At 34.6% G+C, this 220473-nt stretch overlaps 2 protein-coding genes and 4 pseudogenes across 21 annotated transcripts; 2 read left to right on the forward strand and 4 right to left on the reverse strand.

The window, feature by feature from the left end:
- Positions 1–24163: 24163 nt before the first annotated feature.
- LOC120598261 (uncharacterized) lies at positions 24164–24281 on the reverse strand (annotated as a pseudogene).
- A 7446-nt stretch (positions 24282–31727) lies between these two features.
- CIP2A (cellular inhibitor of PP2A) lies at positions 31728–67704 on the reverse strand. 2 transcript variants are annotated; one of them, XM_039856910.1, is made up of 21 exons: positions 67427–67692; positions 63535–63682; positions 61688–61800; positions 60730–60824; positions 60126–60222; positions 59166–59288; positions 58867–59012; positions 57278–57353; positions 50277–50495; positions 49042–49201; positions 47397–47538; positions 46269–46368; positions 44686–44804; positions 42253–42448; positions 41706–41780; positions 41506–41616; positions 38686–38882; positions 36117–36230; positions 35800–35882; positions 34987–35126; positions 31728–33943 (listed from the first exon to the last, which is right to left on the reverse strand). In XM_039856910.1, the coding sequence occupies exons 1-21, from the start codon at positions 67526–67528 to the stop codon at positions 33773–33775; spliced, it is 2727 nt and encodes a 908-aa protein (XP_039712844.1). In that variant the 5' UTR covers positions 67529–67692; the 3' UTR covers positions 31728–33772. The 2 variants fall into 2 exon arrangements, with proteins under 2 accessions (XP_039712844.1, XP_039712845.1); XM_039856911.1 differs by having other exon boundaries at positions 33659–33943; positions 67572–67704.
- LOC120598265 (uncharacterized) lies at positions 56229–56347 on the reverse strand (annotated as a pseudogene).
- DZIP3 (DAZ interacting zinc finger protein 3) lies at positions 67672–165064 on the forward strand. Of its 19 annotated transcripts, XR_005651510.1 has the most exons (36): positions 67824–68028; positions 68128–68286; positions 80286–80389; positions 82644–82713; positions 84844–84999; positions 93337–93453; positions 95141–95221; positions 98439–98563; positions 101305–101419; positions 106667–106786; positions 107997–108098; positions 109612–109704; positions 110505–110557; positions 116217–116293; positions 117959–118576; positions 120671–120703; positions 120933–121058; positions 121751–121920; positions 122715–122759; positions 125069–125119; positions 125583–125608; positions 127907–128072; positions 129548–129643; positions 129774–129901; positions 133963–134031; positions 136445–136541; positions 137959–138062; positions 139589–139676; positions 141134–141235; positions 144980–145105; positions 147083–147222; positions 148463–148583; positions 160013–160156; positions 160242–160343; positions 164433–164591; positions 164844–165064. XR_005651510.1 is itself a non-coding variant. In XM_039856895.1 (35 exons), the coding sequence occupies exons 3-35, from the start codon at positions 80358–80360 to the stop codon at positions 164454–164456; spliced, it is 3717 nt and encodes a 1238-aa protein (XP_039712829.1). In that variant the 5' UTR covers positions 67824–68028; positions 68128–68286; positions 80286–80357; the 3' UTR covers positions 164457–165064. The 19 variants fall into 19 exon arrangements, 18 of the variants coding, with proteins under 18 accessions (XP_039712832.1, XP_039712836.1, XP_039712826.1 ...); XM_039856895.1 differs by having other exon boundaries at positions 164433–165064; XM_039856891.1 differs by lacking the exons at positions 164433–164591; positions 164844–165064 and adding an exon at positions 161843–163609.
- Positions 114357–114477, reverse strand: LOC120598204 (uncharacterized; annotated as a pseudogene).
- Positions 141989–142109, forward strand: LOC120598197 (uncharacterized; annotated as a pseudogene).
- Positions 165065–220473: the final 55409 nt, after the last annotated feature.

The following is a 220473-nucleotide window of genomic DNA, read 5'->3' on the forward strand; positions in this document are numbered from 1 at the left end:
ACAAATGTGCTTTTTATTTATTTATATGCACTTTAGCTTTCTATAAAAGCATGACCATTAAATAGGTTTATCTCCTTAAAAGGGAAATGTTAAAACCTTGAATTGAATTGAATCAAATTGCAAATCAAGAGTGTTGAGCAAATTATTGATTATGTGAAACACTCATCGCAAAGAGTGATTATGATGACAATTCCAGGTCCAGAGGCAATCTAGTTCACAGTCTTGGATTCTGCTCTCCCACCTCTGGGTCTCTCCTCAGCCCTTTTTGATTTGACTTTTCCTCGTATCATTCCACAAAAATTGTTCCTCCAATGATCTCCTAAAGGCAAACCCTAACAATACTTACTTTTCACTCTAATCTACTTTCTGGTTCTGGGATACCATCCTGTTTCCACCATCCCCTTCGCCCCCTCCCAAACCACCGTGTTCATTAACTAATCAAAGGCCCACCCCAATTTAACATAGTAGATATCAGTGACATTTCTCTTCAGCTCCCTCCTTCCATTGGTCCCTCTCTTCTAGTTGCCAGTGGCCCTCCTATCCTGTCCAAGACTATCTATTTTTCTTCCCATCTTCCAGTCTCTGATCAAACCTCAAGTTCTCTGCATGCAGCTACTTGCTATTTACCCAGAGGAAAACTTCTGAATAAATTCTGGCATGTGTCCACTTTTGAGTATGCTCTCTTAGGCTCTATAGGTTAAAAAAGCAATAAGACCTCAAGAAGTTCCTGCTCTAGTAGGAGTTGGGCTGCAGGGATGTGTATCAGCTCTTACAATTGATATGAGAAATGCTGGGATAGAGCCATCCACAAGATGACATAGATCATGGAGGCATGATCTGCTTGCCTATAATTGTATTTTTTAAATAATCATTTGCAACTCAAAGGAAGGAATCTCAAGTGTCACTGAAATGATACCTATAGAGTCAGTACCAACAGTATTTTATAAGAATAATAGTTACCAATTCTAAGGATTTAGTGTACACCAGGCATTGGGTTAACTGCTTTATATATAATAACTCTTTTAAAGTCACAGCAGCTCTTTGAGAGACTTATATAATAACCCATATTATATAAAGCCACTGAGACTTGGTGAGGTAGAAAGTGGTGTCTCTGCTTTGGAATCCAGATATGTGAAAGTGATCCTTGATTCCTATTTCTCCCTTCACCTTCACAGCCAATTATGTGCCAGGCTCTGCTGACTCTTTATCTAAATATCTCTCAGAACCATCCACATCTTTCCACAGCACCCTGGTCAATGACATCACCATGTCTCTCCTGGTTTATTGCTTTACTCTCTTAATTGATCTCTTGACAGCAGCCAATCTAGCATGAGGCTACATATATGGGAACATAGTCATATTATCTATTTAAAACCTTTCCACATTTTACTTAAGAAAAAGCTCAAAATGTTAACAGAGCCTACACAGCTCTTCACTCTCTGGCCTGCATGATGTCCTCACCCCTTACTCTCTCATCCTCAGGCATGACCTGGCTGGTGTACTACTAGTAGGGGCCAAGAGCACTCTCTGACCTCTGGGTATTCCCATAACATGTGACCTTCCCTTGGAACATTTAGCCCTGTCCATACCCCTGCTAATTCCTAATCATTCCTTGTGTCACTATTCAGCAATATTTCTACAAGATGGTGTTCTCGAGGATGAGTCTCTCTTACATGCATTCTTAGAGCCATTTATTAATTGTATCATGATAATCTTTATTCTATATTATTATTATTATTAATTGTAAATCTTCCTAATTAAGCACAAGTGACCTTAGGGCAGGGACTAGGTCTACAACATTCAGAGCGGACTCCAGTCCTTTGCACAGAGCAGGGAATGAAACAACAAACAGACCCAATTAGTTTGCCTTCTGAGTTCATGCTCCTAAGAAAGATGCTATATTATCTCCTGGCTGAGCTCAAGCTTAGGAGGGATCATGTTCTTCATTAGAAAAGATTCTAACCGAGATGCAACATGTCCTTACAGATAATGTGTGATCACCATCTCATTCTCTAAGTTGGATGAGAAATGAAAATCTAGGTCTATGCTTGAAAAGTATATGAGGACAAAAATCAACTGGTTGATTATACCAAGAAAATTGAACTTGCAGGGAAAAATTTAAATAGTTTATCCTAAAATTTTGAATCCATGGAGTTTAAGAACTAAAAGTTCGTTAATATCAGCTATCTCAGTTCTCCTTAATTTAGAGGTGGGTATAAAAAAGGCCAGCAAAATAAATGATTGGCCCAAGTTCACCAATGATGGTGGAGCCAGGATTTAAGTATTGACAGTTTTGAGAAGAGTATAGGAAAAAAAAAAAAAACTCATGATAGATCTATGAACAAGAACTAAAGAAAACTAAGATTGGGAGTTGTATCTTTGTGCTTTAGAGTTAAAGGAAAATAACACTCTCCTATAAAACACAATTTAACACCACAGAGAATACTATATGGAATGGAACATTGTCACAATCTAGTAAAATATGCCTTAGAGTCATTGACCCATGATCTGCATAATAACTTAACATCTAGTTTAGAATAGCTGGGGATATTATTCAACACAAATGATAAGAATTAGATATATTTAGTGATTCTAAAAGATGATGCATAATATAAAGCCAAGGTATTTTTTTATTTTATTCTCATTGTTTTTGTATTTTTCTGGATGATATGACATTAACCCAGGATAATTACATGAATTTTAACTACATACAATTATAATCAACATCTTCACATGATAGATATTCAAAGATATACCTATCTAAAATGAAAATGGAGAATTATATATTCAAGTTCAATTAATTTCAACAAAACTGGTTGCACTTTTTGAATAACAAATAAGTGCCAAGAACTGGCAAAATACTTGGGATACCGGAATAATTAATATATGGCTTCTACTCTCAAGTTTTACGTCTAATAGGAGACAAGACTTGTCAACAAATTATTTTCAGTAGGTTAAGTGCAATCGTGAACATACATTCTCCAAGAGATTATAAAATAAAAGTTAAAATTCTTACCTCAGAACGATTCTGTTCTACAAATACATTGTTGTTGTTTTTTTTTTTCTTAAAATATTTCATTTCATATAATGGATAACCCTCATTTGAAAAAAATTAGTAAAAATAGCAAATTGTCTTTCATACCCGTCATTCAATATCTTGATAGAAAGAGAAAGATAAAAACCTACCTTGGAAACAGCAAAGAAAATGAGCAGACCAGAGCTGAATCAAGTCTTTATATACTTTAAAGTCAATGGTGACAATCTCAGTCAATTTTGCCATTGTTTCTAAATTTATCTTCTGGTTTTTGAGAAACTGAACCCATGGATCTGGATTTGGCACTCAAAACGTCTCTGAGGCAAGAGTGTGAGATTCCAGAAAACTATTCCATTTCTATAACCCAAATTCACAGACTAATTTAACTCATTCTCTAAATGCTTGCTGCATAATAGGATCAGACAATATTAATAAGAAAAGCAGCAACACCCTCTCTATTGGCATCAATTTTAGAGTCTTGAGCTCTAGAGCTCTCTCTCCCAGTGATTTTGAATAATTAAGTTAAGGGTCTCAACACTTTCCACATTGCCAAGGAAACAGTTAATATTAATTGATTACAATTTATTTAGGCCATTATAGGAATATTCAGAAGGAATATAAAATTAAGGGTTTACTATGTTCCAAGCATTGTTCTAAGCACTTTGCATATGTTCATTAAGCCTCACAACAACCTTAGAAGACAGAACTTTTATTATTCCCATTTTACAAATGAGGAAATAGAGATGATAAAGTAGAAATTTTGGAGACGAGATTTGAGTCTAGAATGTTAGGGTTTAAAATCAATTCCTGTAACCTTTATGAGATACAATATTAGCTCATAATTCTGATAACATTCTTTAATTTCTTCCCCTTAAAAGTATTACTTTAAAAAGTGTCCTTTCTATCTAAGGAAATTCATCACTATTTGCTTCTTCCAATAACCAGAGAATTTTCTTTTGCAGCAGTCTAGGTGAAGAAAACAGCTAACCAATTACAATAAAAGGGGAAACATCCGGTCAAAGCCCTTGGCTTCGAATCACTTTTCCAGGACTTGAAATCCTTTTGCAAAACCTGAAAGTGTCTCCCTGAAGCAAAGGACTCTCTGAACTATGTTTAAAGTAACTTGGGAAGTGATATAAAAAAGTGGAACTCTTTTGGTTGCAGGAAACATCTCATGCAATCAGTTTTCAGTACTGATGGGCTAGTCCTGCATGACTCTTCCTCCAAACCAATTAATTCACCATTTCCCATTGGGGAGGAAGGGGGAGAGAAGAGAATAGAGAGACACCTATACTGAAACCTATTACAGCAGTATTGTGGGGAGAAATGGGCTAGTAATGAATGCTGAAGCAAGTACTGCATAATTATAACTAATCAGTTATGCTAACATGAGCCAATATGGCAGCCTAATTGAGATGATCCTTGTTGCTTCTTACAGGAATGCAATTTAATTAGAATGGGTAAACTGCCAGTCAGCAGTAACCTCACAGAATCCCAGGCGATATGAGATGAAGCACCAGAAATATCACCAGAAATACCCTGGCTGGCTTTCAGTTTGTAGGAAATAGACATTAAAGCTGTCCATTTGACCTTTGGGCCATTTTTCATATGTGCTTAGGGCTTGAGCACGATTGTATTATTGTGTTTAGACTTTTTAAAAAGAATCAGTCCAGATAAAGCAGACAAAACTGTTTAATTTGCATTTCAAAGAGCTCTGAGGATTCAAAATGTCCAAATGCAGAGGAAACTAACCAGATTAGGTTTTTAGAGGGGTCTAATTTGGAATAAATACGAGCCAGTTCTTAAAAGTAATAAACCTCTTTCGATTTTGAATGGTCAGGAGGAGAGATGTGTACCAGTAGACTCTGAGGGCAGGTGGTGGGGAACAAGAGGAGGTGTTTGTGGTGGGGAGAAGGTGCATGTTAGACTCTATTAAAAAAAAATTCCAAGAAAGAGCAAGAGCAGAATCAGGATATTGCTGATGTGGCTTAGGTCACAAATCTACAGGGTAGAAGATGTGGCAGCCCTAGAGATTCAAATTTGGTCTGTGATATTTTATTATAACACCAGTGCAATGATTTCTCATTTAATGTCATTGATAAGATTCCATGATTTTTAGCAAAATCAATTTTACCATAGGCTAATTGATATAAACAAGAGTTAAATTCTTACCACATCTCATCAACATTATAACACAATGACACTGAACTGAAAGGACTTTGAGGACCTGCTGTAGTGTGAGGCAGGGTTACTTGTCCTCTGGATTGAATAGATAATGAGGATCAAAACATGGGCCTTAATGTAAAGTAAGCCATGTCTTAAATAAATAAAGCAGGTAAGAGCTAACCTATATTCGAATGATCAAATCTTGTAGATAAATTGACTGACTAGACAATAAAATTAAAGTGACCGATATAGAAACTCTTTTGAAGATGTGCTGTATATTGGTGATCATAAATCATTCTACTTAAAATGTAGTTGATCAAGTACTCTAATATACAGAACCAAAGGTCAAATTTCAGCTCTTACAATAGCAATTGTTGAAGATGAAATGTTTTGCAGCATTGACTACATTGACTACATACTAAATGGTTTTTACTAAAGCATTCGAGAGCCTCAAATTTACATGATGTTGCTTTTAAGCACAATTTACAAGTTATGTTCTTCTGTTCCAACTTAGATAGAAGAGTCAATGTCATAAGAGATGTTAGAGTATATTAGAGGATGGAGGGAAGGAAAAAGTCTTCCATACAGGTTTGCTACAGGTTTACAAAGAAGAAAGAAACTTTTGAATCCTCTTAGTTCCAAGGTGCCCACTGTCTTCCTTTCCCATGTCTAACTTTGTGATTTGAGGATGAGCACATTTGTGAAAGGACTTGATGTGTGGATACATAGTGGTGATTTCACGTTTGTTAGAAAATAAGATAAAAAACTTAGGAGAAAGAATTAGTAAAAAAGTTATTGTGGTATTTAAATGAGAATTATAAAATGGTACCACAGTTAACAATTTAGAATTCCTTTGATATTTTCTCCATGCCTATATGCTTATGTAGACATGAAAATATATTACACATTGATATTGGTTGTTTAACAAAATGGGATCAATATATATAGGTCTCCATGTCTTGCTTTTCACACTCTATAATACATCATTCAACACCTGCCAAACCAACTGACAGAACTCTAATTTATCATTTTAATGGCTGTATGATATTCTACAGTGTAAATGTACCATAGTTTATTTGATAATTCCCTCACTGAAGTTTCTGGGTTTTTTCCTTTTTTACCATTATGAAAACTGTAACTGGAGTCCTTGTACATGTGTCATTACTCATAGTTTTATTTCTTTGGGAAAAGTGTCCCAGGAGTGGAAATGTTAAGTCAGAGAAAATGCATTTAAAATTTTAATAGATAGTGCCAGATTGCTTTCCAAAAAGGCAGCAGCAACAATTTTACTAGCCATGGATAAAAGTATTCTTTTTCCTGCATTATTGAAAGTAATTGGCATTCTCATTCTTTTTAGTTTCTGACACTGATAGGTATAAAGCAATACCGTATTGTAATTTTAATTTAATTTCCCTATTAAAAAATTTGAGCATCTTTTCAAATGCTTATCAGTCATTTGAACGGATTCTTGTCTGAGATGTTTATTCTGCTTGCTTATTTTGCCTATTTTTATGGGGTATTTGTTTTTTCTATTAAGTTTGTAATTGGGAATTTTTAAAAGCTGACGTGAGAAATTTATTTTAGAAAAGCAACATCCAAAGAATGCCACAGACAGCCTTACTATATCTAAAGTCATCTGTATTATTACAATTTACCATATCATTTTCCCCCTAAATTTGTTTATAGTAACATTTGTCTTATATTTTGATATAAATATATCTATCTTTTCTTTTTATAACTACTAATTTTTTGTCTAGCTTTGGAGGATTATAAATGGTTATATTTAGTCAGTATTTCTTGGTAGTCCCAGTATTAGTTGCCAAGGGGAACGACAACAAAACTGCCCTTTGTAAATGAGTGAGTGAGGAAGAGGAAACTCCAAAATAACAACTCAAATAAGATAGAAGTTTATTGTTATCATAAAGTCTGGAAGGAGTTAAACCAAGGCTTGTATGTATACCACAATATAAGGAATCAGGTTTCTTTCTTGATAGTCTACTGTGCATGACTTCCATTCCCCAGACCAATTCATGAATCAAAATTCTGTTAGAGATCCATCCATTTTGTCCCTTTCCAGTTGAGAAGAAGAAGAAAAAAAGATGGGCCATGCCCTTTAAAGATTTTTTTCCAGAAATTGTTGATCATTTCCATTTATGTCACATTAACACCACACTAACAAGAACTTAATTACACTTAGTTGCAAAGGATGCTTACATTTTGCTGGCCACTAGTGAAGAGAGACTACATAAAACAGTCTTTATTTCAGGTGGCCTTGTGCTCAGCTAAAATTTGGGGGTTCCAATACACTGGAAGATGGAGGAAATCTCACCACAAATTTCAAAACAAGAATTAGCTGAGACACTAATGATTTTGGAAAATAAATATACCTTTTATGAAGAATTTATATTATTCTAACAGACAAATAAATGATGAATAAATAACTGAACTCACTTCTAAAAGTTTTCCAGAGCTCACTGACTATCCCTAACCTCGTTCGTCCAACACAGCCACTCCGATCACCATTTTCTTCTCTAGTCAGTGGAACAGTTATTTTAGCAGATAATACTTCCTTATTTGGAAAATTACTACCAACCACAAGCGACCTAGCATCACCGCATAAAGGAGAGATTTTATTTTTCTATCCATTGCTCAGTTTTATCAATTGCTCATCCTGTATGCCTGATGTTCTCAACAATCTAGAAACTTCCTTTGTGAGACTGGTAAAAGATTAAAGAAAAAACCCACTAAGGAAAAAAAATTTTTTTTTCAGCTAGAGTGTTAATGCTGCTGTGTGTTTTTTAATGAGTGGCTAGATTCAAAGGAATAACTTCTCTTTAGATGCTCTCATGTCTAGCCTATTTTCAGTAAGATTGCACGTTGCAAAATAATGTAATAAGTTTTATCTTTAAGAAGTAAAGATAGATGCAAAACAGATGCATGGTTTATAAAGTGGGTTTGTTATCTGGCTGCCTTTTGAACTTCAGACAAATTTCAAAATATATTTCACCAATGCTTGCTGTATATTAAAAATAATTCACACTTTCTGAGGAAATCAGGCCTCTAGTTTTGAAATAAAATATCTGTGTTATTAAAGTTCGAAAATTAGAATTAGGGACACATGATAGGCAGACATGTGTCTTTTGATTTTATTCTTTGATCATTTCTAATAGTAATAACAAGGAAGAGACGGAGAAGGAAGAGGAAAGGAAGAAAAAGAAATATCTGATCTGAGAGGCTCATTTACAATTCCACAATTTCTGGAAACATCTGGGCCTGTCTTTCAGCAAAATGACTTCCTCCCTCATGACTGACACTGAACCCAAAAGCATAAAATGGGCCAATAAAGCTAGACTCTTATGCAGTGATGCTTTGATAAACAAACTCTCCAGGTAGCACTTTATTAATCAATTCATGCCACCAACAAGATTGTTAAAATTATAAATCATGCAAATCGGGCTGCCTGATTTTGCAGCTGTGAGGCAGACTTCTTTGTGGAACTTTTACTTGTCCTCAGTAAACTGAAGATAGTAAAATTGTCAAGTCTAAAATTGTTCCCTGTTCTGCTCCCTTTTCCTCACTCTGCCCTCTCACTTGTGAGGTTAATGCTTTTTGATCTTTTCACTTATTTCCAGCCATGATTGGTCAGATTGGGCAGCCGCGCACTGGACTTTGTGCCAGATGTGGGGTGAACGCTGGTGAAAAAGGCAGGTCCCTGCCCTCCAGAAGCTCATGCTCTTGAGCAGAACTTTTCAGCACTGCGTTGAGACCCATTACCAATTATTTGAAACAGAGCAATAATATCTATAATGATTATGTTTTCCAGTAATTTTTATTTTAGACTCTCTCTTTCTCTCCCTCTATCCTCTAGCACAGAGGTCCCCAACCCCTGGTCCAGGGACCGGTACCACTCTGTGGCCTGTTATGAACTGGGCCACACAGCAAGAGGTCAGTGGTGGGCAAGCAAAGCTTCATTTGTATTTACAGCCACTCCCCAGCGCTAGCATCGTCGCCTCAGCTCTACCTCAGATCATCAGGCATTATTCTCATAGGAACACTGGTCCCTGGTGCCAAAAAGTTTGGGGACCACTTTTCTAACATATTCTATCTACTTAAAATTAGGATCGATTTTTAAATATCCATATATTAACACATATTATTTACACTCACTCATATTTGTTTTCTCTAGTAGAAGGGTCTAGCTGACGTCTGGTCATAAATTGCAACCCATCTGATCCATGCCAGATTATAAATCAGAAACCTTGATTTTATGAACATTAGTCACATACATGGCTGAGGAACGAGGTGAGGACAGGATTGGTCTGGCGCACTTATCTCAGTCACAAAGAATTTAAAAAGGACTCTCAGCTGTAGAGCCTATGTTTTTTGAGACAATTTATGTTATTCTAAATAGCTTTTAATTATTTCTTTTAAAAATCATTACCTATCCCACCCCCAAGTAATATCTGGAATGCATTTCCATGATTCCTATTTTGTGTTGATCATGTCTCAAAACTTCTCAGTATCTCCACTAGCCAGGCCAATCTGGGGTCAGACAAATATGTCACCATAAATAAAATCTTATCTTGGCTCATCAGAAAAGCATAGAGATTAAGTGATGGGCTCTGAAGTCAGGCTGCCTGAGTGTGAATTCTAACTCTCTTCGTATCTAACCAGGACCAAGGATTCTTTCTGTGCCTTAGTTTTCTCATCCACATTATACCTACATCATAAGACCTTAATTTTAAATAATATCTATTCATTACCTGGAATAGAGGAGGTATTCAATAAATAGCAATGCTTATTATTATAAAATGACTGTAATTATATTGCGGCATACATGAGTAGATTTTATTTAGTTTCTCACCAATTAAGAATGGCCATTACCTGGCAATACTAATAGGCAGACATAAAGTATCATGAATTTCTTTGGATCTTAAACTTCTTGCAATAGTCCTCTTGGTGAAAACAAGTTGAGCTCACAGACACATAAAAACAGGGATAATGGCTGTGTGTCTTTGTCTTCCTGCACTCAGTCATTGCCACAGGTTTGGAACAATATGGTAAGGAATTTTGTCTATAAAAAACAGTGACTCAATTTAGGATTTACAAGCTATCTTTCAATTTAATTCAAAAGCATTAAACTCCCATGAGTGTGGCAAGATCTAAGTTCCTACAAGACTCTGTGAGATGGGTACTATCATCCTCTCATGTTTATAGGTGAGGAATTGAGGCTTGGGGAGGAGAAATGACTGCACAAGGTCACAGTGCTAATATACTGAAAAAACTAGTACTCAAAGTCAGGCAGTCTGACACCAGAGGCCATGCTCTTAACCGTTGTGGCTCTTGTTTCTGGATTGGTACCACAGACAATTACTCTCAGTAAATAATTAGAATTCATGCAGGTTTTGTGTCACTGAAAATAGAGAAGGTGACACAACATACTCCGTCCCACCAGGTACAGAGAAGAAACCTGGTATAGTAGAAAATTTCAGCACCATAACCCCCCGGTGTCTGAGAAAAGGGGAGTGAGATATTGGTGGTGTTGGACTGGACACAGAGCACAGAGAATAAATAACACAGAATGTTTTACCATCTGTCTGGATATTTTAAAAGTAGGCTGACTACATTTATGATGTCCTATCATGATTACTCAGAAATTATATCATAGCCTATTTTTATTCTGTCATACAGTAATTTGTGTGTTGCTGATTAAGATGAGCAAGAATAAAACTCTAGGCTCCTCCCATCAGGCTATTCAGTATTTCATTAGATAAATTACAAACATATGCTGAGTGCCCACTCACTCATTGCCCAGTCTTTGTGCTAAGCTTTCAGGAAAAATATAGAAGTATCAGACATAGTTACCACCTTAAAAGAGCATATAATCTTGTTGGTAAGATGAGATACACACAATTAAAATGATTATATTAAGTCGGAATGACCAAAATAGAGGATCAGATAAGAGGACAGTAGCCAAGAAGACAATGTTATGTTGACAGCATTGGAAACCTGTAAATAGAGAGGTGGAAATATACATACTATATTTAGTCATTCTTCCTACAACAGGGCAATAAATTTATAATTTAGACTAACGGCAGATTGTGAAAAGCTTTGCCTGTCTAGCTAAGGAGTTAATTTTATTCTAGATTTTTCAAATATTCTTTTAGAAGGCAAGTACATTTTTTTTTCAAATAAACTGTAATATAAGTCTTTTGACTGAAATTCTGCTTCTACCAAGATGAAAAAACAGAGAGTAGATTTACTCTCTCACCTAAAACAACAAATTTACAGAAAATGTGATACAATGGTTTCCTAGTCATCAGTCAATAAGAAATGAAGGGCAATGATCCTTCAGATACTGGAAACAAATAAGGTGAGCTCCATGACTGTTGCAGCTTACTATTTAGAAAATTTCCAGGCTGGGGCACAGGGAATTTACAGACCATGCCTAGCAACCTTCTTCAGTTAAGAAAATGTAGCAAGGAGTCTGAAGTGGCCAAGAAAGGAGAGAGCTGCTCAGATAGAGAACTCTGGAGGTTTACAGAGACTTCTCCCTCAAATCTTCAAGTAGTGATTGGCTCTTGTCTGTGAGGAAAGGACCACCCAAAAGATTAGAGGAAAACTCCTCAGAGCTCACCAGAAATAGTTTCTGTTTCTTCAAGCCAGGATGGAAGACCTCATATACTTCATGGGACACCAGAAAGAATACTCACAAGGGTTTTACTTCAGTAGTGGGGAAAATTAGCCTTAGATTAAGTGCTGTGCTGGTTCTTCCTAACAAAGCTTAAAAATCTGAATCAAAAGAATCAGTTTTCAAGTAACTTAATTGCATTCAGAACAAAGCTCAAAATTATTTACAGGAAAACAAACATATCGGCAACCAACAAGCTAAAATCCACGATGTCTGGCATCCAATTAGAAATTACCAGGCATTCAAAGAAATGGGAAAATATAGCTTAAAATAAGAAGAAAAGTCAATCAATCAAAACTGACCTAGAAATAACATAGGTGAGAGAATTAGTAGATAAAAACATTACAGTTATTATAACTGTATTCCATATGTTCGAGAAAGTAGGAAAAATACTGAATATGATAAAGAGAGCATAGAATTGCTGCTCTGGTTCAAGAAATGTTAACTTGAAGATGAGCAAAATCATGTGGTTCAGTAAAGCCAGGTAAGAATTATTACTCTAGGCTATTTGGAGCCATTGAAGACTTTCAGTAAAATTTGACATGAAAATAGTGGCATTCTAGGAAGACTGAGTGAATAGTGGGATTCAGGATGGAACTGATGGGAAGACTAGGAGCCAAGATTTCAGGCAGGTGGTAACTGTAGTAATAAAACAGGAAAAAGAGATTTTGGCTGAAAAGAATGTCAGTAAAAGAAATTTTTTTTTCTTTTTAATTTACATTTTGTTACTAAGAGCACCTAGTATACCTGGCAATGCGTCCATTTGACCAGAAGGGTTAGTGGAGCTGTTTCTAGGCTAATAACTCTATAAGTCTGCAGGATAACATTCAAGTCCATTTCAATAAACTCTGATAGCTATACTCGGTGTCTTAGAACAATGTAAAGAAGGCATTATCTTTGAAATTTCATGAAGAGTGGGGCTTCTTTTTAGCAACAAGAAACAGAATAATTCACATTTTGTGTGAAAATTAGTATTGTAATGATGCTTGGTTTTAAGTATAAGTCGATTAATTGAATGGGGTCAAACTTTGTAACAAACTAAGTTATAAAGGAAGAAACTTGAATTTAAGTAGAAGAAATTATATGAGCAAAGACACCAAGAAGGAAACAAGCAACTGAGAAATAGAAGATGGTGAATCAATGCCTAAAAGCAGTGTTGTCCAACAGAAATAGAATGCAAGCCATGTGTAATTTTAAATTTTCTAGTAGTCACATTAAATTTTACCTGTAAAATTAATGTTATTAATTAAATAAACAGATAATATATTATTTAAGCCAATATATCTAAAATATATAATCAATCTAAAATCATCAAGAAATTTTACATACGTTTTCATACAAAGATATACACATTAATCTGGTGTGTATTACATCCTTATAACATCTCCGTTTGGACTAGTCACATTTCAAGTACTCAGTAGCCACATGTGGCTAGTAGCTATCGTACTCAGCAGTGGAGCCAATGAGTATCAGGCAGCCAGCCTTTCTTTCTTCTCTAATTTTTTTCCACCTCTGATCCTTTTGAGCATCTGTTAAGTGCAAGATACCTCCTTTACCCAAACCACCATGCACACAGTTAGACGCGCTGAATAGGAGAACAGAGACCCATAACATGTATTTTTATGAAAGTGGTCTTTAGCTATTGCTCATAAAAATAAAGGAGGAAATGGGTGTAGCAAGGCTCCTGGTGATTGTAATCCACAGTCAAGATAATAATAAATGTGTATAGTAGAAAGAGCGAGGATAAGAATATAGGCAATTTGGTTCCAGTTTCTACTCTAACTCTGCACCCTTGGAATAATTACTTAAGTTCTCCAAGTATCAAATTTCTAAGTATAAAATAACATGCAAAAACACTTGGAAAATGTAAGATGTAAAAACAAAGTAATAATATTAGTACTCTCCATTGTAGGGCATTTTATTTCCAAATACAGTTAAGAATGTCTCACTTGGAAAGAATATAAGGGAAGCAACTATTATCTCCCTCTTATTGAAAAGAAGATGTGATGTTTGGACATGTCACAGGGTCTGACCTACTTCAGGGTAATAGCCAGTCTGCTCTCTGAATGCCAGCATCCTAGAAGCTGGTGCCAAGATTCGTACTTAGATACTGTTTCCTAGTTCCCACTCTTCCACACTCCTTCTCTAAGGATGTGAACTTGAGACATGACCAAGGAAACAAAAGGGATTGCATCACAGAGAAAGAATTAATGATGGCATAGAGGCGAAGAAATGAAAACTGAAAAATAACTGAAATGTGATAGGGGCGACCCTCTCTCACCTTAAAATAAACAATTACAGAGGAGCGGTCAAAAAAGAAGAGAAAGTTATTTATAAGATAAATTTACATTTTGGGTGAATTGTTCTTCCTAGTCTCAATGTATCTATCTTTTGTGACTGTACTTTAATTCAATTCAGATATAATGAGACAATAAAAATTTTAGAGCCTCTTTTCCTCTTCCTCCTCCTTCTCCTCCCCCTCCCCCTCTTTCTTATGAGCTCTGTGCAAGGAGGATAGGCAAAATGGGTAAGACCAAGTCTGATCTGGAGAGTAGAGTGTCTTAGAGAAAATCCCAGCAGCAAGCAAGAAAGAAGTTCAAGCAGAGGTGCTAGAATTTCAGTGAAATCTGACACATAGGGAGGGCTAAGAAAAACAGTACTGAATTTATGTTCAGAAGACCTGATTTCACATCACTGATCATTTACTAGCTTGGGGAACCTGGGTAGTTTAATCCTTCTGAGCCTTAGATTCTCTGTAATTAAATTATTAAATTAAACCACTATGCTTATCTAACTATATTTGATGTATAAAAAAGGACGTATAAAAAAATAAGAGGGTGGTTTGTCAAAGGTAAAGTCCTACTTAGATATTGGTTACGATGATCATCCATGTGGCAGACGCATTGGAAACCTCACAGCATAGGGATGGGAATCAGACTATGGGAGAGAGTCAGGTTATATTTCTTGGAAGACCTGGAGACTAGGCAAGGTTGTAGTCATGGAGGAATTGGGGCTCTGTACAGCAGCAGTCCTAACTTTTTTGGCACCAGGGGCCAGTTTTGTGAAAAACAATTTTTCGATGGACTGGGTTGGGGAGGATGGTTTTGGGATGATTCAAGCACATTATTACATTTTTTGTGTACTTTATTTCTATTATTATTACATTGCAATATGTAATGAAATAATTTACAACTTACCATAATGCAAAATCATATGCTACCAGACGCAGCTATACAACTGAAGTACATCAACTCACTTGCCATTATAAAGCCTGCCACCAGATCCAGCTTAATTGTCACTTGCCACTCACTGATAGAGTTTTGATATGAGTCTACAAGCAATTCATTTATTACAGTCTCTATGCAGTCAAACCTCTCTGCTAATGTTAATCTGTATTTGCAGCGGCTCCCCAGCACTAGCATCACTGCCTCAGCTCCACCTCAGATCATCAGGCATTAGATTCTTATAAGGAGTGCACAAGCTAGATCCCTCGTATGTGCAATAGGGTTCGTGCTCCTATGAGAATCTAATGCCTGATGATCTGAGGTGGAGCTGAGGCAGTGATGCTAGTGCTGGGAAGTGGCTGCAAATACAGATGAAGCTTCGCTCCCTTGCCTCCTGCTGTGCGGCCCAGTTCCTAACAGGCCACCAAATGATACCTGTCAGTGGCCCAGGGGCTGGGGACCCTGCTGTATAGGAAACCAGAACTCGTGCGGCAGGTCAGAAATCCATTTATTAGGATTAGGATTTGGTTTTAAGGCATGATTTAATTAAAAGGCAAAAGCCTAGGTAGTGGAATCTGGACATCTGATTAGAGCTGGATCATCAGCAAGTTCGACATGGTGAAACCACCACCCTGACCCCCCCCCTGCCCCTGTGGTTTTTTGAAATGATGCCTGATCAAAGGTAGGACTGACCTCAGATTGTTCGGTGGGACTGACTGTACAGACAGAAGCCATGCATTCCTAGATTTGGTGGTAAAGAGAGATATAAGTTAGAGAGCCAAGTAGATATTTACTGTAAGCATTAAAACAAAAATAAACAAAAAGGAAGTTATTAGGCTTGTAAATTTGAAAAGCTTTTTTAAAGATTTCTGCTTCCTATTCATGGGTCACTAGCAGAGCATTTCTTGTCATGGATCTGAGGAGTCCTGTGAAATATATGTCCCTTTTCCAGCTGCTGCACAAATGATTGCACTGCTCAGTAACAGAATACCACTGAGATACCTAAGTCCTTTAAGAAAGCTGACTGATAATGATCACCAAAGTGCACATCAGAAAATTCAATTGCATATGATGATAAAACATGTTGGCCATATTAATGTATTTAATTGGGAAATATAAGAATAAATCAGTCTATTTGATAATACATTATTTTCCAATATGTTTATTCTTAGAAAGATACCTGATAACAGCTCTACCAAACCAATGACATCCAAAACTAAATCATTTCATCTTCCATAGGTTCAAAAACAACTAAAGCATTCGATTATTATTAAACTGGAAACTGGTTTAAATTTTCACTTAACTTTTTATCAAAAAGTCATGTGGTAAGAAATGTTGATTATTAATTGTCCTTTTTACAAAGTATTCCTAAAGTTTAAAGAAATCGATACGAAATCATTAAACTAAGGTGAGAAGAAAATTTCACTATTTTTTTTTTGAGAGGGCAACTTCTGACGATGTGCTTCTGGCATCCGTGTCACTTAGGCATTCCTACATTATGGAAAGTTTACATAATATGGTTCCTCACAACATCTGACATCAACTGGGGTTCATTAGCTATGGAAGAAGACAACACAGCATTAATATTGTAAACCCACGATTCAGTTTGGTCCCCAAATGGCTGCTGTTAGCATCCCCTAGGAATATGTTAGAAATGCAAATTCTTAGACCATGCAAGATCTACTGAATCAGAAGTGGTATGGGTCTCTAACAATCTCTCTAGGTGATTTTTGATGTACAATCAAATTTGAGAACCATTCTCCAATGTACTAATAATGTGAGAGCCTAGTAAAAAGGTGCTGAATTTTATTTTTTTTGTAACTAAGGTAAGCATGTTGAAAAAAAATTAATTAATGATTAGATGTATTATTACTTATAATAAGAGAAGCAAAAAGCATCCAAATCTGACATAAGCATCCACTAGCCAAGCCCCTCCTCCTCCTGATTTAAAATAGTTGGCAAGTGTTTTTTATATACATGACATTCCCTTTGTTGTTTTCATTGCCTCAACAAATTGCATTAGAAGACACTTGCATGTGCAAGATAGGAAAGGAAGGGTTGATGACATCTGTAGCTATCCCTTTTTATTAGAAAAACAAGGTTTTCATGACCAAGTTTCCACTTAGCAGATTTCTATGGTTCACTGGCTAGACCCATGGCTCAAGACAATGCCTAGCATCAAGGGATTATGGGAAGGCAAGTATAGAATTTTGTTTTTCCACACTGTAGAGTTTATAGTTCTTTAAGAAAAAACTCATATAGGTAAAGAGGGTTTGACATAGGTGATGGGACAGTCGGTCTATAGAGATGTCAGTTTAGGTAGCCATAACTAAAAGGATTTACAAAAAGGATCTTTAAGGTATGGTGATAAAAGAGCAAGCGAAGTGTGTCAAGGTGGAATCCTGGGTACCATGTCCTCAAGTTTCCAATGAGGGGTCTTCCCCTACACCCAAAGAAGGGACCACAAGAATGTACCCTTCTGCTACCTCAGTGATCATCACTTGCCTCTCCTGAGAGAAGTAGCTTATCTGCCTGGTGAAACTCAGGAGAACCTGACACCTATGACTACATCATCCTGAAGGCAGGTTAATGTTTAGAAACATAGACAGTGCAGGAGCATCTCTCTTTCTTAGACTTGTCCTTTAGTAAAACATACTCCCCTCCTCAGTTACTTCTCTGCTGTGGTAAACACACTGGCAACCCTCCTTAGAGTGGTGATTTACTGCTTTCTCTGATAATTGAGTAGGATAATTTAAATTATAATTGGAGGAATGCTGGCTGGTCATTTCTCAAATTCGGCTTTTCTATTATTAAGCTAAATTTGTACATCAACTCCTGCTCACGGTGTTTCTGTTTGTTCTTAATTGAATATAACCCAGAGAAAAAGGAGGGTGTATGACAATTCCTCCAAACCTCTAACAAAAGGAATAAAATTGCAGGAAGACTTTTCTCTGCAACTCACAATCTATGAGAAATATATGAATAATATCTAATAAAATAAAATAAAAATATTGGAGAAATCAGAAATAATTTCTGGAGGTAGAAAGGAATATGAGTGGAAGTCAGGGTTCCATTAGGAAAGCAAAACCACTATAAATATCGTGGAATAAGGGACTTATCATAGGAGTAAGAGGAACACTTATGGAAGGTGATCCTCCTCAAAGGGGAAGCCTGGAGGATCAGAGACAAGCTACTAGTCAATCTCCTGAAGCCCTGAAGCAAGCTGGGAGCATGAAAGAAAATATGGGCAGCTGCCAGAGGAAGACTGTGAAGGGAAGCTGATGTTTATAGAAAGCTGCTGCCTCCAGGTGAGCTTAGGATGCCATGGGGTCAATAGAGTTGGGAGGTGGAAGAAGAGCTGCACCCAGAGCAGGAGAGAGTGAAGATAACTCTCTCCAGAATGCTCTGGTTTCTCTGCGTCTTTCTCTCGCCACATCCAAACATGGAAACCTTCAGAAAGCAATGACAAATGTTTTGTCTCTGCCTTCCAAATCTTAGGCAGTTTCTTTTTTGACTAACTCTAATCCTAAGCCTTAAAAAGGGGTTTTGGGAAATGTACTTCCTGCCGTATTCAACATCTAAATAAAGACCATAGCAAAATCATGCTTCCATTTAAAATGATTCATCTAGCCCTGTACAACTAAAATATACTCACCCTCTTTCCAGAGGATACACAGTTCCATATGTCACCTCAGTCACAGGTGATGTCCATTTCTCTTTGGGCTGAATAATGCCACCCCTTTGATATCCTGTAACCTAAATATTAGACTACACAGTTAATCACTATTAAGCACATATTATGTTAGATAAGTAAATGGAAGATGGGAGGAAAACAAAGAACTGAAATTGAAATACATTCATTTCAAATTTGAGGTGAAATACTCATAACTACTATAGTCTCTGCTCTTATAACCGGATATATGGACATTGTTGGTATTTCTAACTTCTAGCACTATCCATTCCATATCCTTTTGCCCTTAGTAAATACTTCAGCTGGTCTAGTTTGCAAACTGTTATTCCTAAAAGGTCTGGGTCATTAGCAGTTAATGTAGTTTTCCATTTAACTTTTATTGCAGGCATAGTACTAAGAGGTATCCAGTGGCTCTCCTGTATTCTAGACATTCTCACCCCTGCCTCCATGGTGTATTGTGCAAGATCATTCATCTCAGCCAGTACAGTACACCTCTTTTCCTGATGATTCACTAGCATTTAAAGCTCAAAGCAGCCAGGTACCAGTCTCAACTTACAGTTTAATAGAACATTTGTTATACCCTTTGATGAAACAATTTTACTCTGGGAACCAGAAACTCAAATTCAGCAGAGCCTAAGATTGCAGGAACAAGAAGCTCAAATTCTGCTAGATCAATGGGAATAGGGGAAACATCCTACTTAAATCCCTTGATGAGAAAACACTTGATTTAAAATTAAATTTTTTTAAACTAAAAATAGAAACTTATTTAATCTTATAAAGCACTTCTTAAAAAAACCTTCTATCACCTACATTTAATGGTGAAATGTTAACATCATACCCTTCAAGACTGAGATGATAAAAATGTCCATTCAATGCAACATTTTATTGGAGGTCTTAAAAATAAATAGTGACGAAGTACAATAAAGTGACAAAGAAATGAAAAGTATAAGGATTGGAAAGAAAGAAAGCTCATTTTTTTTTTTTTGCAGAAAATTTGCCGTATGTAAAAATTCAAAAGAGTAGAAAAATTATGAGTTTAGCAAGTTGGCTGGACCCAAGGTTAATATACAAAAATTAACTGCTTGAATAGCTACAAATTTGGGAAATGAAAAAAAAATTTTAAATCTCATGTTGAGTGAGAGATACAAATAAATACATACTTGGTGACTCTATTTATATTAAGTTTAAAACCAGATAAATCTAGGCTGTAGTTGGTAGCACTATAGTATTTAATGTTTCAGGAAAAGAGAATGATAGAGAGAATGAGAAAGGACTTTCAACTTGGGTATTGGTCACTAGTGTTTTGCTTTGTTAAATATCATGGAATAACATGTTAAGTTTTGTGCACTTTTCTAGATGTGTATGTTCTTCACAATAAAAAAAAATCTGTTTTAAAGTGAGAAATTATATATTAATAGAAAAATAATAAAATAATAAATGCATCCAAGAGCAGATTCTTTGAAATACATTAATAAACTTCTGATTGATATAAAGCAGAATAAAAAGTGAAAAGGTCAAATACATAAAATTGGAAAAGATAACTGGGTGATAATTATAGATCTACAGGAAATTAAAAGCATTATCAAGACATTTCTTTGTTCAAATATATGCGAAACAATCGAAAATCTGGAATTAAAATAAATTATATTTTTAGTAAAATGTAAATTATTAAAATAATTCAGAAATAGAGAAAAAATCTGAATCAATTGATATAGAAAAAATACAGAAAGTCATCATAGCATTAACCCCTTCCCCTTCAATAAAACACACCACACTTAGATGGTTTTATAGGTCAATTTTATTAAATCTTTGAGAAACATAAAACTCCTATTCTTCTTAAATTATATAGGAGCATAAAAAAATCAGTAAAACATTCTTAATTTTTTTTTATTAAGCTAGAATGACACCAAACCCTGACCAAGAATGCACATGAGCGCAAATTATAACCCATCATACTTATGATTGTCATCGCAAAAATTCTAAATAAAATATTACCAGAAAGCATTAATACATTTAAAATTTTTCCATTACTAAATTCTCTTTGAGAAATTTAAGGAATACTTTGACTAAACTGTTTAGTTTTTTTCTAAGGCACATGGTAGATTTTTTTCCCTATCTTCTTGTAGTTCGATGTGGCCATATGATTTGCATTAGTCAATAAAGTGGGAGCCAAGGAGATGTGTGTCACTCCCAGGTGGAAGGTTTAAAAGTCAGTGGCTGACTTGCCATGCTCTCTGTCCCTCCACTATAGAAACTCTCAACGTGCCAGATGATGGCTGTTCCATAAGCCTGAGTCTGGGAGTAGGGAAAACATGGAGTCTCTATGACATATAGCACGAGCAAGAAATAAACCATAATCTTTTAAGTTACTGAGATTTTGAGTTTGTTGATTACTGCAGCATAAACTAGCTCATACTGAATGATAAATATTAATAAGAAAAAAACTCATGTTATCTGTTATAGATGCCCAAAATATAAAATTTTTTATCTATTTTGATACAATCGATTTCATTTTGATAAAATTTTTTAACTTAGTTTCAAGTATACATAGGTTAGACATCTATATAGTTCATAAAACGATCCCTCAAATTGCACCCTCCCTTCCTCCCCTCACCCTCCACCTAGCCAACGTATTAATGCTAACTGCATTCCCTATGCCGTGCTCCCCATCCCCAGGACCATGCATCAGCTATTAATTTGTACTTCTTTAGCCCTTCACCCCATTCTCCCAGCCCCCCAAACCCTCTCTCCTCTATCACCAAATTGTCCACTATATTTGTGAGCCTGTTTTTGATTAGTTTGTTCTTTTTATTCCTTAGATTCCGCATGTAAGTGAAATCATGTAGTGTTTATCTTTCTCTGACTTAAAACACATTCAAGGTCCATCAAAACAATATCTTTTTCCATCCCCTTTCTTAAAACATGTAGGGGTCTCGTTTTCTTATCCTTTCAGCCACTCTATCTTTTGGTTGGAACACTTAATTTTTTTCCCTTTAAGGTACTTAGTGATAGGAATGTAGTTATTACCATTCTTTATTCCTGGTTTTGATACGTTTTTTCTTCTTAAAGTCCGTCGAACATTTCCTGTTAATACTGGCTTGGTGGTGATAAATTCCTTTAGCTTATTTTTGTCTGGGAAGCTTTTTATCTGTCCTTCAACTCTAAATGATAACTTTGCTGGATAAATTATTCTTGGTTGTAGATCCTGGGTCTTCATCCTGTTGAATGTTTTGCTAAGCCTTTCTGTCCTGCATAGTTTCTTTTGAGAAATCAGCTGCCAGTTGTATGGGTGCTCCCTTGTAATTATTTTTCTCTTGCTGCTTTTAATATTCTTTGTATTTAACCTTCGGCATTTTAATTATGTGTCTTGGTGTGGAGCTCTTTGGATCCCTGATTTTTGGAATTCTCTGAGCTTCCTGGGGTTTTATGTCCATTCCCCTCACCAGGTTAGGGAGTTTTCCATCATTATTTCTTCAAACAGCTGTTCAACATCTTGATTTTCTTCAGTTACGCCAATCAGACGAATATTTGCACCCTTAATAGTGTCCCATATCCCCCTTAAATTATTTTTATAGTCTTGGCATCTTTTTTTCTTGCCATTCTGATCGAGTGTCCTGATTGGCTTTCATGTCCTTTAGATAAGGCATTTGATTCTCTTCTTTATTCACTTTTTTTATTCCATTTAATATACTTCTCATCTCAGAGAAAGTGTTCATTTCAGATTGGTTCCCTTTTATAATTTCCATTTTTATGTTTTTTCTCTTTAAGTTCTCTACACTTCCCAAAAGTTCATTGAGCATCTTTATAACCAGTGTTTTAAATGCTGCATCTGTTAGATTACTTGACTCTATTATATCTGAATTTCTATTCTGTTCTCCATATGGTTTCTGTTTGCCTTCCCATTTTGGCTGCCTTTCCGTGTCTGTTTCTATGTGTTAAGCAAAGCTCCTGTCTCTTGGTCTTATTAGTGTGGATTTGTGAAGCAGGTGTCCAGTGGCACAGTCCTGAAAGAGGTTCAGTTGCAGACTAAACTTAGCTCAGGCCTCTACTCCTCTGGGGCCACCTGTTAAGATTTAGCAAGCAATCCACAGATACTGTGCTTATAGTTGCCTCAAAAAGCCATACCAGAAACCAAGGCCAACTAACTCCTCCACTGTCTCAGCAAGAAACACCTGACTTGCTGAGTATACACCTGGATGTGGCTTGGGTGAGGCCCGAGTTGGGGTAGGCAGGGTTTCAAGAAATCCTCTGGGTGGAGCAACCTCTGTTATACAGTTTGATGACGTTACAGCTATGGTGGTGCTGCTTCTGGCACACTGGTGGGAACAATGGATACTGCTGGCACTTCTGTACCAAGTGTCTCACCTCGGCCCTCACACCGACAATGTCTCCCTGTAAGTCCCTGGTGCCCCCTGCGCACAGTTGAACAGGCACTGGTGCTCAGAGCGAGCAGGTCCGTCACTGTGAAAAAACGCTCATGGACGTGGCCCCTTTAAGAGGCGTCTGCTGCTGCCACTGCCACTGCCGCAGCCTGCATCTCACTCAGATGTTGGGGACCAGGCAGCCCTGCGTCCTTGCTCCGTTCTAACTTCTGCCATTGCAGGGCGCTTTCTTGGATTTCTCCCTAGTTGTAAGGCTTGTTCGTCTAGATCCCAGGTGATTTTTTCTTGCTGCTGCTCCTTGTTTCCGTCACAACTTTGATTTGGTCGCCAGAGGGATGAACAGAGCCTCTATCATCCATGCCATTTTTTTCTCTCTCCAAAAATTTTTAATATGTTTAAAACATTAAAACATATATATCTTAATTCAAAAGTTAGCATCACGTTTAACTGGAAAACACTAGAAGTATTTCCATTAAAGCCAGGAATGAACAAGCTAAGTCCTTTATTACTATATTTTTAAAAATTGAACTGAATAAGAGAAAGAAGTACATGATTAAAAGTTGGAAATAAAGATGTGAAACTTTCTTAAAGATGAAATAAATGGTTAATTATTATTTAAAGTAGTTTTGAGGTCTCCTGCTTTGTTTTGGGTAAATTCAGTAGTGGTTTGGGTATAAAACATAACACTGCTTATAGAAAGTTTCTATATATAAACATATATAAATCCATGTGTATGTTATATGAATATATATCAGAGAATATAATGGATAAAGAGATGACAGAAAGTTAAATTTTAACAATATATAAAAACTATATACAAATAAAACATTATCAAAGGTCATAAAAGACTTGAACCCATGGAAAGGCATATCATGTTTGAGAAAAGATGATTTAACATTAGAGATGTCAATTATCTCTAATCTATAAATCTAATATTATACAAGCAAAAATGTCACCCACTTTTTTTTTTTTTAATGCCTACAGCACCTGGCATTCCTAGGTGGTCTCCTATCCAAGTACTAACCAGGCCTGACCCTGCTTACTTCCGAGATCAGACGGGATCGGGCTTGTTCAGGGTGTCGTGGCCGTAGACACACCCGCTTTTTTTTTAACTAGACAAGATGATTCTAAAATACTATGGAAAAATAAAAGAACAAGTATATTTGGGAAAATTCTCAAAAAATGATAAGTTCTATAGACTATTAAAACATTATCAACCTGCAATAACAAAAATTAAGAATTTAAAATGAAAAAAATTATGCATAGACAAAGGTACACATAAAGTCAAAAGTCAGTCAACTAAGTGGGAAAAAAATTTGCAACTTTTATCATAGGTAACTGTAAATTTACTTACTACAGCCTACATCTCAATAACATGAACAACCTGAGAAAAATTAGAAAGGGATTAAATAGTTCACAGAAAACAGAAATATACAATTTTTACATGTATGGCAGCCATAAAAAGTTTAATACCATAATGGTGGATTAATTTTGATTATAATACAATAAGAATGTGGAGAAACAAACATTGCTGGTGGGGTATTTCACACACATTTGGTCCAAGTAATTCTACGTCAAATGATATCTGTATAAGGATATTAATTTTGGAGTCTTCATTATAGCAAAAGATAAAAAATAATGCATTTATTAATGAGTTTAATAAACAATGGTATATCTATCAGTGACATATTATGAAATTGTCAAAAATATCAAGAAGTTCTATGTGTACTGATATCCTAGAACATTTTCCTGAGAAAGTAAAGGTATAAAAATATATATACATATACAATGTTTTCATTTCTGTAACCCATCAAAAACATATATGCATATACATCTTTGTATGCACGTCTGTTTAAGGCTACATTAAGAAACTGGTAACAAGTCAGTGGTTTTGTGGAGGGGAACTAGATGGCTAAGAGAGAGGAGTAAAAGGAAATAATTACCAACATATACTTTTTACTTTTTTTACATTTAAGAAGTAGACATTTTTTTTGTTAGTATAGTTTTAGATTTAGAGAATAATTAAGCTGATAGAGTTCTATATACCCACCCTAACCCCGGCACCTCTATATTACCTTGCATTTGTGTGGTATGTTTACTACAATTAGTAAACCAATATTGATATATTAACCATAGCCCACAATTTACATTAAGGTTCATTCTTTGTGTTGCAGTTCCATAAGTTTTGACAAATGAATGTCTTGTACCATTACAGTGTCATACAAAATAGTTTAATTGCCCTAAAAATCCCCTATGTTCTACCTGTTTCTGTATTCCCATCTATCCCCTCAGCACCACCGAGCAACTCGTTTTTATTGCTATAGTTTTGACTTTTCCAAATGTCATATAATTGAATCATACAGTATGTAGGCTTCTCAGACTGGCTTCTTTCATTTAGCAATATGTATTTACATTTTCCAATGTCTTCATGGCTTAAAAGCTCATTTTTTATTGTTGAATAATATTGCATTGTCTGGATATAACAGTTTATTAAATCACTTGTTTGTGGTTTATAAATTTTATACATTGTTGGACTCAATTTGCTAATTTTTGTTGAGAATTTTTGTATTTGTTTGAGATATTGGTCTGCAGCTTTCCTTTCTTGTATTATCTAATTTTGGTATTAGGGTAATGATGGCCTCATAGAATGATACAAAGTGATAAATCTGCTTCCATTTTCTAGAAGAGATTGTAGAGAATTTATATCATTCTCTTAAATGTTTAATAAAATTCACCAGTGAACCCATCTTGGCCTGATGCTTTGTTTTGGAAAACTAGTAATTATTAATTTCCTCGATATAGTCCTATTCAGATTATCCATTTCTCCTTGTGTGAATTTTAGTAGCTTGTCTTTCAAGAAATTGGTCCATTTCATCTAAATTATCAAATTCATGAGTATAGAGATGTTCATAATATTTTTTTTTAGATCCTTTTCTTATTCATGGGATCAGTAGTAACCACTCTTTCATTTAATGGGCCTGTGTCCCTGGGTTGTAACCTTTACAAGTTCTTCTCAGCCTTTTTTTTTTTTTTCCCTTAGGTGAGACTTTAAGGCTAAAAGCTATTGGAGTTAGGTAATTTCCCTTCCTCCAAGTCTGATAAGGCTCTGGAGTTTTTCCCTTGTTGGGTAGGCCTTTGTTATAAAGAATATTTTGGGCTTATTTCAAAAGGGTTACTTTCCCACTCACCCTGGCCAAAAACGAAGGGAGTTTTCTCTGATCTTCACAATGAGAACCTGTATTCATCTGTCTCTGCAGTTTTCGAGGTGGTGGTTAGTCCTGTGACCTCAGTTCTCTGATGGAGCTAAGAAAAGGCACTGGTTTTTCAGTTTGCTCAGCTTTTTTCTTAGAGTGAGGGGAGGAGAGACAACCTAAGCTTTTTACATGTCAGAGCGAAACTGGAAGTCCACATTTTTCTTAAATTTTAAATTTTGCACCATGTGCTTATATAATCTATTCCTCATTCCCACTTGTTCCCCCAAAATAGAATCTCGCTCATAGTTATTAAAATTAAGGTGATGGGACAGATCCAAGGGACATAAATACATTTGACTAATATGTAATCATCACTGAACTAACCTTATGAAGAAACGCAGGCCCTGGAAAAATTAACAGAATAATAACCAGAAGTTAAATTCCCACCCAAGCATCATAGCAAACAAATTATTTTACTACTTGGATCAATTCACAACATCAATAACTTGAGTCTCTTATTCAGATTAGAAGCTCAAAGATAGAAGCAATTTGAGCGATGGCTTCAATTAGTCTAATCTCAAGCGTATTTGCATGAAATGCCGTTTAGACTAAATAGTTCAGGGTGACCTTGCTTAAAGTATTTTTAAACAGCCAGCCTTAAACATCTATTACCATGTTCTTTCTCCTTTTGATTCTATAAAAATTTAACATTTTGTAACCCTTCCTTTATATTATAAATAAAGGGAGTATATTTTCATATCTCTGTAAACACAATGCATAAATCTTTACTTTGGGGTACATAACCCTAAATATTTTTGGACTTCTGAAAAAAGACTAATGTGAAAAATCACATTTCTAAATAGAAATATTAACATAGAATAGGAAAAGTCTAATTTATATTAAGTGGAAAATCAGTAAGGCTATTACAAATATGTGGCTTAAGTAACCAAATACCTTTTTAAAGCTTGTTTGCTTTATGTCCATAAATCTGTCAAAAAAGCTAGGAATATAACAGGATTCAAGTCCTAGACATATTTTGTTATTAAAATTTGGTAAACTTTTCTTAACTATGCCTTTCCCTCATAATTTGTTACAAAAAATAAAAAAAAATGTACAACTTCATAACGAATTTTATATAGAAAAGGCTATGACATCCAACAGAAGGCTGATTTAAGTATGAAAAATTCTTCTTTCAATGAGAAAAGCTGCTTAATAGAAATAAATTAAGTATAAAAGTAACCAAGACTAGCTTTAGTCAATAAAATTGTTATCCCGGGTGTAGACAGTAATAATTTGAAGATTAGAATTGAAGATTTAACTCCTAGTCCTAACCTCATACCCTACACTATCCTTGAAAATGCAGAATCTTTATTGTTAATTTTACTTTCTACAATTGGCCACAGGTTTGATAGGATAAATGAGAAACCAAGGACAAAGGAATAAAGGTTTCTATTCCATTCCTCCAAGAGAGATAAACACTTACTGAGAAACTATTAAAAGCTGTTTTTGTTTGTTTTTAAAATATAACTACTGTGGAGTATGTATTATCCTCATTTTATAGATGAAACTTTCTTTAGGTAGAGCCAGAAATTAATTATACGTAGTTATAAAACTCATGCTTTAAAACATGGTTTTAAAAGTTAAAGTAATATTTAAATTTTTAGAATGCGAATAAACAACAAAATCAAACGTAATTTAATTGCTCAAAGGCAACAACTTGTGGACGAAAAGGGGTTCTATGGAAAGTAACCTCACAGGGTGATCTGATCATAAATTCCTAACTAGGCAGGTCATGGTGGGCAATCACACCCCAGGCATATAACTTCTTTAGTAACAGGTTCATATTTGCCTTTAGCAAGCGTTGCCCATTGTTTTTGTGCATCTAGGTTAACACACCTTTGAAATGCCTTTTTCAAAACCCTAAGGAGCATAAGAGAGCACACTATCCTATAATCTAATCCCTACCTTGCTCCTCTCACCTTCATGTAATCTTCCTTATCTTCTCTCAAGTTCAAATGCATAAAAGAAACTGCAAAACTGTCATTCTGCAGAGGATCTGAGACCTAGCTTTCTGGCAAATGTCATTTTGGCTCAAATAAATTCTGATAAAAATTCTTTACAGATTTGGACATTTCTTACGTCAAGACAAAGCTTATAGTTTATTACACATGTATGCATATATATCTATACACATATATCTTAAAATAAAGATATATGAACATTTACAAATAGTCTGGTTTCCTGCTTTTCCCACTTAACACACCAGGAATCTTTCCATGTACTCACATATTTCAGTCTTTCTTAAAAGGCTGCATGCTCTTCTATTATATGACTATAATTGATTTACCAATCACCAATTGCTGTATATATATCGTTTCCAATCTTGTGCCACAGGAACAGTGTTATCTAAAGATTAGTACCTAAATTTTAGTCCTTATTAACCTTAAGATAAATTCCTAGAAGTGAAATTGCCTGTTTTTTTACATACCAGTTTGTATTTGAATAATGAGGCCTCTTTTCTGAAAATGCAATATAAAGTTTAAGTATATTTTTGAAATATTAGGGGCCTGGGTCACTTCTTTAAGAATACTTTCAGCTCTAACATGTTCTGATTAACTGTGGGTATTATACAAATTACTTGGTAGTAGTTAATACTAGTCTTGTGGGTAAATGAAAACCCTGCCTAATTGAGCATAAAGTGTTGTCTTTTCCTAAGGCTAATCATAAGCCTTTTTATTTGAAGTTTGAGAAGAGCATAGGCTACTCTAATACATTGTATCTTTTGGCTCTTCAAGATAAGTGAAATGAAATATAACTCTTAGAATAACAGTGTAGATAATGTAGCAAAGAGAATCATGTTCACTACTAAATCCTTGCCAAATGCTTAGCTACTACTTAGTGGAAAATTAGTTTTTAATAACATAATGAAACTGTAACCCAACCTACTCTATTGATTGAAAATATTACTCTCTTATGCAGCACTAGCTGGACCTTACATAAAAAGCCCTTTGCTATGTATCCTAGAATTATCTAGCCTTTTTTGAGATACCAAGAGCAAATAAACACCAGGTTCTTAGGGAATTATATAATGAAAAAAGTGCATTGAGTTGGGAAGAAAGATATTTCTCAGATTTAATGAATTTTATGAAGGACTGTATTGTAGCTCAATGTGCAAAAAACTGGGTTCTGAGAATTATGGCACCTCTTGTTCATGGTGATAATTAAGTTTTTCTCTAGGGTATTTTTGAAATGTTTAGATGAACACAAGCATAAACAAAACAGGCCTTACAGAGTCTTTGAATGACAGGAAGAAAATCAATTAGCTACAGAATGCTGAACACAATAAGACTATAAGATTTCAAGGTGATTTGCAGAGTCAAAGGAATCCATGAATTTTTTATATTTATGTTTCCTCTCAATTTATGGATTACAGAAGCATACAATTATAAATACTTATCAGGCTCATTACCGACATTATAAAAATTAAATAAATTACCTACTTTTTAAAGGTATAGGTCATATATTTTATTTATTTTTTAAAAAAACTATCTTGAATGTAAACTCAGGGAATGTTGAAAATATACAATGTTTTTTAATTTAAAAGACTTACTTATCTTTATGGGTAATATGTATTTAATATTTATTGGTGATCATTGACAGACTAAGGCAAGTGATTCCCCCCACCCCCCAAAAAATCTTACGATCTAAATGAGCAATTCTAAAATTAGGGGGTTTGAAAAGGACAATAATTTCCAAAGGGCCCTGTGGCTTGAAAAAATATTCACTATACTTAACATACCTACTACTTTTCTTAAACTACATAAAATCTCAAATTCTTGACTTGTGAAAATATACACATAAAAAAGTACATTCTCTATTAATTGTAAAACTGTAAGTACTACATTTTAATTTTGTCAATGGTGTAATAAATGATACAATTTAGATTGCTATTCACGGTATATCATAATATTACCAAAATGTTCAATCTTCTCCCATTAAGTCAAAGAAAATAACCATTTGGCAACCATCAGAGTAATAACTGCATCAAGCAAGAATTATCAATGGATGCTAGAACTTGTGGGTGAAAGTCAAAACAGGTTATTTGCAGTTTCCCCACAAGTTACTTATTATTTCTAAAGGGAAAAATAGTAATGTTACATTGAAGACACTAGTTATTGCCTGCAAAGAGGTAAATATATTATGATGTTGGGAACCAGGGTATTTCGATATACTTGTTTAAAACAAAAATTATAACATTATCTTGGGGGTTAGTATATATAAGCTATATGTGTCAACTATAGCATAAAGAATGAAGAGAGGATAAATAGATAAAATTGAAGGTTTCTACATTTTATATTAAGTGGTACAATATTAACTCCACAGAGACTGTGAAAGTTAAGGACTCATATGTCAAAATAGATACAAAAACAAGATTCAACTATAATTGTCTACAAGTTCATGTCATTTATATATAAAGACATAGGTTGGTTTTTATGTAAGGTCCAGAAATAAACTGATAGAAAAAGAGACCAACAAAAAGGCTGGAGTGGCTATAGTAATATGAGACAAGATTACCAAAGATAGAGACTTCTTTGTGATAAAAGGGCCAATTAATTAGTGAGAGATAACATCCAATAGGAAAGCTCCAACTGTTTCTGTAAATAAAATTTTTACTGGAAGAGCTATGACCCTGGACAAACATGCCCATTTATGTATGTACTGTCTATGGCTGCTTTCGTGCTACAACTGAGTAATTGTGATAGAGACCGTATGTCTCACAAAGACTAAATACTTATTACCTGGCCCTTTACTGACTTCTACAAAGAAGTTACAAACAGGACATGTGTTTGGTTCAGTAGTAGGTAAGCCAAGACAAAAGTTTTAAATATAATGAATAATTATATAAAAATAGAAAAAGAATCAAATTAAAATAAGGTTATGAGTTTTAAAGAATATACCTTGATTAGAGGTACCTATAACATATGTCAATGAGCTTCAGGAAGAAGCTGAAATTCAAACATATTTTCATTTAACTAACAATCTTAACTCAAGACAGACTCTTATTATATCCTTAACATAACATACCTTTTAAAACATATAGTAAACAAAACTAAAAGGGCACTAATCTAATAAATTCCTCTCAAATCAAAGCATTAAATTTAATGAGTATTTTTTTGCCCTGACATTAAATAAACAGTTTAGTATAAACTCCAATTAGCCAAATTTTTTAAGAAGTCTATATTTTATATTTGTTCCAGTGACAAATGTAAATGTTAAAAAGAACTGTGTTAAAGTACACTTGAATATAAATTCTTCATAGAAAAACTTTTAGAGAATTAAAACGATTCTAATATAATGATGCATTTATTTAGTTTTGTTTTTTCCATTAGGAAATGGACATGTACACACACAAAAATCATTTGTAAAACTCTGACTATGGTGTGACTGAAACTTGCTTAAAATCAATTTCTTTAAAAGAAAAACACATACACATACAGATACTTTTTTAAAAAATCTGAGGTACACTTACCCAAAAAGCAAAAAACAAACAAACAAAACCAACACACTAAGGTTAAGAAAAATAGGAACAATATGAAAGACGCTACAGAAAGACTAAGAAAAACAGAAAAAGTGGAGAATGATGATTAGTACTCACTTTTAAAACTGAAGTACAGCTTTTCTTCTTCAAAGAGATTAGAAACAACAGGTTAAAACTGTTGCATTAACAAAAGGCTGCAAAAAAATACATGTAGTCTCTGCCTATGTAGGCCTTTAAGAAAAGGCATATTGTGTGGTTTAAAATGTGTACTTGGAAGACTAGATCTTCATTGTCCAGTAGGATGGCAATTAAAACTAAAATTAATTAAAATTAAATTTTTAAAAATTGAATTCTTCAGTTCCACTAGCCACATTTTAAGTCCTTAATAGCAACATGTAGTTAAAGGCTATACACTAAACAATGCAGACACAGAACATTTCCATCATCACAAAAAGTTCTGTTAGGTAGCACTGGGCCAGGCTCAGTGTCTTGAGTGTCTAAATTATAAAGATGCTTTGGTTTTCCCTAGAGCTTTTGGTTCACTATTTGTTTACAACACTTTTTGTTTTTTATTTTACAGAGCCTTTTGTTCTTTAGTTATATGTATCCATTTAAGCTTTTTCATATTAAATTGATAATTCCTTCAGTTTTGCAAAAGAAATAGAATGTACTTCTTATAGAATAAGCAGCAATTTAAAATGTTAGCACAATGCTCTTTTAAAAATCTGCATAACTGAACAAAATGCATAGATATTTAAAACTATTATAGTTTGATATTAATGTAATTAATGAATTATGAAAAAATATATTTATGTTTAATGTCTAAACATAAATTTGAATATACTACAGTTGAAAAAGCAGTTCACCTGAGTCAAATGGAGATAAAAACAGTGAAAACACCAAGTAAAATTATTTGAACAGCCTAACAGTAAAATCAAGTAAAATATTGATATAAAAACACTTCTTAAACACTACTTAGAACATTTGATTCAAATGAAGAGTACTAAAAAATTCTCTTGTATTAAAGAAATACATAAAAAATATTTAGCCTATGCTTTAAAATTAAATGGCCCAATTAAAAACGATTTAAATAAAAGACAATACATTAAATGAAATATACATCAGAATTAACAACAAATAAATTTCTGAATATGTAGAAAGGGTAGAATCCAAGTTATCCCTACAAAAATCATAAATTCATAATTGAAATGATATGGGTGGGCCAACATGCAATATTTTAAAAAGAGTAAAACTAAAGCTATTTCATAAATAATACAAGTTATTAGTTTTAACATGACAAACAATGTTGTCATTTAAGTTATGTTCTAATTTTTATACATTATTCATTTTATATTCATTGTATTTTTATCAAATTTAGAACTTATACCATATATTTTACTGCATTTTAAATGTAGTAATAAAATTATTTTAAATTCACTGAGATTTTCTTTTGCTCTACCTTAGAGAAAATCTTCTCCAGCAGTATCATGCTTTCTCTTTTTACTAAATACATCTTTAATTTATTAATCTTTAAGACTGTTATATCAAAAAAGTTTGATTTTAAAATCTGAATAGTGACAAATGAGAATAAATTCAACAAGCAGAAGTGGAAAACAGAACGAAAAAAAACTTAGAAAAATCAATAATGGAGGTTAAGAATATTCTAATATAAGAACCAAAAAAAACTTTAAGCAATAAAAACCAAAAACAGGAAGTAAAACTTTAAGACCAAATAAAAACATGTATCAGATCAGGTTCTTTACTAAATAATTAGATAATAATTTGATATTCTTTTGGAGTCACAAATTACCTTCCCCACTTTTCCTCCCCCAGTAGATAAATACATAATGTCTATATACTGAGATTCACAGTTTCTGGATTTATTTTTCCACCACTTAAACTGTGGATCATTGCTATCATATGAGAGTGTTTATTCAACTCCTCTTGCTGAAGTTTCACCAGGGACTCTTTCTCTTCCAAACGACCTTCTAATTGGGCCTTTTGAACCTCTAGGGAGGAAGCCTAAGAAATTTGGGACAGGGGAGAGAAAAAAAACAACTTAGCATGTTTTCTCTTCACAGATATTTTAAGATATCCTTACTTTTTATTTGTAAGACAACCATTTCAAAAGACTCTATTACAAATATATTTTAGTTAACTAAATTATATGGTAAGTTTAAGATAAGTAATCGTACAATATAAATTGGGAAGACATGTTCAATTTGTCTTTTTAAGTCAATGCTAGTAGCTGAAATTTTGGAGATAATACTACATATTGACATTCAGAATTACTATTAAAATAACCACATTAAAGCAGAACCAGGAAATCTGTAAATGTGGGATGGAATTTTATGCCTCTTCCATCACTGATGCTTTGCAGTTGTTCAAATAGTCTTTTAATCCTGGTCTGTTCTCATCTTCTTGGTAGTAGATAGGCCAGAAAGCACTATTCATAGCTACCACACTCAAGCAACCAAGATAATGTAGAAACAGCAATGACTTAGATTCAGAATATGTAAGACTACTGTTTCACTTAGCTAAGTGACTGTCCTTGAGCAAGTCACTTAACCCAAGACTCAGTTTTGTTTGTGGGCTGAAAATAATTAAATATTTACATATTTGTTAAAGTGAGAAGGATTAAGAAAAATGGGGGAAAAAAAAGAAAAATGTTTTGTAGAGTCTTTTGCAAATTATGAAGTTCTAAATAAATGTGAACTACTATTATTCTTACCATCCCATAAGCAGAGAGGGGCAGATATATACCTATATACAGCTACCTATATGTGACATCAAGAACTGGAACCCTTTTTTGTATTTCCTTGCCCACTTAAAAGCATTAAGTGCTGGCACACAGTATATATTTAATAAATGTTTGATGATTTTAGAAAATACAGGTTTTTACATTGTGAGAGTCATAACAAATAATAATCAAACCACTTTGAGATCCTAACATCTTCTAACAAAATTACTAAAGAAATAGACCATTAATTTATACTAATTCACTCTTTTCACAAAATAAACAACTTTTTCATTTTACTGCAAATGAAAACTCAACAGATGCTTACCTTAATGCTCAATTCTTTTCTTATCTGCTCTGTTCTGGTTAATTCTTTTCTAAGGATATCAATAGCTTCTTCCTTATCTTCCCTTTCTTTCTGTAAGACTTTAATCTTTTCCTCTTGTACTTTCGTTTTTTGTTGCAAGTCTTCAAATGAACAAACAAATAGTCAGCTATATGCTCAGAGGTCCTATACTAACTTACCCTGAAAAACTTTAGCTGTGTCATAAGAGCAAAAGAAAGACAACTAGGAAGATGAAGAAATATCTTGCTGGAAATAAGTTTTACAGTATTTCAGGGAGGGGGAAAAAAAAAAGAACAACGACACATGAAACTCCTCCCCTATACCAGAATTCTATAGAAATAGCCAAATCTCCATGTCTTTCCTTCTTTCTCAGTTCTAAATATAATATATAGTAATGAGAAAGGCAATCTTCACAGCTTAAGGGTTAGAAGAGAAAAAGAGAGAGAAAACTATGAAAAATTATATAGGTAGATGGATGATATCTGTGCTTTAAGGAAAGTGATTTAGAACAAAACATTTTGTGGTTCATTTCAGAGCTATCATTAAGAAGCTAGTAACTAAAAGTTAGCAGTGCCACCTGCTGTTATATTCCTTTAAAAAGTTTTATTTTAAAAAGGACAATCATTTCCTATAACTCCCAGTTAAACTAAACTGCTCTGTGAAATGTTATGGCAAGAGATGGAGAGCTGTTTAGGATGTGCTTTAAGGTTTTAAACTAATGAAGAACCAAATAAAAACCACTCATGCTTTGATTTTCTTCCAGCACAAGATGTGTGAAAATAAAAAGCTACTTACTTGCTAGTTTACATTCTCTGTCTACTAGTTGGTTCTGTACTTCTTTTCTCTGTTCTTCTCGCTCTATTAATTGGGCAACAGTTCTGCAGTTATAAAAAAAAAAATAGAAAATATCAATGAATCATATCGTTTTTCTCAACAAGTATTTTAAAATTTCCAAGAACAGTATTTATCTTTAAATTCTACCGAATGTTTTCTATATAAAATAAGTAAAAGTTGTATTAATTTTATCTGTAAAAAACCAATTTTCTGTATAAAGGAAATCATATTGTTTTTGAAAATTCCAAAATAATTAGAATAAATAACTAGAGATTTACTTTTCATTTTGTTGCTTGAGTGCTTCATTCAACTTTTTCACTGTCTCAATTTGTTTATTCAGAGAATCACATGTGATCTGTAAATCTTTATTCTTCTTTTCAGTTGTTTCATTCCTGAAAAGAGAGGGGGTGAATTGACATTTTTTGGAGGAAAACATATAATGAAGAAAAGAAACTAAGTATTTTCTTCACCTTTTTTCCTAATCGAATTGCATATCCTGCAGATAAGAAAAGGATTATGAACAAGCAGGACATAAACAAAGCTAGATCAACTCTAAAAGAGAATAAAGACATGTTTTAGCTGACTGAGGTGATAAAAATTACTATGAAATGAAAATGTGTGGGGCATTAACCTCATATTTATGGATATAGAGCTTTATTTTACAGATTACACTGCATTACAAAATTTGCTATAAAATACACACAACTATCTTTATAGTTAGGTCCAGAAATTGAAACTACTTCTGTAAAAGTCTGTCATCATTAATTAGCTGCTTAGGCATAATATATGTTTAATTAAAAATGTCAAGTTAATGAATAAAAATAGTTGAGGATTCTAAATTTGTCTTGTCACTTTAAAGCTCTGCATTTAATAGTCCTGCTTATTTACCTGCAAGGTAAATATAGACTTTCTAAAGTGATACTTTGATACCCAACTATCTTAAGTGTGAAAACGTTTTTTTTGTTGTTGTTGTTGTTTTTAAGTAGAGTTTAGGCAGTGATTCCAGAGGAACTGCCTTGCACATCTTACTCCTCAAACCTTTGGAATGTTTGAATTGGGCAAAATTACGTTTAGACTGGGCCAAATCAACACTTGAAACACAGTTGTACTTCAAACAACTGTTTGCAAAGCTAACAAGAAAGAAGACAGCTTGATGACTGAATCAAAAATTAAAGACATTCTTTAGAATTAATACCACCATGTATAGCAGTAACTTAGCTTATTTGCATCTACAGCAATTCTTTCCTTCTATTCAGTAATTATTTCCCTTCTAATTCTCATAAAATCCCCTTGCCTTACTCCCTAATTGGAACACTATGTGGGTTTCTGCCTAAATCAATGCTTCCCAAGTAGCTATTTATTCTTTGTGATCTCAAATAAATGCTTGTTGCCTTTCATTTTGGCCGTTTAGGTTAATGAAAGCATAATATGTCCTTTTCACTTCACTAAGTACTAACATGAATAAAGTGGCAGCACCAGACAAATTTAACCGGCAGAAATGTTTTATTTGTCCCACACAGTTTCTTAAAAACAAAATTTTTGGTTCCTTTAGATAGTCCCTAACATTATAGATGAGCCTTCCCCAGTCAGTTTCATTTACTTGCTACCTACCTGGCCCCTCGAGGCAGGAGTTTTACTTCCTGGCTCTTCAATCACTATCTGGAACATCAGCAGGTCCTAGAAATCCCGTATTTCTCTTGGACCAGTTGCTTACTTTCTCTTACACCTTGACTTAACACTAATAGTTCACTTTATCAGGATTGCCTTGAACAATCAGACTTTGGAAAAAACTGTTGTTGGAAAATATCCAGTTTAGAAATCACTGTGTCATCACGCATTTTCTAGATGTTATCCATTCTCCATCCTTTGATTTTGTTGATAGGCCAATCAGCACATAAATATTACAAAGTTAAATTTTTCTATATCTCTATATTAACAGCATATAACAGTAGAAATTTTTTCAACTTTTAACCAATCTTCAAATATAAATTTTAAAAAAGAACAATTTAACTAGAATGTTTTTACTGTCTGGTAGAAGATATGTTAATTGTTCCTGGTTTTCCTTATAATTCAGAGGTTTTAAAATTGGCCTAAAAGATAAAAAAAGTTTGACAAGGGAGGGAAAAAGAATCGCTCTCATACTTGTGATAGTGGGAGTATAAATTAGTATAGCCTTTTTGGAGGGAAACGTGGCAATCGAAAATTTAAAACTTTTCAACTATCCTTTAACTGAGCAATGCACCTATAAAAATTTATTCTACATATATAGTCACACATATAAGTAAACTATATTCAATGACACTAAGAAGAAATACTGACTACAAATTTAGAGATCAGTTAAATACTATTACCTAAATTTCCATGCTATTAGGCTGAATGATAGGAAAGTGTTAATTCAGCCATGTTTTACCTGTAGAAATGGCTAATTCATATGGTTAAACCAATATAAACTAAAACAACTAAGGTCATTCAACAATTATTTATGGATTGCCTAGATATGTACCAAGCACTGTTCTAGGCTCAAGGGATTTGCCAGTGAACTAAAACAAACAAAACTTGTCCTTGTGGTGCTAACATCCAGATGACTGTTGACTACGTGAATAAATGAAAGAAGTAGAGTCAACTGGAAAGAGATACAGAGACTTGTATTCTGTTTCTAACTTTGATACTGAGTTTGAGTGAGGAATACTTCATTTCACTATGATGTGTTTCTTGCTAACTACTTACCTTATGGTATTATCAGAATATATGTCTACTTAAAAAAGACTTTTAGGCCATAGAAAAGAAGTGATGTGTATTCATTCTAGATTCTAACCTTTCACAGAAACTTTTATTTTATTAATTTACCTCTGAAGAAGTTCCATGTAGGATTTTGTCAGTACTTCATGTTCTTCAGCCACAGACTCTAACTTCCTATTATGTTGAAAAAGATGCTCAATATCACTCTGGGCTCTTTCTGATTCAATCTGCTGTGACTTTAGCAACACACCAAGCTCTTCATTTTTTCTCTCAACTTCTCTCAACATACCAGCAAGTGTCCGTGCCTAAAAGAAAATGGAATAGACTTTTCAACTATTATTTATATAATATGCTCAGTTTCTACAACTTACAAGATTTATCAAATATGTAATAGGTTAGCATCTAACGGCTTATATGAAGATTTATTAGTCACATATACTTATTATTTAACTATTTCTAATAAAGCTGACACTCTTAAGTTTTTACTTAATAGATTTTTCTTAAAAAAAAAAAAAAATCTCAGTAAGACCCGAATCATGAAAATGAACACAATTATAATAACACAAAGGCAGTTCTCTACATACAGTACTCAATTAAAAGGATATGGTCCTTGGGTCTAGCCACCAACACTAAACCACAAAGTCTGCACATATCGGTTTACCCATATCAAGTAAGAATTAAGAATAACATCTTAATTTAAGCAACACTTAAAAAATTAAGCTAGCACAATCAGTGAACCTAGATTCAATATGAAAGTATTTGTGACATTAAACAACAAAGAAGCAGGGTAGTAACTAGAATAATTTTGCCCCCCAAAATAATACTTATTTAAAAATGCCAGATGAAAACCTAAGACCTTCTGTTTTTATGAGAGTCTGTAAAGCAGTAATACCAAATATTTACTGTTATTTTTATAAAAAGCCTTTTCAGTAATATGGATAAAACATTAAATCTTCCAATAAAATGTGAGGCGTGTCCAATAGACATAGAAAATAAGAATGTGCTATAAAAAGAGGAAAAAATGATATTAATATCGCTAGTTTTCTTTATTGGAATTTATGATAAATTCAATGTATCATCTTCTTGTCACTGATTTTAATGCTTATTTCAAAAGTCAAACAACTTTATCATAACTCATTATAAATGAAATCATGTTTAGATTCCATTTGTATCTGCTGGGAATTTCATATTACCGAACAAAGTTCTCACCCATAATGTATATATATACATATATGTATATATGTACACACACACACACACACACACACACACACAGACACACACATACATGTGCACACGTGTGTGTGCATGTATAGCATAGTGTCAAACTTTCTAAACACTTACCATATGCCAAGGATTGTGCCGGGGCCTGAAAATATAGAAACAGACTTTGACCTCAAAGATGGGGGTGGAGTCATACAATTTTCCCATGGTGTGAGAAGTGTTATGTGAATGAAAAAGTAGTTCTTTAATATATCTGACAAGTCCAGTGACCAAAAGCAACCTCACAGGGTGATCAGATTATAAATTCCTAACTGGGCATGTCATCGTGGGTAGTCATACCCCAGGCACGTATCTTTTAGGTTTAAGTAAGCCCTGTCCACTGTTCTTGTGCATCTGGTTAATACACCTTTGAAATAGCAGAATAATCTTTTTCAGACCAATAAAGGAAACAAATAATCTTGTTAACTGTCCTGTGCTTTGTTTTCTCTCACTTTCATGTAATCTTCCTTATATTAAAGAAAACTGCAAAATTGTCATTCTCCAGAGCATTTGAGATCTTGCTTCCTAGCATTGTTGTTTGGCTCAAATAAACTCTTTTAAAAATTCTTCTCAGGTTAGGATGTTTCTTACGTCAATAGTTATAAAAAGGGAAGCACAAGGAAGATATATAGAGGAAGGATCAACTAACATGTAAAAAAGAAGAGCAGAGAAAGCTTACTGGGAAATAGAGGTATTTAAACTAAAATCTGAAGAATTATTAAGAGTTAGAGAGAAAAATGTGTTCCAGATATGGAACAGCAAGTGGAAGGACAGGGAAACATAAGAGTATGTCAAGTTTCATAAACTGCAAAGTAATATAATATGGTTGACTGCACAGGAAACAAGGAAATGTAGAATGAGTAGTAGTCAGACTCCTTGTATGCCAAAGTAAGAAATTTAAATTATTTTTTGAGCCACTGAAGAATGTTTAGCACAGGAGTGATAAGATCAGATTATTACCTCAAGGATTACTGTGGGGGGGAAAAAAAGGGAGAACTAAGTACAAAATAGGATGACTCTGGCAATATGTAGTGGATGGTTGAGAAGAGGGCACTAGACTACCAGTAGGAAGACAAAAAAGAAGCTCTGTTGTGATTCATATGAAAAATCAAAAGGATTTGATCTGGAGCAAATAGTGAAAGAATAGCGACAAGACTCCTAATAAACAAACAAAAGAAAAAGAAACTCAGATACAGAAACTAACTGATGGTTGCCAGATGGGAGGGGGTTTGGAGGGATGGGTAAAAAAGATAAAAGGGATTAAGAAATACAAATTGTCAGTTATGAAAATACTCACAGGGATGTGAAGTACAGCATAGGGAATATAGTCGATAATACTGTATTAACCATTACAGTATCAGACTTATTGGGGTGATCATTTTTAAGGTATATAAATGTCTAATCACTATGTTGTACAGCCAAAACTAACATAATACTGTAGGTCAACAGTATTGGGGAAAAAAAATATACATTGGGGTGGAAGGAAAACCAGATGATGGCATAACCTAAATGACAAGGGAGAGGGTTTCAAGAAAAGGGAGTAGTTGTGTCAAATGCTGAGGAAAATTTACTTCAATCATAGCAACAGAGATATAACTAATATTTTGTACATGTTTTACTTCATTTATTTTTCTACTAATCAGATGTAATTTATATTATACACACCTCTGTCTCAGCTTGAGTTCTTTGACAGCGATATTGAGCAATCAGTCTATCGGCCTGTGCGAGGGCTAGAGCTTTTGCTTCCAAGAGATCTTGTAGTCTGCTTTCTTTGGACTATTAAATAAACATCATTAATCTTCATCATTTACCAGAAAACATCTATCAAAGCTTGTTACACATGGTTAAAATAAGCCTGTACTCACAGCTAATGTAGATAGTTTCATCTCATATACATCCATTATGTCGGATATTCTCACATCATTAATCTGATCCTTTACCTACGTTTTAACACAATAAAGTAAACGAATCAGAAAATTTTAACACTTGACAAAATAAGAAAATGCCTACTATAAAGCTAAATTAAAACTTAATAAGTTAGAAAGTAAAAAAAAAAGTCATATCAGGCAGTTCACAAACATTTCACTAACATGGCTGTTGTAGAAGAATATCTGAGTAAAATCTGGAATTTTTGTGGGAATTTAAAATATATTCCTTAATATATTTTAATACTGAAGGTGTGGGGGAGGGTGGGCTGGATAGAAGACTAGGGAAAGAATGATAGCCGTGTTAAAATATAGGGATTTTATGGCTGATGTTTTCTTACTTTATTTCCTAACTTCTCAGAAAATTGTTACTTTTTGTTTCAATATTCAAATTTGCATCTAAAGTTGTTTAATGTTATAATCAGGGCTTATGTTTACTGATATGTACCCAGCAGAATCCCATTTATAATGCCTATTTATTACTCACCACCACTCCAGACTGAAGTTTTTCTATTAATTCCTCAATGTTCAATCCAGGAATTCTATCTTTCAAAAGTGGAGGAGTAAAACATTTTACTGATGTTGGAAAACTGTGATTTAATAATTGCAAAGGCATTCTTCTGGGCATATGTTCTGTTTCCTGCTGTCTATAGGCATTGTTTGCTGCTATACTTTCTCCAAGTCTAGATGAGAAGCAAAAAGAAAATGAAATAACTACATGAAAATAGAGCAAAAGTCAGAGTTAGTACAGAATCAGGGAATCTTTTAGAATGATTCTTTTTGGGAATAAGTCTTCAAATATTTTTGAAATAATCTTGGAGTCTATGACGAAGTAGGATTTTGGGAAATGTCCTAAATTTGCTAAAGGAAACTCTTTTCTACTTATAACTCTTCGTAGTGACAACACTTGCTTCTTAATGTTTAGAGGCACTAAAACTAGTTTGTGAGTGTGGATTATTTGTAAAAATTAAAGAAAATGTTAATGTTACGATAAGAACATTTTTCTTACCATGGGCAACATCACCTGGCCTTTACCTTTGTCCTTCACCCTTCCCCTTTCTCATTCAGTATATTCTCACCAATCTGATTTCCATTCTGTCCCTTCCATTTATCCCATATTATTCCTGTCTCAGGGCCTTTGTATAAGCTGTTACTTTACCTAGAACACTTTCTCACCAGATCTGCATAGTGTTGGCTCCTTCTTATTATCAGGTCTCAGTTTAAACTCACTTCCTCAGAGAAGTCCTCCACCCATAATGATGTGTATGTTATAAAGCTTATTTCTTTTAACTTGCTCCCAACTAGAATGTAAATAAACCTCATGACAGAAGGCTCTCTAATTCACTGTAATATTCAAAAATGCCTAGAAGAGAGCCTGGCACATAGGTAGCCCTCACCAGATGTTTGTTAAATGTTTAAATAAAATACACACACACACACACACACACACACACACACACACACACACACACACAATCTACCTATACCCACTCATCCATCTACCCAGCATATAATTTCACCTTATTAAACTAAGATAATGTAAAGAAAGGCATAAATAGATATAAATGGACACCTGAGATAGTGTCCAAAGAGAAAATTATACCACACAAGACAGATGACCAAGACACAGTACACTGGGAAGGCCTTGCATTCAAAGACAGAAAGGAGATGTGACTCTCACTTTCAGTAAAGTCGAAGATTTGCTTCATGTCAGAGTACCACAGCTGAAGCAAGCAGGCCACCACAAAATGAAGCAGCTTTACAGACCATTTCTATCTTGTGACTTCAGAAGCTCCCTATTTGTCCATTTATTTCTTAAAAAATATTTATTAAAAAAAAGTGAAAGGAATTTTGATTTTATATTCTCTTATGTCTTATTTTCCATAGTTCTTTACCTCTTAATTTATGACTACTTAAAATACTAATTCTGACAAATGAGTTAGCTAAGTTAGTTAATAGAAGTAGCAGAGCTTAGCAAGCTTTTCCTTAAAGGACAAAGTAGTTAAGTATTTTAGGCTTGAGTGTATATAGTTTGTTACAACTTCCTAATCCTGATTCAAAGCATAAATGTAGGCACAGACAATATGGAAATGAATGGATGTTGCCCTATCCCAATAAAACTTTATCTATAAAAACAGACTCCCATCTGCTGGCTATGGTTTGCTGACCCTGGCATGTAGAAATGTCTTATCTATTTACCACTGCTTCAGTTTATTCAAACTACTTTTGCAAATACATTTATATAATCTACTTAAACTTTTAAAAATTAAAGTAGAATCCTACTAAACATTTTGTCAATCATTTAGTTTATAGACAGCTCTGAAAATCTAATTTTTTTCAAACATAATTGCAAATATTCTTTTAATGTTTAAAATTAATGAATATAGTGGATAATTTTGCCTGGCCATTATCTATTCTTTCTGACAAAAGAGAATTTTTCTTTAAGAACTTGCCTTACCCACCTGCCCCCAACTCCCAACTTCCAGTTCATGTAGTTCTCATAGGTGAACCCTTAGCATTTGCCAAGGAGGGGACCTTGGCAAATGATCTAGATCTGATCAATGACAGTCATCCTTAGACTTACCAGTTAAACAATTGGGAAGGAAAAGCTCTTTCTAGGGAGGAACTAAATTGGTATGATGTCCAGAAGTAGCTTAGTCCAGAAGCTTCTTCATGAAAAGAGGCAGTGAGAGACTGTGATTCACCTAGATAGTATTTAACCATCTAGATCTAGCTCTTCCCTAAGTATACACCTGATCTTTTCAGTTGGAATCAAATTTTTTTAACCATTTGAAAAATTACTATTACAACAAAGACTTTGATTCACTAACTTTTTAATCTATCTACATTGAGGCCTGCTAAAGAAACACAGCAGAATATTCCAGCATTATAAGAGATACACTGCAAATGATTAACTCACACTAAGGCAGGAAAATCTGGCAGTGGAGCAGCTTCCAATAATAGTCCCAATCCAGACTGTACTTGTTCTCTATTATCTGATGTTAAAGCAAAAGCCAAGGGAGTAATCAGGCGTGGATCCTAAGCAAATCAGAAACCAGAAAATGAGAGGCAGAAAATATACATAATGTCAGGTTTTTTAGTCAAATTCTAGACAAATTCTAAAGTGTTTCTACCTGCTTTTGGACATATTTATTACTTTACCTTGTTATAATTATCTTAGCAATCAACATGAACACCAGGTTAAAAATCTGGCAAAGGTTTTGAATGCTTTTGACTGTACCTATAAAAATCAGGTCTTAAATATTTTGATGAATTTAAAATATTATCCACAACTGACTCATATTTTATTTTTCTAGCTACCATTTAAAAGAAAAACTGGCTAATCATTTCCAAGTTAATCAAATAATAAAAGTAAAATTCAAATTAACTTAATAGAAAATAAAAGTAAAATTTAAATTAACTTAATAAAAATTTTAATTTAGTGACTGAAACAATTATACTTAAAGTATAAGTCTTTCATGTCAATAAATATTTTACATTCGTACTGTAAGCCCCAAATCATCTATTCTGAAAAACATTTAAGAACTGACATAAAATCAGTTTGATTCAATTTTTATGTTGAGTAAGTTAACAGAGAAAAATATTAAAACATGAATCCTTTATAACTATCAACAACGTTAAGTGTCTTGTAGATAGTTAAGTATAATCTACTGCCACAGAACCATGATAAGAGCTGGGCTTTACCTTCATAACTCCAGTGGTAACTCTTCGTAACTCCTTCTATATAGGGGGATCATTATTTCCACTCCACACTCAGGAACTAAGAGCTCAGAGAGGTGAAATAACTTACTCAAGTCTGCTCTAATAAGTAGTGGAGTCAACACCTGAACCCCATCGCTTAAGCATCATGTTCTCAAAGAGTACAAGTGTTTCAGCAAAAGGTTTCAGTTTTGGCTTCTACTCTGTCTATACAGGCACGAGTCATCTTTGTTATTACAGTAACTTAATTCACAAATGTTTGCTAAGTATCTATTATAAACCAGGTTTTGTGACTATCAAGGTAAGCATCTAGAGCTCTCATTCAGCTTCTATCAATGAAATTTGTCAGTTATTTTCTACATCAACTGTCTAATCTTATTGTCATTCATAACCAAGCCCTTTTCTTCCAGATGTCTCCCTATCCTCTAAAAATCCCTACATCATCAACTCCAACCAAAAACAAAACCCCGAAAATAAGTACTACTCTTCCCACCACTGAAATATCAATAGAAATAAATGATGAAAACTGAAGTAGGACACAAAAAAGGAAAGCACCACTATCATCAACATTCTGTATATAAGAACTTGAGGCACTTATGATCAATTTCTACAAAACTATGTGAAATAACTGTGTAGTAAGAATATTATAGCTACATAAGACCATTAACAACTTTAAACTTTCTTCTGAATGCACTAAGAAAATCATCTTCAAAAAATTAAAAATATTAAAACAGAAACCTAAATTGGGAAGCAAACTTCACTATCTGAAGAGTTTAAACTCACCTGAAGGATTTTGTAGAAGCTTACTTCCATACCAGGAACCGATTGTTTAAGTTTGTTCATCAAATCAAGAGTTTTCAAAATTACATCAGCAGCAAGTTTGCTTTAAAAAGAAGTCATATTTAAATTAGATAATTCAAAAATTGCTTAGAGCTTATTTCTGTCCAATATGCTAAAGAAAATGAAAAACCAATATTTTTGTTTTTAAATCTCAAGAAGATAAAAGTATTATTTCTTTTGAGAAGTAAAAATATCAGAGATATTTTTATCTCTGATATTTTTAACCCAAGATCCAAAAAGAATAAACAGGCATTAATAGTCTAAGTTTAGACAGCCTTTTTCTGTTCACAAATACCACGCTTCTACTTTTTGCTTCAAATTACTAGCAGCACTGACTTGATGACCTATTTCTTATCTTTTTCGTTGGAGTATCAACAAGAGAGGGCAAACTTAAGCAATAAAAAATACCTAATATTTACTGAATGAATTATATTAAGCTATGTTCTCAGCCATGTACCTAAAAGGGAGTACAAAAAAGTAAACAAAGATAATCCTGGTTACTGAGGTGTACAATTACTGACAATTATTATATTTATGGAAATTGGAACAAATCAGTGTTAAGCATTGAGAAGGTACTCATAAAGAATTGTTAGATGGACTTATTTCATGTGGGAAGAAGGGGATAAAATGATCTCATTATTATGAGTGAAAATCTACCTTTAACCTTAAGTCTTGACATGCTAAGGTAGAAGAGTTGGCTTTATTAGGAAACTTTCAGTAGTGACCAAAATCCTTGTCATAAAAACTACTGGTTTTCTCATGTTTTGCTTAAAAATATTAAATTAAATGAATATAAAAATAATTACTGAGTTCAGAAGTATAAAAGAAACTTACACAATCACAATAAAAACCAACCAAATTTAAACAAAAAGCAAATTGCAGATGTTAATATCTTCAGAAACACATGATCTATGAATTAACTAAAAGTTCATCATGAAAATGTTTTTAATTCTCTGCTACACTTTGAATATATATAAGAATGAGCTCCTAAAAGGGATGAGAATCACTACATCTTTTGATTTTTATTAAGTTTGGGCTTACCATTTTGCAAGTTGAACTCTATATACTTACCACAATTCAGAATCTGCTACCTTTGTTCCAAACCCCAGATCAATCTTGCCATATGTAAACTGTTGTTCTATCAGAGTGGTACATTTGATAGTAGTCAGAATTTTTGCAACATGCATTTTTAGAGTATCATCTCCACATAGAGGTAAGTTTTGTTAAGGGACACAATAAAAAAAAAATTCTAAAAAAACTCTAGATTTGTATAGCACTTTATAGCATTTAGGATATTTCGATACAAAGTATTACTTCAATTCAGTGTAATTTTTGTTACATTAGCTCAATGGCAAATTAGGAAACTAGAGCTCAGAGCATATAAGTGACTGGTAAGTGGCAAGAGATGTGACTGACACCAAAAGTTTCTTAGTCAAAGGTAAAAGAGAATCTGTTTCTCTGCTTTTTTTTGTTGTTGTTGTTAGCAGGCATCACAATGGTTCAATAAATATTTGTTGAATTAAAGGAAGTTATTTTCTCATATTCGTATATTGTTATTTTGAATATCTATCCTTAAAAAAGAGTCAAGTTTGGTACCATTCAATGATAGAAGGGCTGGATATCTGATAGATATCTCTAAGGTCAAGCAAAGTAAGCATGTGACTCTATAACAATGGTTTTCATTGTCGGCTGCATGTTAGAATTACCTGGCTATTTAAAACAAACAATTACAAATATTCTTCCCTGCTAGGGTTTCACATTAATATAATTAGAATATCTGGAAGTAAAGTTTAGGTGTCAGTATATTTTTAAGTGTTCTCCAGATGATTGTAATACATAACTAAGGTTAAGAGTCACCACTGTAAAGAGAAGAAAAATTAAGCAGCAGCAGTTAAAGAGAAAATTAAACAGATATGGAGTTTGCTCTAAGGCAGGACAAAGTAGAGCAAATTCTTGTTGCTCCGAGATACAAAGAAACTAGACCAGGTAAATGTAAGGTATCTGGATGAGATATAGTTGTTCCTTGTTGATAAAAAAGCATTAAGGATATATTTAAAAACTGGGTTTTAGACTTCTAAGTAACTTAGAATCATCTAAAAAAAAAAGCTAACACAGGGAAAGACCTAAGAAAATCATTATATAGAAGGTAAGCAGTGACACTAATTACACTCAAGGTTTTCTTTTTTGGAATGAATTAATTTGTCTTGATAATATTTGTCCTTCTAGTAACCAAGTGTACAGTCATCTTTATTAAAACACTTATGGAGGTCTTAATTTTTAAAACACAAACTGAAAAACTGAGTTAAAATAATGACATCTCTACCAATATTTCTTTATTCTCTGATACAGTCCACCAAAGATGGCACCACAAATTAGCAATTAGCACTAGAAGAGAGTAATGGTGGTTACTTTACAACATATTGCCTAATCTCAAATTGTGATAAAAATATCCAAATCAAGTTTTGAAACCATTTCTGAAAATGTTCTTTAAAAGCTTAAAAGTTCTTCACAGAAAAACAAGGAAAAAAGTCTGAATAACTTTTATGAGAACTCTTCATTGAGAATTAATTCTATAGTTTAAACTTCAGTTCAATAATTCTGAATAGATAGAAGCATGAGAAGTGATACAAATAAAGACAAAAATGTAGTAAATATAATGCTAGAAAAAAAAGAGTAATAGTTATTTAGTTTCCATGTTTAATAACAGTAAGGATATTTAACAAAACTTCAACAGCCTTGACCATCCTTTCACACTTTTTTCTTACTAAGGCGTCATCTAACTTTTGCTCTGTGAACTGAAGCTGATCAAGGACTGCAGGCAGCAGAAGGGTCACAAAACGGTCAGCTGAAGAACTGTTAGCAGTATCTATGACATCCTGGAGTATTAACCATCACCAATCATTAAAAAAAAAAACAAAGAAAAAATTAAGATGGAATACAGAATGCAGAAATAGTCATCACTGAGCTGTAACAGTCTATTTAAATCTTTTATAATTACTTTAATAGTTCATTGACTTGTGTGTCCTATTTAAAATCTACCCTTTTATCCAGTTTTGTGGGTTATGATGACTTTTTTTTCTCAAATGGAATAAGGTTTTGAGTTAATCAACTGCAAATAAGACTTTTAAAAATAGACTATATTTGTGACTTAAAAATTATTCTAAATTAAAAGTGTGTACTGAAAACAAATATCCTGAATTTTCTAAATGTAATTACAATAATTAAATAATAGACACTAATCTTAATACTTTACGGCCACAAATAATTCCCATCTAGAATCTGAAAGGGCTTTTAAATGCTAAAACTGTTTAACAGTCAAGACCAACGTAAAACAGGAAAAATAACATGCATAATCCTTAACAAAATATATTTAATTACTCATACATATTTTTGTTTGTACATAAAATCCAGTTAGGAGAACAAACATTCTAGGAAGATATTGGTGTAGGCAGAATGGGTACCAAAAACAAGTAGAACAGTAGACAATGCTAAATCTACTAGAATGAAATGTCCTCTATGGAAAAATTTTTGTCTGTATTCTAAGTGCCTAGAAGTGGCCAGCATGCTCCACTCCATTTCACTGACTGAATCTAACGTTCCTCTATTTATTCACTCAACAGGCTAATAAAGGCAGCAGGCAGTATCTACTGAGATAGAGGAACAGAATATGACTACTTTAGTAAATATAGTCATACAACAACAAAATATACATATCATAAACCTTTACTTATTACACTGAAAGGAGTATATATAAGTTATTTAGCGAAAAAAGGAAAACACTAATATTTGTGACTTTGCCAGAAAAAAGAAATTCAGTAGCTGAATGGTAGGGAGTCTAGTAATTGAGTTTTCCTAACGTGTCTGAACAATAGGAAGTTTATTATGAATATTTTTTAAAACAAACTGTTCATCGAGCATCATAAAAGTGGAAGTCAAACTGTCAAATATTACCTCAAATATTTCCTTGAACAATTCTAAAGCTAAAATAGAACAGTTTTCTGATCCATCCAAAGGTTGGCTTGACCAACGAAGGAGAGCCACAGTAGGCTCTAAACATTTAGAACGGCTTCCCAGAATGGTGTTGCCAGATGGAATCTGTTCAAATATCATCTGAGTGAGCACATGGCGCAGCTGAGTCACTGAACAGAAGGCAAGAAGTAATTCTAAAACCTGTGCAATATAAAGTCTTCATTAAATGTCAATTTCATTGGACCTTAACACACAAAGCAAACAAATGATGAAGATGAAAATGACATACATTTTTAAAGAAAATACTCTAAAACAAAAGTTAAAACTAGTTTCCAATTTTTCTTTCAGGATTATTTTTGAAAATGTGTGAATATATTTCAGAACGTTTCAAAGAAATTTGTTAATAGTGGTTACTCCAGATAAACAGGACTGTGAGAGCCAAAGGAAGGGCAACTTCAACTAACATTATATGCCTTCTACAGTACTTAAAAATTTTTAAAGCATAAACATACTTTGTTTTTAAAATGAAAAAAAAAAGAAATAAAATTAGTAATTAACACTTGCTATCATAAGATTCAAAAATGTCTATAAAGCGCACTTTAGGAAATATTTGTAAGTGGGCATCCCAAAGTGTTCCAACCTTAAGAACAGCTATTTCCACACTGTTTTTGCACACTGTCAGGATTATGCCCTTTAGCTCCCCTAGTCTACCTTATTTCTTCTTTACTTCATAAATTGGGCCTTATACCACATCAGCCTGTTTATTAGCTGTTAAGTTAAATTCTACCTTATTTCATATACAACCAACATATCATTTGAACAATTTCTTTTGTCATTTCTTTGCCTATTCATTTACATTCTACTTTTATCTGTTTGGTATATAATGACATATAATTGGGATGTGTGTTTTAATCAACTTGATAGCATCTGATTTTAAGAGAATTCAGCCCATTAGCATTCACTATGTGACAAATAACAATCTTTGATTTACCTTCTTTTAAATATAAATTATATTATTTATTTTTGAATAGGTAATATATTCACTTGATTCCAAAGTCAATGGTACCAGCCTGACCTCTGGCTATAATCTCTGAGGGCAAGCAGTGCTATTAGTTTCTTGTTTGTCTTACCAGAGATATGTTATGAACATATAAGAAAATACTTTTCAAGTACATTTACTCTGTAAGTAAAACATACAGAGAAGTACACAATTAGTGCAAAGCTAGATAGTTTTCCCAAAGTGAACACACCTGTTACTAGAAACCAGATCAAGAAAAGGAATTCTACCAAAACTCCAGAACTGACTTGTCTCTCCTCCTAGATAATGCCCCAGTCACTCCTCCACATCAGATTTCTGACACCAAGGATTAATTTTATCTTAGCTATTCTTAGATCTCTGCATTTCCACATAAATTTTCCAATCAGCTTATTAGTTTATACTGAACAATCATATGGACTTTATATGTAAATAGAATCTTACAGCGTATACTCTTATGTCTGGCTTCTTTCTCTTAGCATTGTATTTGTGAAATTCATCCATCTTATTGCATACAGTTGCACTCCACTCATTTTCACTGCTGCATAGTCATGTGCCAAATAACAGACTGAACATACAATGGTGGTCCCATAAGATTATAATGGAGCTTAAAAATTCCTATTGCTTAGTGTCATCTTAATATCAGAGCACAATGTATTACTCGTGGTCTGTGGTGATGCTGATGTAAACAAACCTACTGTGCTGCCAGTTGTATAAAAGTATATCATATACAATTATGTATAGTGCGTAATACTTAATAATGATGATAAACTACTATGGTAATGCTTTATGTATTTACTGTATTATACTTTTATTCAGAGTATACTTTTTATTTATAAAGTTTGCTGTAAGAGTATGCTGTTACACCAGCAACAACCTCATACATTTCATTTATAGCATATCTTGAGTGCACCATTTTCTCTTGTGCTTGATTTAATCTCATGTTGTTTTATAAACTTAGTGTAGCCTAAGTGTACAAGGTTTATAAAGTCTACAGTAATGTCCCAGGCCTTCACATTTACTCAGCACTCAATGACTCACCCAGAGCAATTTTCAGTCCTGCAAACTCTTTTCATGGTAAGTGCCCTATTCAGCTATATCATTTTTTGTCTTTTATACTGTACTTTTACTGTATATTTTCTATTTTTAGATGCATACACACCACTGTATTCAACTACCTATAGTATTCAGTACAGCAACATGTTGTACAGGTTTGTAGCCTACAGAGCAACAGGCTATAACATATAGCCTAGGTGTTTAGGCAATACTATCCAGGTTTGTGTAAGTATACTTATAATATTCATACAATGATGCATTTCTCAGGATATATCCCCATTGTTAAGTGGTGCTTGATTATATTCCGACATATAAATATACCAGTTTATTTGTCCATTCCACTGTTGATGGCATTTGGGTTGTTTCTAATACTTGGCTATTAGGAGCAGTACTGCTATGTTCTGCATATGTCTTCTGGTGAATACATGTTTTCAATTCTCTGGGGTAAATACTTAAGAGTAGAATTGTTGGGTCCTGGTTTCTGCAGTGTTCAATATTACTAGATAGCATCAGTTTTCATAAGTAGTTGTACCCATTTTTTAGCCTATGTGTAGTGGGACATTTATAAATTTTTTACACTCTCATCTATGTTTAATATTATTCCCATTTTTAATTTTAAACATCTGGTGGGTATATACTGGTATTGCATTACTATTTAAATATGGATTTCCCTCAATAGTGATAAAGTGAGCAACCATTTCATATTTATTGACCAATTCACACCTTCTTTGTTTAGGTTAGCTATTGAGTTCAGTTTTTTTCTGACTTATCTATACAAGGTTTTTAAATAAAATATTTTAGATAACAGTCCTTTGTTGGATATATGTTATTATAAATAACTTTCCCACTCTGAGTTGCCTTTTCACTGTCTTATTGGTGGTCTTTTCATGAACAGAAGCTCTTAATTTTAATGTAGTCCTACTTATCAACATTTTTCTTATATAGATGGTGCTTTTGCTTCCTGTTTAAGAAAATCTTTGTCTAGGCCTTCAGAGAGGATTCAAGATGGCATGGAAGGTAAAGGCTGCGCACGCCTCTTCTAGCGACCACAATAAAAATTTTAACAAAACTACAGAGCAATCAGTACATGGAGTTGCCATAGTTCTGACTGAACAGAAGCTCTACAAATAGGTCTCCTCAAATAACAGGTCACCTCAAAACGGTAGGAGGGGCAGAAACACGAAACGGCCTGGTCTCACAACTGCATATGGTCATTGAGAATCGGGAGGGCTATCATGGCTGCAGAGCCATCTCCTCTACCTGAGGAGCAAGGCATCCTGTCCTCACACTGGGCTCCCCAGCATAAGGTTCCAGTGCTGGGAAGAGAAGTCCCCACAGCCTGTTTGTGAAAACCAGGGGAGGCTGCAGCTGAGTGAGATGGAAGGCTGTGGGAAGTGGAGACCTTCTTTTTAAAGGGCCCATGCCCGGTCTTACTGAATGACTCCCTTGCTCTAAGCTCCAGTGCTGGGGTGGCTGCTCGAAGCATGCCAGGGACATAGGGGAGGCACTGAGCTGTCGGGCTTCAGGGCAAGGGCTGGAGGGGTGGCTTGCTCCTTGACAAAGGTGCAGGCAAAAGCCACTGTTCCTTTGTTGAGCCCTCCCCCATAGGCCTGCAGATGCAGGTGCCATCAAATCTGGATAACACAGGTCGCTCCGCCTGGGGGTATTCCCTGAGACTCTGCCTCTCCCAACTTGTGGGTCCACTCAAGCCGCTTCCAATGATTTATTCCATACAAACAGGCTGTCTTGGCTCCTGCTGGGAACTTTCACAAAATCTGTCAAAGGCTCACAAAACCTAAAAAAGCAGCATCTGGCCTTGGCATGCCCTGGATTTCTTGCTGAGCAGCTCCAAGCCCCATATCAGGGGCAGCTGGTCTCTGTTTCTGACTTGGCCCCTCGAGGCACCTATAAGCCCAGCATGGGTGGCAGTCATATGTGGATTGCTTGGTGACTCTTACCAGGTGGTCCGAGGTGCACAAGCTGCCACTGAACTTGGCCTGCAGCTGGACCCCTCCCAGGTCTGTGCTACAGGGCCCCGCAGCACATCTACTACATAAAGCCACTCTACTGAGACCAGGAGACTTAGGAGCCCTACTTAATACATAGAAATAGACACAGAGAGGCAGCCTAAATGGAAGACAAAGAAGCATGTCCCACTTGAAAGAACGGAACAAAGCTCTAGACAAAGAAGTCACCAGAATGACAAACAATATACCAGATGCAGAATTCAAAACAGTAATTATAAGGATGCTGAAGGAACTTATGAGAAGAGTAAGATGAACTTAGTGAACTTTAACAAAGAGATAGAAAATATAAAAATGGAGATGGAAAACATAATAGGGAGCCAGTCAGAAAAGAAGAATACAACATCTGAGATGAAGAGTACATTAGAGGGAATCAAAAGAGTGGATGAAATGGAGGATCGAATCAGTGACATAGAGGATGGGGTAGCAGAGGACACCCAATCAGAACAGCAACAAGAAAAAATAAAAAAAAAGAAGGTGGTTTAAGAAACCTCTGGGATGTCAAGCATAACAACATTCACATCATAGGGGTAGAAGAGAGAGAGCAAGGATTTGAAAACCTATTTGAAGAAATAATGATGGAAAACTTCCCTAACCTGGTGAAGGAAATAGACATACAATCCCAGGAAGTTCAGAGTCCCAAACAAGATGAATCCAAAGAGGCTCACACCAAGATACATCACATTAAAATGCCAAAGGTTAAATTAAAAAGAGAGAATATTAAAAGTGGTGAGAAAAGCAATTAGTTGCACACAAAGAAGTGGCCATAAAACTGTCAGAAGATTTCTCAACAGAAACTACAGGCCAGAAGGGCTTGGCACAAAATGTTCAAAGTGATGAAAACCCGGGACCTACAACCAAGATGATATTATTCAGCAAAATTATCATTTAGAATTGAAGGACAGATAAAGAGCTTCCCATACAAGAAAAAGCTAAAGGAGTCCATCATCACTAAGCCAGTATTATAGGAAATGTCAGAGGGACTTCTTTAAGAAGAAAAAAATATGTATTAAAAGTCTAAATAAAGAATGGCAATAACTACATATCTATCAAGGAGTAATTCAAATGAAAAAGAATTAAATGCTCCAATCAAAAGATAGAGTGGCTGAATGGAAAAAAAAAAACAAGACTCTTAAATATGTTGTGTACAAAAGACTCACTTCAGATTAAAAGACATACACAGACTAAATGTAATGGAATGGAAAAAGATATTTCATAATGGACCTAGAGGTTAGTGTGCTGAGTGGAGTAAGTCAGACAGAGGAAGACAAATGCCATGATTGCACATGTGTGAGGAATCTAAAGAACAAAATAAATGAACAAAAAAACAAACAAACTCATAGGTACAGAGAACATTTTGAGGATTACCAGGTGGCAGGAGGGTTGGGTGGGGGGTCGGTGAAAAATGGAGAAGGGATTAAGAAATACAAATTTGTAGCTACAAGACAGTCATGGAGACAGAAAGTATAGCATAAGGAATATAACCAATAATATAATAACTATATATAGTATCAGAAAGGCACTAGATTTATTGAGGTGATCACTTTGTGAGTTATATAGATGCCTAGTCACTATGTTGTATACTTGAAACTAATATAGTATTGTATGCCAATTATAATTGAAAGATAAAAAATTATTATTAAATAAAATGAAAGAAAATCTTTGTCTATTCCAGGGTTGTAGATATTCTGCTACATATTTTTTATTTTATTTTTATTATTATCATTTTTTTTAGGCGAGGCATCTCTTGGTTGACCTCATAGATTGCAAAGACCTTGTCAGTTTACGATCCCTTATTTTTTTTTTTTAATTTTTTTACGCCTGCAGTACCTGGTCTTCCTAGTTGGTCTCCCATCCATGTACTAACCAGGCCCGACCCTGCTTAGCTTCCGAGATCAGACAGGATTGGGCTTGTTCAGGGTAGCATGGCCGTAGACTACATATTTATTTTAAAAATTCAGTTTATCTTTCTCATTTAGACCTACCATCTTTCTGGAACTGACTTCCACATTTGGTGTGAGGTATGGTCAAAATTGTTTCTTTTCATGTGGAAATTCAATCGACCCAGTGTCATTTATTAAAATGATCCCACTTTAAAGACTGCACTGTTATCAGATGACTATAAACTATGGGTTTGGTTTCAGACTGTACTCTGTTCCATGGGACTATCTATCCTTATGACAATACTGCACTGTATGAATTAACACAGTTTTATATTGTCTCGATATCTGGTATATTATAAGTCCTCCAACTTTGTTCATTTTTTTCACAACAGCCATGGCTATTTTTGAACTTTGCAAAACCATATGATTTTATAATCAGCTTCACAACTTCCACACTAAAACAAAATAAATACAAAAATAAAAACTACTAAAATTTGCTGTGATTTTGATTGACCAAACATTGTAAACTCTTGTACTCTACGAACTTGGTATGTCTGTATTTATTTAGGTCTTTTATTTCTCTAGACGTTTTGTAATTTTAGAGTGGATACCTTGTGCATGTTTTGTTGGATTTATCCCCTAAGCATTTGACATTTTTAAAAATCAGTAAATAATATTATTTTTTTAATTTCATTTATTTAACATTTTCTACATATTTTTTGGTAAGCTTATAAACATCTCTCTCTTTGCTATGTAGGTAGGAGTGAAATCATTGTCATATGGTATACAGTTTTCCAAAACGACTGTACAAGTATATAAAGATTCTGGAACAGTTCTAGAGTCCTGGCAATTTTCTGTTTCCTGATCTAGACACTGGTTATATGGCTGTGTTCGGTTTTTAAAAATTTATAAAACTGTGCACTTAGAATTTTGTTCACATTATAGTTTTCAAAATTTCAAAACAAAAAGTCATGTTTTATATACCTTTGAAGAAGAATCAGGATCCTTTCCATTAAGAAGACTTAATACTTGATTAAGACATGAAGAAAAGTGCTCATACCTAGGTTTGAAATAAAAATATACATCAAATGACAATCAGGAAACTGAAACACTGAAAAAGATTTATGTATAAAATTAATACAAAATGTAAGTGTATTTTCTTTCATTTATTTATTTTGAGCTTCTAATATAGGACAGTCTTTATAAAGTTTATACTTAAACTTAAAACATATTCTACCACTATGATATACAATAAACTGCCTCTGTCATCTACTAAACAGCAAAAAACAGTAACTTATGTGGCACTAAATAAATCTTTGAAACTTTCTGTACCTTTAGGCTTTTTTTAGAGGTTGTAAAAATTCAAAGAAGATGAATATTCTAATTAGCCAGCTACTTATTAATAAAGCATCTACAATTGCCAGCCATTAAATTAGGCTCTGCAAATACAGAGGTAAGGAGCAGGTACTTTAAAAGGTACTAGAGGTACCACTCACATTATATTCTATGTGATTGGTGCATCCTGGATTTGGGAGAATAGTGCCCTGTCAGAGAACTCACAGTCTACAGATGGAGGCAGAAAGACAGAAAATAATAACATAATGTAACATATAACGCTATAATGAAGAAATGTATAGAATACTATGAAATAGAATGGATATCAACCCCGGACTTGGTGGGACAGGCCTGATCAGTGTGGCTTCCTAGACTTGAGTCTTAAAGAATAAACAGGAGTCAGGCATATAAAGGGGAAAGAGTATTCCAACCTTCCAGAGAAAGCAATTCAGAGGACATAGCACATAGATACATGAAAGGGCATTTCTAGCAAGCTGGTGGTTCTATTTAGTGTCTGAAATGATTATACGAAATACATAGGAAAGAAAATGTGAAGAAATAAGGCTGAGAGGTTGCCAGGGACCGCACTTTGGAGGGCTACACAGAGAATTTGGATATTCACTTTAAATGTAATGGAAGATGGCAGATTTTAAAAGGGACATATGGTTGAAGAAAAGTTGAAAGTTGAGCACATGTATAAGGTAAAGAGAGACACTCGAATGGTAGGCACTAGAGAAAGAGGGGAAACTGTTGAAGGTGATAGGATAGAATGAGACAACACACATAATAATGGGATGTTTATGAGAGAAATAGGAGGACACTAATTAAGAATTGATATAAACCCAGGTAACTGTTAAGGAGCGCAGATTTGAGGGAACTCCAATTAAATGGGATTCTGTTTTGTTTTTTTTTTTTCCTTTGAAAAAAAGATAAAGTAGTCTTCTAATTGGAAAGTAGTAAATATCTGAAAGAGCCACTGTAGAAGATGTGAAAGAAAGATGACTCACTCATTCAAGACAAAGACTAAAAAATACACACATACCCTTGCTATACTTTTATATTTCAGGCCGGGAAAGCAAAAAGAATGGGAATAAAGCACATCAAAATATTCTGATTTAGCCTACTGTGAATTAGTAGAATTCAGGTTTACTAAATCTAAAAAAGGCAGTTTTATTTATCACAAACACATCTAGATTTAAAAAAAAAAAAATCTTAAAATTTTTCAAAGAAAGCCATACCTGGTAAGATAATCAGCAATTTTAGGAATCTTGAGGAGATCCATGAAGAGATCAACTGAATACTTTCTGGTTAGTGTGCCATCACCATTTATGAGAATATTAAATATTAGTTGAAAAGTCTGATGAATGTTTCGAGCATGGAACAGCTTTAAAAAAATTAGGGAACATATATTATACAAAAAAAAATTTAAGTTGACACCATCCTAAAACTTAACAAAAAGCCTCAATGACTTTTAAAGTTTCAGAGAACATAAATTTCAGAATTATCTTCATAAATAATAACAAAAAATCATATTTACCTTTTCTCCAACCTCTTCATTTAATGTCAAACTGGATAATATTGAAAGTGCAAATACAACCACAGTTAAACTACTATGGGCCAAGAAGCTTATAAGAGTTCGATAAAAAGATTTCACATTATTCTGAGAAAGAAAAAAAATAAATTAGAATAAAAATTATAAGTTTTATTTTTTGGTTCAGAAAGTATATCTTGCACAGAGTAGGTAAACTTTTATTAAATATCATTATCAACTTCAAGAAGTAAAATGGTACTCTGATATACTGCTTATAGTAGTAGCACAGATAGGTACAATCTCAGTGAAGAGCAGCGTTTAGATACAGGATTATAAGCGAATGTTTACCTTTCTCAAACACTTCTATGGCTCAAAATAACCTCCATTTCCAAAGCAAGACCAGGTCAGAAAAATCCAGCACATGAACAAATGAGGTACTGTTTAATTTAAAATTAAACAGATAATACTGAATACTGCTCAGTATGGGGACTGTTTACAAAGTTACCTTAAAGAATCAATAAACTTTCTTGATTTAATATATTTCTGATGGTGGGTCAGTTAACTTCATTAGTGTGCCTTCACTTATCACAAGTACTGGTAATTGTGATATCTACTGGATATTTCCAGTAGAGTTGCCATTGATTTTGTGGAAATACAAGACTGAGGTAAACGGGATTGGCAATGATGTTTCTCTCTTCTATCACCACAAAATAATATTATCCAATACAAAAAATGGGATGCTATGGAAAAGAAAACCTTTTAGTATTCAACATTTGTACTAACCCTTAACTTATTGTCTTAGCTGGAATACTTCAAATTATTTATATGTTGATCTGATTCTTTGTTAACTTTTATAGGCCAGCTGGACGAATTCTTGTTATAATTTTTTAAAAGAAAAAGATGGATAAATTTTTCTTTAAGCATAGAATCCACCACAAAGCAAGAAATATTTTACGAACTTCTTACCAAAGTCTTTATGTATGTTTGAACAGAAAGATTGTGTCGACAAAAATTTGCCAATAATCCTAGACAAGGCATTGTTAACTCATCTTCAGAAGACTGACTGTTTTAAGAAAAATAAACAAAACAAAACATTAAGCTCATTCTAAATTACTGAGATTATATAGAAATTTACACATTTAAATTCCTTTTTGCATGAAAAAGAAAAATCTAGTTAACATATGAAGACAGCAAGCTTTGAATAGTATGGCCCACGTATTTCATGTTTTGAAACTAAGTGATCCTATTCAATTACAGCATTGAACTACGAAAATAATTTTCAAAGTGACCATATGCTATTCTTATCAGTATATTTTCATAGCAAAGATTAAAAATATAACTTTCAGTTTCAATTAGTTTTTCTCTTCAAGTAAAAACATTTCATAAATTTTTGCTATGAAAATTAAAGCTGCTTCACACCATTTAATCCTTAAAAATCATCAGAGTAAACAAGAATCCGTCTTACTTTAAAAAGTTGGGAAAAAAAATAAGGAAAATTGAACTATCACATAATTTTAGTTTAAAAATAAACCATTAGATTATTTGGTTACATGTTTGGTTGCATACTCACATATGGTCTATCAGGAATGTAATTAATTCATCTATATTGGCACCAGAGTGAAAAATTTTGACGTTATATGTTAACCTCTGCAGAAGTTGAATGCACTGGGAATAAGAAAATAGTAATGAATATAAACACATAAAAACATATTGCGTGCTCACAAAAATGAACTCCTGTGAATGTTCTGAGCATGTCACCATTTTAAGAAGCATGGTTGAGAGCAAGAACATTTCCATTTCTTAAAATGGTTCTCTCTTTTTTTTTAAACACAAAGTAATGAGACTACTAAGAACCTTGGGGTTCATCTCCTGATTTACATGTCCCTATACATTCTATCTCAAACAGAGCATCTTGTCATCAACTTCATTCACCTAACCATCTTAAACTTATATGCAGGTTGAAACATATATATATTCCATCAATTGTAAGATATATATTTTTTTCACATTTTATCACCTTTAAAATTGCATGTCAGTTTAACTGGTGATGCTTTTCTTTCTTACGATTACATTTTAGGTTCAATAAAATATTATGGGTATAAGAGCTTTGAGTCTATGCTAAATAAGACCAAATCTATAGCTGAAATTTTGGAAGAATGTTTCTTCAACAGATTGAGACTAGATGCCAACTCAAATTACAATTTTAATATGAAAACTTAAATCTCAAAATGCTGACATCTGTGTTTTATAAGTTTGTCAAAGCAGTTACAATGTAGATTTGTTTTTCTTCAGTACAAGTTCTAAATTTGGAGAAACTTCCCTTCTCTAGAAACTTTTAAACAATAGGACACGGATAATCAACCAGTTCTTAAATTTATTAACGGCAAGAACTGTACCTAATCATGCAGTATTATGCCAAATATGTACATTGTAAGTAAACAGTTTATAATAGATACTATACATTTTGACCTGAAAATAAGGAAAGAAGAACAAGTTTTAAGTGAAAAGTACTGCATGGGTGTCTATACCTGCAAAAACACTGAATCACTGTGGCAAGTGCTGCTCCGACAAACCACTCCTGCCAGCACATTATTCAGGTTATATGTATTCTGAAGACAGTCTCTGGTTTCATTGTCTACAGCTGTATATTAAAATAAAATGGCACAAAATATATCATTTTTACATATGGTCTTCAAAGATAAAAGATGAATGATTTTAAATTTATTTCCATATTAAATTTGCTATTATATAACAATATCAAAATATGATATGACTATTTTATTTACAAATAACTTCCAATTCAGAAGTTTAATCAAAGAAATTGTATGAGCTAAAAAGAGAAGGGAGTGTGAGTTTTTCCTTTTTTTTTTGCCAATAAACAAATGATTTCTCTGTGTGGATTAATCTGAAGGAAAAACTTGCTTTTTTTATGTGTAGAAATTTTGCTGTTAAAAGCTTATTTCAATTTTTCTGTAATCTAAAAGTGAAATCTATTAACTAAAAAGTAAGCAAAAATTTTAAAATCAAATATAAAGACCATCGCTTACAAATTTTCTAATATATTTAAATGTTGAAAATGACTGTCATTTTCATAAATACAGTTGGTGGATGTTAGAATTAGCACAGCCTTTTCGGAAAGCAATTTGTAACGTAATGACTATCAAATTGAACAATGACCTGAAAATTCTACTCGAAATTATTTGACAGAAATACACTATTATTTGAACAGAAATACATAATAATGCTCATTGCACTATTGATTCTAATAGCAAAAATTAAAAAAAAAAAAAAAGAAACATACACAAGTACCCACCACAGTAGAGTTGCTGAATAAATTATAGTACTCTACTATGTGGTATCAGGCAGCTATTAAAACGACATCAACCTGGAAAGATATCTAAGATATATCAAGTGAGAAAAGTGGTACTCTGCAACACCATTTTTGTTTAAAATAACCAAAATTATTTGTTAATTTATTTGATCTAAAATTATTTGTTACAGCATAGAAAAAGACCTGGAAAGACACGTATCAAACCATTAAGATATATCCCCAATATTATCCCCAGAAGTGGAAATGATGAAGGTTGGTGGTGATAAGACTGATTTTTACTCTCTATATCTACACTGTCTAACTTGGTATCCACTAAGCAACAGGTGGCTATATAAATTTAGATTAATTAAAGATTCAGCTTCTCAGTGTACTGCTCACACTTCAAATGCTCAATAGCCCTATGTGGCTAGTAGCTACTGCTATGGAACATTTTCACCATCAAGAAAGTTCTACTGGACATGCTGCTATAAATCTTTCTGGATCATAGGTTTTTGTGAATATACACATACTAATTTTATAATCACACAAATATCTCCCCTCCACCCACAAACACAGATCAAGAAAAAAAGTAATTAATGATGAAAATTTAAAAACTAAAGATAAGGTCGTAAAAAATAGAAAAAGCAACATCTGCATTTTTACCCTTAGCTCAGTTCAGCATAGCCTATCAAAAAAGGATGATTTTTTTGATCACTAGCTATAACTTTTGAGTGATGTATTTAATACTGGCATTATGTGCATGTACTCTTTTTTAAAATTCAAAAGCAGGTCAGCATTTCCCAAAGTGCATGCATTCTTATCTGTAGACCACTTAAGTTTGTATATGCTTCTGATTCTTTGTTCCAATAATCTTAAGAAAGGATGCATACAAGATCCTCTTTTCAAGAGATCCACAAAGAAAAATAATTTTGAAAGTTCCTGCAATGAAGAAATCTTCTGAATGTGAATCATTCTCCAAAAAATTCTATACCTAAACCTGCCCTTTAAAAATATTAAATTCATACATTTTCTAAAAAATGAAAAAGAGAAACTGAAATACATTACCTAGTTGAGATAACAAACTTATAATACTTAAGATCAGTGGCGCGCTTATATTTGGGTCTTCAAGTAGCTCGACAAGGCAACTCAAGCATTCACTTGGTAATATCTGATTTGATGTAAATAATCGTGTGAGCTTCTGTCCAGAAATCACCTACAAAATAGTAATTAAGATGTGTTAGTTAAAAATTGGCAGTTTTCATTCCTTTTCAATTTCGAATAAACTCAGTTCTTCCGAAGTGTCACTGCAGCTCTTTCTCAACTTAGAAAATTTATACATGCTGTTCCCTCTGTCTCAAGATTACCTATCCCTTTTCTTACTAGCTAATGTAATCATTCAGGTCTCAGTTTTAATTTGTTTCCTCCAGAAAGCTTTCTCTAATCCTCTTCTACCAACTAGGCTTCCCAACTAGGTTTGCCTATTACACTATCCTATAGTGCATTATACTATAGTGCATTACACTATCCTATAATGCATTATACTTTTATTTTACAAACTGGTAAATTTTTGACAACCTAGCAATATTTATCCTCTCTACTATACTGAACATTCCATGAAAACACAGATTACAAATCAATACTCTATTACCAATATATTTATTGAATAAAAGAATTCCAGTACATTCATTCCACCTACTTTGAGAGAGGCAATGGAAGGTGAAAAGTAGCTAAATCTAAAGGCTTAATAGCTATGTGATTAAGTATGTGATTACTCCTGCTCCCTCCCCCAAACAGTAGCTGAGCCCAGAAGTTAGAGATTACAAAAAAGGAAGTTAAAAAAAAAATTTTTTTAAGTGGCCAGGTCAAGCATAGACAAATTTTATTTTTGGTTATTCCACGTTTTACTCCTCTCTTATAATCCTATAAATTATCCTCTCCCTTCCCCCTCAAAAAGGTAAAGCTGGAATTGAAGGCCCAAAACAGTTGTCAAACAGCTATGTATTTTCAAAATGCTTTTTGAATGTTATTCATTATTAAGCATATCTTTTCTATGCAAATGGAAAACAATTAGTTACTTTAGAATTAAATGTTCAAAACATTTTATTTTTAGAAGGTTAACTCTAAGTAGGCTGTTTTAGCATCCCTCTAAACTTTCCTTTCAGTATTCCTTTTTTATTCCCTTACCTACATGTCAGTTTTTCTAAAGCTTTGCTGATAAGAGAGCTTCAGAATATCTTTTCCCAAGGATTATGTGTTTTAACATTGAAGGAAAAGTCTATAACACTGAAAGATAGGTACAAAGGTGAAATTAGATACTGATAGTAATTATTTTGTGGTAAGGAACCTTCTGAATATTGTGCTTTTGCCTATTTATAAAACTAGGATTCTGGAAGATGAAGACATTTTCTGCTTTAAATCATTTGCCTTGGAACTGGACCTGTATTTCAATAACGTAAGTACTCTAACATGTAATAACTATTTATTACAGGTAAAATTTAAAAATTGCTTTACAAATTTTTTCTTTACTCATACACATTGAATGTTTTATGCAAATAGAATTTATTTTAGTAATAACTAATATTAGCATTTATTCTGGCCTAGGCATTATTCTAAGTACATTATGTTATGTTAATTCTTTTCACCTTCATAATATCCTGCAAGGTAGGTGCTAACTATATTGCAGATGAGTACACTGAGGCACACACTAAGATATTACATAATTGAAATTCACTGTTCCTGAATCCATGCTCATAATCATTATATAAGATTTGTGCTATAAAAAAAAAAATCAACTTTGAGACCAGATCAGCTGTCAATAATAAAACAATTCAAAGCTTCTGCATGAGACTATTAAAAAATATAGCAGTAGAAGTGCAGCACAATAGCAGAATGAATAATCTTTCACAAGATAACCATCTCTCTTTGTATTCTCAGATGTTGCTCTTAAAGGTTTGTCCAAATATATTCATTATTAATGTCACTACCAAAATAATTAAAATTTAAAATCTGAAAACGCCAAGGATTGGTGGTGATAAATGAGAGCAAATTTCATATATTGCTGGTAAAATGATGTAACTTGTGAAAAATTGCTTGGCAGTTTCAACTAAAACTGAACATAAACTGTAAGACCCATAATTCCGCCCCTAGGCATATAAGAGAAATGAGTACATAAATCCATAACAAAAGTTAAAAATATTTATAACATATTCAAATTCTACTCATAACTAGAAACAACCCAAATGCCCATCAAGAGAATATATATAAATTGTGATGTGTTTATACAATGGAGTTCTACACAATGATAAAAAAGAATTAAGTACTGGCACATACACAATATGAATGAATTTCAGGTTATACTGAATGAAAGAAGACATACAAAAGTACGTATTATATAAGTCCACTTATCTGAACTTTATGAGAAAGGGCAATTGAAAAAACTTATAGGCTACTGAAGTTCTATATTATGATATAGGTGGTAGCTGTTTGAGTGTACACATGTTAAAAAAACCTACCAACCTCTTAAGATTAAAGCACGTTTTGCACTGTATCTATGTTATCTCTCTAAACAGATTTTTCAGTAAACACCTTTAAAGTTTGGAACACAGTATCAAGTGGTCAGTCTGTAAGGCTCAAATTTCTTTGAAGTCTTCAATTCAAGATAACTTGGCGCTCATATTTACAACATACCTGTTTTTTCTCAAAGAGAGATAATGTTTCAAATTAATATTTGAAATACTAAACTCCATCCTAAATAAAACCGAGAGCACTGCTTATTCTGTGGCTTGTGGATCCATTAGCATACTATTCTAACCTAACTGAGAAGCAAAGCATTAGCATTTAACAGCTAACATTTTTGTCTTTATTAAGTTTGCAGAAATTTGTTGAGGTAATGAGGTAATGAGGAAAAAGAAAATGCACTTAGGAGATGGGCACCTGAAGTAATAAGAAAGAGCATGAAGTTTGAGAGAACAAAGACACATTTAATGTACTCGTTTCACCAAAAACTGATGTTTCTGTACCATTTGCAATAGTCTTCTCTTTGTAGTATTTTGCTAATATTTGGTAATTTAACCTTTTTCATGGGGTTAATACAACAAATAGAATGTATTTTAAAATTATGTTCAATTCTAAGTTAATAAAGCTGCGACAGAAAATCAAAATAAGCTTTGATTGAGATCAATTTTTTTTATTAAGCTGACGTCAATTAGTTGGAATTTAATGCATTACGAATGACAGCAGAATAAGAACAAAAAAATTATAAAACAGAATTAAGTACTATAGACACAACTCAGTGGGAATTAATAGAAAAAATGAAAGCAATTCAGTATTTTAGCGCTGAAAAAATGAAAGCAATTCAGTATTTTAGCGCTGAAAAACTGTGAGCAATATATTTTGGTAAGGAAAAAAGGTTATGATTACTAGTGAGATTGCTTCTTAATCCAGAGAGAGTTGAAATATTTTTCCAGTCCGAAGTCAACATGAGTTCAAGTAAAAGCAGTAAAAATAGGTTCAGGTTGTAAACTGCCTAAAGGACAAGGAATAAAACAAGTTTTAATCATCACTCCCCATCACCTTCACCGAGAATCGCCGTATATTGTCAAGGCTCTGTTACGATGGAAGAAAATAAAAGCAAATGGAAAGATACAGCTCTGAGCTTTCTCTACCAACCCCAAATACAGCCTAAATTCTCCAATCTTTCGTCCACCCTTCCTCTTCCTAGGACTTTCAGGAGTCACTCGTCCCTCCCGCTGCAGGCAGCTGAACGCAGAGGGTACTAGAGGCGGTGTAGAAGAGGGTGGGAATTCGACTCGCCTTCTTTACCAAGATAGACAGACAGCTGAGGAAGGGAGGAACTGTCCTTTCTTTCATAGGCTGGGGCCTTTACCCGCGGCCGCACCCGTTAACTAAACATTATCTCAGGTAAGCCCATCTCGTCTTCCACTGTGGTGCCCCTCACCTCCAAGTGCCGCAAAAGCTGGGTACCGTTCGCCTCCGACTTGACGGCTTTATACTGATTGATGGTCAGGAGCAAGGACTTCAAACAGGCTGTGGCGTCCATGGGGACCCGCTAAAGACCCGCCGGGGGGCCAGGACCAACCTACCAAGTCAGGTCTCCAGCTTTCGCCGCGCTTTTTTTAATTTTCGACCCCACCCTCTAGCTTCCAGGAGTTTCCGGTTCCGGTCGCGCTCCAGAAGTCTCAAGGCACTCTGGGGGACTGCTCTAAACCACGGGGCGTGGGAGAAGAGAAGGATGGAAGGAAGCGGGCCACGGGCAGAGAGAGCGAGCCGCTTCATGATTCTGTGCAGTGGGTCGGGAGGTGTCCTTTCAAACCGCTTATCCGAAAAAACCGCGAGGTTTTAGCTTCGAGATCCCAGGAAGACAATCTCGCGAGAGATGCGATTGCGTCTCAACCTGTGAAGGGGCGGTTAGGCGTAGGGGGTCCTTGTTCATCAATGCGCTCTGTTTGATTCCTCCGCCTTCATGCTGGATGGCCAGTTTTTTCCTTTGCGCATCATCCTCCACCTGAGAATTGGTCGCTTTTCCCTAGTCTAGACACGGTGAGGAATTCTGAGGAGGAGAATCTTGAGCTGTAGATTTTGAGACAGCCTGGGAGGGGCCTCTTTTTAAAATCTCGTATGTCCGTCCTTTTTATCCAGGAATGTTTGTTTCTCAGAGTAAACCTATGATCTTTGGGATTCTGTTTCAAGTTAGTCATGCCCTTAACGAAAGTCGTCAAACTTATTTGAGAAAGCAACCTGCAGGTGACTACTGAGCCAGGTATTGCTCCGGGAGTGTTCTCGTTAGTGTCAGTTTCTGTAAGTGAAAGTGTCTATTTTTATTTGGCATGATTGATTTATAAATCTCGATGTCTATGGAAATGGCGCTGTCGTTTGCTGCTTTTGATCAGAGATGATATTATGCATGTGTATATCATGGTTCTGGAGCTTTTTGCTTAATTTATGCTAATGTTGAGTAAAGCTTTAAAAACCAGTTCGGATAAAATTGTAGGAACAGGTTACATATCCTTTTACTTAAACCATTTGTCAGAAATCATGTTTTGTCAATTTTGTCAAAGGAAATATTTTTTACATCACTACATTTCTAAGGCAGGATTTACTTTTATATTAAAATCAATTTAAAATATTAAATCTGAAAGCTTAAAATAATATGGCCATTTGAGATGCATGTAAAAATCATTGGGTAATTCATGTATTTATGCAGCCATTCATTCTGAAAGCAATTATTGAATGTAATATGGGCTAGACATCACCACTCAGGGAACAAAGATAATGAAATATCCCCTGCTTCGAATGAACTGTCTAATAAGAGAAATGGAGTTCGCCAAATAAATTAGAGGCACCATGGAGTACCTATGGAGTTCGCCAAATAAATTAGAGGCACCATGAAATTATGGTGAAGCGGAGTCAGGCTGTCTGCTTACAAATCGTAGCTTTACCTTTTACTGTATGATCATAGACAGATTCTCACTGCTTCAGTCTGTTCATAAGGTAAAATCTGGCTAACGGTAACGCCTGTTGCATAAAGTCGATCATTCAATAAGTAATTAGAGCCTACAGTGGGCTAGGTACTAGGAATAAAAATCCTATAGTCAATAAAACAAAATTTTACCATTAACATTCTGGTAGGGAAAAGAAAAATAAATAATAAACACAAGTTAAAGAAAGTGAGGTGGAGAAAAAAAATAGAATTATTTCTCTAATGGTGGCTGAGAAGAAAGAAAATGGGAGGTCATGATAGAGAAAGCAGCCTTTGAGGAAATACTTCAAAGAGCCATGCACTCTAGAGGAAAAGATTTCTAGATAGAATAGTAAAGCAGAGGCCCTGAAATAGGAGCCTGACAGTGTATGTCAGGAACAGCAAGGACTCCACTATAGCTCTAGCAGAGTAGAAGAGATGAGGTCATGTTAGATGGTGCAGAGTTACCTAGCATACTTAGTGTTCTCAGAAATGTTAGTTACAGCTTAGTTCCTTGGCAAATAATGTGATAACAGTTTGGTAGTGTTAGACTTTTCATTAATAATGACAAGTGCATCATCATTATCTCCATCCCCATTTTGAGCCAAGGGAAAAGGGTTTAAACTGCTCACTGTAAGTGCTATCTTTCTCTGAAATCTTGCATTTTAACTTAAGCAGTCACACAAACTTTGCATCTTTTATATACAGTATTCATTTTAATATAAAGTATCTTTCTCAAAAAATCTTCACCAAAAATTGATGTTGTAAATTTAGTAGGATGTACCATGATGATATCTGTGAGAAGCTGACACATCTTTAATCAGAGATGCTATCCTAATATTGGAAACGGAACCGTATTTCAAGCCCCAAAAAGGGGGAAAAGGAGGAGGAGCTGAAGTTGGGTCCAGATGAATGAAGGCCTTATTAGCCTTGAGCTTGGACTCCATCCAGAATTCAGTGGTGACCTCTGGTTTTAAACTGGGGCCTGATCTAGTTAGGTTGTGTTTTAGATTGATTATTGTGGCAGCTGGATGGACTATGATTTTGAGGAGGATAAGACTAGAAGTGAGAAGAATATTTAATTTGCTAGAGTCTTTCCAAAGGATAACTAGGATAATTAAAGTGAAGATAGCAAAGAGGTGATAAATTTGTGAAATATCTATGAGATGAAATAGGCGAGACTTAGTGACTAATTTCAGATGTAAAGAGTGAGGAGAGGGATGAAACTAGAAGGGATTCCAAGTTTTTAGTCTGGTTGAGAAGATACTGGTACTGTTGAGTAGTTAATAGAAAGTATTCAGGTTATATTTCATGTTCAATGAAAGTTTATCATATAGTTTGGTACTATTCTCATTAAGTTTGTTCCCAGGTATTATATAATTTTTGTTACTGTGAGTTGGTCGTCTTTTTCTCCTATAAATTTTAAGTTGTCATTGCCACTATAAAGAACTGATTTTTGGTACATCTTTTATTCAACTTACTAAAATCTCTTATTCTAACGAGTTGTGCTTACTCTCGTAGACTTTCTAACTGTATATCATCTGCAAATAATAATTTCATCTCTTCCAATATTTGTTGTTTTACTTTATTTCATTATTGTAATCTCAAAAATATGGAATAATCATGGCAATACTGAATATCTTTGTCTTAATACTTAATTAAATGGAAACAACCAGTATTTTAACACAGTATAATTTGTGCTATTGACGTGCGATAAATATTCTTTCAAATGTTTAGGAGATTGCCCTTTATATCTGTTTTATTTAAATATTTGCCAAAATGTTTTCTAAAAAAATTGTCAAATGTTTACATTTATATTTCTTATTTCCCCCTTTAAAATGTAATTCAGTCGATTATGTTGCTTTCATCCTTTGGGTAATAATAGCTAACACTTACTGAACATTTGCCATGTGCCAAGAACTGTACTAAGAACTTTACTATTTAATCTTCATAACAATATCATGCTTTAGGTACTATTATATTTTCTGTTTTACAGATAAAAAAACTAAGATGTGTAATAATTTGCCATCACACAGGTGTAGTAGTAATACACCTATTTGCTATGCTGCAAATACTTTATATTCATAAGAATTTAAAATATTTTTTTCTTTATTGTCTTTTGGAATTTTAGTTATATGTTACTTTGAAAAATGAATTGGAAGTTTTTCATCTTTTTTTCTGTGCTGTAGAATAATGAGATCACGTAGGAATCATCTGATCATATTTGTATTTGTAATAGAGTTATAGATCTGATAATTTTTTTCTATATCTTGAGTTAATTTTAGAAATACTAGAATTTTGTGGCCTACCAACCATTTCTCTAGATTTAAAGAATTATTGATGTAAAGCTGCATCAATATTCCAATAATCATCTTAATCTCTTCTTTGTAGTTTTTAATTTACTTTTCATTCTAACATTTTTTTCCCCTTACTATTGGGCTTCCCAGCTGTTTATTTTATTCAGCTTTTCAACAACCAACTTTTATTTTTTTAATCACTAATTTTACTTTTATCTATATTAATTCCATCCATATACGTACCCTTTTTCTTTATTTGTTCTTTCCATAGTTTTTTAAAAGTTGAAGGCTTAGTATATTTCCATACTGTATTTTTTCCTAACATTTATTTTGTGTCAAAAATTTTAAAAAGACAGAAGCTAAAGTGAGAATCTGCATTTTATCAGTCAGGTAAATATATTTTTAAATGCTAATGTTTATTCAATCATCAAATATTTACCAAGTACTAGATCTTTTTCTGAGAGCTTAGAGTGTGTTGGAGAAATAGATAAACCAGGATAATGCTATTAAGAGAAATAGAATATGCTATAGGAAAACATGATTTTGAGAGGGTGCAGAATATTAAGTATCCAATTCTTTCATTCTTCAAAGATTGGCATAAAATCCCTGTCCTGTAAATTTTTGTTGCTCTCTGTTCTCTGTATTTGGCTTAGGTACTTCCTCTAATTTATAGTTTGGGTAACATGTAAGAGAGTTAAACAGAAGTTGCTTAGGGTCTTACAATCTTAGTTTAGGGCTGTCTAGCACCTTTATTTTTTTCTGGGCAAACTTTAAAAATATCTTCAGTACTGAATAATAAAATGGAAATTTTTAATGTATCATGACCAGGTTTAAGTCATATTAGACGAGTCAGACTAAATGAAGATATGAATTATATTTTTAAGAGAAGTGCAGAATTTATAGAATTTATAAATGTTGTCATATGGGAATTATACCAGAGATATTAACACAGGGCTAATTGTTCACTCGTTCACTATGTATTTAATGAGTGTTTGAATGGTAGGTACTTTTCTAGGTTCTGGGGATATAGCAGTGAATCAAATAGACAAGTAAAGCTTTTATTTTAATGGTGGACATAGACAATAAACAAGACATGTAAGTAAAATATATGAATGTTAGTAAGAAGTGCTATGGAAGAGAAGAAAAGGAAGAAGGGCTGGAAGTATCAGAGTCAGGGTGGATGTTACTATTTTAGATAGGGCGGAGTATGTAAAATCAGTATTTGCTATATAACAAATCACCTCAAAACTCAGTGGTTAAAATCATGAGCATTAATATCTTGCTCACAGGTTTGCGGGTTAACTGCAGTTAGTCTGACCTAGGTCTGACTTGGCTGGGTGGCTCTGCTTCAGCTATTTTGTGGGGAGGGGGAAATATTTAGAACTGTTTCAGTTATGTTGAGATGTCAACTAGATATCCGGGAGATGTTGAATGGGCTGTTGAAGATATATTGTAGTTAAGGGAGAGGTCAAAGTTGGAGGTGAAAATTTGAAGCCTCGAGACCAAATGACATAAGGTGAATGTAGATAGAAAAGATTGAACCCTGAAGTTTTTAAATATTTAGAGGTTGGAGAGCTGGTGAGCAACCAACAAAGAACACTTGAGAAGTAGCTGCCAGGGGACAGAGGCCCTATCCTGACCCCATGGTTGTCTACAGGGATCATCAATCTTGTATCATCTGGGCTGCCCTTGACATCTAAAGAAGGACTTTAGGTTAGCAGAGAAGGCAGCCTAATTTACACACAGACTCACTCTTCTGCCTTCAAAAGACTTGAGGTGTGCAGAAGGATGGAGGGCTTCATTCTTTAAATCACCGTTAAGTGGTTAAAGTGTGCCACCTGCTGTTCTTGGCACTGGAGATATAGCAGAGGGATTAAAAAATTTTTTCCTGACTTTGTGGGGCTTGCATTCTGGTGGGAACATAAGGTCAAATGTAAAACTAGGAGATTATTAAGTAGGCATAAACATCATGTAGAACAAAAGTTCCATTGGCCCAGGTTCCAAAGATTCAAGGCAAAAAAAATCCAGTGGTAGAACTGGCAGAGGTCTAGGTGTGGCGTTATTTGGATACCATGTCCCCCCATAGCTAAAACAGTTCAAATACTAATATTAAATTGATTTTACCCTTTATGTAGGGCCAGAAAACAAAGTCTGTATAATTTATGTTACCTGTCATTTTTCAGAAATTTTACCTTCATCACAAAGCCAGAAAAGTTATATAAACCAAAATTATTCTCTTTACAATTATTCTTCTTCCTGTTTCCTTTCTGAACTATCAAGTATTAAAATTCAGCTCATCTCTAAATGATTTGCCAAACCATAAAATTAACTTTCTTACTTTTCTAACAATTCCTGTTTTTCTTTTCTATTCATTTCATAGAATTCAGCTCTAGGTTAGGAGTTCAGGATTTGAATATTTTCAATAAATGTTTTTCCCTCCATTTTCACAGCTAAAATTATATCTCAGAATCAGAAGGTTGCCTTTTTTTTTTTAAACACGAGTACTAGCCATTGTTTCTGAATCCAGTTTCGTAGCTAATAAATATGAAAGGGATATACTTTTATTTTAAGTTAATGTAATCATTTAAAATTATAACTAATGTTTGTTGATGACCTATTTTGTGTAGAATAAGGTCTTTTGTATGTCTCATTTTTAAATTTTTGGTCTTTCAGAAAATAGATATTATCAAGTTCATGAAATGGATACATATCTGTTTCCTGAATTAAAATATGAAGCTGTCTGCTAAGACAGTAGTGTCCAAAGTGGAGTGTGCACATCTCAAAATATGTGAGACTGTCTTTTGGAGTGTGGGAACAAATATTAGAGCTTTTATTTTTACTTATTTTAATTTCATTCACTTCAATATTATAGTCGTACCTGCATATATTTCATAAATGGATTACTATTAATATATATTAAGTGTATTTTCACATTTACTGCTTTGGAAATATGTGATCAAAAAATTAGAGACTTCCCCCAAATCTTTAATCTTGACAGTATTTAGACAAGCATTATTATTCATAATAATTTATTATTATTTTTTAATGCCATATAATATCTGGCATCGTTCTGAATTGTTTTATTGATCAAATGAATTCTCTTAGCAAAAACTAATGTGAATAGTATACTGTGAAATACTAAGATGGAATGATTATCTTTACAGTATTGTTTACTGATCAATGCAGTCATGCAAATAGTGTTATTTCTGAGGGTGTACATATTATCTAGTTCAGTTCCTAATTGTACACTAAGCTAATATAAAGTCAAATATCACAGTTAATGGGACATAGTGGAAAGAATATAGAGTTTGTAGTTTGTGAAACTTGGGCATGAATTCCCGCTCTGCTTATTTTATTGGATATGTGAACTTTTTAGGCCTCCGTTTCTTAATTTTTATAAATGGAGCACAGTAATGTTTATCTTTCAGAGTTGTGTGAAGATTAGAAGCGTATTCAATATACCTAGGTGCATAGCTCAGAGCCCAGCACAAAGGAGCGAATGAAAATTAATCTTATTTTCAATTAAACCAAAGTTAATACACTCCGTCAATTTTATGTGAATGGAAACTTCATAACTAAAAGCTCGATCTACCTTCTCACCTAAATCTTTCTTAACAAATGCCTTTCTGAGATAACGAGGGGCAGCCACTTTTCTCACATGAGTGGATCCCCTAGCCTTAAAGTGGTTACTATATTTCTCATATGTGGCCAAAACATCTCACATCAACTTTAAGGAATTTTTGGAATTCTTGCGGTAAAATTTAGCAGAAGTAATAACTAACAGTGTCAGAGTTTGTGTTATTAACAGACCCATGAATTCTTGAGCACATTTAATTCAATGCTGAGGTAGTAAATCCAGCTTTTAAAAATAACTATCCAAATTTTACCAATTTACTAGTTTGAGGTTGTTCATTGCAGCGTTGTTTGTAATAGCCAAAATAAAACAAAAACAAGAGAAAACTGGAGACAATTGAAGTATTTGTCAATAGTGGTCAGGAAAAATGATACATTTATACAATGGCATATCATGTAGTTTAAAGAATATGGCTGACGTATATGTGCTAATGTGAAAAATGCAGGGTGCCAAACGTGTGTAAACTATAAGCTGCCATTTGTGCCATGTAAGATATATTTGAAAATGATGTTTTTTTCCCAATTATCAAGTGTCATTATTACCATTCCTTTCTCTACAATGACACTTCTCCATCAAGGTAGAAAATTGGAAGAAAAGTGCACTAATTTTGCTGAAAATTTAAATAATTAAAAGATGGTGATGATGGTGATAATAGGAACACTCATATAGTACTTACTATGTGCCAGATAGTGTTCTATTACATGTTTTAAACACTTAATCTTCACAATAACCCTATGAAACAGGTAACATCTTTACCCCCATTTTTTAGATGAGGAAACTGAGGCACAGAGATGTTAATTCATATACACAAGGTTGCACAGTTAGTGTGTGTCAGAGCAGGCTTATATACCCTTGCAGACCGATTCTAGTGTTTCTGTGCTTTTGACTTTCGATTTAACTTTTGGCATTGATGGAAATCTAAATGAGGTATTTTATGTCATTTCTCTTTGTTATAGACAAGTGATTTATTTTTTGTTTGTACACGTTTATATCAGAATGGTCGTTATTTTCTTCTTATGAGCAGTCTGTTATGCGTTCATTTAATTAACTTTTTCACTTTTTAACTCATTCATTTAATTAGGTAGTTCTCACCTGGGAGCAATTTTGTCCCCCAGGGGACATTTGGCAGTGTTTGGAGACATTTTTGGTTGCCACAATGGGACTAAAATAAAAGGTGGGAGAGAGTTGCTGAGGCATCTTCTGAGTAGAGGCTAGGGATGCTTGTAAGCATTCTAAAAATGCATAGGACAGCTTCCCATAACAAAGATTTATGCAGCTCAAAGTATCAGTAGTGCCAAGATAAACTCCAATTTAGTAGGCATAAGAAAAGTTCTCAATAACTGAACTCACCTGAAAAATACGAAAACTATTATTTTGTTTTTGAGCTAATAGAATTGAGAAAAATGAGTTTTTTTCTTTTTTTTTTTTTTAATATCGATATTTACTTTTCTACTTGACATTGTGATCTGTAAGTGCCAGAGCTGACAAAGGTAGCAAATTCATGGGACATCCTCTCACAGATTGAAATGTAAACTTGTTGGCCAATCAGTGCCTCTAAATTAGTCAGGTGACTTAAGATGAACATTTGAGTGGATTTAAAAACAGTGTGCCTATATACAATTTAGGGAGGTGATAAGAGTGCTTGAAGGTAAATGTTTAAATGAATCATTAAAAAATTCCAAACAAGAGCTGTGCCTACTTTGATGTGAATAAGCACAACTTTAAAAATGGGAAAACCTTCATGATTAAAAAAAAAATATTTGTTATAATTTCAGTGGATAAGAGAGAAAGTGGGAACTGGAAGCTCAGGTAGAGGGAGTGTTAAAAATGGCATGTTACTGTTATCAAGATATATAAGGTAATGCCTTATTTTTCAAACAGTCTGCAAATAAAATTATTTTGATTGATGGGTAAAGGTGTGCTGTCGAATCTCTGGTCAACCAGCCAGAACCTGAGTAGGTTCCAGGGGAAGAGTAATTCCTCATTTCTAGGAAGACAGTGTTTAGTTTCCTGCTGATAGGGGAAGTCTATTGAAATGAATACACCAGAGTAAACCAGATTTACTGTTTCTCTCATGTTAACCCTAATTTTAAAGATTTCATTCGACATCTGAAATGTTAAGAACCTTTGAATTATTTTAGAAGAAGGAGTAATGTTTCAGGCTGGCTACTTCCTTTCTGTCGCTAGGCAATTATACTTTTCTTCTTGACAGAGGCTGTAAAATGCTATTTCTGCTGCTCTTGCTGGTAGGCTTTTCCATACAGATCTGCTCAGCTCTAGGGAAATGATGGGATTGATGATCCTCTCTCCTGGAAAACCTTTCATCACAGAAATTCATTTTAAGTTGTATTTTTAAGCAGGCTGATAAAACCATTAGTTTCTTCCTTTCGTCCGTCCGTCCGTCCGTCCGTCCAACTGAATTCAGTATCCTAATGTCTTCTGATTAATTTTACACCCTTTTCTTTTTCAAGTTGAACACTGAATAAGCTTAGCAGAGGCCTTCTAGTGTCTCTACTTTGTTGCCAGAGGATTTGCCTCCCTTCTTTTTAGCCTCCCTATTATCTATACAAACAGCTACTGACTGAAGGAAAGCTTATCAGAGTGGGGGAGGTATCCATGTCTGAGCTTTTAAATTGTAGAAAAAGGGATTGTTTTGTCTAGTAAAGGCTTATGTTTATATGATCTGGCAATGAAGTAATATCTGTTACTTTTTATTAAAATAACCCTGGGAGATTATAGAAACCTTAAAAGAAAAACAGTTTGATCACAATCATAAAATTCTCAAAGCCATGCTCTTTTCTATACAGCCTTGTCAAAGAGATGAAGCAGATGTGATTTAGTGTGAATGAATAACAAGGTTTATCCAACCTCTCTCTGCTTCATCATTAGCTTTAGGTTGTATCTTTCATTGGTATTTGAACAGAATGCAAATTTAAATAGACAAATGACTTTATCTATTGAGTTTTATAATTAATAAAACTAAAATAATTAAGAGAACTTGATTCTACATAGGTAAGTTATCAAACTGACAGCAAGAAGTGTTTTGTTAGGGATAGGCAAGAAACTAAGGTGTTGGAAAGCTCTGTCTTAATTGAGGAAATTTAAATGAAAGTCAGCATGTGTGTAAATCTTTTGATTAGGAAGTATCAGCTACAGTTGAATTGTTGGAGAATTACCTTTGTCTCTCAAGACTTTCTGTGTAACTTGAACTGGTATGAGTCAAATACAGGTAGTATTATAATTAGGAACACTTGTTTTGCAGATGATCCTTCAGAACTTTTATCTTTTGGACTAGGTCCCTTCTAGGTTAAGCTCATTAATGACAGGATACTCAGACCTCAAGGCATAGGCAGGTTTAGGTCCTGCTGTTTTTGGTTCCTATGTGTTGTCTTTTTCTGGCTCTAGGGGAGACTCAGTATCATGTAAAACAATGTTTCTTTGAGTAAATGTTATTGCTGGGGTGATGTGAAATCCAGCATCCACCCAGTAGCATGGGGGAGCGGGGTGTGGTGTCCTCAGTTCTTCCCCACTGATGCAGCAAAGAATCACAGGTCAGTGAGATTTAGAAGATTTATTGAAAGTACATTTTAGAAGGAGATGTGTCATTCTAAGGAAGGCTGAAACCCTGTAGAGTTTAGGAGAAGGAGGTTCTCAGCCAAGAGAGTTCTAACAGCAAAATGAGAACGTCTTTATATTTGAGTTGTGATGGGAGGTCCTAGATCCGTTTGTGAGGTTACCTTGACTGACAGTGGCTGCTATATAACACTTTGCCTACTCTACATGTGCTTACCCAGAATTAAGTCTGTTATAATTAGATTCATGAACTTCCAGGCAAGTCATGATGTTATGATGACGGTATAATGAGGCTGAGATTATGGGCAGGAGTAGTACTTTCTGCACACGTTTGTGGTTGGTTTAGCTCGTGCTTTTATGGCCTTTGTGCTCTTGGATTTGGGGTAATTTATAACCCTAAAGGAGATATTTCTGGGAGGTCCATAAGGAAGATCTTTAAGGGAGACTTCTGTGGTTACAGTGCTGGGCTTTCACTCCTGTCGATCATGCTTGCCTAACTACATAACGTAAATACAATCTGAATTCTTAATAGGTAACTTGCAAATGTTCTTGTGGAACATATTTTCTTGATTTGGGAATTATCTGTGCTGAATTGCCTTTTAGTAATGGGCTTCCGAAAGCTCTACCGAGTTAATTTTTTGGTGTATATTAAATATGCTATTAGAGAAACTAGCTACCCAGTTATTAAGATAAATAAGCAGTCCAGAGGCAACAAATAAGAAAATTTATGGTCTTATGCTTGGCAGCAAGCCCAAAGCACTCTAAGACTCTTTTATTTGTGCTATTGCAGCCACATTCTTTTCTTTTTCCTCATCATTTCTTTCTTTGCCCCAAAGCACTAAGCAATAGTTTGCTCTAACAATTCCTGGGCTTATGTACAGAGGGATCAGAAAGGAAAGTCAGCCTAGCAGAGGGCAATGGAGTGTGGAGGCTTGAACACTCAGTGAAAGAGAGCACATAGGGGACTAAATGTAGAAAAGTCGGTCTTGGGATAGTTAAATAGAGACCTATGTAAATAAACATACTAATGATAGTTTATTCTCCTTTTTGTTTTCATTCGTGTTGCCTCCGTATTTTTTTTTTCCTTTCAGGAAACATCCACAACATCCATTGATATTTGAACCAGAGAATATGCAAGAGTTCTTTACATCCCACTTCCCTTATTTTATGGAGATGTACAATCATACGACTTTGGGGGAAGGGGGTTAAATGTTATTTTTAAACTAAAAGAAAATAAAACAGTGTTATCATGATTGTGTTAAACAGGAGCTCTTATACCTGTATGGAACCTAAATTATTACAAACCTTTTGGGAAGCCATTTACCAATATACACTAAGAGGTTTAAAATGTTTGTGTCTTTTGACTTAGGAATTCTACTTCTAAGAATTTATTATAAAAAAAATCATAAATATAGAGAAGGCCTTATGGACAATGGAGTTTGTCAAAATACTAATTGTACTAAAACAATGAGAATCTGATGTCCAACCGTAAGGAAATGGTCAAGGAAAGCAACCATTTGTTTTATAGCCATTAGGAATGATTATTAAAAATATAAAGGAATATGAAAGATGGTTTTGATAATAGTGTTCAGTGGTGAAAAAGGTGGTGTAGAGCTTTGTCTATTCAATATGATAACAAATTGGAAAAAGATACCTATGCTTGGAAAAAATTAAGTATATTAAAATGTAAGTGATTTATGTTTGGATGATAAAACTATGATTTTTGTTTTATAGTAGTTTCAAAATTTTCTTTAATGATATGTACTATTTATATAGTAGGGAGAAAGAATGTAATCTTCCAACCTTGCTACTAAAAAGGTTATTTTCCTTACAGCCTTAAACAGCAATAGTAAAAGTCAGTCTGCAAGCACTGGAATAAGACTTTTGCAAAAGAACATTGTTCATCATGGATTCTCTACCAGAAGAATTTTTTGTGAGGTAAGGGACGGATTGAAAAAAACCAACTGCATTTTTTGCATTCTGAAGACATAACATTTATCTCTTTCATATAACCTCGGAAAGCTAGTGTGAATGAGATACCCTTATATTTCAAGATAATTTTGCAATTTTGATTATTAAGGGATGTAGCCTGGGTGAAATCTAATTTTAGAAAAAAATTTTAAGGACCACACCCTGGCTAAATAGCTAAGAATTAAAAACTGTTTTACAGCTTGCCACACTTGAGACATTCTCAACAAAATAATGTTTTATTTATCATTTAACAAGTATTTATTCATCATTCACTCTGTCAGGCATTTTTTAAACTACTTTAAAAATTTTTAACTTATGTAAACCTTATGACAACTCTATGAGGTAGATGCTATTATTATTTTCTTTTTATAGAAGGTAACCTCAGCATAACAGAAAATTCTATTAGGTGGTTCAACTGGGCCCAGGCCAAATGTCCATTTCTCCCCTCCAATCAGGATGTCAGATGTTGAGCTAGATACTTGAAGGTGAGGTAATGAATAAGTAGGATCTAATCCTTATCTGAGAGTGTTTATACATGTGCATAAATGAGATTGATTTAAGTGGAAAATATAGTAAGAAAAAAGAGGGCTAAAAATGGAACATTATGTGTATTCAGGATATGTGGTTATAGCTTCTCTTAGCAGCAGAACAAAGTATGCAGGTGATAAAAGTGGTAGAATAGCAAAAAAAAAAAAACTAGTTCTGGTTCTGGTTTTTGCTTTACTACTTATTGGATGTATAACTTAAAATAAGTTATGTAACCTCTCTAGATATCAGTTTACCCTTCTATAGAATAAAGTGGCTGCTATCTGTGGCTCCTGATATGCCTTCCTGTTCTTATACCAGGAACATGGTTTGATATGGATAACGTTTATGGTTCTGTATTAAATATTATTAAAATAATAAATGAATGAGAGGAAGAGAGCTAGTCAGTGGTACAAACTAAAGTGGACAGCTGGGAAGGCTAGGAAGAGAACCAGTAGCAGCAAAAAATGCAGAGGTTTTCAAGGAGAGTTGGAGGGTATGATGGACAACAATAAATGATGCAGAAAATCCAGGTAGAATGAGAGCTAAGACAAAGCTGTTGGAATAGCAAATAGGATTTCATTAGTAACCTCAATAGAGCAATTTTAATGTTGGAGATAGAATGAAGATTACACATCAAAATTTGCTATGGAACCTATGGAAAATATAGTAGCTCATTTCTTAATCATTTTGATTAAGAAACTCTAAAGTAGAGTTTAGACATCTGGATGTTTCAGAAGGTTACCAGCTGATTTTAATATGCATCTGAGATTGAGAACTATTGAATGAAGGTGTGAATAATCATGAAATGGAGTAAGCAAGTAGAGTATAGATTTGAGACCATTTTGAACTCTTGTTTCTCAAACCTTGAAAGCCTTCGGAATACTGCTGCAATATTTTTCATTAGTTGATAACACAAGGAACTTCCTTGTGTTTCTTTTTGATGTGGGGTTTAGAAGGCAGTCAACAGGTTTTTCTTTTCTACATTTGAAAGAACATTGAGAATCATATTGTGAAATATTGTGTATATAAATCATCTTTTGTTGAAACTTTCACAATGTTGATAATATACTGTTTATTTATCCCAGTTTTCCCTTAGAAAATGTTTGCACATAGTAGATGATAAGTGATTTTCTGTCCAATGAGTACATAAATGTGAAGTAAAACGAGTTAATATTTATAAAATATGGTTCTGAGTAAATCAATCCATTGATGTAAGTTTCTCACCTCAGTTTTATCTCTGCAAGTGTATGAAATTAAGATCATTATAAATCATATGATTGTATGTTATAGTTCTTATATAGATCCTTTACAAACCTTTATTGTCTTCATAAATACACACATGCATGCACACAAAACCAAACATCAACCTTTTCAAGAACCTTTTTTCTTTACATTGATACAGTGCTATAAAATTAACTTTTTTCTATTATTTTGGTCTATTGTGTGTCTATTTAAAGATAAAAAGTTTTTTCCATCAGTTTTCTGTTCTCTCTACTACCATACGGTAAAGGCATGGCATAATTTCTTTGTGTCCCTAAAGCAATATGGCATCTACCACTGTATCAGTCTTTGATGCATAGAGTTTACACTTCTGAAACTTTCAGACAAGTCACTCATTAGATTCTTTACTACTACAATTGTATTCTTTGTAACGAGATGCTCTGAATATACCTTTCTTTTTCATTTAAAATAGGGATCCTCCTGTCGTGGAGCAGACTAAGGAGGAAACCAAGAATGAGGTAGAAAAATCAACTGATCCACTGGTAAGAGAAGATTTAATTTTCATTAACTGTTAGTTAATTAATAATGACTAACATTGTAGAGAATGCCATGCTAAATCTAATTAGTTTAATTATTTGTTAAAAATTTGGAGGTAAGCCCATTTTTATACCTTAATAAGTAAAATTACAGTCATAATTGACTCTTTCCTTGATAATTGATACCTGTGTCTCAAAGTTATCATTCTGTGGACCAACCCTCACTATAAGTTTAAATTAATAGATAGCTAAATTAACTGGCCCAGAAACACCCCAACAGTCAGTTTTAAGAAATCTCATATTTGTCTTTCAAAAGCAAAATTCAAACAAAATGAAAATAATATACATACAAAGAAAAAACAGAGAATTTTATTAAGAAATTTCACTGAGTTGTTTCTTAAGTTAATTCTCTTCCCTGTTTTTATCATCTTTACTGTTAGAACTTCCAGTTCTATGAATGCAAATGAATGCAAATAATTAAATTATACATTAATATAAGCTTCTATTGCCAATGACAATATACTTTATGGTAGATTTAATGTGATTATATTTAATGAAGGCTGGTTGAATAGGTATTTGTTTGTTAGTTTCTTGTTCAGGCAATTTTTACTTTCTACATAGTTTTATATAATGATTGATATTCACATGTTAATAAAGTTTGTAAAAGTTATCCAGTAACTTAGGAAGAGAAAATATATAAACATAAAATAACTATAGTATTCACTTGCATAGGTTATCACCATTAAAAGTGTTGCCGAGGTAACAGTATATACAAATGTATGTAGGGATGTATGTTGAACCAGGGAGAGTAGATCCAGAAAAGATGTTTCTAGATACAGATTTGGAAATAAAGAAGGCAATGGAGGTGGAAACTTTGACCTGAATTTGATTTAGATGCTAAATCAGTTTTGCAAAAATGGATTGGGAACCAAATGTTTTGACAACTAACTTTAAAAAAAAATAAATTGTGTTTATAATAAGATATATTTAATAAACATGAAGCTTATAGTATATCCTGTTGAAAAAATTTTATTTATGCCATAATCTCGCTTATGTTCAATTTGGTACTTAGTGTTAGATGATTCTGCAGTGACATTTGACTGCAATATTAACCTTTAGTTTGAAATATATGCACTGATGGTGGTCATTCTTTATAAGGGCTAGTCTGGTTACTTTCTGGAAGTTTTTTTTTTTTTTTTTCCAGAAATTTGAAACCTACAGAAAAGTTGCAAGAATAGTACAACAAACACTCATTTACCCTTCACTGAGATTTTTGGATATAATTTTCATATAATGAAGTATTATAAAATGTAAGGTATATTTGTTGGGTATTGCTGGGGATGGAGGAATCTTAATTTAAGACTAAAACCCGTAAAGGGAGAGTGGGAAGATAGTCCTCCCATGGACTTTTTTTGGTTCCTAGTTACAGTTTGAGTCACCTATACCAGGGCATTTTCAGTGACTCCAGCTCCATGTGGACTCTATACAAAGAAGCTGTTCTGATATTCAGAGGTCAGCAGCAACATACTCATATTCCCACAGTTTCAGCAGTGTATAGGAAATATAGTATCTCATTAAGGTTTGAAGGAAGGCCATTATCCATTTGTTCTAAGACCTTATTCATTTCTGTTACCTACCCATTCCTCACAACTAATGTAAAACCTATTCTGAGAAATAGTTTTCATAATATATGCAGAATAACCTATGTAATATTTTAAACATTTTTTATGCCTTAAATGGACCAACTCATTACATGCTGTGTATTTCTTAAGAGAAACCATTTTTTAAGGCCTAAGTCACATTTAAGCCTAAAATCGTTCACATTTCCCATCCCACTACTGTACAAAAAAGGAAGGTGTAATCATTTCTGTATTTGAATCTCTACTTTGTTTATAACTTTCAAATGAATCGATAATGGCATTCCTTGTATTAAAGCTTCTTGACTTTTGGTCTTAAACTTCCTGCTATGTTGTAAATTCCTTGAGAGCAGAAAGAATGTCTCGTTCTTATTTGGATTTTCTGTAGTCTGTCACAGATATAGTATGTAAAGGCATTTTGTACTACTTTAAAAAATACGTTGGCTGGTTTTAATATTAGCCAACTGTAACTGTGTAAGTTTTTAATAATGTCTTCTAGGACAAGCAAGAAAAGGACATACCTACTGATCTTGTCCCTGTTAACCTGCTATTAGAGATGAAGAAGTTATTGAATGCAATTAATACTCTACCAAAAGGTGTGGTCCCTCACATCAAAAAGTTCATACAAGAAGATTTTTCCTTTCAAACTATTCAGGTAAGATCATAATTTGTTCTCTGGGCAGAAGTGCAACACAGAGGAAAAACACATTATATTTCTTTATTATCACACTACTGTCATACAGCACTTCTAACACTAGATAGATGAGTTTATTCCCACACTGATCAGTTTTCTGAGACTAGCTGGGTGTCCTGTAAGTCAATGAAATTCTGACACCATCTGTCTAAAGTTAGCATCAGATCCCACAGGTTAAGGGCATAGTGTTGTAAGACTGCCCCCACTTCAGATGTCAGTCGCCAGTACTAGGTTGTCTCCAGTAGTTCTGACTAACTGGCTACAAATTGAGGTTCCTACGACCCCCTTTTGGGTACAGTGATTTGTTATAACAGCTCACAGAACTCAGGGGAACATGTTTACTATTACATAATCAAGTATATGATAACGGATCCAGATGAACTGCCAGGTCAAGGTCTGGAAGGGTCCTGAGTGCAGGAGCTTCTTCTTCAGTGGAGCTGGAGTGTACCACCCTCCAGGCACTAAACTGGAAGCCTTTATTTCTTTTTCTTGTCCAATTGCTGTGGCTAGGACTTCCAATACTGTGTTGGATAAAAGTGGTGAAAGTAGACATCTTTTTCTTGTCCCTGATCTCAAGGAAAATGCTTTTAGCTTTTCAGCATAGCGTATGATGTTAGCTGTGGGTTTGTCATATATGGCCTTTATTATGTTGAGGTATTTCCCTCTATTTCCACTATTGAGAATTTTTATCATAAATGGGTGCTGGATTTTGTCAAATGCTTTTTCTACATCTATTGGTATGATCATATGATTTTCATTCATCATTTTGTTTATGTGGTGTATTGTGTTAATTGATTTTCAGATATTAAACCAACCTTGCTTCCCCAGGAATAAATCCCACTTGATCATGGCGTATGATCTTTTTGGTGTACTGCTGAATTTAGTTTGCTAATATTTTGTTGAGGATTTTTTTATCTGAATTCACCAGGGATATCAGACTATAATTTTCTTTTTTTAAAATGTCTTTTTCTGGTTTTGGAATCGGGGTAATGTTGGCCTCATAGAATGAAGTTAGAGCCTTCTCTCCCCTTGAATTTTTTGGAGTAGTTTAAGAAGAATAGATGTTAGTTCATCTTTGAAGGTTTGGTAAAATTCACCTGTGAAGCCATCCTGTCCAGGAGTTTTGTTTGTTAGCGTTTTATTGGTTACCGATTCAGTTTCGTTTGTAATAATTGGTTTGCTCAGATTTTGTTTTTTCTTGATCCATTCTTAGGAGATTATATGTTTCTAGTAATTTTTCCATTTCTCCCAGATTGTCCCATTTGTTGGCATATAATTGTTCATAGTATTTTCTTATAATCCTTTGTATTTCTGTGGTGTCAGTTGTCATTTCTCTTTCATTTCCGATTTTATTTATTTGGGTCCTCTCTCTTTTCTTCTTGATGAGTCTGGTTAAAGGATTATCAGTTTTGTTTATCTTTTCAAAAAACCAGCTCTTGGTTTCATTGATCTCTTATATATTTTTTTAGATTATTTTGTTTATTTTTGCTCTGATCTGTATTATTACCTTCCTTCTACTCACCTTGGGCTTTATGTGCTATTCTTTTTCTAGTTCCTTTAAGTGTAAAGTTACATTATTTATTTGAGACTTTTCTTGTTTCTTTAGGTAGGCCTTTATTGCTATGAATTTTCCTCTTAATACTGCTTTTACTTTGTCTGATAGATTTTGGGTCATTGTGTTTTCATTTTCATTTGTCTCCAGTTATCTTTTCATTTCTTTCTTTATCTCATTGTTAACCCATTCTTTGTTTAGTAGCATGTTATTTAGCCTTCAGTGTCCCAGAGGTTTTGGGTCACATGTTTTCATTTTCATTTGTCTCCAGTTATCTTTTGATTTCTTTTATGATCTCATTGTTGACCCATTCATTGTGTAGTAGCATGTTATTTAGCCTTCATATGTTTGTGTGTATTTTTCAGGGTTTTTTTTTTTTGTAATTGATTTCTAGTTTCATACCCTTGTAGTCAGAGAAGATGCTTAATATGATTTCAGTCTTCTTAAATTTATCGAGACTTGTATTGTGGTCTGTCTTGGAAAATGTTCCATGTGTGCTTGAAAAGAATATATATTCTGCTGCTTTGGAGTGAAGTGCTCTAAAAATATCAATTAAATCTAACTGGTCTAGTGTGTCATTTAAGGCTGCTGTTTCCTTGTTGATTTTTCATCTGGAAGATATGTCCATTGGTGTCATTTGTGTGTTAAATTCCCCTACATGGCTGTATTACTGTTCATTTCTCCCTTTATGTCTGTCAGTATTTGCATTATATATTTAGGTGCTTCTGTGTTGGATTCATGAATGTTTACAAAGGTTATATCCTCTTGTTGGATTGATCTCTTTATCATTATGTAATGTCCTTCTTTGTCTCTTATTGTATCCATTGTTTTAAAGTCTATTTTGTCTGAAAAGTATTGCTACTCCAGCTTTTTTTCATCTTTATTTGCATTAAATATCTTTTTCCATCCCTTTCCTTTCACTCTGTATGTATCTTTTGATCTGAAGTGCATCTCTTGTGGACAATGTATCTATGGGTCTTGTTTTCTTATCTGTTTGGCTACCCTGTATCTTTTGATTGGAGCATTTAATCTTTACATTTAAAGCAGCTGTCCCCAACCTTTTTGGCACCATGGACTGGTGCTTCTATGAGAAACTAATGCCTGATAATCTGAAGTGGAGCTGAGGCAGTGATGCTTGTGCTGGGGAGCAGCTGCAAATCTGGATGAAGCTTTATTCTCTCTCCAGCCACTCACCTCCTGCTGTGCTGCCTGGTTCCTAACAAGCTACAGACTGCTGTAGCCTGGGGGTTAGGACCTCTGATTTAAAATGATTATTGATAGGTATGTAGTTATTATAGTTATTGCCATTTTATTATTCATATTTATGTTCTCTCCCCTCCTCCTTCTTTTTAAAGAACTAACATTTCTTGTATTACCGATTTGGTGGTGATGAACTTCTTTAGCTTTTTCTTGTCTGAGAAGTTATTTCTCCTCCAGTTTTAAATGATAGCTTTGCTAGGTAGAGTATTCTTGGTTGTAGTTTCTTGCTTTTTATCACTTTGAGTATTTCCTGCCAATCTCTTCTGTCCTGCAATGTTTCTGTTGAGAAAGCAGCTGACAGTCTTATGGGAGCTCCCTTGTAAATAACTAGCTGCCTTTCTCTTGCTGCTTTTAGGATTCTCCCTTTGTCTTTAATCTTTACCATTTTAATTATGATGTGTCTTAATGTGAGCCTCTTTGGGTTCATCTTGTTTGGGACTCTCTATGTTTCCTGGGCTTGTATGTCTGTTTCCTTCACCAGATTAGGGAAGTTTTCAATCATTATTTCTTCAAATAGGTTCTCAATCCCTTGCTTTTTCTCTTCTCCTCTGGTACCCCTGTGATGCAAATATTTTCATACTTGATGTTGTCCCAGAGGTCCCTTAAAAAAAATCTTTTTTTATTTTGGATTCTTTTTTCTTTTGCTGTTCTGATTGAGTGTTTTCTGCTACCTTGTTTTCCAAATAGCTGATTCAGTCCTCTACTTCATCTAATCTGCTGTCAATTTCTTCTAGTGTATTCTTCATTTCTGACTGGTTCTTTTTTATGGTTTCTATGTCCTTTCTTATGTTTGCTCTTTCTTTATTGAAGTGCTCACTAAGTTCCTTAAGCATCCTTATAACCATTGATTTAAACTCTGTATCTGGTAGATTGCTTGCCTCTATTTCATTTAGTTCTTTTTCTGGAGTTTTCTTTTGTTCTTTCATTTAGAGCATGTTTCTTTGTTTCCTCTCTGCATTTATTTCTATGTAATAGGGAAATCTGCTACATCTCCCAGTGTTGACCAGTTTCCTTCTTTAGTAGGTGCCCTGTAGGGTTCAGTGGCAAGTCTCCCTGATTACCTACAGCGAGTGCTTCGGGAGTATCCCTTGTGTGGGTTGTGTGTGCCCTCCTATTGAGGTTTAGCCTTGATTTCTGTTGGTGCATTAGTGGGTGAGATTGACCCTCAGGCTGACTGGCTATGAGTATTGGCCACACCCACAGCATACAAGCTGCTGTGAAGGGGTTGAATGTATAGAGTAGGCTCTGGTACCTACCAATACCATCCTTTGTGTATATCACTTGTAGGACTAATTGGATCGTGCTCTGTTGTGGCCTGAAGCCAGGTTCTGGCGGTGTTGATTCTGGGGCCTCTTAAGTGGGGCTTTTGTGCAGGCCAAGGTCAGCTGCTGCCTAAGACCAACCCTGGGCTACCTGGTAGGAGCTACAAAGCTATTTGCAGTTGGTCACTGCCTGTGCTGGACCTAGAGGTCAGTGGGAGAGGCCACAATATGAACTAACGCTGGCTTCCACCAGTACTGGGCCTGGGCAGCTCAGCAAAAGGCCCAAGACACCTTGAGATCTGCCACCACCTGCCAGCTACCCATAAAGCTCAGCTGCTGAAGGTGTGGGAGACAGGGTCTCAGAGAGTTACCAGGGTGGGGTGAACTATGTTCACCAGATTAATGCAGAATCAGGTTTGTTGCCAGTGCTGAGCCTGGGACCACTCAGCCAAAGGCTCACCACCACCAAAGGCCAGCTGCCATCCCCAAGAGTTATCCAAGAAAGACTGCAGTGCAAGCCAGAGCTGGCTGACTGCTGCCAAAAGAGCCTTTTGCTGCACCCCAGCCAAGACTGGCTCCTGGCTGCTGAAAGAGCCTCTTACTATGCATGAACTGAGGTTGGCTGTCTGCCACCTAAACCACCTCTGGTGTTGTGTAATTTAGCTTGTGTGGGAGTCACCAGGGTAGAGCTAGTGGAGTTCACCATACCAATGCACATTTAGATTGCTGGGAGGGAGCAACACAGGAAAGATGGCACTTGCCTGTAGGCTGTACAGGAGGATGGCTCAACACAGAGATAATGGTGGCTGTCTCTCTAGCACTTTCCGTGAAGCCATACAACTCAGTTTCTTCCTGTATGGCTCTGGTGCCTCCCAAGCTGCTATCTGTCCACCAGAGCCCAGGGTGATTGCCTGCGAGCAAATGAGTCTGTGCACAGGCCCTCAAAGGGAATGCTTGGGTTTCTAGCAGCCTTACAGCTTACCTGGAGAGACAGAATTCGCACTATTTTTTACAGCCAAAAATTATGGGGACTCCTCTTCGTAGCACCGGTGCTCTGTTGGGGAGCCCACTGTGTGGCTGGGACCCACTGCTCCTCAAGGGGGGACCTCTGTCGAGTGATCCCTCCTGATTCTCAGCTGCCACACGTGAACGTGAGGCCAGCCTACTTCTCCTTTTGCCTCTTATATCAGTCTCCACATGGCTTGTTCTTTATATCCTTAGTTATGGGACTTCTGTTCAGCTAGTGTTTAGGTTTCCTCTCTTAAAGATAAGAAAAGAACACCTGAATGGAAAAGAATACATGTAGGAAGATAAAATGTGACAAAGCTGTAAATTTTCCCAAAATTAAAACGTACAAATATCACATAATTCAATAAAAACTGTAAAAAGATTTTTTTGTTATTATTACTAAAAGCTAATTAAAGTCTAAGTGGGAAATAAAGAATAACAAGAAAATTATGAAAGAGAGTGTAGGATAGAAGGGCTTGGAATTTGCACCCTTAGATATTAAAAGTTACAGAGCTCTAATAATTAAAAGATAGTGTTACTTGCTCTTGACTCTACAATCAAGTCTAGAAAATAGATTGGAAATTCCAAAAATAGACCTAAATACATATGGGACTTTTATGTACAAGACAACAGAAATTGTTAATACCAAAGGGGAAATGGATAAATCAGCAATCCCAATGGGAGAATTTAACATCACTCTCTGAATAACTGATAGAACATGAACAAAAAATTAGTAATGTTGTAGCAAACTTGATCTCAGTGACATATGCATATAAAACATTGCACCTAATGGTGGCAGAATATACATTCTTTTTAAGTGCACACAGAATATCAAAAATTGACCATGTGCCATTGTTCCTAAGTTAAAATATATACCTCTAATCTAAGTAACCCATGGATCAAAGAAGAAATCAAAATGGAAATTAGAGGAATTTGTGAACTGAAAAAAAATATATATCAAAACTTGTGTTATTAGGTAAAAGCTGTGCTTCAAAGAATTTATAGCTTGAAAAGCATATATTAGAAAAAGAAGCAAGGCTGAATACCAATCATCTAAGCATGAAGTTCAAGAGATTAATAGAAGAACAGCAAATTAAAAACAAAGTCTAAAGAAGAAAGTAATAAATGTGGCTAAAAGTAATAAATGTGGCTAAAACTAATAAAATAAAACAAAATAGATAAGGTCAATAAAGCCTACACTTGGTTTTTTGAAAAGACCAATAAAATTGATAAATGCCTGATAAGAATATTCAAAGAAAAAGAAGGCAAAAATAACCAAATCATGAATGAACATGAAAACATTAATACAAATTCCATAATAGAGGATTATCCTACTTGCAGTGGCTGCCTGGATTGGTTTAGAGCATCCTTCCTTTGAGAAGAACTAGAAAAACTGGTCAAAATCTTTCTTAGTAATGCTTATTTGTACTTTTCTAGCAGATCACTTAACTAAGGATTGAGATGATTTCAAGCTTTACTTCTGTTCTGTGAAGATTGATCTATTTATGCTTTACACTTTGTAGCAGATACTGTCTTGCCCTTCCCATATCCTTTGGCCTCTACCATTTCACTATGCTCTGGACAATTTCCAGTTTTCAATATCTACATTTCCATGCCCCAGGCCTTTTTTTTTTTCTGCAACTGCAGAAGGCTATACTTTTCATGGCAATCTAGAAGTCCCAAGGAATCAGTACTCTCAGTTCACCCCAGAAAACAATCAGTAAGCTTTAGGAGTTGTTAAATATCCCAGTTCTCTTTCCCCTTGAGTTGGATAATACTGAGGTTTGTATTTTTCACTGTCTTTCAGTTTCCCTGTTGATTAACCCCAGCTACCCACTGCGGGTAACTAGTTTAATAACACATCCATTAATTTAAAATCTTCTTTCCCTTCTCTGTATCACTTCCACATTCCCCTACCACTGTTTTCTGAACATTCTGAAAGAAGCTATTCATTTAAATCCTTGTATTAGAGTCTGCTTTCAATCGAAATCACAAAGGACACTCTTAGGGCATATTTCCTTAGGGTCCTAGCAAAAAGAATGAGGTATATACCAGGGCCCACTTCCTCCACAGTCATACACTCCCACTTTTCCCCTTAGCTCTGCAAGTTTGCTGAAAGCTCTGCTTAGCATCTCAGCCTCTCAGCCACAACTGAATACTACAATTGCCTAAAGAAAAGTGACTCCTAAAATCAATCTCATGTCTCTGGGACTTTCTTCTCTCTTGCATGTTGGCTCCAGAGATTTTCAGTGCCTTGGCACTTTTCATTGCTTTCAAGCAAATGGTTTTTATATTTTTAAATTGTTCTGAGAAGATTGATCTGAAATACCTAGACTGTTTGACAGAGGTGAAACTTCAGTGTTATGTTTTATATGCCTATTCAGATTCAAGAGATATTGTTAAGTAAATGGTTAGATATATGAGTGTGGAATTCAGGTTATAGTTCTGAGCTGGAAATATAAATTTGGAAACTGTCAGTGTATAAACACTGTTTAAAAACATGACAAGTGGTTTATTTTATCTAGGCAATGTGTGTTGATGAAGAAGAGTTTCATTAAATTGAGGGCTAGGGAGACTAAGCCTCTAGGTAGCTAGGAGAAAAACAGGAAAATATTGTATGCTAGAATCCAAGTTAAGAAAGTACAGATTAAACTTTATACACAAATAATGTATCATTAAACATATAGTGTAATTTAAGCCAAGTACTTTTGGACACAGGGCATTGGGGAATGGACACAAATGTAAGACAGTCCTTTCTTTCATTTCATCCATGTAAAAAACTATGGTACATAATAAATCATATATTAGCTTGGTTCCAATCAGATTATAGCATAAGATAGCTCACTCTGGTGTTGGTATTAAAGCTAGGATTCCTGCTTACCACAAGTTCAGAGCTGGAAGAAAGATTTTTGTTTTGCTAGAGAATAGAAGATCTGAGAATAAAATGGGATTACCGCTTTCCACTGAAGTAGGAGTGGATGTTGCCAACTCCTTTGCAGGCACAGGAATGATTTTTAGTGTTTGAGGAAAGAGTTACAAAGATTTCTCAGACTACTTAAAAACAAATACATGAATAATTATATCTGGTTGTGTGGATTTTTTTAAACCATCTTTATCTCTACAAATTTTCTATAATGAACATTATTATTTATATAATAAAAATATGTAGTATTTGTTGTAACTGAAGGACATTTTCAACTGAATAATATTCTGCAGAGAGAAGTTGCAGCTAACAGCCAGAGTGGGGAGGAAATTGTTCCTGCTTTGACTTTACGTTTCTTGATAACACAACTGGAAGCAGCACTTAGAAATGTTCAAGCTACTAATTATACTGTAAGTGTTTTCTTTTTGAAAGTTCGAAATAATGGACTTGGACAACATTTTTCAGTGCGAGAACAGCTAATGCCCCTTTACTTTAAGGTGTAGGCCAATTTGTATCTTCCTTTTACCTCTGGAGAAAAGTAAATTGATTTTCTTCATTTGAGTTGTACTTTTTTCTGACTTCATCTCTTTAATGAGCCTATTCTATCTAGTTCCCTTCCCTACCATAAAATGGTTCATTTTAAATAAAGAGAAACTTGATAAAAATGGACTTTCCAAATTAGAAATGGAGAGACATGAACTTCAAAAACTACTTCCTTTCCCCCTAATTAATAATCAGCAACTCTTCTGATATTTTATATTTGTAAAAATTGGTACTGCTATTATCTGTTATTGAGTAATCACGTGAGCTAAAATTGACAAGATAATTACATATTCAAGGTCAAATACTTTAGAAATAAATAGAAAAAGCTGAGGAAAAAAAATAAACCTTGCATTAAAAATTAGAACCAGTAGTACAAAACGGTAAAAGGAAATATCAGTTCTTTGAATAATTTGGATTGGTAAAGGTAAACTAATTTTTGCATAAGTGTAGAGGATGGATTAGAGTTATCTTCAAGAAAGGACTACCCACTCACCAAAGTAATATAAGACACCAAATCCCATATGATGATGATGTACAAGTAGGTGGAAAAATCATCCTTATTTAGGACTCTCAAGGCTAGGGTTCTAAGAGGTGATATACAGCACCCTAAAAGAGTTCTAGATGGAGTCAAAAGAGGGGCAACAAAAATGCAACAACACGTGTATGTGTATGATGGTTCTTCCCAGGGAAGCCCATTAAGGACTCATTGCCCAAGGTTTTTATTGGTGACCGGTCATGTAGGCACCCTCTCTCCAGCATGTATCAAAATTCCAGACTCTCAGATGAAACTCCCAGATGTTCAGCATAAGTCATATAGTTTATAGAGACAATTTAGGCACAGGGAGCCACCCTTGTCAGTCAGACAACAGTTGGTACACGCCTGAAATCCAGGTTCCCAGACGCCAGTAGAGGACACAAGCAAGCCTTTGTAAGCATAGTCTCAGGCCAGCTATGCTAACTTTTTTATGCACAGACGTGTATAGTTTGTCATCACACGTACCCCTTGCCCTCTTTACTCTCCCTAATCTTTTCTCCATCTCTATAATTTGTCATAGACCATTTTTAAATGAAGGACATATTCATGTATTTTAGTTTTTCATTGAAGAAATGATAAGCTTTTTGTTTATATTGTTATAACAAACCCCACATATAGACAATAAAAGACTTCAATATAAGAGATCACTGTATTTTTTTAAATGGATGGTAGATACTTGGGCAAGTGTTCATTATATTATTAAAGTGTTTTGATACCTGAAATATAAAATATGGGAGAGAGAATTTTTTGAAAAGTTTAATATAACAAATCTCGATGGCATTTGCTTTCATTTTCTTTACTCAAACTAATGTTTTATTTCAGGATTATTGACTATCCTCTTCTGGGTTGTATTATCAAATACATCTAAATTCATTCTCTATATTCTCTATAGTTATTATTAGGTAATTGATAATATGATAATTTTTACTATTTTTAATAATTATTAAATAGGCCTAGAATATTTAATTAAGCATGCTAAACTGAAAAGTAACCAATTAAAATATATTTTTTCCTTTTAGGCACATCAGATTAATATTGGCTATTATTTGACATTACTGTTTTTGTATGGAGTATCACTCACTGAAAGAGGAAAGAAAGAGGTATGTAGCATGTATTATTTGCCCATTATAAATCTTTTCATAGATACTGACTTCATTTTGACAAATTAAAATGTTGATTTTTGGAATTCTCTAAAAATTGAAACCATTCTGTCATACATTTATAGTATAGAGTAATTATACTGAAGACTATCGTGTGAAACAAAATATTTGGATAGAAGAAATATAATTTTAGCTTATAACTTTAGTTATTTATCTTTTAAATGCTTACCATTTATGTAAAACAGAAAAATTATTTAGCATCTTTCACTTATACAATGCATATTTTTAAAAAAATTTTTAATTAGTTTCAAGTATATAGTACATTGGTTAGACATCTATATAGTTAGTAGAATTATCCCCCCAGTTGCTCCTTCTCTCCCTTGACCCTCCACTTAGCCAATGTATTAATGCTAATTGCATTCCTTATGCTGTGCTTCTCATTCCCGTGACCATCTGTCAGCTACTAATTTGTACTTCTTTAACTCTTCACCCCATTCTCCCAGTCCCCCAAACCCCCCTCCCCTCTGTCCATCACCAAATTGTCCACTATATTTGTGAGTCTTTTTGATTAGTTTGTTCTTTTTATTCCTTAAATTCCTCACATAAGTGAAATCATATAGTGTTTATCTTTCTCTGACTTAAATACCTTTTAGGTTCATCACAGCAATATCTTATGTTTTTTTTAACCTTTTAGCCACTCCATCCCTTGGTTGGAGCACTTAGTTCTTTTCTCTTTAAGGTACTTAGTGGTAGGTAGTTGTTACTATTCTTTATTCTTGTTTTTGATACATGTTTTTTCTTCATAAAGAAGTCCCTCTAACATTTCCTGTAATTCTGGCTTGGTGGTGATAAATTCCTTTAGTTAATTTTGTCTGGGAAGCTCTTTATCTGTTCTTCAACTCTGAATGATAGCTTTGATGGATAACTTATTCTTGGTTTTCCATCATTATTTCTTCAAACAGCTGTTCAATATCTTGATTTTCTTCACTTACACCGATCAGACGAATATTTAGAGCCTTAATAGTGTCCCATATTCTCCTTAAATCATCTTTATAGTCTTGGCCTCTTTTTTCTTGTTCTGTTTGAGCGTCCTGATTCCTGTCCTCTACCTAGAGCATGAGATCCTCTTCTTTATTCACTTTGTTTATTCCTTTGTTTATTCCATTTAATATACTTCTCATCTCAAATAATGTGTTCTCCGTTTCAGACTGGTTCCCTTTTATAATTTCCACTTCCATTTTTATGTTGTTTATCTTTTCGTTAGCTTATAGCCCAAAAGTTTATTGAGCATCTTTATAACCAGTATTTTGAACTCTACATCTGTTAATACTTGACTCCATATTATCTGTATCTCTGTTCTGTTCTGTCATATGGTTTCTGCTTCTTAGTCTTCTAATTTTGGCTGTCTTTCTGTGTCTGTTCTATGTACTAAGCAAAGCTCCTAATTCTCCTGGTCTTATTAGTGTGGATTTGTGAAGTAGGTGTCCAGTGGCACAGTCCTGAGAGGGGTTCAGCTGCAGGCCAACTTTAGCCCAAGCCTCTACTCTACCGGGGCCACCTGTCAAGATTCAGCAAGTAATCCACAGATGCTGTGCTTATAGTTACCTCAAAAGGCCACACCAGAAACTTAGGCCAGCTGCTTCCAGTGTGAGTTTAGGCACTAATCAGCAAGCGCTTCTGACTTGCTGAGGATACACCTAGATGTGGCTTGGGTGGGGCCAAGGTTGGGGTAGGCGGGGTTTCAGGGAATTTTCTGGGCGGAGCAAACTCTGTTATCCAGTTTGATGATGTCACAGCTGTGGCGGCACTGTGTCCTCGCACTGGGAGCAGGGAGGGACCACTGGCACTTGTGTACTGAGCAAGTCTCCCCTGGGCCCTCATTCCGATATTGTCTCCCTGTAAGTCCCTTGTGTCTGCTGCGCGCAGCTGATCCAGCACTGGTGCTCAGAGCGAGCAGGTCCGTCACCACGAAAATTCGCTCGCAGACGCGGCCCCTTTAAGAGGCTTCTGCTGCTGCCACCTCGGTGTCACTCAGCTGCTCCGGACCAGGGAGCCCCGCGTCCTCGCCCTGTCCTACCTTATGCAGTTGCAAAGTGCTTTCTTGGATTTTCCTCTAGTTGTATGGCTTTTTCATCTAGATCCCAGGCGATTTTTCTTTGCTGCTGCTCCTTTGTTTCTATCACTGCTTTGATTTGGGTCACCAGAGGGATGAACAGAGCCTCTATTATCTGTGCCATTTTGAAGCTTCTACAATACATATTAATTCATTTTCTAGTGTAGCTTAATTGCTCTGATCTTAATCTTACCCCTTTTGTAAAATGTGAGTTTTACCTCAAATTTTTTTGTTGAATAAAGTGAAGTGCAAGAAGTCAAAACCTGAGAGTTACTTAGGTGATTTCTCAGGGTCATTCATTTTGAATTTAATATTCTCTTTTTCAATTTTAATGATTTCTCAACCTTGATATTGTGTTGTAACCTTGATATTCTTTTACCTTTTCTCTTTCCAAATCTTACTCTCTACTTGGTTTTATAAATTAAATATATACTTATGACTTGTTAATTAGGTGAAATAGAATTTATAAGCACCAAGCTGAAAAAATTTCCATTTTAAATAATTTCACATAATCCTAATTATTATTCATTGTAATGTTGTAGAGAAGACTTTTAAATGAGGTCATGCAGCATTTTTTTTTCCCCCAGGGAGACTGAGCTATTATGCCTATTTTATGAATGGTAACTGAAGCATTTATTAGAAGTGATCCTTATTTTTCTAAACCTGTTGCTCATGATCAAGATGGTGCTTCCCCAAAAGAGACTATATTTGTAATCAGGAAGTCACTTATTTCCTATTGAAAAGTAAGGAAGATTTGTGCTCCAATTAGTAAGAAAAATTGGTGCAAGTTATAGTCATCAGAAAAGCCCTTATTTTGGCTAGTAATATTTGTCAGTTTTAGAAACAAAATTGTTTTAATGTTCACTTTGAAACATTGGTCAAAGAATATCTTGTTATTTTATAAATAAATATTTTAAGCATTGACTACATTATGTGATCAAATACAGAGAGGTGCTAGGATTAGAGATGTGAATAAATGAGCAAATAACCAAATGCCTGGATCAATATTAAAATTGCCCTAACTGTTCTAGTTTGGGAAATAATTATTGTAAAAGAAATAAAATGCCTTTTACATCAGCCAAACCTAGTTTTATGTTACTACAGGATTATACAGAAGCTGAGAATAAATTTCTGGTGATGAAAATGGTCATCCAGGAAAATGAAATTTGTGAAAACTTTATGTCTTTAGTTTATTTTGGACGTGGTTTGCTTCGATGTGCTCAGAAGAGGTAAGGATTTTAATTAATGGGTAGCTTTTATGTCAACTTTGTACATTGTGAAATGGTAATAAAGTATACCAGGGATAAAGGCATTTGTGCTGGATTGATTTTTATTTTTCTTAACCTGTTTTTATAGATAGCAGTTTCTTTAGTGTACTTGAGAATATTAAGTATTAAACTTAACAGGCTGTGATAATGGCCTCTATAGCATAGGCATAGGAACATAGGCTTTAGTGTTTGACAGACCTGGGTTCAAATACATTTCCTACCACCTAACTAATGTATGACCCAAGGAAACTTAATGTTGCTAAGCCTTATTTTTTTTCCTTATTTGTAAACTGGAACTGATAATAGTGCCAGACTCCTAAGGATGCTGCAGTGCTCAGGACACCAAAATGCCATTCTTAATAAATGATAACTGTAGTTAATATTATCACGACTTGGAATAGGTGTTTAAGTATACATGAACTTAAAAAAGCATTGACAGAGTTCTTATCCTGAGTTTTGGAAGTATTTGGTATTATTATATTTAGTGAAATTATACAGGGAACCTATATAGGCTAGCTGTCTGTTCACTCCCTGTATGGGTATCCTTAGCCATTTGTAACATCATTCATTTTATTTGCTAAGCATTTATCATTTCTAGAGACTGCTAGATTTGGGGACACAATTGTTTACAAAATAGGTAGTTCCTGTTCTCATGTAACATAGTATTATAGACCTTAATCAAATAAGTTATACAAAATAATCAATTATGAAATGTGATAAAGAGCTATGAGGGAAAATACAACGAACAATAAAAGTCTTTATTGGAGCCCCAGTCTAGTTCTGGGAGTTAGAAGCTTCCTTGAGGAAATAATGTTTGGCTGAGATCTGAGGTGTGAATCAGGCAAAGTCTACTTGTGCAAATTTTTACATAGGATTACTGCTTGACTCAACCATTAGATCCCTAAAAACATCACTATGCAGTAGTTCCCTGATTTCTTTATCTTCTATCCTTTGGCATGCTTGTTTTTTACTAGGGTATCCAGAAGAATTTTCACTTTCTGTTCATTAGCATGATGCCATCAAAATAGTGGGTCAGTAAGATGTTTTGCAGAATGTCAGGATGATCAAAATCCCTTTGGTCTGTACTATGGAGAGAATTAACATGCTCCGAGACGAAACAAAGAATTTGCACTGCTCACATATCTTCCCTCAGATGCAGGAACTACTTTTTATTGTCTTTAGTCATGGGCATTGGAGAGAATCCAATTTTTAGATCGTTGACGCTAGAAAGCTCAGTCATATGGCATCATTTACTTTCATCCCGGACCTATGGAGAACAGCCACCACTGACCTGCTCAAACACTGATGCCCTTCTCACTCTGTATTTCTTATTGAATTAATGGATGGAGAGACCTGTGAGTCTTTTCAGGGACCATTCTAGTGCTGGGTTCTGTGGTTGTATGTACTAAGTCCTTTCTTACATCCTCACCTCCCTGAGCTTTCTTTTAATACTCTGCCAAGAAATTTCCAGCATTTCCACCTCAGTTACTATGGGCCATTGTTGTGTCTAAGCTTCAGATAGCCTTCTTAGCGTATTAGGACTGGCTTCAGTTGTCCTTGCTAGGTGATTAAATCTTAAATTATGGAAGAGTTGTCCCATCAAAATACATTTCCTACCCAGCTATATATTTGTCCGCTGGTTCAGCACTCCCACACATGTTCCTGCAAGTACATAATAGTCAAGTTCTGTGATTCTTATGGTGGATAAACTTTTTCTTTCCTGGACAAAGGCTCTTTTCCCATTTGAGCTTTGCTTTTACCTGATCCTGGATTTGTTGGTCTGTAGGCAATGAGTGGAGACAGGGAGGATCTTGAGAAGGAAGAGCATCATCTTTTGAGACATTCACCTCAGATGATATTTTTGCATAGTCCCTAAGTAAAAGAAGTCTGCCCTCCCTAGCAAGGAAGAGGTCTTTACCAGCTAGAGTGTTCAGGAGATTTTAGGGGTTCATCGTTTCAAGTGTATTCACCTAAATATCCCCTTTGCAGATCTCAGAGTCTGTTTCATCCAGAACCCTGATTTTTATATAATGGTCCTTTTGAGGCTGTGCTTTTGGTCTTTGCTGTTGTTCTACCCTTAGGATTAAATACTGGGCCTCATTTTCAGCATAGTGTGTTTTTATGTTTCAAGTTGGTAAGGATTCTTTATATATTACCAGAGAAGCATTTTAGCTTCCAGGGAGTATCCTGAGTTAATAGTAGTGGTCTGTCCAGGTTATGCATTCAGTTTTCTTTATGGTTTGTTGCACCTTGTGATTTAAATCTGAGCCTGATTTTTAACACATATTATCTTTATGGCTACAGAAGATGAGAGTCTCTTTAAATGCTGCCACAGAGGCCCCTGTCTTTCACAGTGTGTCCTGAGTCAATAGTTGGCTGACCTATGCCTGTCATTCTCTTTCTTCAAGGCTTCCAAGACAGTAAACAAAAGCCAACCAACTCTACAATCCCTTTAATTACCATGGCCCCCATACTGTTCAAGTTTGAGCTACTACATAATCTATTGTCTCCCCTTCCACCTGTATTTCATCCCAATCTACCACAGGTGAGAGTCCTAGTATTTGTATTTCTATAGCATGCCAGAGGTTATCACTACCCTACTTATCTCAAAAAAAAAAAAAAAAGGTTACTTGTTGCCTAATTTGTAAACTCTTTAATTACAGAGTTACATTCAAACTAACCTTGTTTAAAATGCCTTGCAGATATAATGGAGGACTGCTAGAATTTCATAAAAGCCTACAAGAAATAGGAGATACAAATGATCATTGGTTTGACATAGATCCTACAGAAGACAAAGATTTACCTACAACTTTTAAAGTAAGAAATTATTTAAGAATAATATTGCATCTGTCACTAATCAGAATCATCTTTGATAAAGTACAGTTTATGTTGTCATATTCTCTAGCAAGCACATTCTTTAATTGGAAATTAGATTTTTTATTTAAGAAATAACCTTGATTTCATTACCTAATACAGAGTATGATTCAACAAGTAGCATTTCCAAACAAAAAGATTAAAAGCTTTGTTAGCATTTCCAAACAAGAAGAGTAAAAGCTTTACTAGTCTAGTACTTCATATCGCTAGAGCTAAATGTAATAGTTAACTTCTTTTTTTCCAATTATATTGACCATTATTTTGTCACTGATTTAAATTTTAGAAGTACTAAATGCTTACTTCAGAAAACTTGAAAAGTATAAAAATTCCCAAATATAAAACTAAAATTTGTCTATATTTCTTTAAATGGAGAAACCATCATTAGTATTTTCATTTATGTCTTTCCAGACACACACCCTGCTATTATCCTAAGCATACCAGTTTTTCACTATTAAGTAAAGTGATCTCTGTGTATTTCTCACATCATTCCCTTAGGATAAATTTGTAAAGGTGGATTGTGAAGCAAGTTTTTACACATTTGTAATGTTGTTGATATGTATCTCCATATTTTCTCTCAGAAAGTTTGTACCAGTTAATACTCTTAAAGCAGAGTATGAGGGTTTTCATTTTTTCACATCCTCTGGGTATTCTTTACTTTTTGGATAATATTTACTCATTTGATAAGTCATATTGGTCACTTTTCAATTTGTTTAATATAAAGATTAGCTGCACTAGGTTTCTCCTGGTTTGTGTTTGAATGACATATCTCTTTTCAAACTTTTACTTTAAACCTTTGTGGATCCTTATATTTAGCTGACTTTAAGCCAAATATATTCCTCAAAATGAATAGGGATATTTCATAAAAACATAAAATTCAATTTTCTAGAAAGCTATAGTAACTCAGAATTTGTACATGTATAATAATATAGCCTCAAAATAGATGGGACAAAAACTGATAGAACTGAAAGGAGAAATGGAAAACTTCCAGTCACAGTGAATTATTTTAATATGCCTATCTTAATAATCAGTAGAATAAGCAGACAATTTTTGGCATTTGTCAGGATAGCCATATGACTTTTAACTTTGATTTCATAAAGAAATAATTTTATACATTTTAAAAAATATTGAACTTCCGCGATTGCCTAAAGCAATCCTTACTTGGTCTTGGTTGTTTTTCTCCTTTTCTTCCATCTTTTAAAACATCTTTCTTTATTATCCAAACTTTTTTATTGAATTTATATTTTATGTATACAATTTGTCAAATTGTAGTTTCTAACTAGAAGCAACTTATTCCAACTCTGTAGGCATTTTTATTTAATATTTACCTATTTTTTTTGAAAAGATGTACTGCAATTTGAAAAATTTCTCCATTTTAGATATTATCTTTTGACTTCTCACTGTGGAAGGCGAGGGTTTAGTAGCTCTCTTATACACCCTCTTCACCCACACACACACATTTCCCTTCCCCCATCCTACTAACAGCTATACATTTTTATTTAATTGATCTAAGGTTTCCCTTTATTCCTGGGAATATTCTTCACCTCTCTCCTGTACAGAAACCTCTGTTTCTGGATCTCAGGTTTTCTTCTTTCCAGGTTTACTGCCTGGTGCTGCAACTCATCCAGCAGCTTCCTAGAAAAGGATGCTTTTTTGGGAGGTAAATTTTTTGAGATGCTTCAAATCTCAAAATAATTTATCCTTTGTATACTTAATTTATATTTTGCCCGGGCATGGAATTGTAGATTGAAAATTATTTTCCCTCATTTTTAAAACTGCGTCTATTATCTTCTAGCTTCCAGTAATACTTCTTCTGAGAAATCTAATGTCATTCTGATTCTCAATCTTTTGCTTGTAACATGTTTTATTTTTATTTTTTTTCTTTCTGGGAGTTTTTAGGACATTCTGTGTATCCCTGGTGTTCTGAACTTATGTTGTTTGGCTTTGGGACATTTTCTTGATTTTTTTTTTTTTTTTTTTTTTTGATTTGATGATTTCTTCTTCATTTTCTCTATTCTTTCTGAATATTATTCAGATGCTTGACATTGTGGAATGAATCTCAGATTTTCTTATTTTTTTCCTATTTTTCACTTTTTGTCTTTTCATTCTGCTCTCTAGATTTTCTCAACTTTATCTTCATAGAGCTGCTATTCATCTAGTACACACTAGTATTAATATAATATATATTATTAACACAATGTAATATGTCATGTACTAATAATATTTTAATGTATATGTTATATAATATAGTGTATGTTGTAATTTGTATTATTTATACATTACCATATAATATACTATATAACAACATACATTATATAACATATAATATATAACAATATAATATATAACATTATTATTATATGTTAAAATATTTTTATACTGTTTTGAAAATAGTGACTGCCATGAATAGTTTCATGAGTACTCACCCACCATTCCAGCTTCCCTGGACTGCCTGCCAAACCTCTCTCCTCATATGTCTCTATAATCCAATAACTAAAGCTTTGATGTCCAGTAGAGCAAAATGCTTCCATGATCCTACTCTGGCTCTAGGCCAGCATGTTCTTAATTTGTTACGATTGGTGCCTGTCAGACCACAAAAGTCTTACTTCCCAGACATTATGATTAGTTTTTTTTTTTCAGGGAACCTGGATAGCTGGCCTGTACCTCTTTATCTGGCACTGAGGAATTCCAGAAGCCTGCTCTGTCCCCACATGCTTCTATCCTCATGTGACTTTTTAAAATGAACTCATTCTGGTAGGGGAAGATAGCATCCCTGGAGATGCTGGCACCTTAGCAGGGTGAGGCCCTTTAATATAGTTATTATATTTAACATTACCTTTGTTCTGCCCTTTTGAATTTTTAATTTCAATAATTATTTCAGCTGTTACCTACCAAGAGTCAACTATGATCTACCAAAAGACTTTTTTTGTTATGAATGTTCTTTTATAAGTTTTTAAAATAACATCTCATTCTTTTTTCCAAAACTGCATAATATATTAGAGATAAAAGTTAGCTAGATCATGAAAGTCCTATTAAGCCAAATAAGGGGTTCAGTTTCGATCTTGAGAGTAATGTGTAACCCCTGAAAACTTTTAAACAATAGGATGATGTAATCAAAGTATAATAAAATATGAATTATAGAATTTAGGACTTTGAATAGTTTCTGTATTTAGGGTAAGGAAGAAGTTAAGAAAGTTACAAAAATTAATAAAATAGTTACCAATTAGAGTTAGTCTTCTAAAGAAAAATAAGGGACTAGGACAGAGAAAATGGAAAGCACACACAGACACACACTTATACCTGCATATATCCATATTTATCCATTTGTATATACGCATAAATGTGTATGTGTGTCTGTGTATGTATAGTGGTTATACATACACAGACACACATACACATTTATGCGTATATACAAATCTTTGAGAGATGATATTTAAGAAAGAGGGTTGGAACCAAAAGATTGAGAATGGAACTAGCTCTGTAAAGAGTAGGGAGAAGAACATACTAGGTTAATGGAATAGAATACGAAAAGGCCCTTGAAGGCTTTGAAGAGCAAGTTTGAGAAACTTAAGAAACTATGTGAATTTTATAGTGAGTGAGGCTAGAGATAAATTTGAAAAGAGATCAAAGATGGCTATATACACTAGGTTTAGATTTTGCAGGTTCTGCAGGACCTTGCAATTAGATCTTAGTATTGGTTCTGGAGTTTGTTTTAGGTACTTTGGGAAGCCATTGAAGTGTTTTAAGCAAGGAACTGACATAATCTGTTGCTTCTGTGTAGTGCTTTGGAGCAGTATAGTCACAGAAGAGGAGAACTAGTTAGGCAGCTATTAAAGTCAGTAATCTAGGTAAGATATAAAGAGGCAGATAAAAATGAAAGAGTGGAAATAGAAATGAAAATTCGCAATATAGTTTGGAAATAGAAATGAAAGAATTCACAATATAGTTTGGAAGAACACTCAATAGTACTTGCTGATATATAGCATATAAAGAGTGATAGAATCCATTATGCAATGGATGACTTCAAGATTTTGGCTTGAAGCTGAATAGATAGTGGTAGTTAAGATTGATGTAAGTCCCATGAAGGCTAACTATTAACCTGTTAAGTTCACTGCTGTATCCTTAACATTCCTTGACATTCACAACAGCCTGGCCCATAACAAACACTCAGTAAATATTTGTTGAATGAGCGAATGCCAAAGATTGGGGTCAGGAGATGAGGAATAAGGAACAAAGAACAGATTTGGTACGGAACCAATAGATCAATATTGAACTACTAAGTTCGAGATCTGTGAAACTGCAGTAAGTAAATACATACTGAGTCCTATTCTTTTGTTTTTGGCATCTCCACTTGGCTCTTGGCCATCCCTGACAGGATATGCTACCTTCGTACTGATAGGTCCTAAAATGCTTCTCTTTTCTTTTTCTGTTATCAATTTAAAATTCTAAATGGCATTGAAAGAATGTTATGAATGGTGAATAGATTCATGAACTGATCTATGGAGGTTTATCATGTTGTATACCTTCAATATGTCAAAAATAATACTATTTGAAAATCTTGTAATACTACCCCTCTAAGAGATAAGTATGAACGACTTGGTCTAAGGACCTATTCAACTTAGACTTGATAATATGTTTCACCTATATTTAATCAGCATTTTAAGATGGGAAATTGCATTCCAAATTGTAAGTCTAAACATCGGAAGCCTATTTTTGTACCCTGCTTCTGCTCATTATGACAATGAGTGGCATATTGTACCACTACAGTAGTACCACTGCCAACATGGTGTCTTGGGGGCCAGTTTGAGCAAAGACTTTCCTGGGATCACAGTGATTTTTTTTGTCTCTTTGTATACAGATATCAGAGCAAGTAATTCTCGCTCTGAGACATGCAGATGTCTTGCTTTAAGTTAGGATGGTGGAATGAGGCATAGCTTCAAACATAGACTTTTTCCTTTTCTCCATGTTTATATTCAGTAAGAAATTCAGTATTTCTATTTTAAGGCCTTCCTATATATTGTCTACTTTGAGAAAAATAGATTCTATTACTGCTTTTTTAAAAAACACAATGCCTTCAAAAGCAATACGAAATGGTATTACTTAAATTACTTAAAATTACATAAGGTAAAATATTAGAAGAGTTGTCTTATTATTACCAACTCATGAGATTTATTTTTATTTTTTAAAATCTAGGGTCTTCTTAATAATTTTATCAAGACAACTGAAAATAACATAATGAAGCAAACCATTTGCAGCTATCTAGATTGTGAGCGATCTTGTGAAGCTGACATTTTAAAGAACACCAATTATAAGGTACTGTACTTATCAATTAACTGAGCATTTTTAAAAATGTAATTATAAAATTAAACTTAGATAAAAATTGTTATATTATCATATATCAAAATAGTGTTTAAAAAGAGTACTTGGTTTAATTATAGTGGTAATGCAGCTGAGAAGTTGAGTATCTCTGAGAATCATAGTAAGCTTGAATTATTTATATCCTGTGAGCCAATAAAAGAGTGAATTGGTTTTGCTAAGGTTTTTATAACAAGTTGTGTCTCTGAAGTTATGATTAATATCCCTGCCATCATACAGTGGAAATTATCTAAAATATTCTTTACAGTTAGAAATGTTATTTTATATTTATTGAAATGCATTTTACTAAGGAGAAAGGTTGTCAGTCCTGAAGAATTATGTTACTAAGTAAGTGATTATTATCTCTTCTATGGGCCTTGGGAAGAAAAAACATAACTAGCCTTGATTTGAAGAAATTCAGTAAAGTCCTTCAAGTCTAGTTTTCACTGGATCTATCAGAATAAAACTGATAAATCACAAGATAGGATGAGATATGACTATCAGTGCATATCTGACACCACCTCTAAAAGATAATGGAACTCTCAGTTGAAATGAGTGGATGTTCTGGAATTAAATATGTGGCTATAGGGGACGTAAGGAGAAGGGCTGCCTAAAAAACATCGTCTAGAGAATGATAGTGGGGAAGGATTTTATATGTCTTTTTGTTTTTGTAAAAAGGAAAACTCAGACTGAAAGAATACATTTTATACTGAATTACAAATAAAAATAGCTATTTTAATGGGAATATAAAAAGAGAGAGACATGATATGTACAGAAAAATGGAGTCGGTGAGGAGGAGGAGAAAGCCAAGATCTATTCAGTAGAGTAAATCAGGAATTGGGAAGTGGGCCTGGAAGTACAATGCTTAGGGTGGGGTAAGTTCAGTCTTGGTTTAGGTGACATGGTGAAATAGTTACAGTTTGCCAGGCAAACATCAGGATTCCAGTCACATGGACAATATGTAGTGGCAGGAAGTCCTGGCCACAAAGTTTATATTTTTGTCATCCAAGCAGTCTACGTATTTAGAGAAGCAGAGCTGTAGTTCGCAGGGAGGGTACACTGGGAAGGACAAGAAACTTGTAAAGTTAAAAGTGACTTAAAGTAGTATTTTGTCTACCTATGTGAATTCCTATTTTCATGTCAACAGCTTACTTTCATTCTTTTCCAGGGATTTTTTCAGTTAATGTGCAGTAAAAGCTGCTGTGTTTATTTCCATAAAATTTGTTGGAAAAAGTTCAAGAATTTAAAATATCCGGGTGAAAATGATCAGGTACTTTATTTGTTTTTCCTTCAAAACTTTATTACAGCATATTTTCCTCTACTCTTTTCTTTTTTTTCCTCTTTCCTCTTTATTTCTTTCTGTTCACATCCTTTCTCCTCTATTTTTCTCTTTCCATTTTTCTTTCCTTATTCTCTCTGATGCTTTTGTCCTCAACATTCGTTGCTCATCATCACCATTTGTTAAACAGATCTTTGTATGGGATACTCTGCTAGTAGCTTTGCTTAGTGATTTCTAGCAATTTGTTCCTTTCTCTATACTCTTAAGTTTATACTCTTAAGAATAGAAATATTGACCTTAATTTCAAATGCATACAAGAAGCTGCAAAACTGTTACTCTGGGAGCATGAAATCTTGCTCCTTGGAAGTTTTGCTCAAATAAACTCTTATAAAATTAAAAATATATATATTGTATATAGTCACATAAAGGACATAGAATCAAAGAATAGAATTGCTTAATAAACAGAAAGGATAATTATGCAGTTTTAAGGATAATTTCTATTTTAAAGGTAGAGAACAATGACATTTTAGTCTTCAAAAATCTATTTGTAATTATTTATATTTGTCTAAAATTGTATAACAAAGTTGAATTCTTTTCCACTAAAAGTAAAAATTCAAAGCCTGGTTCTATATTAATAACTCTTTGGTGAGCTAATGACCATAAGTTGGGTCTATAATGTTTGGTTCTAGAGTGTTTACATTGTACAAATGAAAAACTCTAATAAAGCAATTGTGATATAGTAGAGCATTTATTGTATATGAATCTGGGTTCAAGTCCAGATTGAGCCACTTAACTAGTTATTTTTTTTTTACAGTAGGCTGGTAATTTAACTACTCTGAGACTCATTTTTTCTAAGCCATGAAGTAAGCCTAGTAATACCTACTTCATAAGGTTGTCGTGAGGATTGACAGATAAAACAGATGAACTTGCATTGTTTTACACTAAAATCATTGTATAAAGCATTATTCATTTGTTTAAGCAGTGTGTACTTTTAACTTTCTCTGTTAGGACAGTCAGTATCGCTCAACTTTAAAAGAAAAGTTAAAAAAAGTAGGAAACTTAACAAGAGGAAATAAGGTCAGAACCAGAGAAAAGACTCACATTTTTATTCTCTTGTTTTCATTGGTATCCTCATATATCTGACGGAAACTCAGTATTCCTTTTTATGCTTACTTAAGTAGAACATTTTACTCAAAGTTGCTTTCCCTCTGGACAGAAAATACATCTTAGGCTAGAAAATAGCTACTTGAAGATTTCGAAGTGGAAATGATAAGAGAGAAAAGTGCAATCACACATTTTAAATAGGAAATCCATTAATACGTGAGATGGACTATCTTTGAATAACTAACTCTCAGATGTTTATTCAGATCTTTTGTTTTACCATCTAGCAACAGTCGCTTCCAACTTTATTGAAATAGATATACGCATCAGTAATTGTTTTCTCTTTTTATTGTTTGTATTTTTTCTTTTCATAATTTATTGTTTTTTCTGTTGATAACTTTAGAGTTTTAGTGGGAAGAAATGTTTGAAGGAAGGATGTACAGGTGACATGGTAAGGATGCTACAGTGTGATGTACCTGGAATTGTTAAAATCTTGGTGAGTATCTTTTTCTGATTTTTCTTACTTCTTTTCACTGGAATGGTATTTTGGGCTTCAAACACACTTGGGAATCATAATATTAGTATTCAAGCCTAATTCTCCTTGATGGTGACTAAGCATTCTGACTTTTCTATTACTTTGATTTCCCCAAAGTAGTATTTAAATGGTTCTTAAGAATAAGAAAATTTAAAAAATAAAGACACACACAAACATACCTAGAGAGAGAAAGAGAGAATGAGAGAGAGAGACAAAGTAGGCCATGGCTGTACCAATGAGAAAAAGATGTCATGAACCAAGAATGCTAATCTAATTCTGTGCCACTGAAGATTAAAAATGCTTTTAGACTGGCCGAACCTCTTTTAGTCTATAAACATCTTCCAGTGAAAATATCTACGGAAATCACGTATACTACCTGTTACATAAAATGTATTCAAATGATATCTATTTTATTTTTTAATTAATGAGATAGCTTGTTGAATTTTTAGTTTATAAGTAAATAGACCAAAATTATAAATAGAAATATGTATTTTCTTTTTCTTTAGTTATACTCTTTGTATTTTAGATTTGGCATTTAAATCCTATAGAGATGTAAAGTAAAATTGCTTTTTAAGATAAACTCTATTATAGTCTGTTGTTTGATTAGGATTGTTTATGGCTCACCTTGTTACTTCTGTTTTATTTATATTTTCTATAGCTTCATTCTCATTGTGTTTTTCAAACATTAAGGCTACGAGTAACATTAAAGAATTTTGAAAATTGAACTATTTCAGGGCTCTTTTTTTTCTTATCATTTCCAGTTTGAAGTTGTGAGAAAGGACGAATATATAACCATTGAAAATTTAGGAGCAAGGTAAGCTTGAAATAAAACATTCTACTTTTTTTCTGAGCTGCTTATGTTTTTCAGTTGCTGCTTCTGTGTTTTTGTCGCTTGTTAGAGCACCATTAAATTTAAAGGTAGTATTGTGTGGGAAAATGGTTTTTAATTGATATTTGTCTCACCCTCTCTCTTCTCATTTTGTAGACATTTAAATTAAAATGCAGGAAAGGAGAAATTATGTTGATACTTTCCCCTTAAGTATGAAAATACTCTTTTCCTTAAAACAAACATTTTTAAAGTTATTTAAATTAGGTCGTTATGATATAAAAACTTTCTCCTACCTTTTAAAACTCATTTAGGCCTCTTAGCTTGACTGACAGAATCGTCTTGTTGCTTAGATGAGAAAACTTTATCACAGAAGAATATACAGTATAAGCTGGAAATAGAGTGTTGTTATTCATAGAGGTATAGAGTATTGTTATGGAAATTAGAAATTTCAATATAAAAACTCCTAATCTATTGATTCTCTTCTGTTTTAAAAGTAAATGTCTACCATTTTTCAATCTATCAAGGACATTGCATTGATATCTAAGGCATTAGTTTTCCCTTATGAGCTAAATGAAACCCAGATCTTTATCTCTCGCATAGATCACACTCCTAAAATCTAGATATATCAGCCTGCATGCTGGATATCTCCACTTTTATTTTTCAAAAAGATGTATAGTTCAGCATGACTGCAACCGGACTTGCAAACTCTTCCCAACACTGTTCTGTAACATTTTTTAAGGCCAGTCAATTCTACTTTTTAAATATATTGTAAATGCCTCCTTTCCGTACTTCCACTAAACTAAATGAAGTTATTATTTCTCTCTTGGAATTCTGAAACAGCTTCTAAACTGGTCTTTCTAAACTAGCATTAAATTTCTCCAATCTATCATTTATGTAGCCATCAAGAGCACTTTTCTAAAAGGAAAATTGAAATATATCACTTTTTTGCTTGAACGTATTTCAGAGGCTTCTTGTTGCTCTTAAGTTCAGACTCCTTAGCTTGGCTATTCAGTCACCTTGGTCCCTGCTGACCTCACTAGTATCATCTCTTGTTATTCTTTTCTTACTCAATATGCAGCAACTATACTGGGCTTCTTTTAGTTCTTGATTGTTCCATCCATTTTACCCCTAGGCCTTGCCTAAAATACTCTACTCCTTTGCCTGGTGAAAGCTTCTGGAAAGCTTTACTTAGATTAAATTAGGTATTTCTTGTCTTTTTGATAATAGCCATTCTAACAGGTATGAGGTGATATATCATTGTAGCTTTGATTTGCATTTTTCTGATGATTAGTAATATTAAGCACCTTTTCATATATCTGTTGTTTATTTTATATCTTCTTTGGAAAATGTCTATTCAAGTCTATTATTGATTTTAATTTGGATTTTTTTAAAATTAATTGAGTTGTATAGATTCCTTATATATTTTAGATAATAACCCCTAATCAGATATATGATTTGCAAATATTTCCTCACTTTTTTTTCTTTTTTTTTTTTACCTGCAATCGTTTATTATTTGAAAGACCTTAGATATACAAGTGGAAGCAACACGTGTTGTCAGGAGTTTAGCTAGAGCAGGAACTGCTAGAGTCACTTATTGGAGATTTATTAGTTTTTTTTGGTGGTGTCATGCTACATGATTCTTCATGATCTTTGTATCCATTGGTATCTGAACATTTGAGTATGTGGTCTCTCCTCTTGCAGACTTTAGTTTTTATTTTAGTAGAGAAAGAACTTCACCAGTCAGCTCAGCTTGGGGTATTGGATGAGTCAGCTGGTAGTGTCTGTAGATAAGTGTGGCTTCTAGTTACATGAAGCCACAGCCTGTGCTCCAAGGTTGGAGATGAGGTTCTTCTGGCTGGACTTCATGGTTGGGTCAAACTTGTGGCTGGGCTCCATATTCAAGTGGAGCTGCTGGCTGGACACCCTGGTCAGGTGGGGCTGACAGCTATGTTTTACAATTAGGTAGGGCTCCTAGCTATGCTCTGCAGTTACCTCTGGTCATGTAGGTTTGTAGGCTTTGATCCTTTTCAGGGCATTGCCACTGGGTGAATTCTGTGATTGGGCAGGGCTTTAGGCCATGGCCATAATTGCTTCTGGTTGACGGGATCCTCAGGCTGAACAGATGGTACTACTGACTGGACTTAATATTGCAGGTGGAAACACAGGCCAGGCTTCATGGTCAGATGGGGTCTTAAGCTGCACTCTGAGATCAGGTAGGGCCACAGGCTATGCCCTGAGGTTGAGCAGGGCCACAGGTTGTGCTTTGAGATTAGGAAGGTTGTTAGCTGTGCTCTGCTGTTGAGTGAGGTTGCTGTCTTGAGTGATTCTTGCTAAATTTGAGCTATTGAGGATATGAACAAGGGTGGGGCCTAGTTAAAAAAGAGCCTGACTAGAGTTTGGTCAAGGAGAGAATCTTTATTACCAGATTCAATTTCTAATATGTTTAAAGGATTTCTGCACTATGTTCCTAACAGATATTGATCCACAGTTTTCTTTTTATACTAACTTTGGTGATTCTGGATATGGTGTCAAGATAATGCTGGCCTCTTAAAATGAGTTTGAAAATGTTCCTACCTCTGTTTTGTCAAAGAGTTGCTGAGAATTGATACTGTATCTTTTATAAATGTTTTAAACATTCACCAGAGAAGCCATGTAGAACTAGAATTTTCTTTGAGGTTTTTTTTAAAGTAGTAATTAAATTTCTTTAAGAGACATATGGCTATTAAGATTATTTTTTTCTTGAATGAACTTTAAAAGTTTTAGTTTTCAGGGAATTTGTCAGTTTCATCCAAGTTATAAATATTCATATGATCCCTTTATCTGTAGATGCTGGAGCGATGTCACCTTTTTCATTCCTGGTATTGGCAATTTGTGTTTTTTTTTTCTTTTTTTTCTTGATTATGCTGGCTAAATGTTTAACAATTTTGTTACCCTTTTCAAAAATCTGGATTTTTAAAAATTAATTTTCTCTAATATTTTTCTGTCTTTAATTCATTGATTTCTTTGTTATGTCCTTCTGCTTGCTTTGGGTTCAGTTTGCTCTTTATTGTTTTTTTAAGGTTAAAGTTTCATGACTGATTTGAAACCTTTTTTACCAACTAATTTCCCTTTAAGGATTGGTTTTTGCTGTGTTTCTTCACACATTTTGATATGTAGGCTTTTTTTAAATGTTTCAATTCAAGTTTTTTTCTGATTGTGTGTTTGTGCTTTTTAATTGCCAAATATTTGGGGGATATTTCAATTATCTTTCTAGATATCGAATGCTAGTTTAATTCCCTTGTGGTCACAGAACATATTTTCTAGCATTACAGTCTTAAAATTCATGGAGATTTATTTTATGACACCTAATATTGTATATTTTTATTAATGTCTCTTGCATTTGAAAAAAATCTGTATGCTGCTGTTGCTTTTGTTTAGTGGAATAGTCTGTACATTCGCTAAGTTGGTTTATTAGTTTTATTTCTGTATTCTTTATTATTTGTTCATTATCTGCTTATTTATTATTTATTATCTGTTTATTCTTTCAGTCACTAAGTGTTGAAGTCTGATATCAGTATTTTATCTTTGTCTATTGTCTATTTATGAATTTTGAAACTACTAGATTCTACATAGATATTTAGGGTTATTATCTTTTTTCTTTTTTTTTTTTTAGGCAAGGCAACCCTAGGTTGACCTCATAGATCGCAAGGACCTTGTCAGTTTACAATCCCTTATGTATGTATGTATGTATGTATGTTTGTATGTATGTATGTATGTATGTATGTATGTATGTATGTATTTTTTATGCCTCCAGCACCTGGTCTTCCTAGGTAGAGTCTCCCATCCAAGTACTAACCAGGCCCGACCCTGCTTAGCTTTCGAGATCAGACAGGATTGGACTTGTTCAGGGTGGCATGGCCGTAGACTTATGTTTTTTTTCTTGATGATTTGACCCATTTATCCTTCTGTAACATCCCTTGTTACCATTGATAATACTATTTTAAGCCTCTTTTGTCTGATATTTATATGGCTATTATAGTTTTCTTTTGATTAGTATTTGTCTGGTATATCTTTTTGCATTCATTTACTTCAATTTCTGCATATAGTTTCTTATAGACAGTATAGGTCTTGCTTTTTTTATATCCAACTTGACAATGTCTATGTTTGAATTGAATGATTTATTCCATATAAATTTGCAGTAATTACTGATATGGTTGGATTTAAATCTCCCGTATTTTTGGTTGTGTTCAATTTTCATCTATTTTTTGTTTTTAATTATCTGGGGTTTTTTTTCCTTTTTTTTTTTTTAGTGTTTGCTCTCAGACTTATGCTATATATTTTTAACTTAGAAAAATCTATTTTCAAATAATATACTACATCACATATAGTGTACAAATCTTACAGTAAGTCATTCCATTTTTTCTCATCTTTTGTGCTGTTGTTGTCATGTTTTACGTCCGCATATTTTGTAAATCCCATAATATATTATTACTTAGAAGTGTAGTTTAATTTTTTTGTTTGGAACGTTATATACATTTAAAAAGTTATGTTTTCTATGCTTTTTAACTATACATTGTTGGTGTGATTTATTCTTACTATTTTCATTTCATTACTATAATTTATTATGTGGCTATACTACTTTAATTATTCTACTACTGAAAGACTTATGGGTTATTTTAAAATTTAGGTTGTAATAACAGTGCTATGAAGAACATTCCTATACATCTCTTCAGGAGTATATGTGCAGAAAATTTTATACTCTTCAGGAGTATATGTGCAGAAAATTTTCCAGAATATACAGCTGGGAGTAGAATTGCTCAGCCATTTATACATATTTTCAACTTTACTAGATTTTGCTGAACTGTTTTCCACATTGGTTTTACCAGTTTACACTCCCACCAACTGTATAAGAGAATTCCTCTTATTCACTAATTTTGCTTATACTTCATATTGTTAGAGTTTAAACTGTTTCCAGTGGTTGGCAGTGTTATTGGCGGCACCGGAAACAAAATCAGTTAAAACATCCGTCACCGAAATCTCTGTCCTCATTAAACTTATATTCTAGTATTATCTGAGTTTTTGATTTTTTTGTTTTGTTTTCTGAGGAAGAGTTCATTTCAGAGCTAAGCCACAAGTTTTTTCATCTGTTTTATGGCAACATTTACTTAGTGTTTAGTCTATTTAATAAATTTTGCTACTTTTCCCTGAATTTTTTCTAATTATTTTTATTGATGTTACGCTAGTTTCCCTCTCTCTTTTTTTAATCACTTGTCATTATATGAGTTGAAGTTTCTTGGAATAGCTGTTAGTAGGAAGATTCTGTGGTAGGGAGGGCCTGAGAGAAGGTCTAATTTTGCTGTTTTTTAACAATGTAAAGTTTTTTTTTTTTCTGCAACCATACAGTCTTCTTGCAGATAAGATAGATGAGTGATTTTTTTGAAGAGGGGGGGTATGAAATCTAGAAATTCTACTTGCCTCTTAATTCCAATGAAAATGACAATGCAGAGTTGTCATTGGTGGTTTTTGTTTGTTCATTCATTTTTCTCCTTTGCTTTTAAATTATTTCTAGGAGGAAGAGAAGAAAGTGCTCACTTACTTAACGATGCTGATACCAAAAATCTGACTGACTTTGGTATTAACTGTAACAATTTTTTTTCACTTTCAGTTATAAAAAGTTGATGTCTCTGAAGATAACTGATACTGATATAAGACCGAAGATCAGTTTAAAATTTAGTACAAAAGGTATTATTTTATTTTTATATGTCTTTTATCAAAAAATATGTTTAAATTTTTGACTTATTCTGTAAAGTATCATGCCATTAACAACCATGCGTTTATTTGTGTTTGTCATCCACTGGGCATCACTTGGCGTAGGCTGGAATTCATGGACAGAAAGATCAGCAAGTGTATGGTTCTCACATTACCTAGGCGTCCTATAGAGAGGTTTGCTAGGTCTGGTGCATAGCTCTGACTTCACAGAGAGTGGCTTCAGCAGATGTTCCCTACTAACCCTCCTCCCTTGTTGCATTCCCTGTTAATAAAGCAAAATGGAAGGAATGAACATTTGGGGCTCAAGGCAAAGTAATCTAAACTTAGGTGCCAGCTGTTTAGGACTGTGCTAGTAAATGGCAGCTGCTCAGCATTTGGAGAACTTACGGGCTCCTAGTCCCATGGAAGAATAGTTTGGAAGAATAGTTTGGTGGCGTTCCTTCTTGCTAGGGGGAATGGATGTTCCTGACCCTAGTCTGCTTTTTATTTGGCAACTCAGAGAAAACTCTCTGAGTCATTTGCTTTGTAATTTGCTTGCCCCGACGATGCATATCAAGTATATCAAGCAAGAATATTAGTTTAAATTTCTCTTGAAACACAGAATCATAAAGGGTAAAATAATAAAGCTGTATTTTATGATAAACACATTTTAAAAAAATTCAGACAACAAATATGCCATATTCTACATTCTTACTACTTTCTAATTCATCTTAGTCTACTTTCCTCCTTTGGAAGTGCTACTAAATCAGAAAAATACCAAACAGGTCAGTCACATGCCTTATTCCATTTCATTGATGAAATATCCACTTTATCATTAATCTATTTTTTAAGAGGGTAAGAACATAAGGTTCATTAGATAAGTGTGTCTCAAACTTTAATGTATTTTTAAATCATCTGGTGATTTTGTTAAAATGTAAGTGCCAATTCAGTAGCTCTCAGGTAGGGCCTGAGATTCTCCTTTTCTAACAGACTCCCTCCCATGTGGATGCTGAAGCTGCTGGTCTATGGCCTACGCTTTGTGTAGCAAAGCATTAAATCACTTTATGTTTCTTGATATCATTCTTTGTTGTATAATATGGCAGCCACTAGCAATATGTGGCTATTCAAATTTAAATTAAGTATAATTAGATAAAATTTCAAACTTAGTTTCTTTGTCAGACAGCAACATTTCCAGTGTTCAATGACTAGTGGACGGTGCAAATCTAAAACATTTTTATTATAGCAAATTCTGATTAAGTAAGTGCTGATTAAGATAGACTATAATTGCCTAAGTAAAGTATAATTAAACACTGGCAGTTACAATTCTTAAAAATCTTTAGAATTGAAGTCCTAATATTTTTATGCCATTTGGTTGCCAAAGCTCATTTACTTGAACAAAACCCTGGATGGTTGAAAGGCTTCTTTGGTGATTAGTATTTGTGATTACTTTTGCTTGTGAACATGTTTTTGTTTGGATTTTTTGGCTACTAGACAGATAGCAGCATACTTATTGAGCACTAGCTGTAGCAAAGCACTTTACTGTACTTCATTCTTTTGGAATAGTCCCTCTCCTACAGGAGCTTAGAATGTAATAAGGGAAACCACATAGAAAAAGAGCATTAATGTGGAATGTCTTGACTTCTCAAAATTCATTTTCAGATGAAATGCCTGTCTTCAAACTTGATTATAATTATTTCTATCATCTGCTTCATATAATTATTATTTCTGGTACTGACATTGTCCGGCAAATATTTGATGAGGCTCTGCCACCCCCTCTTTTGAAAAAAGAGCTTCTTATTCACAAGAACGTGTTGGAACCCTACTACAACCATCTTTGGACAAATCACCCTTTGGGTGGAGCATGGCATCTGCTTTATCCCCCAAACAAGGAGCTACCACAGTCCAAACAGTTTGACTTATACCTCCTATTAGCTCTCATAAAACATTTGAATGTATTCCCTGCACCCAAAAAAGGCTGGAACATGGAACCACCATCTTCTGATCTCTCTAAGTCTGCCGACATCCTGAGGCTGTGCAAATACAGGGATATACTCCTTAGTGAGATTTTGATGAATGGTCTCACTGAGTCACAGTTCAATTCAATTTGGAAAAAAGTTTCAGATACTCTTCTGCGCCTTGGGATGAAGCAAGAGGACATTGACAAAGTGAAGGAGAATCCCATTGAGAATATCGCTCTTGATTACCATCAGCTGTCCATCTACCTAGGCATACCAGTACCAGAAATCATCCAGAGGATGTTATCCTGCTATCAACAAGGTACAAAACAATTATTTACTTTAGCCAGTAAACTTTCATCGAGTGTCTGCTATGTGTCAGACACAGTGTTAAGGGCAGGAGGTGTAGTGAGCTCACATTCTTGGGACAATAGACTCATCAAGAAACTAATAGAAATGATAGTGCTAGAGATGTTCCAGAATACCATGGAAAATCCTAGCCTAAGAGAATCCAAGAAAACTTCCTGGAAAATATAACATTTAAAGAATTCCTAAATCATATGTAAAAGTTAGCCAAGTGAAGAAGATGGAGAAGAATGTTTCAGAAGGAAACAAGAAAAAGGTATAGAAACAAAAATATAATGCAGGGAACTAAAAAGTTTGACCTTAAAGTAGATTAAGTAGTGGATCGTAAAGGTATTAAAGTAGGGGAGCATTCATAGAGAATACATTCAAGAGGATTTCTTTTACCATGTTGAGGAGTTTGTATTTTCAAAAAGGAATCGTTGAACGTTTTTTAGAGGAATTTTCTCACTTCTACAAAATTAATGATGCCTAAAACCATGCAATACTGGTACTGTGTGTTTCAAGGATACCATTTTAGACTCCATGAGTATATGTTTCTCTACCTTTCTAGCAGAATCTTGATGTTTAAAAATTTGGCAGCTATCTAGTGGCCATGGGTAATTTTAAAAATTAGGTAACATTTATGCAAGTATCTAAAGGCAGCAGTGGCCATTCCTAGGCACTGTATTGATATGGAAAAGACCTCAGACCACCTTTCCCACATTCCAGGATAGTCTCTGAGCTGTCATCGTGGAAAGCGGAGTTCAAGGCACATCAGCATCACTGAAACCCTTGCGCTATTCTGCTTGACTTTTCCTGATCTTGTTATTAGCCATACTACGTGGTGAGCAACTAATGACCACACTGAAGCTATTTAAACATACAACTTGCCAAGTTTCTAGTAATTGTTGAACTAGTTCTTCAGAGATGATTGCTAGGCCCCTATCCCATTTCTTTTACTAAGGCTCTGGGATACCATTATATTTTCCTGCTTAACCCTTAAGAGCTTTCTTTGAGTATAAAAGAAGAGACTGCCGAGTTTGATGGTATAAGAAAGTGAGACAATAACCGTTGACTTATAAATTACACAGTTTTTAAAAAAAAATACATTTAGTCTATTAAGATTTTAAATGACAAAAACATGAGAATATAAAGGTAATATTGAGGAAAGTGCTTTGAGCACTAAATAAATTCAAAGTTATTTCAAGCAATTCTCAGGTAGTTTGAAGAGCTTATTGAAGTCTCCTCAATAGAGGCTTTCCTAACATCTTATATCTACTTCCGAGTAGTTATTAAAGCTGCAGTTTTCATTTGTGTATCCGATTATTTGATTAATAATCCATTGTCCCTAGTAAATATTTATGGAAGTTGTCTTTTTTCTTCATTTAATCTCTAGAGCCTGATATAATATTAATGGGAAAGAAGGGAGTGCTATCAGGATCATTCATACTGCTAAAGAGGGGATGGGGGTTGGGGGGCTGGGAGAATGGGGTGAGGGGTTAAAGAGGTACAAATTAGTAGTTGATAGATGGTCACAGGGATGGGGAACATGGCATAGGGAATGCAGTTAGCATTAATGTAATGGCTAGGTGGAGAGCCAGAGGAGAGAAAGAGCAATTCGAGGGATCGTTTTATAAACTACATAAATGTCTAACCAATGTCCTGTATACTTGAAACTAATAATAAAATAAATATTTTTTTAAAAAGTCTCAAACTTCAAATGGAAGTTTACTTCATAATTGGCTATTAAATACTTTCTGACCTTAGACTTTATAAATCATGAGACTTTGTTGCTTGGTTTAAAGTGCTTATATTCTAGGCATTATCTGTTAAGAACAATCAAAATATGTTTACTTTTTTTTGTTTAATCATGGGTTTATAAACTTTATGTTATAATCCAAAGATCATGCCTATTTATACTAGATTCATGAGTGAAGCTAATTATTTTTATAGTTAGTTATAAAATTACTTGGTGCAGTGTAAAAATCTTTTGGCTTTTCTTAGTCCCAGGCAGATATTTGTTGGTTGTATCTTCAGTTGCATATCTAAATGTTTTCTTTATGTATCATAGGAATTGCTCTACAGTCAATAACTGGCAGTCAACGTAAGTATGTTAAAAACAAAATACCTAAGTGACCTTTCAATTTGAGATAGCAAAGGGGTCCCTATAAGAGTCTTACTGTATCATAAACTGCAATTGTTATGAGCTTGGAAAATCATGTTGTCAAATTATTATTAGCAGAATCTAGTATGAGCCTTTTTACTCTGCGTTGGTCTTAGTGCATGTGCCCCAGGGTTTATCTAAGCATAGTATTTTACTTTTTGATACATAGGACACTTCAACAGGCAAAAATGCCTACCTGCTTGCTCTACCTGCTCATATATGCTGCTCTGTAGCTTATGTAGCTTTTATTTGGTTATCTATCAACTGTTAAAGCTGTATACTTTTTTGCTGCATGGTGAGTTGCTAATTTAAATTTCTATTTTTGTGCTTTTTTTTTAAATGTAATTCATATTGTACAATTAAAATTTACTTAGGAAAACAACACCATGGGTTTTGTTTGGAGTAAAATTATACTTAATAATACTGTGGGTTTTGTTTGTACTCTTTGTGACCAGTCAGGTGAAATTCACAAATTTTGAGATTGAATCTCTAGGGCATTATCAAGGAGTATAGTGTCAAAGAGGAAGTCACGTAATAAAGGGCTGATACACTTTCAAAATCTTTGGTTATGAAAAAGAAGGAGAAAAGAACAAAAATAGACCTTCTAGCTTTCTTTTTAGATATGTTTTAGATTTATGTCCTAAAGTAATTCTACTTACAGTATTAATAGGGGTCAGTTTTAGGATGCTCAAAAACTTAGTATTTAGAGTCAACTTAATTTCTAGAATATCTAAATATGTAGAGTTTACTTAAGATAACAATAAAGTATCTTAGCATTTGGGTTCATACTGATTGGTTCCAGGTTAGTATATATATCTACTATTTGGTCATTGGTAAATGATCATTTCATCTAGTAATTGAACAGAGTAAGATGTCTTCTAATTCTGTTTCTGGAATGGTGTTTGGGGAGGTAAATATATTCATAGTAGTGATAAGAGGCTAAAATTGTGTACATCAGATTTTGAGTGTTTCGTCTTTAACATATAGGTATTGAAATAGAAGAATTACAGAATGAGGAAGAAGACCTAAGTCCACCTCTCATGGAGTACAATATAAATGTGAAGTCAAACCCTGAAATACAGTTAGCAGAAATGAATAAAGATGGGGCATCAATACCCAGTGAATCTTCAACAGAATCTATTAAAGATCTCCAGGAAGTATAAGCTCTTGTTAATATTTAAATTAGAAGAACTTAATTAGAGCCTTTAGTTTGTTGCATGTACTATATTTAAAGGATCTCAGACAATTTTAGTTTTATATTTATCATAGTATTCATACAAAGTTTGAATTGGAATGGTTCTTTCCCCAGTACTTCCATAATCTTTCTTGCATTAACTGTTTATTCTGCCAACATTTATTGAACATATATTATGTACCAGGCACTATGCTAGACTTTTGAACATGTTTGTTTCTTCTGATTGTTGAGAGTGTATGTGGGAGCTTAGTAGAATGTAGAAGAAAGCATAGTGGACAATAGGAGAGAGAAAGGAGAAAAAAACAGGGATATTTGCACAGAGGTAGAATTAAAATCATGACGGAATCTCTGTATTACTTTACAGATAAGTGATAACAGTTATTATATAGTCACTGAATTCTTCTTAGGCTTAATTTTTCATCTTCTGAACTTGAAAATGTTGATTTTTTAAAAGTGTTTTCTTCCTTTGTTACTTAGGCATGACTATGTGCAAATGAGGATTTGTGAGCTTTTTTCAGTGGCTAGCTCATTGATGTTATATATTGTTTCTTTATATATCAGTGATTTTTTAAGAGCAGAAGACAGATTAAAATAAAAATGAAAAGGAAAAATTTTAATAGAGTTTAGAAAGAAAATATGATCTATAATATTAGAAGATAAAAGGTTTCAGTAGTTAGAGGAAATGTATTTTGCAAAATAACCCATTGTGCTGTTTGAATTGCATATTAAATAGATGATTTATTTCTTACCTCTCAGGTTAAGAGTAAACCAAAGAAAAAGAAAAAGACTAAGAATAAAAAGGTAAGAGACTGTATTAGCATTATAATAGAAGAATGTCTGATTAGGAGCACTTAGGTATAATATATGGATTCAATGTTAGAACTTAAAATTAGTCCAAGTAGACATATAGCACAGATGACTTGAAAAATGTCAGTGGTTTATTGAATGTGTGATTATAGAGAAGTCTATGTATGTTAGATCCTGAATGACTAAAACTTACAATGTGCCTATTTACTTCTTTAAATCATAATTTACGCATTTAAATATATTGAGAAAGAAATAGAATTAGTCAATTGGAAATTCCATTAATTCCTACATATCACTGTCATTTAAAAAATGCCTACTTAGTGTTTAAAAACAGCTGCTCATCATGTTTCTGCTGATATGTCCAGAAACATTTTTTTTTAAACTTTAAAACATCTTGATTTTCTTTGTGTCTAAGAGTACCAGCAAGGCAGAAATATGCAAAATGGTACAAATGCAAAACTTCTTTTATGACTCTTCCTTTTTTTTTTTTGCCAGTTGAAAAATGAACAAGTTACTGTCTGTAGCACATTTTTAGCAAGAAATTTATTAATTGCCTAGAAAATCACAAGAGAAAGTCAGGAGTCGTTTTGTTTTTTGGCTTAATATTTTTTAATTCAGACTTTATTGTCAAGTTTAAATTAAACAGGGAATAAATACAACTGGGAAAAAATATAAACACCATTCAAAAATTTATACCCTGATAATATTAAAATTTTCTTATTAAATGTTAGCAACTGTCAGATTTTTTTAACAGCCTAAATTTTTTCCAATTTATTTTATTAAACAAGTTGAGATACTTTGAAGATAATTTTATTAAGATAAAACATTAGACAAGATTTCTTATATCTTACATCTTTTATCTAAATTTTAAAGTATGGTACCTAAAACTGCTGAAATTTTTACATACAACCATTTAATATAGAATAGTCCTATTCATATACTTAGTTACTGTTATTTTAAGTGCAAAGAATTGTCTCCTTGTAGTGTCATAAAAAGCTAAGTCAATCCAATGCTCTAAATAGGAGTTCTCCTCACAAAAAATTCTAGCATATAGAAATTTGCTTACATTAAAGAGTGATGACAAAGCCCGTGTGCATGAAATTTGTGTCCTCTATTAATTATTTGTTTTGCACCATCTCAACCTAAAGATAGTTGAAGTCCTAAAATTACTCATATATTACCCTTCCATTAAAAATATTAATTACTCTTACTCCTACTCCCACTTCCCAGCCAAGGGAATTGAGGGTTAGAAATAAGAAAGAGAGGTAAAACAGATGGCAGAAGAACAGCAAAAAGCACTGTGATAAAGCTTAGAGATAAAAAGAAATCTGGCAGGAAGTAAATTGAGCCCTTCAAATAGGATGTCCGCTCTAAAGGAGGGAAGTTGCTGAGGTACATGTAAGAAGACATACTAACACATGCATTGACATGAAGTTGTCATGGGAGCAGCTAAAAAGGAGTTTCAGAAATACTTAACTATATTAGATATGTTCATTATGAACAACCAAAAATCTTTTAAACTTGGTTATTCAAGTACACTGGAACCAAGGCAGGAGTTCATAATTCTAAATTGTAGAATCAAACTGGCACTGGACATTAATCAGATACCAAAACACAAAAATCCTTGTCGTATACAGACAATAAGGCAAAATAAATTTGTACGTACATTATGGAATCTGTGGGAAAGGAGACCCTGAAGTTTCTTGTAAACAAGAGGTGGTAATAGGAATTAATACTGTAACGTATACAAGAGTAATTAATACTCTTAATGGAAAAGTAATATATGAGTAATTAATATTCTTAATATGTGTTAAGTGTCATCAATATTACCTTTAGTATGTTCCCTTTATAACTTTATTTTAATGAACATAAAATTTAAAGCTTTTTAACATTTCCTTTGAATCATGACTTCCATAACATTTCTTTTTAATAAGATTTTTAATATATAAATTTGCTCTCTTCTTACACATAGATTTCCAAGAACTCTCATACTTAGTATAGCATTCCAAAAATGAAAATTCTATGTAACCTGTCCCAAGATACACCAGTAGGTACAAACTCAGCCCCGATACTCACTGCCAATATCTGAATCAATGATTTTTAAGTTGTGTTTCATTATTCAGTAGTAGATTACAAAATCAGTTTAGTGGGTCACAACCACCATTTATAAAGAAGGCAATAGAATTAGTAGGAATAAAAAAATTTCCAGAGTTCATCACCCACTGTCTTATAGTCAGTTTGGACTGCTATAACAAACTGTGATAGACTGGGTGGCTTAAACAACAAACATTTATTTTTCACAGTTCTGGAGGCTGGAAATTCCAAGATCAAGGTGCCAGCAGATTCGGTGTCTGGTGAGGGCCCTCTTCTTAGTTTGCAGACGGCTACCTTCTTGCTTTATCATCACACGGCAGAGAGAGAAAGAGAGAGCTGGCTCTCTGCTCTCTTCATATAAGGGTGCTAATTCCATTATGAGGACTCCACATCATCTAAACCTAATTACCTCCTAGTGGTCCTGTCCCCAGTTACCATGACTTTGGGGGTTAGGGTTCAATGTATGAATTTGGAGGGAGGGCCATGAATATGTAGTCCATAACACACATAATATGGGTGAGGTTGATTTTATGGAACTTATATTTTAGCTTTATACTTATGTATAAAGATACATATATAAGTACATTTACATCATGTTGTAAAATGTATTTCTTATGGTTGTGGTCAGAAAAGTGTGAGAAACACTGACCTAAATGTAGTCAGATCACTGTGCTGTATTGACATAGTTGATATAGATTACTAATTCTTGATGCTGTTTTTCAGAATAAGGAATCAAAAGAAGAGCAAGCGTAAGTATTTATTTAATTTTTAAATTTTTCTTAGTGCTTTCAAAGTGTGCTTTGCCAGTATGATACAGACTTGCCTTGGGGAGTGTTCTTATTTAGAGAAGAAAGGACACTTCTTTATTTTAATAAGTTGTCACCTTTTCACAGAAGGTGAGAAAAAGTTAAATTATTATTTACATTGGTAGAATAGAATCTCTCGCCATTTTTCTATGAGGCTACTCAAGAATCATCCAATGTGACTACTTTGTTTGAGGACTAATTTGCATCCAGCATAAAATCTTTTAAATATAGTCTAGATTGCAGTTAGCTAAATCTAGATAGACTAAATAAGACTTAATCTTAAAGGACAGATTATTGTTTGTCCCAGTGACCTGTTTTACAAAAGAGTTTGTTTTGGTTTGTTTTGATTTGTTTTATTTTGTTTAATTAACCTGAGAGGTTTGTTTGTTTGTTTTTTAATTCCAGTTTTTAACAATGAATCTTGAATCTTCAGTGGAAACTTTTAAAGTCTAAAAGATCATTGTGAGTTATATAGCCATTAGATTGATGAGAGTGTAATAGAAGAAGAAAGTAGGGGAGGCAGTCCAATGAAGAGATCATTATACCCACCATAAAGTTTGTTAATTGAAATTAGTACTTTTATAGAACTCACTTTGAGGACATAAATTAATGTATCTTTAAAATGGTAACAAGAACATAATTTGTTAACTTTAAAGCCATCACTTATAGTTGAAGCTTTCTTATTGGTAGTAGATATGATCCATTGTAAGTAAATAGTTCATCATAAAAGCTGGGGTTTTACTTTCTCTGTCAACAGGTTAACCACTAGAGCAATCATTTGTTTGTTTGATTGTTTTGTTTTATTTTCAGACTGTGTCTAAATGCCACAAAAATAACTAACTAAAAAATGAAATAATGTCATCAATCATTTTGCTCATTTTGGCCTAAAATGTAAATGCAAACCTGTATGACCATCAAATCACTCAGGGAGCTTTATCTGTAATGAGAATTTTCAAATATAAACAAAAGCAAAGAAAATAATGTATCACATAAGTATACATACCTGTCATTCTGATTCAATAATTACCACTATTTTTCTACATTTGCTTAATTCTTTAACATTTTTTTCTTTATTAAAGTGTTATCAATCCAGATATTATGTCATTTTACCTCTGCGTGTTTCAGTTTGCATCTCTTAGTAATTTGAACATTTTTCGATATTATCACAATGCTATTATCATACTTTAAAAATTTAGGAATAATCTTCTGGAGCTTTTCAAAAATACAGATTTATCTATATTTTTATAGTTATTGAGATGCCTGGAAAATGTAACTTTTTAAAAGATCTTCAGTTAATTTTTAAAATTAATTTTGTTTGGGAACCAGTGGTATACATAGCATTTGATTTTATTGAATTTTCCAAGATGTTTGTCATTCTAGGATACCTCAATGATACCTAATGACTGTTTTATAATATTTAACAAGTTATTCTACAAGCATTAGATATCAATTTTTCTAGGCCTTCGTGGCCTAAAAGAAATAATCATGCATCCTAAAATTACCTTTTCTCTTTCTATTCACTAATAAAATCAAGTCATTTACATTATAAGTAAAAGTGTTATTTATTGTTATCACTCAATGAGATTTAGATGGAAATTCATAGTTACAAAATAATAGACCAATTGAAAGGATAGTAACATGCATTTATATTGTATATAGTCATAAAAATGAGTTAATTGCCATTGTGTGTGTAGTATTTTCATTCTTCTTGTAGTTGTTCCTAGTTATTGAATTACATATTATCACTACAGTTTTTTAAAGGTTCTGTTAACAAAAGAAACCTTCATTTCTAAATCGACTTTGTTGCTGTTTGCAGCCCTCTATTTAAATGTACACTGAACCTAAGTGCTGAAGTTGATTAAACCAACCTACTGTCAAGAATGTTGTGATAAAGTAATATAGCTGCTAGCAGATGTGGAAATGTTTGTCAATATTTCCCAAAGTAATTGATGTTAATAGTTAAAATCTGAAAAATGAACTTCACGGTCTCATAATTCTTGAAAATCCTGGGATGAACAGAAAGATACTTCGATTGAGTGCTATCTCAAATATGCTAAATTTCATTCTGAATCTTAAAGAAAAATATATAGTATGAGCACTGTCTAAACTTGCCTTGACCATGAACCCTTCTGATGCTGAATATCTCATGAGACCAGTGCAATATTAATTTGGGAAACAATGGCTTATATGAAAAGCTCTATACAGCTATAAAAGATCACATTGATTATGTCACCACTATAGCCCAAATATGGTAGAAAAGGAAGAACAATTGAAGGAAGAGCCAGCAAATCTACACTCAGTCAGTAGATTTATGAAAGATGATGCAAGTGATGTTCAAGAAGATTCTTCAACTGAAGACAAGTTCTATAGTCTGGATGAACTGCATATTCTGGACATGATAGAGCAGGTAAGCCTGATTGGAGAGGTACAGCCCAGGCCTTCCTTCTTTCAGAAATAATTGTTAACCTTTGTTTTCCCCATGACTCTTTGAACAGCATGTTAGCTAGTGGTTTATGCTGCGCCTTTAAGGAGAAAGAAAAAACAGGAAGGGTAGTACAGAAGGATAAATGAGGGAAAAAGAGCTTTAGGAGCTTGGAACTTTTCACTTTAGCCCTCAACAGTTTCCCGGCTTTAGTTATTGGGCAGAGTTGATTACAAATGTATTCCTTGTAGAGGACTTTAAATACCTTGGGGTAGGAGGGCATGCTGAACTGGCATAATCTCATTGAATTAAATTTCATGAGAAAAAGTTTTGTAAAACAAAGCTATTTTCATTGTGTGTGTGTGTTTTTTTTAATTAAATTTGGTTGTTACCATGAAACTTCTACAAAAAAATATCAGTGTACAAGTTTTTCTCTTTGGTTCCTTTCCTGGTAGTCACTGCTGGGAAGGATATACCTATTTGTAAGGTACATAGGAACGTGATTTAAGTACTCTACGGAGCATTTAATCAGACAAAGCATATGAAAGATTTCTTTTTGAAAAACCACTTGACTTACCTACTCATGAGAATTCTTATACTAAGATAATTTTGTGATAACCTGTTCTATGGTTTAAATATAATGACATATAGTATGTAGGATTATTTATAGTCTCGGGGTACAGCTAGCACAAATAATTTCCTGGCTAAAAGTACGACATTCATATAATTGTCATAACTCCTTTTTCTCCTTTTCATTTATAATATTAGAATGTGTATATTTTAACTGAAATGACATTTTCTAAGCTTTGGATATTACAGTAAAATTAAAAGCAGGGCCTTTGGTTATTCAGTAGTCATGAGAACTATGAGAACTTGAAAATAGAATAAAAATGTCATACACTTTTCGAAAAATGCTTATTCATTAATTCAAAAAAAAATTAGCAAGCACCAGCTTTGTGTCAAGAGCTATGCTATGGCACAGTCCCTGTAATCAGAGTGTTTATATTACAGTGCAGAAGTTGAATATTAAACCAAGGTGATGCCATGTAATAATATTAAGTTCTTGGGCAATTAAGACTGCCTGAGTTAGAATTCAGGCTCCTCTACTCAGTGTTTGTATGACCTCGGGCAAGTACTCAGTTTTATTATCTCTAAAATGGGAATAATGAGTGCTTACCTCATATGATTTTTCTAATAGTAAAAGCTTTAAAGTTTTAAAATGGTAAGCATGCAGGTAATATTATCCTTTAGTAGCCTTAGTAGACAAATAACTGATATTTTTAGTGAATGCTGTAATTAGGGAGAGGTCGGGTTTATCTAAACTAATAAGTGATATTTGCATCAAGACCTACAAAGCGTAAATAGAAGATAGACAGCAACTTTAAATCCTCTTTCAATAACTAAAATAGTAGTGTTTTTAAAGAGGAAAATAAAGCATGCATATTTTATTTTCTTACTAGGGCTCAACCAACAAGGTAACTACAGAATATGGAGAAACTGAGAAGGAAAAGCTTGCTCGACAGCAGCAGCTTTATAAATTGCACTATCAGTGTGAAGTGAGTACTTTTGCCATTAGATCAAATGTTAAACTTAATGGCATTTTTTTCCTTAAAGAAACCAATTTTTTTCTTTCAACTTCTGGTGACTTGAACAGAATTAACTGAAATAATATTTTTCATTGAGCAGGATTTCAAAAGACAGTTGAAAACAGTGACTTTTCGATGGCAAGAAAACCAAATGCAGATTAAAAAGAGAGACAAAATCATCACATCTCTTAACCAACAAGTGGCTTTTGGAATCAATAAAGTTTCCAAGTAAGTACAAATCTGTTGATAACAGGAAATTCTGGGTTTACTCAATTATGCTCTTTAAAAGATAATCCCTGTGTAGCCACTAGGTGGCATTGTGACTGCACATTAGGAACTGCCAACCCAGGACTGTACTTGCTTGAAAACCAACTCCATATTTGCCTTGCCAGCTGAATTGAGAAATAAGCAACTGCTCACTCTATATAAAGCTTTTTATGTATTAGTTGGACAAGTGTGACAATAATAGAATTACAAGAGAAAGATAATTAACTTTCAGATCACGACTCTAATTTGTAAAAATGTGACCCATAATTAGCTGTTTCTTTATAGTGTTATGATGAATATATTCCTCAAAGACACCAAGGAATCACTTGCATGCTTTTTTATATTGATCTCTCAGTGTGTTTATGTTCTAAGCCCAAGAGATTGAAAATAAATCAAATTCCTGGAGACTCTTCTCACCCCTGCCAATTTCATTTCTCTTACAACCTTAAGTATTAAGTGCCTAAGACTAAAACTGCTGACTTAATAGGGAAGAATGAGTGTCCTGCTTTATTTTTTTTTCCTACTAATCACTGCTTCCAACAAATACCAGTTGAAATAGTAATATATAATTTGTAACATTATTTTAATGAACAGTTATACCACAAGATGCCAGTCATCCATGAAGTCTAATTTGAAATCCTTTGCAGTTCGTACACTGCTAATAGGGAGAATAGACAAGTTCTAGGAAATATCTTTGAGTAAGGAGTCAAAAAAACTAGTTAAAATCAGAGAAATATTTGGCAAAGATTCGGGTCTTAAATTTTCTCCCACATATCATATCATCCAACTTGAAGGGATTTTTAGGAAGAACTGAATGCCATAGCTCTGGAAACATATCAGTTGCAAACACTTTCAGGCTTGTCCCTGCTAGACTTAGAGAGATCCTTTAAGTTCAGAAGGAAGTGAGGACCTAAGATAGTTTGGGCAAACTAAGCTGCAATCACTTAAAAAGGTTTCAAAACTTTATTACTTAGCCTGGAAGGTAATAAACAACTCAGAAACATGTTAATAACATCAGAGATCTGAAAAGTAATGCCATCCATGCAGATGAGCTTCCTCTCTCCTTCACTACCTGAGGATACCCCACCTCAACTCCGGTAGCTGACCCAGGCACCCTTGTATGCTGCGACTACGAACCAACCACTTTAGGGGATGCATACTTCATCCCACAATGAACACTCAGTGTTGAATGAACATTCACCAAACATTTGGTAAGTACTCACTGTGAGAAAAGAATTATGTAAGGCACATATAGAAGACACCAAGATGTGTTAGATATTGACTGTGAGTTAATGGAGCACATACAGAGGGACTTCCAGTTACACCAAGATATACTAGCTCCATTACTTAAAGTCCTTCTTATTACAACAAAAGCACCCCGGACCTAACACAACAAATAAACATAGGAAGACTCTGAAAAGTGAAAAGTACATCAAAATTTGTGGGACACAACTAAAGCAGTTCTGAGAAGAACTAAAGCAGTTCTGAGAATAACTAAGTCTCAGATGAATAACATATGCCCCCATCTCAAGAACACAGAAAAAGAAAAGCAAAATAACCCGAAAAAAGCGAAAGGAAATAATGAAGATTAGAAATAATGAAATTGGAAACAGAAAAACGATAGAGAAAAATTCATAAAACAAAGTTATTTCTTTGAAAAGATCAATAAAATTGACAAACTTCTAGCAAAACTGACAGAAAGACGATACGAACATCACTATCAGGAATGAATTAGACATTGGAGAATTAGAGACATTAGAGAATTATGCTGAGTGAGTAAAAGCAATCCCTAAAGCTTATATACTGTATGATTTCATTTACCGTTCTTGAAATGACAAAATTTCAAAAATGACAAAATGATAAATATGGAAAACAGGTTAGTGGTCCTAAGATTATGAGAAAGAGATGAGAGTGGGAGGCAAGTGGGCATGGCTATAAAAGGGCAAAATGAGGGCTCCTCTGGTGATAAAACTGTACAGTATCTTGAACTGTATCACTGTCAACATCCTGGTTATTATACTACTGTTTTGCAGGATGCTGCCATTTGGGGGAAGATGGGTAAAGAGTACATGGAATCTGTCTAGTCTATATCATTTTTTACACCTGCATGTGAATCTATGATTAGCTCAAAAAGTTTTTTTTATTTTTTAAAGCACATAACTGTCAAATGCATTTTGTGGAGTAAAAAGAGTACTATTGATTGTTGTGATTAGGAAGAACTCAATGAAGACATAGGATTGAACATTAGCTAGGTGGGATGAGATGGGAGAAAAGACAGAAGGCATCTAGGCAGAGAAAAAAGCATGAGCACTGTGTGTATTCTTGTGTATGCTTTTGAGTATTTCTTTGTTTCGCTCACTTGATCATGTCCCAGGAGTATATGATAAAAATATACATATTCTTTAATTGTAAAATGTTCATCTCTTTCATCTTAGAATATGGTGTTTAATAGGAAGCAAAAACAAAACCACACCTTTTTTCCTTTGGCCTAATTCAGTGCTAATTCTACAGTAAATATTTAGTAAACATTAGTTGATGATTGCAGTTTTAACAAAGAAGGTTTATATAAAGGTGACGTATTTTGTACAAATTACAAAAAACACGTAATAAATTTTAAGAAACTGCTGTCAATAAAAGCTTTATAATAAACTTAATAGCCAGCCAGAGTAAGCTTGAGAACTTAAATCTTTTAGAAAAGAAAATCTAATCCTACCCTATCATGTTATTCACAAGACAAATAAGACTGATAAATTAGGACTGCCTGAACATATATAGCTGTTTTGTATCTAAGCTGGATGATAGGAACTATGCTTGCCTTATCTTCTTTTATTTGAGAATATAGGTCTTCTGAATTCCCCACCAGCTCTGTCAACTCTTATCACCCACTGTAAACTTTAGCTGGGTAAAATATTGAAGTAATAGAAGTATACAAAGGAAGATGTCAGTCTTAGAAATCTTACCACTTTTTAGTTCTCTCTACATACTCCTGTATACTACAATAACAAAGCTTCTATTTCTTATTATTTACTTAAGAACGTGATCTCTTTTCATATAGAAAGAGACCTGGTTTCTTTCATTGCATTTTCAGTCCAACAAAACAAGATTTTAAGTCTACAGCTTCTATGAAGCTTGGAGTAAAGGTGAATGGGCGGTCTCTAGTCGTTAAAACAATGACTTTAAGTATTGGCTTTTCCCATTCCAATAACTTATATTAACTAAAACTCCTGTGTATTTCAAGTGTCTGAACATGTTAGAAACTTAAAGAGAAATGTTTTCTTTTGCTTACCAAAGCAGATTAACAGGGTAACATACAAGTTTGGTTGTGAAGAGAAATACAGCAGCACAAGGGAGGAACATCAAAAATGGTATATGAATATATGTTAACCAAAAAGTATTACTTTGCAATTTTCTGAATAGCTTCTTACATATTAGTTTTTAAGCTAATCGCAGGTTATATTTTCTGATTTATACAACATTTTTACCCAGTCTTCTCATGATTAGGTCATGTAGTGACTCCCCAGTTTTAATTTATAGTTTTCATTATATTTCTTATTTGCACACAGTCTCCTTCTATATTTAAGGTCTCGTTTCTTTCAGGCCCTAAGTTTTTAATAGTTTGCATGACTTGGTATAATACCTCTTTAAGAAACTTAAAGTTCTCAATCCTACCAAAGGCCTAGAACATCAGAAGGTACCATCTGTTTTCTAGTGGGTAAACTAAAGTACAAAGAGCTGAAGACATTTTCCTGAGTCATTGAACTAGGAATACAAGATAAGTCTTCTCTTTGGCTTTATAATTTATAGTTTAGTTAATACGAAGGGGTTAGAACTTAGTTTTTTCTTTTGGAAGTCAATAAATTAGACATCAGAAATAAGATAATTTTCAGAATGGCTAGGTATTAGAGTACAGTTATTTTCAGTCTCAAAATTTGTAGCCCAAAATAGACATAACTTAATCCCCCCTCATCTATATCTGTTCTGACTATGTTAATGACCTTATTATGACTTTCTTCTTTGCTTAGATTACAGCGTCAGAGCCATGCTAAAGATAATGAAATCAAGAATCTTAAAGAGCAACTTTCCATGAAAAGGTACAAACAGCTATTGCTTTGGTTGAGGGCACCCTCTCCAAAACTACTATACTCAGCATATTCTGACAGAGTAGCAGTATAATTTTTTATACAGATTGGGGCACTTTGAACCTGAAATTGAGCAGTATTAATAATTACACTAGGATAATGGGTATAAACTACAAGTGTCATAGGCAAATGGGAGGTATGTTCACCTTAGCTCTGGCCCTAGAAAACTGCTGAGAGCAGTTTTCAATGAGCCAAATTATAATTCCGCAATACACTGCTGTCAGGAACTAGAGCTTAAAGAGTTCTTATCTCTTTACCCTAATCAGTACTAGTATGTGTGACTGCTTTATGAAACTAGCTGTTTTCTTCTCATTCATAGCTTTACCCGTAGGTAATTTTTTTCTAACAGTTTTTTTGAGATCTAATTCATATAGCATAAAATTTACCCTGTTAGAGTACAATTCATTGATTTTCAGTATATTCCCAGAGGTGTGCAACCATTACCAATATCTAATTCCAGCACACTTTTATCACCCAAAAAAGAAACCCTGATTCATTAAAAGTCACCCTTCCCCAAGCTCTGGCAACCACTAATCTATTTTTTGTCTCTGTAGATTTGCCTATACTAGGCATTTCATATAAATAGAATCATATAATGTGAGAGGCTTTTTGTGATTAATTTCTTTCACTTAACATAATGTTTTCAAAGTTCATCTATTTTGTAGTATATGTCTGTATTCATTCGATTTTGTAGATAAATAATACTTCATTGTATTGGATATACATTGTATGGATATAACACATTTTGTTTTTTCATCAATTATGGACACTTAGTTTGTTTTCATTTTTGGCTCTTGTGAATAATGCTATTAGAATATTCGTATACATATTTTTGTGCAGACATATATTTTTAATTCTTTTGGTTATATACCTAAGAATGAGACATGCAATAAACCCTGTGTTTAACTTTTTGAGGAATTGCCAAACCGTTTCCCAAGTCACTGCACCATTTCACAGTCCCACCAACAATGGATGAGAGTTCTGATTTCTCCACATCCTTACCAGCACTACTTAGGTTGTCTGTATTTATTTTACCCATTGTAGTGGATGTGAAGTTGCATATCATTATGGTTTTCATTTGCATTTTACTAATGATTAATATGTAGAGCTTGTATATCTACTTGGAGAAATGTCTGTTCACATCCTTTGGCCATTTTTTAAATTGGGTTGTTTGTCTTTTTACTTGTTTACAAGTTTTAATTGTTCTTTGTATTTTCTGGATACAGGTCCCTTACCAGATATTTGTAAATATTTTATCCCATTCTGTGGGTTGTCTTTTCACTTTCTTGATGATGTCCTTTGAAGTACAAAAGTTTTTAATTTGATGAAGTCCAGTTTATTTATTTTCTTCTCTTGTTCTAATAGGCAAATTTTGTACAATATTCTATGGACAGTATTTCTCATGGTTAAGATATCTCCTTGAATATTTTTTTATTTTTCCCTCAAAATACTCTCGCCTTAATGGTATTAACAACATATTGTTTTGTCAAGTTTCTCATCAATGTTTGTCAGATACTCAAGTATACAGATGTTTCTAATAAAACATTGAGGACAGCTTTTGTGAATGTTCCCTGTCACAGTGTTGTATTTCTAATTAATCATTTCCATTAAAGACATAATTTGGTTTGTATGCTCTAGAGTTCTGGGGCTCAAGCTGAAATGAGATAAGAAAAAGAGAAACCTCACAGGTAGCCATTTTCCATAATGTCCTTCATAAATAATGTTCTATCATCATCTCCCTCCCTCTCAAGCTATAGAATTTTTTTTCATTCTAAGGTGTTGAATATAAGCACTGACTAAACAGTAAAATATTTTAATGCAGTGACTTAGCTTTATGACAGGAATAACAAAAACCTTTATAGTTGCTATTGTTGGAATATAAAAAGGCTTGTAGAAACTTTATGTAAAATTTATTAATAATGATAATAGCTAACATTTATTTTGTACTTAATATGTGTCAAACACAAACTGCTTTATGTTTATATTTGAATTTTCACAACAGCTCTTTGAGGTAATATAGTTTTCTCCATTTTTACATGTGAGGAAACTGAGATACAAAGAAGTTGCCCAAGGTTTCACATTTAATGAGTTGCAGAACTCGGATTCATCCTCAGACAACTTGATTTCAGAGCCAAGTTTTAAATAATTACCCCTATATGGACAGCTTTAAAAGTTTTATGCTCTTGATAGTAAAAGATAACAGTTAGGCTTAAGTAATGTCTTCTTTCAATTTTATATGCTGTATACTTTTCAAGAAATTATTAACTACTCACTGAATTGCTTGTATCTTTTTTCCTTCTGAATAAGGTAGATAAGTCTGTCCTTGCTGCAATGTTACTGACTCTTTAATGACCATATATTTCAGATCTCAGTGGGAAATGGAGAAACATAACCTGGAAAGCACAATTAAAACATACTTAACCAAACTGAATGCAGAAACTAGCAGAGCTTTAACAGCTGAGGTAAAATAAAATAAAATAAAATAAAATGAGAGCGAGAGTGAGAGAGAGGTATGAAGAGAGAGAGAAAGAGATGGGGGTCAGGGAGGGAAGTTTTACTTGTGTACTAGTATAGTAAAGAATTGTAAAAATAATTGCTTTTTAAATAAAGAGAAATAAGACATCTTAGGACCAGCCAGAAAAACTCAGCTCCAACCCTTGTGCTTTTTTGACTCACATTTTTTACATGATTACTTTACTATTGATTATCTTATGTTATTTTTCCCCAAATGACTCCAAGAAATTAGTCTGCTTCAGTATACATAGCAAATGAAGACATCTTGGAAAAATTCTCATGAAGCCAGGTCACTAAGGCAAACTTTGAAGAATAACATTTCACTGCTGCCATATCTCCCTTTTTTGCTACTCCCTACATGGATCTTCCAAAAGCACATATACATTATACATCCAGTGTCAAAAACCAACTTATTTTCTGGACCCAGAAAGTCACACAGTTTTTTCTAAGTGAGCCTAGAAACCTACAGCTAGGGTCTCTCAAAAGAAATACGATTGTATGTGTGTATGTATGTAATTTTTGTTTGTAGATTATGTTGATACATATTAAGATTCAAGTTTTTAGAGACTTCTTTGACATTAAAACCATTATAAATCTTCCCACCTCTGCCATAATAAGTTCTGTTCTTTAGCAGAGTACTCAGAAATCTAGAGGTCAACAATAAGAAAGTAGTATCTTAACCCAGATTCTCTGGGGAATAAAGTATTAGAGTGCTAACTTTAACTGAAAGAAAAGAAAAAACTCAAATTACCTTAAGAGCTCAAGTTTATATTCTTTGTTTTTCACTGCTTTTAGTCAAGAAGTTTCTTTCTACTTCCATTATTAATTTTAGAAATACTTAATGCTGTCTGAGAGTATAATAGACTGTTGTCGTAATGGTGCAGAAGGGATTTCTGCTATGAGATTGACATTGGACTAGATGACCTCTAAGGCCCATTTGGACTGCATAGTGCTGTATGGTCTGAATATTTTCTTACCCTTTTATCAGTCAGAAAACAAAAAAAATAGCAGGACTTCTTTCAAGTGTTCTTACCTTAATACCCAGGCTACATCTAGTATCAATTAAATTAGAATCTCTGGGACCAAAGCATCAGTTTTTAGTTTCTGAGATGGCTCCAATGTGTGTGCAAATTTGAAAACTAAGTTTCTAGAATGTTTACCAACCCAGTAACCATTGAATTAAAAAAATGAAAATTGCAGAATTGATCAGAAAGCTTTTATAATGCATTGTGGATGGTCAAGAAGCTCAGGTGCTGTTGAAAGAGATCGAAAAATAGCTTAAAATTTACTTGAAATGATTGAGAAAAGAATGTGTTCATTTGCAAGGCTACCTTCACCTTCTTTCTCTTTTTCAAAAACCTGTAGGTGTATTTCTTACAGTGTCGTAGAGATTTTGGTTTGCTTCATCTAGAGCAGACTGAAAAGGAATGCCTCAGTCAGCTTGCCAGAGTCACTCAGATGGCGGCAAGGTAAACTTTTCCCTCTTCCTTAATGCATCTTGATCTCAGAGATACAAGTGGCTCCAAGGTTGAACATAATCTGTAATGTGTTTTACATATATGATGTCAGAGTCTTTGGAGTGAAGAAACCATTGTGTTTTTAAACCTCAAAAGTCATCTAGTCACTTCGATACTTTTACTTGTTGCTTCTGTTGAAGCATTGAGAATTCTACTGAATGCAAGAATAGCTGCTGACAGGTTTTTCCCCCTCCTCCACAGTGAAATAGATTAAAAAAAAAAAATAGTCAGAGACATGTATGAAGACCAGATATTTACAAATCAAGGTGAAGTCTAAGTGGAAAACTTGTTTTTAATTGTTTTCTCTTCTAATGCTTGATTATAAATACCTTTGTAGTACATTGGTGGGAAAATTAGTATTAGCACCTAAAATCATATGTTAAAGTTAATTTCCTGCTGTGCTCTGAGTGATTTTCAAATTTTGGGCAGGTTGCATGAGATTCTCTTTAAATTTATAATTTTATGGAGTATACCTTCAAACTTAAAGAATTAATTAAATTAGAATCTCTGGGCCAAGGCATCATTATTTTTTTAAGTTATCATTTTAATGATCATCATTCTTCATTTCTGAAGAATCAGAATATCTGAAGTTTAGCAAGATTCTCAGGATATACTGATGTGCATTCTGGTTGATGAAGCACTGTTCTAAGTCATCGGTCTGTCTTTGCTTGTTAGAGAGAGAAAGAACACTCTGTAAACTAGAATATTTAGCCTCTTTATATAAGATTAAAACTGTTGTACTGGGTGATACTGGGGTGGGGATGTTATAACAGATAGAGACTTTTGAAAGGCTTTGAAATCTCTTCTAGAGAGGACAGACCTTAACTATCTCAAAGCCTTTCCTACTTAAGTCATTTGGTGGGCATGTTAATTCCTGTTAAGTCATTTGGCTGCTGTAGTTGTGCAATTTATGTATGTCATAGAGGCAACAATCTAATTCATTCTTTCAGAAAAGGTATTTCTTTCTGCTTTGCCCTCGCATAGGGAATATCTTTTACTAATTTGCAGAAGAGCCTGATAGGCCAACTGTGACCTTGCGACGTCAGGGTAAAGGTAGTCTAAAACCTGCTTCTAAGATGAGTCAACATCTTTAAGAATGCTCCTGCATTGGATGGCTAGGGCAATTTCCCTTTTGGCTTTCTCTCCCTTCCTACTTCAGTGGAGGGATTCCTGTGCCAAAGTTTTATAGTACGTCCTAAAAATATATCACCAAAATAGAAAAAAACTTGGTGTTCTGAACCAGAAGTTATATTTGCCCTTGAAAAAGGAAATCTTAAATTCCTAGTTCTTGTTTTTATTTTTAATAACAAGCCCTTCCATACAACTTTGTGCCCATTTGAGGTAAGTGGTGGTGATGAGGTAATTTTGTTGTTTTTCATTATTTACATATACACTAGAGAACATAATGGAAAATTTTGGAAACCTAAGTGGTATATAAAAAGAAAGAGCTTTCTCTCGTGTCTCCTTGTCTCTATCAGCAACCTGGAATCACTTCAATTAAAGGCTGCAGTAGACAGTTGGAATACCATTGTGACAGATGTCAGAAACAAGATTGCATTTCTCAGGGTAAGTTGTGAAGTGTATTTAGAGTGAATTGACTCAATATTGTAGATGTTATATACTTAAAGAAAACATTTATCATTAAAAAAATTGCTGGAGAAATTTAAAGAAGAACATGTTTTTTCATTTTTGTTATTAAAGTTTATGCCTTTTTGAAGTTTGAGATTGATTACTTCCACGTAGTTGGTTGTCAATAGCATTTTATATTCATACATATGATCTTTAGGTCCTTTTAACAGTAAATGATAAACTAAAATATTGTGCCTCAGACTTAATTTTCCTAGAATTCCAAAGCTAACTGCTCCAATCAGAAATAAATGTCTAACTTGGTTTGATTAATTGTGTGTTTACAGAATTAAAAGATCAAGCAGACTTGTATTAGTTTTGTCTTAACTTTTTATGTAATAATTCCATAATGCAAAATAATAAATTCTTAATTATTGGTTTAATAGAATTAGGACTATGCTAAAGGTAATCTAAAGAGGTAACCCACTGAATATTTATTATTCATTTGGTTTTATAATATTTTTATATTTATATCTTAAAGTTGATATATAATGTTGATTGTGTTGTGGTTTCACAACACAGTGACATTCAATTGTGAAAAGCTGCCCCAAAGCATTAACTAGCTTTTTCATTGGTGATCTTGACTATTCCTCTCCTGGATTCTTTCTTACTCAGTCTTTAGGGATGCTTAGCATTTCTCTTGGGTTTATTCAGAGTTCTGGCATCAAAAGAGCTGCCCCTTGTTCTGTATTCTTGTTTTCTTTCAAGCATATGTCTTCTGTGTAGAAGTTTCTAAATATTTGCTTTTTAAGACTTTTTTTTCCCCACTCTTATGGGTTGTTTACAAAATAATATGATAAAGCAAAATGTGCACAATGTCAAAAAATGTTAAAAGCATGCTGTTAAGCTTCCGGGATTGGAGTCTTTCTTTTGGCAGAATCCAAGAGAATAAAACAAAGGTATATGTGGACCTGGAGAAAGTTAGAGATATAACTTTTGAGATAAACAAAGTGTAAATATTTAACAAATATTCTCTAAAATGTCCCCTCTACTTTTTAAAATTAACATTTGCAAGTAGTTCTGCTCTGTTACAAATACTGTTTTCCTCATATTTATAGCTTCTTGAATCTTTAGACTCTATTCATTTTATATTAGTGGTTCCCATTTTGGGGCTGAAAATTATGGAACCACAAGGGAATTAACACAAGTATCTGTGAATTATATGTCTTTGTATCTGGTCAGTCAATAGAGACTTCTAAAAATACAACTATTTACAATTAGGGATAGTATTCTATAGAATTGTTTTCATGTCAAAAATTGTTTGTTTGTTTTTTATTTTGGACATACTGACAGAATTCTTGTTCTGTGCTATCGTATTCAAAACTACATCAAGTATTTTTATATGCTATTTCTTTGAAGTTGATTTTGCTTTAAAATATTGTTTCTTTTTCTACTAGACACAGTACAATGAACAAATTAACAAGGTAAAGCAAGGGTTTGCCTTGAGTACCTTGCCTCCAATCCAGCTTCCTCCACCACCACCTAGTCCTGAGATACTGGTAAGAAATATGACATTTTGGAAAATTGCTATCTTCATCTTGAGAAAATGATAAGAGCTGTGAAACACTGAATATGCAATATCTTTAAAGTGTGTTCAAAATGGAATAGGCGCATGATGTGCATATCATTTGTAATCATGTCCATTCCTGCTCTATCAGCTCCAGATAATAAATAGTTGTCTGGCTTAACTGAGGCCACTTTCATAGGTTGCGTCACTGGATTTAAGTGATGCATTTAATATCTAAACCGGTAGTGTATTCTTATCCTGGCATTCTCATCTGCATCATGGAAGAAAATTGATGAATGCTCAGAATTCCCGATACCCTCAAGTTACCCCTAGATGACTGGAACACTTCAGCATTATCCCTAGCAGGCTGAACTTCACCCCACCATTTGTACTTTAGATTTTCTTTTCCTTAAATTATATCTTCTATTCTACCTTTAACAGCAGGAGGCTTCCTTTTATGCCCCTTCTCTACTTGTTGTTAGGGATCAATGAGTCTTAATCAGATAAACTAGTATCTATGCTGAACTATTTATGTTATCTTTTTGGGAAACATAGTATCTTAACCCAGTAAACTCATACAGCTTTCCAAAATACCTTTTAGGACAAAACTATTAGGAAATAATTTTTTACTATTATAACAGATCTGGGAGTAGGAAAAGAAGAAAGGTGTGAAATATTTGGGGGCAGATCACTTTTGATATCAGTACTTCTGCTTGTAGGAGAACTTTAAAAATGTTACTCCTAAGTCTACATCCACGGGCTACCCTGAATAAGCCTGATCCCATCTGATCTCGGAAGCTAAGCAGGGTCGGGCCTGGTTAGCACTTGGATGGGAGACCACCTAGGAAGACCAAGTGCTGTAGGCATAAAAAATAAGGGAATGTAAGTTGACAAGGTCCTTGCAATCTGTGAGGTCAACCAAGGGTTGCCTCGCCTAAAAATTTAAAAAAATAAAATAATTTAAAAAAAAATTTAGAAAAATGAAAAAAATGTTATTTCTACAAATAGTTGAGTATATCAAAGAACTTAAAAATTATGTAAATTGTATGGTGTTCACTGTGTTTCAAAAGCAGAATCCAGAGCTAAAAGCATTATATGACGTAAACTCTGGGCTTTAGTTTGGAATGACAGTATTGCCTTTTATATTTTTGGTCAATTCACTTTTTATAGGAATACTGTATTACGGACATTATTTTTCTATTGCTATAGTATAGAATGCTATTCTATATTATGGAACACCTAACTACTCTGATAAAGAATGTATTATGTACATGACAGAGAAATCCCAAAGATTCCCTGTAGTTCTACAGGAAGTCACAAATATTCTGGTAGGAGATCTAGAAACCCTGTACCTTCTGCCCATATTCAAACTACTGCCTATATGTTGTAGTTAAACTCTCCTCTGACTCTAAATACAAAATGGCTCTAGAAACTCAGAAGCTAGATATAGAGTTGTTCTTTGGAGTTTCCTGGAACCAGACTGGCATAAGTTGTCTGATACTAGTGATACTCTGTAGTTGACAAATAAGCAAAGCTCGACTTCTGCATCCTCATTCCTTTAGAGACTGTTTTAGTTCTGATGTAGCTACCCAGATTTGGTCAAGGACAAAAACCCACTGGCAGTTAGGCCTTATGGAATTTATAAGCATCCTTCTGCTAACATATGTGTCTTTTTGTGCTTCCTAACAGTGTCACTGCTGTGCTTGATCAAAGCTGACAGTTGTGTTAAAGTATAGGCATCAGTGAGTGTTGAGCATTAGTGGAACAGTTTGAGAGCACAAATACTATAAATCGAGGTGGTATTATACAATGGAAATATACTAGAGATCTGAGTTCAGGTCCTAACTTCAAAGACATGTTTGTCTCTGGACAATGAGCTGTTCTGGACTTTGGTTTTCTCATTTATAAATCAGGAAATTGTACTAGATAATCTGATCACTAAAGTCTGTTTATCTCTGAGTTTCTAGTACTATAAGGAATGTTCACCAGTAGTCTAACTTATGTAGTAGTCTAACTTAAGAAGTCTGGAATAACAGGTACTGTTCCCAGTTTAACACAGTATTTTTATGTGTTTCATTGTATTTTGAGTTTTGTACACTGGCTACCTAATCTTTAAAGTAGTGTTAAGTAATAGTTGTCCCCAAAGAGAACAGGACTGTTAACTCAGTATTCACCATTCATTCATTCTTTAAAAAGTTTACATTATGAAAATTTTGAAACATGCATAAAAATAAAATAGTATAATGATCCTCTATGAACCGAAGAGCCACCTTCAGCATTATTTGTCAGTTTTGTTTCATGTTATCCCCATTCCTCCCCACTGGAATGTTTTAAAATAAATCCTACGTATCATATAATATCATTCATATACACTTTAATATGTATTCCCAAAAGATGAAGACTCTTATTATTAGATATAATCACAACATCATTCTTCTAAGAGAATTATAAATAATTTTTAATATCTAATATCCAGTTAAAGTGTGTATTTCCCCAGTTGTCTCAAAAAGGTCTTTCTTGCCTAGCTCAACAATATTTCCAATTTGGTTATAATTATCTTAACTTTAAAAACTCTTATTTTTAAAAAACAATCCAAGCAAGGTTGATTCTTTATATTTGGCTGATAACAGCTCTCCCCTTTATTCATGTCATTTATTTGCTAAAAAACTAAGTCACTTATACTGTTCAGTTTCCCACATTGTTGATTTAACTGATTGCGTCTTTCTAATGCCATTGTACATGTTATACAATTCCCTATAAACTGATGATTAGATCTAGTGTGTTGGCTAGAACCAGGTTCAGTATTTTTGGCAAGAGTTCTTTATAGGTGATGATGTATATACACATCAGAAAGCACACAATGTCTCTTCTTAGTGATGTTAAAAATCGAATGTCAACCTCATCTATCCATTATAAAGTTCCTCATTAACCTTTCACATATTGGCGTTAGGATCATTGCATAAAAGCTATATTGATGTTCATTTTTTTAATTCAGCGAATAGTTAAACTGCTTTATGCCTATGCTAGACCCAGCACATGTTAGATACTTGATAAATCTGTCCTCTTCTGTAGTCCAGTCAATAAGGTATCCACCCCATTGGTAGATGCTACAAATTATTAGCTTTTCACAACCCCCTGGAAAGTTAGAAATACAAGCATGTCTACAAGTCACTATTGGAGAATTTATCCCCCAGGCCCTCCCTGTTTTAGCTTTTTTCTGTCATTGGAGCTAAACATAAAGTCAGAATTCTATCAGGTAGTACAAGTTCACTCCAATAATAGTGAAAGTAATATCTATAGACAACTTTGGTTCTTCAGTGGAATTTCTGAGTGTCAGTATTGTTTATCAACATGGAAAGTATTCAGTGAGGAGCCCCTTTGCACAGTTTGTTATTATTCCAGTTGTGAGGGAACCTTAAAAGATCACATAACCCAACTCTTTTATATTTACATAGATTAGTAACTTGGCATCCAAAGTTACCCAGCTTGGTGAAGGGAAAGTGGGACTAGAACCTTGTTCTCTTCTTTTTCTTTCAGTGTTCTTTAGTATATTTCATTGCCCTTTGCTTTTCAAACATTCATATATTTAATAATTTTATGACAACATTGTTTCTATTGTACTTTCTGACTAGACTTCAAATCACTCTTTTCCTCAAACATTGCTCTATGAGTTTAGATCATTGCCCATATAAATATATGTGTGTGGATGTTTTGTTTTTTACCTTTTCTGTTTTAGATGCAGCAGTTCTTGGGAAGACCCCTTGTGAAAGAATCTTTCTTTAGACCCATACTCACTGTTCCTCAAATGCCTGCTGTTTGCCCTGCAGTCATCTCTGCACCTGGCCAACCTAGACCCTCCCTGGTACAGAGCCCTTCTTGTTGGATTAGATATTAAGTAGTTCTTTATTACTACAGTGGACTTCCATATGAACGTCTGTCTTCTCTTTGTTCATTTATTTGATAAATGATGACGGTGGCGGTGGCGGTAGTAGTGATGATAACTTCATAATCATTGATTATATGGTTCCATGTAAGGCACTGTGTTAAGGGTGTTACATATTTAATTGACATTAGCTTAGTTTTTGGATACAAAGATATGTTTTTATAGTAGAGAATCCTTATAATTACAGTTTGCTTCTATAGCAGATGACAGTGATGGGTAGATTAATATTTTAATAGATAATGTATATTTAGATTAATATTTTAATAGATAATGTATATTTAGCATGATTGTTGGGTAGATTGAAGAGCAAAGAAGCCAAGTCAGAACAAACTAAATTTTACCTCAAAGCTAAAGAAAAAATTATACACACACGCATATACACACCCACAAACATATATGTAGGTATAGTAGGATACTATTTATCTATAAACAGATAATATAAAAAGTATCACATTGGAACATATTATACTAAAAAGTTATAAATCTTCCAAGCTGCAAATAGCTAGGTAAGTCTCATTCAAATCTAAGGAAGCAATAGAGAAATTTAAAATGAATAAGATTATTGGTTATAATCTTACGTAAGGTAAACTTATTTTATTAAAAGAAAAATATTTTCCCAGAAGATCATGTTAAATATAATTAATGAAAAGTTCTCTAATCTTGACTTTCTAAGTACGTTCTAGCCATTTTTTTGGTACCTATATGTTACTGACAGTTTCCCTTTGAATTATATAGTCATATGAACTCTGCTTATTTTTGTAGAGACTGCCTCTCTGCAAACAAATATGTGTATAGAGTTTTACATGTTAAGTAAGTACCAGATCTTTTTATCACCATGATTTCACATGGCTTGCTCCTGCACCATTCTATAAGGAACTATGGTAAAATTTTATTGAAAATATTAAAGTACCTCAACCTTCTAATAAGATTACTTTCTAATTCCTGGGAAAAAAAGCTGGATACTGAGGCAAACCCAGATTTTTGGGCAATATTCTGCTCTTTCTCTGACTTACTAGGCTTTGTACGAGTTATTCCAATGGCTGTTAGTAGTTACTGGTTTTTATGAGTAATAACCTTACATTTGAAGATAACCTGTAGAGCCTTAGGTAGAAGATGCCATGTATATAATTATTCTCCTAATCAGATTAGCACTCAGAAATATTCACAGAGTTTTCACTTAATGAGATGTTGGGAAGGCATTCTAATGGTATTCTCATATTTGCTTAGATGTTTGAAAATTCAACTTTATTATTTCTCTAATTATAAAAGTTGTATATGCTAATCATAAAACAAATAATATAGAAATACACAAAATATATATAAAATATATCATAAAGAAATAGACAAGACAGAAAGAAAAATTACCCTGCAGTTGAATCCTAGGAAATAACCACTGTTTATATTGTTTTATAATATACAGACATGGTTCTGTACATATACCTTAAAATTTTTTAATATAAAATGAGTCATAACATAAATATTCTGCCACAGACTTTTTAAAAAAGTAGTAAAACGTGTTTCATGGACATCTCTTATGCTCAAATATATAGATCTATTTTTAAGGGCTCAATATGCTGTATTTACTCATTACCCTATTAACAAACTTTAGGTTGTTTTCAGGTTTCATTGTTATAAAATACAGAAATAAACACCCTGTATGTATTTCTGTATATGTTTGCAATTACTGAGACTATTAGGTCCCATTTTTAAAATAAGGGTAATATAAACAATTAGAAATATTGCTGTGCTAGTTAAGAAAAAACTCTAAAAAGGGAACATGTATGTTAATATTCCTCTTTATCCTACCTATTTTCTGAGGTATGGAAATATCATGTTGGCATGGAATGTTACTTCCTAATAATTGAAACTGATGGGTTATAACTCTGCTCCTTATAGATGACTGGCATAGCCTGGACTGTGCCAGCACCAGTGGGAGAGCCTGTGTCCCCCAGTGCAGGTCTGGGAAGTGATCTCTCTATGATGAATTGGGAGAGGATTACAGACAGGCTGAAAACTGCCTTTCCACAACAGACCAGGTACCTTAGTTTATATTTAGTGGTGAGTACAGATCATATGCTACAGTCCATAGCCATAATTACAGCAATGCAATATTTCAGAGAAACATAACACACAAGTATAGGTATTTCCTTACTGTGGCCTTGGTAAGGAAAATGAAGTTTATCAAGGGATAGTGTTCAATAAAATATTAAACCTCTTCACTGGAGTTATTAATCTTAAGTCATGAGAGAATACATTTTTAAAATTAGGTCTGTTCATTTACTGAACGTGCAGGTAGTTGTAATTTTAATCAATTTTAATGCCACCAGCTGCAATAATTATCTAATAACCCATTTCTAAAAAGAATTTGAAGTTGATTGTATGCCATATAAGCCCAGATATGATCAGATTTTACTTTCCTATTTTCTTAATTTTATTGAGGGTCCTTACAGTTTCTTTGTTAGGAAATACAGTTGAATGCAAGACATCATAATTTTACTGTGCTTTTCACAGTTTTGACTTCACTAGAAAGATATTTAATTCTACTCCAGAAATGAAGTTTCTTTTATGTTTATTCTGATATCCAAGGAAATAATTCTAGTTACCCAAGCTAGGTTTTTATTAGTATTTTTATTTACAGACTAATACTTTTATTAAATATACATACTCTTATACTTCAGGATAGATTATGGTTTTATAAATATCATAAGTAGATAATAAAAATAGAACTTTAATACAGTTGTTATAAATATATATGTATAAAATGAATAAATAGTAAATCAAATATAGTTTTATAAGGCTGATGACAGGACACTTCATTTGAAAAAGAAAAATACTTCATCATCCTACCCTACTGTACTAATGTGTTAACAATGATAAAGGAAAGAGAGACCAATAATAACAGTTAAAAAGGAATATTTAGTCCTAGTAAGAGAGCATTGAGAGATGGGATATAAAGAGCTCGGAGTATAAATTAAGTAGATAACAAACTTAAATTTCACACAGTGAGTTTTCAAAAACAGTTAAAATGTTTTTTTAAAAGAAAATAAATACTAAACTTTTTCTCTCATGAACATATTAATTATTGTTAATGAGACAGACATTAAGACTTTTCATTTGGTTTAAGATCAATACAGATGGACCTGTGATCACTTTTTTAGATCAAAGATCTAAATCAAGACATATCAGTTGTACAATAGGATTTTATATCTCGTTTGGAGAGCATATCCTCAAGGCAGTGGGAAAAATCACCACTGCTCTTTCTTTGATCTCTTCCAGAAAGGAGCTTACAGATCTGTTACGGAAATTGAAAGATGCTCATGGAAAGTCCCTATCTGGACTGACATTTGATGAAATTGTTTACAAGATTTCTCAATTTATTGACCCCAAGAGAGCTCAGGTAAAAACAAAACAAAACAAACAACTATATCTCTCTGCCTTTTTCCATAGTAGTTAATTGTTTTTTTAATATATATATATACATATTCCTATAAAGCCATCACTTCAATCATGCTAATGGCCCTATCTATCACCCACAATTGTTTTTTTCATGCCCCTTTATAAATGCATCCCTGCTGCTCCTTCTGGTGCTTAGTAGAAGGAGCACATATCTATGTAATAAGTCTCTGATTATCATTGAGGTTATTTTTGGGAGATACTTTACTGTCATCTTTAAGGTGACTTTAGTATATAGTTAAAAACATAAAGGTGGGAAGTTTGAATTCAAAGTTGTTTTTTTTCTGCTCTACATCTTAAATGAAAAGCCTTTTTAAATTTTTTTATGAAATGTAGTTGACATACAATATTATATCAATTTCATGTGTACAACCTTATGAAATGATCACCACATTAAGTCTAATAACCATCTGTTACCATACAAAGTTATTACAATGTTACCGACTATATTTTCTATGCCATACATTACATCTTCATAATTTATTTATTTTATAACTGGAAATTTGTACCTCTAATTTCCTTCACCTATTTCTCTTATTCCCCGCCCTGCACTCTACCCCGCAACAACCATCAGTTTGTCTCTAGAGTCTCTTTTGTTCTGTTCGTTTTGCTTTTTAGATTCCACATATAAGTGAAATCATATGGTACTTGTTTTTATCTGTGACTTAGTTCACATAACAATACTTTCTAGGTCTATCCCTGTTGTCACAAATGGCAAGATTTCATTCTTTCATATGTGTTGTTTTCATATCTCAGCTTCCATATCTTCCATATTATAAATAATACTGCAATGAACATATAGGTGCATATATATTTTCAAAATAGTGTTTTTGTTTTCTTCCAATAAATACCCAGAAGTAGAATTGCTGGATTATATGTTACTTCTATTTTTAATTTTTTGCAGAACTTTTATACTGTTTTCCATGGTGCTGGTAGCAATTAACATTCCCACAAACACTGTATGAGGGGTTCCCTTTTCTCCACATCTTTGCCAACACTTATTTGCTGTCTTTTTGATAAGCTATTCTGACAGTGTGAGGTAATATCTCATTGTGGTTTAGATTTGCATTTTCCTGATGATTAGTGATGTTGAACACTTTTTCAGATGTCTGTTGGCCTTCCATATGTCTTCTTTGGAAAAATTCCTATTTGGGTCCCCTGTTTTTTATTTTTTTTTATTTTTTATTTTTTTTAAATGCCAGTTTATTATTTTTTTTCATACTATATACACATAATTTTTTTTAACATTTTATTTTTTTAATTTCTCCCTCTTCCCACTCCCCTCCCATCTGGTAACCACTAGTCTATTGTCCATGTCCATGAGTTTGTTTGTTTCTCCTGTTCATTTGTTGCTTTTAGTTTTATATCCCACATATGTGATATCATGTAATTTTCAACCTTTTCTATTTGGCTTATTTTGCTTAGTATGCTTATTTCAAGGTCCATCCACATTGTTGCAAATGGCAGTATTTCATCTCTTCTTATAGCTGAGTAATATTCCATTGTATATATGTACTACAGCTTCTTTAGCCAATAGTCTATCGTAGGACACTTCGGTTGCTTCCATGTCCAGCCTCATTCTTTTTTCTCAGGATGGCTTTGGCAATTGGGGGTCTTTTGTGCTTCCATACAAATCTGATGATTTTTTGTTCTATTTCTTTAAAAAATACCAATGGAATTTTGATGAGGATTGCATTAAATCTGTATAATGCTTTAGGTAATAAGGTCATTTTAACTATGTTGATTCTTCCAATCCAAGAACACAGAATATCTTTCCATTTCTTTGTATCTTCTTCAGTTTCTTTTAATAGGGTCTTGTAGTTTTCATTATATAGGTCATTCACATGTTTCGTTAGATTTATTTGTAGGTATTTTAATTTTTTTGTTGCACTTGCAAAAGGAATTATTTTTTTCACTTCTTTTTCTGACCCCTTGTTATTAGAGTATAGGAACACTATGGATTTTTGAACTTTGATTTTGTATCCAGAGACTTTACTGTATTTGCTTATTGTTTCTAGTAGTGTTCCTGTGAAGTCTTTAGGCTTTTCTACATAGAGAATCATGTCATCTGCAAATAGTGACAGTTTGACTTCTTTGTTTCCTATTTGGATACCTTTTATATCTTTCTCTTACCTAATTGCAGTCGCTAGGATCTCCAATGTTATACTGAATAACAGTGGCGATAGTGGACAGGCTTGCCTTGTTCCTGATCTTAGAGGGATTGTTTTTAGTTTTTCATCATTACGTGTAATGTTGGCTGAGGGCTTGTCATATATGGCCTTTATTATGTTAAGGTACTTTCCTTTTATACCGATTTTGTTAAGTGTTTTGATCATAAATGGGTGCTATATCTTGTCGAAGGCATTTTCTGTATCTATTGATATAATCATATGATTCTTATTTTTTAATTTGTTTATGTGGTATATCACGTTAATTGGTTTGCATATGTTGAACCATCCCTGTGCCCTTGGGATGAAGCCCACTTGATCGTGGTGTATAATCTTTTTAATATGTTGCTGTATTCAGTTTGCTAGTATCATAAGAGATATTGGTCTGTAATTTTATTTGTGTTATCTTTACCAAGTTTAGGTATTAAGGTAATATTGGCCTCATAAAATGAGTTGGGAAGTATTGCCTCCTCTTTGATTTTTTGGAAGAGTTTGAGGAGAATAGGTATTAAATCTTCTTTGAATGTTTGGCAGAATTCACTGATGAAGCCATCTGGTCCTGGACTTTTACTTTTTGGTAGTTCTTGATGATGGTTTGAATTTCCATACTGCTGATCTGTCTATTTAGATTTTCCAGATCTTCTTGATTCAGTCTAGGAAGGTTGTATTTTTCTAAGTACTGGTCCATTTCTTCTAGGTTATTAAATTTGGTGTTATATACTTTTTCATAGTATTCTTGTGTGATCCTTTGTATTTCTGCAGTGTCTGTCATAATTTCCCCTCTTTCATCTCCGATTTTGTTTATTTGTGTCCTTTCTCTTTTTAATTTAGTGAGTCTAGACAGGGGTTTGCCAATTTTATTAACCTTCTCAAAGAACCCGCTCTTTGTTATATTTATCTTTCTTATTTTTTGTTGTTGTTGTTGTTGTTCTCAATTTCATTTATTTCTGCTCTAATTTTGATGATTTCTTTCCTTCTGCTGACTTTAGACTTCCTTTGTTTTTCCTTTTCTAATTTTTTAGGATGAAGCATTAGGTTGTTTATCTGGACTTGTTCTTGTTTTTGGAGGTAGGCCTGTAATATGAACTTTCTTCTTATGACTGCTTTTGTCGTGTCCCAAAAGTTTTGATATGTTGTACTATCATTGTCATCCATTTGTATGTATCTCTTGATCTCCCTTTTTATTTCTTCTATCACTCAGTTATTCTTCAGTAGTATGTTGTTTAATCTCCATTTATTTGTGATTCTTTCTGCTTTCTTTTTACAGTTGATCTCTAGTTTCAAAGCATTATGATCAGAGCTTATGGTTGGTATGATTTCAACCCTCTTGTATTTGTTGAGGCTATCTCTGTGTCCCCACATGTGGTCAATCCTTGAAAATGTTCCATGTGCACTAGAGAAGAATGTATAAGCAGCTGTTCTAGGATGGAAGGCTCTGTAAATGTCAATTATGTCCAGTTGGTCTAATGTACCATTTAAGGCTGTTATTTCCTTATTGATTTTCTGTTTGGATGATCTGTCCATATCTGACAGTGGGGTATTTAGGTCCCCTACTATAATAGTGTTTTGGTCTGTTTCTTCCTTTAGTTCTGTTAGTAATTGCTTTACATATTTCGGGGCTCCCTGATTGGGAGCATAGATATTAAGAAGTGGTATGTCTTCTTGGTGCATGATTCCCTTTATCATTATAAAGTGTCCATCAGTATCTTTCTTTAGCTTTTTTATTTTGAAGTCTATTTCATCCGATATTAGTACCGCTACTTCCGCTTTTCTCTGAATGCCATTTGCTTAAAATACTGTTTTCCACCCTTTCACTTTGAGTCTATATTTTCCTTTGGAGCTGAGATGTGTCTCCTGGAGGCAGCATATGGTTGGGTTTTGTTTTTTGATTTAATCTGCAACTCTGACTTTTTGTTGGTGAATTTGGTCCATTTACATTTAGGGTGATTATTGAAATATGAGGTGTTCTAACAGCCATTTTATCTTTTGCTTTCTGGTAGCTCGGTGTTTCCATTGCGACCTTGTCCTTGCATTTCTGTTTTCTTTATTTTCGTTGTTTTTTTTGGGGTTTTCTCTATGGTTCTTCTTGTTTTATGTTATATACTTCGGTTCTAAATCTTTGGCCTGTGGTTACCATTATGAATTTGAAAAGGATAGTTATATATATATATATATATATATATATATATATATATATATATATATATATATATATATATATATACAGTCGTCCATTTACATCTCCATGCCCCTTTGTGAATTTGGATCTTTGAAACTTCTCCTTTTCAGTCATTGTTGTCTCAGTTTGTCACTATGTATGCTGAACGTTCATTACTATCTTGCTATAGCAAATCTCTTCTTATGTTAAGCTTATAATTCCCTGTTCCTAGTAAGGGTTACACTCCTCTGCTTTTATCAGCCTGCTAGTCATGTTACTTCTATTTATTTATTTATTTATTTATTTATTTATTTACTTACTTACTTACTTACTTACTTACTTACTTACGTCATTTTGTTCTAGATGTGCTGTAGTACAGGCCTCATAGTGGAGAATTCCTTCAATTTTTATATGTCTCGAAAGGTCTTAATTTCTCCTTCATATCTAAAGAGAGCTTAGCTGGATACATTATTCTTGGCTGGTAGATTCTTTTATTTAATAGTTTGAATATTTGATTTCACTCCTTGCTGGCTTGTAAGGTTTGTACTAAGAAGTTCGATGATAATCTAATGGGTTTTCCTTTATAGGTTGCCATCTTCTTTTCCTTGGCTGCCTTGAAAATTCTGTCTTTGTCATTGTTTTTTGATAATTTTAATATGATGTGTCTTGGTGAAGGCCTTTTTGGGTTGAGATAATTGGGTGTTCTATTGACTTCTTGAATCCCAAGCTCCAGTTCATTCCTCAAATTTGGAAAATGCTCATCAACTATTTGTATGAAAATGCTTTCTAATCCCTGCTCCTTTTCCTCCCTTTCGAGAATTTCCATTATTCTTAAGTTTCCCCTCCTGATGGTATCAGCTAGTCCTTGTATTTCTCTTTCCCAATTTTTATTCTTCAGTTTCTCTCTTCTTTCTGATATTTCTAGATTTCTGTCTTTGATATTGCTGATCCTTTGCTCCATTTGGTCGACTCTATTTCCCAAGCTTGTTATTTCATTTTTTAACTCTTGCAGCGTGCTCTTTATCTGTAGAAGGTCTATTCGGTTCCTTTTGAGGGTTTTAGTCTCTTTGCTAAAGAACTCATTCTGCTCATCTAGTTGTTTTTTTCAGTTCTTGAAATTGTGGATATGATTCGTTTCGGATATCATTAAATTTTTTAGAAGTACCATCCTGAATTCTCAGTCATTTAAGTTGCATATTTCTATGTCTGTAAGCTTATTTTCTGGAGATTTTTCTCTTTCATTCTAAGCTGCCTTCCCACCTTGGTTGTTCATGGTGTTTATGGACTATTTCTCCACCTGGGCATTAATGGAAGTGTGTTCTTTTTTTTTTTTTTTTTCCAGAAAGAAGATTTATTATATAATAGTCTCTAGCCTGTTGCAAAGAAGGTGTTTTTCTTTTGGTTTCCAGTGGGTGGCATCTAAGCCTCTTGGATCTCTGCTTTATATAAAGTGTTAATAATTTCTTTTTTTTTCCTTATAAATGTTTAATCATGCTTGCTACCCTCAATCTTAGTTCCTGTCAGTATTAGTGACAGTTTCGGTAGCATTTGCTCTGATTCCCCTAGGGCTCTGAGGCTTTCCATCTCAGAGGATATGTGGGGAGGGGCCCTCTGGGTTGGGAGTTGGAGGCTGCAGCTCAGCCTCAGTTTTGCAACCGCAACTGGTGAAAATCAACTGTTGTTTCTCTGCTTTCTGCCCTGATGATTGGGCACTGCAGCCAGCTGCATGGAGCTCACAGCACTCTCAGGCAGGGCTGTTCAGGGAACTCGCCGCTCCTTCTCCCCTAACCATCCTCCTACAAGGAGCTCTGGCTACAACAGGCAGCTTTTTTGTTTCTCCCAGTCCACCGCCGGACACCCAGGGTTCTGACCTGTGGTAGCTCTTATGCGCAGATTCCACGCTCAGACATGCTGGTGTGAAGTTTGGGTGTTTTTTGTTGAGTTTTAGGTGTTCAGCTTATTGTTGTTTCAAGGGGAGAGATCTGGGAACGTCTTTGATGCCACCCTGTTTAATCTAAACTTGGGTCCTCTATTTTTTAATCAGATTGTTTTTTTAATACTGAGTTTTATGGGTTCTATATATATTTTGGATATTAACCGCTTATCGGGTATACCATTTGCAAATATCTTCTTCCATTTAGTAGGTCGTCTTTTCATTTTACTGATGGTTTTCTTCACTGAGCAAAAAGCTTTTTAGTTTGATGTAGTCTCATTTGCTTATTTTTTTCTTTTGTTGCCCTTGCCTGAGGAGACAGATCTATAAAAATATTGCTAAGAGCAATGTTGAAGAGTTTACTGCCTGGTTTTTTTTTTTCTAGAATTTTTATGGTTTCAGGTTTTACATCTAAGTTTTTAATCCATTTTGAGTTTATTTTTGTATATGGTATAAGAAAGTGGTCTTGTTTCATTCTTTTGCATATGTCTGTTCAGTTTTTCCAATACCATTTATTGGAGAAACTATATTTTTCCTTTTTTATATTCTTGCCTTCTTTGTCATAGCTTAATTGACCATATAAGCATGCAGGTTTATTTCTAGGCTATGTCTTCTCTTCCATTGATTTAGATTTCTGTTTTTTTGCCAGTACTATAATGTTTTGATTCCTATAGCCTTGTAGTATAGTTTGATATCAAGCATTGTGATATCTCCAGCTTTGTTCTTTCTCAAGATTGCTTTGGCTATTTGAGGTCTTTTGTGGTTCCATTCAAATTTTTGGATTACTTGTTTTAGTTCTGTGAAAAATTCCAGTGCTGTGTCAATAGGGATTGCATTGAATCTCTAGGTTGCTTTGGGCAGTATGGACATTTGAACAATATTAATTCTTCCAATTCATGAACGTGATATGTCTTTTCATTTATTTGTATCATTTTCAGTTTCTTTCATCAGCATCTTATAGTTTTCAGAGTACAGATTTTTCACTCCTTGACTACATTTATTCCTAGGTATTTTATTCTCTTTGATGCAATTGTAAATGGGATTGTTTTCATAATTTCTCTTTCTGATAGTTTGTTATTAGTGCATAGGAATGCAAAAGATTTCTGTATAATGATTTTATATTTTACAACTTTACTGAATTCATTTATTAGTTCTAATAGTTTTTGGTGGGGTCTTTAGTTTTTTCTTTATATAGTAGTATCATGTTATCTGCAAATAGTGACAGATTTTCTTCCTTCCAAATTGGATGCCTTTTTATTTATTTTTCTTGTCTGATTGCTGTGGCTAGACCTTCCAATTCTATGTTGAATAAAAGTAGCGAGAGTGGACATGCTTGTCTTGTTCCTGATCTTAGAGGAAAAGCTTTCAGCTTCTCATTATGGAGTATAATGTTAGCTGTGGGTTTGTCATATATGGCTTTTATTATGTTGAGGTATATTTCCTCGGTACACACTTTGATGAGAATGTTTATCATAAATAGATGTTGAATTTTGTTACATGCTTTTTCTGCATCTATTAAGACGATCATATGATTTTTATCCTTTGTTTTGTTAATGTGGTGTGGCACTTTAATTTGTCGATATTGAACCATCCTTGCATCTCTGGAATATCTCTCTTGCTTGTGGATTATGATCTCTCTAGTGCAGAGGTGCTCAATCTTTTTGGCACCAGGGACTGGTGCTCCTATGAGAATCTAATCCCTCATGATCTGAGGTGGAGCTGAGGTGGTGATGTTAGTGCTGGGGAGCTGCTGCAAATACAGATGAAGCTTCGCTGGCTCACCCGCTGCTTACTTCTTGCTGTGCAACCCAGTTCCTAATAGGCCACCGACAGGTACTGATCTGCGGCCCAGGGGCTAGGGACACCTTCTTTAATGTATTATTGAATTACGTTTGCTAATACTTGGTTGAGGATTTTTGCATCTATGTTCAATGGGCATATTGACCTGTCATTTTTTTTTAAGTGTCTTTGTCTTGTTTTTGTATCAGGGTAATGCTGGCCTTGTAAAATGAGTTCGGAAGTGTTCCTTTCTCTTCAGTTTTTTGGAAGAGTTTGAGAAGGATAATATTTAACTCTTTTTTAAAATATTTGGTAGAATTCACCTGTGAATCTATCTGGTCCTAGACTTTTGTTTGTTGGGAGTTTTTTTGATTACTGATTCAATTTTATTACTTGGAACTAGTCTGTTTAGATTTTCTATTTCCTCCTGATTCAGTTTTAGGAGATTATATTTTTTTAGAATTTTATCCATTTCTTCTAGGTTGTTCAATTCATTGGCATATAATGTTTGTAGTAATCTCTTATGATCCTTTGTATTTCTATGGTGTCAGTTGTGACTTCTCTTCAATTTCTGATTTTATTTATTTGAGCCCTCTCTTTTATTTTGATGAGTAAAGTTTATCAATTCTGTTTATATTTTCAAAGAACCAGTTCTTAGTTTCATTCATCTTTGTTATTTTTTTTAATTTCGATTTTATTTATTTCCACTCTGATTTTTATTATTTTGTTCCTTCTAACTTTGGGTTTTGTGTTTTCCTTTAGGTCTAAGGTTATATTGTTTGAGATTTTTCTTGTTCCTTGAGGTAGGCCTATATTACTATAAATGCTGCATCCCATAGATTTTAGATCATTGTTTCCATTTTCATTTATCTCAGTGTGTTTTTATTAATTTTCTTTTCGATTGCTTCATTGACCCATTGGTTGTTTAATAGCATGTTGCTTGACCTCTACATGTTTCTGTTTTTTCTAATTTTCTTCTTGTAATTGACTTCTAGTTTCAAACTGTTAATAGTCAGAAAAGGTACTTGATGTGATTTCAGTTGTTCTAAATATTTTAGGATAAACGTCGTTCTTTATCTTGTTACAGTCTTTGTTTTAAAATCTATTTTGACTGATGTTAGTATTGCTACCCCAAGTTTCTTTTTGTTTCCATTTGCATGGAATATCTTTTTTCATTCCTTCACTTATAGTCTGTGTCTGTCTTGAGAATTGAAGTGAGGCTAATTTAATGGTGATGAACTCCTTTAGCTTTTGCTTATCTGGAAAACTGTTTATCTGTCCTTTCATTCAGAACAATAACCTTGCCAATAGAGTATTCTTGGTTGTAGTTTTTTGTTTTGTTTTGTTTTTTTCCAGCACTTTGAATATATTGTGCCATTCCCTTCTGGCTTGCAAAGTTTCTGCTTAAAAATCAGCTGATAGTCTTATGGGGGTTCCCTGGTTTGTAACTAGTTCCATTTTTCTGCCTGCCTTTAAGATTCTTTATCTTTAATTTTTGACATTTTGATTCTCATGTGTCTTGGTGTGGACCTCTTTGGGTTCATCTTGTTTGAGACTCTGTGCTTCCTGGACCTTGATGTCTTATTTACTTACCCAGGTTAGGGGAGTTTTCAGCTGTTATTTCTTCAAATAAATTTTCTGCCTCTTTCTCTCTTCTCTTTCTAGGATCTCTATATTGCAAATGTTAGTATGCTTGATGTCCCAGAGGTCCCTTAAACGATCCTCATTTTTAAAATTGCTTTTTCTTCTTGTTGTTCAGCTTGGATGATTTCCACTGTTCTGCCTTCCAGGTCACTGATCTGTTTTTCTATATCATCTAATCTACTGTGATTCCCTTGTGTATTTTTCATTTCAGTTTATAGTATTCTTTAGCTGATTAGTACTTTGTTATATTTTTTCTTTGTTGAAATCTCCACTGTTTGTTCATTTCTCTCTCAAATTCAGTGAGCATCTTTATGATCAGTACTTTGATCACTTTATCATGCCGATTGCTTTTCTTCATTCATTTAGTCCTTTTACTGAGTTTTTAGCTTGTTCTTTGGTTTGGAACATATTCCTCTGTCTTCTTATTTTGCCTAATTTTCTGTGTTTGTTTCTATATATTAAGTAGATCGGCTATGTCTCCTAGTCTTGAAGAGGTCGCCTTATGTAGGTGATGTCCTGTGGGGCCCAGCAGCACAATTTCCTCCAGCCACTAGAGCTAGGTGTTCCAGAGGTATCCTCTGTGTGGGGAGCATGCACCTTTCTGTTGTGGCAAGTAGTGACTGCTGCAGGCTAGCTGCATAGACTAGTTGAGGTGTAGTGATCTGTGAAGCTTTCATCAGAACATATGTTAGAAGGAGAATTATAAAATGGTGTTAGAAGGCTAGAAGGAGAATTATAAAATGTAATCTGCTACTACCAGCGATAGCATGACCTTACTAGATTGTAAAAACTAAAAACTTCCGTGTTTTAGATCCTGCTGCTGCTTCCTGCCTCACTTTAGGGCATTCCAAGATTAGTAAGTGGTCCCCTTTACCTGTACTGTATGTGCTTTTCTATCTTGGTGTTTTCTCACTGCTTTTCAGTTCGAGTGAGTCTATGCATGAGCTCTTCACTGCAGTTCTATAGTTTTCCTGGATGTATCTTCTATTGGTTTTTTAAAGCCAAGTGTTTGGGCGCTCATCTGTCCTCTGCACAATCTAAGAGTTGGGATGGTTAATGTGGAACTTGAATCCCTCACTCCTCAAGATCCCTTGAGATCCCTCCACACTGTGGAACACAGTGGCTGGGGTGTGATTTTTTTTCCCTTGGCGGGGACCATATCTCTCCTACCCTTCTCAGTGCTGTGTCTTCTTGTGGAGGCTATGTTCATCAAGTTTCTATCTTGAATTCCCTCAGTCCCTTAACTATACTAGTTAGCTGTCGTAATTATCCCCATAACATGTTCAGAAATATCAATAGCCTGTAATTATAATAAATCATCTATTAACAATAAACAGTTTAACTTCAGTTAGACAAATGGCATGGGAAGTTTTTTGAAATACTTACCTCCTGATCATTCTAGAATAAAACTGACCCTCTTGAAATTTACTCTAGAAAATCATTTACTTTGAATGATTCTAAAGAAGACATTTTTGAAATTTTTCTGCAAACACTGTTTTAACTTAAAAGGGATATGTAGTTATTTTTGTCTTTACCTGACTCTAAGTATTTAAGTAATATTGCCAATATATCCTAGGTCTGATTGACCTTTACCCTTTTGCCAATTCTCATTGTACCACATTCTGTGCTTTTATTAGTTTTCTTATTTTAAAACAGTTCTAAAAAAATAAGTATAATATTCTTCTTTTCAGAGTCAAGGTAAATCAGTGCCAAATGGTAGTTGTGTTTCACCCAGTCATACTCCACCACAGTCCAATGCTTCCCAGCCCCCAAAACCAGCCTGGAGGCCCCTCAGTTCACAAGGTCCTGCTACGTGGGAAGGAGCCAATAATTTGGTGAGACTGAGAATGTTGATTGTAAATACATTTAAGTTTGGGAGAAAGAAATGAGCCGACTAGATCTTATGTGTATTTTCCCTAGGATGATGAAGAAGAAGAAAAGGAGCCTTGTGTGATTTGTCATGAGAATCTCTCTCCAGAAAACCTCTCTGTTTTGCCTTGTGCTCACAAATTCCATTCTCAGGTAAACTTATCTTTTAAATATTTTACTATTAATCAACTAAGTGAGATTCATGCTGCCTTACTTGAAATCATATGCATGTATCATTATCCAGTGTTTTGTCATGAATTCCACTGGATATAATGCTGAGCTTTGGGCTACCATGCAGAAATATTTATATTGTTTCCCAATACCTAGCCATGGATTTCATTATGCTTTTTCAGATCTCTATACACCTTATGGGAAGGGGACTACAGTGGTATTTAAATGGTAAAGAGTAGGCAGTTCCCTTGAATACAACTGGGAGGAATATTGATTGGCATGGCAGTTCAATGGCAGTTTGGCAACAGTGCTCCTGCGCCTTAATGTGCTATAAATAACACACAGTGTCCTTTGTCCATACCTAATGACCTTGGTAGTCTGTCCAGGATCCTATATTTGCTTTTGAAGCTTTTCAGGCTTGAGTTTTAATGTTAGAAAAATGTGAGGCTGTCATATCTTCTTTTGATTCTTGGCATTTATATAAATTAACTCCTAGTGTTGCTGCTGTACAGGTACTATTGATATATAATTTATGATCCAAGTCTTCTGCTGCAGAGATATAATTTGACACAGGAAAAGATAATCTTACGCAAGAAAAGCTTCTTGGATAAATGAACAGTAGTCAACTCATTCAGGCCATATCTGTAAAACAGCATTTCATAGATATCTGGTACATGCTACACAGAATTATATTTTGCATCTACACAGAATAGCTAATTTCGAAAGATCTCCAAGATAGATACTTAGTCACCCATCTTTCCCATTTGAAATTTTAAAAGTCCGATCCATTTAGAAAATAAATGTTTCACAAAACTTATTTTATTCTTTGTCATTACCCATTGAATAGAATACAGGTAATTTATTCAGGTTATTTTTTGGGTTAGAATTAATGAGCTTTATATTTTGAATCCTCTCTCATGTGACCTGGCTCTCCATTATTCATACAGGTAAAAATTATTTGTTTTTGGAAAGTCAGTATTCAAACAAATGACTTAATAGATAGTTACCATCCAAAGAGCACTACTCTTGTCACCAAAGAAAGAACAACATGAAAGGTAGATTCACCGTCTAGGGGTTTTAACTTAAAAACACCATTAGCACTTGGTACAAGGTCTTGGTGAGTTTTGTATGTTTATTTATGACTTTTTCTTTATTATGAATGAGAACAATATATAATAAACTAGAGAAAAAAATATAGCAGGTTTTTTTAACCTCCTTGTTAGGAAGAACTGCTAGTCATCCTGAAAATTGGAGTTAGGGGAAGGATCCTAGTAGAATAAACTGGCTGAAAGTTCTTCCACTATTACTCAGCAAGCCATAGTGAAGGTGCCATGATTGTAGTGGTCAGCTTGGCAATCCTCCAGATAAAGGCTTTAAGACTCACCGATAGATAAGTTGGTTGGCAACTCTGATGTATAGATTAATAGCTGCCTCTCCTAGGCTGCATCTGAAAGACTGATGTGAATCTTTTTGCTCCTTAGTGCATTAGACCTTGGTTAATGCAGCAGGGGACATGCCCAACCTGCAGGCTCCATGTTTTGCTACCAGAAGAATTTCCTGGTCACTCCAGCCGGCACTTGCCCAAGATCTAATATAAGGGGTGACTATGCAAAGGAGTTTCAACTGCATAATTTAGTTTTGCCTTTTGTCACAAGCTTATTGTGTGAGTGTTGTGAAAATGTACACTCCTCAGTATTGTGCAAAAGAAGTTACCTAATCTCATCAAAGCTGCAGCCAAAGAGGACAGGACAAATCTTCAGGACTGTGAACTGAACTGAAAAGGCTTAAAGAAGATAGAATTTTAAAGGTTACATCATATTTCCCTTACCTTAGTAGGTATTTTCTTCCAGTGTAAACATAATAACTGTTACTGTGTACCTTAGGATGTCTTTTCTTGTGTTTTTTCCTTATTCCACTCACTCTTTACTTTCCTCCATTACACTACATTTTAAATTTCTGGAATAAATTTAAGCAAGAGAAAAAGTGAAATAGTAAATAAGAGAAGTAGGAAAATTCCACAGATTTTAGTGGGTTTTTTTTACTTTTAAAACTGCATACAAAAAAATATATGTAATTATTTAAATTTTATCTTGATCTTCCCCTTTCTTTTCTGTTCTTTAAAATATATACCCATGAAGAGATTATGAGCTACTTGAAGGTGGAGACCGTATAGTGTTTTGTTGTATCTGGCTTATAATGGCTTGTGAGAGATGATTGTTAAGGTTTCAGGAATTTTGTGAGCCAGTTATCAAGTTGTTGGTAGCTTGAAATCTGACATAGTGGGAGTATTTTACCCCATCGAAATTGGTAAGTACTATCTATAATTAAATTCTTCTCCTCCCCTCAAGAGCTGGTTGTTAAACATTTAGCAGCACACCACTGAGACCACATCTAATCTTCCTCTGTGCTCCCAGTGTCTTGCCCATAAATATTGGTGTAGCATAAATATTCCCAGAATCAGAAGGAAAGGAGTCAGTAGTAAGAAAAAGAGTTAATATGCAAATTAAGTCACTTGTTCAGTTTAATAATCGAGATCCTATGTTAATTTGTAAACATGTTCTTTGGATCTTAATCTTTTATACTTTGGGGAGATTTTTTTTCTGTCTTAAGTTTCTAATTTCATTTTCTGATGCTGGGGAGTGTGGGGGACTATTTGTGTGTAGTTGCTTCTTGTGACAAAGTTGGGCTAAGCTGTGTATCTAAAGCTTGTCACTGAGAACTTTAATTCTTAGAAGTCAAAAACCTATTTTGAAAATAGTATTGTGTAAATGCTGTAAGTGTTGTACATGTCTCTAGTTAGAAAATTAAAAGAGTTTAGTTACCTTGTAAGACAAATATTACTTGTTTCATATTTTTCCCATAATTAATGAGACTGTGAATAAGTGTTTCCTTACTCAGCAACTGTTTGTTTCAGTGTAAATGTATCCTGAAGTTATTTTAAATCTCTTTTTAAAACTGCTATTTATGTAATTGTATGCTAAATGTTTTCTTCTGTAATGAGAATAGACTGGAAAATGTGAAGGAAATATCTAGAAATGAAGGCAGTCATCTAAGACACATAAAATGCCTAGAATATATCAGAATTGCAAAATTCAGGACTTATGGGCCTTTAATAATTTTCTTGTCTAACACTTCAAGGTCATGGTCATATAGCAAATTACCTTGTAAAACGAGTTTCTTAGTTTGTGTTTAAACTGCAATTTCAGTTTCATGTGAGAAAGAATAAATGTTTCTTAATTGAACACCTATTTTATCTGTGCATATGGGTTTAAATGTATCCTGAAACTACTTTAAATCTCTATTTCAAAGTCTATTTCTGTTTAATTGTGCTTAAACTTTTCCTTCTGTTATGAGAAAGGATAAGAAAATATCTAAGAAGAAGGCATTTCATAAGATGTCTAGACTTATAAAATGACAAAAATGTCTTAGAATCATAGAATATCAGACCTTGTAGGGTCCTTAATGATCCTCTAGTCTATCCCCTCATTTTACAGGCACATCTTGCCCAAGGTCATGCGGCTAAATAGTGGCTGAGGCGGTCTTAATACTTGAGGGTCCTAACAGTCAGTCACATGCTTTCTTCACAAGCTCATGCTGCAAGGTTGTATTGGTGCTGACCTGCCCTGGCTCCAAGGATGGAGTCAGAGGACTTAACACCATTGCTGATAATATAATGAGAATGTAGTAGTACCGTGCCCTTGAAAGTCATTGCCGGTGCTGTCGATGCTGAAGATGGGATTGTTTTTTCGTTGTTGTTGAGGTGTAATTTAATAATATAGACAACCGTAGTGGTCATTCTACTATAAACAGTCATCATTTTCATTCCTGAGAGTATGAGAGATCCAGAATACCATCCTGCCCAGAACTCCGATGTGGGAAGTGGCGATACATCAAAAACGCCTAGTTGTATCACTGCAGCTGCTGTCAGAAGGATGTCTTGTGTTTTTTTCTTTCATATTTATTGTCCATGTATATAACATTATCCAGCTTTTATGAGACACTTTTAGATGTATTTATTACCTTATTTGATCCACTAAACTCGGAAGTAGAGATCATCCTCTTACTTTACAGATGGTGAAACTGAGGCTCAAATAAGAGGGAAATACTTTGTCTGAGGTCACATCTACAAAGTAGCATTCTGGGATTTAAATGCAGACCTTGGCTGGTGTTCTCTTCCAAGTACTTCACAGCTGCGTCCCCGTATTGGATCGACTTTGTGAACGCAAAAAAGTACTTCTTTTCCTTTTAAATAATGTTCTTAAATAATATTCAAAATAAAATGAAACAGATGGTAAACCTACTTATTGTTTTAGACTAGGAACATGGATAATATTGAGTGTATAAAAATATGTAACAGTGGTGGGATATGGTAAGAAAAGCTTGACTGACTTTTCTCATAAGTCTTGGTTTGCTTGTGATGAAGCCAGTTAATGCCTGTTGTCTTGACATAATTATTAATAGTGCCCCTTTCATTTTCAACAGTGTTCCGGTCTGGATGATGGATTATATCTTATGGTTAATTCAGGGAAGGTAGGCTTATTTTTTACCATATTTAATTTAGCAAAAATTCTCTGCATTCATAAAATGCTCCTGGAGTACCTTATCACATAGCCTCTCAGGTAAGAATTCTAGGACTACAGTGGCTGAGGACTATTCAGGTTGATATCCAGATAAAAATAAATGAATACAGTTTGTCATGAAGATATGTGATTTCTGAATTTCTTGAGTAAGCAGTTCTCAGAAATAATGGGCTCTTATTCTTAAGAATGGATTGCAGGCCATATCACATTTACACAATATGTTTATAAAAATGCATGTTCCAAAAAGCTATCTGAGAATCTGCATTTGCATGCTAAATTCGAATATCATTGATGCGAAAGTGACTTTCTCAAGCAGATCTAGATTTGAATTTTTGAATTTCATCTCTGGCATGTTGTGTGATCATAAACAAATTGCTTAACTTTTCTCAACCAAATCCTTTTCTTAAAATGGGGAAAAGACTACTTGCTGACAAAGTTACTATTGTTAATATATTAACTTTCATTCCCAAAGTAGCAGATCTTCCATTAGTCATTCAACAAGGAGACATTATTCTAATTCAGAATAAAGCCAAAAATTACAGTACTCTTACTTCTAGGTTGATGGTATTTGATTACTTTATAAAGGCAAAGTATAGATGTTTCACCTTTTCAATTTCAAACATCATATTGGTGTTCATTTAGAACATGTCTCCAGGGCTGTATCATTTTCTTAAACTACGAAATTTTACAACCACTGTTAGGATTCCAATATCACATAACACAATGCAGTGTGAATAATCTGTCAGTGTGCTGTCTCAGCTCAGGAAAAATAGCAACAGTCATGGGCCTTTGATTCTCTCTTGAAATATTATATAACAAAAGGAAAGGCTAATTACAAACTGCAGCTATGAAGTTTGCATTATTTTAGTTCAAGAATGACTTTTCATTCTAATGACCTAAGACAAAAGCCATTCCTTAGCAACTAAATAAAGGTGCTGCACTTTCTTTGCAATTTCAGTTAAGGAAAGTGGATCCTTCTAATAAATTATAAACACATTTACAACATTATCAGTTTATTACAAAATAAACCTAATAAGAAATTCAAAACAACTTGTATTTATTGGACATACTTTTTTAAACAACTGGAACTTCTCACTACCCTCTGCCCAGCTCTATCTTTTGTCGAGAGTTGATATGCTCCTTAAAGCCTTAACAATAGCACAGATCATTGTGAGTGTTTATTGAATGTTTGTGACCAGAGAGTACTATTTGGAGTTTGGGGTATATCAAGCATCATAGGACAAGGCTCTTGCCTGAAGGAGCTCAGTTTTGAGTGGAGAACAAGCATCTCAACCTCTCAAGACAAATAGCATTGTAATGCAACATACATTCAGTGCCTAATAAATCTGACAGACAAGTGCTATTGTAAGAGTTTGCTCATTGCAAGCTGGGGGAAGCAGAGCTGATTGAAAATGGAAGAATGGAACTGGATTCTACCTCTTCACCTGGAACATTCTTTTTAGACTACCAGTTTCACTCTCTTATTTCAGCTCTCTGCTCAAATGTGACCTCAGTGTAGCTTTCCTTGACTGATGTAATAGACCTCTTTCCCACCACATGTACCATTTTCCCCTAGTTATCTGAAATTCAGTTTACTCGTTTAATGTATTTCTTGCAATATAAGATTCATGAGAGCAGGAATCTTGTCTGTCTTGTTTGCCATTGTGTATCCATTGCCTAAAACGTCTGACACAAAGCAGATATTCAATATCTGTTGAGTAAATGGGCCTTGTGAACCAAGTAGAATTTATATGAGGACAGAGTAGTCATTCTAGGCAAGGACAGTGGCTTGAAAAACAAGTTTTCCTTAGAGAATTCTTTCTAATCATGGTCTATATATGGCTTTCTCCTCTCTCTGTGGAGATTGCAGTAACGCCAGGGATAATGATGATGTCCTAAAGGACAATGCAAATGATTGGGCTTGCCACTATTAGCAAAATCCCAAGTCAGCTTGTAGCCAGTGAGCTTTATCCTGGGCCTGCCAATTTTCCCTGAACATACATAATAAAACTTGTCAAAGAAGACTTGGTTGGGTCCCTAGAAATAAAATTTTATAAGACATGACAAAAGCATTGATAAGACTTCCAAAATATTTGGCTTATTTGGTGGGATTTTTCAAACAAAAGAAAATAAAAATTATGACAAAGGAGGAAAATAAAACCAAGGTGTAATTTATTAAGGTTTATGAAAATTTCTTTCTTTCAAAACTATTTTGACAGTTTACTTGGATTTCTCCCCAGCTATTGCTTGATGAGTAGGTATCTGCCAATCTTCTCTCCTTTACCAGACCTGAACACACAAGATCTCACAAAATTACCAAAAAGCCACTGAAGAAATTACAAACCTAAGTGCTTTTTATTCCTTGTCAGCACCAATACTGCCCAGTCTGTACCATAAGACTAGTCTCTTTGGGTTAACATGAGCCTGCATTTCTTTCTTTGAGATAGCAGTCAGACAGGATCTTTTTAGTGTGCTGAATAATTAAAGCTCTATCATAGTAAGGAGCAGCCACCACAGAGTGAGGCTGCACACTGACATATTACAGCTTTGAGAGAATTTCACTAAAAACTATTTTGAAAAACAGTTCATTTCTTTTAATAGTATATGTTTTTTTTTCATTAACAAAATAATGCACAGCAAATTTTAAACTATAGAAACATAAGAGAAAAAATAATACATCACCCATAGTTTTAGCCCCTAGAGTATTTTCTATTCTAACTTTCATGTATATGTAATCTTATTTTTAAATTTATATTTGATGTAAACTTATGTGCAAACATAAGTGATAAAAGATTTTGAAGATCACTCAATTCCTTGCTCTAATCTACTATTATTGAACTTTAATTCTGATCCACATGTAAATGATTATGGGGAAGTATAATTGTAGCATCAGTACAGTTTTCAATGTTGTTTTGTCATTTGTCATAGTAAAGAAAATCCTTCTGTCACTGCATAAACAAAGGGATGAAACCAGTACATCCAGAATTATAATTTTCATACTCTGCTAGAGTCATCCTTACAGCTCCAATCCTATTACCAGTTCTAGTCTTTGATTTGAGAAAAATATTTTTTCAGTTGTTTTCTTAAGGGCTTATTGGCGAGAACTTCATTCTGTTTTTAAAATATTCAGTCTAATGACACAATAATGGAGTTTAATCTTTGTCTTATACAGTTTTTCATCTCATCTTTATCTCAGTTTCTTTAGTATCTTTAAGGCCCAAGCAATGCTTCTTTATCTTTGTGTAATTGATTTAAAATGAATTAAAGTATGACAAGTAGGGTTTGAGTTTTTCTTTTTATTTACTTAATTTTGTTTATACGTTCTTGCCAAATTGTTCTTTGTCACCATTTCTTATATCATGAAAAATAAATGGATTTCTTCTAAAACTGTTGCTTTGATTTAAGCATTACTGTATACCTGTGTTTTGACATATTAGGATATAAACTGGAAGTATTTATTAGAAAGACTCATTTTAAAGTGTTATAATTTTACCTGTTAGAGGAGAATTGATTTTAGAGATAATAAAATAACCAGAACTTAGGGTATCAATGTACTAGACAAAAAAACCATTAAGAAGCAGGACTGACATTCTTCATACATTTAAATTTTAGGGTTTTAAGATTATTAGAAAGTTCTTAAGAAGGAAACAAAATGTATTTAAAATCTTCTGGTTCTGAAGAAAAAGTTAATATGCATCATATTTTAGTTGAGAAAACTATAGAAACTGGATACATATTTTAAAAACTAGCTAATTGAAAGCATTGGAGAAAAATTAAGACAGTCAGGAGGTTAGGAGTCATGATTTGAGAGAAAGCTAGGCTGCTTTTCTTCCTCAAGGTATTTGCACATGTTGAAGGCTCAGGGCGTGATGCTGAAAAGTACATATTGCTCGAGAAAGTATTGGATTAGAGAAATGAGAAAATAGAGTTCAGGGCTAATAACAACTAGAACTTAAGGTACCAATATCCTAGAGAGAGAAGAACCATAGAGAAGTGGGACTGACATTCTCCATTCATTTTCCCTCTTGAAGATGCTGCCAGTTCTTAAGCTGTACACATGCCAGGCAAGAATCTAGAAATCAAGAAGAGAGTTACAAAGAGGCTAAAAATCTAAGCTGAAATTTAGACTGCCATGATTATGGAGAAAAAAACTGTAAGGAAAAAAAACACCTGTCACAGAATACTTCTGGCCACTAAAATATGTATAGGTTATTTCTCTCCCCTCGCCCCCCACCCTGCTCCATCACACACACCCCACAACAATTTTCCAACTCTTTGGTGGACACTCACTGGATCTCCTACAAATCCAAAGTAAGAAGGAGAAAGGAAATAAAGATTACAATAAAAGGCATTGAAATGGAAAACAGCAAAACAATAGAGTAAAATCAATAAAAGTAGAAGCTGTTTCTTTGAGAAGATCAATAAAATTGATAAACCTCTGGCCAGAGTGATCGGGAGAAAAAAAAAGAAGACACAGATTACCGTTATCAGAAACCAGAGTTAGAGAGGTGACATCACTACAGTTTTTACAGACATTAACAAATAATAGGAGAATGTAGGAATAACTATGCTAATAAATTTAATAGCTTAGATGAAATGAACACATTGCTTAAGACACTACCAAAACTTCCTGGAGAATACATAACCTGAATAACCCTGTATCTATTTTTAAAAACTGCATTTATAGTTTAAAATATTACTGCCAAAAGAACCCTAGGCCCAGACGACTTCACTTGGGAATTATACCAAACATTTAAGGAAGAAATAATACCATTTGTACACAAACTCTTCCAGAAAATTGAAGAAAAGTGAACCCTTCTGAACTTATCCTATGAGGCCAGAATTACTCTGATGCTAAAGCCAGATAAAGACACTTCAAGTAAATTATAAACCAATATTCCTCATAAACATAGATGGAAAACTCTTAACAACATTATAAGAAATTTAATGCAACGGTATATAAAAAGGATAAATGTGACCAAATGGGGTTTATCCCAGGAATGCAATGTTGAGCTAGCATTTTTTAAACCAAGCAGTGTAATTCATCATATTAATAGACAAGAAGAAAGGCCATATGATCATCTTAATGCAGAAAAAGCATTTCGCAGAAGCAAACATCCATTCCTGATTAAAACAACAACAACTAGGAGTAGAAGGAAATTTAATCTGATAAAGGGCATCTAACACTAGATGATGAAAAACTAAATCTTTTCCATTAAGTTCTGGAACAAGGCAAGGATGTCTGCTGTCACAACTTCTATTCTATGGGATGTTCTAGCCAGTCAAATAAGGCAAGAAAACAAATGAAAGGCATTTAGTTTGTAAAGGTAGAAGTAAAATTTTTGTTACACACAGATGACATTATTGTCTTTGTAGAAAATCAGAAAGAATCTACAAATAAACTATAAGGTTAGCAAGTTTGCAGGATACAAGATAAGCAGAAAAATTTATTTTATACAATAGCAATGAACAATTAGAAATCAATATAAAAAAGCAATCTTTCTAATACCATCAAAATATGAAATACTTGAAAGTAAATCTGACAGAAGATTTGCAAGACCTCTATAATAAAAACTACAAATGCCACTAAGAGAATAAGATGTAAATATATGAAGAGAAATACCATCTTCATGGATTGGAATACTCAATATTATTAAGATAGCTTTTCCCCAAATTGATTTATAAATTCAACACAATCCCAATTAAAATTCCAACAGGATATTTTCTCACAGTAAAGTTTATTTTGAAAATTAAAGGACCTAAAATGAGCAAAATAACATAGAAAAAGAAGAACAAAGCTGGATAACTTTCACTACCTGAATTTTGCACTAAATTTAAAGCTACAGTAAGTAATCAAGACAGTAAGGTAGTATTCAAGATAGAAAATACATTAATGAAACAAAACAGAGTCCAGAAATACCTATACATATAGACAACAGGTTTGACAAAATTTAAAAGCCATTCAGTGGAAAAAGGACAGTGTTTTTAATAAATGGTACTGGAACAATTAAATATCCATATTAAAAATTTTTCGATTCATACCTTGCACTTAGATCATAGATGTATCCAATGTAAAACTTTAAAACTCAATGTAAAATTTAAAACTATAAAAATTCTATAATAAAATATTGAAGAAAATTTTTGTGCTCTTGGATTAGGCAAAAGGTTCTTAGATACAACACGAAAACCACAATCCACAAAAGGAGAAACTGATAAGTTGAACTTCATTTGAAATTGGCTCTTCAAAAGATGCCATTAAGAGAATAAAAGGACAAACTGTAGACTGGGAGAAATTATTTTCAGATCACATGAATTACATTTATCCAGTATGTATAGAGAACTCGTAAAATGCAGTAATAGGAAACAACTGTAAAAAATGGGCAAACAATTAAAACATATACATACACACACATACACATTCTGAATAAATATATGAAAAGATGCTCAACATCATTAGAAAAATGCAAATTAAAACCACAATACCACAATAACATGTCGCTATACATTTATTAGAATATCCAAAGTTAAAAAGATTTAACATATCAAGTGATGGTAAAGTATGTGGAGCATACGGAACTCATGCATTGGTCTTTCTGGTGGCTAGCCTTCATCCTGAAGCTATCTAGGCAGCCAAGTCATCTCATTAGCATACCAAAGGCACTCATCACTCAAAGGTTTTAGGAGCTCTCTGTCAGGATTTGGGGACAAAGGCCAAATATATATGTATACTTTTTAAATTAAATTTATTGGGGTAATATTGGTTAATAAAATTATATAGGTTTCAAGTGTTCAATAACATATCATCTGTATGTTGCATTGTGTGTTCAACACCCTGTGTCAAATCTCCTGTCACCATGTATCGTATCCCCTTTGCCCTTATCTACCTCCCCCTTTGCCCTTTTCCCTCTGGTAACCACTAAACTGTTGTCTGTGTATATGAGTTTTTGTTTTTGTCTTTTCATTTATTGCTTTCAGTTTTATATTCTACATGAGTGAAATCATATGCTTCTCACCTTTTTCTGTCTGACTTATTTCGCTAAGCATGATTATTTCAAGATCTATCCATGTTGTCACAAATGGCAATATTTCATCTTTTCTTATAGCTGAGTAATATTCCATTGTATTTCTTATTATATTACAACTTCTCACTAGGTAAATAAACAAAAACATTTGATACATGCAACAATTTAAATAATTTCAAAATAATTATGGTGATTGAAAGAAGTCAGACCAACAAGTAATATATATTGCATGATTCCATTTGTATAAAACTTTAGAAAATGCAAACTTATTATCTATACAGACAGCTAATCTGTTTACCTGGGAGTGAGGAGGAACAGGAAAAAATTATCACAAAAAAACACAAAGAAAAGTTTGGGGGGGTTCATATGTTCGTTATCTTGATTGTAGTGATGGTTTCATGAGTGTAGATGTATATCAATACTTAACAAATTGTGTGCTTTAAATGTGTGCACTTTATCACATGTCAATTTTATCTCAGTTGAGCTGTTTTGTTTTGTTTTGTTTTGTTTTGTTTTGTTTTGTTTTAGTGAGCAATACATTTAACATAGCAGTATGGTCATTTCACCCTAAGGAGGTTGCATTAGTCAGCTAGGGCAAAGACACTATGACCAGGTCCCACCCAGGACCACCACCCAGCTGGGTGGGTCTGGACTTCCCTAGTTTTCTGCTCATCTTATCCTGAAAAGCTTCGAGTTTGGATCTTTCCCCACATTCCATTCTGATGATACTTGTAGAATGACCCTGGAAATGCAACCACCCCATTTCTACCTATCACTCCTGAAACTGTGCTTCGAGTTAATAAAAATAAAAATATCGTGGGAGGCACAGCAGGAGAGGGCCTGGGAGGGGAGGGAAATAGAGCATGAACTTTAGAGTAGGAAAATACGATTTACTAGCTACATAACCTTGGGCAAATCACTCCCTTTCTGAGCCTCAATTTTCTCATTTTAAAAATATTTAACAATACTTACCTGACAGGATTGTCTTGAAGGAATCTATATAAGAATGAAGGAATGAAACAATACCTGGCTGAAAGTGGAGCTCAATAAAAAACATCTCTTTCCCTTCTGTGGTTGTTTGAAACCTCCTCCTTAAGCCCAGAGATTCTGCACATTCCCATCATCCTCATGCTTTCAGAACCCTAGCTGAAGTCTCTGGTGTAAACTGTAAGTAAGGTTCTGAGCTAGTGGGTCTCAAGCATGGTTACATATTAGAATCATTTGAGAAGATAAAGAAACAACAAAAACCTGATACCTGGGTTCTACTCTTAGAATTTTTTTTCCCTTGCCATTTTGTTTTCGTAATAGGGTTTTTTGAAGAGCAAACATTTTAATTTTGAAAAAAACTACTTTATCAATTTTTTTGTATAATTTCTACTTTTGTATCCTATTTTAAAATCTTTGCTTGCCCCAAGATCACAGCGATGTATGTATATATATATGTGTATATATATATATATATACACACATATATATAATTTTTTTATTTTTAATTATAGTTGACATACAATATTATATTAGTTTCAGGGGTACAACATTGTGATTAGACATTTATATAACTTACTAAGTGATCACCCCGATAAATCTAGTACCAATGTGACACCATACCCTAGAAATAAAATCTTGCCTATACGGTCAATTAATCTATGACAAATGAGGCAAAAATATACAATGGGGTAAAGACAGTCTCTTCAATAAATGATGTGGTGAAAACTGGACAGATAAATGCAAAAAAACGAAAGCAGACTACTTTCTTGTACCATATATAAGAATAAACTCAAAATGAAAGACAAATATAAGGACTGAAACCATAAAACTCCTAGAAAAAACATAGGCAGTAAACTCTGTGACATTGCTCTTAGTAATATTTTTGGATATGTCTCCTTGGGCCAGGGAAACAAAAGAAAAAATAAACAAATAGGACTACATGAAACTAAAAACCTTTTGCATAGCAAAAGAAACCATCAACAAAACAAAAAGATAACCTACTGAACGGGAGAAGATATTCACCAATGATAAATTCAATAACAGGTTAATATCCAAAAATATATAAGACATTCATACAACTTAATACCAAAAACCAAACAATCTAATTAAAAAATGGGGAGAGGACCTGAATAGATACTTCTCCAAAGGGAACATACGGATGTCTAATAGACATATGAAAAGATGCTCAATGTCACTAATCATCAGAGAAATGAAAATTAAAACCATAATGAGATATTACCTCACACCTGTCAGAATGGCTATCATCAATAAATCAACAGATAACAAGTGTTGCCAAGGATGTGGAGAAAAGGGGACCTTTATGTGCTATTAGGATTGCCGATTGGCACAGCCACTATGGAAAACAGTTTGGAGGTTCCTCAAAAAATTAAAAATAGAACTACCATATGACCCAGCAATTCTACTTCTGGGTATTTAGCCGAAGAAATCCAAAACACTAATTTGAAAAGACATATGCACCCCTATGTTGATTGTAGCATTATTTATGATAGCTAAAATATGGAAACAACCCAAGTGCCCATAAATAGATGAATGAATAAAGAAGTGGTACATATATATAATAGAATATTACTTAGCTGTAAAAAAGAGTGAAATCTTGCCAGTTGCAACAACCTGGATGGACCTAGAGGAGATAATACTAAGTGAAATAAATCATACAGAGAAAGACAAATACCATATGATTTCGCTTTTATGTAGAATCTAAAAAACAAATGAACAAAAAGAAACCAATTTATAGATACAGAGAACAAACTGATAATTGCATAGAGGATATAGTCAATAATATTGTAATCCTAGAGATTTTGATTTGAATCTTTGGCACAACTGGGTAGTGGGATATTTAAAAGCTTCTCATGAGATGTTAATATGGAGACAAGACTGTGAAACCCTGTTCTAATGTTGCTCAAATTCTAATGTGTATTGAATCTCTGGGGATCTTATTTAAAATCAGATTCTGACTCTGTAGCAGATGCTGATGCTATTAATCCTGGGATGACACTTTAAGTAAAATGATTCAAACCTGAGTGAGCATCAGAATCACCTAAGAAATCTTCTAAAGCTAAGGATTCCCAGGTCCTGCTTTGGGATGGAGCTCCAGCCCCTGCCCTCTTAGAGGTTAGCTAGGTAAATATGATACACTTCTTACTGAGGACCATAGATCTAGTCTGACCTTTTTCACATAAGGACACCGTATCCCCAAGAAGCTGTGTGACCTCTGTCCTGATGTAACTTTCTCCCAGGACAGTTCATTAGTGAATGAAACATATTTTCAATGAGAACCTTTTCTGGTGTGTAGGTCCCTAGGTGCTGATTGGAGACTGCAATTTGCAACGTGAGTGAAGCTTGATGATTTCATTAACACACAGCTCAGAACCTACCTGAAGAACAGCCTGTGTGATGAATGGGGTCCTGGGTTCTACTTGAAGCATTATCACATAATATATCAGTTTTATGTCAAATGAACTGATGGTTTTATGGCCTTTCCATTCACTTAGATAGGCCTCTTGTCAGAAGCTCTTTTAAATATGGCTAGAGGGTATTTTTTGGTAGTGATTACATAGTGATTTATAAAACCTACTTCATGCACTAGCCACACATATGTAAATTGGAAATATTTCTTTCTGGGAACAATTGTCATTGCCATTATGTGACAAATGGTGTATATTTAATGAGCAGGCATTCGCCAAGACACAGATTTGAATGCACTTTTCTATATACTGTATGACCAAGCAATTAGCACCATGTCTAGGAAATGGTCTTGTACGGCAGGATCCTTCTAAATGGGGGAACATGCAGCAACGGAGCTAGGTGCCAACTTGACCATCACTGTACAGGAGCAAGGTGGCTATGGTCTTGGCTGGAGATACAAGAGCATCAGCCTGGAGGTAGAGGAAGAAGAAAAGAAGCATTGTTTTTTAATCTCTGAATTCCAGGCTTGTTACATAATTTAATATTCTTCACCTTATTTAGTCCTCAAACATGCCACAAGATAGGAATTATTATCTACATCTTAAGAAAACTAAAGTGAAAAGGCTCATCTAAAACTTGAAGTCGGATCAATCTAACTTGCAAGCCCATGCTTCTTCCACTACTGTACAGTTTTGTCACAGAGCAGGAGCAGTACCTACAGGTCAGCAGAAGTGAACAATGTCACTGTGATACCAGCTTTGGTGAGACCAGACTTTAACTCTCCAGTCAGAGTATTTCTTAAAGAGAGTGAGTTCAAGCTGTGTAGAGGAGGGGCAATAATCTGAAACAGCAGTTAATCAGTGCACACAGGAAAGAAAGAAACCCTTCAGGCAGTGGAGTGGTCTGGAGCTTGGCAGAAGAGTGACCATGTGGCCACTCTAGGTGGAGCTGGTGGTGGTACCCAAATTCCAGAGGTGCTAAGAGCAATCAAAACCATCTCAGTGACTGGAAACCACCAGTCACTTTAGAATATAGAGAAGTATGAGATACCAGGCTTCCAGTCCTCTCTCTTCCTGTCATTTTCAGCCAAAGGGATGCATAATATTAATAATAATAATGCTAAATTTAAGCCAGATATCACATAAGTTTTCTAACTTGATCCTCATGACATATTTATGAAGTAGAATAATTACCCCCGTTTTACAAATGAAGGAAGAAGTTTAGAAAGGTAGGGGAGATTTCCCCAATATTTCTCGCAGAGCTGGTGTATGAAGCCAGGCAATGCGCCTGCAGTGCATTTAGCAGGCAGTTCTGAAGCTGAGGCCAGATTGGAGAAATACAGTTACAGTTTTCCTATGTAACCTTTTTTATCATAGGCTGATGGCCTAGAAGACAGCTGTTAGATAAGCAAATATCCTCCTAATTGGCAAAAGCAAAGAAGCAAGCCTACCTACACCCAGATGGCTAATAGGAGTTACGAAGCATAATGTTTCAAAAATGTGAACACCTGGTAGAGCTAGCTAGATGAGAAGCCTTCAGATATAAGCTGATAATGTCTACAGGTGCAGCTATACACTGGACTACCTGCATTCTCATTATGATGTAAAGTCTCTTCTCAACCTCTGGTCAAGTTTTAATCTCCTGAGTATTTACTTCTATAACACTCTGTCCACCCACATGCAACACTCAACTCACTTATGCTTGTTTTGAGTTTGCAAGTAGAACTATCTTTGATCCACCTTTGGTCCCTATTGGGTAACATAGGGTTGTGTGTAGGGTAGCTCTAAAGAAATGTTTGTTAAACTGAAATGGAAAAAAAAAATGTTATAGAATTTTGGATGACATGGAAAAATTTGTATAATGATTAAGTAAAAAGGCAATAGGTTAGAAAGCTGATACAATGATCCAATTTTTGTAAAAAAAAAAAATTGTTTTAAATGCATAGCAGCATGCTAGAAAGATATGTTCTAAAATATAACAGCGGTTTTCCGGATGGTAGATTACAGATGCTTTTCATATTCTTTCTTTTTCCCTTGACTGTAGTTCTTTTTTGAGGATCAACATGTTTTACTTATGTAGAAAGAAAATATCAGTGATAAACTAGTTTTAAATTCTACAGAGTAAGACTGAGACTTCTTCATATGTGAAGAATGACAGACGGCCAGCCCATACGATAGTGCTTCTCTCACCCCCGTTCACATGGAACTCAGAGAAATAGCAGACTCAAATGCAGCTCAAGATAGGAGCTAGGAAAGAGCTAGGAGAAAGAAAGGGAAATGATAGAACAAAAAAAGGGAAAGAGCATTGGTGCGGTAGGGAGAAATCCAATTCTTCAAAAACTTAAATAATTAACGGACAGAGTCAACCCTTCTTAAATCTTGATGGCTATAGAGAGGACATTTAGTTTAACTTGTCTTTAGATTACTGACTAAGTTCAGCTCAAGACAAGGTGATGGTGTACTGTGACCTACTGGCCTTGTTAAATACCACTGGTGTCATTTTTTTATCAAAAGATTACGCATTTCTAGAATGCGGTTCACACATCACAGAGAAACTTGTGGTTTTTTTAGCTCTCTTAATTAAAATTCTAAGTCTAAGGGAAATAATTTTCAAATATCACTCTTTTTCCTAACAGTTAGATGTTTGATTTTAAATCCTCACATTGGCTACATAGCAGCAGTTCCCAACCTTTTTGGCACCAGGGACCAGTGCTCCTATGAGAATCTAATGCCCGATGATCTGAGGTGGAGCTGAGGTGGTGATGCTAGCTAGCACTGGGGAGCAGCTGCAAACACAGATTAAGCTTTGCTTGCCCGCCCGCTGCTCATCTCCTGCTGTGCAGCCTGGTTCCTAACAGACCATGGACCAGTATCGGTCTGCGGCCCAAGGGTCGGGGATTCTTGCTCTAAAGTACTTTTTGGTAGTGATTCTGAGCAGAGAAACATGAAAATAATAAAAACACAAAAGGAAATGGTTAGTTCTAGGTCACTAAGGCAAATGATGGTTTCTTCTCATTTGCTAACTTATAATACCATTGTAAAAAAAAAGTTCAAGAAGAAGCAAAAGCTCTCATTTCCTTTGAAACAAGAGTCACAGGGGCCATTTAAGTTTTCATCAGTAAATGAAAAATTTTTTACAGATGTTTTGAAAAATGCTTTAAAGGAGAAATAGAGGCATTGAAAGTGGCAGCACAAAGTTCATCTTCAATCATCACGTGAGACCTGGACTAATGTGCCCACAAGTTCACCTAATTGATGAGAAAATAACAAGAGCTCCTGCTAATTAAGAATCTACTATGAGAAATTCTTCATACCAGTCACCTCGCTTAAATTGTTTCTCATCCTCACAACAGCTTTTTCACATGGTGAAGTCAATGATTTATCGTAGTCACTGCAGGAAATTTCAAAACGGTAAAGAAAAAATAAATTTATAATCATTCGAAATTTTATCACCCTCACTCACCCTGGTCATTGTATAAACAATTTAATGTTATCTTTGTTTTTAATGGCTATGTGGTATTCTATTTTGTATGTTTTTAATTTATTTAACTAAACTATTAAAGGATATTTAGGTTCGTATTTTGCACTATTTTAAATAATGTTACAGGAACAATCTCACATATATTTTGGGATTCTTCTCCAATTACTTCCTCAAGAGAAATTTCTAGAAATGAGATTGCTGCTTTAAAGGATATGCCCTTTATAAAGAACCTTTGAAAACTATCAAATTGTCATTCTAGAAAAAGAATCAGTTTCACTCTCAATAGCAGTATGTGTAAGTGCCCATTTCCTTACATCCACATTAATACTGGATAATATACTATCCTTCTCATCTTTGCCAAGCTAATAAATAAAAATGTTGTCTTAATTTTCATTTAAATACTAGTGAGGCTGAAAGCCTATTGTCAAGGCAGGTATTTTTCCATTTTATAGTCACTCCTGCAGCATCCTTACATGTACCTCAATGATAGAAATCATGGTGAATGAACTAGCAGGAATCACAGCATAACATTCAATTCAATATTTATTATGCACCTTCTTTATGATTAAGTCTCTGTAAGACAGTAAAGTGCTAGATAGGAAAGCTTTTACTTTGTTCATCAACTGAAGAAAGTCCCGTTTTCTTTGGGACTCTAAGACATATGGTGTCACCTATGGGTCTCTTGTGATATATCGAAAGAGAAGGGAGAGTTGCCTGGCACCTAGCAGGACAACCACACTCGCTTTCCCAAGGCATGCCCATGCTTTATCCCCACATTTTACCCATCTACTACAGGAACCAAAAGCCCCAGGAGTTTAAGTAACTCGTTCAAAGCCAAAAACGCATTAGTGGCAGAGCCAAGAGTAGAACTCAGGTCTTCTCTCTTCTCATCTTTCTGTCATTATCTCCTGTAATCTATGTTGCCTCAGATCTGAACCCAAATGATGACTTTTATTTCTGCACTTGCTCTTGAGTATCTACTTTAATGACTGCCCTTGGGTTGATTATAGCTCTCCAAGCAGATTTTCAGCACTTCCAGAAAAGGAAAAATGCCATACTCTGTTGATTTTCCCCTCAGTTGTGCCTAACATGGCGTTGCCAGAGCTGGCAACTTTTGATATGCACTTGCCCGGGGGAGGCTGTGTCTATACCAACTGCTCTGCTGCAGTTCTTGCTCTTTCCAGACTGTAACCCCTTACAAATCTCCAAGCTGGTGCTTTTTAAAATATCAAAAATCAGGCATCTTTCCAGTTATCTTCTTTCAGAATTTTTGTGCCTTTCTTTTAATCAGAACGTTAGGAAATTATTTGTTACATACCATTAGTTTATCTTGAATTTTAAGGGAAATGGGTTCCTCTCCTTCCTTCTACTTAGGCATTTCTTTAATAGTCACTGGGTGATTTGGAGTGCACTCAATTTAGTCTGAGCTTCATTTGGTGATTTTTTAAAAAATTATCATTATTCAAATCTATAGTATTTCTCCTTTGGGTGCATTTTATTTTTTTAAAAATCCCTCATTCCTTCCCAGTTACTAACTAGACAGCTTAATCTAAAATGAAAAAAAGTTGTTTTTTTCTACCATAATCAACATTAAAAAGCAATTTCAGTTTCCTTCTAACATCGTGGACCTACATTTAAACCACCATGGGATGTTAAATTTCCAAAGGAGGAAAGTGAAAGCTAGAAATCACCAATGTAGGGTTTTAGAAATTCTGCCTATCACTATTGCTCTTCCTGAAGGAAGAAAAAGAAATATCCCTGAAAACTACCCAAAGCCAACAAAACAATGACCAGAATTTCCTGTCAGCAGTACTCCCATTTCCTGTCTGAATTATACAACAGAGATTGTCGCTAGCTAAAATACCTCAACTAGTTTAGAGTGGTCAGTGGTCCTTCAGCAGCCTTGATTATCAATGTTGGCATCTCTGCCATCCACCAGGACCTACCAGATAAATAATACCGTTATTCTTCAGATCTCAAGGCTCAGGTCTACATCTCACTCAGGGGGAGCTTGGATTTATAGGTGATGTAATTTAGAACTCTAGGCTCATAAATTAATGCTTTAGAAATGTCTTTTTTATCTTTCCTGCAGAGATAAATGGGCGGATCCTGAGCACAGCTCATCATCTCCTTGTTTGATCTCCTTGCTTTTGACGAAAGCCTTATTCTGCCAGATCCACTACTGTTTGCAGTAGAAAAAGTGATGATTTGGTGTAGACAAGAAAGAAGATTTATGTCAATGGCAGTGGAGAGTAATATATTTGAAGTGGTACCTTTCATAAGATAAATAATTCTCTAGAGCACTTATTGTATCCTAGGATCTGAATTGGTACTTTGGAAAATAATATTTTAAATGTATTTTAATTACATAAACACTTATAGCTAACATTTACATAATAGTTTACATATATTATCTATTTAATCCTTTCAACATGCTTATGAGGTGTGAATATTACTATCCCCATTTTATAGATGAGGAGACTAAGGCAGAGAGTGATCATACAGATATCTAAGTTTATGCTTTTTCATATTTTTCTTTCAAGACTGTCTGTAATATGCAACTAATTTATAATTTTATTTGTTTTATTTCAGAGTAATCAATGAGAAATGATTCCTTGGTCATTCTCCAGGAAAACTTTAGTTACGATTCTACAGCAGTAAAATTATTTCAGCAAGGACTGAAGCCAAAGACTTATAGCATCACAAAGAATTAAACCATATGATGAAGCGTTTATAACAAAAAATGAGTAAAAGGCATCTATCCAAGTCAGGGTGCCACAGGGCATTTTACCAAGGCTTCCTCCAAGTCCAGTGCTTTTGTTTATTGACATTCTCTGCTATCATCAGATGGTTTGAATTATGTCTGATGGTCATTTTGTTTGCTCTGTCAACCATGGTGTGGTCACTGAACTGAGAGTTACCTAGGAGAGGGAGGGTTAATATCCATTTTGACAGTGCTAATATTCCTATTGGTCACAGATCTTTGTAAGTATGAGGTGTATCCCAAACTGACGAATTTTTACACCAGAGCCCATTTTCATTTGAGGGGCTAGATATGGTTATGATTTACAACCAGGTGATGATTTAGCTGCCCCCGCACCTGAGAACATTGTAGAAATTGATGCTGCTCGGTTACCTCACATCCAACCATCCTTCTGAGGTGATTGGACTGGAATCCGGCCCAATCAAAAATTCATCTGTCACAAATAATTCATAGTTGAGAAAAAGAACTACACACTGTTAGTCTACTTAAACACCCTTACTGATAGAGTTGGAATTATTTTCTGTTCTGTGGTACTTATTACTCCCATGCATAAAAGGAACATTATATTAATGCTATCATACCCTTAAAGATAACAGGTACTTAACTGAATTTTGTCCCAGTTTTTCAAGTGTCATGGCAACCTATTCAGTCTGATTCCTGATTAGTCAAGGTATTTAAGACATTAGGTCAATACCTGATAAATATAAACATTTTTAAGCTCAAGAATATGGTTAAGCTTTAAATATATTTGACTCCAGGCGACCTTTCAAGTTTATTTATTCAGGAATGCTTTTCTTTGCTGTGTCCAGAAGAAAGTACCATCCCATGGCTGCTCAGATGTCAATCACCCTTCCTCTGAGATGAAAGAGCTAATGGATATGGTTAACAGTGGTGCAGATCATGAAGTTCTATAGTGGATGTGCTAGGTGTAATATATATTAGGTCCTAATAAATTCTATCATTTTTAGGTATGGGTAATGGCTCATGCTCATTGTAATCAAGCCCAGTCCACCATATATCTTAACGATATACATTTATTTCAGTCAAAATTACTTGGTGCTTGTTGGGACCCAAATCATACATTGATTTAGAGGGCACTTATATCCATGGTGGCAGTCCTTGGTGTTCATCAGCCCAGTTTTGGTGATTGGTGGAGAATAATATGGCAGGGTGAAGGTTTCCAGCTCTGCTGATTTTAAACAACTCTGTCATCACATGGTCATCTTCCAATTGTATCCTCTAAATATTAACTCGATAGGTTTTAAATGATCTCAAAGGTCTACCCTACCACATAGCCAGCCCATTTTTTTGAGGCTGGAATACAGGAGGTTTCTCAAAGTGCTCATGCAATTAAGGTAAGACCCTTTCAAAGAGATCTCATCCCACCTTAGATGCAATCTAATGTCCTTGATTTTTTGGGTTACCAAAAGAGAAAGTTGGGGTCAGATATTCAAGTCCTTCATATGAGCCCAATTATAGGCAAAAAGTAGTATTATTCTCTAGCTGGATCCTATATTTTCCTTATTAAGCTCATCAACTTTTAAAATGCATTTTATTTCTTCCTCCGTCCTGGGACTCTGTGCTACCATTCAGACTCAAAGATGCCAGTTTTGAAACCCAAAGCTGGGAGATGATCACTTTGTTCTAAGTCTGCATTATCTCTACACCTGCACTGGAAATCTTTCAGGCATCAGTGTTATTTGTATGATTGGCTTAAAAATATATACATTTTCTACTGAAGTGTTGAATTTTCTCATACTTCCCAGTTTATATTATTTATTTTAAACATTTGCCAGTAGATACGTACTTGAGGTGAGCATAGACTGAGCCTCCATCAGTCTCTCTCCTCTCTGTGAACACTACTTCTAGCCTGTCCCAGTACTATTTAGGGATTTCATAGAGTTCTCTGATTATTTTCCATACTTTATATATCCTCATTTAAGCCTCATGCATTGGATCATTTCCCACAGATAATTTCCCTCAGCCTATATATGGAGGAAACCTATCCTTTCATCTAGATACTTTCATTTAAAACAGTCCTCAGAGCACTGAGTGCACCCCGAATGACCCAGTCCTTTTCTCCAAAACCCATCCTTACTTTCTCGTATTTTCTATTATCTACTCCTCACAGAGTCTTCCTTCAGGAAGCTCATGCTGCTAGACATATTCTTCTTCCCTTCTCCCTTCTCCCCTCTAGGGCTTGGCTCTATGGCTGACAAAGTAAATAGTGACATGAATAAAATCTACCTTTGTGAATTTTTTTCACCTTAGGTTTCATTGACCTTCCCACTATACATATAATACTGTTTGATAAGGTTCAAAGTAGATATGTGTACTTAATCAGAGAACTCAGAGATTTCTAGACCTACCCAAATTAAACTAATAGAATTTGAGCCAAGAAACACAGAACATTTGAAGAAAGGATTTTCTCAGAATCCCTCAAATTATACTAGTGGTCATGAACTAATCTTCATTTGGAGAAATGCTGTCATTATAGAGGTGTAGAGATGTTTTTCTGTGATTTCTTTCTTCGGTTATTGTAGAGAAGACAATGATGAACAACGTCATAAATAATGATTTCTTTTCTAATTCCTCTTTAGCACTTCAGGGATTGTGTCCTGGTCTTAGTAATTTACATACAAGGTGGGTTAACTTTTTTCTTAAGGGTTTGCCAAAAGATAAAATAACAACTTCAGCTACCCATCACTTCAATAAGAAGAGAATTATTTAACACAAAAAACATTTATTACAACAGAAATAATATGTGATGGCTTTAGATAGAACCTGACATTGGCTGGTAGATTATCAGGGCCTTCTCAAATATTCTGTATTTGATTTTGAGTATGAACATTTGATTTTGAAAAGTTGCTTTACATATGTACTTTCTTATTACCCCTATATTTTTCACTTTGTATATTGAGGCTCTGTTGTTTGGTACATGCACATTTAGTGTCTTCTTGATGGATCGATCCTTTAATCACTATGTAATGTTCTTTTTTTATCTTTAGTTATTTTCGTTGCTTTGACGTCTACTTCATCTGATATTAATATAGCCTCCCCTGCTATTAAAAATTAATAATTAAATGATATATTGTTATACATACTTTTACTTTCAACTTACCCATGTTACTAAATTTGAAATGTTTCTTAATAACAGCATATAGGAGAGTTGAGGTTTTTATCCACTATGCCTATCTCTATTAATTTGTGTGTTAGACTATTTATATTTAAAGTAATTTTTGATTAGTTGATCCTTAAGTTTCCCATCTTATTATTTGCTTTTTTTGTTGTTATTCCTTTATTTTTATTTTTTGTTCCTCAATTTCTCTTTTCTTGTTTTCCAGTTGGAAAATTAAACATTTTTTGGGGGGGAGAGAGGATTCTATCTTAATTTATTTACTGTATTTTTAATGTATCTATTTGTATAGTTTTTTATTGGTTACTTTGTGTATTACTATGTGATTTATGACAGTCTTTTGACATTAACATTTTGCCACTTCAAGTGAAGTGTGAAAATCTTACTCTTATTTGGGTCCCTTTACCTTCTTCATTTAAAAATATCATTTTATTAAGTGTCAGATGGTGTTATAATTTTTGCTTACTCATCACACATGATTTATAAAGCTCATAAAGAAGATAGTCTACCATAAGCATATAATATCCATTTTTTTAATTATTCTTTTTTTCTTTCCTGATGCCTCAGGATTCCTTCTTTTATCATTTCCTTTCTGTCTGAAAAACTTCCTTTAGCCATTATTTTAAGGATAGTCTGCTAGTGATGTTTTCTTTCAGAGAGTGTTCTTTCATCTGAGAACATCTTTATGTCCAGAAGGATAGTTTCTCTGGATGTGAAAATTGCAGTTGACAGTTTTCTTTTTTTAGCATTTGAAAAATGTGTCACTTTCTTCTGACCTTCATGGTTTCAGATGAGAAACCCTCTATCATTTACAATGAAGTTTCTCTACAGGTAATGTGTCATTTCTCTCTGGCTTCTTTTAAAATTTTCTTCTTAGACTTTAGTTTTCAGAAGTTTAAGTATGATGTGTCTTGGTGTGCATTTTTTTCCATTTAGGGTACCCTCACCTCTTGAATCTGTAGGTTTATGTCTTTTGCCAAATTTGGGAATTTCAGACATTTTTATTTTAATACACTTTCAGTCCCACTCTCTTTCTCTGCTCTCCTTCTGGGACTCCAAAGATAAAAATGTTAAATCTTTCTTATTATTTCATAGGTCACTGAGGCTCTTCTCCAGCCCCTTCCCCCACCATTTTATTTTATCTCTTGTTTGTTAGATTAAATTCTATTGTTTTTGCCTTAAGTTTACTTATTCTATCCTCTGTGATCTATATCTCCACTATTGACCCTACCTATTGAATTTTTTATTTTAAGTTGTTGTATTTTTCAGTTCTATAACTTTCCATTTTGTTCTTTCAAAATAACTTCTACTTTATTAAGATTTTCTACTTTTGCAATTATGCAAGAGTATTTATAATTGCTTGATGAATCATTTTTATGTCTACTTTAAAATCCATGTCAGATAAATTCCAACAGCTGATTTGTCTTGGTGTTGGTTTTCAGTTGTATCTTTTCTCATTCAAGTTGTGACTTTCTGAGTCCTTGGTATGACAGGCAATTTCAGTTTTATTATGGACGTTATGTTAGGAAACTCTAAGTCCTACTTAAATATTTTATTATAGCAGTAAGTTGCTCTATTTAGGTTTAGCAGACATGCCCTGTCTATTTTGTGGGCTGTGATTCTAATGAAAATTTAATTTTCAGAGCCTTTCCTTTGCAGTGGTATTTTGATATTCTCAGTGTATATACTTCTGCTGGTGCTCTCCTGGTGTCTGCTGGTTTTGTCTGAGGGAGCAGAGGACTTTTCCCCACGTTGAGTAGAGGATTTTCTTCAGGCCGAGACTTTATGTGTGACAGACAGTTTCCTGGACTGGGCTGATTGTGGCAGGATCCCTCTTGCTAAGCTCATTTGACCTCTTGATGTCTCTCATTAGAATGAGAAATCTCAGACCAAGTGGGGAAAAAGAGTTCATCTCTGTCACTTATTGTCAGTGGGGCTCCCTAATGATATTTTTTTTGCTGACGCTGCTGAACTTACTTAGGATTTCAGGGAGGCTCCCATTCATTCTAGGGGAAAAATAAGTCTACCTGGGCCATTTTCTATTACTAGGTTAAGATCAGGAAATACTGGCCCTTGATGACTTTTTGTTGGGAGATGGGTTGTAAGACACACTGTCACTGTGTTTCTCCTCTAGCTCTGGGGTTATTAACCAGTTTGTCTTCTTCTTCCCATTTTTGGAGTTCTTCTTTGGTTGTCTGTTGTATTATTTCCAGGGATGATAGTTGTACTTAGCAGGGAAAAGCAGGAAAAACATTAGTCTATGCCGTATTATCTGGACCAGAAGTGCATACTATACTTTTGTTTCTTTCCTGGGTTTCCGTTTTTTCTCACTTTTACTTTCTCTTATTCGATCTTCCTCCTTCATTCCATGATTCCTTAACAAAGATCAGTGCATTATGTATGGATTTATACTGTACTCTTTAAACTTATATTTATAATTTCAAAATGTGTAGATGAACTTTGAAGAAAAAGTAAGTCAGATGTCACCTAATTTATTAAGAATTTTTTTTCTAGAAAAAATTCTAATGATTTTTCCTCATAAAATAAACATGCTTAAGTTTCCAAAGATGAGTATTTTTCCCCAAAAAATGTATCAAGAATCCAAGGTGACTTTATATTCATCATCATATCCTAGCCAGAAGAATGTTTTGATTTATTACATGACATGGAATATTTAAGCAATAGCAGTTAGACCCCTACTCTTCTGTTTGAGTCTTTGGAGGAAATGAGATAATGATGGTTAAACTCTACTTCTAATATAACAGCTTGGAAGAAAGGGATCTATCTATAGGTAGGTGACATTAGACTGATGGCCAGGAATGCACGAGACAGGAGGAGGAACAAACACTAAAATATCTGAGAACAGATCAAAACCAGGATTGACATATAACTTCTCTCCCTTAATGACAACCCTCAAGATGATATCCTTAGACTCAAACCTACTCTCCAGTTCTTTCCAGTATGAGAAAGACAAGTACTTGACAGTTAAAACTTTGTTTAGGAGGTAACAACACTGATGCCTCAATCATACCATTCAAAGAACAATGTCCTATACTGTAAGAATAATATCTGCTTTTTTTTTTTTATGGCAAAATAGAGAGATGGAACATCAACTTTTGTTAAAACTCGAGGATTAGTTTTCTTTATAAAGGAAAGATTTTTAATTTAGTTCAAATTTTCTCTTTCAGAAAATTTGATCTTAAACATTATTTTCTCCCCAAGAATTCAAAGAAATCAGCTTGCAGAGACTCCATTGATTCAATGGATGGGGAAACTATGAGAACACTAGTAACTAGCTATTATTTAGAGCAAGAATGTATTGATTAAATAACTCGAAAAATCTGCTCCATCAGTAAAACTTTTTCTTTGCAAATTATGTTTTATATGTGTGTTTTATATGGTTAAAACAGCAATTATTATGAATATTAGGATGGATGGCTCTATCTTACTCTTAAGAATAATGATTCTGTTTAGAGGAGACCACCTTCAATATAGTGTACCAATATGTGTTTTTCTATGCAAGTGTGAAATTTTACACAATAACAATTAATGGGTTACTCACCACTACATGTGATGATTGACTCATACAAACTGTGCTTATCTTATTTACCATGAACCTCTGGTACTAGCTGCTTACATAGGCAAGCATGTAATTAAATGGTACGTCGTGTCTCTCCCTTGTGAACCCTGCTGCTTATCTGTCCTAATCCTGCCAACCGTATGCCAATGAGGGCTATACAAATCTCTTCCCTTAGGGTCTTCCATAATTAGTGAGATCCCTAAGCCTCACTCGTAATGATTTTTCTTGAAAACAAACTCTCAGCCCATAGTGGGAAGAAACCTGCCTTTTGCATTTAAGCAGTCTTCAGTCTCTCACCCCTCTCTTTTCAGCCTTTCTCTCCTGATACTCTCACAAACACGTCCTCACATTTCCACCACTTACTCTTCAATTGTGGTGCCCTCTCCCAAGTAGATCTGACTAGTAGACAAAACTCTCTCTCTTCTTCCTTCTTTTTCCACTCCAAGGCTGAGCTCCAGGACTGACTCTAGAGTAAACAATATAAACTTTGCCTTGGTAATTTTTCTACCTTAGTTTCTATTGTCCCTCTCATTATACAAACAACACTGTGTGGGACCGCTCCTGTGGGTGTGTGTATTTAAAGTAGACAACTCAGAGATTTATGGTCACCTTCACTCTCCAAATTAATCTAGGGATAGTATTTGAAGTAGGAAGGGCAAGGATGTTTGAAAAAAGGGACCTTTTTTAGAATCTCTCAAACTATATCACAAGTAAATCAAATAGTGATCATTGCTTAGACCAGTAAGTACTGTCACTGTAGAGTCACAGAATTGTTTTCTTGTTGTCTTTTCAATCTATTTAGGGCCTGAATGGAGTTTCTATTCATAATCAGGATGCTTCTCTTCTATCTTCACTCCATACACCAAGGGCTTAAGTCCAAGTCTTAGTACTAACATATTCTTTCCCTAATAGACCATGTGGTAACATTTCTTCTACATGGGATTTGCCAAAAAGAAAAATAACAATTCCTCTCACTTAAGAGAAGATATAACTAAAATAACACTAATACCTCAAAAATCGTGTATGTGATGCTAAGATAAGGACCCAGTAATAGCTTACTAGTTAACTAATGTTTTCCGAAATCATCCACATTATGTTTCTGCTGCACAAATATGCAGGAGCTCTGGCTTCTAAAATTTAGAGAGCACACAATAAAATAAAAGCAATTGGCAAATAGATCTATAACACATGATATACTGGTAGCTCCAATCTCCTTCTCTCTTAAGGTCAGTTTGAACATATGTAAGAAGTGTGATTCTAATTGCTAGTATGTGAGGAAGAAGTGTTAACATCGGCTACTGGGAAAGCTGGGATTCTCTGTTAGCATTGTGCCTTGATTTAAGTTATAAATATGAGTGAATTAAGAATAATAATGAAATACATATATTTTAGTTTGAGAATAAAGATATATAGAATAGTATTTTCACTTTTGCTAAGATCCATCTCCAGTGTTCTCTTTGAGAAATAAGGCCATATAATGACAATAGAAGCACACATTCTAGCACAGTGCTTTTTATTCTCAGCACAATATCTTGTGTGGAATAATTGTTGTGGGGCCTCTCCTGTGCATTGTAGTATGTTTCCCAGCATCCGTGACACCTATTCGATGTCAATATCAGCATCTCTCCACAACTTGTAACAATCAAAAATGTTTCCAGACACTTTAAAACTCTCTGGTCAAGAACCACTATTCTGGCATAAAAAGAGGGTGCGGCAAAAATCTTTAAAAATATTAGCAGATTGAATCCAACAACATATAAAAAGAATCACATACCATGAGCCACATAAATTTAGTCAACTGATCTTTGACAGTTGAACAAAGGCAATACAATGGAAGAAAGACAGTCTTCAACACATGGTGCTGGAACAACTGGACATCCACAAGCAAAATAATGAATGCAGACATAGTCCTTACACTCTTCCCAAAAATTAACTCAAAAGGGATCACAGAACTAAAGCTCTTAGTAGATAACGTGGGAGAAAACCTAATTGACCTTGGGCGTGATGATGACTTTTTAGATACAACACCAAAGATATAATCTGTGAAAGAAATAATTGTTAAGTTGCACTTTATTAAAATAAAAAAACTTGTTTTGCGAAAGTCAATGTCAAGAGAATGAGAAGACAAACCATGGACTAGGAGAAAATATTTGCAAAACATATATTTAATAAAAGGCTGTTATCCAAAAATATACAAAGACTTCTTAAAACTAAAGATACTAGACTTATCGAGGGTATCACAGCATAAATTATATAATTGTATAACTACTATTATATACACTCGAAACTAATATAAAATAATATCGGCTGCCAATTGTAACAAAAAAAAATAATAAAAAAAATCAACAATAAGAAAATGAACAACCTGATTAAAAAATGGCTCAAAGACATGAACAGATACTTCACTTAAGAAGATATACAAGTAATAAGAGGGCAAGTAAGCATATGAAAATACATTCAACATCTTATGTCCTTAGAGAATTGCCAATTAAAAGAACAATGCAGTATCACTACATATCTAATAGAAAGCCCCAAATCCAGAACTCTGGAAACACTAAATGCTGTTGAGGATATGGAGCAACAGGAACTCTCATTCATTGCTGGTGGGAATGCAAAATGGTACAGCTGCTTTGGAAGACAGTTTGGTGGTTGCTTACAAAACTAAATATACTTTTACCATATGATCCAGCAATCATACTCCTTGGCACTTATTCAAAAGAGTTGAAAACGTATGTCCACACAAAATCCTACATGTTTATAGTAGCTTTATTCATAATTGCCAAAACTTAGTAGCAAACAAAATGTCCTTCAGTAGGTGAATGGATAAATGAACTGTGGTACACCTAGGCAATGGACTACTCATCAATGCTAAAAAGAAATTAGCTATGAAGCCATGAAAAGACACAGAAGAATCTTCTTACTAAATGAAAGAAGCCAACGTAAAAAGTCTACATATTATATGCCTTCAACTATATAACATTCTGGAAAAGGCAAAACTGTGGAGACAGTAGAAAATCAGTGGCTGCCAAGACTTGGTGGGAGGTAGGATAAAGAGGTAGAGCGAGGAGGATTTTTATAACATGAAACTATTCTGTGTACTAGAATGTTTGCAATATGTCATTATACATCTGTCAAAACTCAAAGACCGTATAACACTAAGAGTGGACCCTAAAGTAAACTATGAACTTTGAGTAATAATGATACATCGATATAAGTTCATTGATTGTAACAAATGTACCACTGTAGTGCAGGAACCTCAATAGAGGGTGTTTGTGGTTGTGTGGGGACAAGAGGTATATGGGACCCCTCTGTAATTTCTGCTTAATTTTGCTATGAACGTAAAACTGCTCTAAAGAATAATTTATTGATTAAATAAAAAAGCATGTGAGTTATGCTATTCTCGGTACCTAAAGACAACCTGTGAAGTTTACGTGGGGTGTATTCAGCATCTGAATAAAAATTGTGGAAAACTAAATGCACGCATACACGCATATGCATTTTTAGTTTTATTTTAATTTTCTGTTTTCTGTTTTGGAAGTTCCACCTCCCCAATTTCATCTCATGAATAAGAAACAAAGATCACTCAATAATGTATAGGTTTCTGAAAATTTTCCTGTTCTCTTTGTGATCATGGTATTTTAGGGATTTGAGTAGTAAAAATAAAGCAGTTGTCAGACTCATTTGAGGGAGTTTTTCTGTGTGGAATATTGCTACCATTTTTCTCTCCCAAAGGCAAAAGTTCAGAAAAAAGATAGTGAGTATGTTTGGGCTTAGTATTATGAGTAAAGAGAATTTTATGTTGGGCTACATGTCAAGGCCAATAGTATAAAATTTTAAGGTATTGTCATTAAATGTACATTTTTAAATGGAGTTTTCAACATAAATAAGCTAACTCTTGTCTAAAGGAGTAACAAACTTCAGAGGAAAAAATTTGTGAGGAGCAAGTGCTTTGCTGTAATGGTTACAGTGGAAGCAAAAGTAAGGATGAGAGGAGGGAGCAGCACTACAAAATTCAAATCTTGATCTGCTACATTGGTGTTAGCACCTTTATACTAGAATGAAGATCTGAACACCAATCTTACAATTTTGGTTCTTCCAAAGACAGAAAAAGGTGGTGGCCTGGTCAGTGGAATCATAATCTGAAATATTACATGGTAAATGGTGTAAGCCGTTACCATTTGGAGGGAAAGCATACCTAGAATTGAGAGACTATTCCATACTGGACCCATGTGGAAGAGAATGGGAACATTGGATATTGGCATCATTTTTTTTTCTTTTTGCTCATGCATCAAGAAACCAGGAGTCTTTCATTTTAATAAGTACCTGTTGTAGAATCAAAGAGAACCATCTAAAAATCATGAGTGCTAGGCTATTTAATTCTGAAGAAGTGGATCATTTAATTCCTTACCAGAGGCATTGAGAACAAGTCAGCCTGGGACAGATGATGATAGATTTCAAGTAGTAGGGGCTGAGTGATCATTCATGTTAGAGTCAGAAGCAGGTTCATTTCTACTGGATCCCAGAGGCAGTAGAATAAAAAATTTCTCCCTATGGTTTTGGGAAGCTGTAAACATTGTCAGTTTATGTTCCACTTGTGGTTCATGGTTCTCTAGAGAGGCCTTGCACTCAAGGACCAGCCCTGGAGACACTAGAAAGCTACAAGAAGAATTACCACCTGTTTTTGACACTTGCTACTTTTTCTTCAATTTGGCTTCTCCAAAAGCAAAAGACTCTTCTGTTTTTTCTGGTGCTGATCACAGGCTACTACAACTCAAGGGTTCTCTTTTGATATCAGCAGGGTGTCCAGTTGCAGGTCCATAACTAATTCTTGGAAAAATCACTCAAATCTCATGGAAGTGAAACTGCTTTGAGTGCAGTCAGACAGTCTAACCCTAACGGTGAGTCAGATTTACGCAATGAGCTTCGCTAAATGGATCTGTGATTAGGCTGCTGCCTACCTTTTGCCCAGATTCCAATTACTTGTACCGCAAAAATTTCTCACAATATGACAAGTGGCTTTCTGAGCTTGTGACATAGAGATTCTAGCATACTAGGAAGGATCTGAGGCATCATTTAAGAATTCCCAGGCTGGAGTTTCATAGTAGTCTGAAGAAGAATTACATGTCAGTTTCCTTTCCTAGAAGAAGGATCAGGAAAACTGGCCATGTATAAGAAATGTGTGTATTAATCATGCCTTTATTTTCTGTTGCTTTGACATCTTAGGGCTTTGCTGACCCTGGAAGGCCTGCCCTTCTCCAGCTTATTTCTAGAGGTAGCCAACAAGCTATCTCTAAATTAGGATGCATTTCATATGCAAAGCAACCACTGCAGGGCCCATGACCTTGCCCACCTCCTTTATTGCAGTCTCCCACTCTGGGCCACTATCCACCGGCCCTCATCACCACAGGGCCAAGACCAGACATCTAGGACAGCTGACTGCTAAAATTATTCAAGCCAGTTGATCTTAAACATGCTTACCCTGCCTCACCCATTTCTTCCCATAGAAACCACACTAAAAAGCTCTTAATCTATTTCTCTCCTTCTCCTTCTGCCTCCTGGCTGAGCCCAGTGCTTCTTTGTGTGGCCCCCCCATGGTATAGCATGGCATGTCCCTTTCTCTGGGATCTATCTTTTCAATGGTAGTCATCTCCTGATATGCTGGCCTTGTCATGCTTAAATAATAATAATAGCTATATTTTAAAATGATATTTGGTAATCAGAAGAGTGATCCCTAGACCACCCATGTTGGTCTTGAGCAGAGGCAAAGCACGTGCCTTGATGTGTATGGAATGTTTCAGATGGTGAGCATTCTTGGGGCCTGTGTGTGTGTCCAAGTGTGCATGTGTGTGTTGGGTCAAAACCTTCTCAGAAGCTTCCTGGGTATAATCTGAAACTGGCCCCCTAACATGAAGGGCAGGGAGAGACCAAAGAAAAGGCAGACCACTCCAGATTGGTAGGTCGCAGGTTTAATAAATAAGGAAACTTACTTTCAAGGCTTGTCTTACGGAGCCATAAGACTAGTAGATTTCTGTGTCCACCTGCCAAATCTTAAAGTTTTATATAGAGGCTTTAACTGGGGAATAGTCACATATATAGGAGGTTTTAACAGGATTCAGTCATGTACCCAGTTTCATCAAGACATTACTATCTCAAGTTTGTGTCCTTGGGCAGCTCCTAGCATGGAGAACTCAAGCAAAGGGAACATTCCAAGCATAGGGGAGGAGAAGGGAAACTTCAGTTACCTTGGTCCGGCTCACAGGTCAAACCAGGGGTTGTGTCTTCTTGGTGACCTTCTCCAACAGCCTGGTTTTACTTCTCTATACTTTTGGTGCCAAGAAGAGAGCCTGAAACAGTGTGACTCGACGTTTGTTGAAGAATGAGATGATGGCAGTGAAAGTGGGATATTGATTTCAGTTCTTCTGATCCTCTTCATAGCCTCCCCCATCTCAGCACAGGTTTGAGCACTCGGGATAAGGAGACATCCTGTAGAGAGGAAAGACCCACTCAGGGGCTAGTAACACTGAAGACACATGAAAAGACCATCTTTATTATGTGGGAAGCAGCAGTGTCCCCTGCAGAAGGGACTTGAGAAGTCATGATTTGAATGAGAATGGATAGAGGTTTCCTGGTTGGTACCATGGTTTTATTGCCTTCATTGTCCCCAGGCTGCGATCTCAGCCTCCTTTACTTCGATGAAGTGGCAGCGGTGGGTGGTTGTCCACCCTACATGACTGTACTGGCAGTGAACGGCACTTGGTTTTCCCCTGTACAGCCCAAGAGCCACAGGCATAGCCACATGAGCATCCAGTGAAAATGTACTTTGCATGGCATGGAGGAGGGGAGAGAACCACAGCCTTTAGATTTTGAGAGAAGCCTTCTACTAATTACTCTTTCTCTTCCCCTCTGATGGGGCAGAAACAGTGTGGGATAAGATTGGGAGGAGGAGATAGAAGACATGGAGGGGGAAGTAGGTGACATGGAGTAGGGGGTAGATGACATGGCAGGGCTTTGGAGGAAAGAAAAGATTAGGGTAGGGGAGATTAGGGAGAGGGGAGGGAGTGGAAAGAAACCTCAGATGCCTAAGCAGCCCCTTTGGAGGAAAGGACAGAGAGAAAATTATGGATATTGGAGCTGTGACTCAATCTAATGACAGTACAATCTTGAAGTTGGGGACAAGCTGCTGGTACAGTGACAAGTTGGTAGCCCAAGCTCAGAGGCATGAGGATAGGGTGTGTGAGGTAAGCATGTGCCTTTATTCCCATATAATTATTTAACCTAAGGTGCAGGAGGACCGATTACTTTACTTAATGATGACGGTATAGGAGAGATGTTTTGTACAGCCTGAGGCTTATACTCTGTGAGAGAGAAAAAGTGCTAAGACCCAAACTGGCTAGGGCCCAAACTGGCCAACCCCTTTCCCCAAATACCATATCACCTTTCTTCTCATACAAAGGAGTCACTGTGTCCAGGACTGAGTCACTTAATAGCTGTGTGCTGTTGGCAAAATTACATAACTTTTCTCAGCCTCAGTTTCCTCTTTTGTAAAATAGAAATAATAGTATTTACCTCATAGAGTTGTACTGTAGAATTAATAATAAAATAATAATAGAATATCTAAAAGTGCCTAGCACATAGTAAGTGGTCAAGAATGTTAGGTATAGTCTTCATGTCTGCATCACCAGCAGCTCCAAGAGCCCATAAGGCATAGAGAGGGCAGGGATTTTGAGATGAATCTTCCAGTTGGAGGTTGCCATCTGGAGATAGGTTGGGAAATGGAGTGGAGACTAGTAGCAGGATTGGGTATTAGAGATATAACTGTCTCCCTTTCTATCACCCCCTCCAATATCAGCCACCCAGTTCACTGAGAGATGCTCTTACCTTATCATCCATATGAAATCTAAGGAGTGTTGTGCATCCCCTGAGCTCAATAGTAGGAGACTAGGGATGAAGGGAAGGAGGTGAGAATAGGACTTCATCTTGTAGGAAGGCACCATTCTTCGATGAAGGGGAAAATGAACAGAAGATGAAAAACAACTCCTGGGTCCAGGGGGGAGGGGAGAGAAAGGAGAAGAGGAAATAGAAATAGGTGCTCTTGGGAGCAGAGAAAGGGAAACTCGGGTTAGGGTGGCCTGGATCTCTTTGTAGCAATCCTGAGAAGCAAGATTGTCAGGAAGAAGTGTGCACTCAGCCAGGTTTAGGAAAGGGCTGCCGAGTTTGGGAGGGCAGGGATATTTTATATACTGGCGGCATGCAGTGGGGGCATTCCCTCCTCTCCACTAAACAAACACTGGTAGTACTTGGATCTAAGGTAGCCAAGCTTCTAGAGGGTCAAGCTTCTAGAAAACGCTGAGGCAATCTCCAGTGTGTGTCTGGAGAGGTACCAGATGCTTTGCTCTTGTTCTTTGCCTAGGGGAGCCTCACTGCCTTTCTCCCTTTCTCCTCTTCCCTCTTCTTTGCAGTCCCACAAACCCGACAGGTACCCTTCCAGGAATTGCCAAGTTTGCTGACATCGCTTATTACAGACCTTTTATTCATTTCTTCAACAAGAAGAGGTAGAGAAGGTGTGGTGTAAGAGCCCTGGTTTTCATCTGCTCTGACACCATTATATTGCCCTTGAATAATTCTGTCCATGGAAAAGGAAGAAAAATCTCAGCTGGCAGAGGTTTCAAATTAGAACAGAGACTCCATGAAGGCAGTAATCCTTGTCTATTTTAACCTCTACTATATCTCAGTGCCTGTCACACAGCAGAACTCAATAAACATTTGTAAAATGAATAAATATAAACATTTATTATTTACTTATGAAGAAATGAGATTCAATGATTCTAGACTTTGTTCAATGGTCAAATAATGTTATTATAGCCTCAGATTCTTTCTCTCTTTCTACTTCACAATCCTTATAGTTTTTCCTCAAACATCACAAGATGGTTGACTAACTCCATGGTGACAACTCCAGACCTCACATCCTCACACCAACATTCAAAACAACAAGGATTATGGATAATTTGGAGTCTCTTGTTTTTATTCAGGAAACAAACTCTTTCTCAAGAAGCCTAAGCAGAGTTCTCCTCTGTCTTCTTGGCCTGATTTGGATCACATGCCACAACCCCGCCCCATGCAAAGGTGTCTAGGAAATACAACATTTGGCCAAGAGGAGCAGGAGCTCCATTATTGGCTTAAACAATAATTTATTCTTCAATATAAGGTATATGACCACCCTGTGTGAAATCAGGATGCTGTTAACACAGAGAAAGGGGAAACTGACCACTAAGTGGGCAACAAACTATGTCAGCCAGAGCTACAAAATCCAACTTCCACTTCTGCTATTGCCAAACTTTCTAGGCTCCATTTTCACTCTTTGGTTCTTTCTTTCAAAGAGGTGCCCTGTGTTATACAGCTATTTCTTCCACAGGAACCTTGAAAATGGAACCCAGGGACCAGTTAAAATAATGTCTATCCTTCAGGGGCCCAGGTTGAGGTAAAGGAAGAGAGAGAGAAAGCTGACTCAGACTCAGAGTTGGACTTGGTAGTAAACTAATTCATTGTTCATTATAGTTTCTCAATGGGCCAGGCATTGTTCTAAACACTGGGGATTCAATGACATGCAAATTAAATAAGGTTTCATCTTTCATGGATCACATGTTCCAAGGGAGGAGATAATACATTGACAGATAAATACATATTATGTCAGGACTGAGAAGCATTAAAAAAAAAGGGTAGAGAGAAGACAAGAGATAGAGTATGATGGGAAGGCTTGTCTGAAAAATATTGAGGCTTAACCTTGTGTGTGGAGAACCATGCAACTATCTGGGGGACACAGAGTGAAAAGGCCCAGACGTAGGAGGGTGGCTATAACTTATTGGAACATCAAGAATGCAAGTGTGACCAGGGCGAAGTGAACAAGGATCAGAAATGAGGTCGGAGATATAACCAGTGGCTCGATGCAGGTTTTGTTAGCCATGATAAATATTTGGGATTTTTATTTATGTGTAAAGAGAAGTCATTAGAAGTGTACTTTGGATAGGAAAGTGACACAATTTAGTTTCTGTTTTAAAAGACTCATTCTAGCTGCCATAAATAGGAGTACATATTAAGGTATTATTACAATGATTAATAGTACACAGTTGGACAAAACATTTATTACAAATTTTGATAAGTAATTCGTAATTACGAATGGTATCTTTTGGAAACATATTCCTTAAATGAGAAAGATAGAGCTGCTTTTTTCCCCTAGTAGTTTATATACCCTTGAATGAATGATCTTGGTGGGAAATAAAGTTTGGAACCAATTATTGTTCTATTTTTTTTTTTTGCATAGTTATAAGCTTAGAGACTACTTCATGATTAAATATGTAGGGAGGGAAAATTTTATTGTAGTAATGTCATTCGATTTGTTTGAATTCTTTTTGAGGTTTTTTTTTTTTTTTAAATACACTGCAACTTGCTATTAAAAATTATTTTCATGGTCTATCAGTTGATAATTATATTAAATCCTCCTTCAATACTGAGTCTAATGCTGGAAGCTTCCCAGCTTACAAAGGACTTGTTACCCAGTCACTGGATCACTCAACATTGGTGCCAATATTTTGAATAATTTTTTTCCCTGACAGTCTGCAAATTTTTATACTCCAGGGCAATGAACCATAGGAAGATTCAATGACAGGTAAAGGCTGTGTTTTTCTTTTTTATGGAGGAGAAGTCAATGGCAAATTTATCACCATGATCAAACCAGATTTCCTAAGTTTAGGAAATGGTATTTACACAAACTGAGAATCTAGAAATCGATTCTTTTAAAACTGCTTTTGCCTGTCTCCCTTTGGAAAACCTGCCTGCACCTAGTTGGCAGACCATGGCTCTAGTTTGTGAGCTCTACAAGGGCATGTATGTTATCTTTTTTCTCTGTACCTCTAGTGCCAAGCAAAATGCCTTGCACAGAATTATCATCCTTTTGTTACATAATAAAAGAACTAGAGTGTCATTTTCAGCTTTTCTCGTTTTCCTCATTTTTTTCCTAATCCTTGCTGAGATGGAGTAATTGGGATGCTGGAAACATTTTTTGGCTAGAGTCCTAAGGGATGATAACATCAAAAATATATACACAGAGAGATGCAAAAAAAATTGACTTTATTACCCAGGAAGCAGGGTTGTAACAAATGAAAGGGACAGTTGAGTTTCCTGTTCAGATCATGGTTTCATTAGTCATGGTCACAACTGGGTTCTCATCTCTTCCTTCTCAGGTCAGGTGGCAGCAGTGGGCAGTGGTCCAGACTACCAAGCTGCACTGACAGTGGCACGTGGTTTCCCCCCGGATATCCCAGGAACCACAGACATAGCCACAAGCACAGAAGTGACAATTGCTGCATGGGCATGTGAGACATAGATGTCAGAGCCCTAACGTTTTGAGAGGAGAATGGTCCACACATAACCACCTTTCATTCTTGAGCATCCCAGGGGTAGATCCAGGTTTTGTAGGACCTAAAGCTAATTCAATTGTTAAGGCCCTCTTTAAGAAAAAAAACCACTAAAACAAATTTAGGTATATGGTCGTGGAGAAAATCCATTTGACTCTCCAATGTTTTATTGAAAGAGCCTCAGATTGTTTGTGGTTAAATAGAGGGTAGGGTGAGGGAAAGCCACAATAACTCAGACGGCTTAGGAGCCACATACCCTTTAGTTCTTCAAAGTTGTGAGAAGAGAGATTAACTGATCAGAGACAAACTGGGAGGCCTGAGCATGTCTATATATTTCTTTTTCTTTATCTCTATATGTATATATAGAGAGAAGAAATCTCCAAAAAATTATTTAAATGCAGTTTAATGCCACAATTATTGTTGTGCTGCATGGTAATTAGTGATATATGGTAAATAACTGACAAACATGACTAATAAATATGGCTTTCCAGAGCTTAATCAGGTTTTTGGTTTTTCGCTTTGTACATTTTTGGCCATCTATAAGTGTCCATGTCGATAACGCTTCCTGATATCAGGTTCTGTCTAATTCTCATCATAATCACTGAATTAAATGTAACTGGTAAGTCATGTTCATGTACTCAGAAATAGAACACGACTGGGGAACATCTGGCTACTCTCTGATTCACTCTAGTCTTGAGATTCTTGGAATGCAGAACTTGTCACTGGGAAAGCGGAGGCAGATTTATAGAGGGACCAAAGAGGTTTCTGGGAGGAAAGTAGTAGAGACTCCAACACGTTCACTTTGAAATTCAAACTCTTTACAATTTTATGTTTAGAGTCAGACTTTTAGGACTGAGATGATTCTTTAGACTCAAAGTTAGAGGACTGAGATGGTTCTCATTGAGTTCTACTAATGCAAAAGGATAGCAACATCCCAAATGAGAACCTGTTATGAAGGAGGAAGGAACCTGGACTGGGCGACCTACTCCACACCAGGAATTAGAGACTCATAGTTGACGACTGGTTTGGGAAAAGCCTGTAGCTGAGCCTGGAATCCTCTTTAGTATTGCTCATGATTTGAGAACAAACACAGCTTGGAGGATTCTGGATCGGGGTGCCTAGCTTAAGTTATGCTTGGGAAAATGTCATGTTTCTGACCTGCTTATTTTTAGTGGTAAGGCAAACTTAATGCCACAAATGTTTTAAAGGGCAAAGGTCTTACTATGGATACATCATAAATTCATTGCTAGAATAATTAGACACCAGCAGATGTCTCTTCCCTGCCCAATTGATTCTTTTCGCCATTGTTTGATGCCTTATTATATTTTAAGTTCCTTGGGAGCAAGAATTATTTCTTAATTCTTCTCTATACCTCCAGCACCCAGACAGTGTTTGGCATGTGGCAGGTGTCAATGGTTGAATAAATGAATGAATGTATGTTGCTAATATTAGGTACATTTCACATTTCAGTGAGATCATTGGTTGTAAAAGAGGGAAGTCCAGAAAGCTATGCAACTAAAAAGTGTTATGCAATACAGTAAATATAACTATCAATAAAACAGCAAAGTCATTTCTTTCTCTGGATGAAAGACGGCCTGAAACTATCAGAGAATGGAGGCTGCACAGATCGAATCTCACAGGTTGTGTTCTCCTCAGCAAAGCTTTTTCCAAAGCCAGATGTCTGGTGATAGACGTTGAATCTTTCCTCTCCTGCTGGGTAATTGATATTTATTATAAAACTAAACAGGAGCATGTGTGGTTTGGGGAAAAGAATTCTGACAACTGCTAGTTTTAATATCCCACTTTTCACAGTTCATTTCCCAAGCATAATCCTCACGAGTGTCACACTCATTGACATATTCCTCTGTAATCAGTCTCTATTATTATTATTTCGTATCTTCCGTGCCGAGCCCCGGATCAAGAGCCCTGAGCTGGATATGAGGCTTCAAAGCTGTGTTAACAAATATAAGAATGATGATTTGTTGTCAACATTCCCAAACTTGGCAGTTGTGCCCATAGATCAGAATCTAGGACTTGGCCTTGCTTTGAAGACCATTCTTCTCCTTGCTGCACTTCCTCCCTAGAATTAAGAATTTCCGGCCCAAAATTAAGGGAAAAATTTAAACCATTGGCTCTTTCTGAAGCTTTCTCATGCCAACCAAGACATCTCGAGTGGGACCTCAGCATTCCCTATTGGCATGAAGTTAACTCAAAGCTCCATGAAGTCTGAGTTTTCTTTAGTCCTGACAACATCCTATTTTTGTTGGTCCTGAGTTCTCATTCATCACACCCTTCTGCCAGTAAGATGATAGGTTATGCTTGTGCAAATCTGGCAAGTGCCCGGAATATTTTGAGGTCTGTCATTCTTTGTTGGCATGGAGCCCTGACCACTTGCTCTTTGTGGGGCCTGGCCTCAATGTCTAGTGCCAGGATTGGCATTCTGGACAATACATAGGTCAAGAGCTGGAAAACTTGCTAACCTAACCTAACCTAACGTAACCCTGATTTAGGGGAGATTTTTAAGGTCAAGGGCATGCATGGCATTTAGAGCAGTAGTCAGAACCCTTTGAAGTCAGATGTTGAGCAGACCCTGGGGCAGAGCAAGTAGTAAAAGCGAGATGGGAGCAAAGGAAAATCAAATAATACAAAACGCAAATTTTAGCAAAAGGGCTTGGCCTGCATGTTGTTTTGAAAAAATAAAATTAGTTGTCCACTTTTAATCAAAGGGTATTTCACATTCAAATCCAGATTTCTATCTCGTCTTGAAGCACCTTGCATGTCTTTGGCTCAGACAAGGAAAGACTACCCTTTCTGGAGCTTTCTCTTAAACCACTTAACTTATCCTAGAGGAAAGTGCTCATTTCAGATTTGCATTTCTTGGTCTTCATTTCCATTTTCTTAGCATTGGATAGAGTAGAAGGGACACATGCTGTCTTTTCCTCTGAGTTTTCTTTCTGATGCGTGGTTCACAGTTTAAATCAAGGACTAGTACTTAGAAACAAAATTCTGACATTTCTGATGCTACCTCTACCATGCTATGATTTTTTGCTCCCCACATCTTTTTGCTAAATCATATACTTGAACTTGTCCTTGGGAGAGAAAAAAAATGTTTGAAAGTCCATGTTTGTCCTTAGTGTCACCATTTTAAGGAACTAAAACAATTTTTCCAAACAATTTTTTTTAAAAGGATCCCTTGCACTTCCATGAAAGTTGTCATCTTTTTCAGTATCTATTAAGAAATTTTTTTTGTATTCATTTATCAAAAAACCTTATCAAGTGACTATTAAGGGGCCAGGCTTTGAACCACCAATAAAATAAATATAGTCTTTGCTCTCATGGAGATGATAGTCTAGTAGGGAGAAAAATATTAAATGTTAAACAATGATTCACAAAAATAACTAGTTACCAGTTTTTAAGGATTATGAGGAAAAAGTGGAGAGACATTTCTCCTGTGGAAGTGACCTTTACATGACTTGAAATTGAATACAATAGCTGGTGTGGGGAAGTAAGTGCAAAGGCTCAGAGTAGGAAGCAGACCTCCTGCAGAGAGGCTTCCAAACTGAAACAGCCATGCAGGGCTGAAGGGACAACATTTCACATAGATGCAGAAACAGTAGGCATAGAAATGCAGGCTTGGAGGTCCATGGGAGAAAGAATAGGATTGCAAGATGGTTTTATCCTATTGAGTCCTGCTTATTCATGAAAAGAATTCTGAAAGATTTTGTTTGTTAAAGATTTGCATTTAGTAAGCATTCTTGGGTGCCTTGCGGAGGATGGATGAGAAGACAACAAGGATACATTCAGGGAGACCCTTCGGGGAATCAATAACCTGGGTGAAAGATGGGAGAAATCTGGAGTAGGAAGACAGCAGGAAGGTTGAAAAGAAGTGTGGACATATGAGATGTGAATATAAATACATAACAAAACTGCTTATGAATTTAGTGAGATGTTTATGTATTTGTGTTTATTATACCAGCACTCTTACACATTTGAAAAATAGTAAAACACTTTGTGGTAGTTTGAATCCTCTGAGCTGCAACTGCCAAGATGAGATTAAATATGCCAGGGTTTTTATTAGGGGAAAGACCTGAGGAAAGGAAATAGGGAGGGGGTGGGAAGCCCGGGGGAGCTGTGACCTCAAATACAAGTCTGACCAGGAGCGAAGGAGAGAAGGAGAGAAGGGTGGGTGGCAGCCTTAATGCAGTGTAGGTATGGAGGGGTCCTTGAACTGAAGTTGGCCCACCAAGGAGGCTGTATCTTCCAGGAATGGCTCTGCCTTGGTATCCCCACCACACACAGCCTCGGGGAGGAGCCTGCGGGAGGCTCGGCCTCAGCCCCTCAGCCCCTCAGCCCCATGCATTGATGAATTTCCTAAAGGGTGGTTGATCTATTACACTTCTTGGAGGAGGAGGGCTGTGGGGGCATTCTCATGGCTGCCAGATACTTAATATGTACATTTTATTTGTTCAAGTTATAGATGGGCCCTGAGGATCTTGGGGAGTGGAGGATCTGCAGTAACACTAGGTCTCCTAATTGCAGTAACTCAGAGACTGAAAGATACTGAAGCAGAGTTAAGTATATCTCATTGTAAATATCTCCAGCTTTCTATTCACCTAATAGCACTACATATTCTCTTGTCCTCCTACAAATCCTTCTCACTTCCGGCATACCAAATTTACAAGAACTTCCTCTTTGCATGAAAATATTTTTTTCTTAGTTTTCTGTTATTTGACATGCTTCTCACTTCTGTTCTCTCACCCCAACTCTTCCCTTCTGCCTTGCCAGTCTCCAACCTTGTATTTCTCAATCCGTCTCTCTCTCTGTCTCTCTCTTTCTGACACTGATCAATACGTTTAAAAAAATACATGCTGCTCCGGTCTATTAAATATTAAAGCTGAATAATTTCTGTTGACCTTCCTGTAGTCTTTTCTTGTTGATAAGTTATGGCATGTCCTTCAAGACTGCCCTAAATTCCCTACACTATTCTTAAATCTCAAAATACCCTTAATTCTATCTCAGAAGATGACATCACTTTCTACTCTGCTGGCTGTGAGACAAGAGGTTACTTATCTTCTCAAGATCTTAGTTTCCTCCTCACTAAAATGGAGAAATGATGGTTCAAGGGCTGTGATGAGGATTAAATGGGCTATGTGTGTAAAATGGCAGTTTGTTAGTTAATAATACATCTATTAATAAATTATATTATTGCATTATTATCCTCTTCTGAACCACATTTTAATAAGCCAGGCACTTGGTTAATAGGTTCTTGGAGCTAAATAGGCTTATTTTGAAGATAAATAAACAAACTCTTTGCATTCAGAGTGGTGAGTTTGGTTTGAAAGATGAAGCCTCAAAATATTATCTTATTCTATTATTTATCTAAGCCTCACATAATTAATAAATCACACCCAAACTCATACCAAAATAATAAACTCATACCCAAACATATTCTTTTCAGAAATTATTGCTTAAATGAAATGTTCCTAATCTTTACATTCATGTGGAATTCATAGTGGGAGAATCTAGTCACATATTTAACTTTCAGCTCTTCTCTCTATGCTGGAATACGGTTTACTTTGTGTTTAAAAAAACAAATTGCATTATTCATTGTTGGAAATGACAATTGAGCTGATTCTTACTTCAGTTTTTCTACTGCTGTTCTAATCACAGTAAAAATTAGCTTTTTGTCTAAAGAATAGGACCCCCTAATTAAAATCAGACTTTTCTCATTTGATCTTATTCATTCCTGCTTCTCTTAGACACATTTTTCTTATATTTACAGATTTCTCATTGTTATAAGGAAAGGACAGCAAATACATAAAGGGGAAGAGAAGAATGTTGATAAGGTCATACACTATCTTTCTCAGTCTGCTTCCTGATTTTGAATTTGAGTTTTAAATTTGGTCATACATGTTTAGTTCCATTCTAGGTCTCAACTCTCTCACTGGAAATACTATTTCTGTTTATTGACACCTTTATTAGTTTGCTCAGGCTGCCATAACAAAGTACCACAGGCTGGGTGGCTTAAACAATGGAAATTATTCTCTCACAGTTTTGGAGGCTAGAAGTCTGTGATGAAGGAGTTGGAAGGGCTATTTCTCCTGATGCTTCTCTTTTTGGCTTATAGATAGTTCATCTTCTCCTTTCAACTTCACCTGGTTCTTTCTCTGTATGTGTCTGTGCCCTAACCTCCTTTTCTAATAAGAACACCAGGTATAGGATTAGGGCCCACCCATATGACCAAATTTTACCTTAATTACCTCTTTAAAGGCCATATCTTCAAATACAGTCACATTCTGAGATATCGAAGGTTAAGATTCCCACATACAATTCAGCCCATGACACCATCATTAGAGAAAAGCAGGAGGAAATGTCTTTTTATTAAAAATTAATAGTTGCTATTGATCACATGGATGTCCAGGCAAGCAACTCAGTGTGTAACCTTTTGAATAAAGCATTTTTTTTCATAATGCATTGTGGTAAAGGTTTAATGAGACACTCTAATAAAAATATACAAAGTCTTATTTTGAGTGCAGAAGCAGGACAACACAAACGGCAGACAAGTTGGATGTCAAAAGGGAACAACACTTCTTGGGATGGGAAAATGAATTAGGAGAATGTTTTATTTGTTGATATAAACATTCATTCACTGATATTTCAAGTCTTAGAAGATAAAATAATGAACTATTTTCAACGAATAAGTATTGTCCTCTATATTTCAACCAGGACAGGACTTGTGCCAAGATACGGATACTGACAAGGAAAGGTTGGGGAGCCCTCTTCTGCAAGTATTATCTTCAGAAACTGAAAAAGATTCCAGATTAATTTCAAATGATCTCACATCCTTTCACCTGTAGGAGAGACTTCTCTGACTGCTTAAAAGGAATCAACATTAGCAACATCTGAGTATCAAGTTCAATGCCTGTCTCTTCTTTTAGGAAGTTGTTTTGGTATCTCTTTCTCTGGCTGCGGTATCACCAGTTTTGTATCTCTTACTTAGCTGAATATCACACAGTCCTCCTGAGGATTGTTATTAAAACATTTAATTCATAAAATCACAGAATCTTTAAAAAAAGAAAAGATGTCAAAGCTTTAGGCCTACCTTCTACTTGATTTAAAATTATTCCCAAGTAGAGTTTTTAGATCAGCTGGAGCCCTCTTAGCAGTCACTCGCATTTACCATTATATTTGCACTACAATTCAAGTTGTTCTAGAAGATATTGGTCTGGTCACATTATCCTTTAGAAACCTGAAAAGACTCTCTAACACATTGTAAAGATGGTCCTTTGTTATTTATGACAAACAGGTAAGATTTGCATATTGTGCAATTGTATTTAGGTAAGTCACATTAAGATGGGCGTGCAGCATTCTCAGAAGATAATTGTCACATATTTAAGCAAGTAGAACATGTAATTCTTGCATTGTTTCTATAAAAATCCTTTCTTCATCCAAAACTATGTCTGGTTATTATTTAATATTACATCTAGTGCAATACTGTCTGACAGAACGTTCTGTGAGGATGGAAATTTTCTATAATATCTATATTATCTAATACATAATACACGAATTCAAAGAAGTGAGCCAACCTCGAATGTCTTACTCATTCGTTCATTCATCACACATTTGCTGAGAGCCTAGTTTGGCCCAGGTTATGAATAGGCACTAGGCATGAAATAAGATACAGCCCCTGCCCTTAAGGAACATGTGAGCTGATAACTCACCAGACAACTGGAATACTAGATGATGAGTTGGTCACAGGGTGTTGATGAGGGCACAGACAGACACCTAACCCAGCTGGGTGAGAGGGGTTGGGGATTCACAACTTGGAGCATTCTTTATTAATTTTTCACAAGAGACATTTTAAAATGAGGAGATTTAGTCTCAAAGGGCTCTGTGATTTATTTAGGCTCACGTGAAATCTACCTAACCAAATAGCTTTAGTTGCAAAATTCACATGCTTTCTATTGCTGTCCAAAAATGACAATTGACATTTATTCAAAGAAGCTTTTTAAAATCATCCAGCTTCTTTTGGTTGTTATAAAAAGAAAGAAGGTATTTGTAAGTAAAATAAAAACAGGCAACTACTACCATATTCTATATTAAATTAAACCCAAAATGGTTCATGGCATGTGCATAGGCATATTATTTACAGTTGATTAAATTTATGTTTGTGGCTATTTATCAAAACATAGTAGATATTATAAACTTAGTTAGAAAGCAGTACTACAAACTTATATTCACAAAATACTTCCTGGAAATTTGAAGGTATCAAGTTTTTCTATATATTATCATTAGAGCACTTACTTCAGTATCAAGTTTTTCTATATTTCCTCATGAGAACACTCACTCGAATACTACACCTTAGTCTCTGGTGACATTCTCTAAATCAGTTTTTTTTTTTTTCAGTTTCTCTATCTATTATGTAAATCTCATCCTACATTTAGAAAGACTGTATACAATTTGTCCATTATTAACTCACTAATGAAACCAAATGCTTTGTCAAGATGGTTTTTTTAAGAAGTGAGGGAAATTTTCGATTTATCAATACATTTCAATTTTTGCCAGGAAAGCATCTTTTGTCATCAAACTAGGCATGCTTGCTATTCATTATAACATGTCACCAAAATTATGTGAGTGGACTGAATCCTTACCAAACATCCATGATTAATTGTAGGTTGATCAGAAATTTCATGTAGAATGGGAAATACACTTTATATATATTTGCCAAATGAAAAATTTTAATCTCCATCCTACTTTTCCAGTGTTTTTTTTTTTTGAATAAAAGCCATGCTGATCTCCAATAGTTGCTTATATGTATAAAAGAATTTGAATCTTATTTTTTCTCTATTGCAGTGCTTGTGTAAGTTCATGATATTGGGGACCTAAGATGTAAGGACAAATTCATTTGAATTTCACCTAACTATTCTCCCTTCATACTTGTATCTCTGAGAATTAAGTGAGCTTGGGGAGTTCAATTCTTGAGTTTTGCAAAGCTATATGGTGAAATAGTTTATTAAAACAAATATTTTTTTCTTCAATGACTTCTTAGAAACAGAGGGAAATTAAACAAGAATCTCAAGGTAAATAGAAACCACAGACAGTGAAAAAAATCTGAGTGGCAGAAATCATTTCTAAGAAAAGAGGTAGGAGGAAAAATGAGGGAAAAAGAACAAACATTTTTATATTTTGCACTTGTCATGTTCAGAAAAAGAAGAGGAAAGGTGAGTGGTTTCATTATCTATGGGGCTACTAGCTTAGCATTATGGCTACGAATGCTATGTTTATTATTATCTCTTATGTTAAGATAGGTGTTGCTCATGCAGTTGCAGCCATGTGTTAGCATCTGAAGATTCATCTGGGCTGGGTATTCAAGAGGGCTCACTTGCATTGCTGGCGATTAACTAGCAGCTTAGATGGGGCTGTTAATTGTAACACTATAAGTGCTTCTTCATGAGCTGGGGCTTCCTTCAGCATGGTGGCTGGATTTATAAAAAGGGTTTCACAAGTCCATGTATTCTAAGAGACCCATGGGAAAGCTGCAAGGCTTCTTCTTATGACCTAGCCTTGAAAATGCATAATGTCATTTCCACCATCTTCTATGTGTCAAATAAGTCACTAAGATTAAACCAGATTCGAACAGAGGGAGACTGATGGAGAGTGACAAGATCACATTACAGAAGAACATGCCTACTGGACGGGGCCAACAACGGAGAATGCGAAGAAAGCAAATTTTATCATGTCCATCTTTGAAAAATAGAATTTGTCACAGTCTTCTATCTAGGCACAACAATTCACATCCCTTTCACATGAAAAATACAATTACTCCCAAAGTCTCATCAGCCCCAAATCTAGATGTTGTCATTGATGTCAAGTCCAGAGGGAGGATAAGGTTCCTCAGTTCAGGGTGCAGTTCTTCAAATGCAATTCCTTGGGAACAGTTCTTTTCTAGCTTCTTTATTTTCTCCTCCACCCCACTCCTGCCTTCAAGCTGCTGGCTATGTAAGCCCTCTAGAGTAGGAGTGCAGACGGGAGAAAGGCAAAGTGGGGTAGAATGTTTATGTCTACTACTGTCCTAAGAACATTTTGTCCTCTCTGGGCCTGGCCCATGTCTAATGCTGCTGCTCTGCATGCACTTGGTGGAGTTCTCAGTCTCCGGTAGTAGGCCCTTTGGACTGCAGCTCTTGTGTCTGAGCTGTCCGCTCCTCATAGAACCACTCTGTTAGTATCTTGTTGCCCTCCTAGCCAGTCCTCTTGGGCAGGAGTAATGAGGAGGGGCTTCTAGCCTAGTTGAATTAAATAACAATTATTCTCAGCCCACATGATTTGACCACAATGATAAAGAGGTTTGTTTATTTATGAACAGAGAGAAAGTATGAATAACTACCTTCTCTCCCATTTCCCCTTCTCTGGTCCCATGGTAGAATGGTTTTCACTGAAGGAACATTCTTTCACTTGGGAGAACACATAGCTTGCTGGGCGTCTGGGAAGTGATAACGGTTTATCCTGGACAACAGCTTGACTCTACAGGACCTTACATCACATACTTTTGAAGAAGCAGTGACATGAGTTTGGGTTTCAAAGAAGGATCAAAAGAAAAAAAATGATTGTCACACAAACTATATTGGTTCTGGTATGAGTCCAAGACTCATAACTTTTACAGATTTCTCCTCTTCTGCTATTTTCCTTGTTCTTCCTATACACCAAAACCATGTCTTCACTGATCACTACCCTCAAGGCTTAATATCAGAGATTAGGCTCATCTCTCATTGCCTATTCCTCTCAAGGCCCAGGAAGAAGACCGAGGTCTAATTATTATGGACTTAACTACTTTATTTAATGAAAGTATTTTAACAAATTAGACAAAGTGGACATTTAAGCCCAAAATACTAGACCAAACAAAGATAAAAGATTTAATTTATATTCATAAAAAATGCAATCCATCAAAAAGATAAAATAGTGACAAAAGTTTATATACTGGTTAACATAGCATAAAAACAAACAAAATTTTAAAAATAAAGAGAAATAAAGGAAAATTGGAAAAGAAAAACCATACTTTGAGTAGAAGACACTCCTCTATCGGAGGATGACATTTCAAATGATAAAAAAATAATAATGATAATAAGAATATTAAGGATGTGAAAAGCAGTTAATCCAATTGATTTAACAGCCATAGGATTAACTGCTTTTCACATCCTTAACATTCTTATTATCATGATATATATAATTTAGATTCCATGATCTATGATACCTCTTTGCTTTAAGTTACACTGTTTAATTATTTTAGAAAGTCCTTCCCTGCCTTCTCCACCTACTCATTTTTAAGTCCTTTCTCAAATGCCAATTTCTCAGGGATGTCTTGTTACAACGATTAAGCCTGGCAACTTACGTATGCCTTTTCCTAGACTTTTCATTGTGCTTTCTAATATGACTGGTTATTTTCATGTCTGGTTTTTGATAGACTATGAAGGCAGCAGTATTCTTCTCATCTTTGAATCCCTAGTATTTAGCACAATACTTGGTGGCAATGGGTACTCAGAGAATAATTGTTGAAAGAAAGAAAAATATGGCCACCTTTATTAGCAGAAAGTAGGGGCAACGATAATACCATTCTCTCTCATCTGTTAAAGCTCATTAACAGAGGTGAGGCACATCTGGAGAAAAGCCATAGTCCACTCACTAGCTAGCTCTTTGAGCAGGACTATTATATGTAGATGACTTAACTCCTCCTCAAAATAGTACATTTACCTGAAGTGCTCTAACATTTCCTATCTATCAAGGAAATGGCATCAGAGAGCACAGTTGAAGCAACTAAGTGGAGAACGTATTGGGTTCAAGATATTTCAAGATAGGATTGACAAGGGGAAGATAAATATAGGCCCAACCACAAAACAAAGTGCTATCCTGCTCTTAACTAAAACACAGCATCCAGACGAGCCTCTCAGGCACGTAGGCAGAGACAGCCTCTGCTTTACATGCCAGTGTGGTTTGAGGTGTGCCCTCTGGTGCCCACTTCCTGGGAGCTGTCTCATTCGCCTGAGAGTCAGCTGGCCCAACAGCACTGCTGCCCCTGAGGAAATGGAACAGGTGACAATTCTCTATGCATGTACTAGGCTGAGATCTTGCTCTTCCTCCAGAGCACTGTGAAGCTGAAATGGGGTTGGGAAAATGTCTCCTGAAGCCTCGTTAGTCACAATTAGTTTTATGGGCTTTTAATAAGCAACTTGGCACTATGAGTAGAAGGGGAGACATTTCTTCTCTATGTCTAATTTACCCTTCAAGTGTGGGTAGCCCTTCTGATCATCCTATTCTATCATGGTGGTGACAGACAGGAATAAAGACTTTTACCAATAAACTGATATAAAACCAAAAAACAAACAAACACAAACAGGAGGAACATGATAACAAAAGACAGATGAATATAAATATAAATCAAATGATTCATTTAAGAAGTGATTATGGAGGGCCTACTTGTGTAAGCTCTTTCAAAGTTTCTCTGGTAAGGTTTTTCAGAAAAAGCCTGATGGAAATGCCAAATGGAATAGTCAGGAGTTTGGTGGTTTGGTGTAGTTAAAGAGGAACCAACTGGTAAAGAATCAGGCCACCGTCAAATCATATCCTTGGTAAGAGTTTGTTCTTTGTTATTTTCTGTTCTTCTTTGTTGTGTTTCTTGTGTGAAAAAGCCTTGAGTGATAATTGCATGAAACAATCCTTTCCAAGGTGACTTTTAAAAATCAATCTGATATAAATCAATTCAGTCCTAGAGCCCACATTGTCTGGTTCTGACAGCTAAATGATAATTTAAAAGATTTTATAATTTAATCAGTCTCTTAATGAACAATGTAAGAGAAAAGTCTATTTTAAGACAAAGCAAGCATCTTTAAAAACCTTTCATCATTACTCTCCCCTCTATATCCTCCACTCAAAAGGTGTCTACTCTCTTCAATCTCTTTCCCATGCTCAACTCTTCTGAACTCTTCCCTTTCCCAACTCTAGCATCTTCCTCCAAATGCACATAACTTTAGTTCTGCTTCATTCCCTATTAGATATACCAATGGTGAATTCTCTGGCTTCCTCAATACTCCCTCCCCATTAGCTATTTCTTTAGAAACAGGCAGTTCTCAGGAGGTGGCTCAAAATATAAAAAATCTTTGGAATCCTTGAGAAAGAGTGAAAATTCAGAATGTTCATAAATTGATTATTTTTTCATTAGTAAAATTTCTTTTTTTTTCAGATCGAAAATAAATTTTGATGAGGAGTCATACCACAAAATGCACAATCAATCATGAGAATAAAATTGGGGAGGAAAAAAAATGGCATAGATGATAGAGGCTCTGTTTATCCCTCTGGCAACCAAATCAAAGTTGTGATGAAAACAAGGAGCAAGCAGCAAGGAAAAATCGTTTGGGATCTAGATGTACAAGCCATACAACTAGGGAGAAATCCAAGATATTGCCCAGTCCAAGCGGCTGAGTGAGACAGAGGCTGTGGCAGTGGCTGACGCCTCTTAAAAGGGCTGCATTTTCAAGTGAATTTTTGTGGTGACGGACTTGCTCACTCTGAGCACCAGTGCCAATTCCGCTACCAGGGACTTACAGGGAGACTTTGTCAGAGTGAGGGCCAAGGGGAGACTCCTTCTGTACAGAAGTGCCAGTGGTATCCATTGTTCCCTGTTGAGCCCTCCCCCACCCCAGTACGCAGACACAGCGCCACCATAGCCGTGAGGTCATCAAACTGGATAACAGAGGTTATTCTGCCCAGAGGATTCCTTGAAACCCCGCCTCCCCTAACTCGCAGCCCCACCCAAGCCACATCCAGGCATATCCTCAGCGACTCAGGTGCTCCTTGCTGAGCAGCGCCTAGACTCACACTGGAGGCAGCTGGCCTCAGTTTCTGGTGTGGCCTTTTGAGGCAGCTATAAGCACAGCATCTGTGGATTGCTTTCTGAATCTTAACAGGTGCCTCTGGAGGGGTAGAGGCTTTGGCTAAATTTGGCCTGCAGCTGAACCTCTCTCAGGACTGTGCCACTGGACACCTACTTCACAAATCCACACCAATAAGACCGGGAGACTTAGGAGTTTTGCTTAGTACATAGAACAGACACAGAAAGACAGTCAAAATAGGATGACAAAGAAGCAGAAACCATATGAGAGAACAGAACTGAGATCCAGATATAATGGAGTCAAATAATCTAACAGATGCAGAGATCAAAACACTGGTTTATAAAGATGCTCAATGAACTTTTGGAGAGTGTAGATAAATTCAGTGAGAACTTCAATGAAGAGATAAAAAAACATAAAAATGGAAATGAAAATTATAACAGGGAACCAGTCTGAAATGAAGAACACATTATCTGAGATGAGAAGTATGTTAAATAGAATAAACAAAAGAATAAACAAAGTGAATAAAGAAGAGGATTAAATGCCCTATCTACAAGATGGGAAAACCAAGGACACGCAATCAGAATGGCAAGAGATAAGATGCTAAGACTATAAAAATAATTTAAGGCGCATATAGGACACTATTAAGGGTCCAAACATCCGATTGGCGTAACTGAAGAAAATCAAGAAGTTGAACAGCTGTTTGAAGAAACTTTCCTAACCTGATGAAGGAAATAAACATAAAACCCCAGGAAGCTCAGAGAATTCCAAAAACCAGGGATCCAAAGAGGCCCACACCAAGACACATCATAATTAAAATGCCAAAGGTTAAATACAAAGAAAGAATATTAAAAGCAGCAAGAGAAAAACACCCATAAAACTGGCAGCTGATTTCTCAAAAGAAACTATGCAGAACAGAAGGGCTTGGCAAAAAATATTCGACATGATGAAGACCCAGGATCTACAACCAGGGATATTTTATCCAGCAAAGCTATCATTTAGAGTTGAAGGACAGATAAAGAGCTTCCCAGATAAAAATAAGCTAAAGGAATTTATCACCACCAAGCCAGTATTACAGGAATTATTGGAGACACTTCTTTAAGAAGAAAAAACATGTATCAAAAAGCGGAATAAATAAAGAATGGTAACAACTACATTTCTATCAATAAGTACCGTGAACGGAAAAGAATTAAGTGCTCCAACCAAAAGACAGAGTGGCTGAAAGGATAAGAAAACAAGACTCCTACATATGAAAAGGAAGGGAATGGAAAAAGATATTACTTTGATAGACCTAGAAGGTATTTAAGTCAGACAGAGAAAGATAAACACTATATGATTTCACTTATATGCGGAATTTAAGGAATAAAAAGAACAAACTAATCAAAAAACAGACTCACAAATACGATGGACAATTTGGTGATGGACAGAGGGGAGAGGAGTTTGGGGGACTGGGAGGATGGAGTGAAGGGTTAAAGAAGTACAAATTAATAGCTGATGGATGGTCACGGGAATTGAGAGCATGACATATGGAATGCAGTTAGCATTAATACGCTGGCTAGGTGGAGGGTCGGGGAGGGAGGGAGCAATTGGGGGGATTATTTTATGAACTATATAGATGTCTAACCAATGTACTATATACGTGAAACTAATTAGAATAAATAATTTTTTTAAAAGAGAATAAAATTGTCTAATATTTTTTCTTAAACCTAATTTCAAGATTACTTTGGAAGATGGACCTCATATAAAAGGAGAAAATTTGGTGAAGCATGGTGCTATAGATAAGGCTGTATTTCAACAAGTACCTGAGAAATAAAGGTGAATTTGATTCTTTACCATACAGCTGGATGACAATACAGACATTTGATTGCTTTATTGTTTTTGTTTACTACATTTATACTAGTAACATCTGAAGTTAGATTAATTTATAATGTAGTTGCTGGTAAAATAAATGATGAAATTTTCAGCAAGAGTCTTATGAGGATGTTATTGAATGGAGACATGTACAAATGTGAGGAAAGCTGGAGCCAAATCTACAAGGAACAAAACTCCCAAAGTGGAGGCTTGCATGGCCACTAAGCTTCCTGAATGTAGCAGCAAGACACTTTGCCTCAAAGTCGGCCTTTGCATGGTCAACAAGAGGGGTAAAGATGATCAATTTAAAAAACTTTCATATGACTTTATTTTTAAAAAGTATTTTGCCATAAAGGTATACATTTTCTTAGCCAGGAAAAGTTTCTGTTAAGAGTTTTTAACTGAGGGTTGATTTGCTATTTTTTCCCTTCCCTAATAAAAGAAAAAGCCACCATGGCATAGGGTAAAACTAGAGAATGTGTATAAATTAATTTCTCATTTTAAAGATAAATAGTCACTTATAAATTTAGCTCATTTAACAGATAATTTTTTAAGGCTGAACCTTTAATACGTAACTTCAGGAGCACACTGTGCATCTGCAATGGCACAAGACAAAACAAATGCCAGCAAGAAAACATTTAAGAGTTGGGTAAGAGTTTTGATAGTAGAAAAAATAGATTATTTGGAACTCATTTATGTCTGGGGTTGGATATGAAAATAGATACCATTATTCATCTTTCTCGGCTGAAAAAATTTGTTGAAAAACACTTCTTTAAAGAATTGAAAGAAAATGATAATGGATCAACACTGAGCAACTCTTGACCCATCATATGACTTAGGCAAATTGACTTCTCAGTAAAAATATACACATCTAAATTTCTGTTAACAGTTGCCTGAAATCTTTGTTCTTCAGAAGCCTGTGCATCACATAGACCACAGCAATTTTCCTGACCTTGTTTATAAGCACCAAAATAAATACCATCATGTATTGTCTTAGTTAGCAAAGTGTCATAGATTGGGTGGCTTAAACAACAGAAATTTATTTCCTCACAGATTAGGAGCATAAGTCAAGACGTTGGCACAGTTGATTTTTTTCTGAGGCCTTTCTTTAGCTTTTAGATGGCTGTCTTCTCCCTGTGTCTTTACATGGTCTTCCTTCTGTATGTGTCTGTGTTCTAATCTCTTTTTATGAAAACACCAGTCATATTGGATTAGTACCTACTTATATGACGTCATTTCACCTTAATTATCTTTTTAAAAGATATAATTAATTAAATTCACCAGCACATTTTAAAAAAGACATCTTGACCAGGTATGATTTATCCCCAGAATGCAAGGATCATTCAGTACTAGGGAATTTGTTAATTTAATTCTCCATATTAATAGATTGAAGGGAAAATCATTTGAGTATCTCTATACATGTTCAAAGATCTTAAATAATATATCCATTCCTGATAAAAACACTCAATAAAATAGTAATTCATATACTTCCTTAACATAATGAAAAGTATTTAAAGTAGTCACTTTACTGAATGAAGAAACTCTAGAGGCTTTCCCAATAAGGTTAGTAACAAGGCAAGGATGTCTATTATTTCCGTTACTATTTAGTGTTATATTAGAGTTTTTAAAATAGCAATATTGTATTTCTTAATGCAGGTGGCTATAGGAGTCATGGTTTTATAATCATTCTCTAAATTGTACATGTGTGTTTTGTATACTCATGCATTTCACAATAAAAAGGTAAAAAAATGTAACATAAACCATACATACATTCATTTTAAAGGGCTATTCAATGTAATTTATGTTCATTTGTACATTTAAGATTTGTGGCTAACGGTTACAAAGCCAGGCATTTTCAGCAAAATGAAAAGAAGCACTGCATACAAAACATGCAGCATGAGATATAAAATGGTTCTGTGGCCTTTTTATTGCTGGTAATAAAAAATCTAGATCAATGGCAGTTGATGTATTGTCAAGAAGAAAAGCACAATTTTAAGATTTAAGTATGAAATTTGCTCTGCAAAAGACAGCCAATGAAAGTTAAATGCAGGCTTCAGCTCCAACTTTTAAAGAGCCTGGAGGTCATCACTCCAAGCTCACAAGAAAAAGCTGGACAAACGGAAAATTAACATCTTTTCTTGTTCCCATTGGAGAACTGAGCTTGTGGTGCAAAGTGCTGCCCTGAAATCTGGAGAGACAGGTAGATCTAGCATCACTGTGGATTTGCTTACCTGGAGCAGAGACTACTGAAGACATAAACTGAAATAAATACTTAAATGGAGGCTTACTGTGGACTAGTGTGAGAGTGCGTAATCTCTGGGGGGGTCTAAGTTTTAGGGTACACCCCACACTTTGTGGACTTTACCTCTAAGAAACCTGAGTTCTCAGAAGCTTGGATCTACGTATAGAAGAGTTTTAGAGAAGGAATAAATGTAGGTAAAATAATTTTTTTCTTAATTGATCTAAAAATAACTAGAGCTATGATAGTAACAATATATTGGGTGATTATAACATGGTAAATGAATGAATGACAGCAATGTCACAAAAAATGAAAGAGAGGAATTGGGAATACTCCGTTATATGGTTCCTGTATTACACATGAAGGTGGACTTAGTTAAAAATATATATTGCAAACTCTTGAACAAATGGTAAATTTTGTTTTTAAAAAGTATAATTGACATGCTAAGAGAGGACAGAAAATGGGATCATAAAATGCCCAGTTTGACCTAGAGAAGGCAGAAATAGAAGAATCTGGCAATGAATAGAAAATAGTTCCAAAATTGGTTGATATTAATCCAGATATATCAACAATCAGTTTAAATGTGAATGGTTTAAATGTGGTAATTAAAAGACAGAGACTGTCGGGGTGGATTAAAAAACAATACCCAACTGTATGTGGTGTATGAAAGAATCATTTTATTTTATTTTTCATGTCTGTCATGATTTATTTATCTTTCACTTTGACATACAAAGGGAAAACCATAAATTTATATGCACAAGTAATTTATGGAAATAGAAAGGCTGAGTAGCTGATTACTATACACAAGTATTTGTAAAATGTTATCATTTCATTGAAAAAGCCTGCTCAGGTCATTATATTTCAGCATTTAATGTGGCCTTAGACATGAATAACCTTTAATAGCATTGAGTTCAAATGAATGGGACACATTCACCTGGTGAGTTAGTGGCAGAGAAGAGACTCGAATCTAGATCTGACTCTCAGCCTGGTGCCTTTATCCCTGTGTTCCCACCCTGCCTTTGAGCCTTAGCCTCAGTGCTTTGGTTTCCAGGAACAGCTAATTCAGTGTGAAAAAGAAAATTACATGAGGAAACCCAGAATTCCATTTAAACTCTATTTAACACAAACTAAATCTATACAAAAGGTACTTTTCTGTTTTCTTTTTTTAAAATTAATTAATTATTTTTAATGGTGACATTGGTTAACGAAATCCAATAAGTTTCAGCTGTACCCTTTAAGAGTAAGGCATATATATATTTACACTGTGTGTTCACCTCCCATTGTTAGATTTCTTTCTGATCACATAACAAAAGAATCATTTTAAATATAAGACATTGACATTCTAAAAGTAAAGGGACGGAGAAAGATACACCATGCTAGTACTCATTAATTGTGACTGCGTAACGTAGGATGCCAATATGGGAAACTAGATGTGAGGCATCAGGGAATTCTCCATGCTATCTTCATCATAATTCTGTAAATCTAAAAGTGTTCAAAAATCAAAAGTTTATTTAAAAATGGGTAGATAATAAATTGAGTGAGAACCAAGGTAAAACACTTAAACATAAAATTAAATTTAAAAATAAAATACCATTGAATTTAAAAAAAAAGAAATTGCTCTGAAATGTGCATCTTTGAAGTCACAGCATCTCTTTAGATTGCCATAGTGCTCTAAATGACAAATAGTAACCATACATTTAACAGATAGAATAAATAATTTAAAAAAGTCTTTTATAAAATCTGCTATTGTTTATCAAGAACTGGTGCTAACGTATCCATTTATATACAATTGAGTTTCAGGAGAGATAAAAATTTAATGGTATATAATAAAATGAAGTTCATCACAATATTTAAGTATAAAATATGGATAAGTTGTATAATTTAGGATCGTCTGTGTTTACCAGTTTCATTTAGCACTAATTCTATTCTCTTAGTAAATAAACATTGAACACCTCCTCTGTGGAAATGTTTTAGATCTTATGGAGAATACAATAATGCATAAGAAATAGTCTCTTTCCTAAGAAGTTTACATAATGCAGTTTATAGGCCTGTATATACAATTTCTATAACATTTACCCTTTTCTACAAATCCAGATATATATATATATATATATATATATATATATATATATATATATATAATCAATAGAGTCGGTAAATAAGTTGGACCATTCACTTGCAGGGTTTTGCTGGACAGTGAGTTTGTGTTACACCTGTAATCAATAACATTACAGCTCAGTTGACTTTGAGCTAATTGTACTATTTTTTAATTAAAAAAAAACTTATCTGCAGTTTCTTACTTGACTAAAACTATTTTTCCATTTTTCTTTTGGACATAATTAATTCAGTGTTGTTCAAATACACGATAGTTCCTGAAACAGCTGTGAAATTTCAATATTTATCCTTATCCATGATTCTCAAAATGATTTATTAGCCCTTGATTTTGCCTGAGTAGTTTTAAGTGCTTCAATCTGGCTTTTTGTTATCTAATATGGACCTGGATTTCTGAGCCAAGTGATACTTTATGCCATGACCTCTTCTACCCAAACAGTTTTGCTCAATAATGGCAGTATTAAGCTTTTTGTATAAATCATTCATTGCTACTAATTTGTTTTGATATCTTGAATACAAAGTCTTCTTCACTGACATAAAAAGGATGCAGGCAAATAGAAACAATGTGTGACTGTTAACGAGGATAATTTAGCAAGGGGAGGCTCTCAAGTATGAAAATAAAATTAAGCAAAAGAGCCTTTTTAAA

Source organism: Pteropus medius, unplaced genomic scaffold (genome assembly GCF_902729225.1).
Source record: "Pteropus medius unplaced genomic scaffold, Ma_sr-lr_union100, whole genome shotgun sequence".
NCBI classification, from domain to species: domain Eukaryota; kingdom Metazoa; phylum Chordata; class Mammalia; order Chiroptera; family Pteropodidae; genus Pteropus; species Pteropus medius.

Excerpts from the sequence above, each read along its gene's own strand:
- DZIP3 (XM_039856892.1), top strand. The coding sequence starts at position 80,358 with ATGGATTCTCTACCAGAAGAATTTTTTGTGAG. Across the intron at positions 82,714-84,843 it reads AAAAATCAACTGATCCACTG|GACAAGCAAGAAAAGGACAT; the intron begins GTAAGAGAAGAT and ends AATGTCTTCTAG. Across the intron at positions 121,921-122,714 it reads CTATTAAAGATCTCCAGGAA|GTTAAGAGTAAACCAAAGAA; the intron begins GTATAAGCTCTT and ends CTTACCTCTCAG.
- CIP2A (XM_039856910.1), bottom strand. The coding sequence starts at position 67,528 with ATGGACGCCACAGCCTGTTTGAAGTCCTTGCTCCTGACCATCAATCAG. Across the intron at positions 63,683-67,426 it reads AGCTTTTGCGGCACTTGGAG|GTGATTTCTGGACAGAAGCT; the intron begins GTGAGGGGCACC and ends ACTATTTTGTAG. Across the intron at positions 35,883-36,116 it reads CTCAAGCAACAAAATGAAAA|AACTGTTGCCCAATTAATAG; the intron begins GTAAATCTCTAG and ends TTATAACTGCAG.